Source organism: Ambystoma mexicanum, chromosome 9 (assembly GCF_040938575.1).
Source record: "Ambystoma mexicanum isolate Mex_15411 chromosome 9, UKY_AmexF1_1, whole genome shotgun sequence".
NCBI lineage: Eukaryota > Metazoa > Chordata > Amphibia > Caudata > Ambystomatidae > Ambystoma > Ambystoma mexicanum.
The window spans coordinates 241,188,750-241,477,107 of record NC_090931.1 but is presented as its reverse complement, the minus strand read 5'-3'; the positions used below and the strand labels follow the sequence as shown (position 1 = coordinate 241,477,107).

Below are 288,358 nucleotides of genomic sequence, written 5' to 3'. Positions count from 1 at the left end.
CTAAAACGGTCCTACATGACAACATATTTGCATTCCACATACACTGGCAAAAAGTGAGACAAACGCCTAGCTAGTTTAGAGCTTTGGAAGCTGTACCAAGAGGATAAGGAGGAGGAGCCGTCGTTATATTGGATACTTAACATATGCATAGAGGGGGGTGAGGTGCCGTCCGCGCCAACCGCCCCATCTGAAACGAAAAATGAAGTCGGTAAGGATGAAGGGTTATACCCGCTAAGAGAACTTAATACAGCTACGGGGTATAGCAACCCGGCATATGAGTCACCTACGCAAAGTAGTGACGAAAACCCAGAGAAAGACAGAGATAGGGATATCACCTCCAAAGTCCCGAGGGACAAGGAGAGACGCGAGAACGAGAGAAAAGACCAGGCACAAGCAAGTACATCTCTCGATACGGAGAGAGAGGGCAAAAGATGGAAAGGAAATGAGTATAGAACTGATGAGATAGCATTCACACAAAACAAATGGATGGGAGGTCAGATTTTATTCAAACTCGATGGTAAAGGCATTTATGACGCGAAACAAAAAGGGAAGCTAGACGATTTACAGAGGAAAGGAGAAGGAAAAGGAAAAAGGATTGAGAGATGAAAGAATCAAGAAAAAAGACAGGCGGAAATGAGAGCAGTTATATCGCGAAGAGCAAGAAAGACAACGTAATCAAAAGCAGAGCGCAGCTAATGATCAGGACAGCCAGGAGCAGCGGAAAATAGAAGAAGAGCAATGGATACAGAAGAAAAGAATAAAGAGATGAAGGGATGAGGACATTCGAATGAAAAATGAACATAGTGATGCAAAGAAAGAGGAAGAAGATAGAGTCAGAGAGGAAGCAAAGAAGCGCAGACAATTCGATGACGACGTAGAACATAAGTGAAGACACAGAGCACGCAATCTTGAATATCTGGAAAGGGAGGTTAAAAAACCTGATCCAGTAGTAGATTGGGAAGACATATAATTATTCTTTCCTGAGTATAATTCAGTACCAGGCACGTCTAGGGCAAATATCGAGGATGACTTCAACACCCGAAGCATCGGCGAGATGATCGATAGAATATATGATGAAATGGGGCTAGAGCAAGTACCTCAAGGGGAGGGGAGGACGAGCGCCTGGAGAGCACTCAGCTTTACGATGCTGAGGACGTCTCCCGAAGTAGTAGAAATAGAGAGCTGTCCCTAGATAGGTTGGAAATCAGTAAGAACAAAGGGGATGCGAGAATTTGCATGAGTTGGGCACAGACAAAGTCAGACACTGAAAGAGAGGAACATGGTGAAAAGGATGAAGAGAGGAGAGGTGAAAAACAATTCTCAGGAGGGAAAGGGATAAGATGGCCAGGTTCTAGTGAGTCTGCACCGAGGGCATCAGAGTCAGCCACACAGTCAGACCGACGCGAAGAAGAGTCTTACGGTCAGAGGGGGGTGTCTCCACCACCCTATGTGAGCCGACTAAAGACATTGCCAGGTAGGCAGCGATGCAGGAATATTACTCCTGCAATAGACAGAAAAACAATGAGAGAAGAGAGAGAGAGCTATGCGTCCCAATTTCCATTGCTCGAGAAAGGTGGAACAAGACCACAGTATATTCCATGGCCACACATGGATCGTGAAAACCTGAAAAATAAGTTTCCAATGGTGACATCGGGAGCTGGAAAATGGATGCACGAGCTGGAAAAAATTACAGGAGCGAAAACGTTAGCTATAGGGTATATCAAGGGTCTTTTAATCGCCATACTTGGTGATAGAGCTGACGATGTGTGGACACGGGCAGGTTACCCTGGTGTGACCACAGTTAATACTGCGCATGACGGAGCACCATTTAACAATTGCAGAGCTGCGGTATGTAAAGCATTGTGATTGCTATATCTGGATAGTTCCGACATGGGAGCTATCATGATACGAAAGATGAAGGAGTCAGAGAATCCATTGCTTTACATTCAGAATTTCCAAGACGCATGGGTATTCGAGACTCGTGAATCTTGGGGTAAATCTATACCCGTAGTTTACCATATATTATACCAAGGGCTGCCAGATCAGGTACAGAAACAGCTCAAGAAATTGGTAGGAATCAAGGCCAAATCATGGTCTGACATACAGTTGACCATAGTGCACTATTTCAGACTGCTGCAGGAAAAGAATCACAAAAGAGAGGCTGCACAAAAAGGTGAAGAAGCAAAACTAGTGCAGAAGAAATTGTCAAAATATGCCATTGAAGGGGCAATGATAACCAGCAAAGAAGGACCGAGCATGCAGCAGGTCAATAATTCACAATGGAGTAATCAGGGCAATAATGGGTTTTACTCCAAAGGAAGAGGATTTAGAGGAAGAGGATGGCAGAATAATCCACAACAGAGTAATCAGGGCAATAATGGGTTTTACCCCAGAGCAAGAGGATTTAGAGGAAGAGGATTGCAGAGTAATCAGGGAGGTTTTCAGAGTAATCAGGGAGGCTTTCAAAACATACAAAATGACAATTAAGATATGTCAAATGGGCAAATAATCAGACCGCCGCAAATATGTTGGTTGTGTGGGATGACAGGGCGTCTAGCATGCACATGCAGAAGTCAAGGCATGATGCAAAATGACCAAGGAACAAGAGCCGGTATGGTGAATCCACCTGTGTTTTTACAACAGGGAAGAAATGGAGTTGCACAGAATCACACGGTGCAACAGCAAACGCCAGGAGCACAACAAAGCTTAGAACCTCTGAATTTGATGAGTTTTCCACAAGGACAGTCTCAACAGTCGCTGATGCAACTGTCACAGATAGTAAGTGCAGGACAGGCTGTGAACTCTAGAATGAGAGGTAACACTGGTGACGGAGGAAGTCTATTCACGCAAAATGGGACAAAGTTGTATATGGACTAGGACAGCTCACTGAGAAACCTGATGTGTTCTATCCTATCAGTGACACCAGACCCTCACCAGGAACCAAAGGTGGATGTTGTTATAGGGGATAAAGAATATTTCTTCTTATTTGACACGGGTGCAACATGTTCGTGTATACGTGAAGGCAAGTTTTCCTTGTCCAGCAATGATATAAATACTCAGGGCTTCACAGGAGCAAGAAGTCATGTTCCTTTTACAGACGCACTTCCAGTCTCTATAGGAGAATGTGATATGAATGACCCACTATTATATTCAAGACAAACGCCAGTAAATATCTTGGGTGAGATCTAATGACAAAGTTAAACATGACAATCTCGTTCACAGAGAAAGGCATAGTATGTTCAACTCCAGGAATGCACTATTTGAACGTATTCAAGATTATTCGAGCATACGCGGGACACACAGCTATGAGAGCAATCCCATTAGAGCCAGAAATATTTGTGTATGGAGTACGTGTGCTAATGGCAGAGCTGCCAGGCTTTGCAGACAAAACCATGAGGACCTCAGATGAATTTCTCTTTAGGCCAAGAATAACTATGCATGAGGAAAAGGGACAAGTATTTCGCTTGGTGATGCACACAGCCATAATACGAGGGAACATAGCTTTGATCGATGGTTGTGATGATGAAGGCCAACAATGGTGCACAGTAATCGCCATTGAAGAAGGGTACAGATTGACTGACATCACTGATGACAATCTGTTTGACGAACAAGCAGATGGGGAAGAAACCACAGTTGAGGTAAATCTCACTTTCTGGGTGAAAATGATCTAAAGAGAAGTGCCCGAGAGAATGATGTTGGCACAGAACCGTCCTGAATATTTCGAGGACAACATGGCCCTGGTGCCAGTCTCAGTATGTACCACAGGCCCCTATGACGTAGGCTTATTGAAAGGAGTAGGAGAAGTAAAAATTAAACTGAAGCCAGGAGCAATTTTACCAAAAGCACTACAGTATCTCATGTCCAGGGAGGCAGATGAAGGAATTTTCAAGACATTGGGCCTCATTACGAGTCCGGCGGTAAACGAGGCGGTAAAACCACCTGGTTACCGCCGGACTCATATTATCATTCCACCTCCGTGACTCCCGGAAATACCAGGGCATTACGACCCTGGTGTCCCGGGAATTCCGGAGGCGGAATTCGGTTAATCCCCATTCCCATTGAGTCCTATAGGACTCAATGGGAATGGGGAAGTGGAAACACCGGCACCATCTCGTGATGGTGCTGGTTTTTCCACGTCCGCCTGCGGGCGGGCGGTGTTAAACCTGCCAGGTCAGACCTGGCGGGAACATCACTTCCCGCCTGCAGGAGTCGGGATCGGGCAGTCCGGAATTAACAGTAGCGGCGGGTTTACCACCACTGTTAATTCCGGACTGCCCGACCTGTAATGAGGCCCAATGTCGGCTATGATGGAACAGGGCATCTTAGTGATGTCAGAGTCGTCAAGCAACACCACGGTTTATCCGATTTAAAAAATCAAAGGGAGGGCCTTGGAGACTAATTCAAGATTTAAGCCCGATAAATGATATTGTATAGGCGGAGTTCCCTTTAGTCCCTAACCCGGCTACAATCCTATGTAATATACCTGTTGAGACAAAATATTTCACGGTGATTGACTTGAAAAATGCATGTTTCTGAATCCTGTTGCACTTAGACTCACACGATCTGACGTCATTTATGTTCAGACAAATGCGTCTGAAAAGCACGAGGCTACCCCAGGGGTAATGTGAGTCTCCTTCAATTTTCAACAGAGTCTTGCAAATGGACTTAAGCAATATTGAATTAGAAAGTGTTGTCTTGCAATATGTGCATGACATCTTAATTTGCAGCACTACAGAGCAAAGATGCAGACGCAATTCTATTCAGCTATTGACTATATTGGCTGAAAAGGGATATAAAGTTGACAAAGACAAGTTACAATATTGTCAATAAGAAATGTTGTAAATAGGCTAGCTGATGTCACATGAAGGGATAAGGGTTACCCCAGAAAGGGCTGAAGCCATACTGAACACAGCTAAGCCACACACGATAAAACAGATGCAGAACGTTTTAGTTCTTTGCAATTATGTCAGGGCATGGGTTTTTGACTACAGCTCATATTCCAAGCCCTTGTTGCAGGTCCAAAGAAGGCACAGGTGACGAAAGGAAAAATGGAATGGTCTGAGACCATGGAAGAAGGGTTTGCTGAACTCAAGAGAGCCATTTGCATGGCTCCAGTTCTAGGGATTCCCAACTAGGCAGTGGAATTCTACTTGTTTTCACACACGAATGACAGCGTTATGACGGCAGTGCTCACACAGAGAACCACATTGGGGTACAAGCTCCTGGCATATTACAGTGGAAACCTCCACCCAGTGATGAGAGGCAATTTCCCTTGCGAACAAAGTTTAGCTGCTGCAGCGCTCGCCATAGAGAAGGCTACAACCATTGTGAGGGGATGCTCCAAGACGTTGTACGTTGAGCACGCGCTATTCGCTATTCTAGAAAAAACAGAGGGCACATTGACATTGCAGAGAGCTTCTGCCTATGAAGTGATCATATCGAATCCATTGATTCAGATAGTTCAATGCAAGATAGTGAACCTTGCTATGTTCATAGCAGCGCCAGTCACTGAAGTAGAACCGATCCATGACAGTGCAAATTATGAAGAATTCTATGAAGAAATTCCCAGAGTGAAAGAGAATTCACTGGCAGAAATAGAAATTGTCTTCATTGACGGTTCCTTAAGAATCGATCAAAACGATGGGCAAAGATATACCGGTGCTGCTGTGATGAAGCAACAGCAAATGGAGAATTTTGAGTACTCCTTAGTGCATGATTACCATAGCACTATTCAGCACAGGCTGCAGAATTATTAGCATTGATACTCGTGATTGAGAATCACGCAGACCAGGAAGGATTGGTGTACAGTGTCTCCACCTATGTGACATCAACAGTACAAGCAGGCTTAGTGTGCTGGAAAAGGAGGGGCTGCTTTCCAGCACACTGCACGCCAATGCATCACGCAGCCCTATTGGATAAGTTCATGAAGGCACTACAGCTCCCAGTGGACATAGCGATCGTGAAGTGTGCCGCCCACACGAAAGGGACAGATTTGATCTTGTGAGGAAATCAAGCAGCAGACACAGAAGCCAAGCATATGGCATCCAAGGGCAAGAGCATCATGGATGTGGAAATCACTGATGTGAACTAAAAAATGATTGTTGCACGAAGTGACCCTGAAAGCTACAATAACATGGGGCAAACCCAGTGAATGGAACTACAAGGGGAGGCACCACAGGGGGAGAAGAATCTCTAGAAGCGGCGAGCGTGTTATTTAAACCCCTCCAAAAGCTTGTGGTGACAAGACAGCACTGGTAAACCAGTAATGACTATAGCCCTGTTAAAAATAGCATTGGAACAGTTGCACTATCCAGCACACATGACAAAAGAGAATCTTGCGGCAACACTCGCTGAAGACTGGTTTATACTGAATTTAGCAGAGCACGTTGCATTTTTAATGGTGAACTGTACAATCTGCCAGCAGTTCACGGCTGGGCACACACTAAAGATAATTAGAGGAGTCATCCCAAGGCCAATTGGACCTTTTCAGCACTTGTATGTCGATTACGTCGATATGATTCAATTATGTAACGGGTACAGGTATCTAATTGTTTTGGTGTGTCCATTCTCTAGATGGATAGAAGCAGGTCCATGTACACACCAGGACTCTACCTGTGCGGCCAAATTTCTAGTGAGAGAGGTATTTCCCAGGTGGGGAGGATGTGAAATCATGAGATCAGATAATGGGGCTCACTTCGTCAATGAGGTTTTTGAACAGATTAGCTTGTTGCTTGGTATAAAGCACAAGTTCTCATTGGTGTATCACCCGCAAGGTAATAAAATATGTAAGAAGCTCAATGGCTTGTTAAAGGTAAGGATAGCCAAGTTGAAGAAAGGGATGGTTACACTGCCTTCCTTTGGCACTGTATGCACTCAGAAACCAACCTGGTTCTGACCATCATCTTACGCTGCACGAAATAGCAACAAGAAGAAGAATGCACACTCCCCTGACACACCGAGACAGAGCTAGATGTGATGCCCAGCCGACAAGAGAAATCTTAGGGTCTGAAATTCAAAATTACTTGAATTGCATGACATCTTGCCTTACTGTAATTTCAGGCCAGCTGCAGCAACGACGAAAAGGGTGCAGGGCAGCACAGAACACAGAAGGAGATACTACTGCAGACAGCTCAGAGTCTATGTGTTCCATCAATCTTCCCTGGAGACACCGTACTGGTGAAGAATCACACGAGAAAGAAGTGGGACGAGCCAAGATTTAACGGTCCCTTTACAGTGGAAGACGTTACTCCGTCTGCAGTAAAGTTACAAGGAAGAAGAGCTTGGATCTTTTTGGGTGACATCAAGACATACATCGGATAAGGCCCCTTACCCGCACCCCAACGCGTAGAGACCACAGAGGATGGGGAAGAAGCACTGCACGTGCAGACAAGATCCATGACGAGGAAGAAGGACGCATGACCAGCAGCAAAGCAAAGACAAGGTACTTTTGTGCAAAGTTGTGGCTTCATTTTTGAAGATTCCTCTGAGCAAAAAAGAGGATAAGGACATGAAAACGGACACTCTGTGCATCCTAGTTGCACGTATAAGCCACAACATAGTCTGTTGACTTTGAACTTTGGAATGAGGCACACTGAAGCCTTGACAAGAAAAGAATATGCCAAATTTTGATCTAAGACACATACATTGGAAGAAAATACAGTATCCAGATTCTTTCAACACAGAGACTTTGTTTGGAATCACTTATGGTGTCCCACAATAGTGACATCACTAAGGACATGTTAATACATTTCAAGCTAGTACTGAGATCATACCCGTCATTGGTGGGGAGGCTCACCAGCATCACCGAATTTCTTCAAGATCCTGAAAATGAAAAGACAATAAGGAGGCTGCTCACTGTGATTGCCGAACAGTTCCTCCTGCTTCCAGAATACAGCGAGGAAAAATCAAATGTCCCAAGCAGAGGAAGAAGCAAATAGGCTTATCAGCATACTGTTCTTTAGCCTAAATGAAGACTGTCCAGATCTTGTCAGGAGAACCACAGATGTGTTGACATTTCTTCGAGATCCAGCAAACACAGAACGTTTAAGTATAATCCTGAACGGAATTATCATCCAAGTTGCTCTCCATACACACCAAAATTGTAGAAACTGTTCACATTGAGTGAGGGCCAAACAGTTCCAAACTTCCGCAAGGGCAGGACAAATGTCCATGTCACCAGAAGATAGCAGATTGGCAAAGTAATGTCTTTTTTCGCCTAATCGTGGATTTTCAATAACTTGTGGGGAGACCCGCCGGTGTTGACGTCCTCACGTTCATCAGAGACCCAGCTAATTCTACAAAGATGAGTATGCTCTTGCATGGTATCGTGATGCAAGTTGAACTTTCTAACCATCAACAGAACTATCTGAGGAGATTTTTTACTTTTTGCCGAGGGACAGATCGAGAGGGTATTGCTAGAGACTTCACTTTTGTATAGCTGACAGGAACAACATGTCTTCTGGAGTGAAGCAAATAAGAGGCACCGAGTGGGAACCCGTGTACTTTGAACATGCACAGTAAAGAGACTTGCTGAAGTATTACTCGATTTTGACATTTCCTCATACGTAGAAGAAGAAACTGTATCCAGAGACAATATACAATCCATTGTTCAGGCAAAGAGTGACAATTGTTTAGTACCTGCAACTCACAAGCAGAACCAGCAGATTCCAGAAATATTATTGTCTAAGAGTGTATTAAAAGTTAGTATCTTTCAACAGATGGTCGAGATGGGGAATCAAAATAGCAACCTTGTCCTCCCTCAGGAGGAGAGGCACTCATATTTTTCCAGAAGTAAATGGTGTAGATTAACCTATAGGTGTATCATGTACTTATGTATTGTATTCATCATTGTTTTACTGTCACTGACAATTAGAATTGCATTTTATATTGGTGCACAAAGCGTTCCAATTCCAGTGCACCCACCTAATGATGCACACATGAAGCCTATGAAGGCACCCAGACCTTACGTAGTCATTCATGTCCCTAGGAGGTCTGATAGCGGAATGAGTGAACTTGAGATGGATGTGATTAGCAATGACACACACACACTTATGGTAACAAGCAAATTGAAAACCCAGAGACAAGGCTTGCAGAGTATGAATGTAAAAGGTTTACTGACAACCACACACATGCAAACGATGAATGCACACACACCAGGTCTAGTGTCAATAACTACAGAACCACAGGCCAAAGAAGAAAAGAAGATTGGACTGCCACCAATGAGGAGCTCTACTATAAGTGAAGTTAAAAGCCAAATGAAGAAAGCTGAACTCTTGAAGAGACAAAAGGAGTTGGAGAGGAAACCAACGGAAACAACATTGATGAACACCCTGATGCAGCACTGAAGGAGGCAAGTCCAAGCCCAGAGGAAATCTTGCGAGCACAGCTGATAGCAGAATCAATATGGCCATCATTAGCCAGAGTCAGAAAGAGGCAAGAGGAAAAAGAAAGAATTGCCAGACTTTTGCCTACTTAATTGGCACAGATGTAGGCACCTGCAACATGTATCAGGATACCTGAGAATCCTCCAGCGAGAAGAAGCAATACGGATGCATTCAAGGATGTAGTTATAGCAAACTACATGAAGACCTTAAGTATCAAGAGAAACATACAAGGATTGACAGTGAACTAAACGACTACTTGGACAGCACAGCACATTTGGGAAACAACATCTGATAACATCTGATAACAACATATGAAAGAAGTTGAAAGACAGAATTCAGAGGGGGAATGCTTCGTTTGTGCACTCCTACCTTACAGCATGGGGAAGCCAAAAACCAATCTTTGTAGCTGTTGAAATTGATGTCCAGACAGCACACTGTCTATCACATGTGGCAATGCGCAAGACCAGAGGCCAGTTCATGGTAAGTGATGCCTCACTGAAATGGGCAACTGTAGACAAGAAACAATGGAAAGACGAAACACATTGTGATCAGCTACGAGAAACCTGGAGTTAAAGGAGCAGAAATCAGAAGAGAAGCGAACCAGAAGCTAAATGTCCAAGGAAAAACTCCAGAAGAGGCTCGAAGTTGGAAGAACAGAGACCAAATACAGATTTGGGGAACAGTGCTTTCACTAGACAGATGGGAGAAAGGAGTAGTGATTTGCAGAGCATGGGTGGTCATTGGTTGTTACCAAGGCACCATTGACAAAGTACAGAATGGATGCAAGCCATTGTGGCCAAAGCTTGCAAAACTGCTGACATGGGTCCAGGACAGAGGTGGACCCTTGCAGATAGTGCCACTGGAAAGCCCAAGATTCTGCTTCAGGAACAATGGCACTAGGAAGATGGGAGAGAATCAGAACTGTGGACAAGTTTTTGATGCTCCAGGAATGGTGCATGGAACTGCAGTGATAATGGATCATTATGGGCATGTGGATCCAAAGCATATATCAGACTGCAGAGAAACTGGGGAGGTATATGCACAATAGTGAATGCCCACATTCTGGTGTTGATGATCCCAAAAAGTGACCTGAACGTTGACAGTTTCCCGAAAGCAGATGTTCACCTGAGGAAGAAGAGATCTGTGTAACTGATGAATCGAATGAAGAGAGAGAATTACTTTACTGCCAAATCTATAGAAGCTTTTGATGCTATCCCTTATGAACATAGGTTGTTCAGCCAGACCTCATCAGTGTTCACGACAATCTTCATGCCAAGAATTCAGGTTGGAGCAAATACTAAATGGTTGCAGATAACCAGATGGGAGCTACTGCAGACCATCAACACAACCATAAAAGGATTCAATGCAATAAAAGAAGAGTTAAGGGCGATCTGACTAATGACTCTCCAGAACAGATATGTCCTTGACATGATCACAGCTATGGATGGAGGTGTTTGTGCAAAAATCGGAGAATCATGTTGCACATTTATACCTTCTCACGATGAAGAAAATGGAACTCTAACATAAGCCATAGGTATGCTGACGAAACTTCAGAATCAAATGATTCATTAAACTGACAAAGTGGACGACGACAGCTGGTTTGGATCTCTATTTTCATGGGTTCCACAATGGATAGCAGATGCATTGAAATTCCTAGGAGCCCTACTGGTGATGATACTGCTCAGATTTTGTGTTATCAAGATAATAATCTCTCAGTGTCAGAAAACTGTGAAAAAAAAGCCATAGGGATAAAGATCATGATTGAAGTCGAACCAGGATGGAAGCCCAAAGCCCTGACTGATGAAGAAATAAGAGGCTTTGTGAAGGCCAGCATTTATGCACCAGAAGGAACAAAGTTTCTATGTCCCAGGAAGCATAGAAATTATGTGGGAAGATGGATCTATTGCAGCCCAAATGGAGAGTGTCAACTAATGACATGGAATAAAGATGTACACGTAAGAACAGCAGGAAGTTTAAAAGGAGTTATGAAAATATGGACCCCAAAGAGACATTTCTTCAGACCATCATGTATAGACCCAGAAGATGAAGAGAAAATGGACCCAGACAATGAAGTGAAAGTGAATACAGAGGATCCAAAAAAGAGGGATACAAAGGAAGAGATGAAAGTGGTCAATGATTCGCCAGAGGGGGGAGTGTAGAGAAGGTCCCAAGTACGACCCGCAATCCAACCGTCCATTTTGAAGTACCAGGAACATTCTCGCCAAAGTATGTGACGTATGATGAGCAAATAAACCACCAGAGAGCCGCAGTGGGGCTCTGTCCAGTACCTATCAAAAACAGCACCTATTGAAGTACCGACACCAAAGAAAACATGGACAGTAAGGTACCCATTGAGAAAACCATATCAACAAATGAAACGAAATGAAGATCGCCTGAGTACAGTCCCTGAATAAGCCAAAAAGGTCTTAATAGAAGACGAATGGTGACGTCACAAGAATCCGGACTGACTCACATATAGAACATATGATAACCTGAGAATGGCATAAAGAGACGGAACACCATGGACAAGGGACATCGTGAACCTAAAGTGAAAGGACAATGTCAAATGTAAGAAGCTTATGCCATGAGCATGACGAAGATATTCGAACAGTTTACGCATGTATACATGCTTGGAACCGCAAGAAAGCTAAGAAAATTGTGCAGCTTGCTATGCTTAGTAGTAAGAAAAATTGCGGCAAGCGCCACCTAAACATATCTACCTCAAAAGAAGCACGTTATATAAGTATATTTCCACTTTGCACAAGAAGCAGAATCAACCAAAGGTTCCTAAAGGCCACACATACAGAGCTTCATATTTAACAAATCAAGAATAAGAGCAAGAAATGAAACTCAGCAGAGACAAATCCGTGCCAAAAAAGCAAAGGTCGTATCAGCTAAAATAGACAAACAGTAGCTACAATTAATGAAGCAAAGAAAATCATGCGGCTTGCTATGCTTAGTAGTAAGATAGATTGCGGCAAGCGCCACCTATATATATCTTCCTCAAAAGAAGCACGTTATATAAGTATATTTCCACTATGCACAAGAAGCAGAATCAACCAAAGGTTACTAATGGCCACACACGCAGAGCTTCATATTTAACAAATCAAGAATAAAAGGCAGAAATGAAACTCAGCAGAGAAAAATCTGTGCCAAAAAAGCAAAGGTTGCATCAGCTAAAATAGACGAATAGTAGCTACAATTTATGAAGCAAGGAACAGAATATCCTGCTCAGGAAGGTCAAGATAAGAAACCGAAGGCAGGTGGTGGGCAAAATGAAGATCAAATACACCAATTACAAGGAGAAGAAGGCGATTTCACTGTGTCTGAACCATGTGACCAGTCGAGCAAGAAGAAGTGAGACTTTCACACCTACGCATGGCAGTGGGCCAAGCGAAGATATCAGAAGTTTTCCAGACAGAGATGCAGTCTCGAGGCCAACCACAGTGAAATAATTGACACATAACCACTAAAGTGATGATTGATTGTAACAATAATTGGAGGAAGGCCGGGGGAGCTGGTGGGCACCCTGCACCTGGCCGACCATTCTGCATGCTGCTAGGCAAAGTGGAAAAGTATGAGTGGGGTTGGTGCCAACCCAATCATAATGGATCAAGTATTCTAGGGTCCTATAGTTAGTAAAACCAATGGGACGTCATACTTTTAGTGATGTCTGCAGTAGCCATTTTGAAGGAAGGGCTTCGATGCCCCACCTGACAGTGTTTACCCAATCCCCTTATTCCGTTACCATATACAGATATAGGGCCTCATTACAACTCAGGCGGTAAGGGGTTTACGGCGCCGTAAACAGCGCCGACCCTTACCGCCTGAGTACGAGGTCCCTTAGCGCCATGGAGGTTTTAACACCTGCTTTTAGCAGGTGTTAAAATCCATGGCGCTAAGGGACCATGGAGTTAATTACGCCACCGTAATTTACGGTGGCGTAATTAACGCCTTCCCCACTCCCATTATGCCCTATGGGGCAAAATGGCAATGGGGAAGGGAAAATGGGAAAATGGGGATTTACCGCCCCGCCAAGGTTGGAATGGGGCGGTAAATCCGCCAACCACCATGGCGTAAACATAGTTTACGCCATGGTGGTAAAGTCACGGCCCAGGCGGTAACTTACCGCCTGGGTCGTAATGAGGCCCATAGTACCTATATTAAAGTTACCTTCCTAGAACCAATAGAATTGCATGCCAACTTTTAAGCATTAAACGTCAGTGATGACAAGTGTTTAGTATAAATGTTGTGTTTCTTATGAAGTTCGTTGGAGTTGTGAAGCGAGAGGGAAGATCACGCATCTGCTGATATTCATGAAACTCCCCGTTTTTTGTACTTGTCATTAAACAGACCCCCTTTGCCAAACGGTTGAGTTGTCATTATTGATTTGATGCTTGAGTATTAATCTGCATCCCCATCCATCTCACCGGTGCTGCTATTGCATCTTAAAGTGCTATTGGGCAAACCCCAGCTCTATGGGCCGGTTGGGGGTCTTGGTGCACACCTTCCTGGTGCCATATTCAGGTTCAAGGCTTCATATTTGACTAGGTTTATCTTAAACCCTGACACATCTTGTTATTCCTTGAGGAGTTCCATAATACAGTGGACGGATGATTCCAGTTCTGATATAGCCAGCAGGATATCGTCCTCATAGAGAGCAATCTTATTCACTTACCCCTCATAGCTAATGTCCTGAATTGCTGGGTTAGCCCTAACCTTGAACGCAAAGGGCTCAACTGAAAGGGTGAAGAGCAGGAGTTGAAGGAGACAACCCTGCCTTGTGCCTCTAGAAAGCTGAAAGCTAATCGACAGAATCCCATTTACTGACACTTTGGTGAATAGCCCCTGATATAAGGCAAATACCCCTCTTATAAAGTCCCCCCTAGCCCAAATCTGCCCATCACTGTGCATAGGAATGACCATTCAACGTGGTCAAACACCTTTGTGGCATCTGAGGCCAACAACATAGCGTCGGACTTCCTCCTGTGCACTATATCTATCAAGTCAATTACTCTCCTGGTATTATCAGCTGCCTTTATCCCAGCTACAAATCCAGATTGATCAATCCCCACCAGGTCTGGCAAGACTCTAACCAATTGCCACACCAATATGTTTGCACACAACTTCCTATCAATATTCAAGACTGCAATTGGGCAGTATGAGGAACAAACCTCTGGGTCCTTCCCCTCCTTATATATCAAGGAAACCCTTGCCTCCGCAAATGACCCTGGGGCTGTTCCCTCCTTCCACATCTCATTGAAAAGGGTAAACAGCGGATCCACTAGTATCCCTGTGAATGTTTTATACAATGCCAGGATGAAGCCATCCAACCCAGGGGATTTACCAATTTCCAAAGATGTGATAGCACGGAGAACCTGCTCCTTCGTAATCTCCCCATTCAGCACCCGCTGATGGGCGTTCAAGGCCATGGGTGAGTTACATTGTTCTAATATTGCCTCTATCATGTCCTGCGAAGGAGCATCAGAGGAGTAGAGACCCCTATAATAGTTCTCAAAGGCCTTTTGCATTTCCGTTTCTGCACCCGTTGCCACTCCTCCTGGACTACGTAGTCACCGGATAATCGTCTGTGCAATCCTCCACTAAAGCTTCCATGCCAAGAGTTTCAAGGCCTTTTAACTATATTCATAGCAACGTTGTTTAATTTTCATTAAGGAGTATTCAGCTGTATTCCCCTCAATTGTGTTGATCTGAGAGCATCCCCCCTGCAAAGCATGGTATGCCTGACTGGAACCCGTGGCCTGATATTTCCCTTCCAATTCTTTCAGTTGAGTCCTCATCTGCTCTAGTTCTTCCTTCCTTACACGGTTCAGTCCCGTCCCCTTCTCAATCAGCACCTCCCTGATAAGTACCTTAAATGCCTCCCATCTGATGTCTTCCCTAGCGTCTCCCTGCATGTTCTCCTTAAAATAGTTATTTATTACTTCCTCAAGTTCTCCTCGCAATGCAGTATCTTGAATAAAACTTGTATTTAGCCTCCAAGACCCCCTTCTAAGTTCCTGTGGTTTGAGAAACCATGATAGACTTACCGGTGCATGATCAGAAAAGGTGAACATCCACATCTTTGCCTCCTGTATGTCCGCTAGAATCCCTGCGCTAAGCATAATATAATCAATACGATAGTAGATTTTGTGCGCATACGAATAAAAAGAAAATGCCTTCAATCCCGGATTTGCATGTCGTCAGGAGTCAGTTAGTCCTGCTTCTGCTAGCCCCCTAAGCAAATCACCCGAGGGTTGTGCAGTACCCTCATACACTCCTCTGGAGACATCCCGATTGGGGTCAAAGGTCATATTGAGATCCCCACCAAAAATCATATGCCCTGACAAAAAATGACATTAATTCTCAAAAAACTGCGGCGCAGAAGTTGCGCTGTTCATAGTTGGGCCTGTACACTGAGGCAATAAGTAGTAAGGAACGATTACACCGACCCTCCACAAATACATATCTGCCCTCCTTATCCACCTTAATGTTGACCTCTTTAAAGTTGACATTCCTTGCAATCATAATACTCACAACCGTCTTCTTCTTCTTCTTAGCTGATGCAAAAAGCTGATGCGGGAAATGCTTGGACTTCAACCGCCCATTATCTTTCTTTAATAGGTGTGTCTCCTGGAGGCATGAAATATCCACCTGTTCCCTCCTTAGCTCAGAAAGAAGCATCCATCGTTTCTGTGTGGAATTAAGTCCTCTCACATGACATGACAGTGCTTTCAATGTTAATCCCCAAGGTTATCTCGCTCCTCAAAAATACAACTGAACCTCGCCGCCCCTGAAATGCTCCATCCAACCTCGCCGATGCCATATACCACTGACCTCTCCCGGGACTCCAAGAGGGAACCTCTGTGGATAAACAACATTGATCCAACCCAACCACATTACCAACCCTCTACCCACATGAACCTTTGTCCTCCCTCCACATTGTGTGTAGTAGAGGTCCAAACAACCACATCCAATCTGACCCGAGGCCCAATCGGAGTCGATCAACATCCTCTCCTTTGCCGCCCTGGGGAGCAACCATCCCTTATCAACCAATGATTGTGAGATACTACCAAGTCACATCATCTGCTGCTGCTCCATATCCTTCTTGGGGCCTCTAGGCCCTGCCGGCCTCCCTCGTCCTGGTACCCTCATCCCTGGACTCGTCAGACCACTGCATCCCTGTATTTGAGCTGCTTTTTCCAGGAATGTCCACCTAATTTCCTTTCCATTCCAACTGAACACCAGGCCAAAAGGAAATGTCCACCAACACCGTACATCTTCCTTTTGCAGCTTCTCAGTAATCAGATGGAAAGCTTGACACTTCTGCATTGTCAGCGCTGCTATATCTTGGAAAATCAGAAGCGATAGACCCTGGAAGGAAATGGGACCGAACCCTCTAAAGGCCCGCAGGATTTCTTCTTCAGTCGTATAGGAATCGAACTTCATGATAATATTCCTTTGCTGGGACTTTGGCCCTGGACGCAGCAGGCCCACCCTGTGGACCGTGTCTAATTCTTTTCCTTCCTTTGCTACTTCTGGAAACACTGAGGAGAATATCTGCTGCACCCACCTTCTGAGATCCGTTTCTTCCACACCCTCCTTTGCCCGTCTAATTCTCAGATTGTCGCGGCAATGCCTTTTTTACAGATCCTCAATCAGCGATACCAGCATAGACATGTCCCCCTTAGCATTTGTAAGCTCTCCCTGCAAGGGCAGCACATCTTCATGAAGGGACTGTACTGATGCCTCGGTATACTCTAGCCAGCTGTTGAACTGCTTTGTGTCCTTCACCAAGTCCACTATGGATCTCCGAAACTCTTCTGTGGCTGATTGAACGTCCACTTGTACCGATTTGAGTGATCTCCTCCAATAATGTCTGTAGACATTCTCTCAAATTGCTCTTGGTTTACCCCTGTGATCCACCTGCCGGCATCGCCTCTCTGCTTGCCGTCAATGTAGTCTGCAAGGAAGGCATGTTATCAAACAGTGAAGACAGACACAAGTGACCACAGTTCAAGGGTGTTTATTGAACTTCAATGGGTTGGTAAAATGACTATCTAAGCCTAAATCTAAAGATGGGAGCAAGCTACGACTATCAAATAATAATAACGTAGTCCTAGTGGAGTCTGTCAAAATAAAAAGGCCTATACTAATAAACCTATTGCCAATCCTTACTTCTAAATACAAAATGGTGTGGGATTACAAAAGAAAAGTGTTCAAGAAATGATATGTCAGGATCGTTGAGAAGTTAGCTTCCCTTCTCCACGTTTTCATCATGGGGAAAAGCGGCATGTGTGGGCTATGCACACACTCTGGCTTCTTGGCCATGAGGTAACAGTTTAACACATACGCATCCATGCCTTCCGCCAAAATCTCTCTCCTAATGATAGTCTCTTATTGCAGAGGGCCTGATGTAACAAATAAAACACAAAGGTTCATGCCTTTGTCAGGCTTTTCACTTTCACAAGTTCAAGACTGGTCTCCCTCCTTCGGGTTCGGACTGCAGATCCCCCTCATCCGGGCTCAGACTCTTTTTCTACAATGTTCACAATTTGGTCTCCCTCATTCGGGCTCAGACCATGGATCCCGCTCGTCCGGGCTCAGATCCTCCTTTCCACAATATTGACAACTTCTACAATGTTCACAATTCAGTCTCCCTCGTTCGGGGTCTGACCATGGATCTCCCTCGTCCAGGCTCAGATCCCTTTTGATACCAGAATCAAAGACTTTCCAATGTGCAATGGGTTTTGCTTAAACCGTCGCAGGACCACTTCAATTAATTTCACACAATTTGCACTTCACATCAATCTTCTACTTTCATTTCTTTTGTCAGGATATCGTACAGACACCTTTGACTGAGCACATTCACAGTGCCGGACCACTCTGTCAACAATATTCTAACTTGCAGTTCTAATCTTCAAATATTCACCAGCAATTTAGCTTCACTCATGTCTTTCATTGCACACGTTTAACAATGTTCGTTCCAGCGCTCATTTTACAATGTTTCTGCTTGCAACCTTGACTTCAACACAGACCGGTCTGGCATCGGTCTCCCCAACTCACCGGATGTGTTGTTCTCTGTTGCTTCTTTGTTCTTGGAGCCAAGGACAATACCATGCATCTGCTGCTCCTCCCCACCTTGGTCAGTTATGCGGGAGGACCCTCGGTATCTCTGACACACAATGCAGAATTCTTCAGCTTTGTTTCCTGGACGTATGTTTTCTGCCTTGAAGGTTTCTTGAAAGTAACTAATTCCTGTCGTAAGGGTCAAGGGTGTTTCACCTCACACGAACTTCTCATGCCTGGTCGTCTTTTTTCCCCTCGATCACCTGCCGACTCAAAACTGCTATACCTTCGTGTGTTTTGCCTCGCTCAGAGTGTGCTCTCATGCTCCGCCTTTTTTCTGTGTGGGGAAGTGTAATGGAAGTCAGGTGTGAAGGATTGTCGATAATTGCCTGACATCGCCTGACCAAAGTATTGGGACACGTCAGGTACACGGCTCAGGTGTGAGTCTGTTTTCTCGCAGAGTGGGCCGTCCGTGTAAAAGTGTTTGTGCAGGAAAAGGGGGCGGGCTTGAGTTTCTAAATTTCCCATCAGCTAGGATGGGATAGAGGTGTTACTTCCCATCAGCTAGGATGGGATAGAGGTGTTACAGGGAAGAAAGGTATACTGTGTCTCACCATCCGGTGTCCCACTCCCACTCCTTGAGGACCCCTCACCCATGGGAGACTCCCACACTGGTCCATCCCCAGGAACTGGATACAAAAGCTATGGCTGTGTCCTGCCCACCTGTATGACAGATTCCCAGGAACTAGTGGGTGAGACACCTTCTGGTTTCCCACAGGGCCCATCCCCCCTCATGGCCCTGCTCTCCATTGCTGCTCACTGCTGTCGAGTTGGGGACCATAGGGAGCTCAGAGTTTTACTCCTAAACCCTGGTTTGCATCTCAGCATCCACCCCTGACACTACTGGAGTCAGCTCTTTGATCTTTCACCAACTGAGGTCTCCCTTCAAGTGCGCATGAATGCCCTTTATCCGCTCTGGGGTTTCCCCACTTGGCTACCAGCCACCAACGCTGAGGGTCCCCACCTGCGATCCACTTCTCAATCTTCTGCCTCTGTTCTCCATGTACGTGGGGTGTTATGCCTTGCACCTCCTTCCCCAATGTTCTTGCACCCCACAAGGATCCATGCTGTGTCTTCTCCCACAGACCACTTCCAGCTCCCCCCTCTCCAGGGCAGGACCTTTGGCTTCCTCCCTAAAACCCTTCTGGACCACTCGTTTACTTCTGCAACACCACCGCCATACAGATATAGCCAGCACCTGGGGCTTTGTTCACTCATCACCATCACATTAAGGGCCAGCTGCTCATGCACAGTCTCTTTGCACCCCTACCATCTGGCAGCCCCCTCAGTCCTCGAGCAGCCTCCTGGGCACACACGCCTTCCATTCCGGTGGTGCCTTACGCCCTCATGGTCCACAGCAGCTCACTGTATTTATTTCCTGCTGCTGTCCTGCCAAAGTGCTCCAAGAACACCTGCCGGAGAAGCGGGGCTCCGGCTTGAGCCACGGCACACTTCCTCCTCCTCCCTCCGCTTTTGCTCTTCACAGAAGAGCCCTGATCCGGCCTCGGGAGGGATCCTCTCTTTCCCCGTCACCCTTCAGAACTGCCTCCACTGCAGCCCTCACTTCTAATGTGAGCACTGCTGCGCTGCTCTCCTTGGAGTCAGGCAGGCATCCCCCGGCCACGCTCCAAAAACAGCCATGGCACTTTCCTAGAGTGGCTTCCTCCATGCCTGGTGTGTTCTGGGGCTCATACCACAAAGGAGCATCTCATATGGGTGCTCATAACACTGCGCTCAGACCACCGCTCCCCGGGGCTAGTGAAGCCGCCAAATCAAGTGGCCATGTTGGGCACAGTTGGCCACATCTCTCCCAGAAACTTTTTTTACGAACATATATTTTTAGATCTTGATACTTACAATAAGCAAATACTGGTGGTTCATCACAAATGTTTGAAGTAAATGGGTCATGCATACAAATTCTCCAATTCTTATATATAATTGACCGAATCTTATGGCTTTGGCCTGCATTACTGTTTTGCTGGTATCTTGCAGGTAATTCCGGAAGGTTACCGGCAAAACTGCCTTACCATTTCCACCACTTGATATCCCGGTATTCCCAGGATATTACGGGTGACAGACGCACCGGTAAATTCCCATTCCATGGAGTCCTATAGGACTCAATGGATGGGATTGCTGGAATTACTGGCACTGGTAGTACTGGTGCTGGTGATTCAGGCATTTATTTGCTGGTAGGGGCCTGAACTCCCAGCAGGTCAGGTCTATTGTTACATCACTGCCCCCACCAGCAAACTTGGTTTTCCCCGGTCCAGAGTAAATGGCGGTGGTGGTTTTACCAGAATTTTATCTGGCATTTTTTCCAGTCTAGGGAACTTATGAGCCCCTTTGTCTTGAGTAAGTGGTAACATATACAAACTTTGGTGTTTTTGACATTTTAGGTCCTTATAATTCTGCCCTCTGTGTCACAGAGGCTTTCTAATAATATATGATGAATGCCTGACAAACGCCTTCTTGCCCTACCCAAGACGGGCCCTGCCACGACCTGCAAAATTCATAGCAGGCCACTGAGTACAGCACCTGAGCATGGTAGAGTGTGCTTTGAGGCATCTCTCACTCTGCCAACCAGCATGCCAAGGATGGAAACATGGGTGACTTTGGACCTACATTTCAAGCAGCCCTTTCTGTGAACAAAAGCTTCTTGCCTCCCCTAACCCTCAGCTGTAGCTTATGATAATTGACTGGCATTTACAGACCGCCCTTCCCCCTCATCTTGTTTTGTTGCACATGGGGAAACAACGTATTGAAGTAAAAAAAAGAGAGAGAGAGAGAGAGAGAGAGAGAGAGAGAGAGAGAGAGAGAGAGAGAGAGAGAGAGAGAGGCAGTGTGAGCTAGTGAAATGGGACCCATATGGAGGCCTACTACAGTGGATTTACATTTAGTGGAGATGTAGGCATGTAACACATAGGACGTAGACCCTGGTTACCACAAATAGCAATAGTGGGAAGGAATGCACAATAATGCAAAACATACAGCATTTATTGGTTGTGGGGTAAGGCGAACAAGGGGAAACTATGACCGAGTAGTTCATCATAAATAAAAGTCTCCTTTGGAACTTTTTGCCATGCCAGCAGATTCAATGTATAGTTTATGTTCTTTCAATACTATGGGCCTCATTACACGGAAGGCGGTAAGGGTTAACGGTCACCGGTAATGGTACCGGTGACCGTTAACCCTTACCAACTTACTACGAGGTCCCTTTGCGGGTAGGTACTTAAACGCCTGCTGTTTAGCAGGCATTAAAAACGAACCCGCAAAGGGACCAAGGTGCTAATTACGGTACCGCAATTTGCGGCACCGTAATTAGCGCCTTCCCCATTCCCATAGAGCCCTATGGGACAAAAATGGGAATGGGGAAGGGCAATGGGGGAAGGAGGAATTACCGCCGCGCCAACCTCGGAATAGGGCGGTAATTCCCCTTTCCACCAAGGCGGTGCCAGTATTTTACCGGCATGGACCAAGGTGCTAAAAGCACCTTGGTCCTCCGCCTACCGTGTAATGAGGCCCTATGTTTCTCTGAAATGTTCATATTTGTATCATGAACATTATTATGCATTGAATATTTTTTCATGTATATTTAGCATTTAATTTCATTTATTTATATTGCACATTTAGCACATGCCCTTTGTGTATAGGCACTTTGTTTAATTGTTTTTTGGTTTTAGATGGGCTAATGCTGACAGTGATAGCAATATCATAACTTTATTTCTTCTTAACGCTGTTGTTTTTCACAACAAAGCATACATTTCAAATAATACGTAGCCGACCCCTTACAGACGTGGGCACAGTAAGATGACTCTTAGCAATCGAATAACTTCTTTACACAATGTGGTGAATTCTTAGACTAAATCGAGCCCTGTCCACCGCTGTGGGCCATGAGTGGAAAAGGCCCAACAGACCTTTGCCCCTATGGGAATGTGCCCTGTTTTAATTAGCTATGTTCGCTTTACAGTGCTCTTTCACTCCCTTGTGTGTCTCAAATAATTCAGTGCAGGGATCTTTAACCAAGGATCCAGCTGACCGTGGACCATTTGACATGATCATCGCCCTTTTGTCGCCCCCCTGAGATGACACAGGGTTTGTGACTTCGGCTTTCATTCCGACAGCTTCCATTAGGGACAGCAGCAAGTTCTTGACTGTCAACAGTTCGGGGAGCACACGACTGTGGCAGCAACGCGCCTTTGGCCCTGGGGCCACCTCCCCTTTTTCCACACGGATGAAGGCTTCTCCTTTTGTTTTTGTGGATTGGGTCTGCGAAATATCCATAAAAACTATGTTGACGGCCACTGGTTCTTGCATCAGACTCCCCCCTAGAACACTACCCACGCTTGTAGCCTGCAGGCAGGAAGTCTGGGGGAGCAGCCCGTCATGAGTGGAGGTAAAGGTTGGAGCGGTGGTGGGTTCATTCAGGTTGCAATCAGGGTTACTGTAGACAGGGGTACGTAATGGTACAAAGAGATCAGCAACGCTGGGAGGGTCCCTAGACACCGTTGTTGGGCGTGTGGGGTTTGTATGGCAGGCTGGGCCCCCTCCATGCACTCCACATTGGGTTCAGCAAAAGATGGACAATTAGGGGTAACAAATGGGGTAGCCAGTGGAATATTGCTTGTTCTGGCAGTTGTTTTGACAACAGGGGTTATGACATTGTTCTCGGTTTCAGTTTCAGTGACAGTGTCGATGTCTGCCCCCACCCCATGGAGCAGGCTACCCAGAACAGTGGAAGTGCCCAGGAACTGCTGTATTTCAGTGATCAACAGGTGGGCATTCCCAAAGGGGACCATAGCTTCAGTTACACCCAAATCAGTTGGAACGACAGCAACTTAAAAAAATCAATGTAGATGGCTTAGTGATTCGTAGTTTCCTCTTTAGGGTCAACATTTTCCGTTGGGGCCCCTGGCCAACCCGACTCCAAACCGAGCCCTGGCCCATACACACGGAGTGATATTGGAGTCTCCACAAGTTCCACTGCATTTTCCTGATCCGGCTCCCAAACCAATGATGCTGCCATAATGGGAGTATGATAATAGGAGTGTGGAGTGTGTCAGTGCCTGAGAGGTATCAAGTTCAGTTTTTACCGTAATACAGTGTGTCCCTACATTAGGCTCCAGCCAACAGTTATTACCTTTTCCGTAGTTAATCCCTTGTTCTGAGCACCAAGGGGCGATCCCCGGATTAGTTCCAGGAAGTAAGGGGTCCATATCCCCCTCTGGTCCGCTAACACCCCAAGCAAGACGCCAACAACTTGCACCCTTGACTCCCCGCAGGCTTCACCCTCGAGGGGGAAGCCGGGACCTCTTAAGGCAGTGAGCAGGCAACAGGTGGGAGGGCTTGCGCCGAACAGCAACAGCAGCAGAAATGGCAGGACCAGCGGGGCACCAACATCTTGACTCCCCGCGGGCGTGAAAGGGGCGGTTCACAGTCAAGCCTTTAGATCACACTACAGACATCGCCTAAGGGATGGGGCACGGCAGTAAAGGAAGGGAAGAAATAGGAAGAACAATACAGTGAACACATGCGTTTTTATAAAAATCCCATATAGCACGCCAAGACCAAAACACAGGTTGACCGACTCTTAGCAACATGTTTGATAAAATAAAAACTAATATGGATGTTTGTTTTTGACTATGTCCTAACTCTCAATTGAAACACATTTGTTCACTATGAGAAATTGATTGCATTATGAACCGTATGAGTACTCTTTTTCTGATCTATACATGCCATTGCCAGGATAGTTCTCCGTGGGATTCCTCCAGCACATGACAGCCACGAGGTGCAGGGATGTAAGAGTAGGCCAGTCCAGTAGATGAATGGAGCAACTTTGGGAGGGAGGGGCTTATCTGTTAAAGAAGATCAGTTTGTAGGACAACACATTGGAAATGGTGTGCACAGTCAGGAATGTGAGTCCCAAAAGCCCAGCAATACCATGTGAATGCTTGAGAAAGGCAATGTACCTCTCTTGGCGTCCGACTATTTAACAATGACAAACATGCTAGGAGGAAAAGCAAGTGCATCCGACCATACAAAAGTAAAATATCTAACAGCAACATCAATACAGAGATAGACGCAAAACAAAATACAGCTGCAGAGGAACACAAAATATATTAACGCACCTACAATATTCCAGGATAAACACCATTTCACAAGGTTTAACTGTGGTCGAAACAAGCCGGCTTCATCCATCAGTTTCCTCAGCATCACTATGTGCTATTCTGTCTTTTACCTTAGGGATGAAATGGAGAAAAGAGAAGGAAGAGAGAAAAAAAAAATGTTTTTTTTTTTTGGGGTGGGGGTCACGTGTGTGATTCCACCCCCACCGGGTGTCCAAAAATTTTGCCGCGATGGCTGTAGGGCGTTAGGGTGCCTTCAAAACACCGAGCGTGTAGTGGAGTTCATCGCCCCTCGTCGCCATTGTTATGTTGTCAACCCTCGGCCTGCGCGCGCGGGGGCTGGCAGAATGCTGGTAGGCCGCGCGGCCTGTTGCGCAGCTCAAGCGGGAGCCGAATGATCACACACCCACACAGGTTGCTGGTCGGCCCCGGAACTGCCTCCCGAACGCGGGGGTGGGGCTTTTATTTAGGACGCCCTTCGTCACCGCGTAGCGGGACGCAGGGCGGAACTTAACAAACACCAGTGGAATGGACATTCAGCAATATGCATCATGCCTGGAATGGACACAAGCAAGCACTGTCCACTGAAACTTGTAGCAGAGACATACTGTTACAGAAGGCAAAGACCGACAGGCCAGTTCGGAAAAAGGTTTTCATGCTCCAGGAATTCGAGAAGGTTCCCCTTACACTTCCTTCGTGTGCACAAGCACATACAGTTCCGCCGAACCAACTACCAAAGCCATAATGACAGCTGACAAAATCTGCGCTGCAGAATCTGTGACGACGTACTGGCTGCCAAGATAAGTGCAAGCAATTGCAGCAACCACAGTGATCAGATAGTTGAAGAATGTGACAAGCAATGCCTTGACGGACCAACTTGTCTGCCCAAATCTGCTACAGTGCCATATCGGGTGAGCTCCTGGTTGTTGACATTCCGCGTAATCTTCTTGTACTCCTCATTTGCAAGATTTGCCTTTATTTTTTCCAAGTAGGCCACAAGTTCTGCATTTATTATCACGCAGCGTCCCTCGCAACTCCCGCAGGGCTTTAACGGACACCAGGCCGGGTCCGTCTCCACTCAGCGACTCCTCCAGTTCTGTGCGCAGCTGTGGGGAAAATCATTGTCCGTAACGCGCTCGAAACTCTTGCCTATCTGAAAGCAGCCATTGTGAATTCATATCAGACCAGAGGTCCATCATATACTAAACTGTAAAAGAAAGGTCTGTGGCCACATTGGTTGGGGCATTATCAGTACCTCTTGAATAGGTGTAACCAAACTCAATGGATGTATTTACTCCTTGAATTTCTTTATTTGTTGCACTTGATATAATAAATCATATTTATTTGGTTCAGTGGCATACTGCCATATTAACTTTGCCAGGAGTTCAATAAGAAGCAAGTCATTTAGAATGAATGATCTATATCAGGAGCCCCTTTATATTTAGTGAACTCTCCCACGTTAGCAGATAGCCAGACCCAAAGTGCTGTAGTATATCAGATCTTGGACTCTTCCCTATGCATAACATACTCCCAAGTATCCCTGGCAAACCCATAGCAAGCACGTTCGCACTTAGGAACCAGGCACTTCGACCTGTACTCATCAGCACCACAGGTTTTGCATCTGCCTTTCACACTGTCCCACTAGTGAGCCTCAGACCCTTTTTTTCTTACAGTGTCAAGTGCAGTGAGGCCACTGATGGTACGACGTCCTTTCATCGCGCGATGTTTTTTCGTGGGTTTTTTTATCGCGGATATTTTTCAGAAAAAAATCATTGAATTTTTTTGGGGGGGTTAAAAAATGTATATAAATTGGGTGTGGGTGTACGTGAATATAAGAAAAATGAAAGGGGATGGGAGTTTGGGGGGTCAACCCCCAAAAATAAAAAAATAAAAAATTCGATGAGTTTTTAAAAAAATAATCCACGGTAAAAAACCCAGTGAAAAAAATCCCGCGATGAAATGACATGGAACCGCCACTGATACTGGCAAACGAGCGCTATACAAGACCACTTCCATTACATTATATAATACCTATAAAAAAGCCAAAACATTTACCTTTGTTAGCACTTGTTTCTAACAGAACTAAAGCGCAAGGAACAGGTGCAAGGGAACACATCTGTTGTATTTTTATTAGAACAGGAACTCATTTACATACACAATTAAGCCGTTACATATCAAAATGATGCCTAAAAATAACACTGGCAGGCCCTATGCAACACAATCTTTCATGTTACTACATGATGTAGTACCTAGAAATCACGAAATAGGCATTTTCATAATTTATCTACACAAAAGCCTAAACTATAGCCTTGTTAGTACTTGTTTTTAACTGGATGTAAGTGTAAGGAGCAGATGCAAGAGCACACATCTGTCTTTCATTACAACAGGAACTCATTCACATGCACAATTAAGGTACCCGTATAGGCAGTGAATTGCAGAAACCTCTGTTGCGTAGGTGTACACAAAAGGAGATGGACAGGGTTCATTGATTTCTTTAGTACTGCAAATGCTGGTCCAAACCCGCCCAAGCTTCAGCAGCAGTGACACACACCCAAGCAACATCCCAAACCTCATCTACCGGAATAAAGAAACAAGATAATTGCCCACAAAAGAAACAGTAACAAAGCTGCACAATACCCAGAGACCACCCAAAACCCACTAACCATCTCCCCTTTCTCTTCCACAGCCCTACACCTCTCACTGACCACACCCCCAGACAGGCTAGCAAACCACCCTACTAAAACACACAAACCGCTCATCCCTTTCTAGCCAAGCTACAAACCCAATAACCTCAGACACCAAACAATACACACACTGGACGCTGCCCACACAGATACAACATGCCCAGTGCACAAAATAAAGCACGCACAGAAAGCTCACAGGCACAGACGCCATTTACTCCTGGTTCTACACGCATCAACAGATGAGCACAACCTCTTTCCTATCCCTCTATCCAACACTAACCAACCCAACCCATTTTAACTTACAGAGCCATGACAGCACCTTTAGACCAGGGAAATGGCAGCGGTGAGGTGTAAATGCACTTCACAAAACCTAACATAACATAAACTCCCAGGAGACTGCCGAAAAATAACACTGACACGTCCTATACAGCACAAACTTTGATGTTAATACATGATTCATCATGCTTTACACTGATGAGCTCTTCATCAATATAGCCTCAGTTTTTTTGGACTTTTATTTGTAAGTATGCAATGGTTTTCACACAATATGTTTCAAAATAATATTTTAGGATTCTGTTACCATGCTATTCCGCTGATATATTGCCACTTATACATATCCTCATATGTAACTGTGGTTTGTGGCCTGCGTATTCCCGAGAGTCTATCCTATGGGTGGACATGCTTTGAAATGCATCGCAGTTGTGACTGTGAAGTGTGCATGTTGATTTTGTTTTGTCATTGTGCTTTTGGTTTATCGTTAGGATTGTGGTGGTGCAATAGGGAGAGCAGGGTCCCACCAGGATCATAATATTTCATTGGAATTCCCACTGTCCCATGGTCATGTGCACAGGACTCCTCCAGGCAGGAACATGGATATTCAGGGGCACAGGTTGGTGGGGTGGAAGGGGTGGCTTTTCTCTAGTGCATTGGGAGTCTTGGTTAAAAATGTTTTACTTCGATCGCATTTTCAATAGTTTGTAACATAGGGTTTTTCCCATAGGTAAAAACATTTCTTGGCTCAAATATTCATTAATTCATTCATTATGTTTATTCGGATAAGAAACATCCATCAAACACAAACATTACAAGGTATAGAAATCATTATAATACAGCATGAGGATACAAAAGTTACCATAACAAATTCAAAACCTTTAAACAAAAACATTAAAACCATAGATCTAAATATAGTAGAAACAATTACTATCCCTTTAAAATCCCCTTTCTTTGATAAATCGCACTTTTCAATCAAATAAGACAAAAAGGCCCAAGCAGTCAGTTCTGATTCTACCGTCAAAAGAAACAACAAAACGGGCCTATAACAGCGAATATGGGTAGGCTTGACAATCAGCAGGACAGTACCTCTTCTAAGATCCCAATAGGCAGGGCAAAATAGTATGAAATGTTTCAGGTCCTCTCTTAGTGCCCGCACACTGAGCAACCTGCATCATTTGGGTAGCCTGTCCACTTTTCAGACTTTCCTCTTAACAATAGGCAGTCAAACCTAGCCCTTGTTATGAGCCATCTGTGGTTCTTTTTCGTGGCCCATACGAGATAAGGTTGTATCTCGGGTACCCTACTAATCAACATATGTTGGCCTTCAAGATAGGTGACCCGTGCTGTGGAGGCCGGCTTGTCAGAAATCCCTGACGCACCGCCTGCTTATAGACTCTGAATCGCAAAGAAGATAACACGGTAGCAGCAGGAAACTGAGCGTGCATATTGCTAGTACATAGCGATTCCTTTACATACCTCATCCAAGGAATTTTAGACCAAGTCTCCTTACTCAACGTGCTTCTGCTAATTAAGTGGCATAATGTTGCGTGCTTGTTTGCTCATATTCTTAGCCAAAGATTACTAGGGGCAGCTGCCCATTCATCCTCCCAGGAGTCCACCCCCAGTTCCCTGTGAACCAATGCACAGGGGGATGAGCCAGGAAGTCCCAAAAGCTGTTTTAAAAAAGATGTTCTTTTCCCTGGAGTTCGCTGGGCTTAGTTTGTGTAGTATAGACCTTAAGAACTGGTTGCATAGGCTGGCCCTTACTCCTTGATAGAAAGCGGGATATACCAGCCATGTACTGACTCATTTTCAGCGACTGTTTTGTCAGATGGGCTGTTCCCATCACCGCCTCCGTAAACCTAGCCCCTAGATGATCACATTATTTTATCCTTGCGATAATTTCCCTGTTGCAGCCCATGAGATGCATCTTGTTGGACCTCTTTCTTCCAGTACACCCCATCACTTCATATTTGGAGGTATTGATCTTAAGCCCCAGCCCATTCATAAAGGTGCATAAGCATCAACCAGGGCCTGTAGGGCCATAGGGTTTCTGGCCATAAGAACTGTGTCATTGCCATAGGCCAGAACCCGAAAGGCTTTGCCCCCAAGGCTCAGATAGTCCACGCCTGTACCCACCAGAGCCTTCGGTAGTCCATTGATGTACAGTGTAAACAGTATGGGGGCAAGCACACACCCCTGCCGAACCCCTATCCCCACCTTAAAACACTCTGTACACCTACCACCTTGTCCAATGCAAACACTAGCCCTATTTTCCAAATGGATCTCCCAAAGCACCACTAGTATCACCTCTGGACACCCCATGGACTCCTGATTGGGCAGACACCCTCCCTTGGCCTATCGTGGGGCACTGGCAGGCGTGAGCCGGCCCCAACGAAGGCACCCACTAAGGCTCCTGACCAGAGCCTGACCAGAGGCTGCCAGAGCTCAGGCCCCAAATATCTGCTTGAGTGCACCATCCCCCCAGACAAGCGCTGCCATTAAGACCACTCTGATGTCCCCTGTGCCCGATGCAACCCGACATTACGATCTGTGAGTACCACAGAAAATATAAACATTCAAAATACTTGTGACGCTACAATATGCATACCTGATGGGACAACTTGAAACTTTCTGTAGTCTTTAACGGCACAGTTGTGACGTAATGTTATCCATCATTAGCACAAACACTGCTCCTATCTCATGTGCTGACACTTGCGAGCCCTAGACACACCATCCATCCGTTGATCGCACTGTAGATGTAAATGATTTAGCTCCATGTGCCCCACTACCCTGCTGACTGCTTTCTAGGCACTTTAGCACCATTCGCATTTAGGTGGAGGTTTGCATTGTTACTATTTTTCTAATGCACCATTGTCTACTCACTGCTTTCTAGGCACGTTAGCATCATTCGCATTTAGGTGGAATCTTTGCCTTGCTACCATTGTCGAATGCATCATTGTCTACTCACTGCTTTCTAGGCACGTTAGCATCATTCACATTTAGGTGATGTTCTGCCTTGCTACCATTGTCGAATGCATCATTGTCTACTCACTGCTTTCTAGGCACGTTAGCATCATTCGCATTTAGGTTGAATCTTTGCCTTGCTACCATTGTCGAATGCATCATTGTCTACACACTGCTTTCTAGGTATGTTAGCATCATTCGCATTTAGGTGATGTTCTGCCTTGCTACCATTGTCGAATGCATCATTGTCTACTCACTGCTTTCTAGGCACGTTAGCATCATTCACATTTAGTTGGCATCTTTGCCTTGCTACCATTGTCGAATGCATCATTGTCTACTCACTGCTTTCTAGGCACGTTAGCATCATTCGCATTTAGGTGGAATCCTTGCCTTGCTACCATTGTCGAATGCATTATTGTCTACTCACTGCTTTCTAGGTACGTTAGCATCATTCGCATTTAGGTAATGTTCTGCCTTGCTACCATTGTCAAATGCATCATTGTCTACTCACTGCTTTCTAGGCACGTTAGCATCATTCACATTTAGGTGGCATCTTTGCCTTGCTACCATTGTCGAATGCATCATTGTCTACTCACTGCTTTTTAGGCACGTTAGCATCAATCGCATTTAGGTGATGTTCTGCCTTGCTACCATTGTCGAATGCATCATTGTCTACACACTGCTTTCTAGGTACGTTAGCATCATTCACATTTAGGTGATGTTCTGCCTTGCTACCATTGTCGAATGCATCATTGTCTACTCACTGCTTTCTAGGCACGTTAGCATCATTCACATTTAGGTGGCATCTTTGCCTTGCTACCATTGTCGAATGCATCATTGTCTACTCACTGCTTTCTAGGCACGTTAGCATCATTCACATTTAGGTGGCATCTTTGCCTTGCTACCATTGTCGAATGCATCATTGTCTACTCACTGCTTTCTAGGCACGTTAGCATCATTCGCATTTAGGTGGAATCCTTGCCCTGCTACTATTCTCGAATGAATTATTGTTGTCTTCTCACTGCCTCTACAATATTTAGCATCTTACATCACTCACTCCCCCTGCGCTAGTTAGCACCCACTACCGTTTTGCATGGGTAGAGCTTAGCATGAGCAACTACAGTTAGTCTTTGCTAGACATTAACAGACTTACTCTGTCACGCTAGGCTGACACTCATTACCTACCGTACACCTTCCAGCGAGTCTATGGAAATCCTTAGCCTAAAACAGGATTAGCAAGCTTAACCCTAGATCGCTTACCCCCTTCAGTATGCAGGTGCTGCTAACTTTAATGATGTTCCCTTTCTGCATAATACCCAATGCCACCCCCTGCACCAAAGGGCACTACATCAAGATTAATGAAGGGCTAGGGAGACTGAGATGTCCACGCCACCACCCCATCCCCTGCCCTACACCATTCCTCCCCTCAATACCCCCTTTTCCCTTACTAACGACACTTAAACCATATCCAGGCTCAACTATGCTCACCATACAGAATAAGTTGACCCCCTTGCCTATAGCCTCATCTGCCTCCCCTCCGGACACTTCTAAGTGCAACGAGACACTTGCCAGTAGACTATCATGTAGCAGGCACTCAGTAGCAGAACACACCTATAAGCTCACATGTTCAGATCGCTCTAGATCCACCCATAATAATCTTAGGCGAAAAAATATAACGCACACAGTTCCACTAAATAACACAGATACCGTAATTCCCAGCTTACCACTGAAGGGCTCACTGACACAGCCTATCAAAGGAGCACTACTGAATGTCACGTCCCTTGTAGCACACGCATCAGAGATTGCCGACATTATCATAAACAATAACCTTGACTTCCTCGTTATGACAGAAACTTGGCTGCACGAGGCAGCAGGCCCCTCCATTGCCCTAGCCATCCCGGATAATTACTCCATTCTCCGTGCAGACAGACGCACGGCTCGCAGAGGAGGAATAGCGATCATCTTTAAAGCCACTCTTAACATAAGACTCGTCACCCCTACGGTGCTATCATCGTGTGAACTCCTCTCAGTCAAGTTCCAAACCTCACCGAACAACACTATCACACTACATAGCATTTACAGGTCTCCAGGACCCCCTAGATCCTTCGAAGAAGACATCACAGCCCTAGCAGCTGACAACACCAAACCTGTGGAGCAAAACATCATTTTAGGAGACTTTAACCTTGGTTATAATGACACCAATGACCCATACGCCACCTCCCCTAGCCTCTGCACTATCAGATCATGGCTACACCCAAATTAGCTCCAAACCCACCCATGAAAAGGGTAGGATAATTGATTGGGTAGCGGTTCTCAATTGGAACACTTCCCTATTAAATACTACTCCACTAGTATGGTCAGACCACCACCTTATCACCTTTGAAGTGAACATCAACAACCTGGAAAAGAAAAAGCCCTCCATTGTTCCCCCCTGCCTCACAAGAAATAAACGTAACATTACAGTAGAAGCCCTAGTTCCCTTGGTAGTCCCCATACTCAATGTCCTACCGGACACCAATGATCCTAATACCCTGACCACCGCCTATAATGAGACCATGTCCAAAGCTATTGATGCTTTTGCCCCGCTAAAACTGCACAAAAGTAAACCTCTAGCCCATCTTAACTCATGGTTCACTCCAGAGTTAAAAATACTCCGTATAGAAAAAAGAAAACTGGAATCACGTTGGAAATCCTCACCCACACCTGAAAACAAAACTAACCTTGCCAACATCACTGCCACTTACAAAAATAAGATAATTCAGTCCAAAAAAGACACCTACAATGACTGAATAGCCCAAGTCAGCTCCAGTACTAAAGAACTTTTCAATATCCTAAGAGAACTTGAGAACCCTAACCCCACGCCAGACACATGCACCAAGGATAAAGCCTGGTGTACCAGTATACAAATTGCCCTGTCCAACAAATTCAAAGGACTTCAGACCAAAATAGCTGACAAAAGATCTCAACTAACAGTCAACACCCGGGCTTCATGTTTAAAAAAGTTACCATACCCGCATTTCAAAAAATCATTGCGTCTCTAAAACCATCTAATTGTAAGGGTGATAGCTGCCCGGCCCAGATCATAAAGGATGCAGCTAGAGACCTAGCACCATTCATTACTAAGCTCATGAACTCCTCCTTGCCAGTAACTCTGTCCCAAGTAACCTTAAACAGTCCTGGGTTTTTACCGCTACTAAAGAAACAGACCCTTGATCCGGCTAAACCCACTAACTATAGACCAATTACACAGTACCCTTTTGACTGAAAATCTTGGACAGAATTGCCTACGTGCAAATACAAGACTATCTTGAAACTCACAAATTACTCGGAACCGTCAATCTGGTTTCAGACCTCAGCATGGCACAGAAACTGCCCTTGTTGACCTGAAGAGCCAGATCGATGAATTGAAAGATAATGGAAAGATGGCCATCCTACTCCTTCTGGACCTTTCAGCGGCTTTTGATTTGGTGGACCATGCCATACTGTGCGACCACCTATCATCAGCAGCTCACTTCTCCAGTTCTGCAGTTTCCTGGATCCAATCTTTCCTTACAAACAGAACAATGCGTGTGTTCTCACCCTCGGCAGCTGCTGATCCCTTTCCCATCACCTGCGGAGTCCCCCAAGGATCATGTGTCTCGCCCACTTTGTACAACATTTTTACAAAACCACTATTTGACAAAATGGACCGTCTGGGTGTCACCTACACAAATTATGCGGATGACACCCAGATACTCCTACCCCTATCAGGAACTTATGATTTAGATATTGCACGGATTAACGAAGTCTACACCATCATTCAGACATGGTTGGCCACACATGGCCTCTGCCTGAATGATGATAAGACAGAGCTACCAAACTGGGTTACTGTAACAGTCTTTACCTTGGTGCCAATAAAGCCATTCTAAATAAACTGCAGATCATGCAAAATAACGCGCTCAGAGTAGCGTTAAATATTCCTAAAAGAGAGCACATATCAGAAACTAGAAAGCAACACAAGTGGCTCTCTAGACATGATATAATCGACTTAAAAACTATTTGCCTCACTCACAAAGCGCTTAACCACCAAGCCCCACCCTATCTCACAGACAAGTTCACATGGAAAGTGCCCAACAGAATTACTAGATCATCCAACAGACCCTGTCTGGTGGTGCCCAGATTTAATTTAAAAAGAGCTGGTGGCATTAGCTTCCCTGAATTAGCTGCCCAGCTATGGAACACCCTCCCTCAGAATATTCAAATGATTCAAGCATTTAACAAATTCAGAAGCCATGTTATCACTTGGCTACTCAACAAAATATGATCGCCACAGCCGTAAATACCAGTGACCTTTGATGGAATGCGCATTTTGCTTATACGTTGCCCTGTACTTTTGCCATGACCTTTAACGTTTGATTGTATAATATGTATAATATGTATATATCTTACTGTTGTAATCTTACCATGACTGCTCTTTGTAAGCATTAATGTCCTAACAGTGCCCAATTACCTCTGGGTCAGGTGCGCTTTATAAATAAAATAAACAAGCAAACAAACAAACAATTCATGAAAGCAAGGTGAACCGCCTCTCTCTTGCAAAACACAAAATTAGAAACCAGAAGATACAAATGATGTGCCTGTTCCATTGTTCCCAGTTCGGGGCAACTAGAATGTCTGCCAAGACCGACAACACAGCCGCAAGCCAAGACTCGATATATCCCAACAACACACGTCCGAAAATGTTAAAGGAGGTATCTAATAGAGATATAGGGCGATAGGACGCTGGGATAGTAGGATCTCCTTTTTTAAAGATTGGGAAAATTATAGCAAATTTCAATGAGGGTGGAAAATATCTCAAAATAGGTAGCTTTGATGTTCTCCATTTTTTAAAAGGCCTCTAGATTTAATCTGGGAATGGTGCACTGAAGAAAAAAAATAGAAACCCTACTACTCTGCCCATGCAGAACCTCCTTATCTCCCTTTTCTGCTTCCTCCTTTCTTTGTCTGTTGCCACAGCACGATCTGCCCCTCAATATAACCTCCCTGGCAACAACTCTAGACTACTTTGTATCTATCCAGATCTAAATCAAGTCCTGCTTAATCTTTTTGACCAGTTCTACACTCGGCTCTTTAACCACATTGCTGCCCACAATGTGGCTGTCTTCAAATAATTCCATGTTCACTGTTTTTAATAGACATGACAGTCAGATGTTTGAAGTGGTTGAGATAGTTCATGTCTGGCTTACATCGTCCTACTCCCTTAGGTATTTGTCGAGTCCCAGTAGCCTTTTCCAGTATTGGGTCGCCACTTTCCTCCTTGTCCATTTAACCAATGAATGCCCGAATATCCATGCCTCTGGGACATAAATACAGCAGACACAAAAACATATCATAATTAGTCAATCCTTAATTATAATTCACTGTCCCCTCCCTCTCAGATATCGGATCTTGTGTTTTTACCATGTTAATTTCCGCTGCCCTAATCCTGCATACATATTCTATTTCTGTGAGATGCAGCTCTTGTTCTAATGGAATGAGTGTTCTCACCTTTCCCGTACCATTCTAATCTCCCCATGCCTTCCTTAATGCCTCCAACATCAGTGTAGTGGAATAAATACCTAAATACATTCCCCTGCTCCTGAACTGTTGCCATTCATGAAACCATCACCAGACAAACTTCCCTGCATTCCACATAACCCAGCAAAGCCCACACGCCAACCCCCCTTTTCATCCCATTTCACCCTTCTGATCGGTAATATGAACTCCTTTGTGCAGCAAACTCAAATCCCCCTACTCCAAACCTCTCACTTCTTTCCTAGCTAATAACGTCAAAGCCCATAAAGCTCCAAAGTACATCCACAAGAAAAATGCTGTAAAGAAATGCTACTTCCCATTCTGATCAGCGCACTGCTCCAAACTCCGCCATCAGCATATACAACAATCCTACCCACATATTGCACTAGGATTCTGCGGCGTGAAAAACTAAGAACGCATCACCAAATGCTATTTGCACCCCCGCATTCTTCCACTCCTCCTACCAGCGACTTGCACACTTGTCCTTATCACTCCTCATGGCTCAGCACCAAGAGCACACATTGTCATCCTCTATGTTTTGAGCTTTACTTCGGTCGGCCCCCTGGCCCTCCACGATCTCCTCTTTCTTAAGGTTCAGTGCATACTCACATTCCCTTGCCATGAATCCATATATCTTTCCTCCCAATCCACGTGACTCTTTCACTCGTTCATCTTCCCAATCCGTTCACCCCTAACCACTTGAAAATGGTTTCACCTCGTCGGGCAATGCAGGGGCACCCAACATACTGCTCTGCTCCAAGTGTGTGAGGGCCATCCCAGACCACGCCCCTTCCCAGGCTCCCATGGACTGAGGCATCATGCTCTCCAATACTCTCTTGGATCCCACAGACACACCTTCCTTAGATAACCGACCATGCTACTTCCCAGTTCCACCTCTGCTTAACCCAGAGACTGTCCACTGCACTTGAAGCAGGTCTAATAAGTCTCGGCCCTGCCAAGCCCCCCCATCTTGCCGCATTTTCACCAGTGGCCTAATCCTGATCTTCTCAGATGCCCTTCTGTAAAAAAATATCAAGTCATTTTTCTTCACTCTTTCTCCACTCCACACAAGGCTGTCTTTTTCCCCCATCCATTTTCATTGCTGCTGCCCATCCTGTGTCTGTCCCCTCCATCATACACCACCTGCCAGGGTCACACTGTGCGCCTTGCTTTTCACGAGCGCAGTACAACCTATACGCTGAACTATCCTGCACCCTGACCCACCGTCCTCCGTTTCTCCTTCAAGTCCCTGTTGCTGTCTGTTTGGACTTAAACCTCTAACATCAGTGCAATCCCTCCAGCCCAAGACGTCCTCCTTGTGACGACTCACCATTACACTCTGGTGGAGCTTCAACTCACTTTTGCCTTTAACCTACTCCTGCCCCATCCCATGTTCCTTGGGCTGGCTCATGCATGCCTCTCTACAAATAAGACCTCTCTACGGCATTCCTCCTAGTGGCTGCTGGAGGTTCATCCATTCATGGTCCCACTGAGCTAAATAAAAGCTCAATATGCGAATCAAGCTCTACTCTGCACCCTGGCACCATACACTTGTGCCCACAAACCTTGAATGTGACACCCAGAGCCCGATCCTTCCTGAAGGCCCTTGGTAGGAACACAAGTCTGCAATCAGCACACCGTTGCACACGCTGTTTACACCTGTGTGTTCATTTTCCTGCACCTTTCACCTTCACCCCTTTATAAATCTACCAAACTGAGAAGCAGGGCTATTTGGAAAGGTCCATCTCTGTGAATAGCCGAGCACTGGGGCTGTGTAAGTAATTCATGCTAAGCCTCTACTCTCAATCCCATCTGAGTACTTAACATTCATCAATTAGAGATCATATACCAGAACACCTACCTGCCTTGCTGTAAAACCTATCACCTCTGATGGCACACACTCCTCCAGGAGCCATGCCCATCGCAAGGCTTAAATCAGGCAGTCCAGCATACTGGAATGCCATCTCAGTTGCATTCAAGATCTGTTCACGGCTCAGAAAAGAACATGAAGGCCCTGATTTTACAGGGTTCCTGAGTGTGATTTAGGATCCATTGCACTGGATTACGACCGGTATGGGGATTGTCTCATGAATGGACCCATCTTGTCTCTAATGCGTAATCAGCATTCTCTTGATTCAGAGCCAGGTTTGTGGAATATAAAACATGATTACAAATAGAAACGATGTCTTTCGCTTTTTCAGGTTTTTCGTAGTTTGTGCATGTTATATTTCTCTAGTTATGAACCTGCTATACCTGTATATTTGAAAGACCAATCCAACCCGTGTGGTCACAGGTCGAGTTGATATCACTCGAGTTACCCCTACGATTTTGGTGTCAAAATAACTTCAGGAAAAACAAGGATAATTTCATATCTCAGTCTTTAGGTGTATTTTCTTGGGTGTTGACACAACGTGCCTGCACCCAGGCACTCGCCGGTCCCTTGTGCATTGATGAGGGCTTTCTGAAAACGTTTTTAGAGTTTGCAGGCCAGTGAAGAAGAGTGACATTTACATCGCAAGTGTTGCTCAAGCAGCAATGTTTCACCCTCTGAAAAGTACAACAAACTCCTCAAGAAAATCTAACACTCACTGGACAATCTCTAGCGATCAAACATGTGGTTTGCTGCTCTGAAAAGATGCCACAAAGATGCACGGTGGCTGAAGAAATATTTGTAAAATGCAATATTTCACTCGACAAGCTGTTAGATATGGAATTGCTAAACTGCAAAAGAAACTTCACACATTCCGTTTGCAGGTGGGCGCGACTGTGCTATGTTTCAGCTTGAGAGAAGGCGCGATTGATGGATGGAAAAAATCTGGAGCTAGTTAAAAAAAATATAGTGCCGACCAAAGGCAATGCACATAGTGCCTTTACATTCTGCCCCTGCAATTATCAGCACACAATTCTCTAATTCACATCACAGGCTCTGCGCAATGGGGAACACTGGCTATATATAATGCAAGAGACCTGCAGTGATCACCTCCAGGTAGATTTAAATGTGCTGTGCTCCCATCATCTACATGTTAATTGGGCAACAGAACCCACGGGTTTGGGGCGGTGGGGACCGGCCCATACCCAACCAATAGCTACTTGATTTCGGAATTCAATCAGATAAAAGCAATTACAATGTGAAAAAACGTATTCCTCTACCCAATAATCATGGCAATTCGCATATTTATTTAGTCCCTGTAAAGTAGAATAAATAGTACAGTAAAAAACGTCAAAATGAAAATCCGTTTCAGTAAAATTTTTTATGATTCAAATATTAACAGTGCAAATAGTGGGATGGAGTTGGAAGCTGGGAGAAAGATTACTTCAATTTTCAAAGAATTTTGCATTAGGCAGTGGAAACAGATAATAGTCTTTTCCGAGATGGCTGGGATAGAGGGAGTAATGGAGACAAATTGTGAGTGCCATCAGCAGATAGATTATAGTGAAAGCCAATTAGATATGTCTTTCTAGGGCTCAGTTCCAAGGAATGAATTTTGGGGGATGCTGACAGGTTAGAGCGTTACAATCTGTGGTTTACAAATTCCTGGAGTTTTTAAAGGAACATCCTTTCAGGAAAGACCCAATGCAGGCTAGAGCAGATTTACAAATCCCAAGGTCTTGGAGAGTGAGCAACAGAGAGGAGTGGTCGACAGTGTCAAAGGTGGCAAAGAGTTCCAAAACGATGAATATTGAATGAAGAGAGTTTGGAGTGATAAACATTAAATAGAAAGCTGGAGACATCTATGAATGCTTAATACAGAAGCTAGATTGAAGTGAATCCCAAGGCCATTATTCTCATGATGCTTAGTGATCTGTAAGAGGACCACCAGCTCAAGGACCTTTAAACAATGGGATATGAGAGAAACTGAAGTTAAGAGAGATGACGGCAGGGCAGGTGATATGAACTAAGGGCCTCATTACAAGTTTGGTGGTATTTCGGTAGTAAATCTGTTAGAGTACCTTGGACAAATGCATGTAGCCACTTGATTTATAAGCAGTATACATTTGTTCACATCTGTTCCTTGCACTTAAGTCCTGTTAAAACAAGCATTGGAAAGGTCAACAGTTTTGACTTGTTTACAGGTATTAGAGAGTCATTTGACAGACACTGTCATCATAAGTCCAGATACGCACACCATTTTACAGATGGTGCCATCTTGTGGTCGGGTATCACCATTGTGGCAGTGCCTGCAAATGCCTTATCGATTGCTTAAAAAAGTCATAATAAGTGGCTTTGTCAATGCTTGTTTTCTCTTATTTTATTGAATATGTATGCTGTGCCCACTGTAGTGGTCTTACAGCACTTGAACCTTGTCTGAGAGTTAGCATATTGGGACTGCCAGATTGGCACCAGACCTTAGTCTGTGGAGAGTAAAGAGGAGGGTTAGGGGTGGAGTGGAAATAAGAAATGTGGGTTAGCCAGCAAACAAATACAGAAGAGCAAAGATACATGAGATAGGTGCAGGGTAATATGGTAGAGATGTGTGTTTCTTAACTATGATCAGTTATTGGTAAAATGAGGAAATAATTCAGGAATGTAAAACATAGTTGGTGTGTGGTTGCGTGATGGACATCAAAATGTGCTCAAGCAAGCCCTTGTACTGTGGAGGCTTTGTGGAGGCTTTGTGGAGGCTTTAACCAGAATTGTTTGTAACAAACACTCCCTTAGTACAGGCAGAACAATGGTGTTGCCAAATCAGCTGACAGATGTGTGTCAGTGCCCACAGGTGGATGTGTACAGATGAATGCATGGGGAAAGCATGAGGAAAGCAGAACGGGTGGGGAAGATGAAAAACAATCACCCTTAGTCCAATTGTATGAAGTTCCTAAACTCTGAGCGAGGTATAACTCGCAAATAAAGACTGCAATGTCCCTGTGTGCATTAGTCTTTCTTTTAAACCTCTGGGTAAACCAGTCAAGGCTCTCTGGCTTCCTGCCTTGGAAGATCTTGCTGCTTTCTTTATTTTTATGTTTATTTTTTACGTACTCTCTTGGTGCTTTCTTACATGTTCAACTCAAACACACGGAGCAGGAACAGCATATGATAAAGTTATTCTTGTGCTGGTGGGCTATATAAGAACCAAGAAAGCCTGCAAGTGTGAGTAGTATTTACGAGCAATATGTAAAACCAAATATTGTGAAATGCCCACTTTCCAGCAAAGTGGAGAGCTTGCATAGCAAATAAGAAGGTTTAAGGACACAAGGATGGCCTAGTTGAGATATTCAGTGTTTAAGCAAACTCAGGGATGCATAAAGATCAAGCCATGTAAGTCGCTACTTTCATGTGTAAGAGTTTTCGCAAGGTGCAGAAGTTATGTTATGTTATTGGGATTTGTACCATACACTCATGCCATTTGCATGGTGTTTACATACTCTGGTTGATATGAAAAATAATAGGTGGGTATTCTTAGTAGTGGGAAAAGCAGGCAGATGTGGCTAGTAGCTGGTGCTGTGCAGTCTGGCAAAAAAGCTGACCAGAATTGGTTTTCATGTACTCTGCTTTTCAATTGCGCCAAATAATCTCTATAGTAGTTTCAAACATTCCCAGTGAAAACATTTTTGTATAAAGATGTTTTCACTAAAAGGTTGCTTTAGAAAGACTGCTCCGTGACCGCACAGAGTGGTCTTTCTAAAGTGAACTGTCACATCCCTGCCGCACTTGAGTGCGCGTTGGGGCTGACAAGCTCTGCAGGACCACGAAGCGGAGGGCGGGGAGAATGGGTATGTGTGTGGTCATGTATGTGTTGTATGTATGTGTTTTGGTTTAGGAGGTGGTGGCTGGGACTGGAATCCTGCGAGAGAGGATTGGGGTGGTGGAGAGTGGGTCGGGGCTGAAATCCCACAGGAGCGGGTGGCGGTGGGTGGGGGGTGTCGAACAATTGGGAGAAGGAGTGGTGAAACCCCCAAATATATATAAAAAAAGGGAAAACCAAGAAACGACTATAGCCACGAAAGGTCTTCTAACAAACAGGAATCAAGACCCTTAGCAGCTGGAACTGAAGAAAATTGGAAATGGCTGATGGCACTAGTGGCAGACAAAATCAAGATGCCATAGGATGGGGCTTTGTCAGCACCCACGCCCCTTACAATAGCCTCATGGAACATCTTTTGCTTTCAAGAAACCTGGTTGCGTACTCCGCCTATAGTTGAACGCTATTCAAGCCATCTCAACCCAGCAATCAAAGGAAATACTGGTAGGCCAATGTCAGGCCTACTGGTTCTTATTAATAACCAATTTGACTATGCAATAGTAAAAGAAATCATGCCAACCCCTTTAATCCACATTGTAGTAGGATCTATCAAAATTGCTGACCAACAAATAAGGAAAACACTCATAATTGTTAACCTTTATTGGAATCCCGCAATCGCCGCAAGTATGAATTTTCCAGACCAAATAGAAAAATGGTTAGTGCACTGTAAAGAAAAATGGTTGGACCCATGGTTTATTATTTGTGGTGATTTCAATTCGAAATGTTGGGATGAATCCACAGGCCTCTTAACAATTGATACCTTCACTCTAACACCAGCGGAAAAGAGAGGTTACCAGTGGAACACCGTTATGAATACGCATAAACTGAATCTATTAAACAGCAATACTACTGGAGACATCCCAGCTAATATCACCAGGAAACATGGCAATGGTGGCCACATCATAGATTACATTTACATTTCATCGGAACTGATTATGGCAGAAAATAAAATGGTGGTAATACACATGAACAACAGTGATCATAATTTGCTTTCAGCCAAATTACAATTCAAAATAATGCAAAATTCACAAATATGAAGTTGATTGAAATCAATATGGGAAAAAACTGCATCAAAATTCCATCTAACAAACTTCCATCTTTGACTGAAAACACAACCACTCTTGTAACTTTTCTGTATTCTTCAAGAGAGACAGAACCTTTGAACTATCTCAGCTTATTCAAAACTTACGAGATAAAATCCAAATGTTCCTATTTGAACCCCAGTACACATCGGCACTCCTTTGACCATCAAATCATCCTTAAAAAAAAACACTGAGGAAAAGCCTACACACCCTAAAGGGCGACAACTCTGCACTAGCCGTAACTAGAAGAAAATTCCTGCGTCAGCAATATCGGAATTGGCTAAAACGACATAAAAAGATACTGGATCGTAATGATGCAGAGAAAATGCTGCGCACCATACAGTCATCAAACACTGCAGAAATGTGGAAACAGTTAAATTAATTACAAACAGATCAAAATTCCCTGATAACAACGCCTATACACCCTGCAGCTTGGATTTCTCATTTCAAGGCTCTGTTCAATCACGAACAAGAAGATATGCCATCCGCACAAGTCAATGAGAAATGGCATTTAATAGACACCTCAGTGAGTACCATCGAGAATGTCATTTTGAAGTTGTCAAAATCCAATGCACATGGCCCTGATGGAATCAGCAATGCTGCCCTTAAAGAAAATCCAGAAGAATGGGCGAAACTTCTATCAATTCTGTTCGACTATATTACATCAACTCGAAAAATTCCTACCCCTTGGAAGGATGCGATAATCGTACCCATTCACAAAAAGGGCAACCGACAGATTCCATCCAATTATCGCCCCATAGCGCTGCTAGACTCCATGGGCAAAGTATTCGGCACACTTATACTTCGAGCTTTGCAAAATTGGGCAACTACATCAGGCCATTTCGACCCATGGCAATCAGGTTTTTTTCAAGGTATTGGGACATCCTTTAACATATTCATTCTAAATCTGTTGAATAGCCGCACAGAGAGAAGAAAAGATCTGAAATTGTACATAGCTTTTGTTGACTTAACTCAAGCGTTTGATAGCATTTCACGCCAAAAGCTATGGACCAAACTAGAAAAATGGGGCTGTCCTGTTTCAATCATAGACCCCATTAAAGAATGTCACCATCATACTACTCTCCGTGTTCGGTTGAATAAAACCGGTCTATTAACCGAGCCAATTCCAACCAACAAAGGCGTCAAACAAGGCTGCCCGATGGCCTCTGAAATATTCAACCTTTTCATTTCTGACATGGATGCTGCAGCTAAAAACATCAGATGTTTTCCCCCTTCAATAGCAAACACCCAAGTCAGTCGCCTAGTATATGCTGATGATGTGGTCCTCATAGACCAAACTCCAATCGGTCTTCAAAGACAATTAAACACCCTACAACAGTATGTGGAAACCAATGGACTTACAATTAATCCACAAAAATCGGCCATACTACCTTTTGGTGTTCAGAGGAGCCAGTTACGAACTAAAACAATGCACTGGTCTCTACTCGGAATAAAAATCCCCGTAGTTCAATCCTTTAAATATCTAGGAGTTTGTGTTAATACAAGCAGAATCGATGCCGCGTGGCTCCAAACACTAAGAAAAAAAGTTCTGAACCTGACAGGTCTAGGCAAAATTATCCTGAAACGATACTGTGGCTTCAGTCTGATTCCAATTATTAAATTCTACAAAGTGAAGGTAATTCCGATCCTTACCTATGGCGCCCAAACATCATTCAATTTTAAAGCCAAAAATTGGGCAGTTCTAGAAGGCCACTTTTGGAAAAATATACTTCGCCTTCCCAAAGCCACTCCAATACAGGCAATCCGCAGAGAGCTAGGCCTAACCTCCATGCTAGCGATTGTCAAATGGAAGATGTTATCATTCTACAGAAAATGCGTGGAGCTAAATCCTAAAGGCGGATTTAAGTGCCTAAAAAAAGCTCTCATGGAAGAATTTGATCCAACTCTGAGCGAGTGGCAAACAGAATGTCGATGTCTACTTGATGCTACAGGAGAACAGATGGATACTCTAATCAACAACCCGGACAAAGTAAAAAAAAAAACTGTATTCCTATGACTGGTTCAGAACCGAAAATGAATGGTCAACATGCGAGACCTATGGGAAACCGTGGGAGGACAGCAAAAGACCAAATTCCTTACCAAGATATCTAAGACTGTTTCCGCACTGGTATTTCAGAGATCAATTTTTTAGATTCCGGCTCAATCTAATTAAAACACGAGAAACTGCCTGGCAACGAAACCACGATACCCCTCTGAACTGCAGACTTTGTCAAGACCCTGAGTCATCAGAGAATCTGTATCATCTATTCATGATTTGCCCGGCTCTATCACCACAAAGAACCGTTCACATGATTCCCATCATTAACAAATACGGATACAAATCAAGAGAACTATGGTTGAAAATGCTTCAATCGGGCGAAAAAACATCAGTATCTCTTGATGTAGTCAAATTCTCCATCTCTATACAGAAGCAGCTATCCATGTGTGAAAAAACCGTGACAGGAAATTTGACAGTTACTTAAAATCTAAGGAAAAGTTTCTAATCTGTTCTAACTTGATAACAGGTTGTCAATTTTATAACCATATATCAATAAAAAAAATAAAAATAAAAAAAAATAAAGTAAATCAGTCTTTTTCTCTTGAGACCTTTAAAAAAGGGTAATTTCACATTTAACCGTTTCAAAGCACTGAATCCTTAGTCAGAGGCTGTGTGTGCCCCCACATGAGGTCACCAGGCCAGAATAACGGTGTCCAGTCATTTGGTCGACTGAAAACTGGTCGAATGACATTTGGTCGACGCAATTTGGTCGAAAACCAAATGGTCGAATTTTTTTTTTTAATTATATATTTATTTTTCGGGTTTTCGTTTTTAAAAAAAAGGGTTTTTTAGAAAAAAAAGGGGGTTGGGTGGAACCCCCCACCCAAAAAAAGGGGTGAAAATAAAAAAATTCGACCATTTGGTTTTCGATCAAATTGGTTCGACCATTTGTCCAGTCGACCAATTTTTTGCGACCAAATTACTGGTGACCAAAGGTGACTTAAGAGGGAGGGAAAGCAGGATATGGAGAGGGAGGAAGTAAGGGTGGGCTAAATGCTTATATAAGATGGATGTATGTAAATGGACTATCTTCTTCATAGAGGTGACCAGATTATTTGCATGATAAGTATTTCTACTTGACCAGACTGGGCTGCATTGCTGCAGACAGTCTGGTGATGTTGTAAGCCTCGGGCTTGGCAATTTTTACTGGCCATCGTTTATCTATTTTGTATTTATTTGCATTAGTTAAGCGCCTAAGCATGTGGGCATCAGGCTGCTGTTGTGACCAGTTACATGATACATAACCTTAGCAGGGCAGAAGTAGCATACATTTGGAAAAACAACGGATGATGACAAATCAAGCATAGAGAGGGTAAGAAGTGCATCAGAGAGAGGCTTAATGCTTCTATAGTTCATTTTTTGTCAAAAGCAGGTTACGTGAAGAGGAAAGATTTTAGTGCTTTTCTGAACACCCAAAGTGAGCTCTCTGCTCGTAGCATAGGTGGGAGGGAGTTCCATTGGGAAGCTGCTACAGAAGGTATGCTCACCCCGCCTCCTCGGGCACACTTATATTTTGGAGGGATAATCCGGTGGGCATGGGGGGCTCTGACAATTCCGGTAGGGTTAGTCTTGCCAATATTTGAGCCAGATAGGCCGGTGCTGTATTCTGAAGGCATTTGTGGGTGATGGTGAGGAGTTTGAAATTGATCCTTTCTTTTATTTTGAGCCAATGCACCTTTTTTCTTGCTGCAGATACGTGGTATTTTTTGGAAATGTTGAGTGCCGACCATAAGGCATTGTTCTGTATCATCTGCATTTTGCAAATGTTTTTCTTCACAGTGCCTGCGAACAAAGCATTGCAGAACTCGAGTCTCGCTCCTGTTATCACTCTGGTGATGGCCAGACAGCTTTCCGGGGTAAGGTATTTCCTAGCTGCGTTGAGAAGCTTCGCTGTGTGGCAGCCGATGAGGCAATGGCATTTACTTGTTTAGTAAGCGGGAGAGTAGTATGAAGGTGCACTCCCAATGTTTTTACAGAGTCCGCGACCAAGATTTTGATGCCATCGATCAAGAAGGAAGAAATGGATGGCAGTGTTTTTTAGCATCCACAACGACCCTATTACTAGAATTTCCTTTTTTTCATTGTTTAAAAAGAGGTTGTCCATCGCCATCCAAGTTTGGATAGTGAGGTAGATTTCGTTGATCAAGGCCAAGTCGTTGTCATATGACCCAGATATGGGTAGAAAGGTTTGTGTGTCATCGGCATAATTTGTGTAAACTACGCCGAGGTTTTCCAAGACGTCGAACAAGGGTTTTGTGAATATATTGTAGGTAGGGGAGACGCACACTTCTTGCGAGACTCCACATGGAATGAGTTTGGGTGGGGGGTTTGCCAGGTCAGAGAAGACTCTTGAGGATCTCCCTTCAAGGAATGATGAGACCCAGGTCATAGCGGCCTTTGAGAAGTTGGCTACTGCAGTGAGGTGGTGGCACACGGTTCTGTGATCCACCAAGTTGAAGGCGGCTGATAAGTCAAGGAGAAGGAGTAGTGCTATCTTGCCTTTGTCTCTGAAGTGGTCCAATTGATTTTCTAAGTCCAGCAGACCCGATTTGCTTCCATGGCCGGGCCAAAAGCCACATTGGCATGTCCCTAATATAAGATTAGATTCAAGGAAGAGTTGTATTTGGTTGTAGGGAGCCCAGTCCAAGATCTTTAACAGAAAGGGTAATGTAGTGATTGGGTGATAGTTGTTTGGGGGCTGTGGATTCAAGATGGTTTTTTTAAGTAGAGGAAGGACCCAGGATTCTTTCAGGTTGGCGGGGACACCATTTGCCTGGAAGGAGGCATTAATGAAATGTGTGATAAAGGGGGCTAAGATGTCTCTGCAGTCTTTGATAATGGATGCAGGACAAGTATCTCCTTTGCATCTTGATGGTTTCAGCTTCCGGATAATGTAAGTAGTTTCTTCTACTGAAATTTCCTTGAAGTGGAAGGCGTTGGTGGGTGGATTGGGATTAGAATTAGAATGGGGGGGGGGGGTGAAACGGTATCTGTAATAGGTACTTTGGCTTTGATACTGTTTTGTTTTGAGGTGGTTTGACCTGTAGTAGGTGGATGTTGGCCTTCATGGCAGATTGTATGCTTGTACACCAAGGTTCATCTTTCTTGATGATAGATGGGGGTTGGGGGGTGGAGTTTCAAGCTCTCTAAGGATGCGGAATATCTCTTGTGTATTGGAAGAGGCTTTAGCAATTTTAGTATTGTAGGTTGAGGGTTTGGCTGCAATGATAGCAAGTATATATTCCTTTGCCATCTTGAGAAAGGTCAGATTGTTCGGGTTGTTTGGGGGGTTTTTCCAAGCAGCTTCGGCTTGTTGTTTTTTAGAACGTAAGGCCTTGAGGTCTGGTGAGAACCATGCATTATGATGACGATAGGTTTAGCTTTTCGCAAAGTCAGTGGGGCTACCGCATTCACTGCTTTGGTCAGGGTGTCTGAGCATAGAGCTGCTAGTATGTTAGGGTCTGTGAAGGGTCTGGTGTTAAGGCAGAGGGGAGAGAGGTGGGGCAATTCTTTCCCTAGTTATCATATGGGCACTGCGTGTCCTCATGGGTCCCTTTATTGTGTGTAGGGGCTGTGACATAGTGTAGAAGCCTAGGTCAGAAACAGTCTTGGCGAAAGCAGAGGCCTGGTGGTCGTTAGGGTTATTCAGTCCGAGGTTGAAGTCACCTAAAATGATGGATCTGGAGGTGGGCTTGATGCTACTCCCTATGGAAAGTAGTAGGTCTTCTTCAAAGCTGCCACTGGGGCCGGATGGGCGGTATATATTGTGGATATTGAATGAGTCATTAGGGGAGGATGTTAGTTTAGTAGATAGTAGATTAAAATTGTCTGACATGGGAGTGGTGAGCGATCTAATGGTGAGGGTGTCTTTCAATATAAGGGCAACCCCTCCTCCTTTAGTATCTTGTCTGTCTATCCTCAGAATTGAAAATCTGTCCGGTATAGCCAGAATTCAGTTATCGTGAGAAGGTCTAGGTGTTGTGTTGAGATCAAGTCGTTGGTCATGGTTAAAGCAAACAATGTTTGCTTATCATGTTTGCTTAAACCTTGATGCCCAGTAAAATATACATGCCAGAATTAGAAAACACAACCAAACTGGCTGTTGCAACGTAAGGTAGACTATCCACATAATAACACTGATCATCTTTGCTTTAACCTTTGGTTAAAGCAAACATGATAAGTGTAGTTATGTGACTAGACTGGACTGCATTGCTGCAGCCAGACTGGTTACGCTTTAAGCCTATGGTGTGACATTATTTACTGGGCATTAAATTTAAGGCAAACAATGTTTGCTTATCATGTTTGTTTTAACCTTGATACCCCAAAAATGTAACCAGACTGGCTGCAGCAATGCAAGCAAGTCTAGCCAAATAATATATTACACTTATCATGCTTGCTATGGTTTCCTTGATGCCAAGTAAACAAATGCCATGCCAGAGGCACAAAACATGACCAGTTGGCTGCAGCAATACAACCCAGTCAAGCCACTTAACAGCATGTATCATGTTTGCATGATAAGTGTTGTTACTTGGCTAGACTAGCCTGAAATGCTGCAGCCAGTCTGGTTAAATTTTCTTACTATGGCACTGGCATGGCATTATTTACTGGGCATCATCGTTAAAGCAAGCATAATTGTCACTAGATGGGTCAATATTGCTCAATCTAGTGGTTACAATTTCATTCAGTGGCATGGCATTTTTTACTGGTCATGAAGAGTGAACTAAACATGGTGAGTGTTATTATGTGGGTAGACTGGCCTACATTGGTGCAGTTAGTCTGCATATATTTTCTAACTGTGCCATAGTATTTTATACTGGCAGAGCCATCAGGAGCATGTTCTTATATAGTAATTCTGGTATGTATTGGTGCAGCCTGCCTGGACAGTATGGGCACAGCCAACATGAGCATGTTTTTATACTGGGTTGTATTGTGGGCAAAGTCATCATGAAAATGAGTTGGAAAATTATCTGTGTGCTGTTGGTGACTCACAGCTATTGGATTTTTAATGTGTTACCCTACAAAACCATATGTGAACTGTTTGGCTTTTGACCCAATTGTTCACACAATGTATACTGCACGATGCACAATTTTAACCAAATATTTTAGGGTTTTCTCAGAGGGGCACATGTAGTGAACCCCTCGCTCAGTCGCTTTTGCACTTTCTGGGAAAGATTGAAACATACACTGGCCTTTGCTGGTGTTCAGATGGGCGATAATGATAGATTGTAATAAAGACATTGGACCTCATTCTGAGTGTGGCGGTAACCCTGCTGGACTCAGAATAATTTACCAGCGCCTGACTTCCTGGTGCAACTGGGGGATTACAACCCCAGTGGCCTGGAAAGTTAGGCGCCAGTAAAATGCTGTTCCCCATTCCCATAGGAGCCTAATGGGGAATGTGGAATCACCGGCACCATTCTTAACATTGCTCGTGCTTACATACCGAGTCTGCCTACCATAGCAGCTGTGCCCGGCAGGGTCAGACCTGTCGGGCACAGAGGCTTCAGTAGGCAGACTCGTAGTTTGCCGGTCCAGAAACAACTGTGCTGGTAAGTTTACCGGCACCATTGTTTCCAGTTTGGCAAACTTGTAATGAGGCCTATTGCATCTAAACACACCCGTGAATGGGTAAGAACCCGGGTCATGACGAGTTAGTCGGACCCGGTACTTGCCCATTTTCGGGTGCCGGAATCAAGGGCCTCCTCATCCCCATTCCGCCCCACGGGGCTGAATGGGGATGGGGACGTCAGATGCACCGGCACATTCAGAGTTGTGCCGGTGCATCTGATGTGCTGTGCTTGCGGGTACCTGTCAGCCTGCCAGGAAAAACCTGGCGGGCTGACAGGCACCCGCGACCTCAACATGTAAGGCGGTCTGGGAACTGGGGTACCAGCCTGCTTACCGGTACTGTAGTTCCCAGACCGCCACGGTCGTAACGAGGCCCAGAGTGTTTTCCAGAGGGGTTTTGCCATTATAAAATGTTTCCGTGAATTAGACCCAATGGGCCTCATTATAAGTGTTGCGGTAAGGCAACAACGGGGCTAGTAGTTCTACCGCGCCCCAACTTTACGAGTTTGCTTGCGAGTGCCGCTCTGAACACTTGTTGAGACCAGACATGCAGAGCGGCACCCGCTAGCAGAAAACGATGGTAGCAACAGTCCCTTTATTAAAGGGACCGTTGTTACCATCCTCCCCATTGCCATAGAGCCCTCTCGGGGCTCAAATGGGAATGGGGACGTACCGGTACGGGGTCCCGCAAATGGGAATTATCGGGCTCACAAAGGTCAGAATGGCCCAAAATTCCCATTTTTCAGGACCCGGACCCGAGTTTGGGGGTAGCCATACCGGTAAAAACAGCATAGCTACCTCCAAACTCGTAATGAGGCCCACTGTATATAGGCGCATCCCTAACTACTAAAATGGTTTGCCCTACCTCAAAACTGAAACTTAGTCCAACATAAAATGTCACCATCTCAGATAACCTAACTCTGTCCATTACACTTAAAAGAAGAAACAGAAGGTGCATAGGGTTTTGTCTTCTTAAGGCGACAGTTCCAATGTTAAACAAACAGAAAGTTCCAAACAGTGTTCCAAAAGAGCAAATTCATCCTGGGTACTCGCATGACTTCCTCTCAGGAAGAAAAGGCTTCAGGATCTCAACAAACAATGTTCCCACAATATAGTATAGTTCAACTGGTTTGTATATTCCTAGGGGGTCTTCTCTTCCCCTAGAATGTTTATAGATACTTCAAAAGAATGTTTGGCACAGTTCTACGAATTTGTAGGAATCTAGGGTGTTCCCTTCCCCTACAATGTTTAACTGCAGTTCAAAAGAAAACTTGGCGAAAAGAAAGAATTCTACCTGTTGGGAGAATTCTCCAGAATGGCTAATTTACCTTACCTACTGAATCCCTCAGCAGCTTTGCTGGATTTCTAGGATTTATTTTTTTCACCAGGTAAGAGTGTTAGCCTTTTTTCCCACTCTTACATGTGTTTTACTGTGTGTGTTTAACATGTTTGTGTTCATAGACTATGGAGCTTCACCTACTCCATAGGCATCGTCTTTTTACTTTGTGTTACACAGCACCCTCAGTGCAGTGACACAGGGTTGTCTTTTTCAGACTTCCTACTTCAAACTCCATTTTCTAGGACTGACTACTGTCTCCCAGAACATGTAAAGTTGCCATTGACTTTATTAGTCTTTTTAAATTCACAGACCCAATACAAACTATCTTACATAGAGTTCTGGAAAAGGTTAATAGTTATCCCTTTTTGTCTGTCTCTCATGGAACATTATTTTGTTCCTCTTTCTTTAAGATTTGGCTGGTGGCAGTGGTATCTACCATATGTTTCCTACCGCTGTTTATTTAAATAGCCTTGGTACTCTTTTAGGCTATCTTGGTAGCCTCAAACTTAAATCCGCTGGATCCCATTTACTTTTATTTGGTTCCGGCTGGGTTTATTCGCCATTTTTTTGTAAAAGTATTTCTCGTATTTTACTCTGCGCGCCAAACCAGGTTTGGTTCCTTTGTTTGCTGTCCTTTGTCAGGGTTCTCCACAGAAGCCCTCCTTAGGCGCCTGAGAGTCTGGGGGAACAGGATGTGAGGGAGGGGTTTGAGACTCCCTGCTGTGTGATTGACAGCCAGGCTGTGTGAATGGGGGAAAACTGCATAAAAAGCAGGTCTCTGGGACTAAGAAGGCAGAGTCACCACTGGATTGAGAGAACCGAAGAGAAGCTGAAAGAAGAGGACCACTACCATGACTGAACCTCCAGGTGAAGCCTTGCTGCGGGTCCGAATCTCCAAACTTCAACGACAGAGAAGATCTGCAAGGAATCTTCTTCCCTTGAGCTGGTGGGACCAACCAGTTCGCCAAACACCATGCAAGGCCTCCCGCTCCTGGTGGAATTTGCTGTGCATCGCTGCAGTGAACCGGATAGCCAGGATACTCGGACCCTGTTTGGGTTTTAGGGAGCTCACCTTTTATTTGTTGCTTTGCTCTGCTGCTGGTTTCTTCCCTAGGCAGTGCAGGACCCTCTAGTCTTCCTACTTTGTGTCAGTCCAACAGTCGCTTCAGGAACCGTGAGCCTGCAGGACCTGACAGGAACTTCTTCCTCAGCTACAGCCTTCTTCTCCATTTAAGGTACTGTTCTAACCCAGTTGCTCGTTCCGTCCGACCGCGGTGAAAGTGTTTGAAATCTTTTACCAATCCGAGGGATTGTCCTTCTCTACTCTTTTAACTAACTTTTCCTTCAGCCAACTTCGTTTCGAACTCTTGGCAAAGACTTAACCGCAAACTACTCTGAACTGTGTGATCCCCTGCAAAGACTCTGAACCATTAACATTGGCCCAGGCCTATTGATTTGAATCTTCATTGTAGCAAGCCTTTTCTAGATTGCCCTGCCTACTTACTTGTTGGTGTTGTTTGATTTTGAATAACCTTGTTTTTCCCTCCCTTTTAAATTGCTGGAGTGCCATTTTGCTCACACTTCATTTTGAGCTTAACTTGTCCAGACTTTCATCAGGTGTTGTGTAGTATATCAAGAGTGTGATTTTTCTGCTGCTTTACTTAATGAATTGTTTTACAACTGATGTGTAAATAAATGTATATTCTTTAACTCAGAAACCTTGAGTCAGTGTTTGTTTGAACCATAGTAATTGCTGTCCTTTGTGTAACTATTGATACTGCTCACTTTACTTTTCAGATAAGTCTGGCTTCTCAGCCATCGCTACCACTTTAATGTGTAGTACAGGCTTGTACCAAAGGTGAATTTGAACTTGTATTCTTAATTGTGTGTGGTGTTCCCAAAGGGTACTGCATATGATTCTGCCTAACAGTACCTTGTAGACATCCAGGGTGATTGCTTCCCCTTGGTGTATCCCAGCAATAGCTCCACAAGAGGGTGTATTCCTACTTGTTTGTTCACACACACTGGGGTCTCCCTTCCCCTAGTGTGTTCATCTGCATTAGTCTCACACTTTCTATATCCCAGATCACTCTCTATTGGGTTCGGGTCTCTTGCCCTGGGGTTGTCTTTCTCAGTTAGTTCAAACCTGGTTGCCCAGGACTTCTGGGATAGCTGTGGGTCCGACACCCTTAATTTAATTTCATTCTACCCGTGGTAGACGGGGACAAAACCACCACTGGATTTCCTTCGCCCCAGGCTTCCCCTGGGAAATGGTGGGCCCCAGACCTTTGGTGGCAGTGCTCCACTGGATTTTCTTGCTTCCAGTATTCCCCTGGGTAATGGTGGGTCCCAGGCCCTTGGTGGTGGTGCTCTGCCAGGCTTCACTTTCTCCCAGTCTTCCCCTGGGTAATGGTGGGTCCCAGGCCCTTGGTGGTGGTGGTCTAACTGGCTTCACTTGCTCCCAGGCTTCCCCTGGCTAATGTTGGGTCCCACACCCTTGGTGGCGGTGATCCGCCTTGCGTCTCTTGCTTTCAGGCTTCCCCTGGTTATTGGTGGATCCCACACCCTTGGTGGCGGTGATCCGCCTGGCTTCTCTTGCTCCTAGCTTCCCCTGGCTAATGGTGGGTCCCACTACCTTGGCGGCAATGCTCCACATGGTGTCTATTCCTCCCAGTCTTATGGTGTGTCCCAGACCATTGGTGGCGGTGCTCCACCTGGATTCTCTTCTTGTTTCAGTGGCCGTGGCTTTGGCAGATGGATCCTTCCATCTCTGCAGTGGAATACAGCAATTGTCCACGCGGCCTAGCTGGTCTCTGCCTTGTGGCTGTCCTGCCGACTGCAGGAAACTAAGGGACCACACCACTGCTTGTCACATACATCCCTGGTCAGCAACATCCTTACAATTCTCCAGGGAGTCTGCTTCCTGCAGTGGACCCAGGGCCCCAGCTTGCCACCTGGACTGGGTTGCTGGTCAGTCTTTCCTGGAGCTTCTTGGAAGGCGACTGGTAATACTGGCCCTGCACCTCTTCTCCAACAGGACAGCTTCCTTCCTCCTGGCTCCTTGCGGGAAGGCCTGACCCTTCTTGAGTTTGCACAGTAGCAGCAGATTCAGGGCCCCACCTTCCATTCTTAACTGGGTCATGGTGCAGTCTTTCCTGGAGCTCCCAAGTGGTAAGGACCCGTTTTGCTCCTTCTAGGCTCCTTCTGCTTTCTGGTTCAGAGCCTCCCCTGCCACCAGATTCCACCATGGAGTGACTGACAAGCCTTCCTGGTGTTCTTCCTCTGTTTCTAGTGGGAGGGAACCAATAGGAAACCAGCAACCACTAGAATGTTTAGGGTGGTTCCTGGAGGTAATCTTCATTCCTGGGTATTTCTCCCTTGTGCCAGTACTTACAAGGTAATCTTCATGTGGGCAGGTTGTCTCTTCTTCCGTGTGCCAGTACTCTTTCGAGAGGAAGAGGAGGATGTTAGAGAAAGTATATAGGAATAGCAGAAGAAGGAGGATTCTTGGTCATAAGCAAGTAGGAAAAGGAGGTGAAAACTGGGTGTGGAGGGTGCCATGTCTCATCTGGTGAGTCTACCTGACTCCCATGAGGGTCATTTCAATTCATGTGATCCTCCCTCATTTAGACACCCCCAGGGCGAGGATCAGGTAGCGGCTGCCTCACTCTGACCACATGAGTGGAGTTTTTTCCCCCGGGAAGTAGTGACGACATTGCCAGATTTGTCACAGTAGTAAACAAGCAGATCCTTTCCACACCACACTCATCTCCAGTCAAAAGACAAAGCCCGGTAATTTCTGGGGGATTTATACTGACCCAATTTAGAGAGGGTGCCCAAATCAAGATCAGCCTGAGAGGGGGATTTCGCACCGCAAGAAACTTTTTAAAATAATGGGCTAAAATTGTGCATTTTACAGCACAGTTTTTTGTGAAAAATAAAGCACAAAGATACACAGTTTACTATCGTTTTTGTCCAATAAGACCTGAAAAAAAAATCCATTAGATGCCAGGTCACCACAAGTGCACAGAAGCTTTTTCCAACCCATTTTAATGATGCCTTTGCACACTATTTGCCAGTTTTCTGCCAGTGAAAAATAATCTTCTGATTGTGCTGCAGGCTCATCCTCCGAGTGACCAGAGGGGTTGGTCGCTTTGCCAACGGTGGCACCTAGCTCGAGGCCTATTCCAAGATGGCTGTCATGCACGGTCCTGTACAACAGTGTCACTTCCTGGGAGAACAGTGGCTACTGGTAGAGACAGACCATTTCTCTACACTAAGGGCTCTATCACAGCCTTGGCGGTATCTTGGCGGTAATTGTGCCAGGATAACACCAATGCAAATAGCGTTACTGCTACTCGGCCCAACACAATGTGCGCCGGATCCCGAGTAGTCGTAAGCGTGTAAATCCCAATCTTTTTACTATGAGGATTTTCAGCGCTATTACCGCTGGTGTTAATAGCACTGGTGTTAATAGCGCCAAAAATAGCCAAAAATGGGCCGAAAGTGGAGATGTTTACCTCCAGCAACAAGCTGGAAGTAAAACTCCAACTTTCTGCCCAACTCGTGATTGAGCCAGCCCTTAAGGACAGCAGTAATAGCTTTACCGCCACATTTAAGGGCAACCACCCAACTCGTGATGAGGCCCTAAGAGTCTATATCAGCTCAAACAGATACATCCGTCCAATAACTGACATATGTATGTCAGTATTCTCACATAAGAACGTACTTATGTTTTCTTTGCAGTAATGACAGAAATTATACTATAAGAAAAATATGTCCATGCTTGCGCTTCCAATATATGCCAGCATCCTCACATAAGAACATACTCCTGTTAGCTTTGCCCTTAATGCCAGTAAAAAAAAATGCCACAGTATGGAAATGTGTCCTTGTTCGCTCCTGAAATGCCTCCCCCTATTAAGAATACTCATCATGTTCTATTTGCCCTTAACACCAGAAAGAAATGCCATGCCACAGTTAGAAATAATTTCCTTGCTAGCTGCAAAAGTGCCTGCCCCACGTAGGAACAAACATCATGTTGGCTCTCCCTTTAACACACATACACAATTTCAGACTACAGAAAGAAAACATTTCCTTGCTGGCTGTACACGTGCCTTTCCCCCTCTTGTAAGAACAATTCTCATGTCGACTTTGCACTTAATGCCAGTAAGAAATGCCATTCCAGAGAAAGAAAGCATGTCCTTTCTGGCTTCACAAATGACCTCCTCTCCCTCATGTGAGAACAATCATCACGTTGATTTTGCCCTTAATTCCTGTAAATAAAAAGCCATGCCACAGTAAAAAACCATGTCCTAGCTGGATGCAAGAATACCCTCCCTGCATACAAGAAAACACATCTGTTGTATTTGCGCCTTATATCAATAAAACAAATGCCATGCCAGAGTAAGAAAACGTGTCCTTGGTGGCTGTGCACAGATGCCACCCTCCCCCATTTAAGAACACTCATCACATTGGCTTGGCACATAATGTGAGTAAAAGGTTCCATGCCACAGTATGAATTTATGTAGGCTGCCTGCTACATTGTAGTTACCTCCCTTCACCCCAACTCCTTCTCCATTTAATAAATCATCAAGTTGGTTTTGCTTTGCCCAAATATGCCAATAAAACAAGCAATGCCTCTGTAAGAGACAGCCATTCTCCAATGTTCCTGGGCTCCAGCTTTGCATGCAAACACACATTCATACCAATTTACCAACCAGTCTCTCACACACACAGACACACACACACACACATACACATGCATACACACACACACAGCTTCTCTCCCTCTCGTTCAGTCAAACACTGAGCACCCAGAACATTCACACTGCGTTCTCATTCACATGCTCTCACACCAATTCAAACTGCAGGAATTGATACAGACTGTTCCTTAGACACCACCTTGCATGCAAGCATACAAGCATACATACAATCCTCTCACTTCACACATTCATACACACAGACAAAAATGCCTTTCCTTTTCCTTACCTGTTTCTCTCCAGACTCAACAACACTCTGCCTCTTCAGCTTGGGCTCCACGCACCGAGGAACCAGGAAGCAAAGAGAACTTTTGGTTCCTGTAATGCCTGGTGAAGCAGAAGAACTACCCTATGGCCGTGACCCTGCTGTTCAGCTGCTGAAAGCATAGGCTTTGCCCACTCAGGCCCTACGCCCCTGCATCTTTGCATCTTTGCAACACCATTCTCATCACTAGACAAAAGACAATAGACTGTCCTTTCGGCCTCTGCTTCCCAGGACTGTGGGATGGTGCAAGTGATGACCTAGGCCTATTGCAGGCCTGACTTTCACAAAGGAATGGGAAAAATACCAGTCCAACTAGAAAGCACACTCCTGCCTTTTCTAAAGGCTTAAAAGTGAGGGAAATATCAGAAACTAAGCTAAAACAAGTTAAATATACCTCTGGGTAGGAAACAAGCAGCTCCTTGCAAGAACGCTCTCATCTTCAGATAAAAGACAACATGGACCTCATTACAAGTACATTGTTGAGAGTAAAAAAGCAGTAATGCAGTGATAATTCATTTACCGCTGCATTACTGCACCACTGTACTACGAGTTTGGAGATGTTGTGGAAGACTTGCCTCCAGCAAAAAGCTGAAGGTAAATCTTCCAGTTTACTGCCAGAAATTGGCAGAATTACCACCGACGGAATTAACACCAACAGTAATTCATCTCTAATCCCCACGGAGTCCTATGTACTCCAAAAATTACACTGACCTACCACCACTTGTAATCCCACTGTACGTCCGAGGGACCAAGTGGCGATAACGGTAAACGGGTTTGGCACTAATTTGGCAGAGTTATCTCCATATAACCGCCAAACTCGTGATGAGGAACAATGTCCTGTCTTTTCTGCCTCTTCTTCACGGGACTGGTATAAGGGTCTGGTGGCTTTTGTGGGCTATAGGAGGCCTGAAATTCATAAATGTATTGTGTTAGGGGGTTTGTGGAAAATGGCTACATGCAAAAGTGCTTCTGTTTTTTTCAAAAAAGGGAGGGAAAAATACCAATCCAACTAAAAGCACACTCCTTGCTTTTTATACGCTTAAAAAAGAGAAGGAAAATAATTGGAAATCTAGCTACAACCAATCATAAATATCTCAGGGTAGGAAACCGACAATGGCCAAATCAGCATCTCTGGCTTCAGGGGGACTGATAGTTCATACCACCAAGAATCATAAAATGACGTGTGAGTCCCTAAGAGGGAATGGGAGTGTAGTGTTTGGAGAGTCCCGAAAGGGTGAAGGTTGACCATGACAGTAGGAGGGCCAATACAGCTGTTTTTTGCCCTCATTGAGGATGATGGTATTTCATAGCTAGAGGGTCATGGCTAGAGAGTCACTCATAGCTGGACACTGTCTGACTGTTCTGTCACTGTGGTTAGTCCAAGTAATAGATTTACCTTTTTCGAAAAAATATGCTGGCGTTGGAGGATTGACCACCTTGGCATGGACAGAGGTCTCAAAGGAGACCTGCGGTGCAATGTTATCAATCAAATAGCCTAATGTTCAAACTACAAACCTTGTACTTTCAACATGTCATTTTGACTATATAGTCATGATTCTCCATCACAATATATATTCAATGTTCATGGTTTCAGATGCTCAGACCCTTCATTCTTCACTTTCCTAGTTTCAAATCCTGGGCCTCTACATCCTCCACTTTCATGGTTTCAGATATTTGGTTCCTAAATCCTTCACTTTCAAGGTTTCAGATCTTCAGACCCTATATTCTCCACTTTCGTGGTTTCAGAACCTGAGTCATCCAATTTGGCTTCAGATCCTCTGTCCTTCTATCCTCCACTTTCAGGATTTCACATCCTCGGTTCCTATGTTCTGCACTTTCTTATTTTCAGACTTTTATGGTATCAGATCTTCACACCTTATATTCTCCACTTTCACGGTTTCAGAACCCGAGTCCTCCAATTTCATGGTTTCAGATTCTCTGTCCTTATATTCCCCACGTTCAGGATTTCAAATTCTTGGTTACTATATTCTCCACTTTCATGGTTTCATATCCTTAGCCCCTATAATCTCCACGTTCCTGGTTTCAAAACCTCAGTCTCTGTATTCTACACTTTCAAGATTTCAGATCCTTCAGTCCCTATATCCTTCAATTTCATTGTTTCAGATCCTCAGACCCTATATTCTCCACTTTCATGGTTTCAGATCCTGAGTCATGCAATTTCACGGCTTTAGATCCTCTGTCCTTATAGTCTCCACTTTCAGGATTTCAAATCTTTAGCCTCTATAATCTCCACTTTCCTGGTTTCAGAACCTCAGTCTCTGTATTCTCCATATACTTGGTTTCAGAACCTCAGTCTCTGTATTCTCCACTTTCATGTTTTCAGATCTTCACACCCTATATTCTCCACTTTCATGGTTTGAGAACCTGAGTCATGCACTTTCATGGCTTCAGATCCTCTGTCCTTATATTCTCCACTTTCAGGATTTCATATCCTCACTTCCTATGTTCTACACTTTCATGTTTTCAGATTGGTTTATCATGATAACAGGCTTTCAAAGAGGTTGAATTTATCTTGTTTTCTAATCCCAAACTTGTTCTTCGATTCAGGTTTTTTATGCTTCCAATGTTTCATCTACTTTATTGCTTGCCCTGAATTTGACAACTTGGGGCTGAGGGTTGTTCTTTTTTTCACCACACTCCTATCAAATGATCCTTTTTATCTTTGAGAACTTTCGATATATTTGTAGAATCAATCCATTCTTCCCAGATTTTATCAGAGAACCAAATCGTTTACATATTGTCACTGGGATCCATAAATCCCAACAAGCATTATTTGCTTTGAATTCTCAATATATCTTGGCTTTGCACCACCTCCCTGTACAAGTTGAAAACTTAACCAGGCCATACCAGCTGACACTCACTTGGCAGTTCTGCTTTCGAGGTTGAGGTTTCCTGTTGTTCTGAAAAAGAGGTTGCGAAGAAGAGTTATAGATGGTGAGAGATAGTGCATGTGTGCAATCCACTCAAATAGTTGTTAAATGCCAAATTAGCAAACAACAACAATAAAAGAAGGTCTTGTTCTGTTTTAATGTCGGGTATGACCTTACGGCATAGTCAAAGATGGCAGATGGTAGTACAACAACAGTCTTAGGGGCACCCTAGCTCATAAAGTAGCTATGCATGCTGCCTGCTGTCAGCTCTCTTCACTGGCCATCTACTGGATGCTGACTGCAGCAAGGACTTACACACATACTAACATTGTTCATTCCATTCGGGTGGCACTAGTCCAGTTCTTGTTTCAGCTGCATTCTGGGACTTATAGTCGTAGGTTTGTAATGGGGAAATCCAGGCCTACAAGTACCAGAATGCAAATTTCAAACCAGGACTGGACTTGGATGGATGATGTGGGCATGTATGGGCTCCAACAGTGACATTGCCATTGTCCTTTTCTTTTTGGGGAAGCAGCATGTTAAATACATTTCTTTACACTTTGTGTATGTTCATATTAGTCCTAAAGGTAGAAATATTCATTTTGCAGAGGATATCTCTAAGAGCATACTACCATTTGGTAAATAAAGCAACATCTAAAATTGCACAAGTAACAAAACTAACTCAAAACAGTAACATAGTTTTGTAAATTCCTTGAAATAAATAGATCGTGGATATAAACACATTTCATAATGCCAAGTTATAAAAGATTATAACGTTTTGGGAATCCTTGTGAGGATTAAGGCACGAGAAATATAAAATAAAACAAATATTGCATTACAAGTCTGACTGTCTGTGTGAACAGAGGAACTGAAGCCTAAGGCACTCACCTGTAGTCGTTTGCAGGTGTGTATTAATTTCTTCAACAGCACCTGCCTCATTAAGTGCGCTACATTTGGGACTGCAATCATTCGTTCGATCAAATGACAGTCTTATAATTCAAGTTATTAATCAAGCTCCTACCTTACTGAAATCGCTGCACGTGTTAGCCAATATAAAGTGTTGAATCATGATGAACATAATCATGATTATTTTTAGGGTATTTATTGAGTGTGGACCTATTTTTGATAAGCAACGGATCGCTCTACAAATCACACAGGGAAGGAAGGACACGGTCAGGTAGGCAGAGGCATAGAGGGGTTGGACGCTAACATAATGATATGCATACTATGGTGGGTGACCATACACCCTATTTACATAAACCTTCTATTCTATTTCTTGTATGAGTTTAAAAATGGTTGGAGAGCATGTATGATCAGCCAAAAAATGCAGGTGCCAATGTAAGTAATGCCATTTCTTTAAAAGAAACTACTTCCTCTGCTGAAAAAAATCAGGTATCTTTAGTAAAGACTCTTTTACGGCTCCTCTGTGGCCCCAAGATGTGTTTAATCTTTTAAGCCCTTCATAAACCGATAGAAATAAATGTTGTGGTTGGCTCAAACAAAAGGTCTACTCGTAAAGAGAGGAAATAGGTAATAACTGTAGACAGTACAAAAGCCACTATGGTAGAAACTACAATGTTTTTTATGATATATCCACCAAATTGAATTGACCCAAGCCAAAAAGGTTTTTAAAAAAAGGTGCAGAAAGGACGAGGGAAATTATTAGATATAAAAAAGAAAGTACCAACTGGAAGATCTACAGCTTTAATAGAATCAAAAAGGCAACCAGAATAATCCTGAACCTCTAGACGCAGCTTTTATTGGGAAGAGTCCAAGTAAATTGACCTCTGAGTCAACTAAAAAGCAATAGGACAATACGGCAAAGATGATTTCCCATATGATAGTGTCAGAAGTCACAATCAAGCAACAAGAGGAGCAAGCAGCTCCGGATGATGCTGAAGTAAATATTGATATTGACACATCGTTCAGGGGATTAGACTAATCCACCAGTCACTAACAGCAAGCAGTAAACAGTAGTAATTGGTTGTGGTTAGGAGAATTATTGGGTCATTATGGTGTAGATCTTTGAATAGATCTAACATATGATTATTCCACGAAATGACCAATTACAATGGAGGAGGTGCAGTTTCTGCACGTAATTGCCTGCACAGCCTCTACAGCCCTGACACAAAGTCACTCTTACAGCCTGTAAAAGAGGATCCAGGTCAAACAGAGGCAGCCCTCCCCCAAAAGAAGGCCAGGCATCTCCAAGGAGAGCAGCTACCCAAGGCTCTGCAGCATATCAGGAGGGTACTACACTTTCCAAAAGCAGTTCAGGCGGACCCATAGGAGTACACTCTCTTTTGGGAATATGTGGCTTGGTATCAGAGAACCTTCCAATTCATATAGCAGTGAGGGTGCTACGCTCAAAGAATGGAAGGAAAAAGACTATCCAGTTGATATCGCCCGGGGGAATTGGAGAAGGAACTCCCTCCAGTTTCAAGAGTTGACTGCCTGGCTTGTAACCTGCCAGCTCACACATCAGTACCTTCGGAGGTAGCCACAAAAAGATTGAGGTGGCTTTAAAGCAGGGTTTTTCTACATGAAACTTTTAAATTATAACAGGGACATATACATCTCACATTGTACGGACACTTGTCAGAGACTTCCGCCAGATCTTTCAGCATCTGCAGTCCCAGGATGATACTTCAGGAGTACTTACCAGTATTTAACTGCAGTTCAAGTTTCTCTAAGATGTCACTCTTGATAAGACTGTGTGATTGAGCTGCAGCTGCAGGGTCTTACTTGAAAATGAAGGCATCCTAGAAGGCACTCATAATGTGCACCTGCCTTTTTTAGGTTCTAAGCTGTTTGGTCCTCAGGTGGAGGTGCTCATGAAAAGAATTGTTGGCGGACCAGAATATAAACAACCATCAATGTATTTGGCAAGAGACAGGCTGTGGTTCAGGGTCTACAGTCAGGCAACACTTTTGAGTGGTCTGGGGGCCTGTATAAGTGACAGAGACCTGTCTTCACCATCAAACTTCATAGCCCCTCAGGAGGCCTGAATGTGGGAACTCATGGGTCCTGGATCTAGTGGGGGTCACCTTCAGAGGTTCTCCAAAGGGTGGAAGGAGACAAACAGTGAAGCATGAGTGATCAAGGCGACCCAGGATGGCTGTGCAATAGAATTCCATTCCATCCCGCCTCCATCAGGGGCAATTCATACTCCAATGTCACAGGATCCACTCACAGACAGAGCAATGCTGGAGGTGAAATAAATAATCAAAAAGAAAACATTTGCATCTGTACCAAAGTAAAAACAAGGCCGCGCAGTGTAGTCAATCCATTTTGTGGTCCTGAGAGCATCAGGAGAGGTCAGGACAGACCTGGATTTGAAGCAGTTCAACCGCTGTGTTGCATGCTTCAGGTTCAATATGGTCACTTTCCAGTTTACAACACCTCTGATCTTACCAAGTGACTGACTGGCATGTATTGATATGAGTAACGTCTATCTACATGTACCAGTCCAAACCAAAAACCAAAAGTACTTAAGTGTCCTATATCAGGGCCAACAATTTCACTTGATGGTGTTGCCAGTCACACTTTCACCCTCTCCAGGGTTCTCACAAAGATGTTGGCCCCTTGGTAGGTGAATTATATAAATTTGGTATCAATCTGTTTGCGTACCTAGAAGAATTTCTAATTTCCACTCCTTTTCTTAAGGCACCCCAGGATGTGAAAACTGTCTGCTCAACTCTCCAGCAGTTTAGATTTCTCATCTATTGGAAGAATTACCATCTCTCCTCCTAACAGACTCTCAATGTTATTGGAGCCAGTTTAAATACCAAAGTGGGACAGGTGATTCTTCCTGAAAGCAGGACCCTGATTTTATGCAAAAAGATCCCCATTCATACAGCCTAGCTGTCGCTCACACAGTGGAGTGGTCATCTTGGCGGGAGACCCTCCAGCCTATCAGGATAGAGTGTGATATGGGTTGCAAAGGAAACCCTGTCCAGGGGTCCTACTACCCCTGCCACACAACGGACCCACCCCAGACTCAGTGGCGCCGAAAGGAGGGCTTCTTGACGGGAGCCCGCCAAAAGGACAAATAAAGGATCCCGACCTGGATTAGGAGTTTAGAGAAAGACACGAGAAAGAAGTTATATTCAAGTTCTGGCAAATAAAACCTACCGGAGTAAAGTTAATATAAAAATAAACCGGTGGTATCTTAGAGGCTGTCAGAAAAAGTGGTAGCCTCGAACAATGGGAAAATCCCATAGGAAAAGATTTGCGGTTGAATATTTATGGTAGTAACCACTGCCACCAGCCAGAAACTTTAGAGAGAGGGACTGTACGGTACTCCCTCGAAAATGAACATAAGGGAAATACTATTAACCCTTTCCAGTACCTCCATGGTAAGATGGGTTGTACTAGTTAAGTTCATAGAAATTGACTAGTAAAGTCAATTGGGACTTTACATGCCCTGGGAGACAGTAGTCAGTCCCAGGGTATGGAGTCTATGTTTGGGGGTCGCTACGACACCCCGGTGTCACTGCATGGAGGGTGCTGTGTAACACATGTGAATAAAGATGGTTCCTATAGGGTTGAGAAAATCCCATAGACATTAAACACAAAAATAGCCTCAAACACACATAGCAAAAATCCCTAAGAGTGGGAAAAAGAGTCTCACTCTTAGCAGGTAAAAAGAAACAACCCTTCAAATCCAGCAAAGCTGCTGGGGGGCTCTATAGGTAAGGGAAATTAGCCATAGAATGAGAATTCTCCCTAGCAGGGTGCATTTGTGCAGGAAACATGTAGCGCATGATGAGGCAATGCACTTTCACATGAGCATCCTGATTTGAAACACAGTGGTATACAACATGCAACAACTCACAGCTCCATTCCAGGGTCACCTAGATCTGAAGCACAAAACAGTACAGTAGCCAGCAATGCAATTGCACTTTTGGAGAAGCCTCTCTAAGCGACCTGCAGAGCTCTAGTTAGTATATCTTCTTAGGAATAGTTAAAAGCGAGACACTGTGTAAAGAATCCTGGCTTCCTTCTAAGGATACTTTGGTGTGAAGATCTTTGTGCACAAAAGGCGGCAGAACAATTTCACAGAAACATCCATGTATGAAAACACTGTAGTGTACGAAGTGACGCTATTCAATTCTTGGGAATTTGATGCGCCCTCGCAGTGCCAATCAGATGTGAATCACAACAGCGCACAATGAAACAGGAATGTCATTTTTTTTAAGGGATGTCTCTATATGAACATAACAGGGTACAATTTATAAAAAAAGAAAAAAAACACAGGCCATTTTGTGAGGGATAACTGAAAGTAAACATGATAGAGCACAATAGATTAATGCCCTTTCAAAGAGATGCCCAGTTAGGAAATCACAGAATATAATATGGAATAATTCAATGCACTATTTTAGCGATACCTGGAATGAGGAACATCGGAGACAGAGTATAGAACAATGAACTGTGCTTTCATGGGATATTGAGATGTTATGTATGCTTTTTTACACAACATATAGCTACTTCAATGTACTTTCATAGGAATGCCTAGATGAAGACAGAACACAATATAAAACAGATGCATTGTGCTTTGTTGGGATACCCAGATGAGAGGCAACAAAAGAGAGCACACAAAAGTGTTCTTTATTAGGCAGACAGATGTGTGGAAATATAAGGCCCCCTACAGAACCAATTTACAAACATGGGACAGCTGGCACCTGGAATGGGGTAGCACAAGCCAGACATAAAAAGGTAATTGTCCCTTACTTGAGTGTAGATGAAGTCAGGACCAGGAGATGTTGTAGGTCTGGGGCACCAGGCACACAGGGGGGACCCTTAGCCTATGCCCTTCACCGGCAGCCTGTGCAAGGCTGCCCTAGGCTAACTGAAGAAATAGTACGGCGAAGGACTGCAGAGGGTCAAGTGCCTTCCTTATCCTATAGGTGCCCTGAATTTCACTAAGGGATTGTGTGAAATTGTGTGCAAAATGGCTATGTGCACATCCACTGCTGTCCTTCCAAAGACTTAAATAGGAGAGAGAGAAAATCGGAAAGCAAGCTAAAACAAATAAAACATACCTCAGGGTAGTGTAAGGGTGCAGACGGAGAGAGACGAGTCACAGGTTACATATTTGTTTGGGCTAAAGACTTTATTCAGACACAAATGGAAGGAAAAGGGATTAGGGAAGGCCTGACTGTCCCTAACCACTAGGATGGTTTTCACTACCTCAAAACTGAAACTAAGGATGGTCAAAAGTCCACCATAAAAGTCCACCATCTCAGATATCCTAACTCTGGCCCTCATTCCGAGATTGGAGGTAGTCACTTACCAGTGTAGTCCGACCTTTGCAGGACCAGTAAGTCCCCATTGAAAAAGCCATTCTCCATTCACATTTGAGCCCCCATAGGGCTCAATGGGAATGGGGAAGGCGCTAATAACGATACCGCAAATTGCGGTACCGTTATTAGCTCTGAAGTCCCTTAACGGGTCGCATCCATAACGCCTGGTCAGACTAGGCGTTAAAAGAGGGACCCGCTAATGGACCTCATTGTAGGGCAGTAAGGGATTACCGGCACCGTTCTCCTTACCGGTGCCCGGTATCCCTTACCGCCCTACTCGGAACGAGGGCCTCTGTCCCTTACACTTAAAAGAGGAAAAAGTAGGTGCATAGGGTTTTGTCTTCGTACCCGAGAGTTCCAATATTAAAGAAACAGAAAGTTCCAAACAGTGTTCCAACACGTTATAAAAAAGGGCAAATTCATCCAGTGTACTCCTCACATGACTTCCTCTCAGGAGGAAAAGGCTTCAGGATCTGAACAAACAATGTTCCCACAATATGCTATAGTTCAACTGTTTTGTATATTCCTATGGAGTCTTCCCTTCCCCTAGAATGTTTACAGATACTTCAAAAGAATGTTTGGCACAGTTCTACGAATTTGTAGGAGTCTAGGGTGTTCCCTTCCCCAACAATGTTTAACTGCATTTCGAAAGAAAACTTGGCAAAAACAAAGAATGCTACCTTGTAGACACCCAGGGTGATCCCTTCCCCTTGGTGTATTCCAGCAATAGCTCCACAAGAGGGTGTATTCCTACTTGTTTGTTCACACACACTGGGGTCCCTTCCCGTAGTGTGTTCCTCTGCATTAGTCTCACACTTTCTATATCCCAGATCACTCTCTATTGGGTTGGGGTCTCTTGCCCTGGGGTTGTCTTTCTCAGTTAGTTCAGACCTGGTTGCCTAGGACTTCCTGAGATAGCTGTGGGTCCCACACCCTTGATTTCATTTGTTCCGGTCTACCACAGGTTGGTGGTGTCTTTCCACCCAAATTTCCCTGGTCCCAGGCTTCCCCTGGGTAATGGTGGGCCCCAGACCCTTGGTGGTGGTGCTCCGCCTGGATTCTCTTGCTTCCCTTCTTCCCCTGGGTAATGGTGGGTCCCAGGCCATTGGTGATGGTGCTGTGCCTGGCTTCACTTGCTCCCAGTCTTCCCCTGGGTAATGGTGGATCCCAGGCCCTTGGTGGTGGTGCTCTACCTGGCTTCACTTGCTCCCAGGCTTCCCATGGCTAATGGTAGGTCCCACAACCTTGGTGGCGGTGATCTGCCTGGTTTCTCTTCCTCTCAGGCTTCCCCTGGTTATTGGTGGGTCCCACACCCTTGGCGGTGATGCTCCACACGGTGTCTCTTCCTCCCAGTCTTATGGTGGGACCCAGACTCTTGGTGGCGGTGCTCCACCTGGATTCTCTTCTTGTTTCAGTGGCCGTGGCTTTGGCGGATGCATCCTTCTATCTCTGCAGTGGGATACAGCAATCTTTCACATGGCCTAGCTGGTCTCTTTTTTTGTGGGTGTCCTGCCGACTGCAGGACACTAAGTTACCACACACTGCTTGTCACATACATCTCTGGTCATCAACTTCCTTACAATTCTCCAGGGAGTCTAGCTCCTGCAATGGACCCAGGGCCCCAGCTTGCCATCTGGACTTGGTGGCTGGTCAGTCTTTCCTGGAGCTTCCTGGGAGGTGGCTGGTAATACTGCTCCTGCACCTCTTATGCAACAGGACAGCTTACTTCCTCCAGGATCCTTGCGGAAAGGACTGACCCTTCTTGAGTTTGCACAGTAGCAGCAGATTCAGGGCCCCACCTTCCATTCTTAACTGGGTCATGGTGCAGTCTTTCCTGGAGCTCCCAAGTGGGCAAGGACCCGTGTTGCTCCTTCTAGGGTCCTTCTGCTTTCTGGTTCAGAGCCTCCTCTGCCACCAGATTCCGCCAGGGAGTGACTGACGACCCTTCCTGGTTTTCTTCCTCTGTTTCTACTAGGAGGGAACCAATAGGAAAGCAGCTACCACTAGAATGCTTAGGGTGGTTCCTGGAGGTAATCTTCATTCCTGGGTATTTCTCCCTTGTGCCAGTACTTACAAGGTAATCTTCATGGGGGCAGGTTTTCTCTTTTTCCTTGTGCCAGTACTCCTTCGAGAGGAAGAGGAGGATGTTCGAGAAAGTATATAGGAATAGCAGAAGAAGGAGGATTCTTGGTCATAAGCAAATAAGAAGGAAAAGGAGGTGAAACTGGGTGTGGAGGGTGCCATGTCTCATCTAGTGAGTCTACCTGACTCCCATGAGTGTCATCTCCCTTCATGTGATCCTCCCTCATTAAGACACCCCCAGGGCGAGGATCAGGTAGCGGCTGTCTCACTCTGACCACATGAGTGGAGTTTTTTCCACCAGAAAGTAGTGTCGACATCGCCAGATTTGTCACAGTAGGAAACAAGCAGATCCTTTCCACACCTCTCTCATCTCCATTCAAAAGACAAAGCCCTGTAGTTTCTGGGGGATTTATTCTGACCCAATTTAGAGAGGGTGCCCAAATCAAGATCAGCTTGAGAGGGGGATTTTGCACTGCAAGAAACCTTTTAAAATAATGGGCTGAAATTGTTCATTTTACAGCACAGTTTCTGTGAAAAATAAAGCACAAAGATACACAGTTTACTATCGTTTTTGTGCAATAAGACTTGAAAAAAAAAATCCATTAGATGCAAGGTCACCACCAGTGCACAGAAGCTTTTTCCGACCCATTTTCATGATGCCTTTGCACACTATTTGCCAGTTTTCTGCCAGTGAAAAATAATCTTCATGCTGATTGTGCTGCAAGCTCATCCTCCGAGTCACCAGAGGGATTGGTCGCTTTGCCAACGGTGGCACCTAGCTCGCGGCCTATTCCAAGATGGCTGTTATGCACGGTCCTGTACAACAGTGTCACTTCCTGGGAGAACAGTGGCTACTGGTAGAGGCAGACCATTTCTCTACACTAAGGGATCTATCACAGCCTTGGTGGTATCTTGGTGGTAATTGTGCCAGGATAACAGCAATGCAAATAGCGTTACTGCTACTCGGCCAACCACAATGTGCGCCGGATCTTGAGTAGTCGTAAGCGTGTAAATCCCAATCTTTTTACTATGGGGATTTTCAGCGCTATTACCACTGGTGGTAATAGAACTGGCGGAAATAGCACCAAAAATAGCCAACAATGGGAGGAAAGTGGAGATTTTTACCTCCAGCAACAAGCTGGAAGTAAAACTCCAACTTTCTGCCCAACTTGTGATTGAGCCAGCCCTTAAAGACAGCAGTAATAGCATTACCAACACATTTAAGGGCAACCACCCAACTCGTGATGAGGCCCTAAGAGTCTACGTCAGCTCAAACAGATACATCCGTCCAATAACTGACATGTGCCCATACATGTCCTTGCTGGCTACTTCTGTGTATGTCAGTATTCTCACATAAGAGCATACTTATGTTTTCTTTGCAGTAATGACAGAAATTATACTATATGAACATGTCCATGCTGGCGCTTCCAATATATGCCAGCATCCTCACATAAGAACATACTCCTGTTAGATTTGCCCTTAATGGAGAACAAGAGAGGAATCCAGTGAGGATAGCCACGTCCCCTGCACACTTTCTGAAAGGCCTAATGGAGATTAAGTATCGAGTTTTAAGCAATTATAATCACTTGGAATTACATATGAGTACAATTTCAATAAAGAGTTCAATAGAGAGTTTGTGTTTATAAAAAAGCATTTTTGCTTTTTATTTGCATCTTGATATGCCCAATGTTGTGTACAGTCTTCATCAGGGGCAGCATATTCAACAATTAAAGTCTACAAAAAGAAAGATTGTATACAGCAATATATTAGTATTTGTTTAGTACAATTTGTGTTAATCGAACATAACATCAATTAAAAAAATCACGATTGTTATTTTTAAAGAATTAGTATCTTTTTTGTAACAAAACATCTGTCATTTGTTTAGCGACCCCATTGTGACTCATCACTAGAAGAGCAAATATTAATGTGGAGCGGTGTTAAATTGTACGTGAGTATTAAAAAATATATTTGATACGTGCCAGAAATGGCCTGGTCCGTCTAACGCTTGCACTCAATGCGGGGAAGAAAGGGATTATGTATATATAGAGAAAAAAGATGTAAGGGGAAAACAAGGATGATATGCAATCTAAACAGACATAAAGAGTGAAATGGAAAATCATTATCTTACCGAAATAAATTTTCCCAAAAAAAGGAAAGCAAAAGTTGCTGGATAAGTCAGTTGGAATTAGCTGGATGTGCTCCAGACGTTCAACCAGTAGGTGTCTTAAATGTAAGTAACCTAGTATCTACAAAAGGAGGAATGTATGACAAGGGATTTAGTATACTCAAAGTATCTAGGCGTAAGCCTAATTGTATTTGCTGTAAAGAGTACTTACTAGATCATCACTGGCGAGTAGGGAAGCATCCGAATGCGGTCAGGAGCCGCGAACGAGTGAGCTAGTTGATGCACGACCGGCTGCTATGAGGTCATACACGCAGGCGCCAGCGATGTCAGACGATGTTGTGATGTCACTCACGCATGCGCGAACGAACGTAAACAATGCCAAGAAAGATGTAAGTATCGAATTATGTAAATGGATGGAGGAACGGATGATGCCGTTATTGATAAACATAATGCCCTCTTTGAGAAACATAAGGGTAGAAAGAGAAGTAAGTGCCGAAATAATATCATGAAATAAAATGGTGCAAAGGATTGTGAATGCCTTTGGTAAAGAGCCTAAGGGTGGATCGAAGGGGGTATACCAGAGAGTTCCAGGTGATAGTGTGGAGTAAATGATCCTATGTCTAAATAACCGTATTGGGAGTAATATGCTTGGAAAAAGACCGGGCGGGCCGGTGATAAATAGATCCACGAAAAGTGGTTGTAGCTGGTGTATATCAAAGTGCCTAGTGCATTATGTAACAGTAAAATAAGAAATCCTAAAATCTCAGTTTGTACATATTTCACAGCAATACAAGCAGATGTTTTTGAAGTGTACAAAGAATTGTATGTAGTCACTGACCCAACATTTTGTGGGTGTACATTCTAATGCCAACTAGTGGCCAACATGAACACAGAATGCAAACATTAGGAAACAGCAGACGAATCTCAGACATGTTCGATGTAGAATACTTAAATTGTGTCTTAGCATGTAGAATGTGATCTGAATTATAGAAATGAGCCCAAGTAGTAGTCCTCATTGATCCCAAGAAGGGTCATGGCATCCAGTTTATGAATCCAAAAGAGTTCTCTTTGTGCCAGTAGTTTTGGAAGATTACCACCTCTGCTCAGAGGTCATAAAACTTCCAGTACCACAAATCTCAATTGTGAAACATTGTGTTTCTTGTCTCAGAAGTGTCTGTACACTGGGGATTTGCAGTTTTTTGTCCTGATACAGAATTTGTGCTCTGTCCACCTGTCTTTAACTTTCCTGTTCGTTTTGCCTACATAGTATATGCCCCATGGGCAGCGGATGGTGTAGATTTCATTTTTCGTATCACATGTTGCAAAGTTCCTTAGCATGATTTTTTGCCATTGTAGGGATGTCTGATGTTGTCGCCTTTTATCACGTTGTTACAATGTTGGCAATGTAGACAGACAAAGGTGCCTGTTTTTTGTTTGCTGAAGAGTCATCTGAGGTGATTGTTTGGGTTTTTCAGCTTTCATCAATTGGTCTCTCAAGTTCTTTCCTCTTTTAGAGGCCATCATGGGAGGATCCGGAAATAATTCAGCAAGCGTACTGTCCGATTTGATTAGGTCCCAATTTTTGTATATAATTCTTTTGATCTGGAAACTTTGTCTGGAGTATCTCAGTGTATGAATAAGCCCTTTTTCATTTCTTTTGGGGTTAACTTCCAGTAGTGTGTTTCTTTCTTGAGTTTCTGTGCGTAATATGGCTCTGTCAATCACTTTGGGTGGAAAACCTCTATCGAGGAACCTTTTCTTCATTGTGTTGTATTCTGCATGGAGTGTGTCTGTTTCTGAAGTGATTCTCTTCAGCCTAAGTAGCTGGCTATATGGTAAATTTTCCTTCAGATGTTTAGGATGGTGGCTTGTGTGATGGAGACAGCTATTCACATCCGTAGGTTTTCTATATATTTTCATTTTCACTTTGGTTCCTGTTAATTCGACTGTGACATCCAGAAAGTTCACGTGTGGCTTGCCACTTTCAATAGTGAATCCTATTTTAGGATTGCATGTATTGAGAAAGTTCCAGAAATTGAGCAATTCCGTTTCAGTACCCATCCATGTTCCGAAAATATCATCGATGTATCTCTGCCAGCATTTAATCTTATTCTTCCAAAGAGGATTATCCAATACGTGAGTTTTTTCGTAATGATACATGAAGATATTCGCATAGGATGGGGCCACCGAGGACCCCATGGAAGTTCCAGAAATTTGTAGGTAGAATTGGCCGTTGTGTCTGAAATAATTATTGTAGAGTATGATGTTAAGTAATTCCAATGCAAAGATTTTTTGAATATCAATTTGTCTATGTGTTAATAAGAACCATTCTAGAGCCTCAATGCCTTCAGAGTGTGCGATAGAAGTATATAAACTGTTGACATCCATGGTGAACAGAATCAAGTTGTCCTCTGTAAGTTGTAATATTTGTAAAATCTTTAAGAAGTGAGTCGTATCTTTGAGATAGGTTGTTGTAGCTTGTACCAGTGGCTGAAGTGCTGTGTCGAGATATATGGCAAGCGGTTGAAAAATGCTTTCCGTCCCAGCAGAATAGGGCGAAATGGTGGATCATGGAGATTTTTGTGTATCTTTGGCAACCCGTAAAACACTGGGGATATAGGATATTTCTGTATCAGGAATTCAGCTGTTTTTTCTGATATCCAATCCATTGTTAGTGCTTTATCCACAGTAGTTTTGATGATGTTTGTAATCCCAAGAATTGGATCACTATCTAGAGGTGTGTAGGTCCGAGTGTCTTTTAGAAGTTTAGAACAGCCTTGATCATAGAGGCTGGTGTCCATCAAAACCAGGGCACCACCTGAAATACTAATTCTTTAAAAATAACAATTGTGATTTTTTGAATTGATGTTATGTTCGATTAACACAAATTGTACTAAACAAATACTAATATATTGTTGTATATAATCTTTCTTTTTGTAGACTTTAATTGTTGAATATGCTGCCCCTGATGAAGAGTGTACATAACTCGAAACGCATTGGGCATATCAAGATGCAAATAAAAAGCAAAAATTATTTTTTATAAACACAAACTCTCTATTGAACTCTTTATTGAAATTGTACTCATATGTAATTCCAAGTGATTATAATTGCTTAAAACTCGATACTTAATCTCTATTAGGCCATCTCTGGCCTTTCAGAAAGTGTGCAGGGACGTAGCTATCCTCACTGGATTCCTCTCTTGTTCTGTGTATATATCCAGCCTAGATACCAAAGCTGTGTTTTTCTCCCACGCACCTTGAACAATTTACCATAATGTTTATTTCTCTGATTACCTTTCATTGAATTACACTTATTTTGGTTTGCAAGTGTGTTTTCCTGTGTTGGTTAGCTTTGCCCTTAATGCCAGTAAACAAAAATGCCACAGTATGGAAATGTGTCCTTGTTCGCTCCTGAAATGCCTCCCCCTTTTAAGAATACTCATCATATTCTATTTGCCTTTAACACCAGAAAGAAATGCCATGCCACAGTTAGAAAGCATTTCCTTGCTAGCGGCAAAAGTGCCTGCCCCACGTAGGAACAAACCTCATGTTGGCACTCCCTTTAACACAGATACACAATTTATTTCAAACTACAGAAAGAAAACATTTCCTTGCTGGCTGCACGCGTGCCTTTCCCCCTCTTGTAAGAAAAATTCTCATGTCGACTTTGTACTTAATGCCAGTAAGAAAAGCCATTCCAGAGAAAGACAGCATGCCCTTTCTGGCTTCACAAATGACCTCCTCTCCCTCATGTGACAACACTCATCATGTTGATTTTGCCCTTAATTCCTGTAAATAAAAAGCCATGCCACAGTAAAAAACCATGTCCTAGCTGGATGCAAGAATACCCTCCCTGCATACAAGAAAACTAATCTGTTGTATTTGCCCCTTATATCAGTAAAACAAATGCCATGCCAGAGTAAGAAAACATGTCCTTGGTGGCTGTGCACAGATGCCACTCTCCCCCATTTAAGAACACTCATCACATTGGCTTGGCACGTAATGTGAGTAAAAGGTTCCATGCCACAGTATGAATTTATGTAGGTTGCCTGCTACATTGTAGTTACCTCCCCTCACTCCAACTCCTTCTCCATTTAATAACTCATCAAGTTGGTTTTGCTTTGCCCAAATATGGCAGTAAAACAAGCAATGCCTCTGTAAGAAACAGCCATTCTCCAATGTTCCTGGGCTCCAGCTTTGCATGCAAACACACATTCATACCCATTTACCCACCAGTCTCACACGCACACACACACACACATGCATACACACACACACACACACACACAGCTTCTCTCCCTCGCCTTCAGTCAAACACATGAGCACCCAGAACATTCACACTGCGTTCTCATTCACATGCTCTCACACCAATTCAAACTGCAGGAATTGATACAGACTGTTCCATAGACACCACCTTGCATGCAAGCATACAAGCATACATACAATCCTCTCACTTCACACATTCATACACACAGACAAAAATGCCTTTCCTTTTCCTTACCTGTTTCTCTCCAGACTCAACAACACTCTGCCTCTTCAGCTTGGGCTCCACGCACCAAGGAACCAGGAAGCAAAGAGAACTTTTGGTTCCTGTAATGCCTGGTGAAGCAGAAGAACCACCCTATGGCCGTGACCCTGCTGTTCAGCTGCTGAAAGCACAGGCTTTGCCCACTCAGGCCCTACGCCCCTGCATCTTTGCATCTTTGCAACACCATTCTCATCACTAGACAAAAGACAATAGACTGTCCTTTCGGCCTCTGCTTCCCAGGACTGTGGGATGGTGCAAGTGATGACCTAGGCCTATTGCAGGCCTGACTTTCACAAAGGAATGGGAAAAATACCAGTCCAACTAGAAAGCACACTCCTGCCTTTTCTAAAGGCTTAAAAGTGAGGGAAATATCAGAAACTAAGCTAAAACAAGTTAAATATACCTCTGGGTAGGAAACAAGCAGCTCCTTGCAAGAACGCTCTCATCTTCAGATAAAAGACAACATGGACCTCATTACAAGTACATTGTTGAGAGTAAAAAAGCAGTAATGCAGTGATAATTCATTTACCGCTGCATTACTGCACCACTGTACTACGAGTTTGGAGATGTTGTGGAAGACTTGCCTCCAGCAAAAAGCTGAAGGTAAATCTTCCAGTTTACTGCCAGAAATTGGCAGAATTACCACCGACGGAATTAACACCAACAGTAATTCATCTCTAATCCCCACGGAGTCCTATGTACTCCAAAAATTACACTGACCTACCACCACTTGTAATCCCACTGTACATCCGAGGGACCAAGTGGCGATAACGGTAAACGGGTTTGGCACTAATTTGGCAGAGTTATCTCCATATAACCGCCAAACTCGTGATGAGGAACAATGTCCTGTCTTTTCTGCCTCTTCTTCACGGGACTGGTATAAGGGTCCGGTGGCTTCTGTGGGCTATAGGAGGCCTGAAATTCATAAATGTATTGTGTTAGGGGGTTTGTGGAAAATGGCTACATGCAAAAGTGCTTCTGTGTTTTTCAAAAAAGGGAGGGAAAAATACCAATCCAACTAAAAGCACACTCCTTGTTTTGATACACCTAAAAAAGAGAAGGAAAATAATTGGAAATCTAGCTACAACCAATCATAAATACCTCAGGGTAGGAAACCGACAGTATCCAAATCAGCATCTCTGGCTACAGGGGGGCTGATAGTTCATACCTCCAAGAATCATAAAATAACTTGTGAGTCCCTAAGAGGGAATGGGAGTGTAGTCTTTGGAGAGTCCCGAAAGGGTGAAGGTTGGCCATGACAGTAGGAAGGCCAATACAGCTGTTTTTTGTCCTCATTGAAGATGATGGTATTTCATAGCTAGAGGGTCATGGCTAGAGAGTCACTCATGGCTGGACACTGTCTGACTGTTCTGTTACTGTGGTTAGTCCAAGTAATAGATTTACCTTTTTCTAAATAAATATGGTGGCGTTGGAGGATTGAACACCTTGGCATGGACAGAGGTCTCAAAGGAGACCTGCGGTGTAATGTTATCAATCAAATAGCCTAATGTTCAAACTACAAACCTTGTACTTTCAACATGTCATTTTGACTATATAGTCATGATTCTCCATCAGAATATGTATTCAATGTTCATGGTTTCAGATGCTCAGTCCCTTCATTCTTCACTTTCCTAGTTTCAAATCCTGGGCCTCTACATCCTCGACTTTCATGGTTTCAGATATTTGGTTCCTAAATCCTCCACTTTCAAGGTTTCAGATCTTCAGACCCTATATTCTCCACTTTCATGGTTTCAGAACCTGAGTCATCCAATTTGGCTTCAGATCCTCTGTCCTTCTATCCTCCACTTTCAGGATTTCACATCCTCGGTTCCTATGTTCTGCACTTTCATATTTTCAGACTTTTATGGTATCAGATCTTCACACCTTATATTCTCCACTTTCACGGTTTCAGAACCTGAGTCATCCAATTTCATGGTTTCAGATTCTCTGTCCTTATAGTCCCCACGTTCAGGATTTCAAATCCTTGGTTACTATATTCTCCACTTTCATGGTTTCATATCCTTAGCCCCTATAATCTCCACGTTCCTGGTTTGAAAACCTCAGTCTCTGTATTCTCCACTTTCAAGGTTTAAGTACCTTCAGTAGCTATATCCTCCAATATCATGGTTTCAGATCCTCAGACCCTACATTCTCCAATTTCATGGTTTCAGATCCTGAGTCATGCAATTTCACGGCTTTAGATCCTCTGTCCTTATAGTCTCCACTTTCAGGATTTCAAATCCTTAGCCCCTATAATCTCCACATTCCTGGTTTCAGAACCTCAGTCTCTGTATTCTCCACATACTTGGTTTCAGAACCTCAGTCTCTGTATTCTCCACTTTCATGTTTTCAGATCTTCACACCATATATTCTCCACTTTCATGGTTTGAGAACCTGAGTCATGCACTTTCATGGCTTCAGATCCTCTGTCCTTATATTCTCCACTTTCAGGATTTCTTATCCTCACTTCCTATGTTCTACACTTTTATGTTTTCAGATTGGTTTATCATGATAACAGGCTTTCAAAGAGGTTGAATTTATCTTGTTTTCTAATCCCAAACTTGTTCTTCGCTTCAAGTTTTTTATGCTTCCAATGTTTCATCTACTTTATTGCTTGCCCTGAATTTGACAACTTGGGGCTGAGGGTTGTGCTTTTTTTCACCACACTCCTATCAAATGATCCTTTTTATCTTTGAGAACTTTCGATATATTTGTAGAATCAATCCATTCTTCCCAGATTTTATCAGAGAACCAAATCGTTTACATATTGTCACTGGGATCCATAAATCCCAACAAGCATTATTTGCTTTGAATTCTCAGTATATCTTGGCTTTGCACCACCTCCCTGTACAAGTTGAAAACTTAACCGGACCAGACCAGCTGACACTCACTTGGCAGTTCTGCTTTTGAGGTTGAGGTTTCCTGTTGTTCTGAAAAAGAGGTTGCTAAGAAGAGTTATAGATGGTGAGAGATAGTGCATGTGTGCAATTCACTCAAATAGTTGTTAGATGCCAAATTAGCAAACAACAACAATAAAAGAAGGTCTTGTTCTGTTTTAATGTCGGGTATGACCTTACGGCATAGTCAAAAATGGCAGATGGTAGGACAACAACAGTCTTAGTGGCACCCTAGCTCATAAAGTAGCTATGCATACTGCCTGCTGTCAGCTCTCTTCACTGGCCATCTACTGGCTGCTGACTGCAGCAAGGACTTACACACATACTAACATTGTTCATTCCATTCGGGTGGCACTAGTCCAGTCCTGGTTTCAGCTGCATACTGGGACTTATAGTCCTAGGTTTGTAATGGGGAAATCCAGGCCTACGAGTACCAGAATGCAAATTTAAAACCGGGACTGGACTTGGATGGATGATGTGGGCATGTATGGGCTCACACAGTGACATCGCCATTGTCCTTTTCTTTTTGGGGAAGCAGCATGTTTAATACATTTCTTTACACTTTGTGTATGTTCATATTAGTCCTAAAAGTAGAAATATGCATTTTGCAGAGGATATCTCTAAGAGCATGCTATCATTTGCGTAAATAAAGCAACATCTCAAATTGCGCAAGTAACAAACTATCTCAAAACAGTAACATAGTTTTGTAAATTCCTTCAAATAAATAGATCGTGGATATAAACACATTTCATAATGCCAAGTTATAAAAGATAAGTTTTGGGAATCCTTGTGAGGATTAAGGCACGAGAAATATAAAATAAAACAAATATTGCATTACAAGTCTGACTGTCTGTGTGAACAGAGGCACTGAAGCCTAAGGCACTCCCCTGTAGTCTTTTGCAGGTGTGTATTCATTTCTTCAACAGCACCTGCCTCATTAAGTGCGCTACATTTGGGACTGCAATCATTGGTTCGATCAAATGACAGTCTTATAATTCAAGTTATTAATCAAGCTCCTACTTTACAGAAATCGCTGCACGTGTTAGCCAATATAAAGTGTTGAATCATGATGAACATAATCATGATTATTTTTAGGGTATTTATTGAGTGTGGACCTATTTTTGATAAGCAACGGATCGCTCTACAAATCACACAGGGAAGGAAGGACACGGTCAGGTAGGCAGAGGCATAGAGGGGTTGGAAGCTAACATAATGATATGCATACTATGGTGGGTGACCATACACCCTATTTACATAAACCTTCTATTCTATTTCTTGTATGAGTTTAAAAATGGTTGGAGAACATGTATGATCAGCCAAAAAATGCAGGTGCCAATGTAAGTAATGCCATTTCTTTAAAAGAAACTACTTCCTCTGCTGAAAGAAATCAGGTATGTTTAGTAAAGACTCTTTTACGGCTCCTCTGTTGCCCCAAGATGTGTTTAATCTTTTAAGCCCTTCATAAACCGATAGAAATAAATGTTGTGGTTGGCTCAAACAAAAGGTCTACTCGTAAAGAGAGGAAATAGATAATAAGTGTAGACAGTACAAAAGCCACTATGGTGGAAACTACACTGGTTTTTATGATATATCCACCAAATTGAATTGACCCAGGCCAAAAAGGTTTTTAAAAAAAGGTGCAGAAAGGACGAGGGAAATTATTAGATATAAAAAAGAAAGTACCAACTGGAAGATCTACACCTTTAATAGAATCAAAAAGGCAACAGGAATAATCCTGTACCTCTAGACGCAGCTTTTGTTGGGAAGAGTCCAAGTAAATTGACCTCTGAGTCAACTAAAAAGCAATAGGACAATACGGCAAAGATGATTCCCCATATGATAGTGTCAGAAGTCACAATCAAGCAACAAGAGGAGCAAGCAGCTCCGGATGATGCTGAATTAAATATTGATATTGACACATCGTTCAGGGGATTAGACTAATCCACCAGTCACTAACAGCAACCAGTAAACAGTAGTAATTGGTTGTGGTTAGAAGAATTATTGGGTCATTATGGTGTAGATCTTTGAATAGATCTAACATATGATTATTCCACGAAATGACCAATTACAATGGAGGAGGTGCAGTTTCTGCACGTAATTGCCTGCACAGCCTCTACAGCCCTGAAACAAAGTCACTCTTACAGCCTGTAAAAGAGGATCCAGGTCAAACAGAGGCAGCCCTCCCCAAAAGAAGGCCAGGAATCTCCAAGGAGAGCAGCTACCCAAGGCTCTGCAGCATATCAGGAAGGTACTACACTTTCTAAAAGCAGTTCAGGCGGACCCATAGGAGTACATTCTCTTTTGGGAATATGTGGCTTGGGATCAGAGAACCTACCAATTCATAAAGCAGTGAGGGTTCTGTGCTCAAAGAATGGAAGGAAAAAGACTATCCACTTGGTATCCCCTGGGGGAATTGGAGAAGGAACTCCCTCCAGTTTCAAGAGTTGACTGCCTGGCTTGTAACCTGCCAGCTCACACATCAGTACCTTCGGAGGTAGCCACAAAAAGATTGAGGTGGCTTTAAAGCAGGGTTTTTCTACATTAAACCTGTAAATTATAACAGGGACATATACATCTCACATTGTACGGACACTTGTCAGAGACGTCCGCCAGATCTTTGAGCGTCTGCAGTCCCAGGATGATACTTCAGGAGTACTTACCAGTATTTAACTGCAGTTCAAGTTTCTCTAAGATGTCACTATTGATAAGACTGTGTGATTGAGCTGCAGCTGCAGGGTCTTTCTTGAAAATGAAGGCATCCTAGAAGGCACTCATAATGTGCACCTGCCTTTTTTAGGTTCTAAGCTGTTTGGTCCTCAGGTGGAGGTGCTCATGAAAAGAATTGTTGGCGGACCATAATATAAACAACCATCAAAATATTTGGCAAGAGACAGGCTGTGGTTCAGGGTCTACAGTCAGGCAACACTTTTGAGTGGTCTGGGGGCCTGTATAAGTGACAGAGACCTGTCTTCACCATCAAACTTCGTAGCCCCTCAGGAGGCCTTGATGTGGGGACTCGTGGGTCCTGGATCTAGTGGGGGTTACCTTCAGAGGTTCTCTGAAGTGTGGAAGGAAACAAACGGTGAAGCATGAGTGATAAAGGCGACCCAGGATGGCTGTGCACTAGAATTCCTTTCCATCCCGCCTCCATCAGGGGCAATTCCTACTCCCATGTCACAGGATCCACTCACAGACAGAGCAATGCTGGAGGTGAAATAAATAATCAAAAAGAAAACATTTGCATCTGTACCAAAGTAAAAACAAGGCCACACAGTGTAGTCAATCCTTTTTGTGGTCCTGAGAGCATCAGGAGAGGTCAGGACAGACCTGGATTTGAAGCAGTTCAACCGCTGTGTTACATGCTTCAGGGTCAAGATGGTCACTTTCTAGTCTACAACACCTCTGATCTTACCAAGTGACTGGCTGGCATGTATTTATATGAGTAATGCCTATCTACATTTACCAGTCCAAACCAAAAACCAAAAGTACTTAAGTGTCCTATATCAGGGCCAACAATTTCCCTTGATGGTGTTGCCAGTCACACTTTCACCCTCTCCAGGGTTCTCACAAAGATGTTGGACCCTTTGGTAGGTGAATTATATAAATTTGGTATCAATCTGTTTCCGTACCTAGAAGATTTTCTAATTTCCACTCCTTTTCTTAAGGCACCCCAGGATGTGAAAACTGTCTGCTCAACTCTCCAGCAGTTTAGATTTCTCATCTATTGGAAGAAGTACCATCTCTCCCCCTAACAGACTCTCAATGTTATTGGAGCCAGTTTAAATACCATAGTGGGACAGGTGATTCGTCCTGAAAGCAGGAAGCCCAGGTTTCAGGAATGGCTACAGCAGCGTCTGGACAGGGACGGCCCATCAGCAAGAGAATGGTTGCTGGTGCAGGGAGAAATGTTGACAAAAGAGGTGAGCCCTTGAGCGCATCATCATTTGATGCTTTTAGTCTCCCCTCCTTTGGATCATTAGTCTCCAGTCTCACTTCCACATTTGACCTGTATCCCAAGGTCTTCCACTGTCAGGATCAACCTTCAGTGGTGGCTAGCATCAGTGAACCTAAAAAAGGAGATTTCACTGTGCCCGCCCACTCCCTTTGTAATTACGACCGATGTCAGCAGGGCATGGTAGAGCGCAGCCTTGGAGTCCCAACAGGTTTCAGGGAGATGGTCTGAGGAAAAGGCAGATCCTTAGTCAAACTGCCACAAACTCAACGCAGTACAGCAAGCTCTTCTACACTTAGCCACCTCTATTTGACTATGCTCAACCTTAGCTCACACTGACAATGAGTTCACACAGAGTGACCTGGATCACAAAGGAGTTACCAGGTGCAAGCCAAGACAGCTCCCAAGATCTGTCAATGAGCAGACACCAATCTCAAGGAAAGTCTCTCAGCAGCTCACCCTCCAGGGAGGGAAAATACGTTTACAGATGAACTCAGCAGGATATTCCCCTCCTCAGTCCAATATCATCAATAGCCCTCCATTTTCAGACTCTGTCTCTCTCTCTGAGTTTGCCCTCTAATAGTGAGCCTTTTTGCCCCCAATCAGGTCCCTGTATTTATCTTTCTGCTCCCATACAAGAAGGCACTGCGGTTGGATGGTCTTAATGTGCATTTGCTCAGGGAATGGCTATATGCGTTTCCTCCAGTACCACTATTTTGAGATTACCAAAGAAGGTCCAGACGGTGAGGGTGTCCATTCTAGATGCTATTCCTTGTTGGCCAAGGAAACCCTGGTACACTCCTACAGCTAACACAGGAGGGTAGGTGGCCTCTCCCTCTAGATCTCGCTCCTATCCCGGTTCCTTCCAGGTCCTCCCTCCAAAAATAGTTGTTTGGATCATGAGAGATTAGCATTGTAAAGTCTGAGGTGCAAAAAGAGGATAGCTCTCCATAATCAAGCAGCCTGGAAGCTAGACACTCTTCTCAACTATCAAAGACACTGGAGGACTTTGTCCCATTCTTCTGGGGCTGCTTACTGTTAGGTTTGTCAGTTTTGACGCACCAATGTCAGAGGGCAGCCATCAGGTATTTCCACACATCCTCAGAGGTAGTTCCCAATTTAGAAACACAGGTGGCAAAGCTCTTCAAATTAAAGCGATCAGCAAGCCGATCTATGGTTCAACCTTGGGGTTTACTTCTGGTCTCTCATGAGGTTACAGAAAGCATGGTTTGAAAACCCTGGTAGACGCACCTCTGAAGCTCCACTCCACAAAGGTGGCTTTCTTAATTGCCTTAACCTCGGGACGACGGATCGTGTACCTGGGAGGGCTCCTTTGTTATGAGCCCTCTCTCCAGTTTTTTTATGACATGGTGGTCAATAGGGTACCAGCTGCTTTCAGACCCAAAGTAGTGTCATCCTTTCATTGATCTCAGGAAATAATTCTCCTAGTTTTGCCAGAGGGATCACGTGGTTTTGGCCCTGGATAGGGCAAAGGCACTGGCAGTATATCTCGACTGCATACTTTCCTTCCACCAAAATAATTCTTAATTTGTAACCATTTGTATAGCCAAACAGGGTGCACGCCCATCCCCCATCCTTGGCTAAGTGGATCAAGATAGAAATATTCACCTGATATGTGTCAGAGGAATCTCTGACTCCCTCCCTGGCACAGGGCAGTTCCACTCAGGCTGGCAGCTTCATGGTCAAAATTCATCAGTGTATCAATACAAGTGGTCTGTGGGGCAGCAACACGTGCGGCTCCTACCATATTCACAAAGCAATGTAAACTTTGGTGGCAGAAGGATATTCTGAGGACTTTTTTGATTGGTTAATAAAAATGTATGTAAATATGTGCTATGTAAAGCACTTTGGATCAAAGTGATGTATAAACTTCTCACTCCTTTCCATTGGAACCGCCTACCCCTCCCCGTCCACTCAATCACCTCCTACCCTTCATTTCGCTCTTCTCTAAAATCCTATCTCTTCCACTCTTCTCCCCAGCATCTTTTTGCTTCCTCTCTCACTACTGAAACCACCTCCACCCACTCCTCCTACCCCTTCTCACTCTGGTCACTCTCCATTAGCGATTAAAGGCATGGTCTAGTAAAAAATGTTATTGTCCCTACGGGTCAGCCATGTTTATTTAAACCTAAGTGGCCCGATTTTAGAAAACTTTCCTATGGACCTTACCCGAGTTTTCGTCCATTAAACGCACACGAAAACAAGCACCAGGGAGCCGCCATTTTCTGATAATCCTATCTTTTTCCCGACCGCCCTGGCTGACCTGCTTTTGCGGCACTAAATCAATTCCCCCGCCCCTGAGCCTGTCATCAGCAGACTCGTACCGCCCATTTCCCAACGCCAAAGCACGTCTTGTGTCAACATTCACTGCGCTTCAGCTAATGACGTGTCGCCATGGAAATGGCAGGACGCCTCTTTCCTCAATAAGTATAAACAGACCGTTTCACAACACACAGCAGCAGATTTTCGATTCCATTCCTCTCTCTGTGTTACTTTGAGTATTCTGTGACTCGTTTCAGTGCTCTGGTCAGCTACCTTCGCCGCTTGTAGCCTGTGTGAACAGATACCAGTACCACGGCTATAAATTATTTTAGTTTGTTTAACACACAATGGCTACAATAATGCCCTACATGTACGAGCCCGAGCATATCGAGGAGGAACTACTGGAAAGGGAAGCACGCGAAAACGATGGGGATTCGGACGGCAGTTGGCAGGACAAATTAACAGATGAAGAGCCTGGGCCTAGTCGAATGGACGGCGTCTCCACCTGGTGCACATGCAATCAGTGCGGGCTAATGCCAACTGAGGACGAGGACTGCTGCTGCCGAGAAAACTCGGGATGCCTGGCCTACATTTCGGAAGGCGAGCCACGACTGCAATGCATCACCGAGCTGCCAGACTTCAGGGCAGCCTGCCTCACAAGGGCGTGTTGAGAGTAATGATGGTGCTTATGCACGAACTTTGCACAACTGTTCGTCCTCGTAATCCAAATAACAAGTAAGTATACTCTGCTTGTCATGCCACTCCTATTTCATGTTCTTCTACTATATCCAAAATTACATCTACATATCATTGTAACGCATGTAAGTCGTTCAATAGTGTGCATTGTCTAGATAGCATTTGTCCGTGCACAATGCCATTAGTTACAAGAATTGTCATTGACAACAAACATTTATTAAACTTATCTTGGTCATTTAAAAACAGTTTGTTTCATTCCTTTTCACAGGTGGTACAGGCTGGTGGCCTATCGTTCCTTTACATGGTGGCTCCACGGGAGGCTTGGACACCGCGTTCGAAGAGTGATACCCGCCTGTGCCGTTCGTGCCATTAGAGAAACGTTCCCGAGTGACAGCGGTCAGTACAGGGGATTTTCTCTCGCTGTGCTGCAACCTGACCTGTATAATCTTTAAAGTCTTGTATTTTTGTGTCATGAAAATAAGATACAAAATAAAACACCACATATATTTTAACAACGGAATCAAGTGTGTCTCCATTCAAGGATGGACGTCAGACATCTGTGCTCCGAATGGGTGAAGGTCTGGTCGCTGTGAAGCAGGGTGGTCACTATCTATCTAAGCTAACATAACATATTCTCGATAATGCATGCACTAAATAACACTTGTTCAAAGTCTTTCAGTGGGTTATGTCTCTATAAAAGTCACACATATGTCTATACTAACAATTACCATTGGATTATACAGGCCTTAGGGTCTTGACCACTATAATACACCGGTTGAAGTGTGGGTCTGTGCTCACAAGAATCTCCGGTATGTGGCATTTGTTATTGATAAGCAACGATATACTGATATAAAGGCGGTTCGCGCCAGTGGATGCGCGCTGGCATGGGGGGCTGTCAGGGGCGGGAAAGGCCAAGGTGCCAAACTACATGTGCACTTCAAAAGGTGTCCCACGCCAAGGGGCCATCGGTCACATGGCCTCCTCAGACCCCGTGTCTCCAGCCAGGCCTCCCCTTGAAGCAGGCCGCCCCCCTGCAATCCACATAAATGTGTCTCCATTCAGCAGTCTTCCTGTGCCTTATCTGCACGTCCCAGGCCCATCCATCCCACCCCCCTGTATCAAAGGCGGTTTGCGCCGGTGGATGCGCGCTGGCATGGGGGGCTGTCGGGGGCGCCAAAAGCCAAGGTGCCAAACTACATGTACACTTCCCACCCAACATGTGGATACACATGCCACTAGCAGGAAGAACGTCCTAACACGCCCTGCACAGAATACATAAACACTGCGTCGGCCCCCGGGGCTTGCTGCACACACTTTCACCCCACAACAAGAGGCAGGGAAAGAAAACACAGCATTAATAGGAGGCTAGGGTTTCAGAACCTCAGACTAAACACAGGGCGTGCACAGTTAAGCCAAACACCGGCCTATCAAATGCCAGCAGAACTCAACAGGGCCACTCACACCCGCGTTAACCCAGCAGTGCCTAAAAATGTCACGTCTCTGCCAGAAAATGTGATAACCATGGCGATCGAACACATGGAGGCTTAGAGTATGTTTCATATGCCAGCCTAAAAAATAACGTGTGCCATCATCCCCTGCTTTCATACGCCGTGAACTCTGATCTCTAGGGTGTTTTGCGGGCTGCAATGCGGGTGTCCAAAGCACTTGGCTTCTTTTAAATGTGCTAGATACATTTTTCAGGAGAAGTTTATGAGGTGTTGCATTCCAGCAAAGGTGCACTTGGAAATAGAGTGTGTGCTTTTGAGTGCGGGGTACTGGAAGTGTGATGCCATTGGTGTGCTACTAAGCAGGAGGCTCTTTATAAACGCAGTATCTAAACGTTTAAAGAGACCCCCACAGACTGGTGCAGTACGTGTTTAGGTCACGAACAGGCCCCCAAAACACCTGAGAGGGGAAAGTAGCTTAGACATGAGAGGGTGGGGGCTCTGGAGCGATGAAAATGAACGAGGGTAGAGTTTGAGAAACGTGCATATATGATGTTATTCGTCTTTTATTCCGCTCACATCGCCTCCACAGTGGCCTTAAAACACGAGCCATGCCCATGTGGAGGAGAATTGTGGCCCCTCCCTGGGTGGCAGCCATGCCTTGGTCTGTAGAGTGAACGTAAAACGGGTTCAAGGAGTGTGGGAAAAGGGGACATTAGGAGAAGTCAGGGAAACATTCAGATTGAAATCACAACGTGTAGGTAAATTAGTCATTGGGCCTCATTTCGAGTATGGAGGTAGCCATAGGGCATGGCTGCCTCCATACCGGGTTCCAGCTCCGGGTTCTGTGAATGAGGACTTACCGGGTCATTCCAACCTTGAAGGACCCGGTAATTCCTAATTCACAAAACCAATCCCCATTTCCATTCCCATTTGAGCCCCCATAGAGCTCAGTGGGAATGGGGATGGAGCTAATAACGGGCCCGTTATTAGCTCCTTGGTCCTCTTGCGGGACCCGCTATGGACGTCTGGTCTGACCAGACGTTCTGTGCGGGTCCCGCTAGAGGACCTCGTAATAAGGCATCCCTTAATGGACGGTGCCGGTCCCGTACCGGCACCCTTCATTACGGGAGCGCCAGGGTTGTAATGAGGCCCATAGTGTTCATTGGGATGAATGTATAGTTTCAATGTTTTGACCAGAAGAAAAAAGTAATGAAAGAAGGAAGGAGTATTTTCCCCATTGGCCACCGGAACTTTGCTTGACGTAGTAACTAGTCTGGTGTTGATACTACATTGAGTCATTTCGTGGATTGGTGATAGCCTTGAAATTTGCTCATGAGTTCCTCGGAGTTGTGGGGTCAGTCCTCCATCTTGGGAGGATAGCTCAGGGGTAACGTGCTCTCCTTGGAAGTAAGATGACACGGAGCAACACAGGTTTGATCCCGGGTCTGCGCTTATAAACCTCTGGGTATTGAGCACATTATAAATAAACTATCATATCCTTTCTCTGGCCAGTCCAATGGTTTCATAACATTGCTCTTAGCTCATAATCCAGGTTTCTAGCTGAGCGCCTTATAGCAGCAGCTCAATCTGTTGGAGGCGTGGTTGGTCAATAGTAGCCATGCCTATGTGTAATTTCTTGAGTGCTGTTAGTAGTCAGTCTCATAGTCTATACCTGTGAAGAGTTTCTTGGGTGCCACAGTGAGACCCATTGTATCTTGAAGCATGAAATGGGGGAGGGGAAGCGTGAGCGCACATGCACCACTACAAAAAGCAGGGTTGCTTATACATTGAGGTAATCAAATGTGACTGGCACCAAAACGGTGTCACCAGGGGGGAGTGCAACACCATCACAGCACACAGGCAGGGCTACTTATACAATGAGGGAAGCTTAGGTGGCAGCCTAGAGTGCCACCTGAAGAGGGGCACCAAGGGGCGAGAGGGACACATCACTATACACAGGCAGGGTCACTTATACATTGGGGCAATTGCAGAGAGAGAGATAGGGAGAGAGAGAGAGAGAATAGAACATAGAGGGTATGGGAGTGCAGCAAAGTGCTGAGAGGAGAGCCTGAGAGCTGAGAGAAAGGGGGAGGGAGTAAAGCATGTGAGTAGTAGCACAGCCCAGGTAGTGAGTATTCGAGTCATAGGGTGTGTTAGGGAGCAAGAGGGAGCAAGAGGGAGAGAGGGAGAGAGGGAGAGAGAGGGAGAGAGTGAGAGAGAGTGTGTGTGTGTGTGTGTGTGTGTATGCACTTGGGAGAGAAATGGAACGAGCTAGAGAGGCTCACGTTGCAACACAAGTTTGTGTTTAAGTTATATAGAGAAGTTTGAGTAGAGCGGAGAGGAACTGTTTAAGAGAGAGAATGAGAGTTAGAAAGACAGAGTAAAAGAGAAGCAAATTAGAACCATGGCCCCTCGCACCAGGAACACCATCTCTGCCAACGAGGACAAGAGAAAACATACGCCGCCAACCTGCCCACCTGCCTATGCAGAGCCCTGCCACACAATGGTTTCCATTTGTCGAGATGCTGCCCAAGAGGCAAACACTTTCCTGGACCACATCTTCACTTCCAGGTAACCCACGGAAAAGCCCCCTGGTGTCATTTTTTCCCCGTTTCCCTGTTTTTCCCTGTTTCTAGTTGTGCAGATGAGGATGTTTTCTTGTCGACCTTCTCTCTCCTCCTCAGAATGACAGCCCTCATTTCAGCCTCACACTGCATAACTGCCATTCATGTGCTGATCCACGGCCACCTGCTCGCAGGAAATGCCGTCCTTGCTGGTGCCCCACAACCGCCTTGGTACCCATCAATTCCACCCACTATGCCACAGCACAAGTGCAGGTCACTAGCACTCTCACGGACTCACAGCGGCTCACCCTCCAGGATTGCTTAATCTCCAAGTCAGCCGGCAACATCCGCAAGACCATGATGCTGAACGAACCGACAGATTTAGTCAAAAATCTGCCCCACTCGGGAGGCTGTCACACCTGAGAGAGCAATAGCATTGTCTGACTGAACTCTTAAGAAGTGCAAGTAAGTGATAGCAAGGAAACCGCCAGTGACCACAGTACCACCAGCGATCAGATGGACCCCCTCTCTCTCCTGCACTTCCCATGGTAACTGACAAAATGGGCCTCGTTACGAGGAAGGAGGTAGCCATGCCGCTTTTTGTGGCATGGCTTCGCCCATTCCAGGTACCGGGTCCGAGTTCCCTGAATGGGGAAATACCGGGCCATTCCGACCTTGGAGGGCCCGGTATTTCCCCATTCAGGGTAACCCGGACCCGGTCCACCCCCATTCCCATTTGAGCCCCCATAGGGCTCAATGGGAATGGGGAGCATGCTAACAACGGGCCCGTTAACGACGGGCCCGTTGTTAGCATGCTGGACCGCTCACGGGACCCGCTAAGGACGTCTGGTAAAACTAGACGTCCTTAGCGGGTCCCGCTAGCGGACCTCGTAATGAGGCGGTAGGGGGATAACGGGGCCGGCAGCTTTACCGGCCCCGTTAAACCCGTACCGCCTACCTCGTAATGAGGCCCAATGTGTTCATAGAACATCTCGCTAAACACCGACTTCTAAATCAGTGATGGCTCCAGTGCTTCCCCCTCACCCAAATCCCAACTGCTGCAACTGTCTACCCCACTCTTCTGTACAGCGCTCCGATGCTAGCCAGCTTGGCGCGAGACATGCAAAACCCAAACATACCTATATTCGCGGATGGTCTCATTATGTGGTATTGGCATTAAAGGCATGGTCTAGTAAAAAATGTTATTGTCCCAACGGGTCGGCCATGTTTTTTTAAGCCTAAGTGGCTCGATTTTAGAAAACTTTCCTATGGACCTTACCCGAGTTTTCGTCCATTAAACGCACGCGAAAACAAGCACCAGGGAGCCGCCATTTTCTGATAATCCTATCTTTTCCCCGATCGCCCTGGCGGACCTGCTTTTGCGGCACTAAATCAATTCCCCCGCCCCTGAGCCTGTCATCAGCAGACTCGTACCGCCCATTTCCCAACGCCAAAGCACGTCTTGTGTCAACATTCGCTGCGCTTCAGCTAATGACGTGTCGCCATGGAAATGGCAGGACGCCTCTCTCCTCAATAAGTATAAACAGACCGTTTCACAACACACAGCAGCAGATTTTCGATTCCATTCCTCTCTCTGTGTTACTTTGAGTATTCTGTGACTCGTTTCAGTGCTCTGGTCAGCTACCTTCGCCGCTTGTAGCCCGTGTGAACAGATATCAGTACCACCGCTATAAATTATTTTAGTTTGTTTAACACACAATGGCTACAAAAATGCCCTACATGTATGAGCCCGAGTATACCGAGGAGGAACTACTGGAAAGGGAAGCACGCGAAAACGATGGGGTTTCGGACGGCAGTTGGCAGGACGAATCAACAGATGAAGAGCCTGGGCCTAGTCGAATGGACGGCGTCTCCACCTGGTGCACATGCAATCGGTGCGAGCTAATGCCAACTGAGGACGAGAACTGCTGCTGCCGAGAAAACTCGGGATGCTTGGCCTACATTTCGGAAGGCGAGCCACGACCGCAATGCATCACCGAGCTGCCAGACTTCAGGGCAGCCTGCCTCACACGGGCCGTGTTGAGAATAATGATGGTGCTTATGCAATCCGAGTAACGAGTAAGTATACTCTGCTTGTCATGCCTCTCCTATTTCATGTTCTTCTACTATATCCAAAATTACATCTACATATCATTGTAACGCATGTAAGTCATTCAATAGTGTGCATTGTCTAGAAAGCATTTGTCCGTGTAAAATGCCATTAGTTAAAAGAATTGTCATTGACAACAAACGTTTATTAAACTCATCTGGGTCATTTAAAAACAGTTTGTTTCATTCCTTTTCACAGGTGGTACAGGCTGGTGCCCTATCGTTCCTTTACATGGTGGCTTCACGGGAGGCTTGGACACCGCGTTCGAAGAGTGATACCTGCCTGTGCCGTTCATGCCATTAGAGAAATGTTCCCGAGTGACAGAGGTCAGTACAGGGGATTTTCTCTCGCTGTGCTGCAACCTGACCTGTATAATCTTTAAAGTCTTGTATTTTTGTGTCATGAAAATAAGATACAAAATAAAACACCACATATATTTTAACTTTTGTCTCGATTTTTTAAATGAATCAAGTGTGTCTCCATTCAAGGATGGACGTCAGACACCTGTGCAGGGTGGTCACTATCTATCTAAGCTAACATAACATATTCTCGATAATGCATCCACTAAATAACACTTGTTCAAAGTCTTTCAGTCGGTTATGTCTCTATAAAAGTCACACATATATCTATACTAACAATAACCATTGGATTATACAGGCCCTAGGGTCTTGGCCACTATAATACACCGGTTGAAGTGTGGGTCTGTGCTCACAAGAATCTCCGGTATGTGGCATTTGTTATTGATAAGCAACGATATACTATCATTGATATATAGGCGATATACTGTATATCAATATAAAGGCGGTTCGGGCCGGTGGATGCGCTCTGGTCCCATGCCAAGGGGCCATCGGTCACATGGCCTCCTCAGACCCCGTGTCTCCAGGCAGGCCTCCCCTGAGGCAGGCCGCCCCCCCGCAATCCACATAAGTGTGTCTCCATTCAGCAGTCTTCCTGTGCCTTATCTGCACGCCCCAGGCCCATCCATCCCACCCCCCTTTATCAAAGGCGGTTTGCGCCGGTGGATGCGCGCTGGCATGGTGGGCTGTCAGGGGCGCGAAAGGCCAAGGTGCAAAACTAAATGTGCACTTCAAAAGGTGTCCCACGCCAAGGGGCCATCGGTCACATGGCCTCCTCAGACCCCGTGTCTCCAGCCAGGCCTCCCCTTGAAGCAGGCCGCCCCCCTAAGACCACGACATACATACGTCATTCATTCACAAACACACCCCTGTTTCTAATACTTTATAAACCACTTGATATGTCTCATGAGAACATCTTTGTGCTTTGCAAGTCAACTCCTGAACGTGTTACCTGGCAACCACTGAGATCTACGCTAATCTGCTCGTCGTCGTGCTATCCGTGAACTTCTGTGACCGCTTAGAGCAAACCCATCAGTGTGCTACCTGTGGCCACCCACCTATTCTCCTGCAACATACTGCTCTGCTTGCTGAATCCAACTGTTTGTTGGTCAAGGTAAGGCCATGTATCCTAGTCATATTTCACAGATTTTTAAATTTCTATCTATTTGCGAGTTGAGTACACAATAGTGCTAGGTTCATTGGTCTCATTGCTATTGACTTGAGTTTCCATTGCTATGCGATCAATAGATCTATTTATTTTCATCTGTGTCTATTGTCATCGAATTGCACTCTTCGGTGGTCCAGTCTATAATGTAAGCATGTTTCCTTCTTATGCAATACAGAACATCCAAGGGATGATTCACATGTTCAGTTTTTAGTCACATCATTTATACATTTCTGCAATTTATGCAAATAATAAGCCGCACATAATGAACTGGTATAGTTCCTGCGACCAAAACAAACCTTGCATTGATCATTGTATGATTCATTTACTTTTGTATCAAATCTTTATTCTTGAAGATTGTATAATAATGTTGATATTTACTTTTCAGATTTATCAACGATGCCTGCCTGTTCGATTAGCGGTTGCCCTTCGAAGACCCATGCTAAATCTGAAGGCACTACAATGCATGTATTCCCGAAAACTGTTGATCGAATAAGAGAATGGGTCAGACATTGCGGATATCCACTGGATGAGCTGGAAAGTAGAGTCGAAGATGTTGAAGGTCGAGTCAAAAAAGTTGCAAAGGAAAAAAAACAAAAAAAGGTTAGTTACAAACAGTTCATAACTTTAAAAAAATGTTTGTGCTGGGGACTATTTTATGTTTTTTTCCAGTCAATTATACTACACCCCATCTTGTGTTTAAACTGAACATCCCTTTTCCAATCTCTCCTCCAGTTACCCGTGGGTGTCAGAACTATACACACACAGACAGTGAAGCGAATGAGAGATGTGGCTTGCCAGACCGTGTACACTATGGAGGAACTATTAATTGAGGCGAGGCGTGTTCAGGCTCGAGATGCTCATGTCCAATGGCCAGAACATGAATTAACGGTGTTTGGAGACTACAGCAAAGTTGCATTGGACCATAGCTACAGTGCGACCGCACCACCACAAGAAGATGTTATTGAATGTATTGAAGATAGCTCTGAAGTAGTTGCAGATCAATTTACACAATCTACACCTGCCAAAAATTTGACACCAAAAAACCTGTCGACATTGTTGTGTTCTCCCATCAATGTTGAAGTAATAGATGTCGAAATGACAGAGAATGAACCAGCCGCAGCATCCATAGACGCATCAGAACTTGATATCAGCGATATTACTTTCCAATGTGTTGAAATCTCCACAACGTCACAGGCCGAAACAACGTTGACGCAGGATGACAGTCTAATGGAAGAGAGCAAATACATTGTATTCGACAGTTGTTTGATGGAAATTATAAGTATGTTATGTTATGTTATGTTATTTTGCACTTATATAGCGCCTTATATACCATTGGTATGGTCTGAAGGCGCTGGTAGGTTGAACGCCCTTAGGAACCGAAGTTCAGATCAGTAGAGAGAGAACGGAGAGTCAAAAAGGTGCGTGTGAGCACCGGGTATGTGTGCAGCTCGTGCGGTACTCGTGTAATAGCTGCTTCTTAGCGGTAGATGTGGTGGTTTAGAGATCAGGAGAATGTGTTCGTTCTGGCAGGATTTATCCGGAACGGATGTGGCTGCGTTAGGCCTGAGGAAAACGCCTGGCTGGGGGTGTGATACCAGCAGTGTTTACATAGAATGATGTGGAGTAAGCGGCGGATGTTGGTATGAGAACAGTTATACCGAATGGTGTCATAGTATCTCTGTGTTCTAGTTGAGTGGTGATGTAAGGAGAGAGTAAGCGTGGTGGTGTGATATGATGGGTTATATGCTCTTTCAATGAGCACACTTCTAAATGCAACTTTCCCAGAGAGGGTACTGGGCGAACTTCTAAATTCAATTTTTCATAGCAAGGCTACTGGGCGAACTTCTAAATACAATTTTCCACAGAGAGGTTTATTGGGCACACTTCTAAATTCAATTTACCAGAGAGGCTATTGGGCAGAGGGCTATTGGGTACACTTCTAAATGCAATTTTCACAGAGCGTCTACTGGGCATACTTCTAAATTCAATTTTCCAGAGAGGCTATTGGGCACACTTCTAAATTCAATTTTCTAGAGAGGCTATTGGGCACACTTCTAAATGCAGCTTTCCAGAGTGTCTATTGGATACACTTCTATAATCAACTTTCACCGATGCTATTGGGCACACTTCTAAATGCAACTTTCACAGCCTGGCTATTGGGCACACTTCTAAAGCAGCTTTCATAAAGGATATTGGGCACACTTTTAAATTCAATTTTCCACAGAGAGGCTACTGGGCGTACTTGTATAATCAATTTTCAAAAGGCTATTGGGAGCAGCTCTAAATTCAATTTTCTCCAGAGGCTATTGGGCACACTTCTAAATGCATTTTTTTACAGAGCGTCTATTGGATGCACTTCTATAATCAACTTTCACAGAGGGCATTGGGCACACTTCTAAATGCCACTTTCATAGCAAGGCTATTGGGCACATTTCTAAATTCAAATTTTCCACAGACAGGCTACGGGGCGCACTATTAAAAACAGTTTTCCAGAGAGGCTATTGAGAAGACTTCTGAATTCAATTTACCAGAGAGGCTATTGGGCACACTTCTGAAATCACAGCGAGGTTATTGGGCACACTTCTAAATGCAACTTTCCAGAGTGTCTATTGGGCACACTTCTAAATGCAACTTTCACAGAGGTCTTGGGCACACTTCTAAATTCGATTTACCAGCGAGGCTGTTGGGCACATTTCTAAATTCACGGAGAGGCTATAGGGCACACTTTCTAAATGCAACTTTCACGTGCTAACAATCACAGTTCCATCTAGATGCGACGCAGGCCAATATTCACAATTCCATCTAAGAGTGGACATGCTAACATTCACAATTCCATCTAAGTGTGGACATGCTAACATTCACAATTCCATCTAAGTGTGGACATGCTAACATTCACAATTCCATCTAAGTGTGGACATGCTAACAATCACAGTTCCATCTAGATGCGACGCAGGCCAATATTCACAATTCCATCTAAGAGTGGACATGCTAACATTCACAATTCCATCTAAGAGTGGACATGCTAACATTCATAATTCCATCTAAGTGTGGACATGATAACATTCACAATTCTATCTAATTGTGGACATGATAACATTCACAATTCCATCTAAGAGCGGACATGATAACATTCACAATTCCATCTAAGAGCGGACATGCTGACATTCACAATTCTATCTAAGAGTGGACATGCTGACATTCACAATTCTATCTAAGTGTGGGCATGTTAACATTCACAATTCCATCTAGATCCGACGCAGGCCAATATTCATAATTCTATCTAGGAGTGGACATGCTAACATTCACAATTCCATCTAAGAGTGGACATGCTAACATTCACAATTCTATCTAAGTGTGGACATGCTAACATTCACAATTCTATCTGTATGCTGAAATGTGTGCATTCCATTAGAGGGAAAGTATGTGGGAAGCCATTGATTAATGTGACTCGTCAAATAAAAGGCAGTAACGTCAAAATAAATGCCGCCTGTAGATTAAATCATAGGTTCTCATGGTCTGCACAACCGATGCTGGGGAAACTGCCAGCAGGCAATCTACTGTGTGCAGCTGCATCACTTTTTAGTGGCTCCAGTTTTAGAAAGTTAGAGGCTTTCTTTCAGTTTGTGGGACTCCATTTCATTTCTAAAGCGCTGTACTACATATACCAACGTGATTATCTGTTTCCGGCCATTAGTGATGCTTGGAAAATTGAACAATTGTCTCTAGCAAGTACATTCGAAGGAAAACGATTCAGGCTAGCCGGCGATGGACAGTGCGACAGCCCTGGATTTTCTGCCAAGTACTGCACCTACCACTTTCAGGACATGGATAGTAAGAAAATTGTGAGTTTGGTGGTCGTGCAGGTAACACAATGTACATCGTCAGTGACCATGGAGAAACTAGGATTTATAAAATCAGTGGAATATCTACAATCAAGGGGAATGCACATCGACCTCATAGCCACGGATAGACACATTTCAATTGCCAAGACAATGAGAGAGCAGTTCCCACATATTAAACATCAATTTGACGTATGGCATCTTGCTAAATCAATCAATAAGAAAATCTTGGCTGCAGGGAAAAAAAAGGTTTTGAAAGTATTTTGCAGTGGTCACATTCTATCACCAACCATCTTTGGTGGAACTCAAAAACTTGTGAGGGGTCAGTGGAAATACTACTTGAAAAATGGCAGTCACTGATGCACCACTGTACCAACGTTCACCGCTGGACAGCAAATGAACATTTCCACCCATGTGAACATGGCCCTTTGTCCCCAGAGGAGGCACGGAAGAAGAAGTGGTTGATTCCATCTTCACCGACACACAAAGCCATTGAGAAGATTGTTTTCGACAAAACTCTATCAAGAGATTTGAGAGGACTGACAGAATTCTGTCACACAGGAGATTTCTAGGTGTTCCACAATATGTGCCTAAAGTACAGGCCAAAGCGCTTGCATTTTAGCTTTTGGGGCATGAAACATCGCACTCTACTAGGGGTCTTGGCCCTTAACAGCAATGTCGGACGTGAACAATCTAGGACTAGGGGTAAAGTAAGGATGCCTCGCTACACTAAGGTGTTTTCAAAACGAAGTAAGCAATGGGTGATCAAACCAGTCTATGATGAAATGCAGTTCGACTTTGTGAAAGGCCTTATTGTTGCTGTGTTAGAGAAGCACAGATATGGAATTTTGGACATTTCTGTGCAGAGCAGTGATCCATTGCCACCGAACATTGCGACTGTGCCATGCCCACCCGAAGCACAGCTGATTGTGAAGTACAAATCCCGGTTTAAATAATTGCAATACGATTGTCTTTTTGTAAATAAATGTTATTGTACAGTGTACCTGTAAACCTAACCCCTACCTTCACCATCATGGGTGGCGAACAAGCTGGGTATCATCTTTGAATTCTCTCTATTCACCTCACATATGTGTATGTATATATTTTTCTCATGTCTCATCTCATGTAAATGTAAATGCTGCGCACTGCTAACGTAGGGGAGGCTTGCGTATTGCAAATAATAAAACAAACAAACAAACAATAAATCTCACTTTTAACTCAACTCCTGTGGTACTTTATACTTTCCCTGACCTTCCGCCAAAAATTAAATGTCTCAATTTGGGCTGCAAAGCTCGCAGACAACGGGGACAAAATTGGGGCACATAGAACGCGCCAGCCAAGCGAGCCGTGGCATTTGGGAGAAAAGCCAGTTCGCATTTGCACATTGAGGTGCACTACATATACGGATTCTAAACTTCAAGTTCTCACAGATGCCTATACTACGTGATGTTGCAAATAAAGAATGCGAAGGACAGCGCCCAGATGAGGCCCACAAGTCGCACTGGAAGTATAAGGGTCTATTGTTTTTTGACCTTGAGACAGGGACCATGCCGAAAGAACTACATTTGAAGGGAGTGCGCAATAACGTAAGAGACGATAAGGCAGAAAATTCAGAAACTAGACCGAGTTTCATTTTAGTTCAGTATACGAAAAAGCGTTGTCAAGAGCACGGTCCGTTTTACAGACTGCATTACGAAAAGACACAATGGAAATTTCAAATATAATGTAAGTAAATCTTTACACGCTTTTATACCGGAATGAAGATTTAATGAATGGATGCATGAATAAATGAATGAATAAAGATCTAGGAAAAGCAAGTAAAACATGTTCGTAGTGGGCACATGGGCATGCAGGTCCACTGGTCTCACCGATCTCGGTCCTTTGCCCAGCCACTTTTCCCTGCACTGCCTACCTGCACTACGGGACTGTCTCTGTATCCTTCAGCCCCTTCTCCCGGCATTTACCTTGCACTTGCCACCAGCTGGCCTTATTATTTCATTTGTATTCAACTAACCATGTACAGCCCTTCCCCATGCGCGATCAGAAAGACACCTGGCCTAGTAGGATCATTGTCTGTCTGCCCTTGTTCCCCACCTGCCTTGTCACGCCTAGAAACACTTGAGTATAGGCGCGTTACAAATGCCATATCATATATCATATCATTCCTCACGCATGTAGACTAACTGTCGTTTATCATTGTGGGTTGGCCTCGATTTATCTCGTTACTTTTCGCATTGATTTTAGAGACAAACATACTCCATTGAACTATCCTTGCAAGCAAATAGTTTCTGATCGGCTGTAATAAATAAAATGAGTAATATTAATGAAGTTCGGCTAGCGAGACTAATTATAATTTTTTTGTTTTCATAACAGGTATTTGATCCCATTCTGCCACTGCCATCTGTTTGAGACACCGGCGGATGGATTCTTCAGCAGACACCTGCAGCTTCGTGTCAACAACTGGAGCACGATCACCATATTATGGGACGATCGCCAAGGGCCCACATGCCCTTACGCTGTACTAGTGGCTAGAAGCAACATATCAACCTTTAGGCTGGACTAGTGCCTAGTTGATGGAACAGCCTTGCGGTTCACCGTGCTTCCAAAGTGATTCTTTTTACGAAAATGAACACCCTGTGTACCATAAAGAAACAGCGCGTGACTCAAGATGAAACGGACAGTTATTGCGGATACAGATAAAAGAAAATAAATGGCTTTCGGAGTTCATATGGCAATTGCTGAATATTCTCTAAACATTTAATGTCAAATAAATGTACTTTACCAAATGTACCGTGTTGCTGTTTCATTTTAAAGTACAGTTTCATATTCCGAATTGTGGCGCGCTGCGTTGTGAGTTGATCTGTGTTAGTTTCCGGGTTCTGTGTGGAGTCGCGCAGAAGACGACTGGGCGCGTTTGCCTACGCAGCACAGTAACGTCACGGAGAGAGGCGGGGAATATGGATGTTTTGATAATGTCAGGCTCAGGGGCGGGGGAATTGATTTAGTGCCGCAAAAGCAGGTCAGCCAGGGCGATTGGGGAAAAGATAGGATTATCAGAAAATGGCGGCTCCCTGGTGCTTGTTTTCGCGTGCGTTTAATGGACGAAAACTCGGGTAAGGTCAATAGGAATGTTTTCTAAAATCGAGCCACTTAGGCTTAAAAAAACATGGCCGACCCGTAGGGACAATAAACATTTTTACTAGACCATGCCTTTAACCTCATCAAGAATGTAAATTGTCTCTTGTACTGCTTTCTGGTTTAGATTCAATTGTCATGTTATGCTTGTTGTATTTGCTTGTTCCTCTTGTAAAGCGCTTTGGATTAAAGCACTATATAAATTAAAATAAAATACAAAAAATACAAATATCAACATATTATTATTATTACTTTTGTGCAGATGTGTTATCTTCCATTGTTTCACTTTTGCAGCAGGATTGTGGACTGATGAGTGATCTTCTTGGATGAAGCTTGGTGCATACCCATGCATGTAAGGACTGTGATGAGGAACACAGACAGGGGTTAATTGTCCTATGACTTACTGGTAATCTTTGTTAAATTGAGTCCTAATCTTCGTACTTACTGGCCAAGTTCCCACCCCTTCCTCCACTGTCTAAGGCAGACTTAGTATAAAACAGGTTGCAGGACGGAGGAAGGAGCTTTTGTAAAAGGGGGACCCTGTGGAGCATGTGGTACGTGTTGCTCACCAGGAAAGTTTGGGTGCTGCACCCCGGCCATCGAGCCACACTGGGCGGCAGAGCGCCTCCCAATTTATTTATATGGGTGCTGGCGAAGGTCCAGGAACAGTTGGCAGTTGATGACGAACGTGTTGCCTGGACCTTCACCGGCCCTGCTTTCTATGGCGGCATGGTGTTGGCAGAGGGGGCGCACAGAGTGGGCCCCCTGGGCCCCGGGACAGGGAGCAGGGGGAAACCAGCAACGGGTTGTGGGTTTCTCTGTGGGGGGAAGGTCAGGACTTTTATGTGATGGGTCACCTGTTGGTGGGGGATGAGGGGATCAGTGCTAGTTCGGCCCCATGTCCGGTGCTGTCACCATTAGGGGGCTCACAGGAGCTGGGGAAGTGGCGGGCTGGCTCTGGGTGGAGCTCAGACCTGGCAACATGTGTGGGGCTGTGTTCCTCCCCCAAAGGTGAAGAGGTGCCGTTGCGGCCTCCCTTTTCTGGAGTAGGCCACGTGGTGAGAAAGGGCAGAGTGCAAGGAGGTCGGCTGTGTGGTGGGGCGTCTTTTAGGTCAGTGCTGGTTTTGGGAAGCAGGGGTGGGGCTAAGTGGTAGTCTCTTTTGCCCCTCTCTCCTCCCCATGGTTGTTGGGGATAGTGGAGAGAGGTTCAAGGGGAAGTGGGCAGCCCATTTTGGTGACTTTACACGCAGGTGGGGTCTTATTTATAATACATGGCTGTATAATTGAGTAGGGAGGCAAGATTATGGGAGCTGGCAGTCCCCCATTGGGTTCCATGGTGGCATTTGGTGGTAGGGGGTGAGTGAGTAGTAAAGTATGTCCTAAACCTCTTAAGGTACTGGGAAGGAGTCTTCCCAAATCTAGCTATCAAAGCTAGCTTTACACATTCATAATCCATCCTATCCACCTCCCCCAACTCCATTACCACATCAGATGCAACACGGGGGAGCCTAGAGAATAACCAGGAGATCAACTGATTCCCTGTGATATCCTGGAGCCCATGATTATATTCAAACATAGCAAGCCAATCTAATACATCCAACTTAGGTTCATACATACCCGCAATCTCTTTAGGCATCCGGGGTCTTTTTGGACTCGAAGATCTAGAGGATTTGGGGAGAGAAGCATTTTCCAAAGACAATTTCTTCATCTCAAGCTCATGATTGAGCTCCATTTGTTTGAGCCTTAGTTGTCGATGTCTCTGTTCAGTTTGGGCACTAATTCTTTTGAATTCTAGTTCGCCTCATTTTTTCTAGTGAGATAAATTCAGGACTTAATGTGGGACCTGGTAAAGGCCCAGTAGCCACAGGTTGAGGCCTTTGATCAGATAGAGGACCAGAGGGGGTGACATTGTTATCCTCCTCTTCCTCATCTGTCTCAACAATAACATCTTTGCCATTATCCTCATTACTGTTTGCTACATTTGCTGGAGTAGTGGGCACTACAGCACCACCATCCAGACTTTGTTTCTCTAACAGTCTATCAATCATTTCTAGTTTCTTGCCTTTGACAGGAAGACCTTTCTGTCTACACAGATCCCTTAAATAATCAGCGGTATTAGTAAGGAGGGTCTCCTGGCTGTAACTTTCCATACTTTTGACTTTGTTTTAAAATAAACTTTTTGTGATAGTTAGCCTTGTGGTTATTTGAACCAAGGTACTAGCAGAACTCTAAAATGTAAATCCAATACTTTTATCCTCACTGCTGTAAACCAGTGTTAGGCAGAATCCTGTGCAGTTCCCTTAGGGAGCACTACAGAAGATTAAGACTACAGGTGAGAGCAATAAATCCCCTTTGGTATCAGCCTGTACCACAAAGATTTAGTTGGTAGCTGTGGCTGAGCAATCAGACTTATCTCAAGAGGGAGATGAGCATATTCAGGGTTTACACATTAGGCCTACAGTACTATGGGACAAGGAAACACTGACCAAAGCTTTGTATTGAAAAGTATATATATATATATATTTATTTTATACACTTCTAGTAAAACACATTTATCACAGGCATCAAGCAAGTTAAAATAAGTCAAGGAAAAATATACACACTCCCTAGTTAAATTGTAGACCAAATGAACCAGAGTGAAAACTGAGGAAAATGGCACAGTGAAAACCACACACAAGGGATGTTCTAACAATTTCTCACACGAGAGGGAAAGCACAAGTTATATAGAAAGAGCTTCTTACACATCCTAGCAACACCTCCCATAAGTGTGTGAACCAGTTTTAAGCAAGACAGTGCATCAGTATAGAACTTAAATGAAAACTGAGCAAAATGGCATTTCACAAGGTTTAGCAATGGGAAGAAAAGGATAGTTAGCAGAAGCAGAAGCACCAACACAGTTCGAGTTGAGAATCAATCTAAAGAAGGCAGATCTAACAAATGTAGCCAGAGTCAATAGGCCTGTGCCAGAGTCAGTGGTACAGGGCAAAGGCCCAGGAGCAAAATGTTCTTGCAGCTGCAGTCAAGTCTTTGGTTAACGATTTTGAAAAGGTGGATGCAGAAAGCGAAAGACAATGTTAAGAGAGACGGCGGCCAACCCAACAGGTAGGTAAAGGATTTAAAACACCTTTAGTGCTACCGCGAATAAAGGGCGGCCTGGCGGAACAATGTACCTTTAAAATGAAGAAGTGGCTCCTGGGATGGCGATTGTTCCTGGTCGTTCCTGCAGTTCGGGGGATCCAGCAGAGGAAGAGAGGCTCTCATCGTGGAGGAAGGTTCGAGTTACTGCACTACCCAGGGATGAAACCAGCTGTGGTGCTGCCCGACGAATAAAAGCTACGCTCCTTTAAATCGCAGTCCGGGTGGACTGGTGCCTGACTATCCGGCCTCCGAGTACTGGGTACTGGCGATTCGACCAAGGCAGGTCCAGGAAGGTGATTGGCAAACTGGTTGGCCCCACCAGCTCAAGGGAAGAAGGCTCTTGCAGATGAAGATCTTCTCTCGTCATTTGGAGAAAAGTGGTGAGACACTGCAGCAGGGCTTCACTGGTGGTTCAGTCATTGTAGATGTCTTTGGCTTCTCTCTTCTTCGGCTTCTTAGTTCCAGTGGCGAAGTCTTGCTCTTTCAGTCCTTAAGACCCTGCTTTTATGCAAAGAGATCCCCATTCATACAGCCTAGCTGTCTCTCACACAGTGGAGTGGTCATCTTGGCGGGAGACCCTCCAGCCTATCAGGATAGAGTGCGACATGGGTTGCGAAGGCAACCCTGTCCAGGGGTCCTACTCCCCCTCCCACACAACAGACCCACCCCAGACTCAGTGGCGCCGAAAGGAGGGCTTCTTGGCAGAAGCACGCCAAAAGGACGAACAAAGGATCCCCGACCTGCGTTAGGAGTTTAGAGAAAGACACGAGAAAGAAGTTATATTCAGGTTCTGGCAAATAAAACCTACCGGAGTAAAGTTAATATACAATTAAACCGGTGGTATGTTAGAGGCTATCAGAAAAAGTGGTGGCCTCGAACAACGGGAAAATCCCATAGGAAAAGATTTGCGGTTGAATATTTATGGTAGTAACCACTGCCACCAGCCAGAAACTTTAGAGAGAGGGACTGTACGGTACTCCCTCGAAAATTAACATAAGGGAAACACTATTAACCCTTTCCAGTACCTCCATAGTAAGATGGGTTGTACTGGTTAAGTTCATAAATATTGACTAGTAAAGTCAATTGGGACTTTACATGCCCTGGGAGACAGTAGTCAGTCCCAGGGTATGGGGTCTATGTTTGGGGGTCGCTACGACACCCCGGTGTCACTGCACAGAGGGTGCTGTGTAACGCATGTGAATAAAGATGGTTCCTGTGGGGTTGAGAAAATCCCATAGACATTAAACACAAAAATAGCCTCGAACACACATAGCAAAAATGCCTAAGCGTGGGAAAAACTCTCACTCTTACCAGGTAAAAAGAAACAACCCTTCAAATCCAGCTAAGCTGCTGGGGGACTCTATAGGTAAGGGAAATTAGCCATAGAATGAGAATTCTCCCTAGCAGGGTGCATTTGTGCAGGAAAAATGTAGCGCATGATGAGGCAATGCACTTTCACATGAGCATCCTGATTTGAAACACAGTGGTATACAACATGCAACAACTCACAGCTCCATTCCAGGGTCACCTAGATCTGAAGCACAAAACAGTACAGTAGCCAGCAATGCAATTGCACTTTTGGAGAAGCCTCTCTAAGCGACCTGCAGAGCTCTAGTTAGTATATCTTCTTAGGAATGGTTAAAAGCGAGACACTGTGTAAAGAATCCTGGCTTCCTTCTAAGGATACTTTGGTGTGAAGATCTTTGTGCACAAAAGGCGGCAGAACAATTTCACAGAAACATCCATGTATGAAAACACTGTAGTGTACATAGTGACGCTATTCAATTCTTGGGAATTTGATGCGCCCTCGCAGTGCCAATCAGATGTGAATCACAACAGAGCACAATGACCCTTTCATGGTCATTTTTTCTCATTTTTATTTTTATTTTGCAAGAGTGTTGCCTTGTGTGGGTACCTGGGCATACACTGTATTGTGGCTGGGCACATGCAGGCTTGTCCTGAGTTTGGTTTCGATGCTTGGGTAGCAGACATCCACACCCCTCCTGCTTCCGTTTCCATGGGCTTGCAAAGGGTGTGCCCAAGTGACATCAAATTACACGGTGACATTGGACTCCCATGAGCTGTTGGCCAGTCCATAGTCAATACTGTGTAGACATTCATAGTGTTCATTGTTGTTGCACCTAACTATGCATGATGGTTTGATATGTGCCTCTACTTACATATGTTGCTCATGTTTTGCAGGTATTTCACACAGATCTTCACAAGGGCATACTCTCTGGAGTCAGACTACATGTCGGTAGATGTGCACTGACACTTTTGCATGGCGCCATCACTGTACATCTGGACGGTGAGGACATACCAGCAGAATCAGGTAATGAGACTACCATTGATTACATGCAATGTGTCTTGTTTGGGTGGGCTTCAGGGTGGGTTGGTGTGTAATTTGATAGAAAATACTCTTACACAGGTGTGTAGTAGTGGCTCCAGGGCGGTTAGCTGCTCAAGTGCTGCTATGTTCCATTTGGGGCACTGCTATTTGTGACACTGGTGTCATGTTGTGATGGCCAGTTTGTTTGCTGTCACATACCATGACATGGTGTCCTCAGTGGCGGGACTGTGAAGGTAATGGGTGACATGGCAATGTTGTCATGTAGTGAATCGGCTGTGGCAATGCATATTAGATTGATGGAGTTGTGTCTTTGGGTTGTGATGCATTGCTGGTGTATGTGTAGCTAGGGGTGCACACATATTGACACTTCCATGTTAACAATCTCAGGCTGATGTGTATCTGACTGTTTATTGTCAAGTAATTTCCAGACATTGTCAGGTAGTGTCATCATTGATTGTCAGATGGTATGTGCCAGACCAGTGTGCACTAGCCAGCACTGTGATTCCTAGGTGAAGAAGTTGGCCACCAGTTGCGTACGGGCTGCCTCCCCCCGTGCCCTTTCCCCTCCCATGCGCAGCGGGCGTGCATGTGGTTGTGGATGTGGGGGCACCACCATGTCCACGGGCAGGCCCCGGCGTGTTGCAACGTTGTGCAGGACACATGCTGCCACTATGATCCTGCACACTATTCGGGGAGCATATAACAGCTGCCCGCCAGAACGGTCAAGGGAGCGGAAGCGTGACTTCAGCACTCCGAATGTGCGCTCCACTATGCCCCGTGTTGCAATGTGGGCAGTGTTGTACCTTACCTGGGGTGGCGTGGTGGGGTTCCGGATTGGGGTCATCATGTGGGGGCTGATAGGGTAGGCACTGTCCCCTGCGGAGGTGGTGATGGGTATCATTAGTGGTGTTGTGTCATGACCCAGTATCTGACATGCATGCATGTGCAGTGGCATTCATGCTCACCAAGCAGCCATGTATCTCCATGCTGGCCAGCCTCTAGGTCCCGGCATAGGGTAGACATTCTGTAGATGAAGCTGTCGTGGGTGCACCCTGGATAGTTGGCATATACTGATGTGATTATTCCCTTGGCATTGCATACAACTTGCACGTTGATGGAATGCCAGTGCTTGCGGTTTCTATAGATGTGCTCTGTTGCCCTGGGTGGACGTAGAGCCACATGTGTGCAGTCAATTGCACCAAGCACTTTGGGGAATTGAGCCACACCATAGAATTCCTGGATGCACGTCCGCCTTTCTGCATGAGTCCTGGGGAGATATATGTGCCTGCGGACTGATGGCCTTGCAGTGATGATGTTCAAGACCTGGTGTAGGCAGCGTGACTGCGTGGCCTGTGACACACCACCCACTATGGCACTTGTCCGCTGAAAGGATCCAGTGGCCAAGAAGTGCAGTACATTCAGGACCTTCTGCAGGGGGCTGAGTGCTTGGGAGCACAGGGTGGGTGATGTGAGGTCATCCTCCCACTCACTGACCAGGTCCAGTATGATGTGTGCTGGAAACCTGTACCTCCCATACACCTGGTCATCAGGCATCCCGAATAGGCTGGTTCTGGGTGTGAATATTCTGGCCCTGACTCTCCTCCTCCTCCTCCTTTGGTAGCCCACTGCCACTGCTGCTAGGAACGGTATGTTCATCCTGGCATCTGGCTTGTTTATTGAAAAGTGCGCAAATTAGTGCCTTGCGCGTGTTGTAGGCGAGCGTGTGAGCCTCGCACCCCTGGAATCGAGTTCCCACTCCAATCGCGTGTGGAAATTCCCACGCAGCAGGCATACAGGTGCGCTGGCCGGGCGCCCCTGAAATACACGTACTTAGGCCAATGGCGCGTTCGCGCACTTTTGGCCAATTACACGCGATGAAATACACGTACTTAGGCCAATGGCGTGTACGCGCACTTTTGGCCAATTACACGCGATGACACTCTGACGTGCAGTATTTCCACGTGTGCTCCGTCTTCACGTGCTGAGTGGGGAACGCCCGTGCGGATCACGTCAGACGCGCTTACGCGATGAGGGACTCTGGTCCAATAGAATCGCGTATGCGTGCTGACGCACTTACGCGCTAAGGGCCTTTCCTCGGATTTCACGCTGACGTGCAGGAATTTCACGTGCCAAATCACTCCGTATCAAGCTGGCCACCCGAAAACACACGGAACACCACGCTCCTGCCCCGAAGGCCGAGTTACTGCCCCCCCAGTGCCCTGAGCAGCCTCCCACGTGCTATCTGCTGCTGCCTGCCTGCCTGCCTGCCTGCTGCCACCGTGCCCTGCCATTTGGTGCCTGCACATCAGCCATCTGCAGGGGTCCACTTGCTGTGTCCACCCCTGCTGGAACTGAAGACTCCCAACTGGGATTACATCGCTCCACAGCCCAGCCCCAGGACCCAGTTGCCCACCCACACCTGCCTCTGGGGTTGCCATGTCGGGCACTTCTACATCTGGCACCAGTGGCAACCCCAGGCCAGAGGGGCAGAGGGGCACCAGCTTCACTGCCACCGAAGTTGGTGTCCTGGTGGAGCATGTCCTGGGGCAGTATGATGCCCTCTTTGGATCGTCCCGCGCCAGCAAGGAAGGACGGGAGAGGATCTGGGCCGACTGTGTGGTTGCCATCAACGCGGAGGGGGTGGCAACCCGCAACGTCTTGAAGATCAAGAAGCGCTGGGAGGACTTGAGGTCCAGGACCCTTGTGAAGGCCCGGCGCCTCGTGGAGGGGGGCCGGGGCCACATGAGTTCCATCCAGAAGAGGGTCCTGGAACGCGTACGCCCAGCGCTCCACGCCCAGATCCTTGAGAGGGAGACCCGTCTGGAGTTGAGCGGTAAGTGTCCAAGCATCACTGTGTGAGACAGGGCATGTTGCGGTGTGCTGGTTCTATGATACTTGCCTGTATGTGTGCCATGGGCCATGTATGCATGTATGTGTGCTGGGACATCATGGTAATGCATGTGCGACCAGTGATGTGTGACCCACATGGTTGTTGCATGTGTTGAAATGCGGCATGGGGAGCACTATGCAGATTTGGGACATGAGAGCATGCCAGTCTCTGTACGTGGACATGGGTGGGGGTGAGGGATGGGTGCTGATGGCAGGTACATATATGGTAGCCATGTCTGTGTGCCTGACCTGCATGTCTGTGACTTGTGCATGCCATGGATGCATGACTCATGTGTGTGACAATGCACAGATTCAGTGACGCACCCAACTTACCCTTGTTTTGCCTGTGTTCGGTGTGATTGGGGCCAGATGGATGTGACTGAGGTGAAGTGTGTGCATGTGATATGCATGAGCCATGATGCATGTGAGTTACATATCATTGAATGTTTCAAGAGTCAATTGGACATGCATGGAAATGTGCATGGCATGCACCATGCCTGTTACTGTGTGTGTTTTGCCTGGACTGACCCATGTGTTGTGGAGGGACATGATGGAAGTGTACTTTGACAGGGGTGCTCATCTGCTATTGCTTCCTGTCTAGGGGACCATTGTACAGTAGCCTGATGCTTGTGTCCTTTGTCTCCCTCTACGCAGCGGCTAGTGAAGAAGAGGGCGGAGACGGCGCTGTGGAGCAAGGCGGCGGGGATGCCCCCACGGCTGCAGCGAAAGGGGTGGGTGAGCCCCCACAGGGGCCTGCTACGGCGGGAGACGGTGAGGAGCCATCCAGGTTGGTGGTTTGCATAGAGGAGGAGGAGGCCGACACTGGTGCACACATGGGGCCTGGTGGGAGCATCCCTGCTGGTGCAAGTGGTGCAGTCCAGGGCCAGGGGCAGGAGGCAGCACAGGTCACCGTGGAGGTGCCTGTGCATGTCGCTGTCCCTGACCCTGTGAGTGCACCACCATGCACCAGCAGGGATGCCCCGTCCCAGGCCCGTCCGCAGGTAGAGGGGATGTCCATGTCAACTGACTCCCCTCCACCTGCGGCTGTGGGAACCCCTGGCCGCGTGGAGCAGGTCCTGATTGGGGTCGCGATGCGCACGGCTGTGATTCGTGATGCCGTGCGTGCTTCCCGGGAGGAGCACGCACGGCATCACGAAGTGCACCGTGCCGACGTGGCCCAATTGGGATCGGCCATGTTCGGGGGGTTCCTGCATGTGTTGGCCAATCTGACGGCCCTCTCCTCCTCTGTGCAGGCTATCCACCAGTCGTTCTCCTTGCCGTCTTCCGGCCCAGATGCCACCATGGCCCCCTGTGGACCTGCCCCGACCAATGCAGCCAGCTCGGGGGGGATCCCATCCCTGCCGCAGTTGGGAGTCGGAGGTCCAGCAGGGGTGGACGACACAGCAAGTGGACCCCAGCAGATGGAAGATGTGCCGGCATCATCGGGCAGGGCACGTGCACGACGGCGTCGGTGGTTACCATCAGCCTGGATGCCGTCGTGCTGGCAGAGGCAGTGGCGTCGGAGGCAGCAGCGGGCTCGACGTGGGAGGCATCATGGCTCAGGGCCATCAAGATCAGAGGGGCAGGCATCGGCCGGAGGGCAGGGCAACCCTGGCATGGCGGTGTGTTCCGTGTGGGAGGAGTTTGGCCAGCGGATAGGTGCGGAGCGGCAGCGGGCGGAAGAGGAGCGGCTCGCCATGGCCAGGGCGGAGATCTCCATGCATCAGGCATTGAGGCGGGCTGAGTGCCTCGAGGAGGCTCGCAGGGAATTTGGTGAGCACATGGGGTTGTCCCTGCGAGACCTCGGGGCCAGGACTGAGTCCCGCCTCCAGGACATTGACATGGAGTTCGAGGATGCCCTGGCCAGCATCACCAAGTGAGCCGCAGGACTAGCCCGCTGCCTTTGTATATAGTTTTTTAGTTAGTTAGTGCTAGGTTTCCTTTATTTCTTTTCATTATTTTGGACCGCTTGGACAATGGCCACTTCTTTGTACATATTTTTTTTTTTAGTTAGTATTAGGTTTCATTAGTGGTGTTGGGCTCATGGACCCTTGAACAATCCTGTAAATATTGTTATTTTTTGGGAGGAAGAATTTTTTACTTTCATATTGTTTACACCATGTCGTAATGGTTTGTCTTTCATTTCATGCTACATGTGTTTACTTTGGACAAAATCTATAGAATTTTCTAGCCTTTGTTTTTTGGTTTCTCATTTTTGGTCCCGGACATGGACCTTTTATTTGCTTTGGCGGATAGTTGTATTAGTTAACTTGTTTTTTTTTTTAATACATTTTTCTATTATCTTACACTTGTGTCATTTTTTCTTTGGTTTCTTACATGTCATGATATGGGTTTTGACATTCACTTGCACCCATTGTGTATGTGTGTGTGGCGGACATGTGTTCTTTTGCATACTTGCCTTTGGGGTTGTGTCATGTGATTGCATTCACTATGTGGGTGCATGCAATCCTTGCCTGGGTGTTTGTGCTGGGTATGCTGGCCATTACTGCCATTATTGTGTATCGTCAGGACCAGGGGCCAGGGGGACATGGGTGGGGGCCTGGTGGAGGGTGTCCCTGGTGGATGGGGGGTTGGGGGTGGTGGGAGACATGGGTGGGGGCCTGGTGGAGGGTGTCCCTGGTGGATGGGGGGTTGGGGGTGGTGGGAGACATGGGTGGGGGCCTGGTGGAGGGTGTCCCTGGTGGATGGGGGGTTGGGGGTGGTGGGAGACATGGGTGGGGGCCTGGTGGAGGGTGTCCCTGGTGGATGGGGGGTGGGGGTGGTGGGAGACATGGGTGGGGGCCTGGTGGAGGGTGTCCCTGGTGGATGGGGGGTGGGGGTGGTGGGAGACATGGGTTGGACATGGGTGGGGGCCTGCTGGCAGGTTCCCCACAGTGCTGGGGGTGGGGGTGGTGGGAGACATGAGTGGGGGCCTGGTGGAGGGTGTCCCTGGTGGATGGGGGGTTGGGGGTGGTGGGAGACATGGGTGGGGGCCTGGTGGAGGGTGTCCCTGGTGGATGGGGGGTTGGGGGTGGTGGGAGACATGGGTGGGGGCCTGGTGGAGGGTGTTCCTGGTGGATGGGGGGTTGGGGGTGGTGGGAGACATGGGTGGGGGCCTGGTGGAGGGTGTCCCTGGTGGATGGGGGGTGGGGGTGGTGGGAGACATGGGTGGGGGCCTGGTGGAGGGTGTCCCTGGTGGATGGGGGGTGGGGGTGGTGGGAGACATGGGTTGGACATGGGTGGGGGCCTGCTGGCAGGTTCCCCACAGTGCTGGGGGTGGGGGTGGTGGGAGACATGGGTGGGGGCCTGGTGGAGGGTGTCCCTGGTGGATGGGGGGTTGGGGGTGGTGGGAGACATGGGTGGGGGCCTGGTGGAGGGTGTCCCTGGTGGATGGGGGGTGGGGGTGGTGGGAGACATGGGTTGGACATGGGTGGGGGCCTGCTGGCAGGTTCCCCACAGTGCTGGGGTTGGGGGTGGTGGGAGACATGGGTGGGGGCCTGCTGGCAGGTTCCCCACAGTGCTGGGGGTGGGGGTGGTGGGAGACATGAGCAGGTGTGCAGGGTAGTTCCCTGTGGTGTGTGCTGCCTGCAGGGGCCGTGGAGGGTGTACAGGTAATGCCTGGGTGCACACAGCCATTTCGCGTGTGCTACTTCACGCGCACCCCTGCAATCCACGTACCCGGCCATATCGCGTGTGCAACTTCCCGCGCACCCCTGAAATCCACGTAGCTGGACATATCGCGTGTGCAACTTCCCGCGCACCCCTGAAATCCACGTAGCCGGCCATTTCGCGTGTGGAACTTCCCGCGCACCCCTGTAATCCACGTAGCCGGCCATATCGCGTGTGGAACTTCCCGCGCACCCCTGAAATCCACGTAGCCGGCCATTTCGCGTGTGGAACTTCCCGCGCACCCCTGTAATCCACGTAGCCGGCCATATCGCGTGTGCAACTTCCCGCGCACCCCTGAAATCCACGTAGCCGGACATATCGCGTGTGCAACTTCCCGCGCACCCCTGAAATCCACGTAGCCGGCCATTTCGCGTGTGGAACTTCCCGCGCACCCCTGTAATCCACGTAGCCGGCCATATCGCGTGTGGAACTTCCCGCGCACCCCTGAAATCCACGTAGCCGGCCATTTCGCGTGTGGAACTTCCCGCGCACCCCTGTAATCCACGTAGCCGGCCATATCGCGTGTGGAACTTCCCGCGCACCCCTGAAATCCACGTACCCGGCCATATCGCGTGTGGAACTTCCCGCGCACCCCTGAAATCCACGTACCCGGCCATATCGCGTGTGCAACTTACCGCGCACCCCTGCAATCCACGTACCCGGCCATATCGCGTGTGGAACTTCCCGCGCACCCCTGCAATCCACGTACCCTGACTAATCGCGTGTGGAACTTCCCGCGCACCCCTGCAATCCACGTACCCTGACTAATCGCGTGTGGAACTTCCCGCGCACCCCTGAAATCCACGTAGCCGGCCATTTCGCGTGTGGAACTTCCCGCGCACCCCTGTAATCCACGTAGCAGGCCTTTTCGCGTGTGGAACTTCCCGCGCACCCCTGAAATCCACGTAGCCGGCCATATCGCGTGTGGAACTTCCCGCGCACCCCTGTAATCCACGTAGCCGGCCATATCGCGTGTGCAACTTCCCGCGCACCCCTGAAATCCACGTAGCCAGCCTTTTCGCGTGTGCTACTTCCCGCGCACCCCTGTAATCCACGTACCCTGCCATATCGCGTGTGGAACTTCCCGCGCACCCCTGTAATCCACGTAGCCGGCCATATCGCGTGTGGAACTTCCCGCGCACCCCTGAAATCCACGTACCCGGCCATATCGCGTGTGCAACTTACCGCGCACCCCTGCAATCCACGTACCCGGCCATATCGCGTGTGGAACTTCCCGCGCACCCCTGCAATCCACGTACCCGGCCTAATCGCGTGTGGAACTTCCCGCGCACCCCTGCAATCCACGTACCCTGACTAATCGCGTGTGGAACTTCCCGCGCACCCCTGCAATCCACGTACCCTGACTAATCGCGTGTGGAACTTCCCGCGCACCCCTGTAATCCACGTACCCGGCCATATCGCGTGTGCAACTTCCCGCGCACCCCGGTATGCACGCACACGTTTATTTTTTCTCTCAGCGCGTGTCTGTGTTTGTGGGTACCCCTTTGTACGTCATTTGTCCTGGAGGGCCACAGTATTGGACATTGATCATGTCTGTATATAGGTGCTATTTGTTGGCGCACCTTTTAGCGCACATTTCTTGCAGGCGTAGAGACGCTACCGCCTGCTTTCTTGTGGCGGTCGTGTTTGTGCCTTTTTGTGCCTGTGCGCTGCTTTGAGCGTGCGCTTTTTTGGCCTATTCTATTCCATGAATACGTGTTGTATGCGAGCGTGTGGGCGTTCCGCGCACTTGCCTCCTATACTTTCCCCGTGCCGCCCACATTCTTCCCCATTCCGAGTGTTGTGCCCCATTTTATTCCCCATTCCGAGTGTCCCGCCCTGTGTTCCGCCTACTTTAGAGCTGTGCGCTGCGCTCGGAGTGATAGCGCAGTGGCCGTGGCGCACGACGTTGGTTGACCTGTGCGCCGGACTGCGCCGCGCGCTTTTTCAGCGCACGTCCTCTGCTTTTCTTGCGCACGGACTTCCATGAATCGACGTGCGCTGGTTTCCCTGCGCTTTTCGCTTATTTTCGGCGCAGCGCACGTATTGGCCCCTCTGCGCCGGGATTTTCGGCGCACATTTATTCCATGAATCGGCCTGCTAGTATTGAGTTTTAAACAATTATAATCACTTGGAATTACATATGAGTACAATTTCAATAAAGAGTCCAATAGAGAGTTTGTGTTTATAAAAAACAATTTTTGCTTTTTATTTGCATCTTGATATGCACAACGCGTATCGAGTTGTGTACAGTCTTCATCAGGGCCAGCATATTCAACAATTAAAGTCTACAAAAAGAAAGATTGTATACAGCAATATATTAGTATTTGTTTAGTACAATTTGTGTTAATCGAATATAACATCAATTCAAAAAATCATTAAACAAATTAAATATACCTCTGGGTAGGAAACAAGCAGCTCCTTGCAATTAACGCTCTCATCTTCAGATATAAGACAACATGGACCTCATTACAAGTACATTGTTGAGAGTAAACAAAGCAGTAATGCAGTGATAATGCAGTTACCGCTGCATTACTGCACCACTGTACTACGAGTTTGGAGATGTTGTGGAAGACTTGCCTCCAGCAAAAAGCTGAAGGTAAATCTTCCAGTTTACTGCCAGAAATTGGCAGAATTACCGCCGACGGAATTAACACCAACAGTAATTCATCTCAAATCCCCATGGAATCTTATGTACTCCAAAAATTACACTGACCTACCACCACTTGTAATCCCACTGTACATCCGAGGGACCAAGTGGCGGTAACGGTAAACGAGTTTGGCACTAATTTGGCAGAGTTATCCCCATATAACCGCCAAACTCGTGATGAGGCACAATGTCCTGTCTTTTCGGCCTCTTCTTGACGGGACTGGTATAAGGGTCCCGTATAAGGGTATAAGGGTCCAGTGGCTTCTGGGGGCTATAGGAGGCCTGAAATTCATAAATGTATTGTGTTAGGGGGTTCAGGGTAGGAAACCGACAGTATCCAAATCAGCACCTCTGGCTACAGGGGGACTGATAGTTCATACCTCCAAGAATCATAAAATGACTTGTGAGTCCCTAAGAGGGAATGGGAGTGTAGTGTTTGGAGAGTCCTGAAAGGGTGAAGGTTGGCCATGACAGTAGGAGGGCCAATACTGCTGTTTTTTGTCCTCATTGAGGATGATGGTATTTGATAGCTAGAGGGTCATGGCTAGAGAGTTACTCATGGCTGGACACTGTCTGACTGTTCTGTCACTGTGGTTAGTCCAAGTAATAGGTTGACCTTTTTCTAAATAAATATGCTGGCGTTGGAGGATTGAACACCTTGGCATGGACAGAGGTCTCAAAGGAGACCTGCGGTGCAATGTTATCAACCAAATAGCCTAATGTTCAAACTACAAACCTTGTACTTTCAACATGTCATTTTTAACTATATAAAAGTCATGATTCTCCATCACAATATATATACAATTTTCATGGTTTCAGATGCTCAGTCCCTTCATTCTTCACTTTCCTAGTTTCAAATCCTGGGCCTCTACATCTTTCACTTTCATGGTTTCAGATACTTGGTTCCTAAATTCTCCACTTTCAAGGTTTCAGATCTTCAGACCCTATATTCTCCACTTTCATGGTTTTAGAACCTGAGTCATCCAATTTGGCTTCAGATCCTCTGTCCTTTTATCCTCCACTTTCAGGATTTCACATCCTCAGTTCCTATGTTCTGCACTTTCATATTTTCAGACTTTTATGGTTTCAGATCTTCACACCCTGTATTCTCCACTTTCACGGTTTCAGAACCTGAGTCATCTAATTTCATGGTTTCAGATTCACTGTCCTTATATTCCCCACTTTCAGGATTTCAAATCCTCGGTTCCTATGTTCTGCACTTTCATGTTTTCAGCTCTTCACACCCTATATTCTCCACTTTCCTGGTTTCAGAACCTGAGTCATGCAATTTCATGGTTTCAGATTCTCTGTCCTTATATTCTCCACTTTTAGGATTTCAAATCCTTGGTTACTATATTCTCCACTTTCATGGTTTCAGATACTTAGCTCCTATAATCTCCACGTTCCTGGTTTCAGAACATCAGTATCTGTATTCTCCACGTTCAAGGTTTCAGATCCTTCAGTCCCTATATCCTCCAATTTCATGGTTGCAGATCCTCAGACCCTATATTCTCCACTTTCATGGTTTCAGATCCTGAGTCATGCAATTTCACGGCTTCAGATCCTCTGTCCTTATATTCTCCACTTTCAGGATTTCAAATCCTTAGCCCCTATAATCACCACGTTCCTGGTTTCAGAACCTCGTCTCTGTATTCTCCATATACTTGGTTTCAGAACCTCAGTCTCTGTATTCTCCACTTTCATGCACTTTCATGGCTTCAGATCCTCTGTCCTTATATTCTCCACTTTCAGGATTTCACATCCTCACTTCCTATGTTCTGCACTTTCATGTTTTCAGATTGGTTTATCATGATAACAGGCTTTCAAAGAGGTTAAATTTATCTTGTTTTCTAATCCCAAACTTGTTCTTCGCTTCAAGTTTTTTATGCTTGTATTGTTTCATCTACTTTATTGCTTGCCCTGAATTTGACAACTTGGGGCTGAGGGTTGTGTTTTTTTTCACCACACTCCTAGCAAATGATCCTTTTTATCTTTGAGAACTTTCGATAAATTTGTAGAATCAATCCATTCTTCCCAGATTGTATCAGAGAACCAAGTCTTTTACATATTGTCACTGGGATCCATAAATCCCAACAAGCATTATTTGCTTTGAATTCTCAATATATCTTGGCTTTGCACCACCTCCATGTACAAGTTGAAAACTTAACCGGACCAGACCAGCTGACACTCACTTGGCAGTTCTGCTTTCGAGGTTGAGGTTTCCTGTTGTTCTGAAAATGAGGTTGTGGAGAAGATTTATAGATGGTGAGAGATAGTGCATGTGTGCAATTCACTCAAATAGTTGTTAGATGCCAAATTAGCAAACAACTATAATAAAAGAAGGTCTCAGTTCTGTTTTAATGTCGGGTATGACCTTACGGCATAGTCAAAAATGGCAGATGGTAGGACAACAACAGTCCTAGGGGCACCATAGCTCATAAAGTAGCTATGCATGCTGCCTGCTGTCAGCTCTCTTCACTGGTCATCTACTGGCTGCTGACTGCAGCAAGGACTTACACACATACTAACATTGTTCATTCCATTCGGGTGGCACTAGATCAGTCCTGGTTTCAACTGCATTCTGGGACTGATAGTCCTAGGTTTGCAATGGGGAAATCAAGGCCTACAAGTACCAGAAGGCAAATTTCAAACCAGGACTGGACTTGGATGGATGATGTGGGCATGTATGGGCCCACACAGTGACATCACTATTGTCCTTTTCTTTTTGGGGAAGCAGCATGTTTAGTACATTTCTTTACACTTTCTGTATGTTCATATTAGTCTTAAAGGTAGAAATATGCATTTTGCAGAGGATATCTCTAAGAGCATACTACCATTTGCGTAAATAAAGCAACATCTAAAATTGCGCAAGTAACAAAACTATCTCAAAACAGTAACATAGTTTTGTAAATTCCTTCAAATAAATAGATTGTGGATATAAACACATTTCATAATTCCAAGTTATAAAAGATTATAAAGTTTTGGGAATCCTTGTGAGGATTAAGGGACGAGAAATATAAAATAAAACAAATATTGCATAACAAGTCTGACTGTCTGTGTGAACAGAGGAACTGAAGCCTAAGGCACTCACCTGTAGTCTTTTGCAGGTGTGTATTCATTTCTTCAACAGCACTTGCCTCATTAAGTGCGCCACATTTGGGACTGCAATCATTGGTTCGATCAAATGACAGTCTTATAATTCAAGTTATTAATCAAGCTCCTACCTTACAGAAATCGCTGCACGTGTTAGCCAATATAAAGTGTTGAATCATAATGAACATAATCATGATTATTTTTAGGGTATTTATTGAGTGTGGACCTATTTTTGATAAGCAACGGATCGCTCTACAAATCACACAGGGAAGGAAGGACACGGTCAGGTAGGCAGAGGCATAGAGGGGTTGGAAGCTAACATAATGATATGCATACTATGGTGGGTGACCATACACCCTATTTACATAAACCTTCTATTCTATTTCTTGTATGAGTTTAAAAATGGTTGGAGAGCATGTATGATCAGCCAAAAAATGCAGGTGCCAATGTAAGTAATGCCATTTCTTTAAAAGAAACTACTTCCTCTGCTGAAAAAAATCAGGTATGTTTAGTAAAGACTATTTTACGGCTCCTCTGTGGCCCCAAGATGTGTTTAATGTTTTAAGCCCTTCATAAACCGATAGAAATAAATGTTGTGGTTGGCTCAAACAAAAGGTCTACTCGTAAAGAGAGGAAATAGATAATAACTGTAGACAGTACAAAAGCCACTATGGTTGAAACTAAACTGGTTTTTATGATATATACACCAAATTGAATTGACCCAGGGCAAAATGTTTTTTAAAAAAAGGTGCAGAAAAGACGAGGGAAATTATTAGATATAAAAAAGAAAGTACCAACTGGAACATCTGCACCTTTAATAGAATCAAAAAGGCAACAGGAATAATCCTGTACCTCTAGACACAGCTTTTGTTGGGAAGAGTCCAAGTAAATTGACCTCAGAGTCAACTAAAAAGCAATAGGACAATACGGCAAAGATGATTCCCCATATGATAGTGTCAGAAGTCACAATCAAGCAACAAGAGGAGCAAGCAGCTCCGGATGATGCTGAACTAAATATTGATATTGACACATCGTTCAGGGGATTAGACTAATCCACCACTCACTAACAGCAAGCAGTAAACAGTAGTAATTGGTTGTGGTTAGAAGAATTATTGGGTCATTATGGTGTAGATCTTTGAATAGATCTAACGTATGATTATTCCACGAAATGACCAATTACAATGGAGGAGGTGCAGTTTCTGCACGTAATTGCCTGCACAGCCTCTACAGCCCTGAAACAAAGTCACTCTTACAGCCTGTAAAAGAGGATCCAGGTCAAACAGAGGCAGCCCTCCCCCAAAAGAAGGCCAGGCATCTCCAAGGAGAGCAGCTATCCAAGGCTCTGCAGCATATCAGGAGGGTACTACACTTTCCAAAAGCAGTTCAGGCGGACCCATAGGAGTACACTCTCTTTTGGGAATATGTGGCTTGGTATCAGAGAACCTTCCAATTCATATAGAAGTGAGGGTGCTGCGCTCAAAGAATGGAAGGAAAAAGACTATCCAGTTGATATCGCCCGGGGGAATTGGAGAAGGAACTCCCTCCAGTTTCAAGAGTTGACTGCCTGGCTTGTAACCTGCCAGCTCACACATCAGTACCTTCGGAGGTAGCCACAAAAAGATTGAGGTGGCTTTAAAGCAGGGTTTTTCTACATGAAACTTTTAAATTATAACAGGGACATATACATCTCACATTGTACGGACACTTGTCAGAGACTTCCGCCAGATCTTTCAGCATCTGCAGTCCCAGGATTATACTTCAGGAGTACTTACCAGTATTTAACTGCAGTTCAAGTTTCTCTAAGATGTCACTCTTGATAAGACTGTGTGATTGAGCTGCAGCTGCAGGGTCTTACTTGAAAATGAAGGCATCCTAGAAGGCACTCATAATGTGCACCTGCTTTTTTTAGGTTCTAAGCTGTTTGGTCCTCAGGTGGAGGTGCTCATGAAAAGAATTGTTGGCGGACCAGAATATAAACAACCATCAATGTATTTGGCAAGAGACAGGCTGTGGTTCAGGGTCTACAGTCAGGCAACACTTTTGAGTGGTCTGGGGGCCTGTATAAGTGACAGAGACCTGTCTTCACCATCAAACTTCGTAGCCCCTCAGGAGGCCTGAGTGTGGGAACTCATGGGTCCTGGATCTAGTGGGGTCACCTTCAGAGGTTCTCCAAAGGGTGGAAGGAGACAAACAGTGAAGCATGAGTGATCAAGGCGACCCAGGATGGCTGTGCAATAGAATTCCATTCCATCCCGCCTCCATCAGGGGCAATTCATACTCCAATGTCACAGGATCCACTCACAGACAGAGCAATGCTGGAGGTGAAATAAATAATCAAAAAGAAAACATTTGCATCTGTACCAAAGTAAAAACAAGGCCGCGTAGTGTAGTCAATCCATTTTGTGGTCCTGAGAGCATCAGGAGAGGTCAGGACAGACCTGGATTTGAAGCAGTTCAACCGCTGTGTTGCATGCTTCAGGTTCAATATGGTCACTTTCCAGTTTACAACACCTCTGATCTTACCAAGTGACTGGCTGGCATGTATTGATATGAGTAACGCCTATCTACATGTACCAGTCCAAACCAAAAACCAAAAGTACTTAAGTGTCCTATATCAGGGCCAACAATTTCACTTGATGGTGTTACCAGTAACACTTTCACCCTCTCCAGGGTTCTCACAAGGATGTTGGCCCCTTTGGTAGGTGAACTATATAAATTTGGTATCAATCTGTTTCCGTACCTAGAAGAATTTCTAATTTCCACTCCTTTTCTTAAGGCACCCCAGGATGTGAAAACTGTCTGCTCAACTCTCCAGCAGTTTAGATTTCTCATCTATTGGAAGAATTACTATCTCTCCCCCTAACAGACTCTCAATGTTATTGGAGCCAGTTTAAATACCAAAGTGGGACAGGTGATTCTTCCTGAAAGCAGGACCCTGATTTTATGCAAAAAGATCCCCATTCATACAGTCTAGCTGTCTCTCACACAGTGGAGTGGTCATCTTGGCGGGAGACCCTCCAGCCTATCAGGATAGAGTGTGATATGGGTTGCAAAGGAAACGCTGTCCAGGGGTCCTACTCCCCCTGCCACACAACGGACCCACCCCAGACTCAGTGGCGCCGAAAGGAGGGCTTCTTGGTGTGAGCCCGCCAAAAGGACAAACAAAGGATCCCCGACCTGGGTTAGGAGTTTAGAGGAAGACACGAGAAAGAAGTTATATTCAAGTTCTGGCAAATAAAACCTACCGGAGTAAAGTTAATATAAAAATAAACCGGTGGTATGTTAGAGGCTGTCAGAAAAAGTGGTAGCCTCGAACAATGGGAATATCCCATAGGAAAAGATTTGCGGTTGAATATTTATGGTAGTAACCACTGCCACCAGCCAGAAACTTTAGAGAGAGGGACTGTACGGTACTCCCTCGAAAATGAACATAAGGGAAAAACTATTAACCCTTTCCAGTACCTCCATGGTAAGATGGGTTGTACTAGTTAAGTTCATAGAAATTGACTAGTAAAGTCAATTGGGACTTTACATGCCCTGGGAGACAGTAGTCAGTCCCAGGGTATGGAGTCTATGTTTGGGGGTCGCTACGACACCCCGGTGTTACTGCATGGAGGGTGCTGTGTAACACATGTGAATAAAGATGGTTCCTATGGGGTTGAGAAAATCCCATAGACATTAAACACAAAAATAGCCTCAAACACACATAGCAAAAATGCCTAAGTGTGGGAAAAACTCTCACTATTACCAGGAAAAAAGAAACAACCCTTCAAATCCAGCTAAGCTGCTGGGGGACTCTATAGGTTTGGGAAATTAGCCATAGAATGAGAATTCTCCCTAACAGGGTGAATCTGTGCAGGAAACATGTAGCGCATGATGAGGCAATGCACTTTCACATGAGCATCCTGATTTGAAACACAGTGGTATACAACATGCAACAACTCACAGCTCCATTCCAGGGTCACCTAGATCTGAAGCACAAAACAGTACAGTAGCCAGCAATGCAATTGCACTTTTGGAGAAGCCTCTCTAAGCGACCTGCAGAGCTCTAGTTAGTATATCTTCTTAGGAATGGTTAAAAGCGAGACACTGTGTAAAGAATCCTGGCTTCCTTCTAAGGATACTTTGGTGGGAAGATCTTTGTGCACAAAAGGCGGCAGAACAATTTCACAGAAACATCCATGTATGAAAACACTGTAGTGTACGAAGTGACACTATTCAATTCTTGGGAATTTGATGCACCCTCGCAGTGCCAATCAGATGTGAATCACAACAGCGCACAATGAAACATGAATGTAATGTGGTTTAAGGGATGTCTCTATATGAACATAACAGGGTACAATTTATAAAAAAAGAAAAAAAACACAGGCCATTTTGTGAGGGATAACTGAAAGTAAACATTATAGAGCACAATAGATGAATGCCCTTTCAAAGAGATGCCCAGTTAGGAAATCACAGAATATAATATGGAATAATTCAATGCACTATTTTAGCGATACCTGGATATGAGGAACATCGGAGACAGAGTATAGAACAATTTACTGTGCTTTCATGGGGTATTGAGATGTTATGTATACTTTTGTACACACCATATAGCTACTTCAATGTACTTTCATAGGGATGCCTAGATGAAGACAGAACACAATATAAAACAGATGCATTGTGCTTTGTTGGGATACCTAGATGAGAGGCAACAAAAGTGAGCACACAAAAGTGTTCTTTATTAGGCAGACAGATGTGTGGAAATATAAGGCACCCTATAGAACCAATTTACAAACATGGGACAGCTGGCACCTGGAATGGGGTAGCACAAGCCAGACATAAAAAGGTAATTGTCCCTTACTTGAGTGTAGATGAAGTCAGGACCAGGAGATGTTGTAGGTCTGGGGCACCAGGCAAACAGCGGGTACCCTTAGCCTATGCCCTTCACCGGCAGCCTGTGCAAGGCTGCCCTAGGCTAACTGAAGAAATAGTACTGGAGAAGGACTGCAGAGGGTCAAGTGACTTCCTTATCCTATAGGTGCCCTGAATTTCACTAAGGGATTGTGTGAAATTGTGTGCAAAATGGCTATGTGCACATCCACTGCTGTCTTTCCAAAGACTTAAATAGGAGAGAAAGAAAATCGGAAAGCAAGCTAAAACATACCTCAGGGTAGTGTAAGGGTGCCGACGGAGAGAGACGAGTCACAGGTTACATATTTGTTTGGGCTAAAGACTTTATTCAGACACAAATGGAAGGAAAAGGGATTAGGGAAGGCCTGACTGTCCCTAACCACTAGGATGGTTTTCACTACCTCAAAACTGAAACTAAGGATGGTCAAAAGTCCACCATAAAAGTCCACCATCTCAGATATCCTAACTCTGGCCCTCATTCCGAGATTGGAGGTAGTCATGGCGCTATTTGCGCCATGACTGCCTCCAATAACGGGTCCGGCACCGGTATGGTTCAATGGGGACTTACCAGTGTAGTCCGACCTTTGCAGGACCAGTAGGTCCCCATTGAAAAAGCCATTCCCCATTCACATTTGAGCCCCCATAGGGCTCAATGGGAATGGGGAAGGCGCTAATAACGATACCGCAAATTGCGGTACCGTTATTAGCTCTGAAGTCCCTTAACGGGTCCCATCCATAACGCCTGGTCAGACCAGGCGTTAAAGGAGGGACCCGCTAAGGGACCTCATTGTAGGGCAGTAAGGGATTACCGGCACCGTTCTCCTTACCGGTGCCCGGTATCCCTTACCGCCCTACTCGGAATGAGGGCCTCTGTCCCTTACACTTAAAAGAGGAAAAAGTAGGTGCATAGGGTTTTGTCTTCGTAAGCCGACAGTTCCAATGTTAAAGAAACAGAACGTTCTAAACAGTGTTCCAACACGTTATAAAAAAGGGCAAATTCATCCAGTGTACTCCTCACATGACTTCCTCTCAGGAGGAAAAGACTTCAGGATCTGAACAAACAATGTTCCCACAATATGTTATAGTTCAACTGTTTTGTATATTCCTAGGGGGTCTTCCCTTCCCCTAGAATGTTTGTAGATACTTCAAAAGAATGTTTGGCACAGTTCTACGAATTTGTAGGAGTCTAGGGTGTTCCCTTCCCCAACAATGTTTAACTGCATTTCGAAAGAAAACTTGGCAAAAACAAAGAATGCTACCTTGTAGACACCCAGGGTGATCCCTTCCCCTTGGTGTATTCCAGCAATAGCTCCACAAGAGGGTGTATTCCTACTTGTTTGTTCACACACACTGGGGTCCCTTACCGTAGTGTGTTCCTCTGCATTAGTCTCACACTTTCTATATCCCAGATCACTCTCTATTGGGTTGGGGTCTCTTGCCCTGGGGTTGTCTTTCTCAGTTAGTTCAGACCTGGTTGCCTAGGACTTCCTGAGATAGCTGTGGGTCCCACACCCTTGATTTCATTTGTCCCGGTCTATCACAGGTTGGTGGTGTCTTTCCGCCCAAATTTCCCTAGTCCCAGGCTTCCCCTGGATAATGGTGGGCCCCAGACCCTTGGTGGCGGTGCTCCGCCTGGATTCTCTTGCTTCCCTTCTTCCCTGGGGTAATGGTGGGTCCCAGGCCATTGGTGATGGTGCTGTGCCTGGCTTCACTTGCTCCCAGTCTTCCCCTGGGTAATGGTGGGTCCCAGGCCCTTGGTGGTGGTGCTCTACCTGGCTTCACTTGCTCCCAGGCTTCCCCTGGCTAATGGTAGGTCCCACAACCTTGGTGGCGGTGATCTGCCTGGTTTCTCTTACTCTCAGGCTTCCCATGGTTATTGGTGGGTCCCACACCCTTGGCGGTGATGCTCCACACGGTGTCTCTTCCTCCCAGTCTTATGGTGGGACCCAGACTCTTGGTGGCGGTGCTCCACCTGGATTCTCTTCTTGTTTCAGTGGCAGTGGCTTTGGCAGATGGATCCTTCTATCTGTGCAGTGGGATACTTCTATGTATGTCAGTATTCTCACATAAGAGCATACTTATGTTTTCTTTGCAGTAATGACAGAAATGATACTATATGAAAAACATGTCCATGCTGGCGCTTCCAATATATGCCAGCATCCTCACATAAGAACATACTCCTGTTAGATTTGCCTTTAATGGAGAACAAGAGAGGAATCCAGTGAGGATAGCTACGTCCCCTGCACACTTTCTGAAAGGCCAGAGATGGCCTATTGGAGATTAAGTATCGAGTTTTAAGCAATTATAATCACTTGGAATTACATATGAGTACAATTTCAATAACGAGTCCAATAGAGAGTTTGTGTTTATAAAAAACAATGTTTGCTTTTTATTTGCATCTTAATATGCCCAACGCGTATCGAGTTGTGTACAGTCTTCATCAGGGGCAGCGTATTCAACAATTAAAGTCTACAAAAAGAAAGATTGTATACAGCAATATATTAGTATTTGTTTAGTACAATTTGTGTTAATCGAATATAACATCAATTCAAAAAATCATTAAACAAATTAAATATACCTCTAGGTAGGAAACAAGCAGCTCCTTGCAAGAACGCTCTCATCTTCAGATATAAAACAACATGGACCTCATTACAAGTACATTGTTGAGAGTAAAAAAAGCAATAATGCAGTGATAATTCAGTTACCGCTGCATTACTGCACCACTGTACTACGAGTTTGGAGAAAAGCTGAAGGTAAATCTTCCAGTTTACTGCCAGAAATTGGCAGAATTACCGCTGACGGAATTAACACCAACAGTAATTCATCTCTAATCCCCATGGAGTCCTATGTACTCCAAAAATTACACTGACCTACCACCACTTGTAATCCCACTGTACATCCGAGGGACCAAGTGGCGGTAACGGTAAACGAGTTTGGCAGTAATTTGGCAGAGTTATCCCCATATAACCGCCAAACTCGTGATGAGGCACAATGTCCTGTCTTTTCTGCCTCTTCTTGACGGGACTGGTATAAGGGTCCCGTATAAGGGTATAAGGGTCCAGTGGCTTCTGGGGGCTATAGTAGGCCTGAAATTCATAAATGTATTGTGTTAGGGGGTTCAGGGTAGGAAACCGACAGTATCCAAATCAGCACTGGCTACAGGGGGACTGATAGTTCATACCTCCAAGAATCATAAAATGACTTGTGAGTCCCTAAGAGGGAATGGGAGTGTAGTGTTTGGAGAGTCCTGAAAGGGTGAAGGTTGGCCATGACAGTAGGAGGGCCAATACAGCTGTTTTTTGTCCTCATTGAGGATGATGGTATTTCATAGCTAGAGGGTCATGGCTAGAGAGACACTCATGGCTGGACACTGTCTGACTGTTCTGTCACTGTGGTTAATTCAAGTAATAGATTGACCTTTTTCTAAATAAATATGCTGGCGTTGGAGGATTGAACACCTTGGCATGGACAGAGGTCTCAAAGGAGACCTGCGGTGCAATGTTATCAATCAAATAGCCTAATGTTCAAACTACAAACCTTGTACTTTCAACATGTCATTTTTAACTATATAGTCATGATTCTCCATCACAATATATATATAATTTTCATGGTTTCAGATGCTCAGTCCCTTCATTCTTCACTTTCCTAGTTTCAAATCCTGGGCCTCTACATCTTTCACTTTCATGGTTTCAGATACTTGGTTCCTAAATCCTACACTTTCAAGGTTTCAGATCTTCAGACCCTATATTCCCCACTTTCATGGTTTTAGAACCTGAGTCATCCAATTTGGCTTCAGATCCTCTGTCCTTTTATCCTCCACTTTCAGGATTTCACATCCTCGGTTCCTATGTTCTGCACTTTCATATTTTCAGACTTTTATGGTTTCAGATCTTCACACCCTATATTCTCCACTTTCACGGTTTCAGAACCTGAGTCATCCAATTTCATGGTTTCAGATTCTCTGTCCTTATATTCCCCACTTTCAGGATTTCAAATCCTCGGTTCCTATGTTCTGCACTTTCATGTTTTCAGCTCTTCACACCCTATATTCTCCACTTTCCTGGTTTCAGAACCTGAGTCATGCAATTTCATGGTTTCAGATTCTCTGTCCTTATATTCTGCACTTTTAGGATTTCAAATCCTTGGTTACTATATTCTCCACTTTCATGGTTTCAGATACTTAGCTCCTATAATCTCCACGTTCCTGGTTTCAGAACATCAGTATCTGTATTCTCCACTTTCAAGGTTTCAGATCCTTCAGTCCCTATATCCTCCAATTTCATGGTTGCAGATCCTCAGACCCTATATTCTCCACTTTCATGGTTTCAGATCCTGAGTCATGCAATTTCACGGCTTCAGATCCTCTGTCCTTATATTCTCCACTTTCAGGATTTCAAATCCTTAGCCCCTATAATCTCCACGTTCCTGGTTGCAGAACCTCAGTCTCTGTATTCTCCATATACTTGGTTTCAGAACCTCAGTCTCTGTATTCTCCACTTTCATGTTTTCAGATCTTTGCACCATATATTCTCCACTTTCATGGTTTGAGAACTTGAGTCATGCACTTTCATGGCTTCAGATCCTCTGTCCTTATATTCTCCACTTTCAGGATTACACATCCTCACTTCCTATGTTCTGCACTTTCATGTTTTCAGATTGGTTCATCATGATAACAGGCTTTCAAAGAGGTTGAATTGATCTTGTTTTCTAATCCCAAACTTGTTCTTCGCTTCAAGTTTTTTATGCTTGCAATGTTTCATCTACTTTATTGCTTGCCCTGAATTAGACAACTTGGGGCTGAGGTTTGTGTTTTTTTTCACCACACTCCTAGCAAATGATCCTTTTTTATCTTTGAGAACTTTCGATAAATTTGTAGAATCAATCCATTCTTCCCAGATTGTATCAGAGAACCAAGTCTTTTACATATTGTCACTGGGATCCATAAATCCCAACAAGCATTATTTGCTTTGAATTCTCAATATATCTTGGCTTTGCACCACCTCCATGTACAAGTTGAAAACTTAACCGGACCAGACCAGCTGACACTCACTTGGCAGTTCTGCTTTCGAGGTTGAGGTTTCCTGTTGTTCTGAAAAAGAGGTTGTGAAGAAGATTTATAGATTGTGAGAGATAGTGCATGTGTGCAATTCACTCAAATAGTTGTTAGATGCCAAATTAGCAAACAACTATAATAAAAGAAGGTCTCAGTTCTGTTTTAATGTCGGGTATGACCTTACGGCATAGTCAAAAATGGCAGATGTTAGGACAACAACAGTCTTAGGGGCACCCTAGCTCATAAAGTAGCTATGCATGCTGCCTGCTGTCAGCTCTCTTCACTGGTCATCTACTGGCTGCTGACTGCAGCAAGGACTTACACACATACAAACATTGTTCATTCCATTCGGGTGACACTAGATCAGTCCTGGTTTCAACTGCATTCTGGGACTGATAGTCCTAGGTTTGAAATGGGGAAATCAAGGCATACAAGTACCAGAATGCACATTTCAAACCAGGACTGGACTTGGATGGATGATGTGGGTATGTATGGGCCCACACAGTGACATCACCATTGTCCTTTTCTTTTTGGGGAAGCAGCATGTTTAGTACATTTCTTTACACTTTGTCTATGTTCATATTAGTCTTAAAGGTAGAAATATGCATTTTGCAGAGGATATCTCTAAGAGCATACTACCATTTGCGTAAATAAAGCAACATCTAAAATTGCGCAAGTAACAAAACTATCTCAAAACAGTAACATAGTTTTGTAAATTCCTTCAAATAAATAGATTGTGAATATAAACACATTTCATAATGCCAAGTTATAAAAGGGAATCCTTGTGAGGATTAATGGACGAGAAATATAAAATAAAACAAATATTGCATTACAAGTCTGACTGTCTGTGTGAACAGAGGAACTGAAGCCTAAGGCACTCACCTGTAGTCTTTTGCAGGTGTGTAGTAATTTCTTCAACAGCACCTGCCTCATTAAGTGCGCTACATTTGGGACTGCAATCATTGGTTCGATAAAATCACAGTCTTATAATTCAAGTTATTAATCAAGCTCCTACCTTACAGAAATCGCTGCACGTGTTAGCCAATATAAAGTGTTGAATCATGATGAACATAATCATTATTATTTTTAGGGTATTTATTGAGTGTGGACCTATTTTTGATAAGCAACGGATCGCTTTACAAATCACACAGGGAAGGAAGGACACGGTCAGGTAGGCAGAGGCATAGAGGGGTTGGAAGCTAACATAATGATATGCATAGTATGGTGGATGACCATATACCCTATTTACATAAACCTTCTATTCTAATTCTTGTATGAGTTTAAAAATGGTTGGAGAACATGTATGATCAGCCAGAAAATGCAGGTGCCGATGTAAGTAATGCCCTTTCTTTAAAAGAAACTACTTCCTCTGCTGAAAAAAATCAGGTATGTTTTGTAAAGACTCTTTTACGGCTCCTCTGTGGCCCCAAAATGTGTTTAATCTTTTAAGCCCTTCATAAACCGATAGAAATAAATGTTGTGGTTGGCTCAAACAAAAGGTCTACTCGTAAAGAGAGGAAATAGGTAATAACTGTAGACAGTACAAAAGCCACTATGGTGGAAACTACACTGGTTTTTATGATATATCCACCAAATTGAATTGACCCAGGCCAAAAAGGTTTTTAAAAAAAGGTGCAGAAAAGACGAGGGAAATTATTAGATATAAAAAAGAAAGTACCAACTGGAAGATCTACACCTTTAATAGAATCAAAAAGGCAACAAGAATAATCCTGTACCTCTAGACACAGCTTTTGTTGGGAAGAGTCCAAGTAAATTGACCTCTGAAATAACTAAAAAGTAATAGGACAATACGGCAAAGATGATTCCCCATATGAAAGTGTCAGAAGTCACAATCAAGCAAGAAGAGGAACAAGCAGCTCCGGATGATGCTGAACTAAATATTGATATTGTCACATCGTTCAGGGGATTAGACTAATCCACCACTCACTAATAGCAAGCAGTAAACAGTAGTAATTGGTTGTGGTTAGAAGAATTATTGGGTCATTATGATGTACATCTTTGAATAGATCTAACGTATGATTATTCCATGAAATGACCAATTACAATGGAGGAGGTGCAGTTTCTGCACGTAATTGCCTGCACAGCCTCTACAGCCCTGACACAAAGTCACTCTTACAGCCTGTAAAAGAGGATCCAGGTCAAACAGAGGCAGCCCTCCCCCAAAAGAAGGCCAGGCATCTCCAAGGAGAGCAGCTACCCAAGGCTCTGCAGCATATCAGGAGGGTACTACACTTTCCAAAAGCAGTTCAGGCGGACCCATAGGAGTACATTCTCTTTTGGGAATATGTGGCTTGGTATCAGAGAACCTTCCAATTCATAAAGCAGTGAGGGTGCTGTGCTCAGAGAATGGAAGGAATAAGACTATCCAGTTGGTATCCCCTGGGGGAATAGGAGAAGGAACTCCCTCCAGTTTCAAGAGTTGACTGCCTGGCTTGTAACCTGCCAGCTCACACATCAGTACCTTCGGAGGTAGCCACAAAAAGATTGAGGTGGCTTTAAAGCAGGGTTTTTCCGCATTAAACTTTTAAATTATAACAGGGACATATAAATCTCACATTGTACAGACACTTGTTAGAGACTTCCGCCAGATCTTTGAGCGTCTGCAGTCCCAGGATGATACTTCAGGAGTACTTACCAGTATTTAACTGCAGTTCAAGTTTCTCTAAGATGTCACTCTTGATAAGACTGTGTGATTGAGCTGCAGCTGCAGGGTCTTACTTGAAAATGAAGGCATCCTAGAAGGCACTCATAATGTGCACCCGCCTTTTTTAGGTTCTAAGCTATTTGGTCCTCAGATGGAGGTGCTCATGAAAAGAATTGTTGGCGGACCAGAATATAAACAACCATCAAAATATTTGGCAAGAGACAGGCTGTGGTTCAGGGTCTACAGTCAGGCAACACTTTTGAGTGGTCTGGGGGCCTCTATAAGTGACAGAGACCTGTCTTCACCATCAAACTTCGTAGCCCCTCAGGAGGCCTGTATGTGGGGACTCATGGGTCCTGGATCTAGTGGGGGTCACCTTCAGAGGTTCTCCGAAGTATGGAAGGAGACAAACAGTGAAGCATAAGTGATCAAGGCGACCCAGGAGGGTTGTGCAATAGAATTCCTTTCCACCCAGCCTCCATCAGGGGCAATTCATACTCCAATGTCACAGGATCCACTCACAGAAGAGCAATGCTGGAGGTGAAATAAATAATCAAAAAGAAAACATTTGCATCTGTACCAAAGTAAAAACAAGGCCACGCAGTGTAGTCAATCCTTTTTGTGGTCCTGAGAGCATCAGCAGAGGTCAGGAAGAAAGGGGCCCCTAGGGGTCCCTCGCGTTATGGAAACAAGGCAAATCACCACACACGATCGATACGCCAGACACGAGGTTGTATTCCCAAAGCTATGGTTTATTGCAAAGCAAATAGTCTCAGTTGGCCAACCCGGTCTCACGCCCCGCGACGTGTATTTCTAGACCTCGAGGGGCGCAAGAGAGCAAATTACATACATCAGTTACATATATACAAAATGCATATCACACAATCAGCTGTGACATGTTTAACACCGCCCATTATTGGGTTTCTTTGAACTCGATTTGATGATGGACAATTCCGACGAATATGACACCTTCAAATATCTATTCTAGCAACAATATGCAACCTTGCAAGTGTAGAGACATCTTTTCTTTGTTGAACAGAACACAGTGCTTCTGTTCTTGTAAGCGAGCTACATACGGGGGAAGAATCACATTCCAGACCTTGCTATCATTGTGGTGCTATTCGTGTCCTGGGAGCCGACACGCTCTACAGGGCTCGGGAAAGGGGGGGGGCGTAAGAAGAGCATAATTCAAGCCTTAAGCTGCTTTTTTATAACATTTTCTACCATATAACGAGACTGGCTGGCAGCTGTGAAATTATTAAATGCCCTGCGGCTCTCCTTCAAGGCTATATTTGGGAAGGAGCTGGGCATTCCTCTCCGGAGCTGCCTACGTTGTGTTTCAACAAACTCCTTATTAGCCTCGCGGCCTTGTGACCATGTCCTTTCACGTTCAGACAACAATGTTAACAGTCGAGCAGAATAAGCAAAAATGTGCTGTGAAGCAGTTTGAACAGAAAGCAATGAGCAATCGTTAGAGAACAAAATGGCGATCCTTGTTACATCAAAATGGCCGCTCATTGGTCAAACTCGGAAATCTGTATTTCTATCGTTATGTACATGAGACGGTTGGTCTTCGGCCACCAAAATACATTTGCCGTCAATCGTGAGAGGTGTCCATTTTTCTAGACCAACAAGGACAGACCTGGATTTGAAGCAGTTCAACCACTGTGTTACATGCTTCAAGTTCAAGATGGTCACTTTCCAGTCTACAACACCTCTGATCTTACCAAGTGACTGGCTGGCATGTATTGATATGAGTAACGCCTATCTACATGTACCAGTCCAAACCAAAAATCAAAAGAACTTAAGTGTCCTATATCAGGGCCAACAATTTCACTTGATGGTGTTGCCAGTCACACTTTCACCCTCTCCATGGTTCTCACAAAGATGTTGGCCCCTTTGGTAGGTGAATTATATAAATTTGGTATCAATCTGTTTCCGTACCTAGAAGATTTTCTAATTTCCACTCCTTTTCTTAAGGCATCCCAGGATGTGGAAACTGTCTGCTCAACTCTCCAGCAGTTTAGATTTCTCATATATTGGAAGAAGTACCATGTCTCCCCCTAACAGATACTTGACCTGTATCCCAAGGTCTTCCACTGTCAGGATCATCCTTCAGTGGTGGCTAGCGTCAGTGAACCTACAAAAGGAGATTTCACTGTGCTCGCCCACTCCCTTTGTAATTACGACCGATGTCAGCAGGGCATGGTAGAGCGCAGCCTGGGAGTCCCAATAGGTTCCAGGGAGATGGTCTGAGGAAAAGGCAGATCCTTAGTCAATTTGCCACAAACTCAACGCAGTACAGCAAGCTCTTCTACACTTAGCCTATGCTCAATCTTAGCTCACACTGACAATGAGTTCACACAGAGTGACCTGGATCACAAAGGAGGCACCAGGTGCAAGCCAAGATAGCTCCCAAGATCTGGCAATGAGCAGACACCAATCTCAAGGAAAGTCTCTCAGAAGCTCACCCTCCAGGGAGGGAAAATACGTTTACAGACAAACTCAGCAGGATATTCCCCTCCTCAGTCCAATATCATCAATAGCCCTCCATTTTTCAGACTCTGTCTCTCTCTGAGTTTGCCCTCTAATAGTCAGCCTTTTGCCCCCAATCAGGTCCCTGTTTTTATCTTTCTGCTCCCATACAAAAAGGTACTGCGGTTGGATGGTCTTACTGTGCCCAGGGAATGGCTATATGTGTTTCCTCCAGTACCACTATTTTGAGATTACCAAAGAAGGTCCAGACGGTGAGGGCGTCCATTCTAGATGCTCTTCCTTGTTGGCCAAGGAAACCCTGGTACACTCCTACAGCTAGCACAGGAGGGTAGGTGGCCTCTCCCTCTAGATCTCGTTCCTATCCCGGTTCCTTCCAGGTCCTCCCTCCAAAAATAGTTGTTTGGATCATGAGAGATTAGCATTGCAAAGTCTGAGGTGCAAAAAGAGGATAGCTCTCCATAATCAAGCAGCCTGGAAGCTAGACACTCTTCTCAACTATCAAAGACACTGGAGGACTTTGTCCCATTCTTCTGGGGCTGCTTACTGTTAGGTTTATCAGTTTTGACAAACCAATGTCAGAGGGCAGCCATCAGGTATTTCCACACATCCTCAGAGGTAGTTCCCTATTTAGAACCACAGGTGGCAAAGCTCTTCAAATTAAAGCGATCAGCAAGCCGATCTATGGTTCAGCCTTGAGGTCTACTTCTGGTCTCTCATGAGGTTACAGAAAGCATGGTTTGAAAACCCTGGTAGACGCACCTCTGAAGCTCCACTCCACAAAGGTGGCTTTCTTAATTGCCTTAACCTCGGGACGACGGATCGTGTACCTGGGAGGGCTCCTTTGTTATGAGCCCTCTCTCCAGTTTTTTTAATGACATGGTGGTCAATAAGGTACCAGCCGCTTTCAGACCCAAAGTAGTGTCATCCTTTCATTGATCTCAGGAAATAATTCTCCTAGTTTTGCCAGAGGGATCACATGGTTTTGGCCCTGGATAGGGCAAAGGCACTGGCAGTATTTCTCAACTGCATACTTTCCTTCCACCAACAGAATTCTTAATTTGTAACCATTTGTATAGCTAAACAGGGTGCACCCCCATCCGCCATCCTTGGCTAAGTGGATCAAGATAGAAATATTCACCTCATATGTCTCAGAGGAATCTCTGACTCCCTCCCTGGCACAGGGCAGTTCCACTCAGGGTGGCAGCTTCATGGTCAAAATGCATCAGTGCTTGAATACAAGCGGTCTGTGGGGCAGCAACACGTGCGGCTCCTACCATATTCACAAAGCAATGTAAACTTTGGTGGCAGAAGAATATTCTGAGGACTTTTTTGATTGGTTAATAATAATGTATGTAAATATGTGCTATGTAAAGCAGTTTGGATCAAAGTGATGTATAAACTTCTCACTCCTTTCCATTGGAACCGCCTACCCCTCCCCGTCCGCTCAATCACCTACTACCCTTCATTTCGCACTTCTCTAAAATCCTATCTCTTCCACTCTCCCCCCTAGCATCTTTTTGCTTCCTCTCTCAGTACTGAAACCACCTCCACCCACTCCTCCTACCCACCCTCTCACTCTGGTCACTCTCCATTAGCGATTAACCTCATCAAGAATGTAAATTGTACCTTGTACTGTTTTCTGGTTTTGATTCAATTGTCATCTTATGCTTGTTGTATTTGTTCCTCTTGTAAAGCGCTTTGGATTAAAGCACTATATAAATTAAAATAAAATACAAAAAATACAAATATCAACATATTATTATTATTACTTTTGTGCAGATGTGTTGTCTTCCATTGCTTCACTTTTGCAGCAGGATTGTGGACTGATGAGTGATCTGCTTGGATGAAGCTCGGTGCATACCCATGCATGTAAGGACTGTGATGAGGAACACAGACGGGGGTTAATTGTCCTATGACTTACTGGTAATCTTCGTTAAATTGAGTCCTAGTCTTCGTACTTACTGGCCTAGTTCCCACCCCTTCCTCCACTGTCTAAGGCAGAATTAGTATAAAACAGGTTGCGGGACGGAGGAAGGAGCTTTTGTAAAAGGGGGACCCTGTGGAGCATGTGGTACGCGTTGCTCGGCAGGAAAGTTTGGGCGCTGCACCCCGGCCATCGAGCCACGCTGGGCAGCAGAGCGCCTCCCAATTTATTTATATGGGTGCTGGCGAAGGTTCGGGCACAGTTGGCAGTTGATGACGAACATGTTGCCTGGGCCTTCACCGGCCCTGCTTTCTATGGCAGCATGGTGTTGGCAGAGGGGGCGCACAAAATGGGCCCCCTGGGCTCCGGGACAGGGAGCAGGGGGAAACCAGCAACGGGTTGCGGGTTTCTCTGTGGGGGGAAGGTCAGGACTTTTATGTGAGGGGTCACCTGTTGGCGGGGCGGGGAATGAGGGGATCAGTGGTAGTTCGGCCCCATGTCCGGTGCTGTCACCATTAGGGGGCTCACAGGAGCTGGGGAAGTGGCGGGCTGGCTCCTGGTGGAGCTCAGCCCTGGCAATATGTGTGGGGCTGTGTTCCTCCCCCAAAGGTGCTGAGGCACCGTTGCGGCCTCCCTTTTCTGGAGTAGGCCACGTGGTGAGAAAAGGCAGGGTGCAAGGAGGTCGGCTGTGTGGTGGGGCGTCTTTTAAGTCGGTGCTGGTTTTGGGAAGCAGGGGTGGGGCTAAGTGGTAGCCTCTTTTGCCCCTCTCTCCTCCCCATGGTTGTTGGGGATAGTGGAGAGAGGTTCAAGGGGAAGTGGGCAGCCCATTTTCGTGATTTTACATATACAAAATAAAAAATGAAAAAGGAACACTGCAGGTGGGGTCTTATTTATAATATATGGCTGTATATTTGAATAGGGAGCCAGGATTATGGGGGCTGGCAGTCCCCCATTGGGTTCCATGGTGGCCTTTGGTGGTAGGGGGCGGGCGAGTAGTAAAGTATGTGGCTAGTAAAGTTTTGGATGCCTGCTGGGTCACCATGGTTACAGAAGTGAGGGATTTCCCCGGAGGTAGGAAAGGGTTGGGAGGACATTCGGAGTGGGCGGCAGGGGTGAGTGGGACAGGGGGATACAGCAGGGGGAATTAAGGGGCCAGGTTATGAAGGGGTACATGGAGTATACGTTGGAGAAAGTAGGAGTGGGAGGGTAGGCGAGCTGTCCTAGTTTCCGAGAGGAGGGAGGAGGGGCAAGCACAGGGTGATAAAGAAATGAGCTGGGAAAGAGGGAGAAATGGGTGCGACGCCATCCTGCTTACCAAGCATGGGTGCAGGAGAAACCTGGAGGGTTCACTGTGAGTGGTAGCGGCAGACAGAGAAGGGATGGGGCATCCCCAGGAAGGGGAAAGGGCGAGTCTGAGTATTTTGTAGAGATTAGCCCAAGGGTGCCCTCGGAAGCACGCGGTACGCGTTGCTCCCCGGGGACGTTTGAGCACTGCACCCCGGCCAGCAAGCCGTGCTGTGGGGCAGAGTGCCCCCCAATCTATTTATATGGGTGCCAGTGAAAGGAACAGTCAGCAGTTGATGCTGAATGTGTTGCCCTCCCGCCCACACCGGCAATTGTTGCGTGCAGCAATGTTACAGGTTGGTGTACTGTGCAGGTAAAGAGAGTAATAATGGAAAGATGGTGGGTTTTTGTGATAGATCAGGGCAGCAAGGGGTAGGACAAAACATTGTATGTCAGTGTTTCGTTTGCTGCTGATGTGGCAGGTCATTCTGGCTTCCACGTTCAGGAGGTAAGAGGTATTGGAGCAGTAAGCCGGGGACACGGTCGGTTAAATGATGGTTGGTTGAAGCCGAAGGATTATTATCACATTTAGGAGGGTGGTTAGTACTGTTTGGCCGGACAGACTAGCCTGGGGTTACAAGATAGGGGAAGACTTAGGGAAGAAGGACCGGGGGTGGCTCAGGGAGAGGGCATGGATTAAGTTGGGGAAGATGTTGGGGAGCTGAAGGGGGGAGGAACATTTTGAAGGGAGCGAATGGGGTGGGAAGTGGGTTTACCTACATGTTTTAACAGTTTGGTTAGTCTGTAAGGCAGAGGGGCCAGGTTAGCAAAGTTTGTAAACTGTGGCCTGTCACATTAAAGTGACCCTTTACACTAATGACGAGTCTGGGTATCCAAAAGGAGAAGGGACTGAGAGAAAATGTGTCCTATCTCCGAGGGTATGTTGGGAAGGGTAGTTTGTAAATGTAGCCTTGGGAGGCAGGGCCTCATGCGTATAAGGACTGTTGCAGTGAAATAAAGATTCCTGGCATGGGCTCTGGCTTTTATCTGGAAGTGATATAACAAAGCAAATATGATCCAATGTTAAAATGTAGGGGTTACCTTACGCTTGCCTTACCCCCATGAAGAAGGGAAGAAATCGGAGCGTTCACCTTGAGGACGATAACCTGCAAGTGGCCAACAGGTCCTGCATACCTCTCAACTCATATGCTTTTGGTGCGTGTCGCGGCCGGCCATGAAAATAGCTCAATCAGCCACCCAGCCCCTTACTCACCCATATATTTCAATGGCAATAATTCTCGCCTGCACAAAACAAAATCATCTGTTTTCACCCGCCCTGGTGGCCTTAAAGGTTAAGAGGTATGGGTCCTGGTCATTTCTTTGAGAGTATTGCTAAGGGACGACAACGCACCCCCTAGGCTGTAGGAAAATCCCATTTTATCTCAAATCTGGAGCTTAAGATCCGTAAAGATTTCATAGGTCATTGTTCCATCTCATGGAATATATATTTCATTGATCAAGTAAAGAGTTACATTTGACTCTTCATTTTTTCACTCCGATTAACATTGTAATGTGAAAATAGCACTTGTGTGTAATGGGTTAACAATAATAGAAAACGAAAGTCAGAAGAGGCCATTGGGCATAAATGGCCTTTCGGTACATAGATGCAAGAAACTTAATGAAATAACTAAAAACGGCTAAATTCAGGCGATGTCTTTGCAAAAGAGATCATATGAAAAGTTACTGTGAATTAACTAACCACAGAGGAATCATGAACTGAGACGGGCCAGTAACACCGTGAATTAGAGCTATCACTGCCCTTAAATATGGGAACCAGAACATATGTACCCCAACTTTGTGGAACTGCCCAATCATCCATTATTGCATTCACAATTGTGACGTTGTCACCTCCAAAGGACTCCCACATCACGTGGAGGTGGTCAGTGAGTTATGGGAAGGGCAGGGGCGAGAGGCGGGAAGCGGATTACAGTTTTGGGAGTTGAAGAATAAAGACGCGTTGAGTTATCCTCCAGTCTCCGGCTCTCATTACCGTTGGTGTATGTAGGAGGCCGTGTGGGTACATGCTCGGAGAGAATCCACAGAGGAGTCCACACTAGTGACAAAGGCTGGTAGAGCTCCACAGTGTCAGTGGAGAGCGGGCACGAAGATCTCATCCCTGAAAGTGCGTCGTGTGAGGAGCCTGGGCAGTCAAAGCCCACACAGAGCTGCCTCTGCCTACTAAGAGTGAGTGAAGCAGGTGCCCAGTCCTGGCCAGCCTCCCTGCCCAGGCATATGAGCAGCAGTCTCCGCCTATGGGAACGCGCTGGCTGGGAGGAAAGAAGAGAACGTGAGGATTTCCCTATGCTGCTGGAGCAGCGATATCTGCTAATCAGAATCAGCCCGGACCGGAAAAAACTCAGGACAGTGTAAGTGCACGTGGGCGCGTGACCACCCGACCACATGTCTCATGAAGGACAAGGAGGCAGGCTGGTCTGGAAACAATCAAGCGCAAGTGGTGCGGGAGAACACCCTGGACCACGTGGCCCGCAAAAGGAGGACCGCTCACGATACAGAGCGTATAACAACACAAACATCATCATCTCACCACCTGTTGTGGACATGAAATCCTTAGCAACAACCAACGCAGTTCAACACAAAATCAAGGTCAGTCAAACCCTGGCAAGCAAGACAAATAATACACACTACTGAACTGTGGGCACTGGTTATTCAAAGGAACACAAAATGTCTGGGGATGATATGATATGATATGGCATTTATAATGCGCCTATACACAAGTGTTTCGCGGCGGGGTAGGGGAGGGGGAAAAGAGGGAAGACAGACAACGATCTTACTAGGCCAGGTGTCATTCAGATCATGCAAGTGCATGGGAAGGGGCAAGAGGGAAAAGTGCGAGGGGGAAGGGAGAGGGGAAAAGTGCAGTAGATGGGAGAGGGGAAAGTGCAGAAAATGGGATAGTAGAATAAATAAGAAAATAACGGCCAGATGGTGGCAAGTGCAAGGTAAGAGCAGACATAAGTGCTGGTGGGGGACTGTAGGGATACAGAATACAGTGCCCAGGTGCAGGGGTTGCCAGGGAGGCAGTGCAGGTGTGCAAATGACGGGGCCTGGGCCCAAGGTCACAAAGGGTGGCCAGGTAGGCAGTGCAGTTTCAGCCAGGAATTCAGCAGGGGGGAGGGGGAGAGAAAACAGAAGCAAAGAGGAAGGTTTTGAGGTGCTTCCGGAACCCGAGATGGCTCTCCTCAAGTTTCAGGGAGGCAGGAAGGCTGTTCCAGAGGGAGGCCCCTACCGAGGAGAGAGATCTACCACCAACTCATTGCTTGGAGAAGCGACGGACCCTGAGGGAGTTGGAGGCGGATGAGCCAAGAGCTCGAGAAGGAAGATATTTGGGAGGGGAGAGTTGAAGGGATTGCGGCCTCAGGCCCCAGAAGGCCTTGTGGACAATGCAGAGGGTTTTGAATGTAATCCTTGCAGCCACTGGGAGCCAGTGCAGTGATTTAAGTCCTGGAGAGATATGATCCCTGGGCTTGAGGCCAAGAACAAGTCTTGCAGTCCTGTTCTGGATAAGTTCCAGAGGGCGGAGAGTAGAGGCAGGGAGATTTAGATAGAGGATGTTGCAATAGTCCAGTCTAGAGAGAACCAGGCCTCTGGAGACGGTGAGCTTGTGGGGGAAGGAGAGGAAAGGAAGAATACCTCTGAGGAGGTGCAGCTGGTAGTGTGACTTCTTAGAGACATCGGAGATGTGAGGAGAGAAGGAGAGTGTGGAGTCAGATGAAACACTGTCACCCTCACAACAGCCCCAACCTTACCCACTAGAATGCAAGACAGCTTCATCACGCAGCTGCCTACGCACTTCGACCTAACCGAGTCCAGCAGTTTAGGCCCTCGCTGGAAGAGATGGATAAGGGACTTTGAGGTATGTGTCAAGGCAATAGGGCCGTTGGATGAGGAAATGAAACACAGTCTCCTCACACTGTCTATTGGCCCCAACGTCAGAGATGTCGTGGATGAGCTCCCCACAGACACTACAGACACATATGCAAGTCTCAAGGCGACACTAATGGACTATTTCACACCGCACACAAACGTGGACCACGAGAGGCACGTGTTCCACACAACCAAACAAATCAAAGGGGAATCCATGGATGCTTTTGTTATGCGACTTGGCTACAGATGAAGCATTGCAATTTCAATAACTACTGGAATGATGAGGCGTTACACTCGCAGATCATAGTTGGGTGTGAATGTGCAGACTTTAAAAAAAGGCTACTACAAAAATCATGGACCGTAGAAGAAGTCCTGCGCCTCGCATGTTTGGACACAGCCTTAGTGTCCCAAGTTGAAGGTTTGAGCGAAATAAAAATAACTCATGGCAAATGCGAAGGCATCAACAAGCTGGACATTGCAACCAAAGGAAACGGTGAACCATTCTGCTACAGGTGCAGATACGAATTTCTGCACAAGGGCCAGTGCCGCGCCATTGGCCAACAGTGCTCAACAGTGCTCAGCCTGTGGGGGAGACAATCATTTCAAAGTGGTCTGCCGCATGTACCAAAGCCAAATGAGAGATGAAGGATCCAGAGGGAGACCACGGCAGGGCAAGGAAAGATTGGTGCAAAGTCCTCCCATGGCACCCAGCCAGGCCTATGAGCCTCTGCAACGCAGACACAAGGAAGAAAAATCTGAGAGAAGACCCCATAGCAGAACATCAGGAGACTGGCGGGACAGCAAACCATCATCATCAAGGTCAAGGAGAAAACCCCGGAGATTCTATTCTTCACTCGTTCTATCCTTCTCTGTTCCCCCTCACCAATGCTTCTTCCTCTCCACTTCCCCTCCCCCTCAGTTAATTGCTTTTTGCACTGTTCTGTTGTCGATTGATTCATTATGTAATTTTGCTCCCAATGTTTATTGTTGTTCACTGTATGAGTTGTTCCATTGTACAGTGTCTTGGTGTAAGGCGCTCTATAAATAAACAAATCAATCAATCAATCAATCAATACATACGGTACCTGGTTGAGCACTCACAATTGGACAGCAGATCTAGTGCATCATCTGAGGAAGAGACCAGGAGGAGCGAGAAACAGCGAGAAGAGCCAAGAAGAAAGGGATACTTATATGCTTTGGGAAATCCAACGGCGAAGGAACATAGCCCAACACTAATCATTCAAGTAAACAAGATGGCTGCCAAATAATTCTTAGTGGACACGGGAGCGACTGTTAACGTTATAAGCGAAGAAGTATAGGACAACATACCACACGCTCCGCGTCTGCAACCAGCCAAAGTCCATATTTACCCGTATGTGTCAAAGACACCACTACCATGCAAGGGTTACTTTATGGCATTGTGCACTTATAAAGAACAAAGAAAATCCCCATGTACGTACTGAAGGCAGTCACCGAAAGTGGTTGTTCCCTGAGCTTAACATTGTAATGTGAAAATAGCACTTGTGTGTAATGGGTTAACAGTAATGGGTTAACAATAATAGAAAACGAATAATAAAGCATAATAATAAAGCAGCCATCGACATGGGTCTCATTCACGTCTTATACAGACTCATGGTTCACAAGTACCTCGACCCCACAGCAAAGATTGAACAGTTATTCTCGGCTTTATTCAAGGACCTCAGAAAACAAAAGGGAAATCAGATTGAACTCCACATTGACCAGAAAGTTCCTCTCGTGGTCCAACACTATTGAGGAATTCCAATAAATATACAAAAACAAGTCGAAGAAGAACTCCTTAAACTGCTTGAGGCGAACATCATTTAACCGGCCGAAGGGCCGACCCCATGGGTGTCCCCCATCGTATCTGCACCCAAGATGGACTCAACAGACATACGCATATGTGTAGACATGCGTTGGCCGAATGAAGCCATACTCCGGGAACGCCACCAAGCTCCACGCATCACTGATATGGTACATCTATTAAATGGCACCACTATATTCTCCAAGCTAGATCTCAACAAGGGATACCATCAGCTAGAATTGAAAAAGGCCTCCAGATATTTCACCACATTTGCCACTCATCTGGGATTATATAGATATAAGCGTCTTAGTTTCGGGGTCTCCTCAGCTGCCGAAATGTTTCAATCCGAAATCCACAAAGTCATTAAACGCATACCAAATTGCGTGAATTACAGCAATGACATTTTAGTTTTCGGACAAGACTAGGAGCAGCACAATAACACGCTCACTGGAGTCTGCATGGCCCTAGAAGAAGCCCAACTCACATTGAAGAAGGACAAATGTGAATTCAGAAAACAAACCCTCTGTTTCTTTTGTCATAAATTCTCATCAAATGGAATGACCCCAGATCCTGAAAAGGTCACATCGCTTACAGAGGCAGAACCGCCCAAGAAAATATCAGACCTGCGCTCATTCCTCGGGCTTGCCAGCTATTGTACCCGCTACATACAGGATTTCGCCTCTGTCAGCGAACCCCTCAGAACTCTGATGAAACAGAATACAGACTTCATATGGACAGGGAAGTGTCAACAGGCATTCCAATCGATCAAACAGCGGATATCGCACGCCAAGAACATGGCCTATTTCAATTCCATCCTGACACAAATTGACACAAAGGACAGCTATACAAGACACATTGTATCATATGCCAGCAGGAGCCTCTCAAATGCGCAACAGGCTTATTCACAGGCAGAGAAAGAAGGGTTGGCGGTAGCGTGGGCCTGTGAACACTTCCACCTTTTCCTATACAGAAAACCATTCGCAGTCGTCACTGACCATCAGGCACTGTTATTCATTTATGGGAATCCACAGAGGAAGATGCCGCTGAGAATCGCGAGGTGGGCTATGAGATTACAGAACTACAGTTTCAACATAATTCACAGATCACAAAGATCACAATCCTGCAAATTTCTTATTGCGTCATCCCTGCAAGGAATCTCAGCCCACCCACTCCATCGCAGATCAATACATTCATTATGTTGTGCATGGAAACACACCGAAAGTTCTAGACCTGCATCAGATAGCACAGAAGACAGAAAACGACCAGGGACTACAAATCATCCTTAGATGTCTGGAAACAGGACACTGGAAGCAGGCAAAACAGGCGGGAGATAGCACCTGTGAGGAAACAAAACAAGACATCAGCTGTCTAATAGCTGTCAAGGATGAAGTAGCTAAGACAGAGGAGGGATTACTACTCAATGGAACAAAAATAGTGATCCCCAGAGTACTATGCCGGAAAGTGCTAGGACTAGCTCATGAAGGCCACTGATGCATAGTATCCACGAAAAGAATGCCTAGGCAAAAGGTCTGGTTTCATCAAGACTCCCAGGTGGAAGATCTTCTCAAACACTGTTTAGGGTGTTACATTGGCTTATTCCCAAGCGCCCACAAATAACTGAAAAGGATGACAAATGACTCCCTTACAGTGTTCAGAAACTCCACATCTTGTTGTTTATTATGAGATATTCTGGTGCCCTTTGTGATTACACGTGTTTCGATGACTAAATCATCTTTTTCAAATCAGGGCTATTCGTATTACAAAAAGTTTTTTCTAATTTGATCATTTACACATGTTAAGCACATACCATGATATTCCCATAATGACAACATATGAGAGTCATTGATTTATCAAATAAAAAACATTCAAGTCAACGAATTTTTGAAATTCAGAAATACACAAATTAAAATCAATGAAATAAAATTAAATTAAAGAATGGCCATTTTAGGGAGGGGTGAAGGGTAGGAGTGTTAGGGATTGAAAAAACAATTCGATAAGAAAAAAGAGAAAATGGTAAGTTAAACCACAAATTAACTTAAGGTTAAATTTCACTAGTACTTTTCAAATAATAACTGAACAGGTGTTCATATAATGGGCCATGCACTTCTTGATTTTTATATTTTATTTTTTATTATTTATTTTTTCATTCTTCTTCTTGATTTACTTTTAATTATTATGGTATCATGTACTACGCACACATCCTTACCTAATTGCACTGTTGCCCACTAGTATTCTTAACGTCATGTGAATAATTTCATGGGTTAAATCCCAGATCCATCTACAAAAAACAAAAGGAATTGTTGTTGGGAAGAATGTACGTCCTGTTGTGTGTTTACATTAACCAAATTTGTACTGGCTTACGTTTCTTAATTCTCATAGTTCCCATAAAGAAAGAGTAAAAATCTTTAAATGGTTAGAAAAGTATTCTATGAGCAATTTTCTTCTTTTTTTTTCCCTTGTTGTTGTAGGCTGGCCTCCACTGTAAACACAGCAAATTGAGAGCGCTAAACTTACAGGCTTCGGTTTTCTTGCGTTTTAAGCACACACTTTAGTAATTGTTCAGAAATGTTCCACGTGTTCCCACGTGTGCAAGATAAACCAGACCCCTTCGCATTTCTAGCCCCCCCATGAGCGGGTTTACCTTTCCTTCACTGCGTCCCGTGCCAAAATGTCCTTGTGTTTACGGCGTCCCCAACAGACTATTGTATGCTACGCTCAAACACTGCCCCACCTGTGCGGTCATCAACCCTCACATGAGGCCAGAACCCCTGTGCATGACAGAGCTCCTGGAAAAGGCCTGGGATGAAATTGCAGTAGATTTATTCGGACCCCTGTAAGGGGGTAAATACATCCTGGTAGCCGTAGATGAGTACTCCCGGTTCCCAGATCTACAACTAGTGCCTTCCACATCTGCGTTCCACACCATTTCCGCACTCGACAGAATGTTTGATACGTATGGCATTCCAAACATTCTGAAGTCCCCGTTCACAGGACATGACTTCAAGACATTCTCAGAATACATGGGTTTCGCACATCATAGAGTCACGCCTTTGTGGCCACAAGCAAATGGCGCAGTGGAAGATTTTATGAGTGATGTAAAGAGAAATGTGCAAATCACCTGACTAACCGGGGAAACTGGAGAAGATGCTATACCAGCTGCTAAAGGACTATCAAAACACCCCGCACAGCACCACTGGCAAGACGCCATCCATAGTTATGTTCGGCAGAAACATACGAACAAGACTACCTCACGCGACCAGCCCCGAAGAAAGATACCAGAGAGATGCAGGAACAGAATGCCAGAAATAAGGAAAACATGAAGAAACGGGCTAATGAAGACCGCAGAGCCAGAACCAACAACATGGAACTCGGGGACGTTGTCATAGTGCGGCAGGCACAAAACATAAAAAATATGGCTGTGTTTGGTGAAGGGCCTTTAACAGTGACTCAGGTAAAAGGGCCTCTCATCACCGCAAAAGGTGACAGAAAAAGTATCACCCGAAATTCCTCACACTTCAGACCAATGCCAGGCATTATCACATCCAACGCTTGTGCTTCAGACGCTGCATCCTCAGAGTGGGATCCATCTTATGAAGGAGATGGCGAGGATTCATGTGAAGAAATGACCCTGCCATGTCAGGAGGACATTGAGGATCACAGGGCCATGAGACCGACGATCAGACCTCAGAGAACTCGAAATCGGCCTGAGAGACTAATTGAGGAAATTAACTAGAGACATCATTAAGTTTAGTACCGAGGGTGTGACGTCGTCACCTTCAAAGGACTCCCACATCACGTGGAGGAGGACAGGGAGTCATGGGAAAGGGAGGGGTGGGACGCGGGAGGCGGGTTACAGTTTTGGGAGTTGAAGAATAAAGGCACGTTCAGTTATCCTCCCATCTCCGCCTCTCATTACCGTTGGTTTATGTAGGAGGCTGTGTGGGTACATGCTCGGAGAGAATTCACAGAGGAGTCCACAATAATGTTTGATAAAAATGGGTGCCAAAAACTAGAGGGCGTGAAATATAAACCCAGAATTATTCATATGCCTTGGCTTTTAGGAGATTCTGGGAATATAATACGTATGTCACTCTCGAAGGTGTTACATAATACTAATCTGAGAACATGTAATGACAAGTTCTCCTCTCCTAACTCTGATTATCTTTCAGCAAGTCTTGTGCGAGTTTGTATCTCTATTAGAAATTGTCACCTTTTTTAAATGTGCTGCTGTTGTACACTGTTGCTTCCTCCAATCTCCTGGAAACTAAAGAGACCAAATCATTCCACTAACTATTCCTATCCCAATGAACATGCACTATTATGTTGCATTGGGAGGACAGCGGACAGCGCAATGGAAGATGGGCATGCCACAGGAGAGTGTGAACGCATACGTCATCTGAAGGGGACAGAAATGACGGGACGCATCCTTTCACATATGCCTTCAGGAAAATGCTCAGCCTATACATTCCCCACGGCAACACAAAAGGCAAACTTGTTCCGAGGTGTCTTAGCAACTTCTCTAAAGTTGGCATTGCAGGACACACTGAGGACTAGGGACCCAGGAAGACCGCTCTCAACGCAATGGCATGACAATGTTCTCACAAGTGCTCCTTACATGCTGTCAGTGAGTTAGATACCAATTCATCAGAGTGCACACACGGGCGTTTTTTCATTTATGCTTTGCCTTCTAGGCACTCTTCGCCTGTGTACCATGCAAGGATGTCATTTCACAAAAATGCCAGGGGTAGCGGAAGTGACATCACGTGGCCATTGACCTCTGATGCCATCGCAGGACGTGATGTCATTTGAGCCGCCCCAAAGTGACATCACAGGAAGTGATGGCACATGACCTTCCATCCTGTGACAAAACAGGAAGTGGCTTCACATAGCATTGTTCCAGTACACTAAGAAAAATATGGTTACAATATCACTGTACTATGATATAAATTTCATACAAGAATGGATCACCATATCTAGTATTAATATCAGTATGTATAACGCTAACAACCGTAAGGCAATAAAGCACTGTCAACCGGTAGGTGACAAAATGTTGCTGCTGGAACGGAAAACTGTGTATGAACAACCTATATAGTGAGGAACACTGAGATCACTATACGACCAGAACAAAAAAGTTAAAAAAAAGCTTTTTACAGCCTGTAAATTCAGCTTCTTCCCAAAGAGAATACAGAAGTTGATTCCGGATCAGGATGCCCGGTGCCGCCAGGCTTTACCACCTGCTGACAGCCGACCTGCCAACCAAGTCTCCCGAAACTCAGGGGAGTCTCCAACAAAAAGAGACTGTCTCCTGCAATGCTACAATTTAACATAAATCTACAGCAAAAATAATCTGGAGGGAATCTTCCCGTTGTGCAAGAAAATTTCAGTCTGTCTTGGGATAAATTAAAAAACTGCCCCAGTTAAACACTTATATGTGCTAGAAAAAAAGATTCTTGATGATTTTGCCATACAAAATGGTGGATGTGACTGTTACTTTAATCTCAGAAAGGGCAAGGAGGAAATCCGACGCAGTCAGAAGGTATAGAATACAGGAATTTCAAGGACACGTCTCCGTGCTTGCGCCAATGTATGTTTCTGCCCAGTGGTATTGCGTACCTCAGTTCATCCATGAAAATATGCCCCATTTCATTTGGAAGATAGGTATATGTGTAGGTATATATGTATGTGTGTCTGTATGTTCACGTGTATGCCGGACGCGAAGGAGGCGTTGTGACTATGTAAGTGCCATTCTGATTGTGTGTGAATGAATGCACTCAGTATGTATATTGTATGGGTGGGCCTGTGAATGTCTATGAATGTGTATGTACAAAACAAAGAGGTGATGGCTCGGAGGTTTAGAATTCATCTTAAACCTCTGGCAATTGCTCCGGGCAACCTTCCAAACCACTGTTCTTCATTACAAAAGGGGAAAAACCATATGCGAATCAGGCTTGGTCCCACCCCCAAAGGGCAGTCCAGCCAGAACTGTCTGGACTGCCAGACACATCTCGGGTCACATCTCATCTGCACAAGACCAGAAGCATCCCCAGACAAGATTCAACCTCATTGGGCATAATAAGTGAGAAGTAGGTTCAGTCTGTAGGCCCAGCAGGCACCGAACCCACGTCTGGGCATACCTGTCCCACTTAGGGTGATAAAGCAAAACAAAGAGGTGATGGCTGGATCTTAAACCTCTGGCGATTGCTCTGGGCAACCCTCCAGACCATCATTCTTCGCCTACCAAGTCATTACAGAAAGGGGAAAGACCATATGCAAATCAGGCTTGGTTCCACCCCCCAATTGGAAGTCCAGCCCGGACTGCTAGGCTGGGCTGCTCCCATTTGCAGCAGTACCTGTCTGATTTACATATGGCTGGACCCCTTTTGTAATGGCACAGATGGGCTAGAAACAATAGTGTGAAAGGTTGCCCAGTGTTAGCGATGACAGTGAGCCTGACGATCTCTCAGGAGCATGAAGAAGTGTTGCTCGATTATAATCCCTTAATGAACCTTGTAAATCCTGAGACAAATTCTAACTAAATACCTAAGTAACCAATAACAAGAAGTAAGATACTTTAGACATCCGAAGTCCGGCATTCAACAACTGGAACCTTTGGGAGAGCACCGTTCGGGTGCTTCCTAGCGGATGAAATACAGTTCCGACTGATGACGCGGGTCACGTGTCCGTGGCACATTAGAGGAAAAGACATATCGTGCACCATGAATCACGTGACCACCTCATAACACGGAAACCTAATCATGTACGGTACAGTCTGCATGGAAGTCTATGAGCCCCAGTATAATAAGCCGGGAAACCAGTGCAAGGGGATTTCCATCCAGGCGAGTTCATAACACCCAGAGCAGTGTTGGGATATTGCTTTATTCATGTGAGTTAAGCATCAGTCCATAATTGTTTGACATGCATTCTTACATGAAATGCTTTATATACTGCTTTATTCCTGTTCGTATCAATTGTGATGTAATGAATTCCTTTTGGAGTGTTACACTTTGAGGGGATTCCATGTGAACTCAGTTTGTGCCTGCTGCGTAAGGCAGTGCCTGCTGTCACCTTGGCTCTTGCTTAATAAAGCATTTAACTGTTGTCCACGGTCTGGGCCTCATTTCCTAACATTGGCGACGAGGATTATCTCAAAGACCCACCGTGAGGCTGCCTTGAAGCTCTCCGCCTCCCTGTAATCTCCGCGCCGCGTCGGCTCGGCCCTGCCTTCCCCTCCGTGTGTGTGACAGCAGGCGGATCAACGGAGGGAAGGAGGCGAGTCTGCAGAGAAGAGGAAGGACGCCCGACGCTGTCGAATCCCAGGCGAGTTGTTTGGGGGTGTTGTCCCGGCCAGTCGGGGTGCAGCGAGGCGCAGCGCGGACTGCTGCGCCACTTCTTGGGCTCCGCGAGGAGAGCGCGAGGGCAGGGTGGAGTGTGGCAGTCCCCGAGCCGTGCAGCGAGCGAGCCCCGCCCACGCACCTTGTGGTCCCGCCCCTCGGACGACGGCGAGCTGCACGTCAGTGGGAGTGCGTCACAGGAGGAGTGCCGGCCCTCCTGCCTGGCCTTTGTAACGTGCGTTGCCCGGCAACCGGTTCTTCTTTCCTCTTGGCCACGGTGCTTCAAACTTTCCATTGTTTCTGACAGCACATCAGTGAGAATGTCAGGCTGTTGCACTGCAATGGAAAAATAGAGCCTGTTTTGACATTTTGCTCAATACTGTGTGCAGTATAGGCTCTGCCCTGCAAACCGCATCCACCGTGTCTCAGTTGGGAGTCTGTATATCCACAGAGACTGATGACATTTGTGCCACCTTCAGTTTTGGCCCCCAGAGCAGTTTGGTCATCCTTGGTGGCGCAGAAAGAGACAGGATACTAGGAAGAGGGAGTTTCATCTTTGCTCAAGTCAATTTGTCATTTTTGTCACTTTCTCATTTTGACCTCATTAAGGATGGCAGCATCCATTCCGCCCCCCTTCTCCTTCTTGAATGAGCCTGGTCGGCCCGCCATCAGGTGGGACAAATGGAAAAATGCCTTCGAGAACTACTTGGTGGCTATGGGGGGTGACAGATTCTCGCCTGCGCGCAAGAAGGCCCTCCGTATCCACAATTTGGGTGTGGAGGGGCGCAGAATATTTGATGGCCTTGCTGGGAACAAGGTGCCAGGTGCTGACGACATGGATGAATATGTTCTGGCTCTTGGTCGACTGCGAGATCATTTTGAACCAAAGAAGAATGTCAATTTTGAGAGGCACAAGTTTTTTCAGAGAATACAGGAAAAGTCAGAGTCTGTAGAATCTTACATTGCCTGCCTAAGGTCCCTGAGTTACTCCTGCGAGTTTGAACAGTTGGCTGACTCATTGATCAGAGATCAGTTAATAAGGTGCACTAACAATGTCAGAGTTCAAGAAAAACTCCTTGCCAAAGACATGAGTCTTGATGAGGCAGTGGAGCTGGCCAGGAGTATTGAACAAACGTCGCAGTACATCAAAGAACTTAGGGTGGATAAACCATTGATCAAAGGAAGAAGACACATTTATTCACGGGAAGGAAAGGGAACTGGAACATGAGAAGTTCCTGCCTCGCTGTGGGAGCAAATTTTCCATCTTGTCCTGCTAGGTTCGGTGAATGTTTCAAATGCAGAGGTAAGGGACATTTTGCCAATGTCTGCAAGGCCACTTCTGTCAACCTTGTGGAACTCAGGGCGGCAGACAACAAGGAAGAAAATATTAGGAGGGGATATGACATACAGGAAGTGTCAGATGTGCAAGAATCAAACACCAAGTATGTTTTTGAAATATCAGCCATTTCTGGGGAGACGAAGGGACCAGTGGACACTTTCCTCATTGATGGGTGTGAACTCATCATGAAGGTAGACACCTGTTCCCCTTGGACTATTATATCCCGAGACACTTTAGTGGGTGTGTTGAAGAAGAGTGATGCAATAATTCGCCCCACCAGTGTCAGGGCTTGTGGTTATGGAGAGTCTTCCATAGACATTTTGGGGGAATTTCCAGCAAGAATACTTTACAAGGAAAGAAGTTGTCAAGCCATTGTACTAGTAGCAAAGAAAGGTACCTCCTTGTTAGGTTGGGAGGAGCAGAGAAATTTAGGGGTGCGAGTGCAGGCCAGTGCTCCAAATTCGGTAGCTATAGCAGAAGTTGAAGATATTTGGACCAAGGAATTTCCAGAAGTGTTTTCTGAAAAATTGGGCAAACTCAAGAAATTCGAACATCATATAAAACTTAAAAGTAATGCGCAGCCTGTTGTGCACAAAGTACGGCAAGTACCATTGAAAGTGAGAGATCAATTTAGGGAGGAGTTGAACAACTTGGTCAGCAAGGGTGTTATTGAATGGGTGATGGCTACTGAATGGTTGTCACCCATTGTTCTGGTAGCTAAAGCCAATGGGAAGCTGAGATTGTGTGTTGACTTGTGCAGCCTAAACCAGAACATAGTTATTGAGAGACAGGTTATCATGTCTGTTCTTGCGAGAGAGGGGCGCCCGCTAACTTTGTAAAACTATTTTTTAAGGAACCTGGGATTGGTAACCCTAGGTCTCCTGGGGGCAACCAGACATGGTCTCCCTCTCACTGTGCTTAGAGAGGCATCAGCTTCACCTCACTGATGATCCCCAACAAGGGTGAAACACGTGTATGGGGTTGCTGGTGATACTCTCGTTCAGATTGGAATTGCCATTGTATTTCGGTGCTGGACTGCCCCTGGGCAGGACAAAGACTGATATGCAAATGGATATTTCCCATCTGTGAAAGGCACAGTGAGTAAAAGCAGTGGCTGCGAACTCTCAAGTGGTTAATAACCACCGAACAGGCTATCATGTCTGTTCTTGCGAGAGAGGGGCGCCTGCTACCTTTGTAAAACTATTTTTTAAGGAACCTGGGATTGGTAACCCTAGGTCTCCTGGGGGCAACCAGACGTGGTCTCCCTCTCACTGTGCTTAGAGAGGCATCAGCTTCACCTCACTGATGATCCCCAACAAGGGTGAAACACGTGTATGGGGTTGCTGGTGGTACTCTCGTTCAGATTGGAATTGCCATTGTATTTCGGTGCTGGACTGCCCCTGGGCAGGACAAAGACTGATATGCAAATGGATATTTCCCATCTGTGAAAGGCACAGTGAGTAAAAGCAGTGGCTGCGAACTCTCAAGTGGTTAATAACCACTGAACAGGTTATCATGTCTGTTCTTGCGAGAGAGGGGCGCCCGCTACCTTTGTAAAACTATTTTTTAAGGAACCTGGGTTTGGTAACCCTAGGTCTCCTGGGGGCAACCAGACGTGGTCTCCCTCTCACTGTGCTTAGAGAGGCATCAGCTTCACCTCACTGATGATCCCCAACAAGGGTGAAACACGTGTATGGGGTTGCTGGTGGTACTCTCGTTCAGATTGGAATTGCCATTGTATTTCGGTGCTGGACTGTCCCTGGGCAGGACAAAGACTGATATGCAAATGGATATTTCCCATCTGTGAAAGGCACAGTGAGTAAAAGCAGTGGCTGCGAACTCTCAAGTGGTTAATAACCACTGAACAGGTTATCATGTCTGTTCTTGCGAGAGAGGGGCGCCCGCTACCTTTGTAAAACTATTTTTTAAGGAACCTGGGATTGGTAACCCTAGGTCTCCTGGGGGCAACCAGACGTGGTCTCCCTCTCACTGTGCTTAGAGAGGCATCAGCTTCACCTCACTGATGTTCCCCAACAAGGGTGAAACACGTGTATGGGGTTGCTGGTGGTACTCTCGTTCAGATTGGAATTGCCATTGTATTTCGGTGCTGGACTGCCCCTGGGCAGGACAAAGACTGATATGCAAATGGATATTTCCCATCTGTGAAAGGCACAGTGAGTAAAAGCAGTGGCTGCGAACTCTCAAGTGGTTAATAACCACTGAACAGGTTATCATGTCTGTTCTTGCGAGAGAGGGGCGCCCGCTACCTTTGTAAAACTATTTTTTAAGGAACCTGGGATTGGTAACCCTAGGTCTCCTCGGGGCAACCAGACGTGGTCTCCCTCTCACTGTGCTTAGAGAGGCATCAGCTTCACCTCACTGATGATCCCCAACAAGGGTGAAACACGTGTATGGGGTTGCTGGTGGTACTCTCGTTCAGATTGGAATTGCCATTGTATTTCGGTGCTGGACTGCCCCTGGGCAGGACAAAGACTGATATGCAAATGGATATTTCCCATCTGTGAAAGGCACAGTGAGTAAAAGCAGTGGCTGTGAACTCTCAAGTGGTTAATAACCACTGAACAGGTTATCATGTCTGTTCTTGCGAGAGAGGGGCGCCCGCTACCTTTGTAAAACTATTTCTGAAACTCTTTCGACCTTGGGTGAGCCAAAGTTGTTTTCCATCATTGATCTTACATCAGCCTATCATCATGTTCCGCTATCCAAAGATTGCCAGCACCTCACTGCCTTCATCACCCGCGAGGGTGTATTTAAGTACCGCATGCCATTTGGTTTGGCCTCCGCAGCGTCTGTTTTTCAGAGGGTCATGGAGGAGGTGCTCAAAGGCTTAAGAAAAGTCACCGTCTTCCAAGATGACATTCTTATTTTGCTGAGAATGAACTTGAACATGATGAGATGTTGAGAGCTGTGTTGGTTAGACTCAAGGAAGCTGGTTTGACAGTTCAGAGGGAGAAATGCAAAATTGCTGTCAAAGAGGTGGACTATTTAGGCCACAGAATTTCATGTATTGGAATTTCTCCCAAGAAGTCTCTTGTGGACAGTATTAGATGTGCTCCTCAACCACAAGACAAGGAGCAGTTATGCTCATTCATGGGGTTGGCGGAGTACTACCACAAGTTTGTTGATGGTTTTGCCACCATGTCCTCTCCTTTGAGAGAATTGTTAAAAAAGGGTACAAAGTATGTGTGGTCTGATGAGTGTCAAAAAGCTTTTCTGAGGATCAAAGAATGTATTGTGAGTGCGCCCTCTTTGGGGGGGTTTGTTGCCAGTAGGAAAACTGTGTTGGCAGTGGATGCAAGTTCTCTGGGCCTGGGTGCTGTTCTTTCTCAGTTTGATGCTGGCAAGGTGGAACATGTTATTGCTTTTGGGGCTGAAGAAAATTATTCTGTTGTAGAAAGGGAGGCTTTAGCAGTTTCATGGGCTGTTGCGCATTTCAGGTTCTACCTCTGGGGTCAGACTTTTATTGTGAGAACGGATCACAAACCATTAGTTCAATTGTTGGGGAGCGTGGAATGGGCCAAAGGTTCTCCTAGAATATCCAGATGGATGGTTGATCTACTAGCATATGATTTTAGGGTTGTGTATATACCCGGTAAAGACAACGTTGTGGCGGACTGCTTGTCAAGGCTACCTGTACAAGACAAGTATTCCAAGGAAGTGAGCCTTGAACATAGTTTGGGTATTTGTGAGGTTGAATATGAAGCCATAGGAAGAGATGAGTGGAGGCTTGCTGATGATGCAGATGAAGTGTTAAAACAGGTAAAAGTGTGGACCAAAACAGGTTGGCCCAGGAAGGATCTCATGGAGAAGAAATATGAGTGCTACTATGGCATAAAAGAGGAATTACGCTTGTCAGAGGATGGTCTTCAACTCAGGAAGGGAGTGAGGGTGGTTCCCCCTTTGTAATATTAGATCCAAGTTAGTTAACATTAGAAACCAAGGTCATCTGGGTATGAGGGGCACGAAAAGACATATTAGACAATTCTTTTGGTGGCCAGGAATTGACAGTGAAGTTGAGAAGTGTGTGAGGTGTTGCAGAGAATCTGAAAAGAGTGACAAGAGTAAGGTCATCAGAGAAACTCCCATAAGACCTCTGAGTGTTCCAAGCGAGCCATGGAAAAAAGTTGCAGTAGACTTGATTGGTCCCCTGCAAGATTTAGGAGATGACTTTAAGTACCTAATTGTTCTTGTTGATTACCACTCAAAGTGGATTGAGTGGAAGGCGATAAGAGAAGCTACCATCTCTCAAATGATTACATTTTTTGAAGAGATATTTTATAGGGAGGGATTTCCCACAGAGCTGGTATCAGACAATGGGGTTCAGTTCTGTTCTGACAGAATGGTGGACTTCTTCAGGAGGTTTAATATCAGACATTACAGAACGGCCCTCTACCAACATAGGGCAAATGGTTTGGTGGAGAGGGCGAACAGGTTTATAAAAGGGGAGCTACAGTTAGCTATGGCATCAGGCTTGAGATGGCAGACTGCTTTAAGGGAAATGATGTGGAATTACTGCACAACCCCGCATACTGTTACTAGAGTTTCTCCCTTTATGTCCCTCAAAGGTAGGCAACCAGGGATGAAACTTTGTCCGGGATGGTTGGATTTGGCAAAGAGTGTGCATGTAGACAGAACTAAGATTATGACACTAATAAGAGAGGCTCAGGATGAGTACAAGGAGAGGGCGAAATCTGAAAGGAAGTCCAAAGCCATAGTTTGGAGAGAAGGAGATATGGTTTACGTCAAAAACCCCAGAGTGTCTCCTAAGTGCATTGAGAGCAAATATATTGGGCCAAAAAGAATCTCCATAGTGAGAGGTAATGTAGCCATCATGGAGGGAGGAGAGTGATGGTCCATGTCAAGGTTGGTGAAATGTAACAACAATGGTCCGGTTGAGGACTGCAGTGGTTTTGAAGGTAGCAATGGTGATGATTATTCATCTAGTTCAAATACAAACGAAAGTGTAAACAAAAGTGTGTTGGAGAACAGAAATGTGAATGTGAATTTGGAGAGAATGAGAAATAAACCTCTTTGGTTAAAAGATTATTATCTTGAATGATCTCAACATTGTGGGGGAGGAGATGTGTTGGGATATTGCTTTACTCATGTGAGTTAAGCATCAGTCCATAATTGTTTGACATGCATTCTTACATGAAATGCTTTATATACCTCTTTATTCCTGTTCGTATCAATTGTGATGTAATGGATTCCTTTTGGAGTGTTACTCTTTGAGGGGATTCCATGTGAAGTCAGTTGGTGCCTGCTGCTTAAGGCAGTGCCTGCTGTCACCTTGGCTCTTGCTTAATAAAGCATTTAACTGTTGTGCACGGTCTGGGGTTCAGCTTGATTCAAAACCTTACCCCCATCACTTTTTTGGTTATAGAATGTGTATATGTGCTGGCTGGGAGTGAGCCTATCATGGAGGGGTGCAACATTTGAGTTTACAGCAAGGACATATATTCTTACAGTAGCCATAACATTTTACTGGCATTATGGGTAAAGCCAACAGAAGTATATTCTGATATGCAGATACTGGCATATATTGGCACAGCAAGCATTGACATGTTTTCTTATCGAATAATTACTGGCATTTAAGGCAAAGCATAGAGAAAAACAATGGATACTTCCCACCTTATTTGATGTAGGGGGTCTGTCTCAAGGCCAACTCAGCCTTTCATCCTTCCGAGGTCGATAAATGAGTACCAATTTCGGTTGGGTGATATTGTATGTAAATATGTGCTCTGTAAAGCGCTTTGGATTAAGGCGCTATATAAAGAACATATCATTATCATTATCATGAGTGGAAGGTACAATACCACCTGAGACAAAAAAGTCAAGGAGAACAGGCTACCCATCCCTTTTCCACGTTTTTAATTACCTAGAGCAATGCTCTGTGCTGTAATAAAATAAATCGGCTGCACTCTTACCAGAAATCAGTAAATAACAATTTAATAATTTAGCATTTTTTATGACACACAATTCCCATTACAACAAAACATCATAGGTGCTGTGCCTTTATCAATTTCCATGAATATTTAAAAAACGATCCCTCTGTGGGATTAGCATACAATGGTGTAAACACATTTTTCTTATTTTTGTGTACCACAAGACAACAAACAGTTCTGATGAATTTACACACTGAAACCAAACACACATTTTTACATATCACTGTTTCTAAATTTTAAAACTCATTCTCGATGTTGCTTTGTTTAATGTCTTGTACAGAGAGGTAACACGTTGTGGGGATGATTCAATCAACCAGACTGGAAAACTGACTAGTGTGTTATCTAATCAGACTGTAGGTAGACACATTGGGCCTCATTACGATTTTGGCTGCCACCAAAATCGGGTCCGGGTTGCCAGAAAGGGGAATTACCGGGTCATTCCAAGTTCGGAGGGCCCCATAATTCCTCCCTCTGGGAACCCGGGCCCGGACCTTCCCCATTCCCATTCAGCCCTAGTAGGGCTAGTAGGGCTGAATGGGAATGGGGGAGGGAGCTAACAATGGACCGATTACGACCGGCCCGTTGTTAGCTCCCTCTTCCTCTCGCGGCACCCGCTCTGCACGTCTGGTAAAACCAGACGTGCAGAACGGGTCCCGCGATGGGAACTTGTAATGTGGCGGAATGGTGTTAACGGGTCCGCATCCTTTTGCGGCACCCGTTAACCCATTCCGCCACTCTCGTAATGAGACCCATTGTGTTTTTGCCCTGATATGAAATGTCTGTTCAAAAGAACATTTCCATCTGGTCACCAACGGAACCTTCATCACGACGTAGAATTTCTTATAACAAGTGTGGATTTTTATTATTTCATTTCACGTTCGAATGAGAAAGCGAACCACCACTCCTGAGTTTGGGGGCTTTTTTAGTGCTGGCAGTAGCCAAGAAGTATGAAACAAAAGGGAAGCAATAACTTACTCCTATCGATATACATCTAATCTTGGCATGGAAATAAATAAAGAAGGAGTGATAGTTTGTTGGTGGCAGGGATTGATTCCTCTTTAAAAGATGAAGTAACATTTACATAAAGATTGCCCTAATTCTGCACAAACAATAAACAGTTTCCCATACGGGGAAAAGGGGTTTAGGAAAACAATAAAAATCCACACTTAATATAAGAAAATCTACGTCCTGATGAAAGCCCCGTTGGTGATCAGATGGATATGTTGTTTTGGACAAACATAGTTCATATTAGGGGTACAAACACAATACTAATGTATCCACTTGTTTCTTCTTCCATGGTTTGTCTATACTTTAGTCTTGCAGCCCATTGGACTATGGGGCGCAGTAGTTCAGTCAAACCCATATTTCCCTAGGTAGATTCATAGCTATTAAGAGTGAGAGGCACACCGCTTCGGTGTTGTTGGCCATGTCAAGACATGTAGCCATGTGTGTATTGTTGGCTGGGCGCAGTGATTCTACTTTTTAAGACTCTTCCTTTTAGCCAACAGGAAATCCAGATGGAGAAATGTCCACTGGGTTTCAGACATTTTACCTTACCCTCCGAGCAGTACCCAATCTAGATGCTTGTGCACCTCAAAACCCACCATGAGTGATAGAGTAGCAGTTATACCCTGCCAGTATCATTGTAGGCTAACGCATGACAAGATCATGCGATAATAGTGAGCCCATAGTTCCCCACATCTGGCTAGTAGGGCTGAATGGGAATGGGGGAGGGAGCTAACAATGGACCGATTACGACCGGCCCGTTGTTAGCTCCCTCTTCCTCTCGCGGCACCCGCTCTGCACGTCTGGTAAAACCAGACGTGCAGAACGGGTCCCGCGATGGGAACTTGTAATGTGGCGGAATGGTGTTAACGGGTCCGCATCCTTTTGCGGCACCCGTTAACCCATTCCGCCACTCTCGTAATGAGACCCATTGTGTTTTTGCCCTGATATGAAATGTCTGTTCAAAAGAACATTTCCATCTGGTCACCAACGGAACCTTCATCAGGACGTAGAATTTCTTATAACAAGTGTGGATTTTTATTATTTCATTTCACGTTCGAATGAGAAAGCGAACCACCACTCCTGAGTTTGGGGGCTTTTTTAGTGCTGGCAGTAGCCAAGAAGTATGAAACAAAAGGGAAGCAATAACTTACTCCTATCGATATACATCTAATCTTGGCATGGAAATAAATAAAGAAGGAGTGATAGTTTGTTGGTGGCAGGGATTGATTCCTCTTTAAAAGATGAAGTAACATTTACATAAAGATTGCCCTAATTCTGCACAAACAATAAACAGTTTCCCATACGGGGAAAAGGGGTTTAGGAAAACAATAAAAATCCACACTTAATATAAGAAAATCTACGTCCTGATGAAAGCCCCGTTGGTGATCAGATGGATATGTTGTTTTGGACAAACATAGTTCATATTAGGGGTACAAACACAATACTAATGTATCCACTTGTTTCTTCTTCCATGGTTTGTCTATACTTTAGTCTTGCAGCCCATTGGACTATGGGGCGCAGTAGTTCAGTCAAACCCATATTTCCCTAGGTAGATTCATAGCTATTAAGAGTGAGAGGCACACCGCTTCGGTGTTGTTGGCCATGTCAAGACATGTAGCCATGTGTGTATTGTTGGCTGGGCGCAGTGATTCTACTTTTTAAGACTCTTCCTTTTAGCCAACAGGAAATCCAGATGGAGAAATGTCCACTGGGTTTCAGACATTTTACCTTACCCTCCGAGCAGTACCCAATCTAGATGCTTGTGCACCTCAAAACCCACCATGAGTGATAGAGTAGCAGTTATACCCTGCCAGTATCATTGTAGGCTAACGCATGACAAGATCATGCGATAATAGTGAGCCCATAGTTCCCCACATCTGGTACAGCAAGGATCCTTCTCTGGATTAAAGTGCCGCAGTTGTCTAGGGGTAAAGGTAAGCCTATGCAAGACTTTGTACTGTATGAGCCTGCATTTAGAGTTTAAGGATACCTCCTTAGTGAGACGCCAAGAGTCCTCCCATTACTGATCACCAATTTCTTTGCATAGCTTTTGTGACCATAGCTCACATGCTCTGCATGGCTCCACTTTATCACACTTTTGGACCAGGTTATTGAAGATTGACAGAAAATAATCAATTTTACGGATTTTGGTAATAAAAGTTGTACATGGGTGTACTTCCAGTTGTGTGGGAAATGTAGACCACTTTCTACGGAAGTCAGCATGCAGCCTACTGTTTTGCAGTGTAGTAAAGGCCCCGCCCCCTAAGTGATGGACAGCTTCTTGCAGGGTGAGAAATGAGCCATTGGGAAACATACCTCCGAGCGCCTTGAACCCATCTGTATCCCTGTCATTGCTGATTTCTGCATCTAAAGAGGGCTTATTGTCTATAGTGCCCCATATCGGTAGGCCCTGGTGGAAAAGGCAGGATTTTCTTTTCATTTTTTTGGCCAGGTGTAGCAAAGGAGACAGCCAGGGTCGTATCTGCAACCCCTAGTGGCTCGAAACACTCTGGGTATGAATACATGATAACCCATCCAATTTAAGCAGGAGACTCTCAAATGTTCAATTAAAAATAGTTATATTTTTCCCTTTCTGACGACTAAAATAATTCTAATCCCAATGCAAGCCTATGGGAAAAATCATTTCTACTGCTTCCTGTGACAAAATCTCCCTCCCAGCTGGTTCTGATTGTTAGCATGTATGGGTATACATAGCTATTAGTGATGAAGCGGAAGGAGGCGTGGGGGTTCTGCTTTCCCACACCCTTATTCATTATGCTTCAACACTAGCTGCAGTGAACTGAGCAGTTTGTGTCTACAGCCAAGTCTACCCCCCCCTGCACTGGAAGTGTCAGCCCCCACCCCCTTTTGTGTATGTAGGACAAGTAAGAGAGTTGTCTGTAGGTGTTTGGGTACCATTACAGGCAAAGAGGAAGGTGAAAAAGGACCATTTTTAGGGCGTCTGAGATATCAATGTACCAATCCCAACAGCAGGAATGAAACAAGTTCAATTCACAAATGATACACCACAGCAGTACTGCAATTTGATTCTCACTGCAAGATAGAAGTACACCTTACACAGGGCAGGAGACCACAGCTACAACAATGAAAAGTGAACCTTGCAGAAGAAAGGGTACGAGTGCAAGGCTATCAATGTTGCAATTCTGAAAGTGGAGCCTCACTATCTTGGTGATCTTAACATAGGTCTTAATGACCCAGATGACAGACAAGCGCAAGCTATTACCACCATGCTTGAGGGACATGGCCTCACCCAAAAAGTTATCACCCCCACCCGCGACAAAGGGAGAATATTAGACTGGGTAGCCACTTCCAACTGTCTTACTACTATCACCAAATTTACACCCCAGTCGTGGACTGACCACTTCCTCATGAGTTTCTACTTAACATTCAACCAGTTGATCAGAATTGAAAAAATAATGGCACCATCGGTTCCCACTAGATCCAGAAAAAACATCACACCTGACAATATTTTAGCCGTGCTCTTCCCAACCATCAATGCCCTGCCAACCTATTCTGACCCAGATACCATGGTCAAAATATACGACAACACCATGGCCATAGCCATGGACACCGTTGCCCAACTAAAGAACTGTAAAAGCAAACAACAATCCCACCTCAATACTTGGTTCACCCCCCACCTAAAAGAACTGAGATTGGAAAAAAGGAAGCTTGAAACTGTATGGCGACACACCCCTACAGCTGAAAACAAACTCAAACTATGCGCTACTAACTACACGAAAGCAATCATCCAAGCTAAAAAAGACGTCTATAACGATAGAATCTCCAACGCATGCTCCAATACAAAGGAATTATTTGCAATCCTGCAAGAACTTGAATCTCTCATACCACCACCCGATAACATACCCAAAGACAAGTAATGGTGTACCAATATCCAAAATGCCCTCGCAAATAAAGTGAAAACATTACAATCTATAATTACTATAAAAAAATCCTTGCTCCCTCTCGGTGAAACTCTCAGTACGCCCACGCGCAAACCTAGCCTAACACCTTTCAAATTCGCTAAAGTAATCCACTCATGAAACTGAAAAAAATCATTGCCTCACTAAAACCTTCCAATTGCAAAGGCGATTACTGCCTGGCCCAGATAATTAAGAATGCCGCGAGAGACCTTGCCCCCTTCGTCACCAAACTCATCAACGCTCCCTTCTCATCTAGCACAGTCCCAAGCAGTTTAAAGGAGTCCTGGGTTCTCCCCCTGCTAAAAAAACAAACCCTAGACCCCTCCATCCCCACCAACTATAGGCCCATCACTACTGTCCCTTTCCTCCTGAAGATAATTGACAGAGTGGCCTATCTCCAAATCCAAAAATACCTGGAGACTAACCAACTCCTCGGCACTCGTCTATCGGGCTTCAGACCTCAGCACGGCACTGAGACCGCACTTATAGATCTTAAAGCCCAAATCGACAAGCTCAATGACAAAGGAAACAGCTATGCTACTCCTCTGTGATCTGTCGGCAGCTTTTGACCTATTGGACCATGCAGTACTCTGCAAACACATAGCGTCAGCCGCCCACTTCTCAAGTGAAGCTATAGCCTGGGTCCAATCCTTTCTCTTCAATAGAAGTATGTGAGTCTTCTCCACCTTAGACTCTGCAGACCCTATCCAGACAACATGTGGAGTCCCACAGGGTTCCTGTGTCTCGCCAACGATCTACAATATCTTTGCTTAACCTCTATTCGACAAATTGGACAGACTGGGTGTCACCTACACAAATTACGCAGATGACACCCAGATCCTCATCCCCCTTTCGGCAATTTCACTACGGATACAGCTTTAGTAAACAAAATGTACACCCTCATTCAGGCATGGATGGCAACCCATGGCCTCTGCCTGAATGACGAAAAAACAGAGATCCTTATTCTAGGCTCACCTAACAACTTAAAAAAACTTGATTCCAACTACAGCTCCTTCAATATCAATGGCAATATAATCCCCGTCGCCAAAGAGGTCAAGACCCTTGGTTTCTACTTTGACTCCACTTTGTCCCTAAGGAAACAAGTGAACTCCCTGGCCTCATCCACTGCCTATACTGGTAAACTTATTAAAGCATGCAGACCCTTCCTCTCACCAGCTAGCTGCATTAACCTAGCCAATGATCTGATCCTCTCAAAATTGGATTACTGCAATGCACTTTATGCAGGCGCTAACAAATACATCATCAATAAACTTCAAACCCTGCAAAACAACGCGCTCAGAATGGCCCTGAACCTCCCAGTCAGAGAGCACATTTCGAATGTGCGTAGAAATCGCAACTGGCTAAAAATTAGCGATAGGATCACCTTCAAAATTGTCACACTAACATTCAGATGCCTGAACAATGCAGCCCCCCCATACCTCAGGGGGACAGCATAATAAGAAAAGCTCTGCACGACCAACCAGAACAGCCATCTCTTTCTGCCTCCAAACCCCTAGATTCCGACAAAAAAAAACAGGAGGCAATAGCTTCCCTGTGCAAGTAGTTCAGTACTGAAACGCCCTACCTGTTGAACTGAGAAGGGACCAGCCTTACAACAGCTTCAGGCACCATACCCGTACCTGGCTCCGTCGCAATGACCTTTGAAACCTGAGACCATGTGCATTGTGATCTGATGCCATACGTACCCCTCCACTCTCACATGTAAAATGTACATAATGTATTTACTGTTTATATGTTACCCTCTATCCTTAAATGTAAAGAATGTATATAATGTAATTACTGTATATAACATATGATACCAACAACCTGTAATCTGTAACCTGTAACCAAGCTCTAAGTATTCTGTTCTCCCAGCTACCCAAGGGTTTTCTGGCGCCCTATAAATAAACAAACAAACAAACTATGGCATGAAAACTAGTAAACCACACACATGACAGGTCATCACCACTGCAGTACTCTAAGGTACCCCTCATGAATAACTGGTTCAAATGCTGCTAAAACAGGAAAACACCACTTCAATATTGAAACATTATCCCTCAATGCAAGAGAGATACACAAGCAGTTCCAACAGCATAAGCAAACCTCACTGCAGGCCTGCCGCCCAACGCATCACTGTGAGGTAATCGGCTGTTCCTCTTAGGAGATAGCCTACAATTACAATTATCTAAGGATGATTTCACTAGGGACTGGGAAGGCACACACTTTGTTTCCAATTTATGCCTCTCCCCTTCTAAAAAGTTGCATTGCCCATAAAGTGGCAGGAGTCTAAGCCATTTTATCATCACATATGAAATAGTTTATATGGTTCAACACTTTAACGTTAGGATGACCCTTGTGAAAATTGATATGAGCACCAAACCCAGTATCCATTATGTATTTAGTGATTCAAGCATGCAACCATTTTTTTTTTATCACAGACACATTTGCAAAATATAAATATCTGGGGCCATTCATATGTCCTCAAATTTTTCTATAATATTATTCAAATCAGCCAGGAATCCTCATTGGTGTTATTTGCCTCTTTTCATTTTCTCATATCACATTTATTATTTTATTGTGATATTGTACAAAGTTAAGCTCACACAAATACGTCAAATAAAACTATACCAATATGTCCCACAGTACAACATTCATAAAACACCATCAGATAAAATGTACACTATGCACTATCACATAAAACAGTTAAAACATAAAACACAAGTTATTCATTTCATAAAAATATCCTATCAAGCATTCCTGTCAAAATGTATACATAAAGTTTACATGTGCAAAAACCTTTCACCATTTGAGTTTGAATAACCCGGCATGACTTACAAATGTCACACATCATTTGTTAAAATCGCCTCTTCACCATTCGATATCCTTTCATAAAATCCAGAACTATTTAAAAGTAATCCATTATGAACATACTTCCAAATAAAATGAGTCTATAAGGCTGCAGATGCAGGCAGTGAATTAGTATGTGCTCTCTTGTTTGAACCTTGCCATCCTGATTACTTATGGTACAATGACCCAGTTCATTACTTTGTGAATTATACCTAATGTGGTGTATCCCTCGTGTAGGCAGGAGATTCAGTCTATGTGTGTGTCCATCACCATGTGAGGGTCCAGATGTGGTGGACATGTGCATGCGCTCTTGTATGGCCCCCCCACCCCAATGTTGCAGGTGCTGCACAGGTGCTGCCAGTGCCTCCTCTTGGCATGCAATGTTTCCTGGGGCTTTTTGACTTGTGCCTAAAAATGCAATTGTGGCAGGGTTTGTACTCACCCACTATCCAGGTCCATTGTCCTCTGTGCCTCTCCACGTATCCTGACAGTGTGCTGTTGCGTAGGACCATGGAGTCATGGGTGGATCCAGGGTCGCGGACACAGCAGTAGCTGATGATTAGGTCAGGCCCACAGGTCATCTGCATATTCATAGAGTGGCAGCGCTTGCGGTTCCTAAAGACTGCCTCATGGGCATGGGCCTGGGGCACAACTGAAAGACACATAAATCAGACCGTGGGCAAGTGCTCTTATTACTTGCAGCTCCTGAAAAACATCTGACCATTCTTATCTGAATCCAATAGTGTATCCATCGCACGCGCAGTGATACCCCCAAGACTTGAGTATTGCAACGCCCTCCTAGGGGGAGCTCCCAAAAAGAGCATGCAAAAATTCCAGGAAGTCCAGAATGAGGCGGTCCACATCATTAAAAAGAAAACAAGGCGGGATCACATACCAGAATGCTGCCAATCATTGCACTGGCTACCTATCACGGCAAGAGTACAGTTTAAGATTGTGACCCTGGTGCATAAATGCCTGTACGGCTCCTGACCCACCTATCATAAAAATTGTATTCATCCATACCAGCTTCCCAGAACCTTAAGGTCCTCTTCTCTCCACCTGATTTGTTCATTACACTATTTACGAACAAAAGGTCTGGGGAAATTCTTCCCTGCTACTGCAGCTAGCCTCTGGAATTCTCTTCCCAGTGACCTCAGACAACAAAGAGACCCTGCAACCAAGCGTTCTGGGTTGAAATCTCATGGCATCTTTCACCTCCCTGTTCTCCCCCTTTGCATTGTCCTGTCCAGCTTGTGTCCATGTGTCTTTATGATTGCCAAGCGCCCTGATGCCTGCAGAGTTTTGGCGCTATATAAATAAATAAAAATAAAACCATTTGAAAAAAACAATGCTACATGGGTGCAGTCAATGGCTGAGTTCATTCACCTGGGTCTGTGTGGTGGGCAGTGAAATGTGCAGGTTGACATGGCACAGAAGGTCATCCAGCACTTGGCCCAGGACTGCAATGAATGTTGACTGGGCAAGCCACGCATCATGGCCACAGAGTGCTGGAATATGCCAGTCCCCAGGAACTGCAGGACTGCCACCAGTTTGACCAGTGGGGGCACAGCTGTGCAGATGGCAATCCTGCACCCAAAGTCATTTTCTATTGTGGCCAGCAGCTCAGTGATGGTCGCCCGATCCAGCCAGTACTTTGTTACCAACTGGGTGTCACTGAGGGCCTAGGGTGATAGCCTGAGCCTGGCGATGGGTGCACGCCATCCTGGGTCTGGTCTCCTCCTCCTCATTCCACCCCCCTGTACTCCCTGTGCCCTGCCCTGGTTGTCCTTCATCTGTAGTTCCAGGCACAGCATGTGAAACTGCATGTCAAAGCTCCCAGCAGAGAATGGCAGTATGGTGTTGAAAAGTGTGTTTGGGGGCTTGGTGTGTTTTACGTAGCCTTCTGGTGTGCATTGTATGCACATGTGGCTTTATTCCTGGAACCAGGGTTCATTTACCTCCAGCTGGAGGCTGGGGGTAATTCCAGCTGTTTTATCACCAGTGTTTGGGTGATAACACCGCTGGAAATGGAGTTGTGATAGCTCAGTAATAACACACTGTGTTGACGGTGGTATTACCATCGGCTGTAACAATGCTGCCTGTATTAACGCTGTTCCCTTTTGGGTCCTGTGCTACTTTTTCTGGGTCGTGATCGGGCAGAGCGGTATTCCAGGCGCTAATGCCCCTACCTCCCAACTCGTGAAGAGGCCCAGAGACTTAAATACTAAAATAAACAAAATTGTACCTGCTTATATAAATCTCACTATCATAAATCCACAAAGGCATCCACTTTCAATGAGCCAGTCTTCCACTAAATAATATGATAATTTGAAAGACACTATCATACTAACATTTCTGCATAGCCCTGATTAGTATACAAACATCCCTAGAGCATTTTACATAAGACAAGTATGGTTAACCATTTGATTTTCTCCATGATCAAGACCAGTATGGTACCAGAGAAAGTTAAAGGACAAATGGCAATCAAATACTTTTGCACTCTACCAAGCCCCCTATGCAGGTGTGAGAAAGTGAATGTAGTAGCTTAGTCGAGGCCAATTCTCAAATAGACAATGACCAGCAAGCATAGGACTATCTGTTAATCCATGTACATGCAAAAGGTAATTTGTTTGCATTGGTTTATGTAAGCTTACATTCACAGGTAATGTTCTTGGGAATCTCTATGTTCCATTCTGAACCCACACATTCAGAAAATGTAGGTATGTGTGGGTTCAGAATGGAACATAGAGATTCCCATACCTACATTTTCTGAATGTGTGGGTTCATCTCTCTATGTGCTTGTGCAAGTGGCTTTCATTAAACATGAATGTTCTTTCATTTATTCAGTGTGTGTGTGTGTGTATTTGTGGCTTACTGTGAATAAGAATGTATTCCTTTCAAGACATATTCATGCACAGTTTTAAAGGAGTCTACATGTAATGCTTTCAGTCTCTTTACATTTGTGGCCTGGAGATGTACTTTTCTCCAGTAACAGATATTGAGATGAAGACCCTCTCCATCCCAAACTACACCTGACTTTGCCTATGCATTTAAGGACAGGGGGATTCAGAGTATTTGCACTACCCACAGTTCTTAAGAAGCAGAGTTAATTCCTTCCACATGCATTTCACTGTGCATACATCCATGGTATACTAGAGTCTCCACCGGTGCCATTAAAATGGATATGCACTGACTTTGCATGGCAACAATACACTTCACACAGTTCCATGAATTAGAGTTTGTGTCTGCATTGCAAAGTCAATTTTCAGCAGTGCAAAATCACTTTTAACCGTGCAAAATATTCCATGAATCGGGGCCTAATTTCCGTCTCATCTGTGCTAGATGGATAAAATCTAGATGTTTCGATTTTGCAAGCCAGGGTGAATATTTAGCGATGTTGAATGATTACATTCTGATCATGTTTTATGTTTCTGCACATGTTCAGCAATTTGGAGGAATTTGAAATATTGTAACACATAGTTCTGATTAAAGGGTGTGATAGAGGTTACTACAAGCTGCCTAAATATGGTGTCAATCAGTAATTTCTCTCTTCATGTTAAATGCATTTACTTCACTGGTGTGCACTTGAAGCTGTTCTCTACCATAGGGCAGAGATGATACAGCACCTAACTATCCCCTTTCCATGTTACCACTTATCCAACACCAATACCTTCTTGGTTTACCTCGTCTCAATGCCCTTTCACCATGACAAATCCAAGGCAGATGTATGTCACAGTGCATCTGAATGTCATTCACCTTTCTGTTGACCTCCTAAAGCTAATGCATCTTTGACTTTGATGGAAGATGAACTGGGTGATAGATTATCTGTGTAACTGAAGCCTTGTGTTCAATTAGTGAGTTCCTAAAGTACATTTATGGAGTTTACCTTGTTTAAAGGTAAAACAGACTTACATATAATGGAGGAGCATTTCAAGGTGATCTAAAATCCCTCTGGCCAGGCCATGACATTTAGTAATCTTTTAACAGGTTCCAACTGGGCAGGAACTCCTGCTGGCTATTCAGACTGCCCTGGAGGCAGAATTTCAACATGCATACTCTTTTGATTATATTCTTTGATTTCAGGCCATACCGGTCAGTTCTAGATTGCTGAGAACTAACTGTCCAGTCCAGGAGAGTCCAGGAGAGTCCAGTCCACACATCTACAAGTAAATAACTCCTCTAAGTTTCCAGTAGAGGAGAGCCAGGTATGGTTTTCTACATATTCAAATATGGATGTGAAGAGGTTTTAAAAGCAAAATAAGGTTAGTGACCAGGGGTTGTTATTTCTTTCTTTCCCCTCTTAGGACGGGAGGCCAAAGTGAGAGGCCATTGTTCCAGACCTGGTGTTTATTATTTTGTCACAATTCCCCTTTTCCCTCACGATGCACCCATTTTAGCTGTATTAATTATCCCAGTTTAGAGGGTTACACTTCAGGGGGACTATGGGGATTCAGCAGCTTCCGCAGACAACAAACTAGCCTCCGAACTTGACAGTATGAACTGGTTACCAGCATGCGAAGAACAGTACAGGTGAGAAGCCAAGGCATCCTTTGTAAAGATGCAAAGAGGGAACATCATGAGTGCCAAGTTTCTTAATTAAAGATGAATAAATGCTATAATACAAGCAAATTCACGGTTTCTGATCATGTGAGCTGAGGATGAAAATAGTTGAAGAGCATGGTACACCAGAGTGAGGATAGCGAGTGTGTACACTCCCTTATATTCCCAGAGACGAGAAGCTACTACAAGGCAAAGTTCAAAGACAATGGGAATGACAGACAACATGAGTGATGAGAGATGATGGGATAATTGGGTGGGAATATAAGGTCAAGTCCACCCACCAGCACCTGGGGTACCAGCTTACGTGCTGATAGAGCATTGAATGTTCCAGAAGGGTACAAGCGTGCCAACCAATTGTAGAAGGCCATATAAAGAAGAGCCTTATAGTTTGAGAGCCAATAATGTGTTGTGTTTCTAATTTCTGTCGAAGATGACTTGCACAAAGGGAGGGCATGAGTGGCCCACCTGCCTATAGAGATCCAATCACTACCCCAGCCCTTGTAGAAAGTATACTTGGATGTTCCCCTTGAGCCTATAACCACTCTGCATAGGTTTTCTTAGTTTGCCATGTAGTATGACATCACGGATGACAACGTTTTGCTATATAAGTGTGATTTTTCATGTAATGCATTGAGACTATGCTTTGCGACATCCGTTAATGTCTGTTGTACTCCCTGTTTTAGATCATTGTTAATAAAACAGCATTATTTGCCAACTTCCTAAGTAGGTATTTTTACGTAGTTTGAGAATGTATTCTCTGTCCCATCCATAGTCTGACATGTTAACTTGAGTAAAAGGGCCTGTAGGGTTCACCCCATACTCTCAGCCAATACAAAACAGGTCTAATTTCCATTTCGCCACCTATGGGACCTATATCACACTCCAGGCTTACTGCTGCTTTTGGGGTGTGTTGTGGAATGAATAACATATTGTTAAGAAATTTGCTCTGAGCCACTGTTAGAGGAGTGGAATTAACACAACCCCAAACTTCAGACCTAAAGATGGTGGATGTTTTTGTTTGAGCATGTACACTGCATGAACTGGCTTCACCGCTCCTCCACCATGCCTAAAATAGTAACTTTTCAATGTTTCAAAGTATTGTATACCTTGTACTCGGTTATTAAAAGTTATGTGGATTGGTCAAATAATCCCATGTGATTCCAAATTCTTGATAAACTCTGTGAGTGATTCCATGGACTCTAGAGGTAACCGGTATTGTTTTACAAATACTGGTGCCATATTAGTGTCTGTAGGTTTGCTGGTCTAATGAAGAGAACTATGTCCACAGTCATATGAATCTACAGAGAACAACTTCCATAAATATTTGTCTCAACTTTTCGTTCTTTTCTTCTGTCTCTGAGGCATCAGCCATACTGATCTGTTCTTCTACCATCTGGCAGAAGCCTTGAAATATTTCTGGGATGGCTATTTCAGAAGTATCTTCTAATTGGGTAGAGAGAACTTTATTTATGGCGAAAACCGGGACAGTTGAATCCTTAGCATCGCTGTAAATTACTTGTGATTGTATATATCTCATGTTCTTGCATCTTATAGGTAGCATCCTCTGCTCCGAAGGGCACACAGAGTACAACATAAAATTCCCCCCTTTTTAAGTATGACTAAATTCTGATATGTTACCATCAGTATTGTGAGAAACATCAAGGTGTCTCACCCGCTAGTCTCCAGCTATCTGTCATGCAGGTGGCCAGGAAACAGCAATTGCTTGTGGATCCAGTTCTAGGGGGGTTGACCACTGCCGGAGGATCACCTGGATGAGGGGTCTTCAGAGAGTGGAAGTGGGATACCAGAAGGTGAGACGCGGTATCCCCTTATTTGTAACACCTTTTCCCCATCCTACTAGGTAGGATTCCTAGGAACACAACCCCCCCTTTCACGATACAAACACGTTCTCATGGGAAGTTCACTGTGATCGACAATGGACTAACAGCAGAGCTGTATACCTGACATGTCCCAACAGAAGGGTTAGGCAGAGTCAGGCATTTACTGATAATTACACACATCTGACTTCCATCACACTTTGCCACAGAGATATAAGGCAGAGCCCGAAAGCACACACTGAGCAAAGCAAAACACATGAGGAAGTAGCAGTTCCGAGATGGCAGTTTAATACGAAGAGAAAGACGGCAATACCAGAAAGGGTTGAATGGAGGGAATTGCCCTTATCCTTTGCAGAGGAAGGAAACCGCTACTTTCACGAGCCATCAAGAATAAGAAACATAAGACCGGGAATTAAAGCTGAAGAAAGATGCATTGTGTGTCGAAGGAGCCTGGGGCATCGATAGCTGAGGCAGGGAGGAGCAATGGCCGTTGTGGTATTGTCCTTGGCTCCTACAACAAAGCCGCCCCAGTAAAGTCAGCACAGTCTGAGTCGGGGGTACTGATAGCAGACCGGTCTGTGTTAAAATCAAGGTCACAAGCAGCAACATTGTATGAAGAAATCTGCAAAGAAGAGTGTAAGATGTATCTGATGAGCAACGTAAATATAATTGAATATCAAAAGAGTGACTAAACTTTTTAAACCAAGGTAGATGCCATATACAGAGTGGTCCGCCACCACGTGGGTACTCATTCGAAGGTCTCTGTTTGGTATCCAACTGAGAGTGTAAAATTGTGAACTGTGAAATCGAAGTGGTCCAGCAACGTGTCAAGCCAAACCCTGTCCACATTCGAAAGTCTTCGATGGCTAATACAAACTGTAATTGGTCCGGGCCTGGCTGAGGGAGACTAATTGTAAAAAGGAGATCTGAGCCCAACTGAGGGGGATCCGGGGTGAACTGTGAGTCAACCGAGAAAAGATATACGAACTTTAATTGGTCTGAGTCTGGCTGAGGGAGACTAATTGTGAAAAGGGGATATGAGCCTGGCTGAGGGGGATCCAGGGTGAAGAGTGAATCCCCCTACTTGAATACTTGGAAAGGAACTTTTAATTTGTTTGATACATTAAGACCTCTGGATCAAGAGACTTTTATAACTTAAGAGACTTGGGCATAGAAGTACCTGATGCTTGTAATAGAACTGTGTGGTCATGCCTTAGAAGCCCATGAGTGTGCTATGCTCCAGTGAACCGTCTTGTCCCGTGCTGAAACATGAGAAGGAAGGCCAACGGCCTGAACATCCTGATTTATCATTTTGTGAACACTTCTTTCTATTTCATGAACATTTCCCCACACTATTTGTAAACTAGTCTTAAGGATTGGAAATAGGTTTTTTAGTATATGCCCTTCTATTTTGAATAGACTCCAGTGGGACTGTGTTATTATTATTTGATGGTGATAGCTTGTTCCTATCTTTAGATTTAGGTTTAGATAGACATTTATCCCACCATTGATACAGTTCAATAAAAACCCTTGAACTGTGATCACTTGTGTCTGTCTTACTTTTATACTGTGCCTTCCTTACATATGGTGTAAACAAATTGGGGAACACTACAATTGCAACAGCTCAGTCATAGAGCCTCCAAACCCTCTGTTGCTACAAAAGAATCAATAGGCTTCGATATCTGTCATGACCCTTGCCCCTGGCCCTCACTGGCAAGTCAGCCTTCCAGTTAGGGCCAGGTCAAATGCCTTAAAACCTCATCCAAGACTCTCTTGGAGTCAGTCCTGGCACCTTTGGCGCCAGGCTCATAACCATCATGAAGACCAACATTAGAATGGGACTATTTACTTGGGACTACTTAACTTGGGGGGGGTTCAGCCAACATGGAGGCACACACATAGCTCAGTTGCAAGGAACTGAGCTATGCGGTCTAGTCTTTTGGGTGTGGCAGGCATGGGACTACTTTACCTGGACTACTTTGGGTGTGGCAGGCCTGGGACTATTTTACCTGGACTACTTTGGGTGTGGCAGGACTGGGACTATTTTACCTGGACTACTTTACCTGAGACTATTTAAACTGCACCCAAACAGCAGAACATGATTTACGTTATTCTGCTGTGGGCAGCGTAATGCTCACCGTGTCCGGTTCTTTGATGCTATCTTACCTGAAACCAAGGACCTGCAGAGAAAGAAAGAACACTACGAAACTTACCTGGAACAGTATCCTGTCTTCAATCCATCGTCAACTTCATTTCCACTCACCTGAAGGTACGAACTCCATCATCCGGCACCGCAGGCATCCTGGAATACAATACTTAGTAAGCGGTTACTCACGTTTCCTCCCGAATGAAGAAAGCCACACAATTCTTACCTGGGTAGTCATCTCCTGGTCAGTATCATTGCAGGAACATTACGGCATCCGGCGAGGAACATCGCAACCTGCAAGGAGAGAAAAGACACAGGTTAGCAATATAAAAGGCGAAACAGCACTGCGCATCACGCATTACTCACCGGAAAGCATCGCACACACCGCGCTTTCGCCTACCCGCCCATGCTCATCTTCAAACTGCATGACAACACCAAAATACCTTTCCATACCTAAAAGGAAAGAAGCAAGACATTATTATTCGAACTAAGAGGAACATAAGAACTGCATATAAAGACTGTAAAACAGCAAACCTACCGAGTCGCAGCAGGCCTGGATTCCCACAGGGAGGGGCTTGCACCAGTAAAGTAACTTGGTCGCTGCTCGCCCCCGTCATCTACGTGCCCCTGCCATGAGGAGCAGGACGTAGAATCCACCTTTTACAATATTAAGGTGAGGAGAGGGCCCAAGGGGGAGGAAGGAGTTGAGGCCAAGGGAGGTGGGAAAACATAAAGACAATCTGGTATTGAATCCAGCTCTCCTATATTGCAGACCCATCTTTAACCAGAGGCCTTACCAAGGGACCGGGAGAGGGTTCGAGAGTGCAAATCATCCAACCCGGGCTGGGTGGCGTCCCTGTGGATACCAGGTGAGCGTAACAATATCTGTAGCAGTAGAGAGGCTATTATCCCTCCTGGGAACAGAGGAACGATTCCCACAGACTTAGTTTTGATACCCCTCCTCGGTCTTATATAAGATCGGTCCCAAAGTCTGACCTAACCTGGAAGTTCGGTATATACGTTCTAGCACGCGTCATCGATCCCGACTTCCAGGGAGACATAAAGGATCTCTTACAGAACCATGGTGTGATCCCATTTGAAGTACATCGTGGAGACAAAATTGCCCAAGGGATTCTTGAAAAAGCTTTATTTCCCCATTTTGGAGAAAGTGAAACAGAAGAAACGGATAGAGGTATCTTAGGCTTTGGGGAAGCTGATGAACCATCGAGCACTGAAGAGAAAAAGGACAAAAAGCCTACCATCTATCTCGACCTAGCCTTCACCCACCGAAATGACCAAGCCCTTGCTCAGGCTTTTTTACAAGCAATTCCTACAGGAGAGAATGCAGAGAAGGGAAGTCCTTTCTTCTTCTTAAAGCAAGGATTTATATATAGAAAAGAAACATCCAGAGAAGCCTTCAGTAAAATCCAGTTGGTAATCCCCAAAACCCACCGAAAGAGCATGCTCGAGATTGCACATTCCCATCTGATTGGGGACACTTAGGACCATCCAAAACCCAGGCACACATCAGGGGGAAGTTTTACTGGCCAGGTATCCATGCTGATATAAAAACCTTTATTCAGACGTGTGAAATATGTCAGAAAACCAGTACTCACATCTCATTGCCTGCCCCTTTGAATTCTTTGCCAATTATAGAAGTCCCTTTTTCAAGAATTGGGATGGACATCATTGGACCTTTAGAAACATGTAGACTGGGCAACAAATATGTCCTCGTAATTGCCTACTACACGACCAGATACCACGAAGCATTCCCTATGCGGAACAACACCACTCAGTAAATTCTAAAGCACATCCTACCGTATTTTTTCAGGGTTGGCTTTCCTAAGGAAATCCTAATGGGTCAAGGCTCAAATTCTATGAGCAAGCTGATGGGGGAAGTCAAGGAACTTCTCCGTATTGCCACTTTACAAACTTCTGTGTACCATCCCCAAACAGATTTTTTGGTAGAGAGATTCAATAAAATGCTAAAAACGATCCTAAGAAAGTTGGTAGATAAGGATGGGAAGGAATGGGGCTGTATGATCCCCTGGGCACTTTTTGCAGTGAGAAAAACCGCTCAGGCATCTACTGGATTCTCTCCTTTTCGGCTACTCTATAGTAGAGAACCTAGAGATGTCCTGAACATGCTAAGGGAGACCTGGGAAGAACAAGAAGAGGCACCCATTCCCCTTTCGCAGATGGCTACCAGACTGTGAGAACATATGAGACTTCTTCACAATCTAGTAAATACTCATATGGAAAAGGCCCAAATCCAGCAAAAATCTTCCTATGACAAAAAGGTGAGATTAACATTATTTTCCGTAGGACAAAAGTTTTGGTCCTCTTGCCTTACTCAGAAAACAAGCTTGTCTCTAAGTGGCATGGGCCATATGAAATACTGGAACTAACAGGAACCTATACTTATAAGGTAGCACAACCTGAAGGGAAACAGAAGGTCCATCTATATCACATAAATCTATTAAAAGATTGGAAGGAAAACCTGTCTTCACCAATGCCACAATACTACCCTGTTTGGTGCCAGAAGAGGTAGACAGCTTTGAATTAATTCCTAAAGGGCTATCTAGTCAACAACAACAGGATTTAAAATATTTAATTATCTCATTCCCTGATGTATTCTCTGAGAAACCAGGAAGGGTGAAAGGCACCTATCACTACATTAGAACACCTAAAGGAAAAGTGGTTCATCTGAAACCATATAGACTCCCGGAAGCCCGCAAGCAGGTATTGGTTGAGGAAGTGCATAAAATGTTAAGAGCAAACATTATCGAACCCTCTTCAAGCCCATGGTCCTCCCCTATCGTTTTGGTCACCAAACCTGACCATTCCAGGAGGTTTTGCGTAGATTTCAACCAAGTTGGTGCCATTTTCGACTTCGATGCGTATCCCCTGCCAAGCATTGATGGCCAAATTGATAAACTCGGAAACGCCACCTTTCTATCAACCCTAGACTTAACAAAAGGGTACTGACAGGTCCCAGTGTATGGGCCTGATAAGGAAAAGACAGCTTTCTCGACACCCTTAGGACTGCTTCAGTTCAAAGTCCACCCTTTCTGCTTACACAGGGCTCCAGCCACTTTCCAACAGCTTATGGACCAAATATCACACCACTACTCTGATTTCTGTGGAGCTTATATTGACGATATCATCATTTATAGTAAAACCTGGGAAGACCACCTTTTCCATCTTTTTACCATTATGAGAGTTCTCGGAGATGCTGGTTTAACTGCCCATCCATCCAAATGCAGACTAGACCAATCAGCCATGAAATACCTTGGCTTCTTTGTAGGGAATGGTATTCACACCTGTCACTGACCATGCTCCACTAGTTTGGATTAGCCAATGAAAAGACTCTAACCCTCGAGTCATGCAATGGTTCTTAGACCTGTAACCCTACTGTTTCACCTTGGAGCAAGGGAATGTGTATTTCCTCTCTCGGTTCCCCTGTGAAAGAGATGTGGCATAATCGCACAGGGGAAGGGTATGTGAGAAACCTGAAGGTGTCTCACCCGCTAGACCCCGGGGTTCTGTCATCCAGGTGGCCAGGCACAGCCATCGCTTTTGGATCCAGTTCCTGGGGGTGGACCAGTGTGGGAGGATCATCTGGATGAGGGGTCCTCAGGGAGTGGAAGTGGGACACCGGAAGGTGAGACGCAGAATCCCCTTCCTTGTAATACCCTTTCCCCATCCTACCAGGTAGGATACCTAGGCACTCAACCCCCCCCCCCCCTTTCCTGATACAAACACGTTCTCACGGACACCTCACCATGAGCGACAACGGACTAACACCAGAGCTGTATACCTGACATTTCCCAACACAAGGATCAGACAAAGTCAAGCAATTACTGATAATTACACACACCTGACTTCCATCACACTTCCCCACATGGATTGGATAAAAGGCAGAGTACAAAAGCATACTCTGAGCAAGGCAAAACACACGAGGAAGCAGCAGTTCTGAGTTGGCAGTTTAATAGGATGAGAAAGACAGCAAGACCAGAAAGGGTTGCAAGGAGGGAGTTGCCCTTGGCCTTTTCAGAAGAAGGAAACCGCTACTTTCAAACATAATGGGAATTAAAGCTGAAGAAAGGTGCATTGTGTGTCGAAGGTACTCAGGGCTCTCCTGCATCGATAGCCGAGGCGGGAAGCAGCGATGGCTGCCATGGTACTGTCCTTGGCTCCTACAACAAAGCCGCCCCAGTAAAGTCAGCACAACCAGTGAGTCGGGAGACTGGTTGCAGACCTGTGTTACAACCAAGGTTGCAAGCAGCAACATTGTATGAAGAAATCTGCAAAGACCAGAGTGTAAGACGTATGTGATGAGTGACGTGAATATAATTGAATATCCAAGGAGTGACTGAACTTTTGAAACCAACTTAGATACCATATACAGAGTGGTCTGGTGCCATGTGGGTGGTCATTCAAAGGTCTCTGTTAGGTATCCAACTGAGAGTGTAAAGTTGTGAACTGTGAAATACAAGTGGTCCTGCAACGGGTCCAGCCAAACCTTGTGCACATTTGAAAGTCTTCTATAGCTAATATTAATTGTAATTGGTCTGAGCCTGGCTGAAGGAGAATAATTGTAAAAAGGTGATCTGAGCCCGACTGAAGGTGATCCATGGTGAACCATGAGTCACCCGAGAAAAGATATACGAACTGTGATTGGTCCGAGCCTGGCTAAGGGAGACTAATTGTGAAAAGAGGATCTGAGCCTGGCTGAGGGGGATCCAGGGTGAAGAGTGAATCACCCTACTTTAATACTTGGATAGGAGCTTTTTTGTTTGTTTGATACATCAGGCCCTCTGGATCAAGAGACTTTTTGATAACTTAAGAGACTTGGGCATAGAAGGCCCTGATGCTTGTAATAGAACTTGTCCTTATGCCAAAGAAGCCCAAAAGTGTGCTATGCTCAAGTTCACCACCTTGCCCATGCTGAAAATGTTGGGAAGGGAGGCCAACTGCCTGAACATCCTTACTTATCATTGTGTGAACACTTCTTTCTTTTTCATGAACATTTCCCCACACTATTTGTAAACTAGCGGTAAGGATTGGCAATACGTTTTTTTAGTATAGGCCCTTTTATTTTCACAAGACTCCACTAGGACTGCGTTATTATTATTTGATGGTCGTAGCTTGCTCCCATCTTTAGATTTAGGTTTAGATAGGCGTTTATCCCACCGTTGATACAGTTTAATAAACACCCTTGAACTGTGATCACTTGTGTCTGTCTTACTTTGATACCATGCCTTCCTTACAGTATTGTCGTTACAATCTTCTGGTATGGGACCAATTAAAGGGTTGGCTAGATCCATGGAAAAGTATTTAGAATAAATAGGCACTCTAGTATTGGTATCTGGGGAAACAATGACACTTTGAGGATCATAATTAATGACCAGAATCTGGATTGTATCATCTTTGAGATTTACTGATGGGGTGAGATGCAGAGACAGGCTTTGTTACTGAAGAATATTATTTAAATTAATAAAAGCTTTGTCATTAAACAAGGTCTGTCCTTTTCTAATTTTTACTGGTAATGCATATTGTCGCATATTTCCCAGAATAGTAATTTCTTCTTTGATTGGAACTTCCGCAGCAAATGGCAGCAATTGGGCGGACCAAAGTGCCTTTTCAAGATCATTGTAGTCCATCGGGTATTCCCCAATTCGGGACCAGACTTGGTTATTAATAAAATCCAAATTACTTGCGAATCAGTGCAGTATGTCATTGCCGATGTAGAAATCAGACATGGTAACTCTCACAAACCAACAATTATGGATCTACAGCATGCAACTGCAACCATATTTTAAGAATCATTTGCGTCAAGTCCAGATTCCCATTTATCAATCAAACTAAATTTAGGAATCTTTCTCATCCTTTATGTAGTTTCATGAGTAATATTTCACTGTTCAAACGTTTTTCTTGAGTTAAGCAAACTTTGGAGATAACTGTTTCCTTACCTTCATTAATCTGAATAGAGAGGAATGTGAGTTTTCCTTTTATTTATAGAGGTGCTAAACTGATAATTCTCTTTTCTGAGTTATCTTATGGGGGACCTTAGTCCTTACTGGAGGTCGGAGGTGGATCGAATTCCAGGGTATTACCCTCCAGGATGGAGAACCACTCATTATGTGGAGGAAGATTTATTTTTAAAGGTCTGTGGAGGTCCCTTCTTATACTTTCATAGATATGATTGCAATGTGTGTGACTTGAGTGTTTTGGAAATGAATTTCTACTCGATCAGGATGTTTTTCAATCAAAGAACAGGTGCCATTCAAACTGACATAGCTGACAATTCTTTTAGCTTAATTGGGCAGTGAGTCCGGGTCCAAAGAGCCTGGTTCACGCAATCTATAACTGGGGAAAGCCTCTGAAGCAAATTGTTTCCTAGTAAAACAGGTGTACTCTGGGGGGACATGACTATCACTGGATGGCTGAGTCGATGTCACCCTATTTTGATTTTCAATTTCCATAATCCCAACTACTGCCATCTGGTTCCCATCGAAATTATGAAGCTCTCTAGGGAGGGGTTTGAGAAAAATGTGGTAACTTTCCACTTTTCCTCGGTTGATAGTATCAAGTACTTGTCTAGACATAAAGGTTGCTTGTTACCTGGGTGTCGAATGCCAGTAAGCCACACTGTCCCTGAACTTGGACAAGTATGAAAAACATCCATCTTTCATCTCCAAACGTACAGAGAATGTGTGAGTTAGTGGATAATTCTGCTTGCATTCGTTGGATTTGGGATATCATAAGCTTACCTTGAGCAGTACCTCTGGGCATTATTTTCAACATCAAGTTCATGTGTGTTGGTCAAGGACTAGGTAGGAATAAAATGACACTTTGAGATTCTGTAAGGAATGGGGACTTCCCCCTTTTCTGCGGGTTCCAGGTCACTGCTATTGTTTGGATTGCAAAGCCTAGGAGCACCTAAAGTGGGAGAAATATACTTTTGTTTTGCACATTTTTCAGCAAGCTCTGGGTGGTTTTGTCAGAGGTAATAGAAGCTTCCTCCAAGGCCTCACATATATTTTCTGTTGCTTCCCCCCTTTCCTCTTCCCCTTGTATTTTGGACTTGAACACCTTCCTCTTGTCATTGTCCACCCTGACCTGTTCATTTCTTTTGGCCAAGGTTTCTATGAACATTAGGATCAGGCTTTCTCTGTTGGGATCTCATGAATTGACCAATGCTCTCTGTCAATGTCACGCTTACCTCTGGTGCCCTGCAGGAGTGCCTGGTCCGGTCTGTACCTATGTGTAGCCCCCTCGATGTCTGCCTTCACCCTGATGCTCGCCCCAGCCACTCCCTCCCCCACTGGTCGACTGGGGATTAACTCCCAGGGAACCGTGAGGTTGGGAGGGACCTGGGTGGTTTCTGGACTTTTGGGCTGTATCGTTCTGGGGGTCAGGGTGACCAAAAGGTAAGTACAGGGTAAGTATAAGTGCAGGACCTTCCCTTCTGCCCCTCCCCTTCAGACCCTGGGTTGGCTGGCAGGCGCAAAGCGAGCGCTGCTTACCGTAATGTTTGCGACTACAGGCGCTGTCCTCAGGTGCGTATCGTCCTCCAGTTACTTCACTAAAGGTGCGTGTTCCAGGCTGGCTGTGACACACAGGATACGACAGTGAACAGGTAAGTCTTGATTTAAATGTGGTGCACAGGTAAGTCTTGATTAAACACGAGTGTCCAACTTGCTGTGCTTGCAAACTTGTTCTGAGCTTAATTTCACAATGTCTTTGGGCCTCATTACGAGAATGGAGGCAGCCATGCCCTTAATAAGGGCATGGCTGCCTCCATACCGGGTTCCAGTACCGGGTTCTGTGAATGAGGAATTACTGAGTCATTCCGACCTTGGAGGACCCGGTAATTCATCATGCACAGAACCATTCCCCATTCCCATTTGAGCCTCCTTAGGGCTCAATGGGAATGGGGATGGAGCTAATAACGGGCCTGGTAATAACAGGCCTGTTAGCTCCTTGGTCCCCTCACGGGACCCGGAAAGGACGTCTGGTTTTACCAGACGTCTGTTCCGGGTCCCGCTAGGGGACCTCGTAATCAGGCATCCCGTAATGAACGGTGCCGGTCCTGTACCGGCACCCATCATTACGGGAGCGCAAGCCTCGTAATGAGGCAGTTTGTCTTTCTTCTTTACAGGAGCTGAGCGACTGAAGGCCGACACCGTAATGAGACACTGAAGGAAAAGAGCTGGACTCAATGTGCAGGTGAGCACAATAGGCACTGGGACGGGCGGTGGTCGAAGAATGGAATAGGATCTCTCACACTGTTACTTTGCTTTGCAGGTCCTCAGATGCTGCGGGAATGAACACCGTCAGAGAAATGAGGAAGAACCAAGATGAGCAGGCGATGAAGAACCAATGTCCAAGATGAGCAGGCGATGAAGAACCAATGTCCAAGATGAGCAGCCCCATAAGTCGACTCAGGGTGCTGTTCAAGAAAAAACTAAAAAACGAACGCAGAGACAAGTCTTTATGCGAGGGTCGTGGATCCTCGTTTCAGGTGAGTTTCTTCAGGTGAGTTTCCACTGCTTCCCATCCATGTAAAGCCGGCTGCAGATACACTGAGAGCAGGAGCAGTAAGCGAGACACTGTTCTTGCAAAGAGCAGAAGAAACGCTAAGCACAGGGTGCGAACCGGGGCATGGTTTTATAGCCTTGGGCTTTAAGCGTTAGACTGCCAGGGGCATTGATTCCTTACACGTGCTTGGCATTCCTTTGCACGTGCCGGGCATTCCCACTCTCGCGGTAGGCACGCTGGTGCAGATTGTGGCCTTGTTCCATTCTACCCGCTTACGGCAGCGAGCCACCATACCTGTCCACCACCTCCCTACTCTATCATGGGGGTTGTCCCTTCTCCCCTGGGCCTGACCCCGCCGGGCCGTAATGGGATTGTGACAGTCAATTGCTTGACCTGCTGATCCAGCTGTGAGAATCTCTCTCTAGTTTCTAGACTACATGGCCTTTTTTGTTCATATCTCTGTTCTTCTCTAGAAGGGTAACTATCTCCTCTAGGGGAGTAGATTTGGTAGTTCTTGGTGCTATTGCTGAATGCATTGTTGGATCTCCACTCACCCTGGTGCCGAGATATGTTATCCTGCAACATAAAATGAGGTAGAGTGTAATTTTCTTGGTAATTACTCCTAGAAGGTGGTGATTGGCTTGTCTCCCTGGAATAATTCGAAATCGAATTTCCTTGTGAGTTTATTTCTATCCGTGGTAGAAACATACTTATAGCCCAGGATGGATTGTTAGCCTAAGTACCGAGGACCAATATAAGCCTCTGGTTTTGTAGAGTCAGTATTTTGCATGCAAGGTGGCGGTCTATTTGGCTGTCTTTGAACAGAGGTTCCTCCCTGTCTGATAGGTTATTTAACATCCGAGGAATGGGTCTTTGCCCTCCATGTCTTTAAACAACAGTACTCTTCACCTCAGCTACCTTAATGGTGGCTAGAGCAGGGGTACGTTTCCTTGTGTTTGGGTGTTGAGTTCTGTACCTCATAGAGCCATGTAGCCTACGTGATTATCCATTCAAGAGTTCTGGAGTCATCAAAATCACGCACTGAGTCACCATGTATTTATGAAGGGCATGGAAGAATTCTGTTTTGAATTCTCGACATTTGGTATTGACACATTGAGAAATCTGAGCAAATGCATGCTTCACCAAAATCTCTAGGGGATTGATCCCCAGCAGACATTAAGTTATAGACTGCCTTGTGGGTTTCTTGTTGATTTCTATAAATTAAAAAATATTTCCAAATGGCCACCTTGTAAGAAGACCATTTGTTATCTGTCATCGTTTTTTACATTTCTAGATGTTGTATAGTAAGGGGTCATAAAGCGTTTTAAGGCCTTAATCACTTTGATTGGGTATTTCACTAACTGTGATTGAGGTTTTCTTTTTCTGTGTCTCTTTACTTGGATCCTGTTTCCCTCATCAGAATCAGATACACTGCTTGAATCCCTTTCCTTACTTGCACATTCCCCTCACCCCCTTGTCACCACGTCTATTAGGAGGCTGTCTATTTTGACCATACTAGGGACCCACTCTCATTTCTCTTTCCTATTGTTATTCTGGGTTGTACGCATCACATTTGTTACTGAGGGGCTGGATAATATGGTATGCCATCATATTGTCACTCAAACTCAGTCTTTCTCCGTCTATTATGGGGCTTTGGAACCTCACCATACTACCTAGCATAGATAGGTGCTTTAAAAATATATTTAAGGTAGAATTTTCTGTCTTTCAATGGTAGCCATGGGGGTAAAATTATCCTTCTTTTGGATCATGTGATGTTGTTCTGGCTCCCTTAATTAATTTTACTCATTTTAATCTCTTAACTCACTCCCTCTCCTGTTTACTCCTGACATGCTAAGTGTGCCACTCCCGTCTCACCTGGATTTCTTTGTATTTCTCTGCATTTCTCTGTATCTGACAGAGAAATTAGGTCTTCTTGTGTATATCAGTGAGTTTAGCAAGAAACTGTGTGTTTGGCGCCCCCTATATACTGACTATTGGTGGGTGTGCAAAAACAACTAGCATGGCTCTGGGACGTTTTTGGCAATGAAGAGGTAGCCTCAGGGATTGGGACAATCTACCCTCCTTCATGAAGCCGGTCTGTCTGTGCGTTTAAGACTGTGAGTCCAAAGTCTCATGGACATCTTTAATTTCTTGCCACAGTCTAGCATTATGATCCATTTCAATTATGATCTGCTGTTTACTTCGGACTAGCTGTTCCCTAGACTAGTGTCAATTGCCCTAGTTTTGGAAGCCACTGCTTCTTTTATATTCTGATATTCCTTCTGTAGTAAATCTCTTTAGTGCTGGTAAATCTGTGCACCGTCTGCTGATTCCTGTCTGATGGTGTGCCAGCTATTTAATCCGTTCTTCAGGTGTTCAATCCCTGGCTTTGCTTCATCAAGACCTTTGGTAACTATGTCTCGGTTTGATCTCAATTGGACATTTTGTCCTATTCGCTGCACTAATTCCTGCACAGCAACTTTATTTTGATGGTGTACTTGCTGGGTAGCAGCATCTTTCTCTTGAGCTAGCTGAGCTAAGTGCCTCTTAATGATTCTAATATCATCATCATCATCACCTAAAGTTTATTTTGGAGAGAAAATCTTTCCATAAAAACATCATATCAGTGCAACACAATTCCATTATCAAAACAATATACATATTTAAACACTCACATTGCCATATCAAAGCTTACATCACACAGTAAATCATAAAACCCGCTTTCTTTCTCTCAATACTGATAAGACTGAAGTCTTATTCTTTCCCTCAAACACTCTATCCCCTCTCTCTCCTCCACCTTTCATTCACTTTCCCCCTCTAATCTTCCTATCTCTGCCCAAGCTCGCAATCTAGGCATTCACTTTGACTCCTCGCTCTCTTTTTCCCACCATATTTCTATTACCTCTCGCGCCTGTCGCTACCACCTTTTCAATATTCGCAAAGTCTGCTCCTCTCTCACCTTCCATGCTACTAAACTTTTAATCTCCTCCCTTATCTTCTCTCACCACTTCTATTGCTGCTCTTTACTCTTTGGACTACCTGCTTCTCATCTTGCCCCCCTCAAATCCATCTACCACTCAGCTGTCCGTACCCTCTGCCTCCTTGCCCCTCATGACTCAATTTCTACTTTGATTTCCTCCCTTGGCTGGCTTCCCTTTCACTCACAACTGAAATTTCATTTCCTCTGTCTAGTCTTTAAATCTCTCCATGATCTTGCTCCCCCTTATCTCTCCTCTCTTTCTACACTCCTTCCTGCTCCCTTTGTTCTGCTGACCACTTCCTTCTCACCGTCCCTCCTTCCCCATGTGCCTTCTCACGTTTCTGCTCCTTTCAGCTCCTAGCCTCCCTGCACTGGAACTCCCTACCTCTCTCAATACGCTCTATACCTACCATTTCCTCCTTCTGCACTTCCCTGAAATCTCTCTTTCTCCAGTCCCCGCCATGAAACCTTCCCCACCTCTCATTCTCTCTCCTTCCCTCGCATCTTCCATATAAACGTCTCTCTACCCGCCCCCTTCCCCTTCCCCTCCCTCATTTTCACCCTTATACCTCCTCCTTCCCTTCCTCACCCCTTCCCTCTTAGATTAATTGCTCTATTTACTGTTTTATTGGTTTGATTCATGATTGTAAATTGCTTCTACTGTTATAATGTTCTATGTATTCTGTTGTTATAATGTAAAGTGCTTTGGATTAAAGCGCTTTATAAACACAATAAATACAAATACAGATATAACAATTCATATAAATGATAAAATATTGAATTATTACATACTGCATAAAATCTTATTAAAATACCAAGATAAATACACAGTTTACCCAGTGCGTCCTGCTGTGATGTATTTGTGAGCAGACAGCCAGAAAGTTAGCTGGTTCTTGCTGAAGTTCTTTAAAAAAGAATTAGCAAGAAAAAGGCTTCTGTATTCCTATTAAGCTGCTCTTTATTAAAGCACCACTGTGTTCCGTCCTTTAGTCATTAAGAATGGAGGTTGTTGTATCTTATCTTATGACTATCGTATGAATTAGGTCGTTTTATGATTTTTTTTACCTATCTTGGAATTTTATGCTATTATTGACTGTGCAAGAAATATCTGGTTAATGCATGGACAATAGCTACATCCAAATCTGAAGTGACACCTGGCGATATAATGGCTATTAAATCAGCATAGATAATAACTTTTCCACAAAAGAACGAATTTCTCACTTTCACTTTTAATTACAAAATCAGCACCAATGGCTATACATTTTACGGGACTATACAAAGGGGGCCATCTAATTCCATACACCAATGGAATCTCTCACACCTCTGTGCTCTCTGTGCACATTCCATGTTACTCAATACATTAATGCATGTGCATCAGCTATGTCATCTGCCTAAGATCCAGTATTAGGATCCCCTATGTATGTTGAGTATTTTTATATTTTTAGCTAGTGGTTCTATCAGACGTGATACGCCATTCTAATGTTCCCTTTTATCTCAATTCTACAATCCCACAATCAAAAATCAGGACGCAGTGTGTGAGTGCATCTCTCTATATACATATCTATCTATGAGGCTTTCATTAAACATTAATGTTCTTTCATTTATCAGTGTCTGTGTGTGTGTACACATGTGTGGGGTGTAAGTGCATGCTGTGCTGGGAAGGGGTGGTGGGTAGGGAAATTGTGTTATAGGGAGTTAAACCCCGATTAACAAGACAACCAGCGGGAGAGGGTGGGGGTGGGGACGGGATGTGATATTTTGGCATTTTAAAGCCAACACAAAAACGGTTAAAAACAGTCTTTTTTTGTGTTTGGTTTTTAAAATGCAGAAATATCACATAGAACCATAAATTCGGCAACTTGCAAATCTGTTGCTATTTTCGAACGACGTTTAAAGTAGTGTTTCCCACTTTGGCACATTGATTAAAACATGTAATGTTTTTTCTTTTCACTTTTATATTTTAGTTTTATTTTAAATGTCGTTTTTGGTTTTTGGCACCTTATGGTGGCATAGTCACCAAAATATCGCCAAAACCATTGCTACAGAGAAGAGAGGGCGTAAATGGGTGTCAGGGAGCTGGAGCTGCCTTGACAACTGGAAAGGCTGTGGCATAATCGGCCAGTTCACTAAATGTTAATTATTGTAATACTACGCAAATGTAATCCAATTCTGGCTTCTTTAACTCACTTTCTCCCAATCCAGGGTCCTGTAGCATGTCACGTGTCTCTGTCAAAGCTGTGGCCGCACAGTGATCTGTCTAAAAAAAATAAGGTCAGTCGGCCCGTCATCACGCCACATGGGTCTTTCCTTTGCGTATCTTACCCTTGGTTGTGGCCCCGGGAGACGGTAGGGAATCCCTTTCTCTGCTGTATGGTAGATGCTGAGGCACATGTGACGGAAAGTCCTGTGGAGTGCCCCTGGTGGCTTGATCTGCTCTGTGTCTGTAGCCTGCCAAGCGGAATGGAGAAAGCCTTGGTGCAGTGAGTACATACCTTCTAAGGCCAAGTTGACCCTCTCATTCGCGTTGCATGGCAGCCAGAAGCATATGAAGCGGGACCAGTCAAAGCCTCTGGCCCAAGAGCTGGCTCGCTGTGGCTGCTGCTCGTTTACATCTCTCTGAATTCAGAATGGCTTGGTGGCCCTCTTCTGTGTTTTTTACCCATCTGAGACTTCTTTGTATCCCTCGGGCCAGGTCCTCTGAACCTGAGCTGAGGCCCTCTTAGAGGCTGGAGTTGTTAACAACAATGTTATGGCTTAGTTGCTCAGCCACGCAATGAATACACGAGACACAGGTCTGCATGTCTTATTCTCTTTATTACCTCTTTACAGACTAACTCTCTCGTCTTTATCCCCTCCCTTTCCCTTTCCCTCCCCCGTTCCCAGGTCCCCTCCTTCTTAAGGGAGCTGCATCCGATAGTCCACTACATCCGCCCTTGCTTATCACGGCAGTTTGTGAACTACATCTGTTCGATAAGGCGGGGGGGCTTGCGGATGGTAAGACCTGGTAGGTCATGGGCCTCCTCATTGGGTGCCCTTGGTGGGGGGTCCTCAGGTGGATCCACCTTGGGCTCTTCTTGTTTTTCTTCAACGTGTGTTTCTTTCTCTGCATCCTCTTGGAACAGTTTGCGAAGAATGAGGCATTCCGGGTTATCTATCCATCATCTCCCAGGGCCGTAACCATTGGCCCTTTGACCTCAGTGACCACAAGCGGCTCTGGTCTGTACCTTGTGTCTGTTTTCCTTTGTTGTTTTTGCGGTACAAGTACAAACTCACCCAATGGGAGTTGTGGTTCTTCGGCCTTTCTCTTGCGATTCGTCCATTCTTTGGCCTTGTTTCTTTTTTTGGCCCCTCGTTCCCTGATCTCCTCATCTTCTGCCGGGGTGTAGTCTTCCAGTTGCGGAAGACGTGTTTGTGGTTTGTATCTTATCATGAGTTTGGTGTGTGTGCGTCAGGTCGTCTCGTGCAGTGTATTCCTGTAACTCCTCAGCATTTGGGAGATGGCTTGAGGCACGGACATTAGGCCTGCTGCTGCTTTTTGACGTGTCCTTTTTATCGTGGCCATTAATCGCTCCACCATGCCATTGGCCTGAGGCCATAGAGGGATGATCCTTTGGTGGTGGAATCCAAGGTGCGCTGCAAATTTCCTGAATTCCTGGCCCTGAAATGGCGGGCCATTGTCTGTTTTGACTATGTTGGGGAAACCCCATTCGCTGAATAGCTTGTCTACTACCACCACTACATGGTGGAATGCTGTGGACGGAACATGCTTGACCAGGGGAAAACAAGAGTATTCATCTATGGTTACCAGTAGGTGACCTCCTTCTTGATATGATATGATATGGCATTTATAACGCGCCTATACACAAATGTTTCAAGGCGCGATGAGGCAAGGGAGGGGGAACAAGGGGAAAACAGACAGCGATCCTACTAGGCCAGGTGTCATTCAGATCGCGCAAGTGCATGGGAAGGAGGCAAGGGAAAAGTGCGAGGGGTAAAAGAGAGGGGAAAGTCCAGTACATGGGATGGTAGAATACATTTAAAAAAAACGGCCAGCAGGTGGAAAGTGCAAGGTAAGTGCAGGGATAGGTGCTGGTAGGAGGACTGCAGGGATACAGAAAATGGTCCACAAGTTTAGGGGTTGCCAGGGAGGCAGTGCAGGAGGGCAACATTCTTGCCATTCTCTGTAGGTCCCTCTTGTCTTTTAGTGGCCCATAAAAATCCATTGCCACCCTTTGCCAGGATCCTTCGGGTAGGGGGATCATTTGGAGTGGACATGTGGGCCATTTTGGTGCGGTTTCTTGGCACAGTATGCAGTGTTTTAGTGTATCTTCCACTATTGCGTCCATATAGGGGAACCACACCAGGTTTTGCAGAATCTTCTTTGTATTGGCGATTCCCCTGTGGCCTTTGTGCGCTATGATGATGAGGGCCTTCCTGAGACTCTTGGGGCCATCAGTCATTTACCTCTCAGCAGTGTTCCCTGGTCTGTTGTGGCCAGTTCACCTTGCATTCTTGCTATTCTCTGTAAGTCTCTCTTGTCCACTCTTGTCCACCTCCCCGTTTTCAAAGCATTACGTGGTCAGGTGTTGCCACCTGTTGGTGTTTGTGAGCTGGATGGCCGCTTGAATGGTGAGGTCAGCCTTGCACTTCTCGGAAAATAGTCCTTTGTGATGGCTGGGGGGAGGACGTTGAGAGTTAAGTACGCAATGTATGCTTCAGCCTGAAGTTGCATGCCATTTTCCAGAGCGCTGTCAGGTTGTCGTGATAAATAGTCTGCTGTATTGGCCTCATCTCCACATTTGTGAACAATGGTGTAGTTTTATTCTTGCAATCGAATACCCCACCATTCTATTTGTGGTGGCATTTTGATCTTCGGGTTCCCAAAGAGGGAAAGAAGTACTTGAATACGTTATGAGGACAATGTTCTCCCGATAACAAAGTGGTGAATCTTCTTGCATGCCCAGACCACTGCAAGGCTTTCGCATTCGGCCTGTGAATAGGCCTGCTCGATGGTGGTGAGTGCTCTGCTGGCATATGCTACTATGTGCCTGTCGGATTTTCCGCCCGGGGCTGTTTGGGCTCGGATAGAGCTAAGCCCCATCGGACTGGTGTCAACCATGATCTCGGTATCCCAGTCGGGTTGAAGTACGCCAGCTGGCAGTCGTTTGCCAGTTCCTGCTTGATCACTTCGAAAGCTACTTGGCAGTCCATGTCCCATGCGAAGGTGAGGTCTTTCTTGAGGAGCTGCCTGAGTGGTTTGGTTAGCGTTGCGTAGTGTGGCAGGTAGCGGACACAGTAGCCTGTCATTCCAAGGAAGGATTTCAGTTCTGTCACGTCCTTTGGGGTCTCCAGATTTACAATGGCGTTGATTTTGTCAGGATCTGCTCTGATCCCTCGATCAGAGAATATGTGTCCAAAGAAGGACAGGCTGTGCTTATTGACTGTGCAGTGATGGGTCTTGAGGCCTGGTCGATGAACTGTTGATGGTAGCCTTGGTACAGATTTAACTTCGAGAACCACGTGGGCTGGTTAAGTCTGACCAGCATGTCCACAATATTGGGCCCAGGATGTCTCTCTCTCTGAATTGCGGTGTTGGGGATCCAGTTATCAGAATGAGAATACCTGCTTCTCCTTTTTTTCTCTTCACGGGATGTCTTTCCCTATTTGTCATCTGCGCCCGAATACGGTTTACTCTGTCTGGTGTGCGTTATAAATCACTCAAAATCAAATCAAAATCAAATCCGCATATCTACACACAGGTGTAGGTGCCCATCTGACTTGGGTACTACCACAAGGGGGGATACCCATGGAGTGGGTCCATCAACTCTTTTGATGATGTCATTTTCAAGTGATAGTTGTAGCTCATGTGTTCCTTTAGCTTGCAGATTAACTCCTATCCTCCAAGGGTGTTGTGGTACAGGGCGTATCATCGGATCAATGTGGAGTCGGATAACAGTGTCCTTTAGCATGCCAATGCCTTTGAATAGGTCAGGGAACATGTCGTCAGTTCGCCGAGATCTAGTTCTCTTCGAGATAGGGGCCGTAGGGTCTGGGCTTGTGGCGGGAGGCCCTGTATTGTCTCGGATTGGTCATATTGGATGTTGATAAGTTGCAGAGCAGTGGCCATTTTGTAGCTGAGGAGACATCTCTCAGCCACCGGGCTGTTTATGACATGGATCGTGACAGGAATGCGTCGCCCTCTGTGCATTAGATCACACCAGAATTACCCTTTAGACTGTAAGGGATGGGTCGCTCGGCCACTGGAAGATGCAGGGTTGGGACAGTTGTAGAGGGTAGATGCTTACCATGGTCTTGTATGTTTTCTCATTCATCAAGTTCAATGTGGCCCCCATATCGATTAGAAACGGGGTATGGAGTCCTCCTATGTGCACTGTCACTTTTGGGATGGCGCTGTCATCGGAGGTGTCATATATGAGTCAGACGTATTCCTGGCTGCATCTGTCATACTCATAGTATGACTCCATGTTTGATGGCTCTTCTTCTACTGGGGGGATCTTATATGGGTCATCAACCGAAACCTGCCTCCTGGGTCTTTGATCTTCCTCCTGGTATGGATGTGTGTGAAAGAGGAGTTCTGATAGCTCAAAGAGTCCGCCAGGTGTGTCAACTTGTAGGTTTTCCATGGCCCGTATGAATCCCGGCTGTGTTGGATAGGTCAGTGTGTTTCTGTTGAGGTTGGTCCTCATGCCATCCCTCTCTGGATACGGCCGTGGGTTGTGCGGTCTTGTTGGGTCGTATCTATCGGCAGTAGCGGAGCCTTTTCCCTGCACATGATTTGGAAATGGTTCTCCTGGCCGCACCTCATGCACATTTGACCAAGGGCTGGGCATTGGCCCTTGTGTGGGAATTCGAACCCGCATCTGTAGCATTGTCTTTCCGGCAGGGCTCTACGATTGGTGTTCCATGTGTCTTGGTGGGCTATTGTACTCGAATATCAGGATTGCCCTTGTGGGTTGGAGATGATGGCGGCTATTGTGTCCATTTTTTGGGGGGCTTTCAATGTTGGCTGCTTGTGCATCAACTCTTTCGTATATCCTTGCCAGGTCTGCAACTTCCTTCAGTGGGTGGGGTTTCTTTAATAGATATTTCCTGAATTGTGATGATATGCACGCTTCTATCACCCTTAGTCTGATGGCTTCGTCATCATGAATCTTTGCAAAGTCGCAGTATGTAATCTTCCTCTGGAGGCGCAGAATGAATTGACCAATGGTTTCATGGGGCGCTTGCGCACATTGATTGAACGTATATCACTCGTAGTCTCTGTTGGGGAGGACTACCAGTCGACCGTTGATGGCGACGGTTAAGAGTTGTTAGGTGGCCTTTTCTTGGGCAAGGATGGTTTTAATGATGCCTTTCACTTCTTTCCCTACTACAATCATGAAAATGTCCATTTTGTTGGGTGCATCCTGATTCCCTACTGCTCTCGAACTTTTCGAATTCCTCCATCCACTCTTGCCATCTTTGGCCCTGATCTTCCTGTGGCTCTAGGGTGAAGGGGTTTGGGCGGCGTACGAAAGTTGCTGAGTTTGTGGAGACCACTCCTGCCGTGTTTTGCGCTGGTGTGTCTGCTGCTCCTGCGACCCTTGAGACATGGCTGCCCTGTTCTTATGTGGCACCAGGGGTTGTTCCCTTCTTCAGTGATTGGGGCATTGTCTGGGCTTAATGCCCTAGTTGGCACTACACTTGTGGTGCTGGGTGTATGGGTGTCTGGTTTGTGGACCGAGTTCACCCTCATGTGGGTTGGTGGGTTGTTTTGTCTGGTCCTCGAGGCTCTACTGACTTGCGTGAGCTTATGTGCCTTTGAACTGCATAGCGTGTGTGGCATGAAGCTTCCTGTGTCTGCAGTCTTGGTTGGGGTTCGGAGCATTGTGCGTGGTGCCCCACGTGTGACCGTTGTCCTGGGTTACAGGTGCTTCAGTGGGTCTCTGCCTTTATTGCGTTACACTCCTTGTCTTCTAGTGGGTATGGCTGCCGTGGCTTCCGTGTGTTACATGTGATTGTGATTGTTTCTTTTACTCTCCTTGCGTTCTAGTGGGTTTATGCGAGGAAGCCACGTGGCGTTTATCATATGCATGGTGGTCGGTGGGTGTTCTTTTTGCATTGCTCCTTACCTTGGAGATGCAGATGACTGTGCAGCCCTCCATGGCAGCGTCCCTCCGTGATGGTGCTGCTCGAGGTGTCAGGGCTCACCTCTTTGCTGTGAGTGGTCGTCCGCTCCAATTCCTGGTATCTTCGCTATGACGGTCTCCCTCACCGTCGTGTTGGCTTCCTCCGGCAGCCTTCTCATGTTCTCCGGTGGACCGCCTCCTCTCCGGCCAGATCACAGGCATCAACCACCTCCTAAGGTCACGTCCATCCTCCGGCAGTCCTCTGATCCTCCTCACCATCTGGGGTAACGCTGGCGTCGACCACCTCCTCAGGTCGCGCTGGTTTTTCCACTTCTGGTGTCGGACTTCTCCTGGGTCAGCAGCACGGGTCTGATGCTTGCGGGCTGGTTGATGTTCTCCTCTCGATCCACGTCTCCTCCTTGAGACAGCAGGAGTTGGCCTTTGCTCGTCATCACCAGTTGTTATGGCTTAGTTTCTCAGCTATGCAATGAATACACGAGACACCGCCTGCACTTCTTACTTTCTTTATTACTTCTGTACAGACTAACTCTCTCATCCTTATGCTCTCCCCTTCCTGTTCCCTCCCCCGCTCCCAGGTCCCCTCCTTAAGTGAGCCGCATCCGATGGTCAACAACAAACCACATTGGATAGATAAGCAAATCAATTGAAAGTCATTCCCCTGTCATAATGCGTTATGGCAGGGGAATGATTTACAACTAATCTACTTAATTATCCAATGTCGTGGGACCATGAATTTTCTCCATCTCCCTTAGACAGAGTCCTCTTTGCTACTATAAAAGTGGGGAGGAGGACCTGGCCAGAGGCCGTGGGAGGGTCTCACGCGACTCACTGGCTGCCCTGCAGCAGCTGACTCAAGTCGTCAGCATTGGATAAATAAGCCACGTTTCTAATATGTTTCATTTCACAATGGCTCTGCCGGTTCTCCAAGTTGAGGCAGTTTCATTTTCCTGGCGGCGCAACACATTCCTTTCATTTCTGCATTAAATTTAAGAGCCTTGCAATAAGGACACACTTCAGTCATGGTGCCGATGTGAACATGCCGGCTCAAACTATAATCAGCTGGGTAGTACCGGAATGCAAGGCGATTGTAATTGCGTGATTGCTGAGCACGGAGTTGTGTGTGACGCTGATCTGCTGGTTCTCATTGACGTCTTTCAGCCACTCTTAGCCTGTCGCTTTCATTCTGTTGAGAACGAAGCTGATCTGAAGCTGCAGAGCATGATCGCCGTGCTCGCAACCGGGCATCCTGAAGTCTGGCCGAATCTTCACTCTGCTGCTTCCTCGGCACGTATTTGAGCCACGGAAACATTGAAATGGAATCGTAAAATATTCAGTATAACGTGTGTTGCTTTTACATCCAAAAGATACCACTGTTTTTCAGAAAAAGTATGTTTTTACCTGTCACAGGTGTGACATCTAGGTATAGTAGGTATATAAAAACAAGCGCCTTTTCGAATGCAACGTTGTGTCCAAATTTTAAAGCAATCTGTGAAGAACTTTCGGAGATTTAAGATTTTGAACAAACGAACATTTACATTTTTATTTATAAAGATTCTTAAGCGTAAGTGTGCACCGTTTTATATTTATGCAAAAATGTTATAGAAACCTCTGTTCTGCTTGCAAACACGTATTAGTCCTGCACACTTTCTTTATTGGAGAGGTATAAATGTAATCAAATTGGAATTTTCACTTAAGGATTTTTTTCGAGGAAGTTGAGTGTTATAAAAGGTGAGAACTTCACGTTGCTGGGCTGTGCAGCAATGAGAAATCGTTACCTTTTACAAAGCTCACCTTTGACAAAAATGACTCCAGAATGTTCTGTTTATACTTAGCCACCAATGTTAGGCACATCTGTTCTCAAGGCAAATGCTTATTAGTCCTGAGAACTTCTTCTACTTCTCTCTACCCCAGTCCTCTAACCCACTTCCACTCTCTCTACAGCCACTCTTTCTACACCCTCCCATTCACTCCCTCCACACTCTCTGCCCCTCCCAACCACTGCCTCCACTCTCTCTTCCTCCTCCCAACCACCCACTTCACTCTCTTTACCCCCACCCACCCATGCCCCCACGCTTTCTACCTCCACCCACCCACCCCCTCCACTCTCTCTGGCCCCACTCACCCCATCCACTCGTGACTGTGCATGCTGAGTGGCACAATGACACACTAATGGATGTCATTTAAAGGCATTTTCTTTTGTGTTTTCTTCAGGACTCCTGGTTGTAAGGTAGTTCATTTTGTGGCCTATGGCGCCACCAGCTGGCCACCAGCAAGAAGTGCATGATTGGCACTAGAAACACCAAATCCTGCCTTTTTGGCAAAGCAGTAAAAGTCTGCAAAAGGTTGGGTGAGTGTAGCACGAGGGGCCATCCGTTCTGTTACAAAATACATAGGAGAAACATCACGCGGTCTGTTCAGAGTCTCGCGGTTTTCTCATCAACCCAACGCTCTTGCGAGGGCAGGGCGTTGGCAAAAAACAAAATGTCCCATTGCAACGTATATGGACTTTCATGCAATTGGCCTTACCTGTGGGGGGGTTAAGGGCCCAGGGCCCAGGAGGCGGGTGTGTCCAGGACCACCCTCGTACTCGGCGCCCCTGCAGCTCTGCATACATACATGTTGCTTCTTATTTCAGCAAGTACTGTGCGTGTTACAATATCTAGTCAGCGAGCATAGTACCCTGTTGTTAGGATGGGCGAGTGCAGAGCAGATCGTGAACTCCCCTCTTCCCTTCGCAGTCCCTCCCCCTTAAAGGGGCTGCGTCTTTCTCGTCCGTAACACCAGCCACCACCCCCATTTACCCTGCCATAGGCCAGGTCCCAGGAGCCGTTCAGTAACTCACAGCCAATCTGTTTACTTATTAGTGCAAACCACCAATCGGAATTCATTTAGAGACTCCTCCTCCATGATACTGCACATGTATATAAAGGGGGTGCTGGTCACTCACAGAAGCCTCACTGTAGAACACCAGGAAGAGTGGGACACATCCTCTGAAGCAGCCTCTGGCACCTGTGCAGGTAGGGCAGGCCGTCTTTCAGTGGACAGGCTAGTCAGGGACGCATCTTAAATGTTGTCCTTAATAACAAGGTCACACAGGGCTTCAGGGAAAGGTCACTCAAGGCTGGATGGCCTAACTTTAAGCCTTCTGCCTGTAAGCCAGAGGGACTCACTTCACCTGCATCTGGCCAAGGTCACTAGGTCCATGCTGCTACAGCTGCGTTTGATTGTTCTTGACGTCACTCCTGTCCGCGTGTGCCCTAATTCACTTGTCTATTATCTTCCAGTTTTGGCTTTAATCACTTGTTGCATGGCTTTGTTGTTTCCTTGGGTACCATTTTGGAGTTCGCCATAATTTGGTGGCGGGAACCTGTTACGTTAACAGTGTAGAGTAGAAATGTCGATGCTGCCAAATGTTCCTCTTTTACATGGCGAAATGCAAAAGGTGAGTGGAAAAAGGCAGCGTACACGTGTGTACACTGCCTTTTTGCACTCTGCAGTGTAAACAGAGTAAATGTCACCTGCTTTCTACGCATGGCAGGCAGTGTTTACCATGGTTTCCTATGGTGTCTGCAATGTCACCTGCCTTGTACGCATGGCAGGCAGTGTTCACCATGGTTTCCTATGGTGTCCGCTGTCTTTTTGCACTCTGCAGTGTAAACAGAGTAAATGTCACCTGCCTTGTACGCAGGGCAGGCAGTGTTTTCCATGGTTTCCTATGGTGTCCGCTGTCTTTTTGTACTCTGCAGTGTAAACAGGGTAAATGTCACTTGCCTTGTGCGCATGGCTCTACGCATGGCAGGCAGTGTTTTGCATGGTTTCCTATGGTGTCCGCTGTCTTTTTGCACTCTGCAGTGGAAACAGAGTAAACGTCACCTGCCTTGTACGCATGGCAGGCAGTGTTTACCATGGTTTCCTATGGAGTCCGCTGTCTTTTTGCACTCTGCAGCGGAAACAGAGTAAACGTCACCTGCCTTGTACGCATGGCAGGCAGTGTTTACCATGGTTTCCTATGGTGTCCGCTGTCTTTCTGCAGGTGCAAAAAGCAGGCACATTCTATAGGAATCCCCAGCATTTGCACCAGCATGAAAATCCATGCTGGCGCAAATGCTGGAGTATTTGTATGGCGGAGATGAAGGATGTTGTGGAAATGTAAGTTACGTTCCGCCACGCCTCTCCGCCATACAAATTAATGAAAATGTTGCGTAACGGAAAGGAAATGCGTAAAGCCTTACAGAAGTCTTTTATACATTTTATTTACATTGGGCAATAAGGAAAATTAACTCCTTGTGTTTCCTCTGTCACTTCTCTGATTTTCTTTATCAGTAACCAGGGTCCCTTTTGTCACATTTATTTACACCTTTCTATTATCTGTTCTTGTATAAGATTTCTGCTTTTATGTGCTGTATGCTATGGGGGCTGGGGGCAACATGTCTCCCTTAATAGAGCTTTATGTTAACTGCTCTTATGCCCTTTGTGGTCAAGTTCATTAGTCTGTCCCCTTCTGAAGATTGTATTCCACCAGCCCTAAAGCCTAGTCTAGATCCAGCTATTTGCAAGTAATATCGATCAATAGCCAGTCTATCTTCGCTTTCAAAGGATAATTGCCTAAAAACACACGTGTTGAGCCATATAGGGTCTCACACCTGAAGACTTCCATATTAGTTATTATCACACAAACAAATCTTAGGTAATTTATTCATTTTCTTTTTTACGTTACCAAAATGCGCAAATCCTGTCTATCTTGCCCTGCTACCAAACTAAACTAAGCCCTTGTGTATTTTTCCTACCCCTAGGTTGCGCTGATGGTCCCTTTATCTAGGGTGAGGGGATAGGTAAAGAAACTTGCCCTGTCACTTATCTACACAACAAGGCACATGTCACAAAGAACTAGAACATTTGTCTTCTGCTTCACAAATGAAATAACTCCAAACTTTATTCATTTTCTTTGTAAAGCAGCAATTTCAAAAATCTGCTAAAATTGTTACCAAATTCTGTGTATTATGCCACAAAATCACACTAACAAAAGACCGAGATTCCTCTGTGTTTTTACTGGAGTAAGGATCATTTGGCGACCTTTCACCATACTCGATCTCTTTGTGTAGGCCTGATCCGACCTTTGCACAAAGAGATGGACCAGTAGTATGGTGAAAGGTCGCCAAATTATCCTTACTCCAGTAATAGAAAGGATGGAAATGTACTCCAAAAACGCTGCAAGAAGAGTCTGAAACAAGTAGGAATCTGGAGCAGTTTATGGGTTTAAAAAACAGAGTGGAATCTCAGTCCTCTGTCATGACAGGGCCAGATCTGGCACTGTAATGTTTTATTCTTTCAGTATGTCAGCCACGGTGTGATCCACGGCTGTCACACTTGAATTTCAATCCCCCAAACAGGAAAATGCTTTTTTTTCCTCAAGCATTTTACCATCACAGGCCTGTCTCTATGGAATGCACTCACATACACCACCTGGTTGCTGGGAGCCTGTCATTACATTAGTGTTGTGGCTGCAAGGGGGTTTAACTGTGCATCATTGTGCCACTGTTCAGCCCCTCCTGAATTGCACAGGTTACCTTTGAGAATAAGGAGACCTGTGCATTTCTGAAACTGGCGCAAATGAAATGAGTACATTCTCTGTGCTACTTTCATTTGCGCTACTTTTGGAGAATCTGGCCCACAGACTGTCTCTCACAGACACACACACACACAGGCACATTCACTAGAGCTGCCACCTTCCCATGTTTGACCCAAGCAGTTCTGATTTGGGATTGTCTGTTCACCCTTCAGCTACATTTTTACATTTTAGGTCAAAGTACACCTGCTTCACTTGAACCTGTAAGGTGATTGGGTATGAATAAAGTATAATACATATCATTGGTGAGGTATGCCATCAACAAAAAAGTGGCTGCCCTAACAGTCTCTCTCTCTTTCACACACACACACACAAATGCATTCACATGCTTGCACACGTAGGCACATATGCATTAAAATGCAGGTAGACTGAGCCTTATATTTACACAGGTGCACTAAAGGGAACAAACACACACAGATGCACATAGACAAATTCACATGGAGTCTCATGTGCAGACATAAGCATACACAGAGGCACAAATGAGCAAACAAAGGTACACAGATACCACATGCACACAATGGCACACATAACATCATACAGAGGTATGCATGCACTCAAATGCATATGGACAGGCATTCACACAAAAGCAGACAGATGTACACAGAAATACACAGAAATGCATGCACATAGACACAAAGACGTAAACATGCACACACACAAAAGAAAAAAATGCTCATATGAGCAGGCCAAGAGGTATATATTTATGCACGCACTGAGGTATACATGCGCACAAACAACTGCACACACTGGCCCACACAGACATACATAAACACAAAAACAAGTACACAAAGGAACATCACTGATTCACCCATCAATGTATATCAGTGGCGGCCACTTAGATAGGGCGGGGGACACTGCTCCCCGAACCCCCTGCCACAGAGACAGAAGAGACAACTCTTCTGCTGTGCCGGCAAATTATGCAAATCAATGTTGTGCAGAGCAGCAGATTCATTATTTATTTATTAATCTGCCACTCTGCAATGTGTATGCTGGACTGCTGGCCTAGGCCAGGCCTGCTGCTGCCTACCCTTCAGAGCGGCAGGGCGCATCCAGATCTACGTTATTTTCTGCCATGACCTCATAGCTCCATGCACTCTACGTAACCCATCGTCTCATTAGGAAGGCTGGTGGGGCGCTGGAGGGGTGGGCCGCACTATTGGTTTTGTGTGCAAATTAGCACCCCAGAGGAGATCTCCTGTGCTAGCCATGCAGCGTAGCAACAGGTTGTGTATTGTCATTGGGTGATTGCCAGCCAATGGCAATCCGTGTGGGTGGAGTCCGGTCATGGGCACTAGGGCAACCAGCAGCCAGTAAGTGAAGAGGTGAAGAGGTCTGCCAGGCAGACAAGACATGCTAGCAGACTTTCTCACCGTGCTGACTCTGACCCCAGAAAGTTCACCCCCTGCAGAAAACATACGAAGACTATACCACGAGCAGGTGGGACAACAAGCATTGGTCCCTTGAAGTGGCGCTGATGCATAAATCAGACACAAGTCATGACCACAGGGGCAAAGTGGGATGGCTGTCAAAAATACAGAAAGGGATGAAATGAAAGGACCAGGTGGGGACAGTAAGGAGGTGGAGAACAAAAGATGGGCAAAATAAGCAGATTCTGGAATTTAAACAAGTGTATCACATGTAGATAAGTACCGCTATAAAAAAGAAACTATGGTCAGTCAGTGGCTGGGTAAATAACCAAGCAGCACCTACAAGCTGTCTGTCCCTGCTCCTATGCAATTTCTCCCTAGCTGTGCAGGGAGAGGTAACTTGAGAGAATTTGGGGGAAGGGCAAACGTACTTGTGTGTGGGCATCTGAGTAGTTAACTCTCTCCTTCACGTCAATTTTCTTACTGCTCACAGCCTATGTTGCCCTTTCTCAGATCAGTCTCTCGATTTCTCTTTACAGACCATTGAAAGCACCTTTCATGAACAAATCCAACCAGTCCAGGTTAATTGCGGAACCAAAAACATCGGACTTCAACCTTCTGGATAGTTCATTGCCGTGACCATTCTCCAGAACGACAAGCCAGGTGAGCTAGCATGAGTCTTTTGTAGGGTTGGGAGGTCAGCTTTAAAACAATCAGAAAAGAAGCATATGTTTGTAAGTGGTGGGGAAAATCACATGAACAGTACAGACTAAATAATGGTATCTGTGGCTAGCTGAGAGGGTGGCATGCAAAAATGGGAAGTCATAAGACATATAATTAAAAAAACCTGCATATGGGTCAAACAGAAGTAAACTTATTGTCCATTTGGAAACTGATTTTACAAGGATAGGATTGGGGTGTCTGTTGCCGCTTAACTGATGATATTCTGGTGTCTTCCAGTTGAAAGGCATGCAGTGATTTCAGTTTTATTTTACAGCTGAGAAATCTCACGACCTTTGAAACCTCAGAATGCCTTCTTCCTTTCCCATTACTCCAGCAGTGCTTGGGAGGGGTGGGGCGATGCAGTCGGAAAAATCACAGTGGAATTCTCCCCACATTGTTAAAAAGGATTTTTTAGAACAGTATTAACAGAACAAACTTGCCTCATTTCTTCTATAAGCACACATGTTCCAAACAAGCTCCAATGCTGGCTGCTGTCACAGTTGCTAATGGGCATGTATGCTATTCGCAATACAAGCTGCTGTAAAATACACCATCACACTTGCACATGTAACAATAATGTACCACCATTAGTATGTAAAACCTAATGCTTTTTATGTCATACTTCGGTGGGTTTGGACAGTAAATTGCACATTTTGGAGGCCATTTTCAAATAATTTCACATGCTCGCTCCCAAATTCCCACTGGGAAATGGACGCTGCACCTGCTCCCAAACTCACCAGCCGCCACTGATGTATATACAGTCGCGCTGATGCCTCCAGAGGCAGGTACAGAGACACACATACGTGAGCACACATATTCACACACACACTTTAGCACACATGCTCTCGTATATAGAGACATGCATGAATTTACACATAGTCCTCACCATTGTGTCAAAGAGCCTCCCTCAAGCATCACAAATAGAGATCAAAAAGGACTTTCCTTCTGCATGTAGATCCAGGTGAAAGCAGAAACACAGCCGGCCACCCTTTGTAGACTAGGAGAAGAGAGGGCTCTAACATCTGATTTAACACCTCTTTTGAGAAGATGCAATGAAATCTAAGATGGCGGAATTGGGTTGTCTAAACTCCTCTCCCTAGAACATGTGACTGGCGGTCAGAAACTGAGAATAGTGGTGAATGCGCACAGGCAAAGGTCAGCAGGCTTCTTATACGAGTGAGCCTAGAACACAGTAATTCCCCCAATGAGACTTATCAGGGGGGAAGAGACACATAAATATAGGTAAGCTATGGAGACCTGGATTTGGTGACACAGAGGTAGTAGGTGCTAATGCCTGGAGGTGAGAGAGCACAGAGGGTGCTCTGAACAGGAGGTCCCATGACCTCAGTAAATAGCCATGCAATCCCAACCCACAATTGTATGTAAAGGTAAAAACATGCACTGAAAAACTGCAAGCTTTTACTAGGATTCTAGCGAATAGTATATTTTATATGTTGCTGAAAACTGCAAAATAAGAAGACAACAGTAGTTTTATTTAATAAATCATGTTACAAACTTTAAAAACACACCTTAGAAAAAGGACTTTAACTCTGTGTTCCCCGAGGGACGTCATTTCACCAAAATGCCAGGGGTAGCGGAAGTGACATCACACGACCCTTGACCCCTGATGACATCACAAGAAGTGGTAATTTGACCCCACCCCGAAGTGATATCGCGGGAAGCAATGGAACACAACCTTTCACCTGTTAACAAAACAGGAAGTGGCATCATATAGCATTGTACACTACGAAAAATATGGTTACGATATTGATATAATGGGATGTACATTTCATACAAGAATGGATCGCCTCATATATATCGTTAAGATCGGTGTGTATAAGCCCATATTACCAAATCACTGTGAATGCAAGCAGACGTCCATGACCAAATGATACTGATGTGTTCTTATATAGCACTTACGCTTAAGCACTTTATATAGAAAAAAATATACACCCAATATCACCCAACCTTTATCGACCTCAGAAGGATGAAAGGCTGAGTTGAGGCGTTTAAGAACAGACTAAATCCGTGACTCACCCCCTGAAGTGTGCCTGAAATAAACCTTTAATGAGTCTAGCAATTATTGTATAGAATTCCAGAAAGACACATTATTTGGTATTCCTATTCTTTCCTATTTAGGGTCACTGTTGAAAGTGTTAGACTTGTGGCACTCCTGTTGTTATTTTTCTTCTTTTTTTAACAAAAAAGAACAAAAAAAGCCAGCCAATCCAGAAGTAAAGAGCCACACGGTGCTGGCCGCAGCCAGGAGCTTGCATTAAAGACTTTTTTTTTTGTTTTTTTGGGGGGTTTTTAGAAGTCGCAAGGGAGACCTCAGAGGTCACAACTGCGACCTCGGGCTACCCCTAAATGACGTCCTGGACTCCCCGTTTCTTTTATTTCTGTTCATTTTAGCAATCTGCCATCTCTTTTCAAAGCATACAGGCCAGGAAAGACTAGATTAACAGAAAAGCGGGGACCAGATGTATGAAAGAATGTTGTATGTACAGTGCTTCTCAAAGTGGCAGGCTTCACGAATGCAAAGTGCCAGCATGCAAAGAACAAAATGGATATTGCTTTTTACAGTTGCAATATTGCAAATCGTACACATTGCAACCTGTAGCTATTGATTCTGACAGCTCATGTGGTCTGTAAGCATTGAACAGTAACCATCTGCCTAGGGTTTGGGTCTGCAACCTTTGGCTCTTCAGGTGTTTTGGAGTGCAACTTCCATCAGTCCAAGACAGAAAAGTCAAGGGTGAGGAATCATGGGAGCTGTAGTCCAAAACATCTGGAGAGCGAAAGGTTGCAGACCCCCGGTCAAGAGCAAAAGGTAAACTATTACAAAGGGGAAGCAGTCCATGCAGGACTGCTTCTACTGTGCAGGTAGCAACTTCTGGCATTAAGTGTGCAGTCAGCAGTCCCACAAGACGGATTCCTCTAGCCCGTAATTCATGTCACAAAGCAGCACTTTGAATGCCTTGCGTCCCATGTCTCTTTAAGTGGCACGGTTGCTAAGAAAGCCGCATTGTGAAAACAGATGCACAGTTGGCATTTCACCTGCGTTTACAAGTGTGTCAAATGAGGTCCATCTGTAAAAGCTGCTTCAGAATTATTCCGGTAGAGCTTCTCATTGTGGTGTTCCCCTTTGCCTCGCACAAGATGAATACATTCTCAATAGGGGAAAGGGGCAACCTGATTCCAGCCCTGCTATAAGGCCAGTGTCTACGTCTATGCCGGATATCGGGCTTTCTAAAAGCACAACCTATTCTGAAATCTCATTCTTTACTCGCTTTAATAGAGGAAACCTTCTCAACAGGACCACATAGAGGGATTGATCAGGTTGTAGCGTGCCCAACCTGGTTGATTGCACATTGAGAAGCCTGGCCTTTAACTGAAATTGTGAAAACGGCAAGCTCTAAGATGGCACTTGCCTATTCGGAAGATTCTCAATTACACCCTATGTTCATCCATGCAACTTTATCCCTCCTCCTCCTCATCACGCTAGAGCACGCACAGCCCAGTGACTCTCTCCATATACCCCTCACCCTTCACCCCACAACACCGCACATGTATTGCTCTCTATCTCTCTTTGGCCACACAGGTGGGTGTTCTCACCCATTACACCTTTCCCGATGAGGCCGACTGCCCTATATAGTCATGGAGAGATTTGCCAGTAGGGAAGGCCTCCTATGAGGCCAATATGGGTGGAAAATGCCTGCTTTTGCTCGAACCTCTCAACGTGTGACAGAATCTTCTCCAACCCCCTCTGAATAGGAGCAGCACCTACCTACTTAGAAGTCTTCTCATATTGAAACACAAAGTACACCTCTGCTCATCTCTCCTCCTACCAATCCAAGTTCACCGACAGAGCATAGATAGCTCTCTATGTTCGAGACAGAGTCCTCACACCTGTCACTCAGTGGGACCATTTTAAAATCAGCTCTCTATGTTCGACACAGAGTCCTCAAACCTATCACCCTGTGGGGGTCATTTTAAAATGGGCAGAGTGGGAATTGAGAGCATAAAAGCAAAACGTATTGCTTTTACGCTTCTATTTTCCACTCCAGCTCATTTTTGTGACTTTCCAAGGCATCAGAGGATAGCAAAGCAGAGTTTGCCTCTCGACTTTGTTTTCCTCCTCCATCTTGGAAAAACCCTCGGTTTTACGCCTGTGTAGCTGACTTTACCCCAGCCCTACATGCCTGCATTAGCTGTTGTGAATCCTTCAAGCTCCCCATAGACCCTTCCAATAGGAACGCGCCCTGTGCACCTCTCATTCACCCTCGCCACTCTTTTTCTCCAGCCCATAAACAGGGCACTTTAGTCTGATATTTAATCCAGAATGCGGTCAGGCAATGTTTAATTCCCTTCACTTTTGCAATCTGCATTCTATCGTTACCTCTTTCAATTGCCACATTGGCTTCAGCCGAGAAGACAGTGTTGGGTTGGAGCCAGATAGTAAGACTGTACTTTACCAGATCCGAATGGGATACGTATGACTAGAATTCGGGCGAGTACCTTCTTGAAAGCCAAGTTCAGTTCGTCCCAGCTGTTACTGTACTGCATTTATTGTAATAACGCCCCACATATCCCTATTTATTTACTTTAAACATGATTCTCTCACAAGCATGTGTGAAATAACGTACAGTAGGTGTTGGAATGTTACTTGTTGTTTAGGTGTAAAAGATGCCGATACTTCTGTCCGGCGTCCCGCCTCTGAACAACCCCCCTCCCACACGGTTATCGCACCCCTCTTAACTCCCCCTATTATTTTATCACCCTGAAAAGCCTAAAGTTTACATTAGCTCAGAATCGAGCACCAACAAAGAAATGTACATATCTTTGAAATACTTTACCAGAAAAAAAGTGTGGGCAAGAAATAGCAGCTAGCACTGAAAGGTTGCATTTAGCATAATCATAACATTTCCTTCGTTGAGTTGGAAGAACATTTAATTTGAGAGATGTCTTTTGGATTAATTGTCCCGGGACACAAGGTGAATCCAATATTCAAATTCCCCATGGACTTATTTTACATTGTACTGCCCAGTGAGGATGCTTGCTCTTACCTTCATTATTTACTTTGCCTACAATCGGTCACGCAACATCATTTACTAAACTAACATCAAGAACGATTGAAAATCATATTTCATTATAAGCTAATGATTGTCTGGCTTATCTTAATTATAATTATAAAAATGATGTACTACTTATGTAAATGTTATCAATCTACCCATCCTCGTCAGAATTAACTCTTAAAGAAGAGATCGTTCAGAGAAATACACTAACAACAATGAACAGTGAATGTTTGCTTGCATTGCACAAACATATTTTTTCGGAGTTCTTGTGTTGTGTGCATTTATCACGAATTTGCATCTATGTGTTGTGTTCAGCACAATAAGTAGAACATTGCCCACAAACATAGTCATTTGTTTTATGCCAGACATCTTTTCTACACAATGGTTTTTGTTATGTGTTCTATACATTTTTAAGTTAAGTAATGCTCTGGTTGCTTGTCGCATACTATTTACAGTCTTGCTGAGGCAAATTATTTTTACTCTTACAATTTAATTTAGTTAAAATTGTGTAAACTGCTCCCCATCTTAAATCCTTAGCTGGGGCATGGATTAGTATTCGATGTCTAGTTTAAACGTCCATTAAACCTTAACTTGGAGTCAATGTGAAAAATGGTACGATAAATGGTCAGCAGCCGCAAGGTCCTTGCTCAAGGAGGAGTGATTTTCATTGTGGTCAAAGAGTGATGAATCCGATGGAGTTATCACTGATCTCCCGGCAGTGACCACCTCCCATGTGGCCAGGGGATGGCAGTCACTACCTGATCCTGACCCTGGGAGCGGCTTTATGAGGGAGGATCAAATGGGAGGAGACAACCTCCAGGGAGATGTCATGGATTCTTGGGTGAGACATGGTATCCCCCATTTGCCCTTGAAGATAATCGTCCCATATCTAAGACCCTCATGGCCTATTGTCATACGTTTACACATCCACCTAGGAAAAATAGGGAAATCCTTTCCCCAAATCATATCGACCAATATTCTAACAACTTTGGTCTACCTTGTGGAAATTACTAGACCACCTGTTTTAGTTCAATTTTTCCATCATCCAGAAAGGATTTACCATGTAGAACTATTGAACGTGATTATTCAAGCTTTTTAAATCAATCACCAACAATGGACTTCTTGTCCCAGAAACACTCAAACACTGGGACGAGGAAGAGGGAAAGAGCAGTGCAGAACGACAGAAGCCACAAGCCCGGTGAGCGCCACTTGTTTCTCGCAAACACCTGTGCCCGGGAGATTTAAAGAGGGGAAGCAAAATGTTAGAGCCTGCTGATGCTGTTGGCGAGAGAACGTTTGACCTCTCTGTAAGGCTCGAGTAATCGAGAAGCTCAGACAGGTATGGTGAAGCCAAGCGGCTCACCATCCAGGAAGAAGGGAGACGCTGCAAGAATCGGTCATGGTGCAAAAAGGCCAGGAGCCACTGAAATACTCCTGGGTGTTCACAGACCACGGAAGGCAGCACCTTACTTACCAGAGCCGGAAGCAAAGCTGGCGTGTTGAAGAGACACCACAGGAGGTGGGAGAACGAAGAGGAAGCAGTCACAAGAGAAAAGCAGGTGGTGTAGCTTCACCAGTTGACCTCGAATGAGCCCGAGAATGCCAACAAGAGCTGGAGAGTAATCCCAAGGATTGTGGTGACATCGGGGGGCATATTGGCCACTGTGCCAAATACAAATAACAGTAAACAGAACAGCGGAAAGAGAGAAAGCAATGAGACTCATTTTAAAAAGGGGAAGCGAATTGTAATCAAACCCCTTACCAGTATGGTAATGCACGGAATGCAAATACATGGGAATACTGAATCGAATAATATATCAAGAGGATATATTATCCAACCAGGTAAATGTACAATTGTTAAAATGGATAGAAACACTGTGTTGAAGTACACCAGAGGAATTGGGGATTTCCAATAACAATGTCCAGAATTAGCAGAGTACCCAATGCAAAAACGGAAGACTCAGCCATGGGGAAAAGTTTACTGTCTTTATTTTTCCATAAGACAGGGATCATACAGGAAAAAAACAATTCTCCCGCAATCTCAGCTTCCAATCCTGTGTCACAAGGTTTTATGCCCTAGTGACGTCACAAAAATCAGGCCCACCCCAAAACCTTATGAGGTATCCCTGTTGGTTAGTCTGGGTTTATCACCTCTATAAATCCCCTATGTAGGTTCTTCCATGTCAGGTGGCTCCATCTGAGACTACCCCCAAAAGTTGCCCACTACATTGTTGTAGGGTTGCAGGAAGACCATAGTCACAGAGCTTTGTGTACCTTTTCAAGGAAATGGGAATGGCTATGGAGTGCTGTGTGTTCCATATTGTTGCTACTGGTCTGATCAGCTAGCCTGATAGAGTGCCTGCAGATTGCAGTTTTGGTGGGCAACACTTGTATCATTTCACTCTGCCTTGCTGGGAACAGCTTCTGGCCCCTCCACAAGTAAATGGGCATTGTCTTGCTCTGCTGGGTCACATGTGAAGGGACCGCAAAACAAAGCCCTTCTGTCTGCAATTATGAGGATTTTTTTCTGAATTCTTTCAGGTGGCTTGCTGCCTCGGGAACCAGGAATTTTCCACCCGCCCTTGTCCTTGGCTGTGAAAACCATCTCTGAGCCTGTGCTGCAGGGATCATCTCTCCCCTTCCATGTACTTGAGGCCTGGCTTTCCCTACCTGATTCACTTCAGTCATTCTATAGGTTCACTATGTGTCTTCATGGCTTCTTATGGTTAGGTGCAACAAAGCATATGCAAGCTTGGTCCATGTATATTCTGTGTCTTGCAGTTTCGCTTTAACAAAAGAAGAGAACGGTTCATAGCATTATGTAATTGTATCCGTCCTATGACTACAGGAGTTATAAGCATGTGTTTCATGTCATCAAGCAATAAAACTAGTGCATGTCTGCGTAATTTCATGCATGAGTGCAGATTTGCTTCATGACTAACATGGCTAGGTCGTGGTGTCTATAATGACGTCATCAATACTTGGCTTTTCTGTCAGTCGACCTGATCCATTGATGAGGCCTCTGGCCCCTCGAAACCATCCACTGGATACGGTTTAAATGGCTGTCTGAGAAAATCTTTCTTGTCATATCTGTGATATAATGGTGAATTTGGTGACTGGCAAAACAACGAGTTACAGCTTTCATTCTTCGTCCTGTGGGTTGACCATCCTGTGGGTTGACCGTTGCATAGGGGATACAATAACATTTTCACAAAGCCCCTTTTTGATGATCTAGACGGTCTGGGTATTACCTACACCAACTATGCCAATGATACCCAGATCCTCATCCCGTTGACGGGGGATTATGACAAGGATTTGGCCTTCGTTAACAAAGTGTACCTCATCATCCAGGCATGGATGGCCCTACATGGTCTATGCCTGAATGATGACAAAACAGAACCCCTCATGCTAGGGTCCTCCCAAAACATCACCAAACTAGACCTAAACTACTCCTCCTTTGTAATCGACAATAATAATATTACTGTAGCCAAGGAGGTTAAAACCCTTGGCTTTTACCTAGACTCCACTCTCACCTTCAAAAAGCAAGGTAAAGCTATTGCATTCGCCACATCTTACACTTGCAAACTTATCAGAGCAGCCAAACCATTCCTCTCACCTTCCAATTGCATCACCCAAGCCAGGGCTCTGATCCTTTCCAAACTGGACTATTGCAATACGCTATATGTAGGTTGCAACAAATATATCACAAACAAAATTCAAATCCTACAGAATAACGCACTAAGAGCGGCCCTTAGTATCCCAAAGAAAGCCCACATCTCCGAGACTAGAAGGTCTGTCAATTGGCTATCCACCAAAGACAAACTTTTCCTTAAATCTGTCTCTCTGACCCACAAATGCCTCCACCAAGCAGCCCCTCAATACCTTATAACTAAATTCACCAGACCACCTTTCTCCCGCCCCACCAGAAAGGTTAATTCCAATCTCCTCCTTGTTCCCAGATTTAAACGTACTTTGTCTGGAGGGAATAGCTTTCCTGTAAAAGCAGCGCAATTTTGGAACTCCCTACCACCTCTATGCAGGGAAGACCTCCCTTACCGCCAATTCAGATCAAAGACTATTCAGTGGCTCAAGGACCATGATATATAACGCCTGGCGGCTGCGCCACACTACTATGACTGCTAATCTGAACACACAGGTGGTCAATTGATCTGTGTAGCTACAATTCTTGTAATAACCTCATTTTGTATCTGTATTTTCTTGTAACGCATACCTCACCGGCTTTTATTGTCTTTGATGCTCCAGCAATGTAACCTCAGCCAGACGTCATCCTTTGTATGTAACAAGCTTCGCAAACCTCTTGATGCCTCTGCGCACTGCTACCCCAGGGTTAGGTGTGCACTATGAATAAATAAATACTAAAATACTAAATACAAGGGCCATTCACGGGACCCTCTCTTCAGTGTAAATGCAAGGAGCCCTGACAGGAGAGTATACCAGGCAACTGCAAGTGTGTGGGACCAATAAGTTCTAAGAAATAATATCAGAACTGCGTTGATCAGATGAGGAGAAGCAAAGTCCTGGCAGAAAAGGAAACCAGGAATTCTAAATGAAATAGAATTGCAAAGCTAAGCAGCTTTGTGTGTGACATTGCTATTTTGGGCCAAGAAAGACACAAAAAACTGTTGTATGGAGAACTATTTGTATCAAAGAGGAATCCAAGGGAATGGAACCACCCTCTGGAACTAGGACTCTTTATCCTTGGATGACATGTGTGTTGGAACTATTAACTCTTCCTTTACCAACAAGTTTAAAAAAGCATCAAATACATTTACCTTCTCACCTTATAGTTTAGTTCATAGTGTGAGGGTCAGAAAAAAACTTTGGAACACAAGGACAGTTTTGATTTTGACATCCTGACACAGACAGATCCTTAGTTTTGCTTTAGGTAGGGAAATTCTGGTTAGAACAGGGTTTTTCCCAACCCTTTTATTTTCAATAAATGTCTTTAACCAAAAACATGGCTAACTTGTGTCCGAGTTTCATTCCTGACTCTTCACATCAGCCTCATTCAAATCTTCAAGGTTACACTTAAAACATTCAGAACCTGCCTCTTCATCCAGCGATGGCACTATTACAAGACAACAATGAAATGGTTGCATTTACAAATTAAATAGAAACTCAACAAAACCTTATCAAGATAAGTCTTTTCATTTTTATGTAGCGATTCACGCCGCATTCCACCAACTTCTAAGCACTGTGTATTATTAGCTTAGTCGATAGTCAGTTTACTGACTTTTGCAGGACATGAGGGTTACTTGGGAGAGCCAGCATTTGGACATGAGACAAGATGTGGATTTTAGCATTGAGCACTTGCCTCTCAGCATTATCATATCACAACCCTGGCATACCATTAAGCACTACTAGTTCCAGTAAATGAGGGCTTTCATTAATCATCAAATGAAAATTCTGCTATAAAACCTCAAACTAACACATAATACAAGGTCATGTATGCTTTACTGTGTAAGTGGCGAGGTTTGTTTGTGTCTTAAAAACTAATTTTTTCAGAAGAGATCAAATATGCAGACCTTTATAAAGGAAAATTGAAAGGCATATTGAGTGACTTATCCTGCTGTAATATTAACATCCCATTTCGCAACATGCTTTAGGAAGTGGACCAGCTGGAGAGTGGCTGAGAAATGGTACACACATCAGTTGTTCTAAGGTTGAATTCCTTCTAATTACGGTTTATTAAATTCCTAATATGAGGAGTTTTTCTGATACCAGAAGCCGAGTTGCCCTTCAACTTAGAACTAGTCGCTATGAATGCTATATTAGTTCTATCTATGGTATTCCTTTTCTATGTGAGGAGAGCTTGTATCCCTTTCCCCCTGCTGAGCAAGTCCTTTGCGAGGGGAATTTGGACTGATGAAGCCTATTCTGTTCCTGTTCTTTTTGAGTGTAGCTTGCATTTCTGATGCCTTTCATTTACCTGTTCAGTGTGAGGGTGCTTGCACTACTCAATCCCATGTGATTTCTTCTCTACCGCTGTGACTGACTTCTGTGTGGTAATCTTGTGCTGTCGAGACACAATGTCTCCATTTCATGTGAGGAAAGAATGCTAAATCAAGGTACATCGCACACCTTTTCTATAGAAGGAAGGGAGTGGGCACTCCTGAAGCCTATGTTGCACCTGTTCCATAGACCCATTCCATATCTGTTCACTGTGTAGCTATCTTCTACCCTTGCTTAATTTGCACAGATGCATTGTTGATGTTCTGATTCACCTTTTCTGTTTATGTGAGGTATGCCTAATCGGCGCCTACTCAAGATGACCTGTTCTGTGTGGGCGAAGCATTAAAAGGTTTATGCTGCTGTTGTACCTTTTCATTGTATGCAGGCGGAGTTCAGTGTTGGTGGTCATCTGCTCCATTTGAGAGGGTGTTTATTCTACAGAACACTGTGATTTATCTGTTAATTTGAAGGAAACCTGCCTTTCTGTAATGATGTGGGCCGCTGCTGCATAGTGATTTCCATAAAATGTTCACTTTTTGGATGTGTTGGCTGGATTTTCACATACGTTTTACTCTTTTGTGAAGGACAAAACTCGTAAAGTTACAAAATGGGGAGTAAAATACTACCACCTCAAAATCTTATCTGGAGCACTGCGCATTGGTGTTGGTGATTAGTTTGTTAGGCAGAGGCATGTGGTTGCTAGGATAGTTGGAGAGGTTGAGAACTGAAATGGAATTTATTTGACAACACTGAAATCAGATTTAGTTAAGAGAGAGGTAGAAATGGAAATAGAATAGGCTGGTCATTTTTTTTTATTCCAGAGATTGTTTGAGTCAGGCAGGATTTTACCACTCAGTGATTGTGAGTGAGTAACCATACGTTTGTGACTACTACTGTGCAGGCGAGAATCCCAGTGACCACCTTGCATGACATACGCACATGTGACTCTTCTTGTCTGTGACTAGGAGGAAGAAATTGCAGATTTGGTAGGAGATTATTATTCAGTGGCTAAGAAATAGAGAGGAGAGAATACTAGGGAGGAGAAAATCCTAGAGTCAGTTGGAGGGAGGTGACTACACTAAATAGCTGCAACTAAATGTGCAACACACATGCCAGCTTTTTCCGGCTAGTACTAGGATAGAAAGAATGGCAGTGAGGAAGGATGGCTTGTCCATACTGGGAGATGGGGCGATGACGTGCCACTCATTATGGATAAGCCAATTGTGAAGGGTCAGAAATGTGAGACAGACACAAAGGTATAGGTTATCAATCTTTGCCATTTATTAAATGAAAAGGGGTGATACAACTGCCTATCTTTTCCTATCCTAAGACGGATGTCCCTACCTAACAAATTAAAACTAAAGAAAGATGACCTAGTGTCCAAAAGTCGCTGACCATCAAGCTAATACATACAAAAAAAGTCTATAATTAACATTTGACCATCTACAGTTCAACACAAAACAGTGTAAACATTCAAACTTATACGAGTTAGAAAGTACTCTTTGGGACCAGGTTTGGACTGCCTTCCCTCTTCTTCCCTTGGATCAATGCAGGAATACCCTTGGAAAATACTGATTCAATGAAGTACTGTTCAGTTCAACTCAAAAATGTCTTTTCCCTCCACTGCGTCCTTCCATTTGGTAACATAAATGTATTTTTCACAAATACTTGTTAAAAAAAATCAAAGCAATTGCATTACACAATATCCTTCTTAGTAAGGCAAATGTCTCTCTCACAAAACACAATTTCATAAATCAAGGCCATTGTTCTCCTCATGATGTAAAGCCATCCCTGGCATATCACACTTATTCTTCCAATTGAATGCTTTTGTCAGGATAGCGCAACAACTGACTTTGGTGATGCAACAGTTTGTCAAAGTGATGACAGAGCTATTTCCACCATACCTCTTTGCCACAACCACACTTCTTCAAAACCCTGCTCTTCTTTCCTGGTATACTTGCCTGCCAGGACTAACTAATACTGATACCTTTCCTGCTGTATGCGCTTGCCACGAAGAAAACTCATACAACTACAATTGCTCTTAGTGGCAATATGTGTTCCAAGATTCTCCACACCAGTATACCATGTGAGGAGGGCTGAACAATGACTGCCCCTTTTTATAGTCTCTTGGCAATGTGGATTACAGGTTTCCCCAAACTGGAAACTCAATAAAGGAAAATTGCACCCACGTTGCCTCTTGACTGCTGCTTGATAGCCCCTTGGCTGTTGGCAATATGGGTTACAAGTTTTCCCCAGTTGGTATCCCATAGAATGGGAATTGTGCCCTTGTCGCATTTATACTGCTTCTTTGCAGCCTCTTCGCTTTTGGCAATGTGGGTTACAGGTTTCCCCCAGTTGGTCTCCCATAAAAGGCGAGTTGAGCCCTTGTCGCTTTTTTACTTTATTTGTTCAGTATTCAAAATTATTAGTTATTGCCAAATGTCCTGCTCGGAGCACCCAGAGTCACCTTTAATTTAAGGCCAAATCATTGGTCTCCTTTTGCGTCTCCACTTCACTTTCTGCTCAATTTGATATGGAAAATCACCTTCAGCCTCCAGCTTTCTCTCTGTCATCAGCTTTATTCCTTAGCTGTCTACCTCTTTGCATTTACTTTTCACAATCAGTGTGTCTACTCCTTGTCTCTGTCTATTTCCTCTCTACCATCCTATCTCTACATCTTGGTTCGCAATTTCCTTCTCCTCTCTTCCATTCTGTCTTTATGTCTATTTCATGTCTGAAGTCTCCTCCTGTTTCATCCATTCTGTAGTCTTCTCTATTCCCTGTCTATCTCCTACCCAGCATCTAAATGCCTCCCACTACCACTCAAAGCAATTGCTGCTCCTGCGCAGAGTACATTTTGTAATGTTCTTACATCTACAGGCCATAGGCAGGGAGGAAATGATGAGTTGTGTGCAGTCTGGATCTCATCTTCAGTAGGATATTTCCTCCAGACCTACTAATGGGTAAAAAGGTAAACAACATGCTTAGAGTAGTTTGGAGGAATCAATTCCCTGGTTCAAAATGTTTTTTTCAATACAATGTTGAATGATCCTGTTAAACGTCTTGTTGTTTTGAAAGTACACAAATGCACGTTCAAAGAAAAAAGGATATGAAATCTCAAGCAGAACTATTAAAGAATCTACCCAGTTGAAGGATCACCATTTTACCAAGAAATTCTTGCAATGCACAGATTAAGATTTTTTTTCTGATAACCTGCTGTCAAAGGATCAGCAATTGTGCTCTTGCCTGGTCTCTGGGAATTTAAGGCCCAGTGTAGTTTACTCCAGAAGGATATAAAGCTCTTACAACTAAGGCTGTGAATGTATATTGGCACATGGGGGTGTGTAACCTGGTGTGTGACCTCTGGCTGTGTTCATCGACCAAGTAACTGAAACTATTAATGATTGGTGTGACACATTTCTGGGTGGTCAAATCGTTTTAGCAGGGGATCTTAACTCCATCAGATTCAGAGTTGTCATCATTTTCGAAGAAGGCAGTGAAAGAACTGAATGGTTCTTGTTGGTTGAAGAGTTTGAGTGGCCTGGGTCTTTCCATGTTGAATGGTGCTTTTTCTGGGGATTTTCTGGGGATTTTCCTAGCAAACCCACATGGTCGAATGGCCAGTCGAGCTCAACAATTGACTATTTATTTGTCTGTAAGTGTTTGTTTGACATTTGTAAATCCTTCCAAATTTTGGTCTCAGTCTTTGTGGTTGCACCGAAGAACCCACTGGTGGTAGAGCTTATGTCAGTGGGCTTGAGGGTCAACACAGCTGTAAACAGAATTTCCTGGAATACAAGTTCAGTAAACAAATTAAATGAAGTTCTAGAATTTACCATACCAATATTTCTCAAGACTGGCAATTTGACACACTGACAGTTGAGAACTATGGGGGGGGGGGGGTTTGTGGAAGATCTTGAATTTAGCTTGGGGGGCATGAAGGGTGTTAGTCGTCAAACTAAGTTCCACCCACACGCATATGATGCTGAAATGTCTAGGGAAAACAATGACATGAGGAAGCAGATTAAAATACCAAAATACATGTGTGGGTGACCCCCTCAAGATGTGCAGGTCAGAATGAAGAGAGTTAAACAGTCCTTTGGGAACTGGCTTCGGGGCAGTAGAGTCCTAAGGAGTCAGCAGAGAGATTCAGAATGCATGCTCTTAGTCCTGCAAAATAAAAACTTGCATGCGTTTTGGCGACTGTTGTGTGACTCTAATACGTTGCAACCAAATCTGCAAATTAATTCTGTTTCTGAGCAGGTCTGGGTAACCCACTATGTCAAGTTATTTGCCTAGTTCGAATCCTGCGGTGGGAGCAAGGGTGAAGCCTTGTTTCCTCAGATTGGAAACTGGAGGTTGGTGGTGGACCCGGAACATATCGAAGAAATCATTTTAAAGATCAGCACTTTGCCAGCTCCAGGCCCAAACAAACTTTCCAATTTTCTATTTAAAGGTCATCCCTTGGCTTGGTCTAGGATTCTGTACAATATTTTTAAGCAAGTGGTAGAGTTCTATAGCTTCCCTGGTACCTGGTTAACCACTTACATCATACCAGTATTTAAGAAAGTATCACGCTCGGACCCCAGAAATTATCGTTCAATTGCCATTCTTTATGCGGTCTTGCTGCTGAAGCATCTCAAGTGTTGGCGAAAATCTCTGCGGAGACTGGGCAGACTGGTTTTCGTAGGTTTCTGGGAACTTCCCTAAAGGGTTTCATCTTAAAGAGCATTCTGAGGCAAGTCTGGTACAAAAAATACGAATCAGTCTTTATGGCCACCATTGACCTTTCTGCCATATTTTATGCGGTGGACCATGGCCTCGAGTGAGGGAAAGTTGGAAAGGTGGGGGATCCTGCAGGGGTTGTTGCGACTTATAATTGTCCTCCAGAGTCCTTTTGAAAGTGCAAATAAGACTGGATCAGGCAGGGTCTTTGTCCCACAGTGTTCTGAACTTTTGAGGGTCGACAGGGTTGCGTTTTGGCGCCATGCCTGTTTACCCTATATATGTCGGACATCGGAGACTTTCTGGAAACTGCAGCGTTTGCCACGCCAAAAATTCATAACCTAAAACTAATATGGATGGCTTATGCTGATGATTTTTTGATATTTGATTACACAGAGATTGGACTGCAGCATTTACTCACTGCTTTTACAAACTATGCCAAGTCTCATTCTCTCACAATCAATGCAAATAAAACAAAAGTGATGCATTGCACAAAATAGACAAAACTCATTAGATTTCATTGGTCCAGACTATTTAGAGAGGTTCGAAAGTTTGATTTCCGTGGGATTTCCTATCACAGCGAAAACCCCAAAAAGTGCAAGTGAAGGAATGGCTGACAAATCGTGCAAAAACGTTTTCAAATCAGCTGTGTAGAGTTGATACAAGGTTCGGCAAGTTCTCCCTAATCCCAATCTTGAAGTTTTACGAGGGGAAAATCAGCCCAAAATGTGTATATGAGTCAGAGGTTTATGCATATTGGGTTTTAGAGAGCTTTTAGAAGGACTTGTGTGGAGGAGAGCCCTGGGAGTGACGAGCTCCGTTCCCTTGGCAGCCATTAGATATGAGCATGGCCTCTACTCATTAAAATGCAGGGCTCAATGGAAAAATGTTGCATTTTATTACAAGATTTTAAACCCCTTGAATGAATTCCTGTTTTATGATTTAAAGTGTATCATTGATGTGAAGGGGGACAGATTCGTTTTGGAAATTGCTGCATTTTGTTCTGATTTGTTAAAGGGTATTAGTCTATCAGGTCTCGATTTGCTAGCCAATCCTGGGAGAGTGTAGCGGATCCTGTACGAAAAATATTGGGTTTTTACATCGAATAAAATACATGGGTATGCTTCACTGAAACATCTTCAGGGAGCTCATAGGTGAGCAAGAACCTTGGCTCCTTACCTTGCAATTAACCCTGTCAGGAGGACTAGACGAAGCTTCCTGAGGATTAGATGGGATTTGATTCCAACAAGAGACGTTATTGTAAGGTGGGTTTGTTCCGAACAGAACATGCAGATTGTAGATTCTGTAAAGGAAAAGATGTAAGGGAATGATTGAAACATGTGATCACAGTGTGTCATGCAGTTCAACGTAAATGTCGTATCCATTTCAAAAAGTTTGAAAACCTGTTTAGTTTAGGTGAGGAGGAGACAGTTTAGAGTCAGTGGGACTCATTACAAGTATGGTGGTAAGGCAACAATGGCTCTGGTATCGCTACCGGCACCGTTGCTACCGTGCCGCCATACTAGGAGTTCTGCTCACAGGTGCCCTTGTAGCCACCAGGTCTGACCTGGTGGCCGTACCGGCAACTGTGAGCAGAACATGATGGTACATTATTAATGGTACCGGTGCTGCCACCCTCCCCGTTCCCATTGAGCCCTATGGGGCTCAAATGGGAATGGGGATGTACCAGGTCCGGCACCCGCGAAAGGGCAATTACCTAGGCCGGAATAGTCCAGTAATTGCCCATTTGCGGGTGCCGGACCTGGATGCGAGTTTGGAGGTAGCCTTCCTTCCAACCTCGTAATGAGGCCCAGTGTCTTTCAGGTTGTACCACCTCAACAGGAATAGCACTGACATGGTTCCTAGACTCACTGCAGTTAAAGTGTTCTGATTTGGTCCAGGAATCTCAGTACTGAAGGTAATGGCAGAGTCTGGAGCTGTTCACTTTATATGTTTTATTTTTATTGTTTTAGGCTTTCCCCTTGGTGCCCAGGTAGGTGCACCCACACATGTGTGGTACCGTTTTCATCGGGACACCTCTGGGAACGCGGGATGGTAGGCCATATGTTGATGGCAGCGTGTTTTGATGGGTGAGCTGAGTGAAATGTGCGGAAAATGCGTTTTTTTCCCCACATTTCGGACTTTGCGGGCGTGTCTGGGTAATACATTCTGGGCCAATTTGCGCAAATCATACCTCTGTGGATTCCCACGGGTGTCCTCCTTTCGTAAATGCATGGGGTTCCCTGTTTTCCTTGGTGGCTTGGACACCCGAGGCCCATATCTGTATGATGTGCCCATCTGCAGAGAGTGTGAAATTCAGGTGTGAAAACAGACTTGGGGTTCCTTGTGTTTTAGGCTTTCCCCTTGGCGCCCAGGTAGGTGCATCCACACATGTGAGGTACCGTTTTCATCGGGACACCTGTGGAAACGCAGCAAGGTATAACATTTTTTGTGTTTGTGTGGTTTTCATAACATTTTGACCCATTTGCTGGTGCCCTTTGTCACACAACACTTTCATTTGCCAAATGTGACCTACATTTAGTCGCTGCTTTAGGCACCATACACTTTTGTAACCTGCCCAAGTCACCTACCCTTGAAAAAGTCTGCCTGTGCTCTTTCAAAAAATGTATGCTTGCCATTCCTCACCACATTGGTTTTCCCGATTTACACATTCTAAGTGCGTCTGTTCAGGCCGTGAGCATAAAACTCCTGTGTACCATGGCTCAGTGTTTGGCTTGTGGTATTGCTTGTTTTGTAAAACACTACAAATATGTGTGCTTTCCTAACTGCAAGAGTCGGGGGAATATAGCGGAGCATTGTTTTTCTCAAAATTCATAGAAGCCATTGCCGTACCAAGCCAACCATGTCCAACACATACCTTTTTTTCTGGTCATTGCGATGCTTTTCCCCCATTCTATGGCTTTTTCCCCTACCTAGTTGTTGCCCGACCTATGCAAATCACCCATTTCTAAACTTAGAATTGTGTCTTCTTTTCAGAAATATATGCCTTTCTGTCCTCCAATTCGGCATTCCTACCCTTTTGTTCCATTCTGTCCATGTATGTTCAATTGGCAAAAATGGCCAAAATTGCCTACCTCTCACAAAACGGTTGATAACCACATCAAAATAATGTTTTTTCATTTCCACTCAACCTGTTCTTGAAAGCCAGGGAATTGGGGAATTCATCACAGCAAACCATTTGTTCTTAGCTCTTACAAGGAAAAAAACACAGGCTTCTTTGTACCTCATTGTATTCGCATTTTTTGAAAAAAACACAAGCATTTCACACTTTTTGGTTATTTTCTCTCACTCCCCCCTACAGCAACCTAGGATTCCTGGGTGGCGTTACAACCGCCTACATGTGGGGAAAAAAGGAGCCAAATTTGGCCGAGATATCTCATGTAACAAAAACGTTACAAGGCATTGAATGTCGACATACCGAAATCACCAAAAAAGGCCTTGGCACTGGGGGGGAAAAACCCATGGCACTTAAAGGGTTAAGAATAGACTCGCGCAGGCTCCTGTTTGTTTTGCTGCCATGCGGGTCTCTTCCTTGAGGATGCCTAGATAGAGATCAAGTTCAGGAGAGGCAATATTTTTTGAGATTGCCTCGGCACTGCGCTGCCTTACGTCGGCCCACTTAAATTCCTGCTGCCTGGTCACAGAGCAGTGTGCTGTACAGATGCTTGGCCATCAACCACCCACCATGCCAATATGTCCTTACCTATTTCTTCTTTGCAGCACTCTGAGCCTCTTGGCTTGTTCATCTGCGTCATTAAAACTGGAAAGCAAAACTAGAAACACTTGTGTACATGCGCGTTATAAATGACCTATCAATATCATATAACCAGTTAGCTACAAGCTTAAATGCAAATGAGGCAGCCCAGTTTAACAGATCTTCCACATGTAATGCCAGCTGTATAACAACAGTATCAACAAGCATCTGCATCAAACCAAGCCTGGCCAACATGAAGGAACACCCCACGGTCAGAGGGGGGTGTCAGCATCCGCCTATGCAGACAGGTTGAGGACATTGCCAGGTAGATGGCAATGCAGGAATATTACCCCAGTGATAGACAAGAGAGCTATGGGGAAAGAGAAAGAGAACTGCGCATTCCAATTCCCGCCACTAGAAAAGGGGGGACTAAGACCACAATATATTCCATGGCCACACATGGACAGAGAAAACGTGAAAAACAAGCTTCCAATGTTGACATCGGGAGCCGGGAAGTGGATACACAAGTTAGAAAAAATGACAGGGGGTGTCACATTAGCTATAGGGGGCATTAAGGGCCTCCTGATCGCCATACTTAGTGAGAGAGCAGACGATGTATGGAAATGAGCTGGGTACCCTGGTGTAACCATAATTAACACTACTCATGATGAAGCACCATTTAATAATTGTAGAGCAGCGATGTGGAAAACGCTACGAGTATTGTACCCAGATACTTCCGATATGGGAGCTATAATGACTTGAAAAATGAAAGAGTCAGAGGATCCGTTGATTTATATCCAGAAATTTAAAGATGCATGGGTGCTCGAAACGCATGAATCTTGGACAAAATCTAACCCTGTATTCTACCATATATTGTGCCAAGGGTTACCAGAACCGGTGCAGAAACAGCTCAAGCAATTGGTAGGAGTAGAGGCTAAACCTTGGGCTGAAATACAGTTGACTAATGCACATTACTGTAGATTATTGCAGGAAAACAATCGAAAAAAGGAGGCAACTCGAAAGGGTGAGGAAGCGAAGCTGGTGCAAAAGAAACTCTCAAAGTATGCTCTCGAAGGAGCTATGCTGACCAGCCCAGCTGAATCGAATGTACAACAGGCGACTAACCCACCGCAGAACAACCAGGGTAACGCAGGATTTTACCCGAGGGGAAGGGGATACAGAGGAAGAGGATGGCAGAGTAATCAGGGAGTTTCCAGAATAATCAAGGTGGCTTTCAAAACGTGCAGATGGACAATCCAGATATGTCATATGGACAGATAACCCGACCACCGCCAGTTTGTTGGCTGTGTGGTATGACAGGGCATGTGGCACGCACGTGCAGAAGCCAAGGCATGTGGCAAAATTGACAAGATATGGGAGCAGGCATGGTGAATCCGCCTGCTATCCCACAACAGGGCGGTGCACCGAATCACACAGTGCAGCAGCAAGCGCCGGGCTTGCAGCAAGATGCGCAGCAAGGGGTTCACCCCTCGAACATGGGGAACCTGCCACAAGGGCAATCCCAACAGGCACCACCGCAAATGTCTCAGCGCACAAACTCCGGAAGGGGAGGCAACCCTGGGAATGGAGAAAATACGCAAGTATACAGTGGACCAAACTTATACATGAACTAGGACAGCTCGCTAGGAACCCTGCTGTGTTCTATCCTATGAGTGACAGCAGACCCTAACAGGGAACCAAGGGTAAATGTTGTCATGGGGGGAAAGAATATTCCTTCTTAGTTGACACGGGTGCAACACGCTCGTGCATACGAGAAGGCAAGTTTTCCTTTCCAGATAGTTTTACAGGAGCTCACAGCAGAGTTCCCTTTACGGACAAATCCCAGTCTCTGTAGGAGATTGTGAGATGAATGTGCCTTTACTATATTCACGTCAGACCCCAGTAAACATTTTGGGTCGAGAATTAATGACAAAGTTGAATATGACTATCTCATTCACAGAGGAGGGCATAGTATGCTCCACTCCAGGTATTAAACTAAAACCAGGAGCAATTCTACCAAGTGCGCAACAATATCCCATGTCCAGAGAAGCAGATAAAGGGATCGCGAAGACAATTTCCACCATGATGGATCAGGGCATCCTAGTGATGTCAGAATCACCCTGTAATACAGTGATTTACCCCGCCAACAAATCAAAGGGAGTATCGTGGCGTTTAATCCAGGATTTAAGAGCATTAAACAATATTGTTGAAGCCAGGTTCCCTATAGTCCCTAATCCATCTACGATCTTGTGTAACATACCCACCGAGGCAAAATAATACTTCACGGTGATTGATTTGAAAAATGCTTTTTTCTCAATCTTGTTACACTGTGACTTGCAGGATCTGACATCATTTACATTCATACAAATGCGTCTGAAGAGCACAAGATTGTCACAGGGGTATTGTGAGTACCCGTCCATTTTTAACAGAGTCCTGCAAATGGACCTAAGCAATATTGCAGTAGACAGTGTTGTTTTGCAGTATGTGGATGACATTTTGATCTGCAGCACCACTGAAGAGCAATGCAGGCGCGATTCAATCCAGCTCTTGTCTATACTGGCAAAGAAAGGATAAAAGATTGACAAGGAAAAGTTACAATACTGTCAACAAGAAGTGCTATTAGGCCAGTTAATCTAACACGAGCGGAAAAAGGTTACCCCAGAAAGGGCTGAAGCTATCCTGGACACGGCTAAGCCGCTCACGATAAAGCAAATGCAGAGCTTCCTAGGCCTGTGCAATTATGTTAGAACATGGGTCTTCGACTACAGCTCGTATACCAAGCCCTTGCTCCAGGCCCTAAAGAAGGCCCAGGCGACAAAGGAAAAGATTGAATGGACTGAGGCAATACAGAAGGGGTTTGCAGAACTCAAGAGGGCGATTTGTTCGGCGCCAGTTCTCGGGATTCCTAATTATGCAGAGGAATTCTACCTGTTCTCACACATGAATGGCAACGTTATGACGGCAGTACTTGCCCAAAGAACCTCGCTGGGGTACAAGCCCCTGGCATTTTACAGTGGAAACCTGGACCCAGTCATGAGAGGCCAAAGTTTATCTGCCGCAGCGTTCGCCATAGAGAAGGCGACAACTATTGTAATGGGCTATTCCATGACGTTATACGTCGAGCACTCATTATTCGCCATCTTGGAGAAACCAAAAGGTACATTGACATCTCAAAGGGCCTCTGCCTATGAGGTGATCATATCAAATCCATCAATCAAAATAGTTTGATGTAAAACAGTAAACCCAGCCACGTTCATAGCTGAGCCAGTCACTGAAGGAGAGCCGAAACATGACTGCGCAAACTATGAAGAAGTTTCCTGATGAAATCCCCAGGGTGAAAGAAAATGCCCTGGCAAGTGGGGAGATTGTTTTCATTGATTGTTCTTCGAGAATTGACCAAGAAGACTGACAAAGATATACAGGCGTTGACGTAATGAAACACATAGCAATCAGAGAATTTCAGTTACTCATCAGTGCACGAATACCATCTCATTATTCAGCACAGGCTGCAGAGTTATTGGCATTAATACTCGCCATTGCGAATCATGCAGACCAGGAAGTAACGGTATACAGTGACTCCGCCTATGTGACGTCAACAGTGCACACAGGCTTAGCACGCTGGAAAAGGAGGGGCTACCTCCGAGCGGACGGCACGCCAGTGCAGCACGCAGCCTTGTTGGACAGGCTGATCAATGCACTACAGTTCCCAGTGGGCATAGCGGTCGTGAAATGCGCCGCCCATACTCACGGGACAGATTTTGTGTCATACTCACACAGCAGACACGGAAGCCAAGTGTATGGCATCCAAAAATGAGGCGATCATGGAGGTAAAAGTGGCACACAACCATGAACAAATGATGGTAGCTCAAGCCACACCAGTAGCCTACAGTAATATGGGGCATACTCAACTGATGGAGCTTCAAGGGGAGGCACCGCAGGACAAAAAGAACCTGTCGAAGCGTTGAGGGTGTTCTTTAAACCCCTCATGGGTTCTGGCAGCAAGTCAGCACTGGTAAACCAGTCATGCCAGTAGCCCTATTGAAGATAGCATTGGAACAGCTGCACTACCCATTTCATATGACAAAAGAAAATCTCGCTGCAACGCTCGCAGAAGACTGGTTTATACCGAATTTTGCAGAGTATATTGCATTCTTCATGGTGAACTGCATAGTCTGCCAGCAATTCACCGCTGGGCACACATTAAAAGTAGTAAGAGGAGTCATGCCCCGGCCGAATGGGCCTTTCCAGCACTTACATATCGATTATGTCAACATGATTCAAGTGTGTAATGGGTACAGGTACTTAATCGTAGTGGTGTGTCCATTCTGTAGATGGATAGAAGCAGGTCCCTGTACACACCCAGACTCAACCTGTGCTGCCAAATTCCTGGTGAGGGAAGTGTTCCCTAGATGGGGGGTATGTGAGGTGATGAGGTCAGACAATGGGGCTCATTTTGTAAACTCAGTCTTTGAACACATTAGCTTGCTGCTTGGTATAAAGCACAAGTTCTCGTCGGCATATAATCCGGAAGGTAATGGGATTTGTGAGAGGCTCAATGGCTTGTTAAAGGAAAGGATAGCCAAGTTGAAGCTTACTCTAAAAAAGGTATGGCTGCACTGTCTACCACTGGCATTGTACGCTCTTCGGAACCAACCAGGCTCCGACCATCATCTCACGCCGCACGAGATAGTTACGGGAAGGAGAATGAACACCCCCCTTACCCCACGAAATAGAGCTAGATGTGATGCTCAGCCAACCCGAGAGGTCCTGGGAACCAAATTGTCGTTATATCTGAACTGCATGACAAAAAGCCTTCTTATCGTTTGAGACCAAGTACAGCGACAACGAAAAGGGTGCATTACAACGCAAGACCTAGCAGGAGGTGCTGAAACAGACACAGTTTAAGGTCTATGTGCGCCAATCATCTTCCCTAGTGATGCTGTGCTGGTAAGAAACCACACAAGAAAAAGGTGGGACGAGCCAAGATTCAACGGCCCGTTCATTGTAGAGGACTGCACTCCCTCAGCTGTTAAATTGCAAGGCAGGCGAGCATGGATCTTCCTTAATGACATTAAACCCTATATTGGTAAAATCCCTCTAGCTGCACCCCACCGCGAAGAACATACAGACAACGGGTAAGAACCTCAGCATGTGCAGACGAGATCCATGACGAGGAAGAAGGATGCATGAGCAGCAAAGCCAAGACAAATGAACTCTGTTTGAAAATTGTGGCTTTAAACTGGACATTTCCTCTAAGCAAAAAAGGGGATAAGGACATAATGGACACTCTGGGCATCTTAGTTGCAGGATGAAGAAGAGAATTACGCATCTAAGCCACAACGCATTGACGTTTACGAACTTTTGAACCAAGCCACACTTAGGCATTGTTGAAGAAACAAGACTCTGATAGTCTGTACACAAGGACTTTTCGTTAAGAGCTTAACACAGTAACCTGAAGCAACCAGCACCAAGACTTTGTTTTGCAGATCTCATGGTATCTCCCAGCAGAAATCTCACCTACTTCCAGCTAGTGGTATTATCATACCCGTCACTTGTAGGGAGGGTCACCAGTGTCACAGACTTTATTCAAGATCCTGCCAACAAGAAAGTAATCTGGCAACTATCGCAGAAGCCTTCGCTGTGTTACCAGAATACAGTGACAAGGACACAAATGCTTCCACCGCAGGTGATCATTGATGAACTCACATACGCTTTTCTTTTGTATCATAGAAGAGTGCCCAGGACTAGTCGGGAAAACCACAGACACACTCACCTACATTAGAAACCCAAGAAACACTGAACATTTGAACCAACTGTGGATCAAACTCAAATATGTAGTGGCAATCCACGCAGCAGGACAGTGTAAAGACTGTTCACGTCAAAAGAAAGGCCTATGATCTGCAAACCAGCAAAAGCAGGACAATGTCCCTGTCATCGAAGGACAGCCAGCTAGCTCACAATGTCCTGTTCCACCTAGTCACTGACTATCCAGAAATGGTGGGGAGACCTGCCGAGGTTGACGTCATCACCTTCATTAGAGATCCAGCTAATGTTGCACACATGGGAACACTCCTCCATGGGATCATGCTCCAGGTGGAGCTGTCCAACTTTCAACGAGAATATCTAAGGAGATTCCAGTGAAACCTTCCGCCGAAGGGACAGATCAAAACCGATACATAGCTCTTCATCTTTCCGCCGAGGGACAGACCCAAGAGACAGAGTAACAGTTCTTCATCTTTCAGCCAACAGACAGATCGAGGGGACAGAGACACAGTTCTTCATCTTTCCGCCGTGGGACAGATCGAGAAGAGCAGAGAAGAGAACTTCACCATTTTGTTTTATTTTTAATTTTGTTTTATTTTTTTTTTGTTTACTTTTGAGTGATATCACTTTTTCCATTTTTCCGCATTTGAACAGGATCCAGCATGTCCTCAGGAGTGAAGCAGATTCGGGGAGTGCATTGGGAACGTACCTATTTTGAATATGCATAATGAATGTGATTTGCCAAAGGTGTTAGTCTAATCTTTTCCATAGTCCAGTATGAGAACTATTTCACGTAACCAGAGACAATCGTCCACCATAAGAGGGGGCCACTCGAGAAGCACTTGACACTTTATGTTACAAACTTTCAGAGAAACAAGAACAGAGTAAGTGAAAAGAAATAAACACTGACAATTGACTCATGATTGAAATGGGGGCCCAGAACAGTAACTTGGTCCTGCCGCAAACAGATGGGGGCCCCCGCTTCCTGGGAAGAAAATGCTGCCAGCTGTCGTACCAATCGATCATGTGTATATGCATAGTAATTATCATTGTTTTTCTGTCATTAACAATCAGAACTGCATTTTTCATTGGTGCACGAAGCGTCTCAATCTCAGTGCACCCACCGTATAAGGTATGCATGGGTCCCACAAAAGCCCCTAGACCCTATATCGTAATCCCAGTCCCAAGAAAATCTGATGGTAAGGTAAACAAACTAAAATTGAATGTAATTAGTAGTGATTCATACACACTTGAGGTAACAAATGAAGGGAAAAGCTGGAGACAGGGTCAGCGCGGAATCAATGAAAATGTAGCACTGACCACTACACGTGCACAACACTGAATGCACATGAACAAGGGCAAGTGTCAATGGCTTTAGAACCTCGAACGATGGCAACAGAAAGTACATGACTGCCCACCAAACAACCAGTCCATGAAAATAATAAAGGCGACCGAAAAGAAGCAAATGAAAGACCAACTAAAGAAGATATAGAAAAAGCCCTAGAAAGACAGAAACGGCTATGAGAGAATTCACTGCAAAGACACAAATGCTGATAGATCATTTATTCCCGTTTATAGCTAAAGCTAAGAAACTACACGAGAAGCTGAAAAATAAAACTACAGAGACTAGAGTGACAAGCATACCAGTCCAACAAAAATGGCAAACACCAGGCCCACGATACAACCTTACGTTGGGCCGATGCCAAGCGGATGGTGGATAAAGGCACTCTACGAAAGAATACAAGAGGAGAGGAAGAGAATTGCAAAACCACCTCTTATCACAGCGATACAGACAATGAAACCTGCTTCACCGACAAGCATGCCTGACAGTCCTCTAGCAAGGAAAAGTCACACCAACACATTTACAGATGTAGTTATAGCTAACTACAAAAAGACACTAAGAATAAAGAGAAGCCCACATGAAGACAACAATGAACTGAACGATTACCTGGACAGCACAGCATATCTAGGAAATAACATTTGGTACTAACACATGAAAGAGGTCTGAAGAAGAAAAGCTGAAGGAGAATGCTACGTCTGTGCCTCCTACCGTACAGCATGGGAAAATCCAAGATCTTTGTAGCTGTAGAAATTGATGTCCCGACAGCACACTGTTTGTCACACGTAGCAATGTGCAACACCAGAGGAAAGTTCATGGGAAGAGATGCTTCACTGATATAGGCAACAGAAACAGCATATCCCGATGAAGATGACTATATCCAGGACATTAAGACAAGAAACAGAGCTCATAACAGGAATCATGTGATCAGGTATGCAAAGCCAGAAGTGAAAGGAGCACGCACAAGATGGGAAATTAACCTGAGACTGAACGTCCAAGGTAAAACTCCAGAAGAAGCTCAAATTTGGAAGAATAGAGGCCAAATGCAGATTTTGGGAACAGTGCTTTCACCAAACGGATGGGAAGAAGGAGTAGTGATATGCAGAGCGTGGATGGTCCCTGGAGCCTGCAAGTTAGCAATAGAAAACTCACAAAAACTGTGCAAACCTCGATGGCCAAAGTTGGTGAAGTTGCTAACATGGGTCAAAGACAGAGGAGGACCCCTGCAGATAGTGCCACTGGAAAGCCCAAAATTGTGCTTCAGGAACAATGGCACGAGGAAGATGGGAGAGAATCAGAACTGCGGCCGCATCTTTGAAGCTCCATGTATGACTCACGGAACCGCAGTAATTATGGATCATTACTGGGCGTGTGGATCCAAAGCATACATTAGGCTGCCGAAAAACTGGGGAGGCATATGCATGATAGTCAACGTCCACGTTCCTGCACTAGTGATCCCAAAAAGTGACCTGAGTATTGACAACTTCCCAAAGGTAGATGCTCACATGAGGAAGAGGTATCTGTGGAACTGGTATCCCAAATGAAGAGAGAGAATTACTTTTCTGCAAAATCAGAAGAAGCATTTTATGCGATACCTTACGAACACAGGCTGTTTAGCCTGACCTAATCAGTATTCATAACAATACTCTTGCCAGACATCCAAGTTGGAGTAAATACAAAATGGTTGCAGATAACCAGATGGGAGTTATTGCACCATCAACACCACCATAAAAGGATTTAACACAATCAAAGAAGAATTGAGAGCAATCCGATTTATGACGCTCCAGAACAGGTATGTACTCGACATGATCACTGCGATGGATGGAGGTGTTTGCGCAAAAATAGGAGAATCATGTTGCACATTTATGCCTTCGCGTGACGAAGAAAATGGAATGTTAACAGAAGCCATAAGTATGCTGACAAGCCTAAAGAACCAGATGATTAACGAAGCAGACGAAGTGGATGATGACAGCTGGTTTGGAGTACTATTCTCATGGGTCTCATAATGGATGGCAGACATATTCAAAATTCTGGGAGCCCTGCTAGTAATGATACTACTAGGATTTTGTGTTATCAAGTTAATCATCACACAATGCCAGAAAACTGCGAAGAAAGCTATTGGGATTAAAATCATGGTCGATGTCAAACCAGGATGGAAGCCCAGAGACCTGACTGATGAAGGGCTAGCAAATTTGCGCCAGAAGGAACAAAGTTTGTGTATCCCAGAAAACGACGAAGGTACGAAGGAAAATGGATCTATTGCAGCCCAAATGGACAATGTCAGCTCATGACCTGGAACAAAGACGAACATGTAAAGACAGCAGGAAGTCTGAAAGGAGTGATAAAAATATGGACACCAAAGATACATACGTTCACACCATCATGTACAACCCCAGAAGATGATGAACGAGAAGCAGAAGAGCCAAATAAGACAAACCCAAAAGAGGATGCAGAAGTAGTTTATGAACCAACCAGAGGGGGGAGTGTAGAGGAGGTCCCAGACATGGCCTGCAACCAGCCCCCCATTTCGAGGTACCAGGGACATACTCGGCAAGATATGTGATCTATGAGGAACAAATAAACCAACAGAGAGCAATTCTAGGCCTCTGCCCAGTACCCATCAGAAATCCAATACCAGTCAAAGTGCCTATAACCAGACATCCATGGGCAGCTCGGTACCCACTGAGACAACTGTACCAGCAGCTGACATGAAATGAAGACTACTTACAGACCGTCCCCGAGGAGACCCAAAGAGCCCTAATGGAGGGTAAATGGTGACAACATAAGAGCCTGAACAGTCGTACAGATGCACATAAACGACAAACGAAAAGGATAACATGAACATAAACGACGAATGAAAGTTGACACACAAGGCCGAAATGCTAGGAATAATGTTGTAATGGATGTGTAAGAGAAAAGATGTTAATATAAAGAAACGTAACCAATAAGTGAGATGAGCACACGCAACTGACTAAAATTCCTGTAAATAGTCTTGGAACACAAGAAGCTAAGAGAAAAATACTGCTTGAAATGCTTAGTAGAAGAATAGAGCGGCAAGCGCCAAATATATATTTACCTCAATAAAGCACACTCTAGAAGTGCGACTCCATTTTGTAAAAGAGGAATTAAGCCCAGGCTGCAAAGGGCTAACAAGGCGAAGATTCATATTCAAGCCAAAGCCAGAAGGGAAGAGCGAAATCGAAACTTAGTGAATGGTAGCTCATGCTTGGGAATTCGAGGTCAACTCCAAGCGGGGAGGAGAGCGGCAGCTCTGGACAATCAAGACTTCAGAGCATAGCAGCCAGCCAGTGAAGGTCGAGATAAAGAGGCCCCAGGCAGGTGGCCTGGCTACGGGAGAATCAAATACACGAATACAAGGAAAATGAAGCAGATTCACGGTGAACAGACACGTGACCAGCCAAGGGCGAAGAGGTACCAACGTCTGATGTCACCCAGAACCCGAGGATGCCATAACTTTCCCAGATAAGAAGCTACAGTTTCGAGGCCATCCTAGGTTATGCCTTTTGTCCCAGTCTCTGTGCAACTTGAGCAAGCATGGGTAGGACAGAACCCAGAATATGATGCTGCACAGACTTATGTGCCACCATCAGTTGTGTCAACACAGGGGCCAGTACAGCCGTGGAAGAAGAATTCTTTGCCTCAAGGTACCATCACACATTACATGGGAGCGTGTGTTTTGGGTGGAAGCCCTTTCACGCTCTTGGGTACAAATTCATACCCAGATTTGAACAGCCCACAGAGAGCTCTGACGTCCAGTCCTGTCTGTTACTGCTGAAGAGGAAACCCGGGTAGGTGTAACAAAAGGTGATCACATTTTTGCCTTTATGGTTGATACAAGGGCAACCAAATCCTGCCATAGGGACGGTAAGTTTCCCTTATCAGGTAAAATGCTGGACACTCAGGTAAATCCTCCATTTATGAAACCACAGAATAGCCACAGAGAATCCCTATCAAAGTAGGTACTTAAGATTAATCAGCTCTTTTGTTGTACTGTACAGATACCGCAGTAAATTTCTCGGGCAGAGAATTGTTGAGAAAGCTGAATATGATGATATCGTTTACCGAACAAGGAATAGTATGTTCGACCCCAGATTTCTATCATGTGAGAACTATGGTGCTTTTGCGAGCATGTTATAGTGACAGCGTAATAAGGGTGGTGCCTGAACATTCTGATTTATTTCTTTCTAGAGCCAGGATGGTGTTGGGGTGGGTTCCTGGAGATTCAGGATAGAGCAGAACAAATATCGGCAGACTTTTTGTTTCGGCCAGCAGTGTCACCAGAGAAAGCACCAGGTACAGATGTTAATTTACTGCTAGATGCCGTAACTAATAAAGTGACAATTGAGGTTCTCTCAGGCTCTGTTAAGGAAGCAGAGGAATGGCACACAGTTCTGTGCATTAATCTGACATTATCATTGAGGGAGGTGTCTAATGACCAATTATTTGAGCATGCAGAGGAGACATGATCTTTGAGGTGGGCATACCTTGCCAGATAACAATAGAGCACAGGGAGATACCTCAGGCTATTGTTAGAACCACATTCTCATATTGGAAGGAAGATTTGGAGAAGGTGCTTGGTCCCTTATGGACTACCTATCCTCATGATGTGGGGTTACTCAAAAGCACAGGAGCATTTAAGACAAAATTGAAGCCTTGGGCATTGTTGCCACGTGTGAGACACTACCCCATGTCTAGGGAGGCAGATGAAAGGATTTATGACACCATTATGGCATTGTTGAAGCAAAGTATTATCCAACCTTCTGTGTCCCAACAGGTACAGTTATCAGTCACATACTGCGCAGTGCCCCTAATGCAAATGGTAGAAATGCAAGAAAGATTACCAAAAAATAAAAAGGATCTGTGGGTTAAATGAGGCTGTGCCCTCTTGCCTACAGATTTATTGTGGTGACAGGAACTCACAGGGAAAGTTCTGATGCCTTTTGGAGTTACTTATTATGGCTCTAGAACAGTTGCATCACCCGTCGCACACGTCTTGACAACAAATAGCGGCAGACCTCCAGGAGGACTGATTCATTCACAACCTTCAAAAACAGGTGAGTACATGTGTATCCAACTGTGTGACCAGCTGCCAGTTCAATCCTGGAAATACATTGAAAATAATTAATAGGAACTTTGCCCCAACCATCGGGCCCTTCTGAGAAGTTCACATTGGCTACATAGACTTGATAAACAAGTGCAGTAATTTTCGTTACCTCATCGTTGTCATCTGTCCATTCTCCCGATGGCTTGAAGCTGGACCCTGTGCACACCGTGATGGTAAATTAGCAGCAATACTTTTGGTGAGGGAGGTGTTTCCAAGGTGGGGTATAAGCAAAGTTTTGAGGTCCGATAATGCAACTTACTTTTATAATGTACTTTTCACAGAAATAACTTCTTTATTGGGGATAAAGCACAAGTTGTGTTCAGTGTACAAGCAGACAGGCTTGTGGAGCGAGCACATGAATGGTTTTCTGAAAACCAGATTGTCAAAACTGTTTTGATCTTAAAAAGAACCGTTTCCTGGCTTTGTTTTATCTTCGTAACCAGCACAGGAAGGAGCACCATTTGTCCCCGTATGAAATAGTGAAGGGAGAATGATACACACACTACTCTCACCCACATGCACAGCATCAGATGCCCAGAAGTTCTCAGAGATGCTAAGAGAGGAGTTTAGGGCCTAATTTAGGGACTTAACCCGAGCTGTCAAGATTATATCTTCACATGTTGCTTCTTCTCATCAACAGCAAGCTGCAACGGAGGGCATCGATCAAGAATCAGGAGTCCTAATATAGTATTGATTGGAACATGTGTTTGCCAGTGGAATGAAAGTCAGTTTCATGGACCCTATGAAGTGGTTTATGCAACCCTGAGCACTGTGAAGGTGGAAGGGAACAAACGTTGAATCCATTTGAGTGACGTATGGAAAGTGGCCTGAAACTCTCCACCTTCACAAGAACAGAGCCCTAGCGGAGCAGATTCAAAGAGAAAATAATGGGTTGAGTATTCCCATAGAAACTATGGTCCATTCCAGCGAGGAAAATAGAGTGAATAATAGACGTTTAAGTTCACGCACAGATAATGAAGAAGTCTGTTAATAAACATGAGGGATAGGATGTATGTATTTCTGTTGTTTTTCTATTTTTCCTTGTTTTGGAGTGATAATGAATAATAATGGAAATATGGGTAATATGTTTGAAAATTATGAAATGTCGAAACCCCAAACCAAAAGAGGTACAGGCCCAGGCAGTTTTGTAGATGAGGAGGTGGGTTTTGACCAGATGGTGAATGGACATGGCTTTGCTCCTGATAATCTATGCTATAGGCATATGACAAGGGTGGGGTGGGATAAGGCGGTAGACCCATGCTATGTCTGTTTGCTCGTTCCTCAGGCTTTTGGCATCCCAAGATTATATATTCCTGATGAAGTGTCACCACATATAGTACAATGTGTGGTTCGCTTATCTTTGTGCAGAGTGAGGGGCTTATTTCAAGGACAAGTAGTCCAGACTACTACCATACTAATTGATCAATCTGAATGTTTAAGGAAAGAAAGGAAGGAGCACAGAGATGTGCAATGTAGTCTGCAATCACAATTGTAATTAGGAGGTTTTGTTTTTATAAACAATTAATGGGAATGGGGTAAAGTGTTGTAAAGCGGGAGGAATGAAGAAATTTACTGATCAACAGGCAGAGAACATCAACAATGAATGTTCAGTAGTTTGGAACGATAACGTAAAAAAATAGTTGACATGGCTGAAACCACAAAAAAGACCTGTTAAGATCCAGTTACTGAGACATTTTTCCTTATGTTTTAGGGCCGATGGCACTATACCAGTCGGGACTAATAAAAACTGTACTACAACTTTGTGAATTGTGAATTTGGCCTGTGGGACTTCTGCCAACCCAAATAATGATTGTGTCTGTGGGACCCTGATATACCTCCAACCTCCACCGGCCTGGAAGGGAGTATGCAGCATGGCTAATTTGCACTCCCTCATCCTGATAGTCCCCGAAGCTCATCTGGTTATCTCTAACATACCACCCCGAAACACATTTGTGCCCTATGTGTCCCCTCTTTTGTTCAATACGTTTGAACTTAAGACTGTCGAAGAACATGAAACTGGTAAACCTTTTAGGCGATCGATCCAGAGTGATTATTTGTCATCATCTTCTTCAGAAGCGTTTAAAAGAATACCAGAACATTTTAGACTCTTCAGAAGAAGAGAGGTGGTTTTACCTCTCTCCTGGCTCACGGTGGTCCAAGCCACTGTTAATGCTAAATAGCTGCAGATTCACTCGCTTCAAACTCATACAGTTGGCTAATTATTCAGAGACTAATGTCAATGCTATATATGAGATGAGAGCCTTGCAACTCATGACGCTACAACATAGATATGCCCTGGATATTGTACTGCAATGGAAGGTGGGGGGGTGACAAAAAATAGAGGTTTCCTGTTGCACATTTGTGCCAACGAATGATATGGACAATGGAACTTAATACCATTAGAGCTTTATGTGATCTATATGAGGCCATGGAAAGAGAGGCTGGGATCAACAATGACTCTTGGCTTGGTTCACTTTCTGCCCGGGTTCTATCATATCTAAGCCTGAATGCAAAAATATTGATGCCACTTTTTGTTTTTCTGCTTCTCCTGTCTTTTTCTTGCCAGCTACTTTTAAGATGCTGCTCTGCTAAGCTACCACAAACAGCTGTTATTATGTCACCCACTCTGTCCACAGTTTGGGCCACTTCCAACTCAAATCATATAGGAGCACAGACTGAGTTGGGGTTGACTGGGCCTCCAGGTGCTGTTGGTTGTGTAAGAAAGGCATGGTATCAAAGTAAGACAACCACAAGTGACCACAGTTCAAGGATGTTTATTGAACTTTATTAGGGGTGTGATAACCACCTATCTAAACCTAAATCTAAGCTGGGGGCAAGCTATGACCATCAAATAATTAAGAATGCAGTCCTTGTGGGGGTCTTGTCAAAATAAAAGGGCCTATACTAAAAAAACTATTGCCAATTCTTACTGGTAATTTACAAATAATGTGGGGGAATATTCATGAAAAACTAAAGTGTTCACAAAATAATAAGTCAGGATATTTGGGTCATTGGCCTCCCTTCCCCAGTTTTTAGCACGGGGCAAGGTGGAACACTTGAGCTTGGCATCCACTTTGAAACCTCCGAGCAAGAGGAGGCAGTCTCTGGGGTAGGCCAAGGCCTTTTAGGCCAATGTCTCTTTCAATGAAAAAAATGTCTATGACATATCAAAGTTCCAGGGGTTTTTTCTTCTTTCTTCTTTCTCCAGTAGACAACATCGTGTGGGTATCCCTCTGCTGTGCTCGGGCCCTTCTTTACTTCAAAGCTACTATAGGCTCCTCTCGGCGGGGTGCAAGCCTTGTTTACACTTTCCTGCCACTTGTTTCACAGATCTCCCTCCGCTGGGCTCTGGACTTTTAAAAGTTCATGTAGGTGTCCCTCTGCTGCGATCGGACCTCCTCAATCGAAGTCTTTTGATTGTACATGGGATTTTGCTTGACCCCTGTATGACCACTATGATCTCTTTTCACAGTCCTCTTGCACATTCACTTCTAATTTCCCTCAGTAAAACTCTTATCAGAGACCTTCAGCTGGGCATGCACGGATGCTGGACCACTCTGATATAAGGTACTCCCTCTGTTTACAGTTCAAAAGGATGTCTTTCCAACACTTTTGCCGCTTGCAACCTTCTTTTGACACAGACCGGTATTACACCGTTTCTTCCGACTCACCGGCTGTATTGAAGGCTTTTTCTGCGAACTCTGTCATGGAGCCAAGGATGATACTCTGGCGACTGCAGCTCCTCCCTAACTGGGTTAGCCGTGCAGGAGAGCCCTGGTCAAGGTGCACAGTCTATGTAACAATTCCTGGTTTCCCCCTTTGGCCAGACATACGGTACTTGCCACGATCTCTGAGACATATGATCAGCAGGGATACAGGGGAAGGGCTCCACCCTCCTTTCACCCCGACTTGGTTCCGCTGTCAGTCTCTCTGGGCTCAGCTACTGCTTGGGAAACCTTGCTATGCTGTGTGCTCTGCCTAGGTCAAGCTCACTGAGTGCTTGTGTCTGAGGTAGGGATCCTCTGCCGGACTCATCCATGCAGCCTCCCTCCTGGCTTCCCAAGAGCAACTGATTTCTCCCTCCTTGCATGCCCTGTTTAAGCACCTGTGTGGTATTAACAGGCTACAGGTGTGTGGTTAGGGTTGGGCCTGCCTGGCTCTGCATGGCCTTGTTAGTGTGACAAATTGGCTGTCGTCAATAGGAGTCAATAGCCCAGAGATTGCCATGGGTAAACCTCACTGCTCCTGGTTTGTTCTTCCTCATATCGGTCATGACAGCAGGGTAGGAAGGGTGAGGATTATGGGAGTTGTAGTGGTTTGTATAATAGGGTGGAAAATGAGCTTGAAATGGTTCCAAATAGAATGAACCTTTCGGATAATGTTTCTTATGGTTCTGAATTGGAGTGAGGATTTGGGAATAGTGAGTGGGGGACTTTGTATGGGTATGTGCAGGAATGGTTCTGCATCGAGAAGGATGTGGTCGGGATGAGGTTGAGGTAGAATGACAAACTCCTACGAAAGCTATGGGGATATCAGGTGAGGCCAATGGAAGTGGGGAGGGGGAACTATGTCTCGCCTAATAGTGTTCTCCCCAATGTCCCCAGAGGTCCTCACCCAGGTGATCCTCCCTCATTTGTTCTCCCTCAGTTGTCCTCCCCCAGGGTTGGAATCCAACAGTGATGGTCTGCCCCTAGCCACCTGGGTGTTGGACCCTCAGGGTTTCATAGGGAAAACACCCCTAGGTTTCTCATAGTTGGCTCCCAGCCAACTCAAAGAACATGGTGGAGGCCCATAAGGGATGGGAAACCAATGATGGGGTTGTTGAAGAATGGGAAAATAATTTAGTAGTTCATATATTAACTAAAGGGGGAATGTTGGGGAAGACATTTCAAGCCCCAACGCGGGAAAGAGGTATACATTGTGAAAAGTGTAGTAGGCCCCAGTGCGGTAGAGTTGAAAGGTGGTATTAAGTTACTTTGTATTAGTGTTAGCCAATGGAGGTTTGGGGATGACTTTGTAACACAATATGTGTGATTATATAAATTGTATAAACTGTATATAAGCTGCTATTTTGTTTTACTCAGAGAACTGGTTTAGTTGTTCAGCTCTAAGGAACTGACTAGCCCTTCCCGATAGTAAGCGTGCAATATCCTGACCGTAGCCACTTAATTATTACCTTCTTCCTCATAAGGAAGGAGAATCTTCTTCTGAACTCTAGACAGGTGTACCTGCCTATAATACCATGAGGATGCAGCAAAACCTCATTGACTTGCACTTTAATCTTTCCCCATTGACATTGTCAGTCATCCTATAAAACGTCTTACCTAATGAGGTGTCACTATAAATTCCTGAAAATTCTCACTTATCCACAATCAAATACTTTCCTGTATTGTCTTACGGCATGTAGGAAACTTTGAACTGATGGTAAACTGATGGTAAATTAACGATAAGTGATTGATGCAAGCACTGTATCCTTTACAGGATTTGTAATATCAGATCATAAGGAACACCTAGCCGTGGAAATACCCTGGATATATGGGCAAATCATTCCTAAGTGAATGGCAAGAGGAAATTAACTTCTTGAAAGGAATGAGGAACTCTGACAGCTATCATATATGATAAGTCTATTACTCCACAAGTGAAATTACTTATGATCTACGTCACTCGATGGTTTCACTCTACGATTTTTCATCTTTTGCCCCCACATCAACCTCACATGAGAGTGGATAAAAGATTTTCATACTCTTGGAAGGGAGGCAGGGAGGGAGGGATAATACTCACCTCAGTGTCTTTAATAGAATCTAAACCGCCACTCACAATAGTGAGGGCAATTAGCCATTCTATGGCACGACCGAATGCTTCCTATTGTACAAGCTCAAAGCCACATTGTAATGTCGTTTACCCCTCATTGGTGTGAACTACGGATTACACCAAGGAACATAACTACAAGCCTTCTGTTACAATTTCATATTCAATTCCCTATTAAGGTGCCCTCACCGTTGCACCGACTTGCTCACCTGAGTCTAGATATTTGGAGGAAGGACATACAGCAAAGATTGTAAATGTTAAAGGGAACAGTTCACAGAGCTGATATGAAAGCTTTAAAAGGGTTGAAAAGGGATTCATTAGGCACTTTAGCCCCAACTCTGTGGAACTCGCATCCCCTTATATTCAACACACCCATGACTATGTGATGTTCCGCAAAGCTCTAAAACGTGGCTTTTTCCATAACACCAACCTCGTCTTTCTGAAGCAATTGAACCACAGCAGGCTGATAACTAATGCTCAATGAGATCCCGAACAATGCCATCCTTGAATACGCTTATTAATTTGCTAAGAAGCACCTGCATGCCTGAAATGCAGAATATCGATCTCCTTAAATCATAATTCCACGCAAACACTCTCCTCCCATATCACTATGCCTACTCTATCCTCTGCACCACCACTCACATAGAGTGCAGCTATAACCCTCGATTAATTCGGCCTAGCTGCTCACATACGAACATTACCCCATGAACACTTCATCACTCTAATAAAACGCAGCTATACCCATGACAAACCGGCCAAGCTGCACCCGTAAGCATCTGACAGGCCTAACGCAGCCAGAACCCAGTCTTGGTGTTCACCTGCCTGACTGCACACATTCACCCAATATCAATACATCATACCTAGTGCTAGGATGCAGTATCCACCATGCAATTACATCTGCATGTCCTGCACACATATCTGGTGCACCCAAGCACCCTACGCCACCCTACTCTCTTAACTGACCTGGACTACGGTCCCCCAGAGCGTTCAACCTACCAGCGCTTTGAGGTCATACCAATGATATATAGAGCGCTATATAAATGCCAAATACCATAACATCACATCTTGTGCAGAACAATCCCCACCTCCCGCACTAGAGGAAACCAAGCGGATGGGAGAAGTATTAAACACTAGTGCCCTTACTGTGAACAAATCCTAACTGTATACAGTCATTGACAGTGCAAAGCGCAGCACTTCCCATCTGAGAAGGGGCATAGACAGAACACCTTTACAATTGTGTTCTAACAACATCAAGGAGACAAACCTTTCAAGACCGTTAAAAGGCATTTATTAAATCTTTACATACGACATTCATCATTGAACAGCACCTGTTGCTAAAACAGATATGACAAAACCTAAAAAGAAGTAATTGAAAAACATATCAATCATTCCTCTGCCTTAACAAACTTCACACCCATACCATTCATAAATCTCACACAACAAAGGAAAACAACAATTCAACAAAGGTATAACTGATTGACAGTCTGAAAACCAAAGATCCTGAGTCTCTATTTGCTGGGTAACAAATGGATATTTCTATTCTGTACACCCCGTGGTGTGCACACAGACACTGGTACATGGAGTGCAACTAATGCCAATAATTGGCTCCTTTCACACACAGATATAGATGAAAAATAATCAGTGTGGTTCTTGTTGTCGATGCGAGTTTCTGCTGTGTTGGTCCACTGATATGTTCAATCAATGCAATGCCGACCTCACCGGCATCATCAGGACGAAAATCCAAGGGTAGCCTCGTGTTGTGAGTCTATAAGCAAGGTTATGGGCATGGTGAGTGTAATACTTCACAAAGGTGCAGTTACACCGGATATATGGAAATAGTCCATACGGAAGATTGTCTTTGAGTGATTGAGGATGTTGACTGGTGTGTAATAACAGGGTATTTCTGTCGGTCTCTTTCGGAAACAGGGTGGTATAAATTATTCCCCCTTGATGGCCGATGTTAAGGTCTAGAAAGGGGAGTACGTTTTCATTAACATGACTGGTAAAAATGAGATTGGAATTGCATTGATTGAGCCAGTCCATAAATAACATTAGTCCGTGTTTCTGCCCTCTCCACACAAAAAACACGTCATTGATTTAACGTTTGCAATATAAAACGTGTTCTTTGTAGGGGTTATGGTTAAAGATGAACTGCTCATCAAACTAAGCCATATATATATTAGCCACTGGGGGAAGAAAGGCAGCTCCCATTGTTACACCATGTTTTTGTAGGAATTGGTCTGTGAGTCGGTTCAGCAAGACTCACTGAGTTTCTATGCTCCTGTCATGGTGTTTCTCCTCCTCCCCAGTAGCAGAGGGAGATGTTTTGCATCACACCTGAACAACGTGAAGGGCTGTCCCTCACCTGGGTTCTATTGATTCCGGCAATCCCCCCGAATCCTTCCACTGATAAATCTTCCCTCCGAGAACTGCTGTATCAAGTAGGCGCACGGGTACTCAGTTATCCGCACCAGGTTTTTCTCAGCAGTATATATGCCATGTATATCAGGGCATTGACCCCTTCCTACACTTCCTGTCCTACACGACCTGATCTTGGCACTTTGCACATTCTGTATGTTGGATACTATGTTCTCGAGAGGTTATTAATTCAATGGCGCCACTCAGCCATTTTGCCTGCCCCCACAGTGCCTCCCGCATCCCTTCGGTTGCTTCCGTTTTAGAGGTTAACAAGTGCATCCTATGCTCCCACGGTATGATCCAGGACAGGTGACAACATTGACCACATAAGGTGTATGCCAAAATGGGCAAGCAATGACCCCAGAGGTACACTCCCTTAAATACCATAGGGAGCAATCCCCAAACCTCACCAAAGACAACAGCACTTATGACTGGAAAGACAAATCCAAAATCATTCATGTATCTGCGTATATGAGGGCAAGGCGTGTGGATGCACCCAACTTTATCTACCTAAGATTATATCGAACAGCTCTTCACACTTGTGCCTTCCATTGTGATACGCCATTTTATTTTAAGCTGAACAGAAATTAATTCTCCTCATTCCCATGTATCAGGCCCCCAACCTCCTTGATTGGTTGAAAAAAAGCCAGCAAACGTAAATGTAGGGTATAGGGAGAACATAGGAGTAAAATGGGCATCAAAACACCCCCAGTAAATTTTATACGCCTGCTTGATAATAGAAAAGGAAAGTATTCGTACTTGATAAGAAAAACACATATATATCTGTTTATCTAAACGTATCCTGCTGCCCTGGCAATACTTATAAAATATGCATCTGTCGGGGTGGTCAAGGAGGGTCCCCATTATTACGAGGGATACATGTTGCACACACCATATTGATGATGGGGGGATGGCAGCGAACTAGGCAGTGTTGCAAATCCATATGAATCAAATAGAGTTCATTATGGAAAGGATATGTTATTTTTAGTGTTATAATCAGTTCGAATGTATACATATTAGATATTCACGCACATATAAAGATACAATATTAAAACTGCAAATGCAACACAAACACAAATGGGGTGCTTTGCCCACGGTTAGCTGTTGCATGTGAATTCTAAATAGCAGGGACATTCTTAACGGAAAGGAGAATGAGTTGCTTAGTAAGAAGGCCAGTGCATGAACAGGACAAGGTTTACAGACATGCAAGGGAACCAATGTTATCATGCCCTTTGTATTAAAATATTTAGAGGGGATTAGTCATTTGTTTGGTAGTAATAAACATGAGGCCTGAGGCCAGGGAATTCGGCGGTTAAGTGTTTTTCCAGGTCATCAGAGGCTGTATGTGGCTGCATAAATTAGAAGGTCTTTTAGAGGCGCCAGGAGTCTGGGGAATTGAGATCACAATCAGTAGTTCAAAGAAAATCCTGTTTATGCAGACCTTTCTCTATTTGCTAAAATACGTAAGCGGACCATGTGCAATCACACTTAAAGTTAAATGCCTTAGGCCAGTTATTGCTAGCAATAAATTATGTATTCAATACCAATGTTTAACTATTTACTGACATCATGACCTACTACAGACGAATCCCAAGAAGAGGTGTGTTTTGAATATGACCTGAGGATGATAATCAAAAAGACTGGCCAATGCAAATGGAAGAATTGGGAAAAGAAGGGATATCTTTGAAGAGGTTTTGTTTGATCATATTTGGGTGGTAAGATGTAATACAAGTATCTGGTAGTGTTTTAAATTGTTGCAAAAAGTATATAAGATGCAAACTGATGTTGTATTGTTGAGACTTGTGTTGGTTTGGTCCTGCAACACCATCTAACCACTCCCCAGAGCTTTGTACAATAAACGTTCTTTATTTACAATCGTTAACTCGCTTCTTCAGTGGTGGGCCTATTTTGGGTTAAGGTAATTAAAGGCCCATCCCCACATTTGGCGAGCCAGGTAGGAGCCCAGATATTCCGAGACATTGGGGATATTCTGTCCAAACCTCTCAGCTGCGGTACCTCACGACGGGGACCAGTCTTCCGTGCACAGTGAAAAAGAGGTCTGCCAATGCCATATTGGTTAAAGGCCAGTCTGCTCCCCAGAGATGTGGTGCCGCAGCCTAGCAGTGTTTAACAATTTCACAAAGCATCACACCTGATCACCTTGGGTTCATGTGAGTACAGGTTTGGGGGTGTTAAGCAAGGGGGAAATATGAGTTAAAAAGGGGTTGTTTCTTTGATTTAAGGTTTTTTCTTTTTTCTTTTTTTGCGTGAGGGTAGACTTGGAGTGTGGGTGTGAGGTTGTGGGGTTTGGAAAAGTGGATGTTTGTTTGATAGAGTGGTTGAACTGTTCTGTGTTGTACGTTGTTTGTAGATATTTTTACCTAGTTTGTTATTTGAGAGGTGTGAGGGAGTACCTTACTCTGCACACCCAGTGTGAAGCTTGTCCTGATACCATTTAGTTTGCTCGTCTGGTTGGCTGGAGCACTCACCTGAAGGTGGGGTGGTATCTTAGGTAATTCCAACTGTAGATACCTTTCTAAAGTAGGCCTTGACATTCTTTTGTATTTACCATGCAGGTGGAGCCCCATACCTCGATTTTCTTAGTCAAAGTAGTGAAGGGAAACTTCCTGTAGTCAGGAAAAGACGGTTTTGTAGTAGAGAACATTGTCTCCTATGCTCGAGTGGTGGGGATTGGCTGGCAGATGTTTTTCATAAGATGCTGTCTTCTGTGTATGAGTGAGAAGTAGAATTGGAGTAAATAGTGAAGTTAGGTAATTGTGGTATAGGCGGGTATGGTGAATGTGTATGCAGTGCGACTAAGGAATTGGGTAAGGGTTCAAAGGGAGCTCTTGGGTGAACATGTTTGTTGTGCCGCAAGTGCAGCTTGGTATCAGACTTTTGTGAAACTATTTTTTGATAACGTGGGTCGGATTATAGACTCTGTTGAATCATTTGTGCCATGTGTTGCCCGGCTATAAGGCAAATATTTTAAAATATTTTAGGGAATGGTTGAGGGATAGTAAGGGGAAAATTATACGTTCTTGGCCTATTCAGACATCTATGATACGGGGATATTGGAAAACGTGCATACTTTTTTTAACTATAAAGCACAAGGCTCGAAGTTAGAAAAGCGGTTAAACATCTTGTAATTATGCAGGATGTATGAAAAAAGCAGGAAGGGCCATAATGTTGAAACTGTCGGGGGAGGGTGCAGGAATTTCTTCTGCACAACCCCCACATGGATGCTGTCCTTCATCGCCTACAGAGGGTTACACAGACTCTGAGTTTGTACCACCGTTTTCTGCAGCAGCTACTCCAGCGGTTGCACGACAGACACAGGTAACGCCTCCATCAGTTACGATTTCTAAGAACTGGGATTTTGAGGAAAGTGGGTAACTCCTTCAATGGTTAGGGCTGCAGTGAGGCTGAAAATGGAGAACTGGAAGGGGATAACTCTCCCAACTGCAAGGTTAGCACATAGATTAAGGGTGGAGGAGCACGAAAGAGTGAGGCTGATAGTTAGAAGAGCAGAGCAATGATTGAAAATGAGAGAGAAAGAAGAGGTTAGGTCTCTTCCTGCAAGGATAGAGGATATGCTGCGAAGAGTGGTAGAACGGGAAAAGATGAAGGAAGCAGAACGGAGGAAGAGGTAATACTGTTACGGCAGCAGAGAGATGAAGAGTGGGAGAAAGTGAGAAGACAGGAAAGGGACGTAGAAAGAGGAAGGTGGAAACATGCACAGGTTCTTGTTAGGTTGGACAACTCGGCTATCAGAACAGTTGAGGTGGACATGGAGAACAGGGATACAGCCATGGGTACAGAGGCTGAGCAGGGAGGATAATAGATGGCGTCCTATGGTATTGCTGATTATGCTTCCATGCCTGTACAAGGGTTAGGGGATGTAGTAGCCGGAGTAGACAATGAAGAAAGACAGGAATAGGATGTAGAGCAAGGACAGCAGGGTGTAGGCACCATATCTCCCATGCCAGTAGCAGTGATAGAAAGCACTCCATGGAGCCATACGACATACTGGGTTATTTGCATGGCCAAAGTAAGTGGTAGGGGAGAGATGGGGGAAGCCCCAGTAATAACAGGTACAAATCTGTTTCTGTTGCTCCAGAAGGGTCTGGGAAGGGCATATTATGTCCCATGGTCACACATGGAGCGGAATAACTTGATGAAGACACTCCCTTCACTCACTGCATGGGTGGAGAAGTGGATTTATGCATTGGAGAAGCGTACTGCCGGTGTCGTGTTGTCATAGGGGACATGATGAGCTTATTCACCACCCTAATGGGGGAGCAGTCAGACAAGCTTTGGACAAGATCAAGGTATCCGGGAGTTCAGTTGGATTCAAATACCCATGATTGAGCAGCTTTTAAATCTTAGGGAACAGGTCTGGGGGGGCCTTGCGGGTTATGTATCTTGGATTATGTATTGTGATACCCCTGACATCAATTCAATTTAAGCTAAAATGATGAAATTGGATGATGATTCTGCTGCACATATCGAGTTAATTCAGGAGATGTGGAGGGCAAAAACGGGAGAAGCTTGGGACAAGAATGTGGCAATTTTGTTTCCCACATGCTGAAGAAGGGACTTCAAAAAGTCCAGCACGTTTTAGATGAAATAGTAGGGATGGAGGCCAAGAATTGGCTAGAAATTCAGGCACATATTGTGCATTTCTGAAAGAGAAGACAGAAAAAAGAGGGGGAGAACGTAGAGCTGGCAGAAAAAGCAGAATCTAAGCTTGTTCAAAATAAATTGGCAAAGATTTGTTTAGAAGGGGCTGTCATAAATCTCCCCCCGTCTCACCTGGGATCTCTTCTTGATCTGTTCCACGGGAGGATTCCTCTTGTGGACGGATCGGGTCTTGTATAGGCTTGCTCGAGTCTCGTCCGACTCCAGTGCATGTTCAGAGTTCCAGGTTCCAGGAAGGTCGCAGTTCCAGGATGTACAGGAAGAAGGTAGCGGTCGCTAGGGTTGAGGATTCTGGAAGCAGATTTAGAGGGGGAAAGGTGGAAGGAAGGAAGAAGGGACCAGGAAACTAGGAATAGTGGATTCGCCGAACAGCACACACACGTCTAGTCACTACCTAAGGATAGCATTGAGACGCGCAGGGCCGCGGGGGCGTGGCCAATTTATAGAACGTGCCGTGTCCGACGTAAAGGCTGGTGCGAGGCAAGTCACTTGGCACAGCCATGTTGGGAGTAACAAGGAATACAAGCCCTGTCACGATAAGGACCAGGAAGTCCAGAAAGGGCAAGTTCTATGGGTCATGACAGGGGCAGTAATTACACATTCTAAGGAGGGACAGCCGGGGCAACCGAGACAACATGGACACAGTGAACCGGGTATGACGCAGGGTTGGGTGAATGGGTATGTTCCTTGTCCAAAGCCAATGAGAAAGTTTCTGAGGGGCAGAGGAGGAATACCATGGGGAAGTGGGACATTTGGCAATATTGGAGGAAAGGGTCCCTGGTTTAATGGGCCAAAATTAAATAATGATGGAGTATTTTATGGTATTCGCTGTTGGTCCTGTGGAAGGTTGGGGCACGTGTCATGGGATTATTCTGAACGGCCATAGTACTTTAACATGGGAGCTTAACCGATTCAGGCCCAGACCCTGACATATGTCCCAGTGCAATTGCAGTAGGCATGGGTTGAACAATACCCAGTGACTGGGGCAGAAAAGACCTTTGGGATCCAACTGACCATGCCAGCACAAGCATCAGTGCAGACATGTGGCAAGAATCCTTTACCCCAAGGAACAGTTGCGCACTACACTGGAGCAAGTGTTTTCGGGGGAAATCCTTTTTCTGACCCATGTGCTAATATGTATCAGGAGTAGGATAGTCCACAGAAATCTCTGATGTGTCCAGTCCAGTGCATTAACACCGATCCAGAAGAGGAACCCTGGATAGGTGTGCAGGTAGGTGATCAAACATTTTAATTCATGGTTGACACATAAGCTATCAATTCTTGTATTAAGGAAGGTTTAAGTTACTGACCTTTAAATATTGTTCTCCAGCATGGGCCTGGCATGGATTCACATGCTCATGTATAGGCCCTGTCATCAGGCTGGGAATCCTCAGTAAAGAAAAAACAGCTTCACTTTCACTTAAAAACTGTATATCTCCTCTAAACCAATCACTGTCCTCTGGGCCATACTGCCTCCATCCAATGACAGTCCTCTCCCTAGGCTCCTCCTCTGGCAGCTATCTTCAGATTTGGTAAGCATGTAAAGTGGTAGTATAATCATTAAGAGCCGCAGAGGGTTCGGAGGGAGGGTTTGCATGTGAATTGGAGCTGGCCAACCCTGCTGCAGTCTCCACCTCTCCTATCCCCTCTCAGGCCCTCTGCACGGCTCTGGCCTCTCACTTCATTTCGAAAACTCAGGACATCCTGTCCTCACTCTCCTCCTATCACCTCCCCCCTCTATTCCCTGCTCTCCCTCTGGCCCTTCTGCAGCCACCCCTCCTCATTCCTTCTCTGCCTTTCCCCTTTTTTATGCTGACGAGGTTTCGAGACAAGTCCGATCTATGAAAGTCTCGTCAAAACAGGTCCACCCCTGTTCCTCCAAAACTATCAAGGACCATCCTGCTCAACCGCCTCCGTGATAACCTGGGTATCACTGGTCAGGCTCTGGCGTGGCTGACCTCCTTCCTCTCCAATTGACCCTCCCAGGTCCAACTGGGTTCCTTCCTCTCTGACGTCTTTTTCTCTACCTGTGGTGTCCCCCAGGGTTCTAACCTCTCCCCCTGGCTGTTCAACCAGTATCTGGCACTTCTTGCTCACCGCATCACCGCTCTCTGTCCCAACTTTCAGTGCTATGCGGATGATACCCAGCTCATTTTCAGGCAACCCTCGGCCTCCTCTTCCCCTTCCCTCATCTCTGACTGTCTCTCTGCTATCCAGGAATGGTGTGCCGCCAACGACCTCTGTCTTAATGCCAGTAAGACTGAGATTCTACTTATCGGCACACCCACTCCCTCCTTCCCTGCAGCTCTCTGGCCGGCCTCCCTTGGTCCTCTTCCTGCGCCTACCTGCAAGGCAAAAAACCTTGGGGTCATCTTCGACTCCACACATATCTGACGTCTCTAAGAAGTCACACTACCAGCTACACCTCCTCAGAGGGATCCTTCCCTTCCTCTCCTTGCCCCAGAAGCTCACTGTCTCCAGAGCCCTGGTTCTCTCGAAGCTGGACTACTGTAACAGCCTCTATCTATATCTTCCTGCCTCTACTCTCCGCCCTTTGCAACTCATCCAGAACAGGACTGCGAGACGTGTCCTTGGCCGCAAGCCCAAGGACTGTATCTCTCCAGGACTGAAATCTCTACACTGGCTCCCAGTGGTTGCATGGATTAAGTTCAAAACCCTCTGCATTGTCCACAAGGCCTTCTGGGGCCTTGGGCCAAAATACCTTCAACTCTCTCTTCCTAAATATCTTCCTTCTCGAGCTCTTCGCTCATCCACCTCCAACTACCTCAGGGTCAGCCGCTTCTCGAAGCAACGAGCTGGGGGTAGATCTCTCTCCGCAGCAGGGGCCTCCCTCTGGAACAGCCTTCCTGCCTCCCTGAAACTTGAGGAGAACCATCTCCGGTTCCGGAAGCACCTCAAAACCTTCCTCTTTGCCTCCGCTTTCTCTCCCTCTCTCCTCTGCTAAAATCACTGAACCTGCACCGAATCTGCTACTGGGCCACTCACCGATCTCGGTCCTTGGCCAAGCCTCTCTTCCCTGCACTGCCTACCTGCACTACGGGACTGTCTCTGTATCCCACAGCCCCTTCTCCCGGCACTTACCTTGCACTTGCCACCAGCTGGCCCTGTTATTTATCTTGTATTCTACTAACCACGTATTGCACTTTCCTTGCCACCAGCTGGCCCTATTAATTATCTTGTATTCCACTAACCATGTACAGCACTTTCCCCCTCTCCCCTTCCCCTTGCACTTTTCCCAGTCCCCTCTCCCCTTCCACTTGCGCGGTCTGAATGACACCTGGCCTAGTAGGATCGCTGTCTGTCTCCCTTTGTTCCCCCGCCTCATCGCGCCTTGAAACACTTGTGTATAGGCACGTTACAAATGCCATATCATATCATATCATATCAATTCATGCCAGACCCATGCTGGAGAACAATAGTTATAGGTAAGTAACTTAAACCTTCTCCAGCATGGGGTCTGGCATGGATTCACAGGAGGTAGCAAAGGTCAACAGAAGCAAACAGGTTTCATAGCACTGCTTGGCCGACTATGGACTCCTCCCTAGAATCCTGTCAACACAGTAGAACTTTGTGAAGGCGTGCGCGGACCTCCACATAGCATCCCTGCAGATGTCCACCAGGGGCACACCAGACAGGAACACCATTGTCGCAGTGGAGTGGGCTCTCGGAGGCCGGGCAGCAGTTGTTTCGACAATCCAATGACAGTGTGTGATGCAGCTGGAGAGCCACCTTAAAATGGAAGCCTTGGACAAGGCCTTCCCATGGTTCACAGGAAAAGGTTCACGAACAGTTCTGAAGTCTACCGAAAACTCTTTGTACGTGCCACATAGAACTTCAGGGCATGAGCAATATCCAGCAAGTGAAAGGTCCTTTCCACTGGTGACAAAGGTTTTGGGGAAAAACAGGTAACACCAAAGGCTCATTGAGGTGTAATTCCGATGGAACCTTCAGCATGAAAGAGGGGTGCAGGATTGATCTGAAAAGTCCTTTGAGAAACTCCTTGATGAGTTGGTGGGACCAAAGCATAGATCTTCCTAGTGACCTGGTGTAGCAGGAGACAGCCGCCAGATGTTCCTTGATGGATGTGTGCGCTAGTCTGGCCTTGGCCAAGTATAGCAAGTATGGAAGGATCTGTGGGGATGTGACGCTCAGAGGGATAATCTTCTGTGAACGGCCCCACGTAGTGAAACACTTCGACTTGTGACCATAGCACTTCAAGGTTGAGGATGCCCTGGCCTTGGCGAGGAGCTCCCTGCAGTCCGCTGGCAACTCATACCCTCCAAAATCTAGGGCTGCAGGAGCCAAGCCCTCTGGTTCAGCGATCCTGTGTCGTGATGAAGGTCTGGATACCAAATCTGCCTCAGTCACATCGGGGCAATGAGTTTCACTTTCATTTGACATGTCTGAGTGTGTTGATGACTCATAGCGGGAGAGGGAATGGGGGAAACGTGTACAGAAACAGCCCTTTCCAAGGAAAGGAGAACGCGTCCCTCAGGCTCCTTCGGCTGGTGGAACCTGCAGGCAAACTTCTGGCATTTGGAGTTTGCCACTGTCGCAAACAGATCGATCTGCAGTCTGCCCCATTTGACGAATAGGCGGTCCCCCTGATCCTGATGAAGCTCCCACTTGTGGCGGGAGTGCAGTTCCCTCCTGATAGAATCTGCAATGATGTTCTTGACTCCCACCAGGTGGAGAGGGACGAGGAAAATCCCCTGTCCGATGGCCCAGCGCCACAAGTCCTGCGCTTCCGTGGAGAGGGCTGGGGTTTGAGTGCCCCCCTGCTTCCTGATGTAAAACATGATGATGGTGGGGTTGTCAGTGAAGATCCTCACCACCTTGCCTTTCAGAGATGGGAGGAACGACTTGAAGGCCCAGAACACTGCCCGTAGCTGCAGGATGTTGATATGAAGATCCTTCTTCTCTGTCAGCCACAGGCCTCTGGCATGAAGACGTCCAGTGTCTGGTCGCCAACCCTCCAGGGAGGTGTCCGTGGTGACTGTATCTTGGTATGGGGGGTTCCGAAACCCCATGCCTTGGGTAATGTTGGAGCGGACGCCCCACCATCCTATCACCCGACAGAACTCTTCATTGAGAGAGATCTTGTCCATGAAGCTTCCGGACACCTCTATCCCGCGGGTGTCCAGGAATTCCTGAAGCGGTCGCATTTGCAACCTGCAGAGACAGATGAGGTAGATGCAGTATGACATCATGCCCAATAACGACTTGATGGCCCCGCACTGTGGCCGTCTTCATTGACGACAGCTTTTCTTGAGTGGCTGCTAGCCTCTCCTCCGAGGGCTATGCCAGTGAAGACACCATATTGAGTCTTGCGCCTAGGAACAGTGCATTCTGCAATGGGGTTAAGCAGGCCTTTGGATAGTTGATGGAGAATCCCATATCCGTCTGTAGCCGGCGGCCACCCCCATGTGTCCATCGGCTAGCTCACAAGAGCGGGCATGAATCAGCCAGTCATCCAGGTATGGGTATACTTGCATGCCCTGTAGACGTAGATGGTCCGCCTCTGGTGCCAGGTATTTAGTGAACAGTCTGGGGGCTGACTTCAAGCTGGAAGGTAAGGTCTTTAACTGTTAGTGCTGTCCCTGCAGCACGAAACATAGAAAAGTCTGTTTCTTGCGAATGGGGATGTGGAATTAGGCATCCTCCAGGTCCAGCAACCTCAAGAAGCTTCCTTTTTCCAGTTGGCCGAGCACGTGTTGCAACATGACCATCCTGAACTTTTGGGACTTCAGGTATTTGTTTAGACGTCGTACATCTAGCATAGGCCTCCAGCCCCCTGTCTTCCTCCTGACCAGAAAGTATCTGGAATAGACTCTGCACTCCTGGAGTTGTTGGGATACCAGCTCTATTTCACCTTTTCACAGCATGGCCCGTACTTATTCCAGGAGCTGAGGGATGTTCTGCTCCTGATGGGTAACCGGAGGGATCTGCGGACACCTGCGTTGAAACTCCAGGGTGTGTCCTTGTTTGAGAGCATCCAGCACCGATCTGTCGGTGGTGAACTTTTTTCACTCGCTGACAAACTGTGTCAGCCGGCCTCCCACTGTGGTGCACGAGTGGGGGCCTGACAACCCAGTCAGTTCAGGCTTGCTTCAGCACCGGCGTCCTGCCCTGCGTGTGATGACGACGCTGTCCTCTGGTACCGTAGGCCTGGGAACGGACTCTGTAGGCTTCCTGAGCTGTGGATCTGAAAGGTTGATGGTTCAATGCGCAGAAACCTTTTGAAGACCTGCTTGACTCTCCCTTAGAGGAGCAAAAAGAAGAGCAGCGCTGCTGGTGAGTGCCCAGGAAACTGGCCATCTCCATATCGACTTTCCCCAATAGATTCTCTCCATCAAAGTGCATATCCAGCACTTTCGCTTGGACCTCCTACGGAAATTTGTGGCTTTCATCCAGCCTTGGCAACAAAGGCAGACATTGTTCTCTATGTGCCAGAACCCTATGTCGGCGATGCCCTATGTCACTGTGATGGCGTGATCAGATGCTATCTTCCCTTCATGCAAGAGAGCCATTGCCTACATCTTCTTATTGTCAGAGAGAAACTCCAGAAGAGGCCCCCGCTTGTACAACTCCCTGTCGTACCTGGCTAGGATCGCCAGTGCAATGGCCTCCTTGATTGAGGATGCTTCAGTGTAAATCACCTTCTTTCGCATGGCATCCATCCTCTTTCCTTCGCTGTCTGTAGGGACCAAAGATAACGAAGACGGGTTGGCTGACCTTTTCCTCGTGGCCGCTGATACCACCAATTCCGGCGATGGCTGCCGCCTCAGGACCTTGGGTGCAGAGTCCGGCCCCCGATATTTCTTCTCCAGCCTATCCTGTTTGGCTGGGGCCATGCAAGGGTTTTTCATGAGGGCCTGGTCCTCTTCCCAAACATAGTCCAGAAGGGGCACCGCCATGATCGTCTTCCTCTTACCTTGCGCCTCTTGTAAAAGAAGCCCTCCTTGGTTTCCTCAGGCACTAGCTGGAATAGCTTGGAGGCACTGGAGATCATGGAGTAGAATGATCCCACCTCATCCGGTCGGGACACCCTATGTGGAGCATTCAAATGTAGAGATTCTGTCTGCTGCAACGATACTCACATTATCATCCGTCATTGTGGCCGTATCCATCCCCGTACCTGTGTCTGGGTCTGCTGGGGGAGAAGTGACCTGATGTGGTGGCATAGGCTGATCGGGACCTGGGAGAGCATAGGTACCAGAGCCAGAGGCATCCTCATCTGGATCTCTGACACCAAGGTGTGTAGAGTTGACAGAATATCCAAGGAAATGTCCCTCGGCTGAGAAGGCATAACAGGAAAACTAGGCCCTGTGCCATCTTCGCCATCATCATTTTCCTCTTTGAAGTCCTTGTGCACCGTTTGTAAGGACTCCTGGTCTTCGTCCATGGTCTGGGCGACAGCCTGGGAGGGCTGTTTAGGGCCTTCTCGCCTCCACTTTTTCCCCGACGAGGGTCTTGAACCGGGGCCTGAGCTGGTTTCCCCCCTTCTGGCATGCCTGCACACTTTGCCAAAGTCACTGCAGCGGTGTCGCGGCTTGGGGGTAGGGACATCTTCTGAGCCATGTGGGCTACCCACACAGGATCAGTGCCCTTACCTGTAGTGGCAGTAGCAGTCATTGACACAGTCACAATGTGGTCTTAGCCTGTACTGGTTGAGCCTGCTTGGGCTGCTCAGCCTTCATCTCCTTCATCCGTGGCTTCTTGGATTTCTCACATAGTTTAGCCAGGTTTGATGACTTCCTCTTTGAAGAGCAGCTCGATTGCTGGCTGGCAATGGTGGCAGAAGGTGATGTTGATTGCGCCCTATCCACCTTGTGACCCGCTTCAACAGCGAACCTGGTGGACTCATACTTGCGGTTCTTGGCCTTATCTTGGGCCCCCACGGATAAGGTGCCCTCAAAGGATTTAGAAGATGGCTCCTTGGACTGGCCAGTCCTGGATGAGTCATGGCCCTGCTTGGAACACAGGTCAGAGGCCTTGGCATTAAGCCATGCCACCAGTATACTATGCCTGTCCTTCGTCGTCTTCTTGGAGAAACCAAAGCATATCTCACACTGCCCCTCCTTGTGGTCCGGCTGGAGGCAGTAGAGGCATCACAGGTGCTTGTCCTCCACAAACACATTCTGTAGCCCGCATTTGGTGCAGGACCTGAAGAGGGACCTTCCCTCTGTCTTTTCCGTCATGGTCAGAGAACGCAAAATGGGCCCAAGGGCCTTCTAGAATCTTCGACGATCTTTGCCCTTGAGGGAGGCGGAACTTCACCATCAACATGCCCCTGCTGTCGGCAGATGAAGCAGAGAGCGCACAGGTTTCTTTCAAACAGTATTATTACATTTTTATCCACAAAAAACACAAAAAATATACAAATAAATTGGAGAGCAAACTCGAGGACTCCCAAAGCTGAAGCATGCAGTAAACATCTAAAGATGGCTGCCAGAGGAAGGGCCTAGGGAGAGGACTGTCATTGGATGGGGCAGTATGACCCAAAGGACAGTGATTGGTTTAGAGGAGAAATACAGTTTTTAAGTGAAAGTGAAACCGTTTTTTCTTTTACAGAGGATTCCCAGCCTGACGACAGGGAATATTCATGAGCATGTGAATCCATGCCAGAACCCATGCTGGAGAAGGTGAGATTCCCTTGTCCGGTAAAACGATGGGTACACAGGGATTCTCTGGGGCTGTCCTTTTGGTTCCTTATACTGAAGATCTTCATATCAAGGTGGGTAATCAAAATGTATCAGCCCCTTTGTTGTATTGTATGGATACCCCAGCAAATCTTTTGGGAAGGGACATCCTGAGCAGGTTGCAGATGTCGATTGCCTTCACTGAGGAAGGTCTTGTATGCTAAACCCCATGGTTGTATACGGTAAGGGAAGCAGTACATTTTCAGACCTATTGTAGTGACAATGGTATTAGGGGGGGTTCATGTACATGCAGCATTGTTTCTCTATGGGGTGAGGGTTTTGTTGAGTTAAGTCCCGGGGATCAGAAAGCAGGCCTGGCGAGTGCCATTTGAGTTTTATATTTCGGCCTGATGTGCCACAGGAAGTAATGCTAGGTGCTGTTGTTACAATTCTCTTAGAGGCTGTAGTGAATAGCAAGAATGGGGTGGTTCTCTCAGCCCCAGATGAGGAAGGCGGAGAGTGTCAAACAGTTCTGTGCATCAATCTGACCTTATCTTTAATGAACGTGTCTGACAAGTAATTGTTCAAAGAAACTGATGACACAGGAGTGGTGGTCTTTGAAATTGGGGTGCCTTGCCAGATAGTGATAGATCAAATGGAAGTATCACACACCATGCTCATCGTTAAGAATACATCGTCATTTTGGAAGTAGGATTTGGAATAAGTGCCAGACCGTTTGTGGCCATCAATCCTCATGATGTGATGCTGCTAAAGAGTATTGGAGCAGTGAGCATAAAATTGAAACCTGGTGCGATATTACCACGGGTTAAGCAGTACCCCATGTAAAAGGAAGCGGATGAAGGGATTTATGAGACCATTATGTTGCTGACCATTAAGCAAGGCATAATACAACCCGCTGTGTCCCCATGCAATATGGCTATTTTATTCTATTCTGGAAAGAAGGCAAAGGGGTCCAGCTGGAGGAAGGTACAGGATTTGCACCCCCTCAATAATATTGTTGAGGCAGAATTTCCGGTGGTACCAAGTCCTGCCACCGTTGTCTGTAACATCCCCACTACGTCGAGCCACTTCACGGTAATTGATTTAAAAATGCATTTTTCTCTGTTCCCTTACACCCCAATTCTAGTACCTCACAGTGTTTATGTATCATGGTCAGCGATTCGAATGCATGAGGTTGCCCCAGGAGTACTGGGAATCTGCGAGTATTTTTAACAGGGTAGTTCATATGGATTTGGGGAATTTACATGTGTCCAGTACTGTAATTCAGTATGTGGACAATTTATTAGTATGCAGCACTTCAGAGGAGCAGTGTCGAGGAGACTCAATAACGCTCCTGGCACTGCTTGCAGAGAAGGGGTACAAAGTGGACAAAGAAACATTTAAATACTGTCGGACAGAGGTAATTTATCCGGGGCAAGTAAAATTGCCTGAAGGAATTAAGGTAATGCCAGAGAGAGCTATTGCAGTTGAACACACGACTCAAGCCAGTCACAGTGAAACAAATGCAGCAGTTATTGTGGCTCTGTAACTATTGTAGATCATGGATTTTTGATTACTCTAGTTATGAGTCCCTCATTGCAGGGTCTAAAGGAAGCACAGAAGGTGAAAAAGTCTGATAGAGTGGTCTGAATAAATGGGGACTTGCATTTGGGAACTCAAGGCTGTGATCAGCAGTGCCCTGTTCCTGGCGACCCCAAATTACAAGATGCCATTCTATCTGTTTTCCCATTCAGACAGGCGATGACAGCGGTCCTGACCTAGCAAACACCACTAGACCACAAACCTTTAGCGTATTACAGTGGACCACTAGACCGAATGATACAGGAAAAGTTCCCTTGTGAACAAGCTCTGGTGGCAGTGGCTTTTACAATTCAAAGGTCTTCAACCATTACCATTACTGTACATAGAGCATACGGTCTTTGCAATTCTAGGAAATTCAGAATCCACATTGATGACTCAGAGAGTGTCTGGTTATGAGGTCATCTCATCAAATTCATCAATTCATCCTGTGCAATGTTATCTAGTAAATCCCGTGACATATGAAGCAGAGTCGGTGCGGCCTAAGGATATTGTTCACAGTAGTAGCATGTATGAGGGAGAAGAGGAAGAGAGGGTAAATGTGAAAGAGGATGCCCTGGATGGGGGTGGGTGAGGCGATTTTTGTTGATGGTTTTTTCCATCAACCAAAAGACGAGTGAGAAGTATACGGAAGCAGCTGTCATGGTTCTTGTGGATGGGGAGTACCAAGTCAGACTGAAGAGACAGTTGCCTTCTCATTATTCTGCCCAAGCGGTGGAACTGGTGGCACTTATAGAGGTGCTAGAAATGTGTTAGTGGAAGGTGGTCACCGTTTATTCTGACTCGCGTATGTCACCTCCACCATCCACTCTGGGTTAACAAGATGGTAGAGAAGAGGATTTAGGAGGTCTGACAGGTCCCCTGTGCAGCATTCTGCACTGCTATCATGGCTGATTGAAGTGTTAACCTTGCCAGCAGAGATAGGTCTAGTGGGGTGCACTGCCCATACTAAGCGCACTATTCAGGATGCTGCAGACAAGGCGGTGAAGGAAGCTGTGTATTTTCCTTTCACAGATTCACAGAAAAAGGAAACCTTGTCCCAAAATGTACAGTTACCAGCCCTGTACACTGCAGTCCTGGTGTTCCAGATAATAGACATACAATGGAAAGCCCCTAGAGAAGGACAGGAGCTCTGAAAAAAGAGAGGATGTGTTCTCTCACCCACAGATTTGCTTTGGAGACAGGAAGTGACGGGGAAGGTAGTAATGCCTGTAGAGCTGCTTCTTTTGGCCTGAGAGCAACTATATTACCCTTTACATACTTCTTGATGACAAATCGCCACAGAGCTCCAAGAGGATTGGTGTATCCCTAATTTGCAAGAACAAGTAAGTAGATTTGTAGGGACTTGTATAGTGTGCAAGGAGTTCAATCATCTGGTTCATTCAAGGAGCTCCATATCAATATTGTGGATATGATAACAAGCTGCAGTAATTTCAGATATCTTATTGTGGTGGCACATCCATTCTCCCTGTGGCTTGAGGTTGGGCCCTGCATACACCCTGATGCTAAATTAGAAGTGAGATTTCTGGTGAGAAAGGTATTCCCGAGGTGAGAAATTTGTGAAATTCTAAACTCTAACCACAAAGACCACTTCTTTAATGCCTTTTTCACATCAAAAATCACTTTGCTGCTAGTAATAAAGTATTGGTTGTGCTCGGTGTACCAACCGCAGGCCAACGGTATCATGGAGAGGCTTAATGGGGTCCTTAAGGCCTGGTTAGACAAATTGTGTCCAGAGTTAAATAAATCAATGTGTGTTTCCCTCCCACTAGCTTTATTTTATATACAAAATCAGCCAGGGAAGGATCACCATTTGAGATCCCACAAAATTGTGACTGGGCGTAGGCTACATACACCTTTCTCAACTACAGGTATGACATCCGATGCACACAAGTCTGCAGGGGTTTTAGGAGAGGAATTTAAAGAATATCTTACAGGATTAACGAAAAGTGTTAAGATTATATCATCAAAGGTTCTGTCTTCTCATCAACTGAGAACAGAAGGAAGCAACAAAATTACTAATGATCAGCACAAAATACAGCTTCTCCCCAAGTTTACATTTGCACCTTCATGCGTTGCTGGAATGAGCAGGGTTTCCATGGGTCACATAGAGTGGTCTACATGACTCTGACTGCCATGAAGTTGGAAGGCAATAAGAGATGGATCTACCTAAAAAAAAAACTTGACGGGATACCGGCAGCCCTCTACCTGCACAGAAGCAGGCATAGAAGTTAAGTACACCCTAAGAATTCACCATTCATTTCAGTGCAAAGGGGGATGCAAATGGAGATTTGGAGTCTAAATAATGTTTGTATAAGAAAAGAAATGTCTAAGATTGTAAATTGTCTAACAATTAATGTTTTTATGTTTTTTTTGGTCCTTGCGTCATCATGTCTGAAGATGACAAACAGTACAAATGGAGACAAGTCAAAATTGTCTAATCTGATGAAGTCTGAGGAGAAAATGTTAAGAGGAAAAAGAAATGTTGATAACAATAATGATAAGTTAAATCCCATAATTAATGCACATGGTTTCGTAGATGATAACTTATGCTATTGCCATATGAGGAAGGTTGGGAGCGAGAGATCCGTAGGATATTGCTACATCTGCTCTCTTATCCCCCATGCTTCTGGCGTTCCTGGGATGTTCATCCCGAGTGAGGTAGAGGTATCAGATGAGCTAAGTCTAGTGTACCTGGCCCTGTGCATGGTTCAAGGGCAGTTTAAAGGGCAGCCAATTACAGCATCAATCATACAAAGTGATGATGATTGTTGAATGGCTGAGCGTGCAGAACACAAAAACATTAGGTGTATTCAAAGAGTCGAATTGATCTTGGAATGGGCTATTTTCCAAAAACTCTATGGGAGAAAGGGGTGAAGAGTTGCAGAGCTGGGGGAATGAGAATATTCTTCGGAGAAAGGGTGTCACAAATAAAAAGAAATGTGGGACAGTATGGAGAAATCATTTGCAGTATCTAACGTGGCTCAAAGAGCCAGAAAAACCTGTTAAGATACAGAGACCCATTTTTCACAATGTTTTAAGGGTGATGGCACGGTCCACCTTGGCACAAATGGGAACAGCAGGAACATTATACGCATGGCACATTTGGCTGGAGTTACGGCTGTCCTACTTGACAACTTTTGGATCTGTGGGCAGCGTGCATACATGCAATTGCCTCCAGCCTGGCAGGTTGTGTGCAGTCTCTCTACCCTTCAATGCCTTCAAAGGCCCACCCGTGTGACGCCTGAAGAGACCTAAGTTTGGCCCATCCAATGCCCAAAATTACATCTATGCCCCCTTCGTCCCTGGTGCCCCTTGTGTCACCTTCACCACCATCTATAGAAAAATCGGAGACAATGTTTGATGGTGATAATCCTGGACAACTTCAAGAGAGGAAAAGGTCCAACTACCTCTCAGCAGCATCATCACAGGTTTAGCAAACATTTCTGATCGATATCGACTGTTTAGCCACACCAAGACTTTTTTCCACTCCCTACTAGCACCGGGCGTCCAAGCAGCTGCAAATAATGCCAAATAGCTGCGGGTGACCAGGTATGAACTCTCGGTCTTTGTGAACCCTTCTGAGTCAGGTTTTAGTGCCATTAAGGAAGAATTACGGGTACTGAGGCTAATAATTTTGCAAAACCGGTACATACTCGACCTCCTGACAGCAATGGAGGGCAGAGTATGCCAGAAAATTGGGAGTGCCTCCTGCACATTTGTGCCTCCCAATGGCACTGGAAATGGCATGCTCACCAGAACTATTGCTGCCCTGCATAAACTGAAAGTGATCATGGAAACTGAGGCTGGGGTCACTAAAGACTCTTGGATTGACTCTTTATTTTCATGGGTACTTCCTTGATTGAGCTTTGGTGTGCAGATTATGATGCCTATGTTTGCCTTTTTACTTATTATATTTTGCTCCTGAAAACGAATCCTATGTTGTTGCTCTGCCCAGGTACCATTTGCTGCCATGATGACTATAACCCTGTCCCAGGCTAGGGCCACCACTACTTCATCCCATACGACTACTCAAACTAAAGCTGTTTTGTTTCCTCCACTAAATTGGCATGCTTGTGTGGAGCGGCATGTAGACTGTGGAAATGGTGGGGGGATGAGTTGGGTTGATTCAGCGGATGAGTAGGCCCATATTGAGACCAGGGTGAGAGATGGTTGTAGAAATATTCACCACAAAAATTATTATGATTTGTTAGTTAAAGTTTTAACTAAAAAGGGGAATGTTGGGGTGGTCAAGGAGGATCCCCATTACTACGCTGGATTTATGTTGCACAAACCATATTGATAACGGGGGATGGCAGCGAACTGGGGCAGTGTTGCAAATCCATATGAATCAAATGGAGTTCATTATGGATGGGATATGTTATTTTTTGTGCTACAATCGGTTAAAATGTATACATATTAGATCTTCACGCACATAGAAAGATACAGTATTAAAACTGTAAATGCAACACATACACAATCCACACAATGAGGTGCTTTGCCCAAGGATTGCCATTGCACATGAATTCTAAGTACCAGGGTCATTCTCAACGGAAAGAAGAATAAGTTACTTAGTAAGAAGGTCAGTGCATGAACAGGACAAGGTTTACAGTCCTGCAAGGGAACAGATGTTATCTTATCCTTTGTACTAAAATCTGTAAAGGGGTTTAGTCATTTGTTTGGTGGCAATAAACATGAGGCGTGAGGCCAGGGTATCTGGTGGTTAAGGGTTTTTCCAGGTCATCAGAGGCTGTATGTGACCACATAAATTAGAAAGTCTTTTCGAGGCACCAGAAGTCTGGGGAGTTGAGTTTGCAATCAGTAAATCAAAGAAAATCCTGTTTATGCCAACATTCCTCTATTCGCTAAAATACGTAAGCAGACCATGTACAATCACAATTAAAGCTAAAGGCCTTAGGCCACTTTTTGCTAGCAACGAGTTATGTTTTCAATACCAATGTTTCACTATGTACTGACAGACTAATCACAAGAAATTGTGTGTTTTTAATATGATCTAAAGATGACACTCAAGATAAGACTGGCCAATGAAAATGGAGGAATTGGGAAAAGATGTGATTTCGTTAAAGAGGTTTTGTCTAATCATACTTGTGTGTGGGATGTAATAAAAGTATCTGGGAGTGTTTTAAATTGTTGCAAAAAGTATATAAGATGCCAACTGTTGTTGTATGGTATTTTTGAGACTTGGGTTAGTTTGGTCCTGCAACACCATCTAACCGCTCCCAGGAGCTTTGTACAATAAACTTGCTTTTTGTACAACAGTGTACTCGCTTCTTAATTGATGGGCCTGTTTTGGGTTAAGGCGATTAAAGGGCCATCCCCACACATACAAGCAGGATGGTGGTTGTGGGTTAGATAGGAACAATCTGCATGCCCCTGTAGCCGCAATAGAGGCCTATCTTCTACTCTGTGTTACGTCTAAAGCTCTCAATCTTTCGAGTCGTCAGGAGGGTGTAAAATTGTTATTGATAAATGGAAACCCATTGTATTCTTCGGAAAGGCACAGGGTTTGGCGGTGAGGGAACAAACTCCCTGGTGGGATACCCCAGTGAAAAGCATACATTGAGGGGTGTGTGCAAGCCCTACTCGTGGGGAATGATGGGGGACATGTAATTATTTCTCTTTACAGGGATTATATTTAGCTACCTCGCTGGTAGAAGACATAGTGCAACAATAGCCCCAACAACAACTTCCAGGAAAAGGAACTTAACTTCCGAACAGGAAGAATGTGATACAAACCACTATTTCTTCACTGGATCATATAAGGAAGCATATCTGCCAGCCAGTCAAAGAGGGAACATGATAATAGATAACTGCACCTTTACTCTTATCACCATTACACAGTAGAGTACCATGAAAGAAATATCTACATGGCACTGTTTCTTCAATGGATTCAATCCATTTGCCGAGCAGGCACAGTGCAACCTAATGGGATAAGATACTTAAGGTATGAGAACAAGTATATCAATACACTCCTACACCTGTACATGCAGTGAAATGCACTCCAACGGAGCATAGGCTGCGTGAGGCTTGGGCTTGGGAGGGCTAGAGCCCTCCCGCTTTGAGGCTGCATTCATCACTCTGCTGTGATGTCCTGGCTCAGAGGGCAATAAGCTGTCACATTTCTCACCTAGGAGAGCGGTATATTTACTCTACTTTTAAACGTACTATTAAACTTCAAAAGTAAGTAAATACACCACTCTCCAAGGCGAAAAAAAAATGTCTCAACGTGACTGACATCAGCAAATGTGCAGAGAACAAAAGCCTACCTAGGGCATTATATCATTAGACCCCCTGTGTGGATACTAAAGGCTTAACGGCTGAGCTCAAATTTTAGTTGGTCCATGCCTCCAATGATTATCATATGATATGTCATTTATAACACGCCTGTACACAAGTGTTTCTAGGCGCGACAAGACAAGGGAGGGAAGACAGAGGGAGGATAAGACAAATGATCTTACTGGGCCTTGTGTCATTCAGATCAGAGCGTTGCTTTCTTTAACTAAATAGCCTGTGAAATGCAGAGGCATAGACAGGGTATGGCATGAGCTGGTCCAGAGGGAACAGGTAAGATAAAAAGTGCTTTTATTTGTGTGTATGCGTGTGTGTGGATTGTATGTATGAATGCATACATGCATGTCCGGGAGTGTATGTATGATGAATGCACGGGAGTGTCTGTAAGAGCATGCACATGCGTGAATGGTGCACACGGGTGCATGTGTGAATGAGAATGCAGTGAGTGAGAATGTTCAGGGTGCTTGGGTGAATTACTTAAGCTGTACGGGTGCCTGAATGTGTATGAATGCGGCTGTGTCTTGTATCTCCGGTATCTGTGACGGTATCTTTTTCTGAGTGTAGCTGTAAAGCTGAGGTCTGGGGGGGGGGGCATCAGAGCATGTATATTTGTTGCCAGGATCATGGCATGTTTACTGCTGTTTCTGGGCAAAGCAAACCCAACTTGAGTGCTACTATATGAATGAGGGGTTGGAGTGGGCGGTGGGTACTGCGCTCTGGCTGGCTGAGTCCTACTGTGGCATGGAGGTTTGGGCTTGTATGTAGGGCAAAGCCAACATGAGCGTTCTTACATGGGAAAGAGAGGACATGTTTTCTTACTGTTACATGGCATTGGTTTACTGGTGTTTAGGTCAAAGGCAAGTGTGATAAGTGTTCTTACATAAGCAGTGGGCATTTGTGCAGCCCACAAGACATTGTTTTCTTATTGTGGTATGACATGTTTTACTGGCATTAGGGGGCAAATACAACGTCTGTTCTTATAAGGGGGGATTTCTGTAATGATAATGATTTTTAATAGTGCTTTTTTCAAAGCGTTTTATTCAAAGCACTGTACTGAGAACATAGTTATATAAATTGATCACCCGAATGAAGGTGGTGTTCATTTATCTACCTCAGAAGGAGGAAAGCCTGAGCTGGCTTTGCCAGGATTTGAACCTGCCTCCTGCAGATCACTCTCAGACTGCAGCAGCGAGCACTGAGCTATCTTAACAGCTAGACAGAAAGGACATGTTTTCTTACTGCGGCATGGCTTTCTTACACTGACATTAAGGCAAAGCCAACAGGAGCATGTGCTTACGTGGGGATACAGCATATATTGGCAGAGCGAGCATGAACATGTTTGCATCATAGTATCATTATGGGCAACGCAAACATGAGTATTTTCTTAAGTGGGAATACTGATGCATATATGGGAGCACCAGAATGGACATGTTTGGGCACAACAGGGATCAAAATTATGATTGGATAAGTGGGAGCTAAAAGCAGCTCCTGAGTATCCAGCATTAACCATTGACCAGGAGCTACCACTGGGAACAAGGAGCTGGTACATAGAGTTCTGTAAATCTAACTTCCATGCAAGTTGCAAAGATATCCTATTGTCCCTTATTTATGATCTCTTATGTTTTAATTGTCGTACAAATGTGTTTGAATGTTTACTGATAGGTTGTCACAAATGCACAGAGTCAGAGTTAAATTCACATAGGTTTGTTTATACTGCATCAATTGGCCTGCAAAGCCAAAAGTATCTGCTGGTAGCTGTTGGTGTCCAGCTAACCAGGCTCTTCTAGGCCCCAATAAGGAGCTAAATAGCTCACATCTCCCCTCAATATCGAACGCTGCACAATGAGTATGAAAACTTTTTTTAAACTTGCAGAGTACTGGCATACAGTGGGCAAAGGCATCATGAAAATGTGTTTGAAAAGACTCCTGTGCATTGTTGATGACTAGGCTTGTAATAGACTTTTCATCTCTACAACCCTACTGTAAACTGTGTGGCTTTTTACCTAATGTATCACAGCAGGTGTACTGTACAATGCACATTTTAATCCCTTATTTACAGAATAAGAGATGGGGCAAGAGGGAGGAGATTCAGCCGAGGCAGAACAAGCCCACTTCACTCTTCAGGCTCCCCATAGGGTGAGACCTACTAAATTAGCTCAAGGCCCCACTTGTTAAGCAATCCTGGCTACTCCTCTGGTGAGTTGGGGTGAAAGATGCATTTAATTTGACAAAGGAAGGTGCAATATCTATTCACACAAAGAAAGACAGACTTATATTATTCAGACATTATTCCTATTGCTTTCGTCCCTTCGACTAACTAACTTTCCTTACAACGAGAATCTTTCTGTCCCTGTACTCTTATAATTATCCCTAGTCAACTAAAAAAAGACATTGCATCGTTCACGCATGAAAAGAAATACCTGTACATCACAAACGAATATTACTAGGAAACTGACAAAAACAGTAATAAGAGTGGAAACAATGAACAACCAAACGGACGGCAATTACAACAGAAGAATAGACGTAGGCCCAATAACTGGAACTTTTCGAGCAGAATTTCGGATGAAGAGACACAACGACCTGGCAAGAACTTACGCTTAGAAGACCAAGAGGCAAACAGACACGGTAACCTCCAGGATTTTCAGCAACCAAGAGGACAAGGAAGATCGAGAGACTGGTGGCAGGAACAATCCCCCTGAGTTACAAGAAACAGAGGGAGGGGCTGGTACGAACGAAACGCCATGGCATAATGAACTGGCAAAAGACAAACAGAAACACCAGTAGGAGCGAACAAGGAGGAGAGAATCATTAGTTGTCAACCTCTCAAACATAATCTTGAGTACCGAACAAATGGAGGTGTTACAAAGGGGATTATCCTAGGGAAAGTATACAAAGGGAGCTCACCCTCACCTCTCTCACTACTTTCCTAAACTAAAAACTCAGTGCACACTTTCTGGAACTAGATTCTTCAGTCTTTAATATTTTTCTCTTCCATACTGTATGTCTTATCACATTGTTCTTTCGGCACACTTCTAAAAACGCAACCAGCTAGCTTGTCATAACAATCTAATTGGTTACTACACAATTTGATCTTTATAAAACACTGGATGTTATTTTTACCGAGTTCACATATAAGTACAGTGCATCTCGGGTTGCTTAGTTTCACAACACTATTGAAACATTAACAAGACAATCTATTCATTCTTGTGACTTCTCCATTATTGCTGGGGAGAGCTTTTCTTGTTATCTCCTGTTTCTGTTTTCAGGTCCACATGCCCTAAAAGGGGATACATACAAATGGGGATATCATCAATGCCTCTCTAGTGGCACCTTTGTACACTTCACTTAACATTGACAATCCTATCATAGTTGTACCTTTATCACTCTTACCGGAGCAGTTGGTGCGACTTGATCTATTGTTGTTCTTTACAGTTCAAATTCACTGCTGTCTGGAATATATGACCCCCCTAAAAATATAATCATATAGGGTGGGTTTCCATTAGTCTAAAGCAGTGTTGTGAAACAATTATGGGTTATTGTTAATGATGTTCATATCTTACCCAGGCTCAAAATGCTTCCTTATTCAATTTTATCTTTCCTTTTTCTGTGGGGGTTTCTCACTGTAGTTGTCCAGGGAGTGTGTTTTGTTACTCCTCCTCTTTTGGATTTCCCAACAACTTCAATGGTACAATTCCTTTATCTAAAAAAGAAATATTTATATTTATGAGTCATCTGTATTCCCATAGCTTTGATGTTCATGCTCCTGTTCCATGACCCTCACGTGTTTCAATAGCTTCAACTCTTGCTACTATTCGCCCGCTTTCTATTCTTACCTTGTGGGAAATTAGTGCAGTAATCAGAATGCTCTCTCCCGATTTCAAGTCATGGCTGCCATTTTGGGACCTACAGTTATACTTAGTGTCTAGTATCACGTGATCGATACATGCTCTAAATGCAGCACTACTATCATATTGAGTCTAATTAAACTTTATGTAAGGCAGGTGATCTATCTCCAGGTGTCCCTGCGTTACCACAACTGCTGTTTCTACTTTTGTTTTATATATCTTCAACGTGACATAATGGTCATATTTGTGGCATGGTCCCAATGTTTGTCGCATGGTGTTATGGGTAATGTAGTTCTAGTTTCTTATACATTCAGTTTACAAGTTGCAATGTTCGCTAATGCCACAATGTGAGGTCTCGTGGTGGCTGTATATGGGATATTATCTCATACTGTCTAGTTGGACTCCTTTCCAGTCAAAATTACTGTTGTATGTTATTAAACATGGGTATGGCCCCTCTACTTATATACCCTGTATATTTAGTCCATATTTGGTAGGATGGCCGGATCCAAATTACAAGGCAGAGTTACGCATGTACCTAGATTAGTCCCTTCAGAGAATTTGACGGCACAGGATATTGATGTGCAATGATACTTCTGTGTGTAGGGCATAAAGGGGGGGTCAGGGCATAGGCAGCTTAACCATCATCCTGGTTATTGTTCTTATACTTATAGGGTGGCTAGAGTCTGCCAGCAGACTTCCTCGTTAAGGCCTTCTTGGTGGCTCTTGAGTCTGAAAATCCACATTTGCTCTCTCCTCAGTAATAAGGCTGCTATATTACCCCTTCTTCGTGGTACTGCTACTTTTTCAATTATGGTGCATCTAATATCATTCTCTGTATGTTGTTCTTGAATGAAATGTTCGACTAAAGGAGCAGTCAGATGCTTTGTCCTGATAGTGGATCAGTGTTCACATATCCTGATCCGTATTGCCCTTGTTGTCATTCCAACATATTTCTTATTGCACAGGCAATTTATGAGGTAGACTACATGTGTAGAGTTGCAATGTGTTAGTGATCTCTGCTCCCACAGGGTCTTCCAGCCTATATCTATCGTAGTGGTGTGCTTAGTCAGTGGGCGCACTACACAGACACCACTGGGTGTATGACCAATTGTCTTAGGGGTCCCCCATAATGTTGGTTGGTTCAGTAGTTCTTTCTTTTCTTCCTTGTAGGTGTTCACAAGTGCATCTCTGATGTTTCTTCTTCTCTTAATTGCAAAAAGTGATACGTTCAGATCTCCCTCTCCCACATTCAGGATATGCCAATGCTTCTTTATCTCCTTTTTTATTCGGTTAACGACCAGCGAGTGGCTGCAGACTGCTGGTATTGTGTTGTCATCCCTTGTCTTCTTCTCTTTTTGGGTCAAGGTTACTTCTCTCAGTATATTCCTCGCCCTTTTCTTGGCCTGTCTGATAGTCCTTTCTGGATAATGCCTCTCTCGCAGGTTCTGTGTTAATCTTATCGCCTGTTTGTCATATTCTTGCCACTAAATCGGATGAACTGGTCAAAAGGTAAGTTCTCTTTGAGGGTTCTCCTCTGATGGTAACTATTAAACGCCAGGAGGGAATTTCTTTCAGTCTTTTTTTGGTATACAGTAGTTGTTATTCCGGTATCTGTTCGATTATTTTGAGATTAAGGAATGTGGCTTCTTTCTTGCTGTATTCATAAGTGAATTTTAGGAAAGGGTTTATTCCATTCAGCCAGATCATAAACACCTTTAATGCTGCTTCTTCTCCCTTGAAGAACATTAGTATGTCATCTATAAATCAACGTCAGTTTAGTATATTTTTCACAAACGGGTTGGATTGATGGTAAATGCTCTGTTCTTCAAATTCAGCTACATACAGATTGGCCAGCATAGAGGCAAATGTTGCCCCCATCGCTGTGCCTGACACCTGTTCGAAGAATCTTTCATCCACTCGAAAGCCATTTTTCGTCAACACAATTTCAGCGAATTGCATGATTAGGGTGATTGGCATGTCAGGTGGTGGGTGCTGGGCCCGTAGTACTTTTTCAATTGCTTTTAAGGTTTCTATTTTCGGAATCTTCGAATATAATGATTTGATGTCCATAGTGACGATATAGATGTCCTCAGTCTCCAATACCATGGTATCTATATGTAATACTGCCGTGGTGTCGTTTGTGTACGATCTCATCCGTGTTACTTCATTTTTCAAAAAGAAGTCAACAAATTGTGAGAGGGGTTCCAGTATTGAACCAATCCCCGAAACTATGGGGTGACCAACCTGGTGGAGGATTAACTCCCTTATGTATCTTAGGTTGGGAGTCGAATGCCGGGCATCTAGGAAATTTAGGCCCCAAGAAATATGCCTCTTTTGACTAATGTGTCCTTCTGCAAGGGCTTCCTCTATTATTGGGTTGATTAAATTCCTGTGTATTACTTGGATCACTCCCTAGTCTCCTATATGTGGTTCTGTCGTTGACTAGATTGTTCACCATGTTTATGTAGTTGTTTTTATCCATTATCACTATTGCTCCGCCTTTATCGGCGGATTTAATTACAATGTTCTCATTGTTTTGAAGGTCTCTCAGTGCATTAGTTTCTGTTCTACTTAGATTGTGAAAAGGACTGTGGGTCTGTGCCTCAATTTCTTCAATCTTCTTCAGCATTACTCTCTCAAAGGTAATTGATTTTGCTGTGATGTCATGGGGCAGTGGGTAAAATGTAATTTATTATGGAGATTGGTGATGTCCCTCCTGCCACTATCTGTCTTGTTCATAAAGTACTGTTTCAATCGGATCTTCCTAATCAATTGTGTAAGTTTTATCCTTGTCTGGAATGGGTCGTGGGCTGCAGTGGGGACAAAGGATAAAGCCCTTTGTAACACCTCCATTTGTTCAGTACTCAAGGTTATGTTTGAGAGGTTGATGACTAATGATTCTCCTCCTTGTTCGCTCCTACTGGTGTTTCTGTTTGTCTTTTGCCAGTTAATTATGCCTGGGCATTTCGTTTGTACCAGCCCCTCCTCTGTTTCTTGTAACTCAGGGGGATTGTTCCTGCCACCAGCCTCTCGATCTTCCTCGTCCTCTTGGTTGCTGAAAACCCTGTGGGTTACTGTGTCTGTTTGCTCTTGGTCTTCAAAGCGTAAGTTCTTGCCAGGTCTTCCTGTCTCTTCATCCGAACTTCCATTTGAAAAGTTCCAGTTATTGGCCTAGGTCTAGTCTTCTGTTAGAATTGCCGTCCCTTTGGTTGTTCATTATTTCCACTCCGATTACTTTTTTTGTCGGTTTTCTCGTAATATTCGTTGGTGATGTACGGGTATTTCTTTTCATGCGTGAACGATGCAATGTCTTTTTTTAGCTGACTGGGGATAATTATAAGAGTACAGGGACAGAAAGATTTCCTTGTAAGGAAGGTTAGGTAGTCGAAGGAACGAAAGCAATAGGGATAATGTATGAATAATATAAGTCTGTCTTTCTTTGTGTGAATTGATATATGGGTGAAGACAGAATAGGTAGGCCATGCGACTCGTTTTGTTCTAAAATAGCAATATCTATTCAGCCTACTGGGCTCTGGGTGGGGCTCAACAGTGGTATTGGTTTAATGGCCCCATTCACTGCCAGCTTTTAAAACTTCCATCTAGCCCCCCAATACTTTGGGGCTGGCTCTGTCCATGCAGAAGAGTGTAGGTCCGAGCACGGCCAGAGGGCCGCAAGGCTTAGACTTCAACAGAAGTGATTAAGCATCTTAGTTTGTGGTACTTGCGGACAGCGAATGAAACAAATGAATGGATATAATAATGATATAATAATGATTGCACTGTCCCGTTAAGGGAGCTCATCCACCAACAGAGCAGGTAGGGGTAGGAGTTTAGTTGCATTTTTGCCCTGCAGACTGGTGTGGGGGGGGGGGGTGGTACACTTATCAGAACTTATCATAACTACCAAGGTCAATGTCAGGCGCCATTCAGGCACCCAATGCCATTGAGATGGCTGGGCTTCAGCACCCACTCCCCCCTTCCCCCTGACATTTGAGCTGAGGGCTGGGCTTCCAGAAATAGCTCTGCTTAGACTCAGAAGAGGAAGCCTTTTTTATAAAACCGGCGGCTTTAAAGTGTTACTGTGTTCGTGCAGAAACATTCATTTGCACAAATGTAGCAAACCTTTAAAGCTGCTAGTTTCAGTAAGGGCTTCTATTGCTGCAATGCCTTACAAAAATGAAGTGCACACATCAGCCCCGTCACCACCGATGCAAGCGGACTTATAATAACGTTATGTGTTCTTTCACATCAAAGAGTAGGCTGCTGATGTGTGCACCTGTTTTGTGTTACGCAGAGAGGCGAGGAACGTCTTTTCTGGAACTCGAAGTTGCATGTTAGCTCATTATCTATGTATACATGAGTGCAAGGAGTGTGTATGTAATGTATGTGTGAATGAGTGTGTGTGAATGAGTGTGTGATGTGTGGGGGCAGGGTGCGCATGTAAGTGAGCGAGTGTATGGCCAATGGGATGTTTAAATGAGTCTGTGAATGTGTAATTGTGTGTGTGTGTCTATGTGTGCGCTTATCTGTGATGCTGGGCTGAGGAGCTGATTCTGTCAGGGGGAGAGGGTGAGAGGTGGGGGTGTGTGGTGGTTAGTGGGAGAGGGAAGGGTGGGAAAAGGGGGATATATGGTATATGGGCTCCATGCCAGACAACCCTTGGGGTAGAACAGAGGGGGCGGAGTCTCCAAGCTTGCTCGCCCACTTTCTGAAGTGGCCCTGCCCATCACCAGTTAGCCCCCTTACACCCAAATGTAGGTTTTGTTGCACTCTTGGTGCCATTAATGTGGCGAACTGTATCATGGGGCAGCAGCAGCGCCGGTTTATGTATCTCTGGCCCAAACAGTAAAGGGTTCCTGTTCCCCAGAATAAAAGCTGAAAAGGCACGGATTGGAGCCCAGAAAAGTTTAGTTCTCGAAAGAAACGCCATGAACAGAGCAGCTGCATAGTTGCCCAAAGCCCTAGGAGGACAAGGCTTAATGTACTATACTCGCAAACACTCGTGTGTTTAATAATTCATCACATAAACCTGCATGCCCAGTCTCAGTTACTATTACAGGGGTGGACTGGGAACCAAAAGGGGCACTGGAAATTATTTTCAAAGTGACCTCATATTACACATTTTCAGCAAGCCCATCCCTTTTCCTACGGGGGCATTTGGAAATACCATAAAAAAGAGGCCCAGGGTGCAGAGACCTACTGGGAAATCCACAGAGTTCCCTATAGGCCAGTCCACCTCTGTCCAGGGTGCAGAGACCTACTGGGAAATCTCCAGAGTTCCCTATAGGCCAGTCCACCTCTGTCCAGGTTGCAGAGACCTACTGGGAAATCTCCAGAGTTCCCTATAGGCCAGTCCACCGATGGTTACTAAACACCTGTCTCCAAGCCTCTTAAGCACGGAACTTGCCCTCTGAGGAATAGCCAGACTGTAAACTACAAGATGCATTCCAGCAAGGCAGTAACTGTAAATGTTATTAGTTAAAGCACAGAAAGAGAACAAAAAAAAGATGGATCAGACATTGCGTGTATTTATCTGCTGTGAGGAGCAGCTAAGGCGAGGAAGAGGGACTCATGACAAGGACCTTTCTCTGCTGGGACCTCTAGTGATTGGTTGTTCTGGCGGATGACCCTGACTCATTGGGAGCTCAGTTTCGGGTTCCTTGTCTAATCTGTTCTTGTTGTATGTAAAACATTTCTTTAACGTGTATTTTGTTTCTTTGCTGCTGGACGAGTAGATAAAGTAAATGCATAATAGGAAGCCTGCGGTCTTGCCATAGATTCAGGCTGCGCCAAACCCATGCTCAATCTAACAATCTAATCCCGGCTTTGGAGCAGCTACCCGTCATCTTCCCTCCCTATCCAGCCACGTTACGTCTCCTGCGCCCAGGGTCGGATTGGCCCCTCAGCCTTTCGGCCGTCGCCGGGCTGAAATCATCCCTGGGGGGTGGGGGCCGGTTTCTGGCCAAGCCTGGGCTGGTTTGGAGGAAAAATAAAATAGAAAAAAGAATGTATTTATCTTTCTAATTTTTTTTTTTCAAAAACTCTTTCATCCTTCTTAGGTCGATAAATGAGTACCAACACAGGTTGGGTGATATTGTATGCATATTTGTTTTATACAAAAAAGCTTAAGTGTAAGGGCTATACAATAACATATTATCATTTGTCCTTGGACGTCTGCTTGGATTCACAGTGATTTAGTGTACTTGGGAACAATGCTATTTGATGCCACTTCCTGGTTTGTCAAGGGGTGAAAGGTTATGTTTCATTGCTTCCCAGATGTCACTTTGGGGTGGAGTCAAATGACATCACTTCCGGTGATGTCATCCGAGGGCAAGGATCGCGAGGCGAGGGGTGGGCCACTTTCTTGAGGCGAGGGTGGGCCACTTTCTTTTGGGTGACTGGGCCTATTCCTTGTCCCAGTCTGACCCTGCCAGCGCCCACCCCTCCCTGGTTCCGACTCACCTATCACTGTGACACTCCTGTGGCCAGGAAAATGCGGGAAGGCAACAGGGGATGGAGCATGAACAAAAGACGCAGCGAACACGTTAGGGGGAACCAGTGAACATGTGTGTCTGGTGCACAAACATTAAACGGCTCTATTGTCTCTTCCCTGCAGGATGAAGGGTAGGAAGATGCTGGTCGTCCTGGTCCTGCTCCAGCTGGCCTTCTCTGCCACATATTCTGAAAAACTGCCTTGCGGGACGTACTATTTATCAAAAGGTAACAGTGTACTCTATGTCGAGAGGGGAGGCTGGCTAGCCATGTCACCTGGTAATAGTGAAAAGGTAACAAAGCTCACTGTAGAACGGAAATGCCTGCTCTTCGCCGATGGTGAAGTGTACGCACCAAACAATAATGAAGCAGCTTACATTGTAAACAAAAAATTACGGCATATCCAGTGCTGCTGTGAACTATGGAACACGCCATACGAGCGGTTCCTGAACAGGCACGTGATCAACGGCCTTCCCGGCGAATGCAGCACATGGAACGACGACATGAAAGCCAGGTGCATTCCCATCCGAGGACGGGTGACCCACACCTTCCTCATTACCAAGGCGGCGGACGTGCAGAAAGTGTGTGGGACTGAAAACGAAGAGGAACACATCTGCAGGAGTGAAAACCAGTTCAGCTATGTCAACATTGAACAGAAGGCAGATGGACATTATACTAACAACTATAAGCAAGACAAGGCGTACCTCGTGGTGACGTGTGCAAACCTTCTTCCTATTCACTTTAATCAAATGACAGAGGACCCAAACTTACATGGCACGTGTGTGTGACCCGTTTCTTGGCCCGGGCGAGGCGGGCGACCGCCGGGGGCACAGAGCTAAAGAGCTCTGGAGGTGGGCGCTGTAAGGGGCTGCCAGACAACAGATTAAGCAGCCTGCTGCCCGGTGAGCGCTGCTGTGCAATGTGCGGCTGGCTGCTCTCTGCTGACTTTTGGATGACACGCCATGTGTTAGGAATATGCAAACAAAGGAATGCATATTCCAAACGCAGCATTTGAGTTCACACACCCTGTGCCCCTCATTCTTTGTGCTGATAGCCTTTCAAGTGTCAATTTATAAGTGATGGCTCACTTAACAAGCCATTGTTTTTACAAGGTATGTGCTTAACATTTAATGTTATGAACTGAACATGGGGCGTTTGTATTCACCAGGCCAGACAAGTATCAGTTAGCGGACCAAACCCATGCATTCTTCCAAGAGAATTAACGTGCCTCACAGAAAAGGTTTAAACTATTGTCTTTATTGTTGTGTCTTTTTATTTCACACACCAAAACGTTTTTTTTTAAAATATATATTACTTTTTAGTTACATATTGCACATCCCTGGGAAGGTTAACTCTAATTTTCTTGCTTGTATTCCAGTGGCTGCTTTGGGACATGGACTAAATGCATCTGCTCAGCATCAAAGGTATATTAATTGTCTGGACAAGCCAGTCACTGCCTAGCGCTCACACCAGATGGCAACGCAATGTCACTTGGCACTTTGATTAGGAAAGTAGAGTTCATTTTGTGTGTAGTCCATGGCAAATCATTACAGTGATGTGTGCACTAACGATTTGTGCACTGCACAAGTCGCCACCCTGTTGGTTAATAGTGTATATGTGGTGCTCCCTTATGTAACATCAAATATACCTGTTTTTGTCTGATGTGCCCAATGTCCATACAAGAGCACATTGGGATGTTTTGTATATGTGACTCTAAAGAGCATGCCATACTGTGCCCACACTTAAACACATAACGCAATCAAAGAAGTTGCCTCAAATTGTAAATCCCCTAGGCCAAACTCCCTTTCTACACTGCCACGCCATGATTTTCACTAGCTGCAGACCAGCACTAATAACAGATGCTAATGCCAGCTCTGTTAGATAAAACATGGACCTGCTCTTTTTTGCCGAAATAACCCCTGAGGCCTGTGTAATAGTGAGGCGGTAGTGGCTGAGGAACTGTGTACCCTTTAGCAGGCATTAGAAGCCGGTTTTGTTTAAAATGCTTCATCAACTTATTACTGGTCAGGCTAAAGTTTGAAAGAGGGACAATCCTTTCTGTGAAGCCTTTCTGTGCATTGTTTATTGGGTCTCACTTGTGTGGTATCCTGCCCTATCTATAGATATAAGTCCCGAAATATGTTTCTTTATTAGGGTTGGGCATGCCCACACCAATACTCAGCCCTTCCCTCTCTAAAATTTTTCAGAAACAAGAAGCAAAAGAGCCCCTGTACCCCATTTGAGTGGCTGATGTTGCAGCCATTTTATACTCGCATCCAAAAACGTGAGCTGTCCAAATGAGCATGTATGGTTTATGGTTACACACATTTTAATGTTAGGGTGAGTATTGTGAACTGTGATGTGAGCACCAAGACATGCATCAGTTATGAATTTAGAGATTCAAATGTATAAATCTCTGATCACTGTCATAGTCCTGAAATGCAAAGCATACATGAATCCTCATTGGTGCCATTTGTCCCCTTTCCCACTCTCGGAGAGGTATTTTGAAAGAGTACAATAAGAGTGTACCAGACTGTTCCTCTTGGAATGATAACATTCTGATGTTTCGCCCTGGCCACCAAATTAGCTAGAAACTGCCCTGTGTGTGTTACTAGTACTATCATCTGACCCATCCTGCCTTTTAGGCAGTGAAGAAAGAGGCACTCTTTCTTTGCAGGAGTCATTATTAAAACATTGTAACATATAAGCAGTAGTCGAAGTGTAAAAAAAAAAAATAGTGGAACTATATTTCCTCGCCCCACCCCCTTTTCTGTTACTCCCACCATACTCGCTGTCACAACCCCCCTTGAGTGATTTAGTTCCCGCCCACTTTGACCTGTGCATATAAGTGTTTTAGGGCCCGATTCATGGATTTTTTCGAATGGTTCAAAGTGACTTTGCACTGCTGAAAAGTGACTTTGCAATGCTGACACACCCCTGATTTATGGAACTGGAAAAAAAAATACACTTTGCACAGTTCCACGAATCAGGGTTTGTGTCGGCTGTACAAAGTCACTTTGAACCATACAAAACATTCCTTGAATAGTGCCCAAAGTGTGTGCATAGGTCGATGCAGGATTTCCTGCTGAAGGAGCAAGCTATATTAGCACATGGACATCGTTATTGACCTTCCATCCAATCAGAATGCATTTATGCAGTCAATTACTACTCATATAGACGGTATCACAAACATTCTGACTCTCTACATTCAAGTATAAATGCAACTTCCAAGCCAGAGTTCTTTCAACAAGGCACTCACAGGCACTCACGCTGTGAGGATTTTTCTCCGCACCACCAATGTGACAGGTAATATCCAATATTACACTCACAATTAAAACCGAAAACACGAGAAACCCGAGTAAAAACGGAACCTTGGAAAAATTATTTAACTTTTGAGAAGACATTTAATTGCAGCTAATGTGTGCTCCTTTTGAGACATTTGCAGTTCAACCAAGTTTATAATTAATATGCTTACGTTATGAAGAAAACCTAGTCTTTTGAATAAGGCAAAATTAAAACACATTCATTTACAAACAGATTTTACTATTAAACTCACCATCACAACCCCAACACCTGTATTGCTTTTACAGACCTCGGGAGCAGGCATTGTTGCTTGTCATAACGACCCATCGCCCATAATGCCCCCTCCTCGTTCTATATAGCTTAAATATAATACTGCACACTTAAACACCACATTATGCGATTGAGAGTCACAAGACTAAAATACTTCCATTTATTCCCAGAGACACTGCAGGCAAACTCCAGGTATTAGAGAAGTAACACTTAAATCCCTCCATGTATTTCCAGAGACACTGCAGGTACATCCCAGGAATTAGACAGGTAAAACTAACATCCATCCATTCATTCCACAAGACACTGCAGGTAAATCCCAGGTATTAGACAGGTAAGACTAACATCCCTCCATTCATTCCCCAAGACACTGCATGTAAATCCTAGGTATTAGACAGGTAAGACTAACATCCATCTATTCATTCCCCAAGACACTGCAGGTAAATCCCAGGTATTACACAGGTAAGACTTAAATCCCTCCATTTATTCCCAGAGAACTGCAGGTAAATCCCAGGTATTAGACAGATAAGACTAAAATCCCTCCATTTATCCCCAGAGACAGTGCAGGTAAATCCCAGGTATTAGACAGGTAAGACTAACATCCCTCCATTCATTCCCCAAGATACTGCATGTAAATCGTAGGTATTAGACAGGTAATAGTAAAATCCCTCCATTTATTCCCCAAGACACTGCAGGTAAATCCCAGGTATTAGACAGGTAAGACTAACATCCATCCATTCATTCCCCAAGACACTGCAGGTAAATCCCATGTATTAGACAGGTAAGAGTAAAATCCCTCCATTTATTCCCAGAGACACTGCAGGTAAATCCCAGGTATTAGACAGGTAAGAGTAAAATCCCTCCATTTATCCCCAGAGACAGTGCAGATAAATCCCAGGTATTAGATAGGTAAGACTAACATCCCCCCATTCATTCCCTAAAACACTGCAGGTAAATCCCAGGTATTAGACAGGTAAGAGTAAAATCCCTCCATTTATTCCCGGAGATATGGCAGGTAAATCCCAGGTATTAAACAGGTAATACTAAAATCCCTCCATTGATTCCCAGAGACACTGAAGGTAAATCCCAGGTATTAGACATGTAAGATTAAAATCCCTCCATTTATAGCCAGAGACACTGCAGGTAAATCCCAGGAATTAGACAGTTAAGGGTTCCCTTTTAGGTAAATGTAGAACATATGTAGATTTGTGGAATATGTCGAAGTAGGGAATGAGGATATCACAGGCATAATACAATCACATTACGGTTACTGACAAAGGGCCTGATTTACAAAAATATTTTAGAATGGCAGAATCCCATTGGGAAACGTTTTGTAAATCAGGCGCTAAATCTCAGGGTACATTAAATATATATTTTTAAATGATAATATATCTAATTGTTACACATCTATCAGTACCCATAGACTAGTAATTTGTGCCTTCCAAAAAAAACATGTTGATTAACAGGTGCACAAAGATCGTGATGGTCCTATAGAGACGGATGGGCCCCAGCAGGGTTGCGGACGCCTTGGTTGTTTTAAAAAAAAAACAGTATACTTGGTCCCATTAGTAATAGAAAAAATATCATTTTCTAACCAAACCTTGCTGAATTATTAAAAAAATAAGCAGAAAAAAAGTCAAGCATTAGAAAAGTCAATTAGTCTGGCTTTGTAAATCTACAGGGTACAAGGTTTTTGTCACGCAAAGGGAGCAGATTTGAAAAAAAGAAGGTATCTGCATTTACAAAGCCACATCCATTGGTGTGGTCATTGTTGGATTCTGATGGAAGCATCTGCAAAATGAGACCAGGATTCAGCCTTGCTTTTTTTCAGAGCAACATCAATAGCCTGCTAATAGCAACATCTTCTACTATTGTTATTATTAATATTATTATTAATATAATATTCGTTAAATCCCCTGGGCTTTGCTTGAAGGACTATGTAATTGATCCAGAGGCATTGAAGGGGCGCAGAAGGTGACATAGCCAGTTGAATTGTGAATTGAGCTGATGGACATTGGTTGGGAGGAGCACACGCCCTTTGTAGAGGGTAAGGGAGGCGCAATAAAGTCTGAGATAAGTTGAAAGGAGTGCATTTGGGTAGAGGAAGAACGTTGTGGTGCAAAGGGAGATAGGGTAGGAGAAGTGCAAGAGACTAGAATGCCACTAAAAAAGACACAGTAGGTGGTTGAATATTTATGGTAAAAAAATGATGGTCAGGTCTTCACACTATCTCATGATTGATGGGGGGATGAGGCAATTGCTGGAGTGGAAAGATGACCGAGTACTCTGGGAAGTACCTTAGAGGTTTTGTAGGGGCTGCTGATCCATGAATTGAAATAGGCTTTCTTAAGGCTCTTCATTTTCTTAAGTAGTGAGAGGTTATACTAAATTCATCTGGAGGCAGGGCAGTAGGAATAACACGAGGTTGGTTGATGTAACATACGTGTTGCTTTGATTGGTATATTTCTAGCAAGATCGTATGAATTTCAATTGACAGCATTTTCTAAGTACCATTAACTCAGTGCAGGTTGTTGTTGTAACGCTGAAGTGGTTTGTGTTGGACCTCATGCACTTGGGTCCTTTTGACCAGGGAATCTGGTGTTTCTGATCTGAGTCCTAGGCCTGGAAGAATCCACCTGCGCCTGCCCCAGCTGGGCGCCTCCATTGTGGAAAATGATAGCCCTACCTCCATTTGGTCTTCTAGCTCCTTAGGAGGAGAGATTTAAGCTTGGCTGATATGTATTGTACCTTAAAACCTGTTGTGATTAAAACCAAAGTCCAATCAACAAACGTTCTATATGGCATCTACACCAGACCATTAGCTCTGTTTGTTTGGATGTCGCTTAAAAAAGCTGACCCCATATAACCCAAACTATCAGAGTAGAACTCTAGTTAGACCTTATCAGTTTTAACATCAAACCCTCCAGAAGTGTGATTGTTTCCTTTGATTTAAACTGCCTTTTTATCCATACAGAACAGTTATGGATTCCAGTTTGTGGTGCTTTGTACAGCACCAAGGACAATTATTATGAGTTAGAAATGCTAATGTTACTCTCTGCATCAATGTATTGGTTATTCTGGGGTGTGTGGTTATGGGGGGGGGAGGTAATTCCAGAGGAAAATTGTGTATTCAGTGTAAATGATGTATAAGTGTGGTTATTACAAGACTGGCAACATAACATGTTGGAAAGAAAATAAAGACAGGAATGCGTTTTTCTCCTGTTACGGTCCAAAATTCTGCTCATTGGGGACAAGGGTTTGGGTGGAAGTGGAGACCACCTTCTGAAGCACTGCTACAGTAATAGAAGGGTCCTCAAACCATGCCCGCTGCCAGGCTCGGTCCTTCCGCCTCCGCAGGCTTCCAGCAATTATTTCATCAACTCCATCCCAGTGCAACAGCTAAGAATGGGCGGCATGGTGGGGGGACAGTTGGTGACTGAATGGAAATGTTGCAATTCTCTATATTTTGCACAACTACTTACTCTTAGACGATATGCAAAAAGCAACCATTTTAAACTGTCTAATGTTTGGCCAAACATTCTTTGTAACACAAGCAAATAAAGATTGTAATCGCAGAATGCCCTCCTCGGTGTCATTTGTGTGGAATGTTGTATGCAAAAAATGTCTGTTGTAATACTTGTGTATTTACTGAACAGGTTGTACTAAACCAGCTCCAAGGGCTGTCAGACATGTACGAGTTTACTATTACTTTAAACAGCACAATAAGAGGTGATATCCAATACATGTCTGCATGGGATACCTGGTTGTATCATATATAATTTTAAAGGCCCTTCCCTTCTGTGGAAACGAGCACTAACCGAACACAAATTGGTAAAGGTCTTGCATCCTAATATGGTATCATCCGACATTAATAAAGCCAACGGGGGTGGCTGACATAGTGGCACATAAACGGTATTTGTCGCCAGGCATTGGCATCATAACCTCAAGAACTCATGCCATTTGGCAGCACTTACCAATCACATGCCCAGGATGTACCATCATTAGTCAGCTATTCTGATGATATGCGCTTGTCACATCATACATCATATATTACTGGCATAACAAAGTCCAGATACTCACACCATTTCCAGGTTTTTATCAAAGGCCTAGGCACTGACACTATTGCCAGGTATTGCAACCTAGGCTCAATTTATTTGCATCATTGCCAGCCAATGCCCAGGTACTCACAACATAGGCAAGGATGTGCACCGCAAAGCAGCATGAAAGTACATAAATCCCAGTTTGAAAAGAAATGCCAGGATCCATTATGTCCAGTTGGCGCAGCAGCGTCACATTTAATTATATCCAGTTAATGTGCTGTGTTTGATTCCATTCTAGCCAGTTAGAGAGAAGGTTTACATTTGTTGACCTGAGGCAATTTACAGTCCAGTGGCCCATTTTGCTGCACCCCCAGCCAATGGCACAGCAGTACCACCCCCCCCAAACTGTATATTTCCAGAGTGATCTTTTGTTTTTTATAACCTCTCCTTTCTGCCAATCCCGGGGTTGCAAACTCCCAAGCTGTATCCGAATATGTATTCTTACAGAAACATTTTTGAATGGAGCACTTTCCTGAGATATTTGACTATAAAAAACATTAAAACACAAGTGACATTATTTCAGTGTTGCTTTAGGGAATAAAAGATTGGTTGTGTTTGGACTTTCTTCTGCACTCTAGATGCCATTTAAACACATTTTCACATGCTGATAATACTGAGTTGTATTTTACACATGTTCACATAATAATATGTGAAGAGCAAGGAATGAGAGTCGGACACAAGGGTTTCATAGTTTTGGTCACAGACTTTTATTAAAATTAAAGGGGTTGGTAAAAGGCCTCTGTGTCCCTGCTCTAGAGGTGTTTCCCCACCTAAAACAGAAACTAAGGATTTGTCAGTGGTCAGAATGTCCAAGATAAAGCATCCTGTGTCGAAAGTACTATTCTTGCCCTCACATTGTAATAAAACAACTCTAAGGTGAAAAGGGATAATGTCTTTGGCCTTTAGTAGTGAATAGATGTTCAAAAAGGAAATGTGTAACCTTAAAACAAAAGTTCCAAAAGGATAGAGCTCCTTGTCCCAGAGGGTGATTCCCTCCCACTGGATCTCTCTTCTTCCTTGTTTGTCTTTAGGAATGTCAGTTCGTTGAATATCTCTTGTTCACAAACACAATTAGAACAAAATAACTTGGTTTCAATCTTCAGCTTGTTATGACACCTGGTGTACTCTCCTGCCTGGCTTTTCCTGTCTTCTCTTGTATTTTCACAATAGGGACAAAGGGACTTCCCAAGTCGCCATCAGACATTCGTCTTTGCTCCAGGCTGGGACAATAGCAGGCTGAGACTCTCACCTTTCAAGTGTGAGGGGCAGTAAACTTCAATCAAAAGAGAGGCCTCTCATCCTTCTTCAAAGGAATTGACATGTGCTTGCGGTTGGGGAAAAGACAAAAAACTGATTAAGTGACAATAGACTTCCTGTGGGTTTTCAAAAGCTTATTTTGTAACTGAATTTCAAGACATTTAACTTTGCAGCAAGAATGAGGAAAAATATGAAACCTTTGTAGTTTTAAATCTAATTTTATGCTCTTCCTTTGAAAACTTGGTATAATTTATTACTGCATAAGGAACAGAAGTTGTAAAGAATAATAGATTGTGGGGAAAGCATTGATATTGCGCACGTAACATGTTGTACACACATTCCAGAGGTAAATGTGCATCTGTGTACAAAGGTGGGACATTTTAGGCCAAATCTTTCATGGTTAAAATTGCCAAAATGTAGCAGAAAGGCAAAACCAGGTACCACAGACTTGGAGTTTGGATTGAAATGTGACCCACAAAATGTGTAACCTGTGTATCTGATTTTCCGAGAGGTTATAACTGTATAAATATGTATTTGTGGAAAAATGAGATTTTGGTCCCAGTAGCTAGGGGAGGTTTCTAGGTATTGTAAAAATGATCCCACAAACATGACATCCTTTTCTGTGATCCAATCAGTGAAGAGCAAAGCGTAAACTATGCTCTTGCCCAATCCTAGCATTATGGGTGTGGGTAATAAGCCTGCCCCTGCCATATACTCTAGTGATGTCATTTGGCATGATAAATAAGGGAACCTGACAACACACAACACACTGATTACTGACTTTCCTCCTGATTTCCTGCGTGGCGTCCTGTTCCTGATTTCTTCATCCTTCTTGATCCTGATTCCAGATTTCATTGTAAAGCCAAGGCCTATGCATTGCTGAAACCCTTTTCAGCTAGGACTCAAATTCTAAAAATCCCAAAAACCCAAGGGAAGCATTCTGATCCAGTCTTGCTTGCTACTACTAGATGCATGCCTGCTCCAAACTTGCCATCCCACCGATCTCCAGTCTCCAGTAACCAGAAGGGCCAGTCCAGTGCAGTCCGGTGACCAGAACGGCCCAGATGATCCTGTTCTGCCCAATTTGCCCAGCTGTCCTTGGTTAGACCCGATCCATGTGATGACCAGAACCCTTGATGGTCCAAAATCCTAAATTAAAGTGGACTGTAAATATGAATAGGAATCATAGAAAATCATAGTATATCTTGCCTTGCCTTGTCTATCCCAACCTCTAAACCATCCTATCCTTATCTTAATAACTTGTAACATTGCCAGAATCCTTATTGCAATCCTGTCTTTGATTTATCTTGCTAAGCGCCACTTCTTTAGTCATTTTATCTTGTGTAAATCTTAAACTATCAATCCTATTTCGAGTGATCCAACTGGTTCCGCCGGGGCGGACGCTGGGGATCTGGTGTTGAAGTCATGAATCAACTCTAGAGCTTACTGTGTCCCTCCTTGGTTTTCTGGCCAGAATGCTCTAGCGTAGAGTAAAACTATAGTAAATATTTTCTTGTCCAAACTGAGTTTCTTTTCTGTTTTCACTACCCGATTTTTCTAAAAATGCCTCTCATTCAACCTTGCATATCTTCCTCATTTTAATAGCTAGAGACTTAAGTTCAACTCTGGATTATACCTAAGACATATAGCTACACCCCAACCCAAAACCACACTCCAAATCAGCCATTTTTCTTAAAAACCGTTTGGTTAATTTTAGGCGGGAATCCACAATTTTGCAAAGTTTTACATGTGTGATGTTTATTCTAAATTATTTTCAGCCTTCCATTCAGATTCAAAGTGTTTACTTTTGCTCAAACTATAGCTCATGATTGCTAGTATCTTTCCAATGTTGCTCCCATAGAGATGTGTACTGATTTAAGGATTTTTGCACACATTCATTGTTTTACGCAGCCATTTCCGAATGTCATTTTAAAGTGTAAGATTTCAAATCCGTTTTTCTCTCTTGTTTTGGGGGGGGAGGCTGGATTTGAATTCTATTTTTTATTCCTTATTCCTGATTACCTGCTGCTTCCTTATATCTAGTTAGAATTGTTTATTTGTGGGTTGAGGAATATTGCAGGGGGAAATCCTATCTTTCCAAACAAGCCAACAGTGATCTTTTCTCTGGTGTTTTATACTTTGTGTTGCTAAAACGTGAATTTAAGTGCCTACATACCTTCTTATTTGTTATTGTCACCACTTTGGTGATTGCTGCTCCCTATTAAAAGTATATGTTTGATTTGAATTTTAAATAAATAAATAAATATTACCTTTACCAACCAGCCTGATTCCTGGTCCATCGTGACCTGGGGTATTTGAGAAGGGGTGTGATATAAGTGGTATATCACTCAGAATATTGAACCTATATATATATATAAAATAAAATAAGCATTTCTGCTGTGTGCTGCATACTAGGCTGAGACCAGGATGCATCGCCTGATTGAAATACTTAACAGAAGGATAAACTGTCAAACTTCAAAGGGTATCATAAAAGTCTTTTGTTGCAAGCCTCTTGCTGTTGGGGGATGAAGCAACACTCCCATATGTGGCAGATCCTCCAAATTGACATTAAAGGACTTCTTCATTTTAAGACATTTTTCCCAGCACTCTGATTAAGTAATCATTTTGTATTATGAAAAGTGATATTATGAACCTGTGTAATCATTGGCAGAATTTTAACTGTTAAAAAGGCCAAAATGTGCCAAAGGGCTATGCTACCTTGCACTGAGTTGGCGATCGGCTTGTTGAATTCCCTGTGAACCACTGAAACCACATATCTATCTCTTATGGAGCTGTCTAGTATAGGTTTGAAGTTATGATGCCTCACTCCGTTGTGCTAAAAAGTGGACCTGAGGCACAAAGAAATGTCATGAATGCAAATAGACAAATGATGTTCTTTCCCCTGAACCAACAGGGCCAGAGGCAGAGAGAGGAATTGTAGACTGTCCAATCCTGGGGTTAGGGGTAATTTTGAGAGTACTCCCCAGACTGTAAAATGAATTGTCATTTGTGCTATATAAGGGGGACACAGGGAGACACAAGAGAACCACAGCAAGACACAGATTCCAGATCCAGACACACACAAGAATCTGGGGAGACAGGAGAGGAGGCAGCTGATCCCATCCAGGAGAGCACAGTGATCAGATCCCTTGAACTAGCTGTCCAGACGGACCTAAGACCTTGCTGGCTTTCCAGAATCCCCAAACCAAGGCTTACATTGTAAGTAGCAAACAACAACAGTCCCAAATTGCATACTCCTCTCTTTTGAATCTTGTGTTCCATTGAAAATCCGATTGAAAGTCCCAAATTGCGAGTATTATTCAATTATCTTTTCATAGAAGAATCTGCATTAGACTGTGTATGTTAGCATATTCCTTTGATAAATCTTTCAGTTGTCTGTATAAATCCTTAGCATTATTTTCAAGAAAATCAATGAATTGCCTTATGAGGTGGTTCACGGTGTAAGTTGGTTAAAATTAACCACCTTCTGCCAAGTGACGTTCTTTAATAATTGTAGACATTAAAGTATAGCCTCAACAGAATTTACTCCGTGTAATTAAAACCAAATGTGTCCAGTGTGCTTTACACCATGAATTCCGATTTGAAGCTGTCCCATTGAAAACCCAAAACTGTGGTACCATTGAGAGCAACCTCTTTTCTCTAGAACTCTACCTGCATGTGCCACTGTCCTTGTTTTCCTAAAAATAGATTTCTGATTTTGACAGCTAAACCATTTCATTAGCCACTTGTCATAGCAAATCCTGTGTGAAAAGAATTTCCATTGCTGTTTGTATTTTCTTTTGCATTTCTTCCCAAAAGATTGTTTTTCCTACCTTGTTTCTACGTTGTTCTGTGTACTGATTAGTAGTCCTGAAGCTTCCTTATCTCCTCGAGTGTAGCAACACGAATTTCCTTTCTAGCTGTCCCTAGCATTTGTGAGTAACCGTGTGAATAATAAGTTAAATCTGATTATGCTGTTTTCCTCATAAAGAGGATTTTCATCATCTTTTCTGGCCTCCCATCTTGGGGTGGTGGGCTTCCATCCAAAAAGAATTAAGTTAGCAGATGTTTGGGTGTAAGCGTTGCAGGAGGAGTGCTTAACCTTAGTATTATCACATGTGTTAAAACAACTTTTCTTGTTTGCCATTAAAGATGTATGTGTATTGTGTTAGGATTTTGAACTAATTGTGCTGTAGGAGTATCTGCCATTGTATTTCCACAACCTTGGTGGCTGCTGTCAAATTGTTTGATTTTGCTTTTATTTTCATTAAACCATAAATTAATAAATATCTTATTGATACACACTCTCATGGTTCCTAGACCATTGTGACACTGGGTGTTTGTGAAGGTTGGGTGCGAGATGGGTTGGGGGCCTACTCAAATAAAAGAACCTGTGGTTGATTAAAGATAAAAAGCGTTTTTATTGTGCGCCACATTCATTGTCAGGGGAGTCCCTGGCTGGAGTGTGCCGTGTTATAAAACGTATACAACCCCCTCCAGAAGGATTAGTTACTCCCCTGGCTGAGATTTAGATGAAGTCGGTATCAAAAACTGACATTCCCAGCTGGTCGCAGCCGGTCCCAGTCGGTCCGAGATAGCACTGTCCAGCTCCTCCTCTGCCGTCTCCTGAACACGGATGGGTCAGGCCGCACAATTCATAATTCCACCATTTACTCCAGCCTTATGGACATTGGATTCTGTTCTCTTGTCTGATCTGCGATTGAAAAAAAAACTTTGTTTTGACAATAGATTAGTCGAAGTGAGGCTCATGGGCTTCCATACTGACTTAAAAGAGGGTTGTATTTGTTTTTTGTTAACTCTTTATTATTGATTTTTCCAAACGTATGTATAGCAGTAGGCTGGGTCGTCACAATTAACCCTGACTCAATCCCTGGAACATTCTGACTGGGCCTATCTGCCATTATAGCATTCTCTGTAGCAACCATCCTCTAATTAAGTCCTCTGCCAATTTGGCTGATTGCCCAAAGTTGCCATCACATGGGCGTGCCAATGCGGAGTCCTCTGCTTGGTGTAACAGGCCTAAGTCCTTTGCCAACATATTGCGGGGTAAAGCTGTTTTTGCGTCGATTTCTAACCTTACATTAAAAGGGCAGTTCCCTTGAGGCCTTCGGCCTTCAATCATCAGTTGGCCTGTTTCTGAGCCAAAACTGCATACGCTCTCACCCGGCTGCCTACCTATAACATTGTTTTGGTGGGGAACTATAACTTTTTCCACTTCCACGGCCAATTCCAGGTCATCCAAAAAATGATCCGTGGGTCTGGAGGTCTCATGTACAGTAGCCCTCTCAATTACCATCTCCATTCTTCCACACAGACCCGCTTGGTGTTGTCAGTCATACAGAGTATGGTTCTTTAAAAAGTAACTTGGATCAAAGAGCCGATGCCCCACAGTCTCCAAGTTAACGATAGGGCACTAAATGGTGGGATTAATTAGTGTAACGATGGCAAGAGCATTAGCGGTATATCAGTTCCGCACACCAGATCAAAAGAGAAAGGTTTAGAACATATTGCGGCGTTAAGTCTGTTCATACATAAGGCTGTCGCCGCTGACTGTTTCCAAAATAGCCTGTAGGAGAGCAAAGGCTTGGGGGAAGAATCTTTGATCAGTGGAACTCACATGGAGACTTCACCAGTCGCGGCAGCAGAAATGACCATGGTTCTACGACCACCTGCTGATGCTGATGCTACTGCTGTCTGTGGACTGCAGTCTGCTCCCACTTGCACTCCACTTCGTAGCCACTTCACGGATAATGCAGGATTAAATAGCAAGCAAAGGGTGGTGGAGCTCCCCTCGCTCAACACAGCTTCCCCTGAATTAAAGGTGCAGCATGACTCCAACAATAGTCCAAATCAGGAAAAATAGCGAACTGCTTTAGAATTCTCCCACTTACATTCCAGAGTCTGTTGTCACCACGCTGAGGTAGAGGTGGTTAGAACAGAAACCTGATAAGAAGGTTTTCTGAACTGTTCCACCAAACGAGTCTCCTGGACGTGCTCTGGAATGGAAATCATCTTGCTCTGTGGATTGATAACTGATAGCTGCTGGTGGGATGCCACTAAGAAGTCTGAACCTTTAGCCTTGAAACATGAACCAGATAAATGCATGAAGCCATGCCAACAAAGACTGTCGGCTCATGAAAAGAGAAATCAACTTTTAAATTGCCAAAATCCCTGTCCTGAGGAGGAAAGGCTTTTTTCTGAGTGGTATATAATAATAAACATCCAATTACGCGGGTTCTCCATATGCTACCAAAAATCTACAAGAGACTACTGAAACCCCCAGGACGTCCTATCATTGCAGCTTCTACCAGTATCTTGGAAACTCTTGCACAATATTTAGACCAAATTCTTCAACCATTGATCCAGAGTATAGAGACTTACTTGAAGGACACAACCGACTTTTTGAGGAAATTACAAGGGGTCTGATTTTTAGAAAATCGTGACGTCCTTTTCACTATGGACGTCACGTCCCTTTATACAAACATTACCCACGAAACAGATTTAGGGGCAGTGGAATGGATGTTGTTGAGAACAGGAGATTGTAAAGTGGATCGAGTGTTTGTCTTGACTTTGGTGAAACCCGTGCTAATGAACAATTTCTTTAAGTTCGGTGATCGTTCCTTTTTGCAAATTTCAGGAACCAGCATGGGGGCAGCTATGGCCCCTTGCTACGCCAATATATTTATGTTCTTTTTAGAACACAAGCACGTATTAACATCTCCTACATGGTCACGTCACTTTACACAAGGTATATTGACGACATCCTTAGAATCTGGACGGGTCCTAAGGATGAACTTCAGCAATTTTTCTCTATGATGGATAGTATGAATCCAAGAATTAAATTTACAACATCCACAAGTGAATCAAAAATTCATTTTTTGGATGTCGAAATTTATGTAAAAAATGGCAAATCAGAAACGCTCATTTATACCAAAAAAACAGATAGAAACAGTTTGCTTTTAGCAACAAGTTTACACCCGCAAAGAACACTGCATAGTGTTCCATTAAGCCAGTTGTTACGGTGCAAAAGGAATATCTCAGAAGCCTCAGAGTATTCAAGACAATCATCCTCTCTACAAACTAAGTTTATTGAAAGGGGGTACAATTGAACTCTGATTTCTGAAGTTAAAGAAAAAGTGAATCTTGTTCAGAGAGAAACCCTCTTGACACCCAAATCCACCCAGGGTCAAGAGAAACTGGTATATGAAACAATGTACTCAACCCAAAGTAAAAGAATTAAAAAAATTATTCAGAAACATTGGCCAATGTTACGAATGGACCCAAAGCTCCAACAACTCTTTCCGGATACTCCGAC

General features: G+C 44.8%; 2 long non-coding RNA genes across 2 annotated transcripts; one reads left to right on the top strand and one right to left on the bottom strand.

The window, feature by feature from the left end:
• Nucleotides 1-125,349: 125,349 nt before the first annotated feature.
• Nucleotides 125,350-195,532, bottom strand: LOC138487911 (uncharacterized). Its single transcript, XR_011274556.1, has 3 exons — nt 195,353-195,532; nt 165,048-165,257; nt 125,350-128,073 (listed from the first exon to the last, which is right to left on the bottom strand). It is a non-coding gene; the product is annotated as an uncharacterized lncRNA (long non-coding RNA).
• Nucleotides 195,533-195,774: 242 nt separating this feature from the next.
• LOC138487910 (uncharacterized) lies at nt 195,775-279,243 on the top strand. Its single transcript, XR_011274555.1, has 3 exons — nt 195,775-195,843; nt 200,359-200,482; nt 272,220-279,243. It is a non-coding gene; the product is annotated as an uncharacterized lncRNA (long non-coding RNA).
• The last annotated feature ends 9,115 nt before the right edge of the window (nt 279,244-288,358 follow it).